This window comes from Aquarana catesbeiana, linkage group LG05 (genome assembly GCF_042186555.1).
Source record: "Aquarana catesbeiana isolate 2022-GZ linkage group LG05, ASM4218655v1, whole genome shotgun sequence".
Lineage (NCBI taxonomy): Eukaryota > Metazoa > Chordata > Amphibia > Anura > Ranidae > Aquarana > Aquarana catesbeiana.
In genome coordinates this window covers 540,450,691-540,729,390 of record NC_133328.1, presented here as the reverse complement: position 1 = coordinate 540,729,390, position 278,700 = coordinate 540,450,691, and the positions used below count along the sequence as shown (strand labels likewise).

At 42.0% G+C, this 278,700-nt stretch overlaps 1 protein-coding gene across 1 annotated transcript; it reads left to right on the top strand.

Moving 5' to 3' along the window:
- The first annotated feature begins 57,811 nt into the window (after positions 1–57,811).
- Positions 57,812–260,196, top strand: JPH1 (junctophilin 1). The gene is made up of 6 exons (XM_073631818.1): positions 57,812–58,402; positions 96,811–97,564; positions 195,179–195,297; positions 238,545–239,173; positions 243,083–243,178; positions 253,664–260,196. Exons 1-5 carry the CDS (start codon positions 58,024–58,026, stop codon positions 243,161–243,163), a joined length of 1,962 nt encoding a protein of 653 aa, XP_073487919.1. The 5' UTR covers positions 57,812–58,023; the 3' UTR covers positions 243,164–243,178; positions 253,664–260,196.
- The last annotated feature ends 18,504 nt before the right edge of the window (positions 260,197–278,700 follow it).

Here is a 278,700-nt window from a genome sequence, read left to right as displayed (position 1 = left end):
GCCGAGAGGAGAAGCAATTGTATTGGCTGCCGAGGAGGAGAAGACACAGGGGAAGCTGCCATAAAGCCATGAAGGAGGAGGCGCTGGGTGAAGCCGATGAGTAGGACCTGGATGGGGTAAGTGCGGGGATGCATGCACTGACGATCGAGCAATGGGGAGGGGGTTGTGTGCTACTGACCTACCTATCAACTGCGGCGGGTGTTGGGCGATTTTGCCGCCCCCCCAAAAATAATGGAGCACCAGCCGCCACTGGTCACCATCCGTCTGGATTTGGTGGACAGGATTGGAGAGCAGCGGGTGTTAGCAGACATGTTACCACTGACATCCACTGGTCCATAGGGGTGAATGGAGGGCCCGATCAGGTCCACCTGAAAAACTGACAAGACCCAATCGGACCACCCGTGTGAAATGGTTTTGCACAGAGCAGTCCTGATTCTCTTCTCCTGGGGTCCCTCACCTGGGGGCTCTTGGTTACTCCTGTACAGCGAATAACCGCACAGGAAGAAGCTTCCTATGGGTGTATTTGTATAGACACAGACACCGTGGCTCGGCCCCACACCCAATCCCTCGTTATAGAATTTGATTGGCATCGAGGGGAGATGGTGACTCCTGTTGCTATCAATCTGCCCAGTGAGGAGGGAGAGAGCTGAGAGAGCCACTGCTTTCATGTACCAAGCTGGATTGAGATCGGACTTAGGTAAGTTAAAAGAGGGAATGGGGGATTCTCTGGCACAGAAAGTTTTTAACTCACTACACATATTACAGTCTGATTGAACAATATCTTTAGATCTGCTGATGTACTGCATAGTGCATGAGCATATCTGTCTGGATACAGATCAGTTGGATAGTTTAGCCAGGTCCTCATATTATATCGTTTTGCGAGCTCTAAAGTTGATTGTACAGTCAGATTGTGTATGGTGACCCTAAGGGCTGACTCACACTGGAAAGAAAGGAGACCTGACAGCCTTTTTATTTCAATGGGCTGCCAGATACCCTGGAATGTGGAAAAAGTAATGCAAGCACTGCTTGTTCAGATCGTGCCGCAAAAAACAGCATGGAACTGCAGTACTGTGCAGTTTGGTGGCTGAAAACGCACTGTTTTTGTGAGATGCACTTGGGGTACCATTATCAATTAATTGGCATTGGCGCACATCTCACAAGGGGAGCCCATTCATGTGCAGTGCGGGAAACACGCACAGAATGATGGTTTCGGTTAGCTGGCAGAAAAGGATGGAGCCTCTTTTACAATGCTGCCCCGTAAGGGAAGCCTGCACTGTCCCTCCTCTTTTGATCCCTTTCCCTACACTGTGCCTACATACACTTTGGCCAGCAGGGTTCTGTTCCTCTCATTGCTTCCACACTGCAGATGCATCTAAATTATGCAGAAGATGCTATTTAAAGTGGTTCTAAAACTCCAAGGTTCTTTCACCTTAATGCTTTCTCACCCCCTCCCCCCCCTTATTCTTACCTGAGCAGCCCGATCTGATCCAGCTATATGCACAAGAGCAGTGATTCCCGCGGCAGTCTTCCTCCTCATTGGGCAGATTAATAGCAGCAGCAGCCATTGACACCTGCAACCAAATGCTGTGACGAGGTAGCGGGCATAGCTCCCAACTGTCCCTGATTTCGAGGGACTGTCCCTGATTTGGAGCAATGTCCCTCTGTCCCTCTTTCCTCCTCATTTGTCCCTCATTTTGGTCTGAACCATATAGATGTATATAAAATGCACTTTTTATCAATCAAAAAGTGTTTCCCAGTGCTAAACCTTTCATCTGATTTCTAAATTGCTGCATTTGTAAATTCCAAAAGCCAATATAAAGGAATAGTAGTGGTAAAAAAAGCACTTGTGGGTTTAACCAATCTTGTTTTTTTGTACAATTCTCCTTTAAGGGGGTGTGGCAAGGGGTGTGTCCTATGCCTGCATACTTTTGCCGATAGGTGTCCCTCATTCCTATCTCAAAAAGCAAAAAGTTGGGTGGTATGGGGGGGGGGTTGAGTCGCCCGGTCTGTATCAATAGCAAGTGCCTTTCCATGGGGGGCACTCACTGTAGAGGAGGGGCCTGGAGTGCCAACGGGGGACCCCAGAAAAAGGAGGATCGGGGCTGCTCTGTGCAAAACCATTGTATAGAGCAGGTAAGTATAAAATGTTTAGAAGATGGAAAAAACAGCACTAATGGGAAATCAGATGTAAATCAAGCAGCAATTCTCCTGCATAACATAGTTACAGTTTAACAATAGTATGTAAATAGAATCATGCTAATTGTTCACATAAAAATGAATGTAAATATGTGAATATGAGCAAAAAAAGTCCATAAAACAGTCCACCAATAATTGAAATAGTAAATCTTGATTAATGCTGTTGTTAAACCCCACCATCCACCACCTCGTGCAACAGTGCCGCCACCAACAGTTCAATTAGCTGTTTACCAGCTTCAGTTGATCCCTCATTACAAGAGATCACTCAGTGCCTATGGCTTAAAATCCAGCCTGGGCCTTGCTCTTGGTTATACGGCTCTCCTGTGACCAGAATGTAAAGGATCACAGTTCGTGGATGGGTCTTTACCCCGGGGTTTAGTACAGTCCCCGTCAGGGTATTTGGCAGCTTCCAGCAAACTCGCAGCTCTCCAAACAGGTGTCACCAGCACTTGTGTGATCTCTTGTAATGAGGGATCAACTGAAGCTGGTAAGCAGCTAATTTAACTGTTGTTGGCGGCGGCACTGTTGCACTAGGTGGTGGATGGTGGAGTTTAACAACAGCATTAATCAAGATTCACTATTTCAATTACAGTAAAAAAAAAAACGTTCCAGAAACAGGCTTGTAATCCAAAGCACTTGTATATCAAAGTGAATTTCCCCATAAGAAATAATGGAAACTCAAATGTTTCGTTCCACAACCATTTATTCATAAGTCCTTCAGTTTATAGTCCATATAAAAAGATTATAGCAATGTGATCGGTTGTGTAACCATAAAATGTCCATTTACAAATGGAAGCCTCCACAAGGGGATTAGAAGCCAAATCTAGCAGGAGCTACAGAGTATAAAAGAGAAGAGAGGTGCCTCTCAGTGTAGCAATATGTTGCAAAATGTTGTACATTCATTAAATGTAACCATATTGCTACATTTAGAGACACCTCTCTTCTCTTTTATACTCAGTTGTGACATGACGCTACTTGTATATCAAGACGGCACTCAAGTCAAAATTTATTTAAAAATTTAGTTTGTCTTGCAAAACGCTCTCAAACCAAGTTACTCTCAAAACAAGGTTTGACTGTATTGGTGGATTTTTTTCTGGACTTTTTTTACTCATAATCACATATTTATATTCATTTTTATGTTGAACAATTAACGCAATTCTATTTATATACTACGTATAAAATGTTTGTTATTTTATTTTAACCACTTGCGGACCGCCCACTGTACATATACTGCAGCAGTACGTGATCTGACACTTCCGGATCTGGGGCGTGTGCGCCACCAGCGACCCGCTCACACTGTGATTCTACACAGCAGGAGCCCAGCAGTGAGTCCTGTCCTATGTAAACAAGGCAGATTGTTGTTCTGTCAGAAGGGAAGGCATTGGTCCTGTGTTTCTGCTAAGCAGGAACACGGATATCTGCCTTCCCCTAGTCAAAGCACCTCTCCCGCAGTGAGTAAGCACAACCGAGACACACAATTAACCCTTTGATCGCCCCTGATGTTAACTTCTTCCCTGACAGTGTCATTAGTACAGTGACAGTGCCTTTGTTTTAGCACTAATCACTGTATTAGATTCACTGGTCCCCAAAAAGTGTCAGTTAGGTGTCCAATTTGTCTGCCTCAATATCGCAGTCCCACTATAAGTCGCTAATCACCGCCATTACTAGTAAAAAAATAAAAATATCCCATAGTTTGTAGACACTATAACTTTTGCGCAAACCAATCAATATACGCTTATTGGGATTTTTTAAACCAAAAATATGTAGCAGAATACATTTTGGCCTAAATTGATAAAGAAATTTGATTTTTCAGATTTTTTTATTGTAAGAAAGTAAAAAATATTGTCTTTTAAAAAGATATATTCAGTCTTTTTTTGTCAATAGCGCAAAAAAATAAAAACCGCAGAGGTAATCAAATACCACCAAAAGAAAATTATATTTGTGGTAAAAAAAGGACGAAAATTGGGTACAGCGTCGCACGACCACGCAATTGTCAGTTAAAATAACGCAGTGCCGTATTGCAAAAAATGGCCTGGTCAGGAAAGTAAAACCTTCCGGAGTTCAAGTGGTTAAAGACAACCTAAGGTTTAACATCACTTTTTTGATGTCCAAGAGATAGCTGCCCAAATTCCATGAGATTTCAGCATCCAATAGGAGATACCTATGGGCATTTTTGTTTTTTTCTTCATCATGGGGGAGGGGAGGGGGCTTTCTCAGCTAAGCATGCCCTCCTGATTGTAATGCCTGAGCTAAGGGCAGATGGATTCCATGAAGTAATTGTTATATAATTCATTTGTCCTTACTCAAGATAGCCTTTGCTAGAAATGCTAGGTGGGTGTATTTGAAAGTGATTACTCAACAAAATAAAGCACGAAGACATGGATGGATGGGTAAGTTTGCTCTGAATATTCAAATCAAATTAAATTCCATTTTCAGTTTGTGAAGCCCAGGTACAGTTCAGGCCCTTTCACACTGGGGCGGCGTCGGCGGTAAAGCGCCGCTATTGTAAGTGGCGCTTTACAGTCGGTATGCACCCGCTAGCGGGGCGGTTTTACCCCCTCTAGCGGCCGAGAAAGGGGTAAAAACCACCGAAAAGTGCCTCTGCAGAGGAGCTTTGCCGGCGGTATAGCCGCGCTGTCCCATTGATTTCAATGGGCAGGAGCGGTGAAGGAGCGGTATACACTCCGCTCCTTCACCGCTGCTGACTTTCTGGCGGGCTCTGCACGTGGGCTGTGTGAACACGCCTGAGCTCATCCTTATTTGCTAGGAAGAGAGGGGGGATGAGTCATAAGAGGGCCAATGAGAGCTGCAGGGCTGCAGAGCTGGCAGTGTGCCTCTGTGTGTCTGTGTAAATCCAGGAAGTGAACATCCAGCAGCTTCAGCTGCCCACAGTTAAAATGGATGCAGCCAGACTTAGTGGAGGGAGATTTCTGCAGCATATTTGGCAAGTACAGAATTACAGTATATATGAAATAATATGCAAAGTGGTTGGAGGGAAGCTTCAGAATGGCAAAGATGTTTTTATTACAAATTTTGTGAGCAGACTGCAGTTCCTCTTTAAGTTCTGGGCTCCTGCTAACCTTATGAAGTGACACGGTGCCCCATCGTTGAAGCCATGGTTGCAGGACACACAGCATCTCACAAAAGTGAGTGCATCCCTCAAATTTTTGTAAATATTTTATTATATCTTTTCATGTGACAACAATGAAGAAATGACACTTTGCTACAATGTAAAGTAGTGAGTGTACAGCTTGTATAACAGTGTAAATTTGCTGTCCCCTCAAAATAACTCAACACACAGCCATTAATGTCTAAACCGCTGGCAACAAAGGTGAGTACATCCCTATGTGAAAATGTCCAAATAGGGCCCAAAGTGTCAATATTTTTTGGGCCACCATTATTTTCCAGCAATGTCCTAATCCTCTTGGGCATGGAGTTCACTGGAGCTTCACAGGTTGCCACTGGAGTCCTCTTCCACTCCTCCATGATGACATCACAGAGCTGGTGGATGTTAGAGACCTTGTGCTCCTCCGCCTTCCATTTGAGGATGCCCCACAGATGCTCAATAGGGTTTAGGTCTGGAGACATGCTTGACCAGTCCATCACGTTTATCCTCATCTTCTCTAGCAAGGCAGTGTTCGTCTTGGAGGTGTGTTTGGGGTCGTTATCATGGAATACTGCCCTGCTGCCCAGTTTCCGAAGGGAGGGGATCATGCTCTGCTTCAGTATGTCCGAGTACATGGTTCCCTCAATGAACTGTAGCTCCCCAGTGTCGGCAGCACTCATGCAGTCCCTGACCATGACACTCCCACCATCATGCTTGACTGTAGGCAAGACACACTTGTCTTTATACTCACCTGGTTGCCACCACACACGCTTGACACCATCTGAACCAAATACGCTTATCTTGGTCTCATCAGACCACAGGACATGGTTCCAGTAATCTATGTCCTTAGTCTGCTTGTCTTCAGTAAACTGTTTTCCAGGCTTTCTTGTGCATCATCTTTAGAAGATGCTTCCTTCTGGGACGACAGCCATCCAGACCAATTTGATGCAGTGTGCAGCGTATGGTCTGAGCACTGACAGGATGATCCCCCACCCCTTCAACCTCTGCAGCAATGCTGGCAGCACTCATGCATCTATTTCCCAAAGACAACCTCTGGATATGACACTGAACACGTGCACTCAACTTCTTTGGTCTACCATGGCGAGGCCTGTTCTGAGTGGAACCTGTCCTGTTAAACCACTGTATGGTCTTGGCCACTGTTCTGCAGCTCAGTTTCAGGGTCTTGGCAATCTTCTTATAGCCTAGGCCAACTTTATGTAGAGCAACAATTATTTTTTTCAGATCCTCAGAAAGTTCTTTGCCATGAGGTGCCATGTTGAACTTCCAGTGACCAGTATGAGAGAGTGAGAGCCATAACATCAAATTTAACACACCTGCTCCCCTTTCACACCTGAGACCTTGTAACACCTACGAGTCACATGACACCAGGGAGAGAGAATGGCTAATTGGACTCAATTTGGACATTTTCACTTAGGGGTGTACTCAGTTTTGTTGCCAGCGGTTTAGACATTAATGGCTGTGTGTTGAGTTATTTTGAGGGGAACAGCAAATTTACACTGTTATACAAGCTGTACACTCACTACTTTACATTGTAGCAAAGTGTCATTTCTTCAGTGTTGTCACATAAAAATATATAATAAAATATTTACAAAAATGTTAGGGGTGTACTCACTTTTGTGAGATACTGTATTATAGCACCGTATCTGCCTACAGACTGGCCAAAATTTAGCACCAAGATCACAAGTCCCCACCCCTGCTCCTGTCCTGCTAGAACACTATGCCTCCTGCTGAGGCCGAACCCTCCGGCATCTTGTGCCCACTCCATGCCAGAGGCCTCCACACTAGGGATGAGCCGAACACCCCCCTGGTTCGGTTCGCACCAGAACATGCGAACAGGCAAAAGTTTGAGCAAACATTTGAACCCTATTAAAGTCTATGGGACACAAACATGAAAAATCAAAAGTGCTAATTTTAAAGGCTTATATGCAAGTTATTGCCATAAAAAGTGTATGTTGACCCAGGTACTGCCCCAGGGGGCATGTATCAATGCAAAAAAAAGTTTTTACATTTTCCCTTCTTTTTTTTCAAGAGCAGTGATTTTAATAATGCTTAAAGTAAAACAATAAAAATGAAATATTCCTTTAAATATCGTGCCTGGGGGGTCCCCTTAGTCTGCCTGTAAAATGGTGTATCTGCGCAATGTATAGAACAGTGCCGCAGCAAAATAACATTTCTAAAGGAAAAAATGTAATGTAAACTTGCTCGTTGGCTGTAATGTATTGCTGGCTCCAGACAATATATATTAAAATTCAAGGAAAAAATCGGTGTGGGTTCCCCCTCTCAGTTAATATCAGGCTCTTCAGGTCTGGTATGGATTTAAACCACTTAAACCCCAGAAGATTTTACCCCCTTCCTGACCAGAGCACTTTTTGCGATTCGGCACTGCGCCGCTTTAACTGACAATTGCGCGATCGTGCGACGTGGCTTCCAAACAAAATTGAAGTCCTTTTTTTCCCACACATAGAGGTTTCTTTTGGTAGTATTTGATCACCTCTGTGGTTTTTATTTTTTGCGCTATAAATAAAAAAGTGCGTCAATTTTGGAAAAAAATGCATTATTTTTTACTTTTTGCTATAATAAATATCCCCAAAAAATATATATAAAAAACATTTTTTTTCCTCAGTTTAGGCCGATACCTATTCTTCTACATATTTTTGGTTAAAAAATCGCAATAAGCATTTATTGATTGGTTTGCGCAAAAGGTATAGCATCTACAAAATAGGGGATAGTTTTATGGCATTTTTATTAATAATTTGTTTTTTACTAATAATGGCGGCGATCAGCGATTTTTATCATGACTGTGACATTATGGCGGACACATCAGACAATTTTGACACATTTTTGGGACCATTGGCATTAATACAGCGATCAATGCTAAAAAATTGCATTGATTACTGTAAAGATGTCACTGGCAGTGAAGGGGTTAACCTCTAGGTGGCGCTGTAGGGGTTAAGTATGTCCTAGGGAGTGTTTCTAACTGTGGGGGGGGAGGGGCTGTGTGTGACTCTACACTGATCGCCGCTCCCGATCACAGGGAGCAGAGATCAGTGACAGTGTCACTACGCAGAATGGGGAGATGCTTGTTTACATTAGCATCTCCCCATTCTTCCTCACCATGAGATGATTGCGGGCATCCCCGCGGACATTGGGTCCGTGGGACCCACGGTCACGTAGCTCCTGGCGGGCAAGCCGCAAGCCACCTCTTAAAGGGCAACATACAGGTACGTTAATCTGCCTGTAGTGCCCTTCTGCCGCAGTATATCTGCGCGAGGCGGTCGGGAAGCGGTTAAGGGCAACTCTACGCCAAAATAAAAAAAATCAGTGTGATACCAGGCCACATACCCTCAACATGGGGAGGGTGCTTTGGGGTCCGGGTATCGGGTACATTGTACCCCTACCCATTCACCAAAAAAAGTGTCAAAAAGTAAGGACCACAATAGATAGTTTTTGACAATTCCTTTATTTTTTAAAAAAAGTGTCCCGTGATGTACATCCATATTCAATCACGCCACCCGACGGACCCGAAAAAAAAAAAAAAAATGAAAAGACTGCCTCCATGGGAGGCCTCCTGGTGACCACTCGCTGTCTTTTCTATTTGACAGTTTTTATATAGGCAAGGGCAGGGCCACCTGATGACGTAACCGGATGACCCGCCCCCCTCTGACATCACATGATGATTATTTTTCTTTAAAAAGGAATTGTCAAAACTGTCTATTGTGGTTTTTACTTTTTGATACTTTTTTTATGTGAATGGGTAGGGGTACAATGTACCCAATACCCATTCACATAGGGGGGCCGAGATCTAGGGGCCCCCTTGTTAAAGGAGGCTTCCAGATTCCAATAAGCCCCCTGCCTGCAGACCCCGACAACCAATGGCCAGGGTTGTCGGGAAGAGGTCCTTGTCCCCATCAACATGGGAACAAGGTGCTTTGTGGTGGATACTAAATCATCCTCCCCATGTTGAGGGCAAGCTGCCTGGTATGGCTCGGGGGGGGGGGGGGGGGGGGGGGGGCGCACGCTCGTCCACCCCCTTTCCTGGCCTGCCAGGCTGCTAGTTCAGATGAGAGTATGGTATGGATTTTTTTAATAATTTGTCATGGAGTTCCCCTTAAAATCTATAAAGTAAATAAGTGTGGCGCTAAATAATAACTGCGTTATTGGGCAAAGCCTGACAGAATGGATATCCGTGAGGACAGCAGCCCAATAAAGTGCATTTAATGAAACACCAAATTAATCGTGTATAATAATAGTGGGGGTAAAGTGTGTGAAAGAATTGTGTCAATAAGATACTCAAAACGGTCCTGTATACGCTGGTAACCAGTAATAACAGGATCGGATCACCATAGGGTAGTGATGGGAAAAATATATAAGGGGTAGTTAATCCCTATAAGTCCCAAATTACTTTGTAAACATGTGGAAAATTAAATTTGCGTAGACTTTTATGAAGTGTGGTGACACACATAAATGAAAAGAAAAAATGAAAATAATATGACACTATAACAACATATACTGCTGTCGAAACCAAAAGTCCAGCATGTACTTATAGGTAGCTAACATGGCTAAAAGTCCAACATCAAATGAATGGGTAAACATCTAAAGATGTGGTTGGAAGGTCTACAGCAACCAAAACTAATGGTGTAAGGCCTTAGATCCGGGGATGGCATCCACAGGATAAGGTGTCCTGCATATGTGTAGACGGGATAGGCAAAAATACCCTTACCGGCAATGGTGGACCTCTCAGCCAGCGGCTTAGGGGTCAGACAAGCTTAAGATATGGGAGGTGGTTCCACAGCAGCTGGAGATGTTGGAGGAAAACTGCAGCACTCACCAACCAAACCTCTCTGGTTACAGCGACTCCCGTTATCCAAGATGCAAATCAGGAACTGCTTACAAGGAAGCCGCTTCCATAAATTGGATGTAGATCCTCAGAAGGAATGGGGATCAAAAAGAAGACCTCCCCATAGTGTGAATCCGCTTATTGGAAAGCATTTATTTAAAAATCGAGAGCAATACAATACACCATGACCTAAACACTAGAGTCAGGTATAAAACAATAAAAAGCGCTTTAAAATAAAAGTGGCAAGACAGGCATAACCAGCGTATACAGGACCGTTTTGAGTATCTTATTGACACAATTCTTTCACACACTTTACCCCCACTATTATTATACACGATTAATTTGGTGTTTCATTAAATGCACTTTATTGGGCTGCTGTCCTCACGGATATCCATTCTGTCAGGCTTTGCCCAATAACGCACAGTTATTATTTAGCGTCACACTTATTTACTTTATACTTTTATCACAATTAGTCTGATTGTTGTGTTGGCAGCTCTTTTCATTTTGGTTGGCGCATTATTATTTTCATTTTCCGACCCTTAAAATCTATGCCAGGTATGGATTTTGGGGGGACCCCATGCCGTTTTTTTTTTTAATTCTGTCATAGGGTTCCCCTTAACCAGTTCAATGCACTACTCTGCACTGACTGCTCTGTATATATACACAGCCCTCAAAAATTCCACTCGCCTGCTTGCAATTTGCGAGTGGAATTTAATGCAGGACGAGTGAGCAGTCAGGGTGGATCAGGCTTACCATTTCCTGGTTGAAGCGATCAGCCAGGAAACTGTCAGCCGGAGGACACAGAGCAGCAGGACCGGACTGCCTTGGCGCCGCTTTGGGCTGAGGTGAGGCTGCAGCACTCCCCTCCCTCTCTCTCTTTCTCTCTCCTCTTGTCTTGTGGATCACACACAGTGGGGATGTCCCGCTGTGTGTCACGGAGCTGGCTGGGTCTGTGTTCGGTGCGCGGTGTAACAAGGTCCCGCCCTCCTAGACCGCGTGATAGTATAAGTGTTCCGCCTATGAAACGAGCCGTTCTAGGGGGGGCGGAACCTTGTTACACCGCACGCCGAACACAGACCCAGCCAGCTCTGTGACACACAGCGGGACATCCCTGCTGTGTGTGTGATCCATCCAGGGGAGTCCAGGTGAGTCTGTATTGATGATGGGGCACAGTAAAGCTGCATTAATGGGGCACCGAAAAGCTACATTGATGTGGCACATTAAAGCTGCAGTAATGGGTCACAGTCAAGCTGCATTGATGGGGCACAGTGAGGCTGCGGGCACAGTGAGGCTGTGTTTACAGGCACACAGAGGCTGTGTTCACAGGCACAGTGAGGCTGCGGGCACAGTGAGGCTGCATTCACGGGCACAGTGAGGCTGCGTTCACAGGCACAGAGAGGCTGCGGGCACAGTGAGGCTGCATTCATGGGCACAGTGAGACTGCATTTACAGGCACAGAGAGGTTGCGGGCACAGTGAGGCTGCATTCACAGGCACAGTGAGGCTGCATTAATGGGCAGTGAGGCTGCGTTCATGGACACAATGGGGCTGCAATGATGGGCACAGTGAGAGTGCATTGATGGGCATAGTGAGGCTGCATTCATTGGCACCGTAAAGCTGCATTTGATGGGCACAGTGAGGCTGCATTGATGGGCACAGTGAGGCTGCATTGATGGGCACAGTGAGGCTGCATTCATGGGCACAGTGAGTGTGCATTCATGGGCACCATAAAGCTGCATTTGATGGGCACAGTGAGGCTGCATTTGATGGGTACTGATATGCTTTGTGTTAATATTTTGGGTGGGGCAACTGGTGGCGAGTAACTCTTAAGACTTGGCTAGTGGCTCAAGACTTTAAATATATATATATATATATATATATATATATATATATATATATATATATTAGACTAGACTCACTGTATATATAGTCTATACTGAAAGCACTGTATATATAGTCTACACTGATTGTAGTGTGTGTGTGTGTATATATATATATTACAATATTACATGGTATATATATACAGTATAGTAATACATTACCTGCACTGTATATACAGTATATTCTACACTGACTACACTGTATATATATATATGTATATATTAACCTCCCTGGCGGTATGATTATTTCGGATTTTAGGTGCTGAAAGCGGTACAATTATTTTGCATGGAAATTTGGCGTTTTATATTGTAGGTCTGTAAATCTTAACAATAACACACTTAAATCTGTCCAAACCAGAGTCTAGTAGATATCCCGGGTATGATAAAGTTTGAAACACAAAAACATAAATTATAATATAATAAATAAAAATAAATAATTAAAAAAAAAAAAAAAAAAATAGTACTAAAATAAATTTCCCCACAATTCACTATCGCTCAATTCTGCAAGTGTTCTAATTTACTATCGCTGTTTTCTAGCTGGTCTAAAGCCACTTTTGACGTAAAGGGACACTTTTTGGTTGCTATGGACAATCTCCAGTTTCCAGGCAGAAAGAACAGTGTATATCATGTAAAACTGCATGCAGGGCATGGGACAAAGCACTGGGGACAAAAGGGATGTGAAATCATTTCATACAGTACTGTAATCTGTAAGATTACAGTACTGTATGTGTTATGATTTTTACTTTTTTTTTAATTTGCCGCCAGGCTCCGCCCCCGTGCGTCGCGCCGCTCGCAGGGAACGGAGCCTGGCACGGAGAGGCTTCGGAGGAGGACGGAGCCCTCGGACACTGCGGGTGACATCGCAGGATCCCGGGGACAAGGTAAGTAAAGCCGCCCCAGGATCCTGCAGTGCGATCCCGAGTGTGGCTCGGGGTTACCGCTAATGGTACTGAATTTTAACCCCGAGCCACACTCGGGAATACCGCCAGGGAGGCTACACTGCCTGCACGCCACTAACTAACCTGCCTAATCTAGTTCAAGTTCTCTCAATCTCTCTACGTTATCACACTACATACAGCCGCCGTGTAAGCAGTCTTATATAGTGTGGGGCGTGGACTTAGCCCCCTGAGCCATGTTTAGCCAAAGGGACCCTGCCTTTTGCCAATCATGGCTCTCCCAGCAGATTGCGCTGTGATTGGCCAAAGCATGCAGGTCAGGTGCATGCTTTGGCCAATCAGCAGCCGTCAATGTACTGCGATCTCGCAGTGCATTATGGGGCGCTCCACAGCGCTCTAATATGCCACAAATGCCTCATATGTTCAGTTAGTTTAGGAACAAACACCCAATGTTCAAGTCGAACTTAGATTTGATTAGATCCTTACATCCCCAAAGGAAGGAATGTCCACACATGAAGTTGTTTGCTGAACAAGGACAAACTGTACATTCGAATCACTTGACATTTAGTAGACAATCACATTTAGTGGACGATCTGCAGTAGTCACAGGTAAAAGTATATGCAGCACCTCAGCAGTCATCTCCCTTACAGTCTCTCCTCCACTCTGGGGTCATCAGTACTCACAGGACTGTGCTCTCTGTAGTCATCTCCTCACTGGGTACATCTCTCCTGGGTATCCTCCAGGGAAGTAGCCCCACACAGGTATCTCACAGCTTGGCCCCTTGTAATCTGTCCTAGCCCTCTCTAAGAGACAGAAAGACTACAGCTGAATCCTCCTGAGTGTTGCATACCTCCTAACTTTTTGAGATGGGAACGAGGGACACTTATTAGCAAAAGTATGTAGACATAGAACACACCCCCTGCCACGCCCCCTTAACCACTTCCCACCCAGCCTATAGCAGATTGACGGGTGAGAAGTGGTTCTGTCATCCTGACTGGGTGTCATATGACATCTGGCGCGGCGATCGCGAGTGCGGCGTGTCAGTCTGACACACCGCATCTCCGCTCGTGATAAGAAGCCTCTGTCAGAGGCTTCTTACCACGTGATCAGCTGTGACCAATCACAGCTGATCGTGGCGTGAACCAGGAAGGCATTCCTCTGTTCGTGCTGACAGGGAGAGCCTATGGCTCGGTGGCTCTCCATGTCAGAGGGGGGGTCTGTGTTGATAATGTACCCAGTCAGTGCCCCCTCAGGATCGCCTATCAGTGCCCAATAAAGTGCCAATCAGTGCCATATAGTGCCCACCACAGTGCCAGTCAGTGCCCATCACATTGCCAATCAGTGCCCAGTGGTCAGTGCCCATCTGTGCCTCTTGTCAGTGCCCATCTGTGCCGCCTGTCAGTGCCCATCAGTGCCGCCTATCAGTGCCCATCAGTGCTGCATATCAGTGCTGCCTATTGGTGCCCATCAGTGCTGCATATCAGTGCCGCCTATCAGTGCCCATCAATTCTACATATCAGTGCCTCCTCATCAGTGCCCATCAGTGCCAGCTTATCAGTGCCCATCAGTGCCGCCTCATCAGTGCCCATCAGTGCCGCTTCATCTGTGCCCGTCAGTGAAGGAGAAAACAAAATTTTAGAACCGAAATAAAGAAAAACTTTTTTTTTCAAACATTTTGGTCTTTTTTAGTTGGTTTAGCAAAAAATAAAAACCCCAGTGGTGATCAAATACCACCAAAAGAAAGCTCTATTTGTGGGAAGAAAATGATAAAAATTTAGTTTGGGTACAGCGTAGTATGACCACGCAATTGTCATTCAAACTGTGACAGCGCTGAAAGCTGAAAATTGTTCTGGGCAGGAAGGGGCGAAAGTGCTTCGTATTAAAGTGGTTAAAGGAGAATTATACGAAAAAAAAATGATTAGTTAAACCCACAACTGTTTTATTTTACCACTACTTTACTGTATAATGGCTTTTAAAATTTACAAATGCAAATTAGAAATTGGATGAAAGGAGGTTTAGCACTGGGAAACACTTTTCGAAAGATTAAAAGTGTATTTTAAATACAACTATATAGATCAGACCAAAATGAGGGACAAATGGGGAGGAATGAGGGACAGAGGGACTATGTTCCAAATCAGGGACAGTCTCTCGAAATCAGGGAAAGTTGGGAGCTATGGTGTTGATCAGCCAGAAGTGTACTTAGGTCCTGTCATGAACTGACAACGCACAGCATTTTTGTTTTTTGCTAATCCACTCAATCACTCTCACTCTCAGACCTTTTCAACCTGCAGTGGTCTTTAACCACTTCAGCCTCTGAAGATTTGGCTGCTCAATGACCAGACCATTTTTTACAATACGGCACTGCGTTGCTTTAACTGACAATTGCGCAGTCGTGCGATGCTGTACCCAAACAAAAGTGAGGTCCTCTTTTTCCCACAAATAGAGCTTTGTTTTGATGATATTTGATCATCTCTGCGGTTTTAGTTTTTTTGCGCTATAAACAAAAAAAGAGCGACAATTTTGAAAAAAACACAATATTTTATACTTTTTGCTATAATAAATACCCCCAAATTTAAAAAAAAAAAAAAAAACACATTTTTTCCTCAGTATAGGTCAATATGTATTCTTTTACATATTTTTGGTAATAAAAATCGAATTAAGCATATATTGATTGGTTTGCACAAAAGTTATAGTGTCTAAAAAATAGGGGAAAGATTTATGGCATTTTTATTGTTATTTATTTTTTACTAGTAATAGCGGTGATCAGCAATTTTTATTGGGACTGCGACATTATGGCAGACAGATCGGACACTTTTGACACATTTTTGGGACCATTGACAATTATATAGCGATCGGTGCTATAAAAATGCACTGATTACTGTGTAAATGTCACTGGCAGGGAAGGGGTTAACACTAGGGGGCGAGCAAGGGGTTAACTGTGTTCCCTAGTGCATGTTCCAACTATAGGGGGATGGGAGTGACTGGAGGACCTATCCAGAAGGAACACACGATCTGTCTCTCCTCTCTTCACAGAACAGGGATTTGTGTGTTTACACACACACGTCTCTGTTCTGGCTCTCGTGCGTAACCGGCGGTCATCGCGACTGCCACCCACACGCATCGGTACCCCCAGAGTGCAGCGGGCGCTATCCCGCTGAATGGGACCGACGTATTGGGACTGTTCGCGGGATCGTGCTGCGAATGGGATCGTGAACAGCTATGATGTGTAATATACCAACACAGCTCTTAGGAAATAAACTGCTGTATATTGATTTGTGATTGGCTGGTTGCTAAGACTTTCTGAGATATTTTGTTCTTTGCTTTCTAGGGCCTTTGATATGTAGCACATAAGCCCTCTTTTCTTTGCATAGAGATTTGTGTAAGCTCTTTGCCCTGATACAGGCATACCCCACTTTTAAGTACGCAATGGGGTTTATTTACTAAAGCTGGAAAGTGCAAAATCAGGCTCACTTCTGCAAAGAAATCAGTGAACTTCTAACCTCAGCTTGTTCAATTAAGCTTTGGTAATAATACCTGGAAGCTCACTGGTTTATATGCAGAAGTGAGCCTGATTTTGCACTTTCCAGCTTTAGTAAATATATCCCATTGTGTACTTAAAAGTGGGGTATGCCTGTACTTGTTAAAGAATAAGAATTGTTCAGGGATATAACTTATTCAGTTGGTGTGAATATATAGCCTATTAATGTCTCACATTAAAATCACATATAGGGGGTGATTTACAAAAAGCAACTTCTATTGCAGAGTGCAACTTCCCTTGACAGGACAGGTTCCACTCAGAACAGGCCTCGCCATGGTCGACCAAAGAAGTTAAGTGCACATGCTCAGCCTCATATGCAGAGGTTGTCTTTGGTAAATAGACATATGAGTGCTGCCAGCATTGCTGCAGAGGTTGAAGGGGTGGGGGGTCAGCCTATCCATGATCAGACCATTCGCCACACACAGCATCCAATTGGTCTGCATGGCTGTCATCCCTCTTCTAAAGATGATGCACAAGAAAGCCCACAAACAGTTTGCTGAAGACAAGTGGACTAAGGACATGGATTACTGGAACCATGTCCTGTGGTCTGTTGAGACCAAGATAAACTTATTTGGTTCAGATGGTGTCAAGCGTGTGTGGTGGCAACCAGGTGAGGAGTACAAAGACAAGTATGTCTTGCCTACAGTCAAGCATGGTGGTGGGAGTGTCATGGTCTGGGGCTGTATGAGTGCTGCCGGCACTGGGAGCTACAGTTCATTGAGGGAACCATGAATGCCAACATCCTCAAATGGAAGGTGGAGGAGCGCAAGGTCTCTAACATCCACCGGCTCCATGATGTCGTCATGGAGGAGTGGAAGAGGACTCCTGTGGCAACCTGTGAAGCTCTGTTGAACTCCATGCCCAAGGGGGTTGAGGCGGTGCTGGAAAATAATGGTAGCCACACAAAATATTGACACTTTGGACCCAATTTGGACATTTTCACTTAGGGGTGTACTCACTTTTGTTGCCAGCTGTTTAGACATTAATGGCTGTGTGTTGAGTTATTTTGAGGGGACAGCAAATTTACATTGTTATACAAGCTGTACATTCACTACAGTGGAACCTTGGATTACGAGCATAATCTGTTCCAGGAGAATGCTTGTAATCCAAAGCACTCGCATATCAAAGCGAGTTTCCCCATAGAAGTCAATGGAAACGAAGATAATTCGTTCCACATTGACTTGTATAGCATGCAATACAGCATGTAGCCAGACTTGGGTGGGGCACAGGAGAGACTCAGAAATACTCGGAGACCTCTCGGCTGCACTCGGAAACACTCGGGAACAGAGTATTTCCGAGTGTTTCTGAGTATTTCTGAGGATTTCCAAACGGCTCTGACCGGCTCCGAGTGCCACCGGCACCCCCGCACCTCTAGCCAAATGCGGTACTGCACGCCGCAGAGGCCTGAATCCTGCTTGTTTTGCGAGACAACACTCACAAACCGAGTCAGGGTTTTTTTTAAATAGTTGCTCGTATTGCGAAATGCTTATTAACTGCGTTACTCGCAATCAGGGTTCCACGGTGCTTTACATTGTAGCAAAGTGTAATTTCTTCAGTGTTGTCACATGAAAAGATATAACAAAATACTTACAAAAATGTGTGGGGTGTACTCACTTTTGTGAGATACTGTACTTATTTCACTCATTAAAATGCAAATCAATGTATTACTTTTTTGAAATGCATTTTCTGGATATTTTTGCTGTTATTTTGCCTCTCACTATTAAAATAAACCTACCATTAAAATTATAGACTGATCATTTCTTTGTCAGTGGACAAACATACAAAATCAGCAGGGGATCGAATACTTTTTCCCTCACTGTATAGGCTTCAGAATCTGTCTGCACTTGAGAATGCACTCCAGTTCATTTGAACAATTCCTCTGTGTGAGAACCCACCACACAAAAGTGTACTGGAAGCTGGGAGGCATATAAATCAGAAGAGATGGATAATCTTTCAGCCCATTTGGATATGAGCTCTACATAGTGGTTACAATGAAACATGCCACAAGATGTCTCCCTCTTTACATATATAGAAGAACTTGAAGCGGTACAAAAACCTAACATGAACCTATGAGGATAGATAGCTGATGTGTAAATTAAGGTCTGTTGATTTAAAAAAATTCAGTTTGTAAGCGAAGAGAAAGCTTGCCTAAAAAGCACAGGCAAAGTGTTGTGAATGGTGATTATAAAGGTTTAAGAATGTAAGTGATGTACCCAAAGGCTTCGTTTTGGGACCTTAACAATTTCATTTTGTACAGCTTAAATAGAGTTTAAGATTGCTCAAGTATTTGTTTACCGGTGACATCCATCAGCCTTTCTCAATCTTTTTAACCTCCCTGGCGGTATGATTATTTTGGATTTTAGGTGCTGAAAGCGGTACAATTATTTTGCATGGAAATTTGGCGTTTTATATTGTAGGCCTGTAATTCTTAGCAATAACACACTTAAATCTGTCCACCAAGAGTCTAGTAGATATCCCGGGTATGATGAAGTTTGAAACACAAAAACATAAATTATAATATAATAAATAAATATAAATAATTTAAAAAAAATAATAATATAATAATAATAAAATAAATTTCCCCACGATTCACTATCGCTCAATTCTGCAAGTGTTCTAATTTACTATCGCTGTTTTCTAGCTGATCTAAAGCCACTTTTGACATAAAGGGACACTTTTTGGTTGCTATGGACAATCTCCAGTTTCCAGGCAGAAAGAACAGTATATATCATATAAAACTGCATGCAGGGCATTGGACAAAGCACTGGGGACAAAAGGGATGTGAAATAATTTCATACAGTACTGTAATCTGTAAGATTACAGTACTGTATGTGTTATGATTTTTACATTTTTTTTAATTTGCCGCCAGGCTCCGCCCCCGTGCGTCGCACCGCTCGCAGGGAACGGAGCCTGGCACAGAGAGGCTTCAGAGGAGACAGAGCCCACGGACACTGCGGGGGACATTGCAGGATCCCGGGGACAAGGTAAGTAACCTGCACCAGGATCCTGCAATGTAATCCCGAGTGTGGCTCGGGGTTACCGCTAATGGAACTGAAATTTAACCCCGAGCCACACTCGGGATTACCGTCAGGGAGGCTACCATGGAGGAACCCTTGAAAAAACTTTTCAAGCTCAGTGAACCCCTACCAATAATTACTGTTTCAAAAGCTCATGGTACGTTAGCGTGATAGTCACTGGGAAGAATGCTCCTTACAATTGTGGTCACTGAGAATAATCATTCCTTACAGATAACTAAAAAGATTACTGGCTTCAGTGATTACTAATCTGAGAGGCCCATTGCTCAAGACCCCTTAGCACCCTCTGGAGGAACCCTAGGCTTCTACAGGACCCCGGTTGAGAAAGGCTGTTGTAGATCAAAAACTAAGTAAGTTTTACAATACACATAAGGTATAAAAATACACATATTTTATTCATACATTACAGTATTTAGAATCACACCAACCTAGCCCATAGATAAAGATAAGAAAGTTATATTTACTGTCTTTCATGCAGATACTGCTGGCTTATGGCCCCCTAAATGCATAGGCTGGCTTTTAGCACAGACCAATAAATCAATTTGAACTCTTTTATCATTTGGTCTGGTGCTCCATCTATTGGTACATGTTTATTCACAGATCTAAACTCAAACCTTCCCAAGCTAAACTCACCCACTTGCATCCCCCATTTTACTCCAGACATTAAAGTTTTCTGCACAACCTCCTACATCTAATGCCGCGTACACACGACTGGACTTTCCGGCAGAAAAGGTCCGACAGAATCATTCCATCGGACATTCCGATCGTGTGTGGGCTTCATCGGACTTTTTCTTTCTAAAATTCTGACGGACCTAAAAAATAGAACATGTTTCAAATCTTTTTGACGGAATCAGTTTCCATCGGGAAAACCGCTCGTCTGTATGCTATTCCGACTGACCAAAAATGACGCAAGGGCAGCTATTGGCTACTGGCTATTGAACTTCCTTTTTCTAGTCCCGTTGAACTTCATTGCGTTCTAAATGATCGGACTTTGGTGTGATCATGTGTAGGCAAGTCCGTTTCAGCGGAACTCCATCGGAACTCCGTTGGAAAGACCGTCAGAGTCTATTCTGACGGAAAGTCCGAGCGTGTGTCCGCGGCATAAAGGCTTCCAGCCACCCACTCCATAGAATTTAAAGAACTTAGTCACCCTCCAGAATAACACCCACCCTTAGTACTTCCAAAACATAGGAACCCTCCAGAATTACACCCACCCTGGAGGCTAAAGTCATTAGCTGATACAACCCTGAAGTCCAAAGACATCCTCACACCATTCACCCCATAGATAACCCATTGTTGCACCATCCCTGGTAAAGGTACACACTAGTCAAACATAATCAGGTTCCATTTAAACTGCTCAACGTAGTTTTTTTTATATTGGATGAAGTAAAGGAGGGTTATAACCCCTGTCAATTTTTTTTTTTTTTTGCCATTTGTGTCCCATTTCAGAGATTTACCTTCACTTCTTTTCCCAAATCCAAACAGGAAGTGAGAGGAAATGCCTGCAAATTAAGGGAATCCCTTGGGGACCCCTAGGTCACCAGAACTAGCGTCCCTATTGGAAGCGTTCCCCTTACTTTTTTGGGGACAACCCAAAATTTGGGATTTTCTTTTACTTTGACTTTCATTGATAAATAGAGAGGGTGAATCTCCCCAACAAGGACACAGACAGCAAAAAAAACTGACCAGTGTTCTAATCCCTCTCCACTCTATCCAAAGCTAAAAAAAAACAAACATGTTTTACCTTTAGTTATACTTTAACTGCTGAGTGAGGCAGATGTCAGTAAAATGGTCCTAAATCTGAGATTGTGAAACTGAAGACCCTTGTGTTCCTGCACTGTCCCCTCTCTCTACATTCCTTACAGCTTTGTCCAGAGAGCATGAAGGGTAGTTACCCAGAAAAGTATTAAGTGACGAAAGGCTACAGATCTGCTCAATATATGTGGGCTGTAAAGGATTAAATAAGCTCAGATGAAAGGTAAATTGAGAGGACTTCCTGATTTTAATGGAACTTCCATGTTTCCAGGATAGCATTGGTGGTTCACTGATTAGTTTTACTGGAATTGCTCTTAGTCTGTGCCTTGATGTGGTAGCTGGAAGAAGAATCATCTCTCAAGAAACTTCTCTGTAGCCTTAATATAATAATCTCAAGGTTATCTTTAAAGAAATTTTGGCAAAGAAAAGGTACCTCTAATGGCTGGCCATGCCTTCTGAACCTTATTCTCTTTTACTATTGTTCAGAAAGAAATCTCATAAATAACTCCCTTTATGTGGCTCAGAATAGCAAGAATGCAGCTTCCAGACCATCCGTTTTCTAAAATAAATAGAAGAAGATAAGGTTTTGGGAGTTTCCTGCACTTTATCCCCTTTCCGGTAAAGACACACCTGTTAGAACGTCATTCTTACATACCAGAGTAGACACCTGTCTCTTTATAAAAACACTTTGCTTTAAAACCTCTACCTATCTGTCTACAGCCAGCTCCAGCAAGAAAGTGTTTTAACAAGGATTGTCCCACATTTATAAGCCTACTCTTTTATTGGAGGTGCACAAAGTGGCAGTATAATGTTTTACTATGATATAAAAGAGATCATTTGCAGTTAAGTACATATCTGAGGATAATGAAGTATGGGATGAAATCTATGTAAGCATTATGAGGGCTAAATAGGGTTTAGTTACACATTAACATACGGCTTGAGGAACAAGGTCAAATATGAAAAAGGTATAAACTCTCATGTATATATTATAGCAGAATGTATTGTGTTATGAATATAACCATATAAAGTGCAGATCTAATTGTCCTTTAGAACAATACATCATGAAGCTAATAATGAAAAAATAGCTAGCTAGTAATGAAACTGTTACTACCAGACCTCACTAGTCTCTTTTATTTTTACCCAGGGCTTTTTTTCAGCGGTAACGCAAGGGAATGCAGTTCTGGCACCTCCAGCAGTGAATGGGGTGCTGAAGTGTGCTTGTGGGTCTACTGATGCCAACTTCTAGAGGATCTATTGTGGCTGGGGATCATTTGTTGCTGGGAAGGTCTATTTTTGCTGGTAGAGGATCTGTTTTTACTAGAGGGATCTTATGTTACAAGGGGGTTATTTATTGCTGGGAGGGGTCTATTGTTGAGGGAGTGGTCTACTGTTGAGGGAGGGGTCTATTGTTGCTGGATGCCAGAGGATCTACTGTATTGATACTGGCAGAGGTTTATCGTAGCTGGGAAGATCTATTTGTTGTTGTGGGGATCTACTGTTGCTGGTGGGGGGTCCTATTGTTGCTAGTGGGGATCTCATGTTGCTAGAGGGTCATTTGCTGCTGGGAGGGGTTTACTGTTAAGGGAAGTGTTTGTTGATGCTGGCTGGTGGGAGATCTACTGTGTTGTTATCGGGGTCTATTGATGCTGGGGGGAATCCATTGTTTCTGGATCATGCTCAGAGGTGAGTAGAGAGTGGAGACAAGAGGTGACTCAGAAGGGGAAGTATCTGCAACTGTTCTCTGAGAAAAAATGCCCTGTTTTTACCAAATAACATAGTACATGTTTACAATAATATATATATAATACATAAAATAGTCCTGTATTAGATGACTGAGGCTTAACATGGTATTAAACCCAAAGCCAAACATATATTGCAGCTTACCAATCACTAGATGTGGTAGCTGCATACCTTTTCTTTTCTTTGGCTTTTTATCTCTGGTTTTACCTAGTGATCTGGACAGTGCCACACCTCCTGTATTAGTGAGACACAAATCCGGATAAAGGAGCACAGGAGGCACAGCAGACAGCAGCATTGAGAGTTTGGTGGGGGGAAAGTGTTAAACATATTATCTGATTTAAACATACAAACAAATTGAAGCCAAACTACAGCTCACACTTTAGAATCAGTTACAGCAGTTTTTTTCTTTTTGGGGATATACGTTTTACATGAATAAATAATAGCTGATCATTGTAAGCGCCTTGTCAGTGGTAAATGGTTATTCTCATCTTTGTAACTGATTCATTCTGCTGGAGAGCTTGTGCTTTTAGAAATCAACAGGCTTGCTGGCTGGATCATCAGATGAAAATAGAAGAAAGAAAGCCTAAAAAGGAAAATGAATACAGTCGTCACATCTATGAAATGGTAAGCTGCAATATAATAATGCCAATAATAAGGCTTACCTATAGGTACTGTAAATATCTCCTAAACGTATGCCGTTTAGGAGTTATTTACCTTGTAGTGCGCCGATGATGTCATTGGCGCATGCACTGTGAAGAAACGGCCCTCCAAGCCATTTCTTCTCTAGCAAAAACTGTGACTGCGGCTCCCGCACGCATGCGTGGGAGTGACGTCACGCAACTCCAGCCAGCCACAGAGGCGGAGTCCGCGGCCCCGGAAGCAAGAGGGGCGAAGATGGATGCGGCCACCAGCGGTTACAGCGCAGGATTCAATTGCAGGTAAGTGGTACATAATGGGCTGGTATGCGATGCATACTAGCCCATTATGCTTTTACTTTGCAGGGGAAAAAAGAGGAAGTAAAACCCATCAGGGTTTACTTCCTCTTGAGGCTTCTAAGTTGTTTAAAAAGATTGAAATGTATTCACTTACACTTAAAGGCATTAATATGTTGCCTGTATGGTAAAGTATTATACTGTAGGTGTGATTTGGCATGAATAAATTAGACGTCCGACACTTAGTAGACACTGTTGTCACTATTTTTAATGTGGTGAAGTTGGAGGTGTTTATACAAATATGACAAATTTTAATTAATCAACTTTTCAATAAAGAAATATGAATTTCGTTTTTTAAGGCTCCTTTAAAGAGGTGTTCCGTCCCCCCCACAAAAAAAATGAAGTCAGCAGCTACAAATACTCTAGATGCTGACTTTTAACATTAGGGCACTTACCTGTCCAGGGTTCCCACGATGTTGGCAACCCAGACGATTTTCAGATCGGCTGTCGGGTGCTGCCGCCACCATTCCTAGTAAGGGAAACCGGCAGTGAAGCCCTTCGGCTTCAAAGGCGGTACCCTACTGCACATGCAGTCTAATTGGCCTTTGACTTTGATAGGTCATTTGACTGGGCTCCACTCCTTTCTACCCTTTTTTGTTCAATTTATGACAATAAATCTGGCTTTGCTTGCTTTGGGGTCCTTATGAAATCAAAAAGCTAAACACATTTGTAAAGCACAGTACCGTACTTTATATATTTGTCCTTTCTTTTTTAAGTGTTAAGGCTTTTAGTAAGGCCAAATAGGCCCTTAGTTATCTGATTTGCTATTATAAACAAGATTACTAGTGAGACATGACCCTTAGAAAAGCCTATTGTTACTTAGACATTGCAAATTTCTTTCCTGTAGCTGCTAGCGATAATCGCAAGTGAATTCAGCAGGCTGGTTTTACCCAAGTTGATCGATCAACCAACTTGGTACATTCGTATATAGTGAATTGAACCACTGAAGGAAAGAATTATCAATAATTGCCTTCAAAAGGTTGCCAGCATCCCGAATTAGTGGAAAAAATAAGACCCCTAAGTTAGGGAACTCATATACCCCCCAGTATAATGGGACTTTATAGGCGAACCATACATGGATTAGATAAAAAATGTTTTATTTATTTGAAAGATCATAAAAACAAGATACATTTAGTAATAAATCTTAACAGGAGTATTTATACAATAAAATTTGCTATCCTGTAATAATTTTTGTATACTTCCATTCATAATAGAATATTTTCTCTAGAAGCCTAACATGTTTCAGGACGATGTCCCTTCTTCAGAGGCGTATTGCAGAGAGAAAAGTCGCATATATAGGAGATACATTCTGAAATAACAAATGGAAACAATTTGCACAGAGGGAACAATATAAACCACAAAGGTTTAATAACCTAACAACCCACCATGTCCACCATACATACCAACAAGAAGTTTTCAAGAATGAAAGATACATATATGACTGCACCCCAACCTGCAATTTGGCATAGGGTAGCAGACTAGATCTTTTTAAATGAAAAACGCACTGGTTGTCGGCTGATCAGCCAGTGTAAGATAAGGGCTATCCGTCGGCTTCAGAAATGGCCTTTGCGAGGCCATTTCTGAAGCCGACGGATAGCCCTTATCTTACACTGGCTGATCAGCCGACAACAAGTGCGTTTTTCATTTAAAAAGATCTAGTCTGCTACCCTATGCCAAATTGCATGTTGGGGTGCAGTCATATATGTATCTTTCATTCTTGAAAACTTCTTGTTGGTATGTATGGTGGACATGGTGGGTTGTTAGGTTATTAAACCTTTGTGGTTTATATTGTTCCCTTTGTGCAAATTGTTTCCATTTGTTATTTCAGAATGTATCTCCTATATATGCGACTTTTCTCTCTGCAATACGCCTCTGAAGAAGGGACATCGTCCTGAAACATGTTAGGCTTCTAGAGAAAATATTCTATTATGAATGGAAGTATACAAAAATTATTACAGGATAGCAAATTTTATTGTATAAATACTCCTGTTAAGATTTATTACTAAATGTATCTTGTTTTTATGATCTTTCAAATAAATAAAACATTTTTTATCTAATCCATGTATGGTTCGCCTATAAAGTCCCATTATACTGGGGGGTATATGAGTTCCCTAACTTAGGGGTCTTATTTTTTCCAACTTGGTACATTCAGCCTGTCCACACACGGCTCGAATCTTGGCCGGTTCCTGCTGATTCAAACTGTCTATGGCCGGCTTAAAATTCTTTTATTCTTCCCTGACTTTGGACCAATCAAATATGTTATCTCTCAAAGATAGTAAGGCTTAAAGGGAAATGATAGTAGTACGGGGCCAGTTTTAGGCTATATGCACACTAGCCTACCCTGACCCCCGCTGCAGGAAAACGCAATTGCCTTTTTTCTACGGCCGTTGGGCAAAACGCTCCTATCACGATCAATATTCTTCCATGTTCAGGAAAGGGAGGTTTAATCTCACCTAAAAGCGGCAGCTCCTAATCTCTGCTAAAAGCCTATATGTATATGGACACATGGGGGGTTATGTACTAAAGGAAAATCCACTTTGCACTGAAAGTGCACTTAGAAGTAAAGTCGCTGTAGATCCGAGGGGGACATGCATGGAAAATAAAAACCAGCATTTTAGCTTGCACATGATTGGATAATAATATCAGCAGATCTTCCACTCTTTTCAGATCTATCCCTTAGATTTAGAGCGACTGCACTTCCAAGTGCACTTTCAGTGCAAAGTGGATTTGCTTTTCGTTAATAACCCCCATTGGCTTTTACGGAGTTAAGTTTAAGGGCTTTGGCAAAAAAAAAAAAAACACCAAAAACTCCTAAACGCAAGTTTAGAAGCTGCCAGGAGTTGCTAGTTTACATGAAGCCTGGGTTTATAGGTTTATGAGTTGGTGTTTTATATCTGTTTTTAATATTTTTGTATGAAATATTTTCAAATAAACATATAATACAGGATAACACCTATGACACCAGAGTTGCAAAGCCAAAATTTTCTGATATGTGTATCCAAAACCCTTGGAGCTTTATTCCTGCTTTAACACCGATGATCCCCAGTGTTTCTATCCTTCTTCATGCATCTGTATACTGTAAAATAAATTAAAATTCCACCACGGTGCCTGCCATGACAAATCTGTAGATTTGTGCACTCCAAGAGAGAAACCATTTAGCTCTCAAACACCTGCAAAAAATCAAAATAGGTGCAATGGACAGATCCTTTAAATATTTTTTGTAACCATCTCAGTAATATGTAACTGGAGGCTGAGCTGGTGTGAGGCTCCCTCATTCTGTATTTAGAGCCATACTCATACATGGTATGCCTGTGTGTGGCATCTCTTTGCGTAACAAACACGTAATCCATGCAGTCAGATATTCTCCAGAATAACATGAGATTACTGATTGTATAAATATTTAATGAAAGACTCCGGGTGTCTCTCAGTGAGCTGCAGTGTTTGAGCGATACAGAGTGAATGTGATATGTGCAGTAAGAACTTGGGCACATTCACCAGTCTATTCTTGGGATGTGCCTAGCACAGAGCATTCTCTCTCCAGCTCCGTCACACACAGCCCCCTCCATCCACTGACATTCCTCAATTTGATCATGTTCTGCTCTGTCCCAGCCAAGGTTCATCTGCTGCTTTATGTTTTAGCAGAAACCTCACCTGAACAGGCAAATAGGTTTTCATATGTATATAAAAATAAAAATCACCATTAACGTCAATGAACATTTATCTCTTAAAAATATATGAAAATTGATAAGGAGTTTTCGGAATCTGAAATTAGAATGGTCATAAAAACGGTGCATCCCTCTAAAGCTCCGGGCCCGAATGGCTTCTCTGGCCATTATTATAGGAAGTATCAGGAGATCCTGATCCCCCATCTGTGCTCCTATTTTAATGACATAGCATCCCAAAACACGAAAATGCGACGTATATTCACGTTATACCGAAAACGGGGAAAAGATCATGGAGATTGTTCTAACTATTGTCCAATTTCCTTGATAAACGTGGACTTAAAAATAAAGACAAAGGTGCTAGCCCTTAGATTAAATTCCTTTCTTTCACAATATATTCACCTAGACCAGGCGGGATTTGTCCCCAATCGCCAGGCATCCGACCAGACCAGGAGAGTTATAGATATAATCACAGCCATTCATTCTAATTGGGATAATAAGAGACCCCGACAGGGAATGCTGCTCACTTTAGATATCCATAAAGCGTTCAATTCTCTGTCCTGGGATTATTTATTTCATGTTCTATCTCAATTTGATTATGGTCATAAAAATGTATCTCTACTCCAAGAATTATATAACATGCCCACTGTGTCCTTAATGCTTAATGGGTATTCTAAAAATGGGTATTCTACACCTTCCCTCGCTATCCACAGAGGGACTCAGCAGGGGTGCCCTCTATCCCCATTGCTATTTGTTCTAGCAATGGAGCGGCTTGCAATTAAAATCCGAAATTGTCCAGATGTTCGGGGAATAGAATCAGGACCATCTTTAATATTGACTGGACCCTGGGCAAACATTTTCTTGCCCCCCCCCTCCATGCAATTTCGCTCTCCACCTGCTCTGAGACATACAATAAATAGCAGCTAGACTCAAAATCAGTTTACTGAATCAGATCAGGCAGCGATTGCAATTGGTTGCAAGAGGTTACAGTGTATCATTACTGCTTACTGGCTGGTTGTTAGAGGTTACAACACACATTACGGCTCACTGGTTAGTTGCTAGTGGTTACAGCACATGATTTCTGCTTGTTGATTAGTTGCTAGAGATTACTGTACATCAATACTGCTCACTGATTGGTTGCTAGAGGTTATTGCACATCATTACTGCTCGCTGATTGGTTGCTAGAGGTTACAGCACATCATCTCCTCACTGCCTGCACACCATGGACTGGGGTTGTGAGGGAAAACTCCTAGGGATCCTAGAACTTTTGGGATCAGTGGCAGTGCTGGGGGGGAGGGGAGGGTGTGATCAATGGCAATGCTGATATTTTTTACCGACCACCAATATAAAGAAGATGTTAGGCTTAATGACCACAGTTGCAGGCAGGACTTTCAAGCATGCCCCTTTACCTCCCCAGTGGGCAACATTCAGTATAGGTGATGGTGGATATGACCTCAGGGGGGCATGATATACATATGAATGCCACCTTACATATCAATCCCGACGGTCCGTGGCTATTTACATATGAATGCTGGTTATTTACATGCAGTAAAGTGAAATTTACTGGCAGGATGCCAAAATTTACAAACGGGCCAATTTTTTACTGGCAGAAATCGTGAAATTTACTGACAACACAACATTTTTTTTACTGGCACTGCAAAAAAATGACAGTTTTCTGTGCTAAACAGTGCAAATATCAATATGTGAACTATAAACACATAGCTAGTGCTATTAGCAATTTGTTTAAGTTAAACAAAAGTCAAAAAACAATTTCCTCCATTGACATGAAGGTCAGGTTACTATAACCCGGCCAGCACAGACTTCCCCCTTACACCAGAGTCTCCAGGATTTCCCCTTACAGTGAAAGGGAACTCTTGTGTAAAGGGGAACGCTGCAGATCATAATGTAAGGGGGAACTCTGAAAATGGGGGGGTTTGCTCTGGTGACTAGAGACGTGACTAGAGACCCCCTTCTGCAGAGTGAATACACTAAGGTGGGTGGGTTACTAATATAGGGGGGAACCTTTATATCAGTACCCCCTTACATTATTGTATTCACTCCCCTCTTACATAAGCAACCACCCTCAGGCCGGCCTGGCGGCGCTGTCACTGACCTACTCTCAGGAGCACCGTGCAGGGCTCAGTCAGGTGGCTTCAGCAGCTTGGCGGCTCTGGATTTATTGTATAGTCTCCTCTCCACAGTCCACACATGTCTGTCTCCTCCCGTGACCCCCATCCCGGCAGTGCTCCTACTCTTGACTCCTTTCTAGGATTGCCCCCAGATACTGCAGACATGATACAAGAGGTGGACAGAGGCTGTGCACATACTACAGGAGGGGGACAGAGGCTGTGGACATATTGCAGGAGGGAGACAGAGGCTGTGGACATACTACAGGAGGGGGACAGAGGCTGCGGACATACTATATGAGGTGGACAGAGACTGCGGACATACTACAGGAGGGGGACAGAGGCTGCGGACATACTACAGGAGGGGGACAGAGGCTGTGGACATACTACAGGAGGGGGACAGAGGCTGCGGACATACTACAGGAGGGCGACAGAGGTTGCGGACATACTACAGGAGGGGCACAGAGGCTGCGGACATACTACAGGAGGGGGACAGAGGCTGCGGACATGATAGTGTCCTCCTCACCCCCTCACAGTAGCCTCACAGTAGCCTCCTCCTCTGTCCGCCATCATATTACAGTCTCCTCACCAGTGTGTGCTGCTCCTATGCTGCTCCCCTTTCACCTCTCCACAGTCCACAGGGAAACACATCAGTGTCCTTCACTGTCCCCCTGCATGCCATGGCTTCACCCCCCCAGTAATGCCATGTCATCCTCTGTCGTCTGTCCCCAGACCCAGTAGTGTCAGCTGCTGTCCCCAGTAATGTCATCCTCTGCCCCAGTGTCACACTCTTCTCCTCACTTACCCTCCTCAACTCCTCCATGAGTGCACAAATGCGGCTGCCATGTCTTAGCCAGGAACAAGTGTACTCTGGAATCTATTCAAAAATGGCGCCGGGCGGCGCCATTAGGTTACTGCACATGCGCCGCCCGGCCAATCGAGTACAAGCTTTCCCGAGCCCGGCTGGCTTTGGAACGGTGCATGCGCAGTTACATGGTCGGCTTGCGCCCATCTTTTTCACTGCTGCCGTAACGGTCATTTACAGGCACCCCGAAAATGGGTGTAAATTTACGGGCCTCCCGTAAATCTACAGATGGTTGGCAACACTGTTTACATGTAAACACAGGATCTGCAGGTGAGTCATCTGTACACAACAATAGGGCAGAGCTGGGCAGCATTAGTAGCAGCACTTCACACTGAGATATCGGGACACAGCACGGGACTAAAACTTCAAGGGACAAGGGAATTTAAACTGGGATAGTTGGCAAGTATGAGGTAGCTGCGTTGGGCTCCACAACAATGATGGGGCCCAGGGCAGTTGCCCCTTTTGCCCTGCCCTAAAGAAGGCCCTGAATAGAATGCGGGGGTAGAAATGTGTACTATTCGCAGATGACATCTTGATGGTCATCTCGTCGCCCATTATCTCCCTCCCTAACCTGTATGCAATACTTCAACCTTTTTCCGGAATCTCGGGTCTTACAATCAATCATCACAAATCTCGAGCACTAAATATATCTATGCAGAACAGCACTCAAAAAGTCCTTGAACGGTAATAAATTTCACTGGGAACCAGAGGCTCTTCCTTACCTAGGTATCCATTTGACGCCTTCCTTGTATACTTTATATTCCCACAACTATCCTGCACTGTATAAACGTTTAATGGCAAACTTGCCTAGATGGCAGCTTCACCCTCCATCGTAGTTCGGCAGACTACATTCGATAAAAATTATAATTCTTCCGAGAATTTTATATTTTTTTCACAGTATACCAGTGGCACTTGTTAGATCTGACCTGATGATATTTCAAAAGAAGCTTCTTGAGTTTATATGGGAAGACAAGAGCCCCAGAGTGAATAAACACACACTGTTTACCCCAAAACAGAAGGGAGGCCTGGGATTCCCCGATCCGTTGAAATATTTTTGTGCTGCCCAATTAGAACAACTTACTAAATTTCATTCCCAACAGCCCCACACATTGTGGATGCTGGTGGAATCCCATTCCTGTCAATTTAAACTGATTTACCATGTTATGTGGTTGCCAACGAGGGATCAGCCTCCAATCCTATGCGCCTCCCTTTCTTTGTCACTGAGCATCTGGGATAGATTGTCCAAGTCTCAGAACTTCAAATTGCCTCACAGTCCATTAGCTTCCCTCTTATGAAACAAGCACTTCACCCTGGGCCTCACTCCCCTTGCATTTCAATGGTGGTCCAATAAGGGTTTCAAAACAAACATAGAAAATTTTGCAACTGAGTGCAGTAAATTAAATCTGTAAATTAGTATATTACAACTTGTCTATACACTTACGCACAAGATCGTAAGTATAAACATCAGTAAATTATTACGTCTTGTGCAGCTGGCAATAAACAGCTCCTCTGGAGGAAAGTTAAGTGCACAGGCACTGTTTCCATGGCCAGATTTCCATCTGTAGGCACACAAAGTAACGCTCTTCTGCAAAGATCTCCTCCTTTTCACAAGGCTTTTCCTTGTTTTCCTGTCCATGCCTGGCTTGTGATGATATTTACATAGGTGATAACTATTCCTACTGATGATGGGAAATAAATGCGTGGCCAATAATTCTAGAGAAAAAAGCCACTTCTTTGCTCTGCTTCCTATAGGCACATACATACTGTGCTTAAAGCTGAGTTCCCCCAAAAAGTGGAACTTCCGCTAATTTGATTCCCCCCCTCTGGTGCCACGTTTGGCACCTTTCAGGGGGGAGAGGGGGGGAGCGGGTACCTGTTTTTTACAGCTACCCTGTCCCCACTTCTGGGAAACCGGGCTGGGGCGAATTGCGTCAGCAGCTTGGCCTCCCTCCTCTTTGGTGCCAACATTGCTGGACTCCAGAACAGGTAGGTGTCTTAATGTTAAAAGTCAGCAGCTACAGTATGTGTAGCTGCTGACTTTTCGTTTTTAATGGGGTGTGCGGAACTCCGCTTTAATGGTAAATCTGGCCCGGTCTGTACCTGAGGATTCAGTGAGACCAAGAATTGGGCAGTGTGCAATTATCGCTTAAAGTTAGATATTATGGCAAAGTTAAGGGGGAACGCTAACCATTCCTAACACTGCTGCAAAAATTTACGTAGCCGAGTGTGATTTAAGTAACCTGCCAACTTCGTTAGCTGCTTATAGTTTATCTGTTTACGGAAGCGAGAAAGGAAGTGCCACATTACCACAAGCTACATTGACATACCTCCCAACTTTTTGAGATAGGAACAAGGGACACCTATTAGCAAAAGAATGTAGGGATTGGTCACACGCCCTGCCATGCCCCTTTTAAGGAGAATTATACAAAAAGTAATAATTAGTTAAACTCACAAGTGCTTTTTTTATTACTTTTATTCCTTTATACTGGCTTTTAAAATTTATGAATGCAGCCGTTTAGAATTTGGATGAAAGGTTTAGCACTTGAAACACTTTTTGAAAGTGCATTTTATATGCAATTATATAGATAGGACAAAAATGTTATTTAATGCCTAAGGAAGAGTGCCTATAGCTACAAGTGGACTTTCTGCTATTCCATTTAAGGTGTTCAGTAGATTACATGTCTGCAAGAGTATCCCACATTCTCTAACCTATCAGAACCACCAGGCTTCCTCCACCAAGGCAAAACACATGCTTTTTGTCACACTGTAATGTTCAATCAGAGCCACCCAGTGGATCCTCATAAACACGTCCCACTACAACAGCTGGAAATACTCACCCTTCAAAGATAGATCAGGTTCTTAATCTGAATATCTTTAGGGTCCATACACACTGGGCTTAAAAAAATGGCTGTAGAAGCAACTCAATGTTATCCTACGTGTCCATGCACGTTAGGACTTTTAGCCCCTGTTTACACCAGTGTGACTTGTCATGCAATTTAACAGTTTCAAATCACCAGACAAGTTGCACCCTCTTGTCAGCAAAAGAACTGTTCAAATCAGTGTGACTCCATCTTTGCAGTGCCGTACCAATTTGAGAAAAAGTTCCCTGCACTATTTTTTGCAATTTCAGGTGTGACTTGCATACACATCTGTGCATGAAGTCGCACAGATGTCAGACTAGTGGCACCTGTAATAGCACTGACCTGCAGCTTTGAAATTGTACTACTTCAAGTGAAGTAGCTCAATTTCACAGTTGCATTCAGTGTAAACCTGGGCTTAGAGGCCTATTTTAAGCTCAGCATCTAGAGGCAGAAAAAAACCCTTCTGGTTTTCGCTTTGAGAGGAGTTTTCTGGCATAAAAAAAATGCTAAATACCCCTAAACGCCTCTACAAAAATGCTGTATATTAACTTTTTTTCTGTCAAAAGGACTGGTGTTTTTGTAAGCCCAGTGTACATGGACCCTTAGGTGGGTATTAGGGCTCCCTTCTAGTTGCTCTTGAGCATTTTGGTGAAAAGAAAAAAATACGTTATCAGACAGGCTAGAAATGTTTACATTGTTTACAATCGATTTTTTTTTTTGCAAACTTTTTTATTTGGAAGATCAAGAACAGAAATATAAAGAATGTCAAATGTTTCACAAAATGATACAGTATCGATTTTTTTTAATGTGGTATATGAACATTTGTTTTATTCAATACTTTCATTCACCATTTACAATCACATGCAAAGTAAGTTTAATAGAATATTTTACAACAGTGATCTTTTTTTTCTTTGATTTCTCAAAAGCCATCAAAATCAGGACTCCATGTGGCAGCCCTTTGATACAATTCTGAATCTACACTGAAGTGACTAAAGAGAGTTAATTTAAGATTTAGATCCAACCATTGAACTAATGCTTGAGTTCTTCAAATGCAATGAAGTAGCTGCCTCTAAAAAAAATAAAAATGAATGCAGATAAGCAATAATTATAAAAGGTATTATCGATTTTTAAATAAAACGCCAAAGTATAATCTGGCATGACCGAACTCGTATGATATTACCAGCTATTGTCACTATTTATTGTCTCCATTAAAAAAAAACTCCTAACAGTAACGCATTCATTTCCCTGAAGTGACACTCTATGACAAGTAACTTCAAGTGTTTTTTGCGACCACGTTTAATCTCAGTTACATTCACACCCCCTTTCCTTTCCATCACTCGGCTCTTATTTATATCTGATTATCAAATATCTGGTGAATGAGTAGCTGGCAGAAGTTAGGATCAGTCATCCAAAGGCCAGTGTGCTGAAGGCATTAAGTGAGATTCCTTCAAATATTTGTGGACTAGCCAACAATTACTGCTTTTGGATGTAAAAATATATATACAGTATATACAGTATAAATAATTAGGTTGCATACCTGGGCACCGTTCTGAGTGTCTCTGTGTGCCTGTAGACATTAGGTGGTTGGATGTCCAGACACAATCCCACCTACCCGAGGCATGGCTACCCTTCAGCCACTCCAGAAACTAAAGTTTGTTTTAACGGACTTTATTTATAAAGAAACAATAATTGTCTCCGTTCTCATTGTACTCATACAGTTAAGTTTTTCCTGTTTTTTACTTTTAAGCTACATGCACACTGTATTCTCTATGGTGCCTTTTCTTCTATAGGAGTTTATCAGCCTTTTCTCACATGCACATTCACGAGTCTTGCATCAATGCATTTTATTGGGCAGAATACAATTATGCTCAAAAATCTCCTCTCCTAAATGTAACTTTGGTTGTGGGGGGGGTCTGCTTCTAAACTCCTGAAAACGTCTATAGTGTGTATGGACACATAAGCTAACATGGAGGGGCATTTAGAGGCAGTGAACAAAAGCTCAAACACATGCAAAAGCAACAACTCAAGTATGCATGAGCCCTTAAAGGGGACCTGTTATGTTACCTTACCTACTGACTCAAAGCAAGGAGGAAGAATGGCAAGTCAGAGCTTATCACTTGTAAACCTGCAGGGACAGCATTTTTTGTATTTGGTCAAAATGGCACTGCCTCCTTAAAGAAGAATTCCAGGTATGAATCTTTTTACATTGTTACATTGGTCCAGCTTGGACCAATGTAACTGTACATATGCAATACCTGTGGGATCCCTCTGGAAGCTGGAAATCGCTGTAGTAGACAGCAGCTTTCAGAAAACACTTTACATTTATTGACATAATGCAAAGCCATATAAGAATTTCTCCTGTGCTGAGTGGGTGACTTCCTGTGTTCACAATGCAGCAGGGCAGCTGCTCGGCAAGTTGGTGGAGATCCCTGTAATAGTGGTGTCTACTGCAGTGATTTCCAGGACAGTACGCAGGCACTTGAATAGGCAGCAAATAGAAAGATATAAGGCATATTTTAGCTTGCAATAATTATTACAGTGTATTATCTGAGAAACAATAGCCACAAATGTTCAGTGTCTGGACAGTATGTAAGCAACTTGCATAGCCTGCAATATAAGAGGGAGAGATGAGACAGGTAGAAATTAGAATGTATTGTTTAATCTCTTCAGGACTGCCCACATTGTACTGCGGACTGGCGTCTCCTACAAGCACAGCGACATACCTGTTCATTGCTGGCCTTTTCTGGGTACTGGGCGCGTGGGCGTTCCCCCGTCCTCCGACTTCTGCTGTGATTAGACACAGCAGGATTTTGGCAGCCGGTCCTGGCCAATGATTCATGGCCAGAACCTGCTGATTGGCTGTGTCCAATCACAGCCCCGAGCCCTGTACAGAGGGAACAATCTCTTTGTTTCTTCTCCCTGCAAAGCAGGGCCTGGTCATGAAGGGTGAGCAGAAGTGGTTAAAATAGACAATAGCCACAAATATTTTTCAGTGGCTGGACAGTATGCAAGCAGGTTGTTTAAACCTCAATATAAGCAGGAGATACAAAACAGGTTTTATCTTGATGTTAACGGAGTATAGCCAGTCACAGCTATTTTGGCTCTATTTCTACTTCGTTTTCACCTGACAGTTGGTTAAAGCCCACTGTCGGCTAATGTCACAGGGCCGGTCCAGGCTCATAAAAAATATCCCAACTATTTGTTCAGGATTCACCCAGATGCCTTGACCGGCAGCTGGCTCAGCCCAGCGCTCCAGTGAGTGCTAGTGGGGCAGAGCATAGAGCAGACTGACAGTCACCAGCTCTCTGCAGCCTGAAGACCAAGAGCTGAGCGACCAGCATTGTTTGATAACTCAGTTTTCAGTCTTAGAAATATAGAATCGATGCTGCATCCACCTAAGTAAGTATGAATTTTTTTTTTTTTTTAAAACACGAACATCTCTTTTAACATTATATTGTATTATTTGAGAGACAGCGACATTTATAGCACAATGACTGTACAGTACAGATTCAGATGGTAGTATGTATGCTGCCATATGGAGCTGCTGAAAAAAAGCTACACTATATCTACCCACAAATCTGGCAATCCCTTTTTAGTCCTCTTTGGCCTTTTCCCATGAGTGTTTTTTATGGACAGAAGGTGAAAGGCAGGCAGCAACAAAAGTTAAGCATACATTCCTATGCCATAGCCCTTCCCCAAAGTGAATCTTTGTAACTCAAAATCGCTATCCCCAACACCCACCCTACTGTTTCCAGTAACACCCTTTCTATGTCAGATTTTTGCTGGGAAAGAAAAACATTCCCCACCCCTCTACATACCTGTATGCCAGCTTCCATGCCAGCTGGTGAAAAGGGCCCCCTTCCTCTGGTTCTAGGCCTAAAATTTACATTTTCTCACACAACATATCTATTTTTTGAGCATTTTTACATATCTGGGGTGTGTGGAAGTGATAGAGTGGCTGTATGTGGTTTATATCTGCTTCAACAAACCTGCCAGTTCCTTCAAGACCTACACTAATCTCTTCCTATGCAGTTTTTCAGGAACATTTTTCATGCATTTTCTATTGCAGCCAAAGAACATTGTTAATATGTCTGCTGTGACCTCACCCTTCTATAGTGAGGTGGTTAGCTTATCCAAAAGCCTCTTTATTGGCCCTTTTAACCCAGCTGACCCAAGTCCAAAGGCCAGGCATCGCATTATTGTTAAACAGAACTTGGTCCAGATAAATTACCGCATTCATTTTAAGAAAAACTAATTTTGAACATGCTGGATCTACTGCAAACCCATGGTATCGGTGAACCAGAACCTCATCCGTTATATAGACATCTTGTTCAATAAGAAACCAACAGCATACAGAACACATTATGTTTTGTGGAAAGTGCTTCTTCCTGAAGGAGTCAGGGGAGTTTTAAGAAAGACTGATGGATATACAGCCTTTGCACTGCCTAGCAAGTTTCCTAGGCTGTGAACCAACTTATAGGGGTTAGGGAGAAGGAGAGGTTGATAAAGCAGGTGCACTGGCTGATTGAAGGGAGTTTACTAGAATTAATTCTACAATATATGTTATAATTTTATTAAATGGTTCAAAGATATGAAACAAAGGGAGCGCCCCACAGTTAAGTCCATCTATGACTTCGCTGTATCTATAGCCATAAGGCGCACCCATTCACTATCCATTACACCCATTACACCCATTCCAATCAGATCCAAATAATACAGACAATTGTAGTTTTCAATACAAAAAGTACATCAAATGTTGATTGCCTGGTTGTTATGCTGATATGCATACACTCTAATGCCTCTAATGAGTGGGACTTTATAGGGCAACCAATGTATAGACAACTACAATGTTAACAATTAATTCATCCTTTATTCACATAATAGTTAAAAATAATTTTTTTTAAAAACAGCATTAGTGCATATATATATATATATATATATATATATATATATATATATTATCATGATACAAAACATGGCCAAAGTGACTCAAATAATGTTAGCAGCATACAATCAATTGCACACAGTGGCACTTGCTGTTTATATCCCACCATTATATCTAATACAGTTGATGGTTTCAGAAGCTGGAAAAAATCCAACGCGTTTTGAAAATTCAAGTAATATCTTCTTCAGGGATTACATACCATTCTGTAACATAAACAGTCTTAGAATCAGTGTAAGCTCAGAGTCACAGTATCATGTACCATTTATCATAAAACATACATACATAGTATGCTAATATTGTCCAAAGCATTCACTCACAGATACCACAGGCGCATTCTATGCTAAAAAGTCATCTTCATGGTACACAAGGACCACTGAATCGCACCAATACCAGAATCAATGCCACAAAAGGGAACTAAAAACCAAAGTGTAAATATACTTTATGTGGTGGTAAGAGAGCCTTGGATCTCTAGTTTATCTGTCTTAGGTCGCATATAAAGTTGCTTAATGGACCCGCAAATATCTGAGGAGTCTCAGAAAGGGGGGGGGGATTGTATCCCCCTAACCATCATTAGGCATTTGTACTTATGGGTGAGCTGGTGAAAAAGGTATTCCAGATGTCTTTAGAAGATGCGTGTTATTGAGCCAATATCTATAGTTCTGGCGAGAAAATCCACCCTCTTCCATGCTGGGGAAGAGGTGGAATGGCGTCCATCAGTGTCCCCAGTGTCTCAAATGCACCATGCATTTGAGGAATTAGGGTGTACTTGAATTAATAGAGATGATGGCAACCACACCTCCAGGTATATGCACTTTTTTCTTAAAAAGTTATGCTGATACGCATCCTGCTAGTGACTCACAATGTACTGAGGCCAAAGACAGCCAGGAATCTAGCATTTTCAAAAGGAAAATGCTAATGTAAGTATATAATCTTTTCAATTATTGTTTTGTACATGTACATATAAAAAAAACAGTTGTGAAGCAGGTAGGATGAGTGATGCAGAATCAAATGTCAAGCTCCCTCTAGAGGCCAATCTGCAACTTCCTATATTTATTACAAAATGTAAATGTAAGTCATTTAAAAAATTACTTAAAGTGTTTGTTACCCCAACATTTTAAATTCCTGATATGTGCCTGTTGTACCTGTATGAAAAAGTATCCTGTTCTCTTTGCATTACTTCCTTTGCCTGGAAATCCTGCCAGTGCCCCTATTTAACTAAAGCAAACTGACCACGCTAGACACAGAAGCACATCATTCCATATACAGTAAACGGTTAGGTCCATATATATTTGGACACAGGCACAATTTTAGATTTTTCAGGTATTTACCAAAACATATTCAAGCTATAGTTATATAATGGATATGGGATGAAAGTGTGCACTCTCAGGTTTAATTTAAGGGTATGTACATCCAAATCGGAGGAAGGGTTTAGGAATTACAGCTATTAAGAATCCATCCCTTCTTTTTCAAGGGACAAAAAGTAATTGGACAATTGAATCAAAAGCTGTTTCATGGCCAGGTGTGGGCTACTTCTTCGTTATTTCATCATAAATTAAGCAGGTAAAAGGTCTGGAGTTGATTCTAAGCAGCCGGATGAATTCGGCAGTGTTTAGAGATATACTGTCAGCCCAGATTCAGCCAAATGCAGCAAAGTTGATTGGACGGCACTTCACAGTACAGATGGACAATGATCCAAAACACCCTGCAAAGCAACCCAGGAGCTTTGGTAATGTCTATGGGTTTCAGACTTCAGGCAGACATTGCCAGTAGAGGATTCTCAACAAAATATTAAAAATGAACATTTTATTTATGATTACGGTATATTTATCTGTCCAATTACATTTGAGCCCCTGAAAATGGGGGGACTGTGTATAAAAATGGTTGCAGTTCATAAAATTTGTACATGATATTTATGTTCAAACCTTGAATTAAAGCTGAAAGCCTGCACTTCATATTCCTTTGTATTGTTTCATTTTAATTTTATTCTGGTGGCATACAGAGCCAAAAGTATGAAAATTGTGCCTGTGTCCAAATATATATATGGACCTATCTGTATATATGTTTACAATTTTCTCTCTTAAGGATTTGTAATTCTGTGAAGTGAATCATACGATTTACATATATTTTTCCACATTGCACAATCATCCAGGTGACACACCTATTTCCTGATTAAGCAATTTAGCTTCCTGGTTGGGCAATGCAGCCTCCTTTGTCACCTGTCTAGTCTGTCAGTCCCCACAATGGGCAGAGAATCTGTATAACAAACTCTGTCCAGCGAGCAGGGAGCTAACCCAGGAATCCTTTTGCCTTATCTACTCCAAAGTTCAGATTGAAAAATCTCTCATCTTGTAACCTTTTTCACTGTCATTTTCAATGTTAGTTTTTTATTTGTTTATTTATTATTATTTTTTTGGAAGGTCCAAATTCGTGGTCACCCTTTCCTAAATGGTGCCAAGCCCACACACTAGACACACCAGACATAGGCTGGCATCAACATAGCAAGAGGCTAGGCTAATCTCACAGATGCTAATATAGAGATTATATGCTCCTCAGCACCAGGCTGGTTCTGTGAGAGATGGGCTCTGAAAATGTGCACTTGCTCGGAACATCAGCCCAATATTGTTGGGTACCACTGGTAGCTAAAAAAGTAGTGCAAGCTATTAGGGGAAAAGGGGGGGGGGGGTAGTGGAACCTACCCCCCTCCCTGTTTTTTTTTTCAGTAGACTCCATTCACACCTGGACATTCTGGATCGTGGGCAGAATTGCAGCGATACCGCCAGCGATTCCAGAATCGCAGCAAAATGCTCTTGGCTCTGTGCCAAGATTTGGTACATGAGCTTCTTTTTGAGAAATTTAAGTGGAGAGAGGCCCTTTCAAATGAATGGTGTTGCTCCAAAAACGCTCAAGCAAAAGACAGAAGAAAAGCTCAAATAATCGAGTGTTTGCAGCTGTCGCTACAGAACGTCCAGGTGAGAACGGAGCCTTATGCTCATTGCAGTAATCATGCAATGTATCTTCAGCAGCAACTGAACGGTAGCCCTTCCAGTTGTTTCCTGTGCTAACAGCCACACTCTCAGCTGCTCCTACTTGATGTGGTCCAATAGTTGGACACAGGTACACTTTAAGATGGTTGTATGCATTAAAGTTAAAAACCTTCTGTGCTGCAGCTGCCCCCAGCCCCCCCCCCTTTTTTTTCTTACCTGATCCCGATCCAGCGTTGTGCATGAGCGCAGCGGCTCCAACTGCTGTCTCTCTCCTCATTGGACAGATTGATAGCACCAGGAGCCATTAGCTCTCACTGCTGTCAATCAAATCCAGTGACACTGGATTTGATTGACAGCGGGGGGGCAGTGCTGAGTCCCGCTGTCTGGGTCAATGGATGCAGCAGCGGGACTCAGTAGCAAGCCCGCACAGCACCCGATGAAGAGGAGGGGCCAGGAGTGCCGGTGGGGGACCCCAGAAGAGGAGGATGGGGCTGTTCTGTGAAAAAGCATTGCACAGAGCAGGTAAGTATAACATATTTGTTATTTTAATACAAAAAAAAAAGCTTTACAACCCCTTTTATTTAAAGTATAAACCCAACATTTTTTGGATAGAGTGGGGAAAGATTAAAACCCCTGTCCAGCTTTACTGCTATCTGAGACTATCCGCAAGGCTAGCAATTGCTCGATGACAACTGTGTCCCTGTTGCAGATTGTCCCACATTTCCTGTCTGATAAAACAGTTGTCAGCAGAATGGAAAGTAAGAGGAAATCTCTCCTATGGAGTCCCAGATACATGGTTGGCTTACGTATAACACTCTATTCATCTCCCCCTGGGAGACACAAGCAGTTAACTCTTGCAGTGGGGAGGAGAACCCACTGCAATGACAAATGTTTTTTCCCCCCCAGAGTTCCGCTTTAAAGCCGTCCATTCAGAGCACAGTGCGCATGCGCCAGTGATGTCACCGGCCTCTACAAATGTGAATATCTCCTAAACCACACATGTTTAGGAGATTTTTTTTTGTACCTACAAGCCTTATTATAGGTTTACCTGTAGGTACAAGTCATAAAGCGGACTTTACTACTGCTTTAGGCTTTGACAATAAAACCTAGACAGTGATTTGTTACTGTATACAGCTGCACCAGATTGTGTGTGCTTCAGTTTTAGTAAATCCCCTCCATAATGTGAATCAGCATGGCAGCTTATACTTCAAAGGGGGAGCATGTAACAGGGTGACATTACAGGAGAACTTGTCACCCTATAACAGGAAGTGCCTGAACAAGGATTTTCATGACAGGATCAGCAGGTATTATTTTAAGACAAACTAGATTTTTAAAAAAGTTTGAAAACAACTGTAGAATTTAAAGTGTACAGAGGTTGATTTACTAAAACTGGAGTGTGTAAAATCTGGTTCAGCTGTGCATGGTAGCCAATCAGCATCTAACTTCAGCTTGTTCAAGTACACTTTGACAAAAAAAAAAAAAAACTTGGAAGCTGATTGGTTCCTATGCAGAGCTGCACCAGATTTGCACTCTCCAGTTTTAGTAAATCAACCCCACATTATGAAAACCTAATCACTTAAATAAGTAAGTCCACTTTTGTTGAGAAAAAAAACAATCCCCTCTGGGTGATTTATGTACATTGCAAGGATTTTAACAAACCTTAGTGTAGAGTCCTACCTGTTTCTGCTCTGAAGGAATCATTAGATCATGTCTTGTACAGGACTGATTCGGAATAGGAATAACTAATTTATTAGAAGCATCTGATATATTTTCAGGGTTCTGATGAGAAAAGTTGCAGGGTGTGCATCCCATTAGACGTGAATAACTTTTGGGAAATATCTCATCAAAAAAATGACATTAGGGTGCCTAAAATCTGACTTGTATCTTAGTGCAGATAGTGCAGAGTTCTTCACACAAGCAGAAATAGACATTTCTAGGGGCATTCTGTACACTAAAGGCCAGTTCACACCATAAAAGCGCAGTCCTGATGCGTTCTGGATTCATTTCTGCATGCGCATTTTTGAAGTGTTTCTGGTGTGTTTTTTGATGCTTTCCAGTGCATTTTTCCACTCTTTTTTTCCTTTACCTTAAATGGGCCTTCTAGTGTGTTTTACCGCGCTCCAGTACAGTTCAGTGTGGAAAAAATGCAGCATGTTCTACTTTTTCTTCTGGAACTGGAACCTACAAGAACGGACCACACTGGTGTCAATTGGTACCATATATATCTATGCGTTTCTGATGCATAAAAAAATGCACTGGACTGCATGTGGTGTGAACCAGCCCTAACATTAAATTACAATTTTTTTTTTGCTGTATTGTTTTTGGTTGAATGTGGAGTTACCCTTTAATGCTAATATAAGTTTTAACGGGGGGCGTGGCCGGGATGGTGGACTGAACAGACGTGTTCACAGAGCTATCCTGGAGTGAGATCCGTTATATTATCTGCACCTACTAAGTGGATCGAGAGGATCCTTTTATCCCTGGATGCCTTCTAAACACTTTGGGAGTCAGAAGAGGGGTAAGCGGCTGAAATTTCCCCCAGTGGCTCGGCAGAAACCACTCCGGTCTCCTGTGCCCTGGGATCCCCAGCGCGCCTTTCCAACATGGCGTCGCAAACGGACCACGAGGAGGGTTCTATCCCAGTATCTCCAGGCATTCCGGAGGTTTTGGCGGCCATCACCTCGTGTCAAACTGCCTTAACATCTAAGATAGAGGAGGTACAGATGGACGTGGGATTGATTCACCAAGACCTGGATAAGATCCGGTCTCGAGTGGCTGAAACGGAGCGGCGTGTGGGGGAGGTGGAGGACACGATGACTGATCATGCGGCATCCAACCGAGCCCTGCAAACGAGGGGTAAGGCACTAGAATATAGAGCGGAGGACGCAGAGAATAGGAGCCGCCATAATAATCTTAGGATTGTGGGACTCCCGGAGGGGGTTGAGGGAAGATCCCCCGCTCTATTCACTGAAGATTTCCTGCGCTCCCTGCTGCCAGCAGCCAAACTCTCCCCATACTTCGCAGTAGAGCGGGCTCATCGTGTCCCCTCCAAGCCTGGACCTGAGGGAGCTCCACCCAGAACCTTCATTCTCCGGGTGCTCAATTACCGAGACCGTGATGAGCTACTACGAGCTGCCCGGGCGGCCAGGGAACTTCCTTACCGCAATGTGAAGATCTTGCTGTTTCTGGATTACATCATGGAGACCCAGAGGCAGCGCCGGTCCTTCGACAGCGTCAAGGCCGCCCCGAGATCCAAGGGATTCAAGTACAGCGTCCTGTTCCCAGCAAAACTGAGGGTAGTGGATGGAGAGACCGTGCGCTTCTTTGTTAATCCTAGGGAGGCCTCTGCATGGCTTGAAGCACTCCCTCCCGTAGCACTACTGGTCCCAGCAATCTGTTATGGACTGTATGGTTGCTTTCTGTTCGATAGTCCTGTGTTCTTGCAGCTGGTAAGCATTTCTTTTCCCCTTGATGGAGTTTTGCCCATACCCCCCCCCCCCCCGTCTCCTATACATAACAGGAAAAAAATTTTCCCCCTTCTGTGCTGATGGGATGGGGGGACGGTGGAGATTAGGTTTGTTGTCCTCCATGAGACTGTGGGCTCTCCGGGTCTTTGTGACATGTACTTTCTATTGTCCTATGCAAATGACTGCAAGTTATATTACCCCCTAGTTTACTGGATGTTCTTCGTAACGGACTCTGAAGTGTGTACCCCTGCTCAGTCAGGTGAAAATAACCCTATTTTACAAATATTACACTCCAATAGCTCTGAAAAGGACCCCCCCCCCTGGGATTTTATTTTTCATTTTTGTTTTTTGTATGCTTTGCTAGATGTGTGGATCCCTATCTGGCTACATGCTCCCAACCTGAGGGATTAGTTCAAGAACAATGGGTGTTGTGGGTTTCAAATGCATCTCTCTGTTCCGAGGTGCATGGGGTGGGGGGAGGGGTGGACCGGCGGCTGCTGTTCATGGCTGCTGTTCCTTAATGTTTTGTAAGTTTTCATGGTTGTGTTGGTCTAGCAATGTTCCCATGTACCCTAGGGAGCAACTACCTCGGTATGATGTTACACTCCATAATGCTGTACTGCTGGACTCTGTGGACCCAGAGGGGGAGCGAGGGCCCCCTCTGGTTCACTGGACCCGCATGGTGCTAGTGGAGAGCCTCCTTTACTATTGGACACGTTTATCTCATGGCTAAGTGCTTAGTGGTGTCCTGGAACGTTCAAGGGCTTAATTCAGCCATCAAGCGTTCCCTGGTGCTAAATTATTTGAGGAAACTCCACCCGCAGGTGTGTATCCTGCAGGAGACGCATCTGACGGGTTCCAGAGTCATGAGTCTGAGGAGGACTTGGGTTGGTGCTCACTATCATGCACCCTACTCTAACTATGCCAGAGTTAGCATTCTGGTGCATAGATCCTTGCCCTTTCAGCTCATTGAGGTCAAACTTGACCCCAGAGGCAAATATATTATTTTACATGCATTAATCTTGGAAATCCCTTATGTAATAGTGGGTATATATTAGAGCTGCACAATTAATCGTCAACAATCGTTATCGTGATTAATCATCAAGAATCGTTATTGCGATCTCGACTAAAGTGTTTCACAATTCTTTCTATGCAAAGAATTCTCTCTGCTCTCTGAAGTCACAGCCCTCAAAAGAAAGGAAGAGAAAAACTGGGCCATCTGCCAAGAAACAATTCTTTATCAGTTGAACTTAAGTATAAACATTGTAACAATTTGTCAATGGAATAGACTTCCTGTGTAAGTGAAAAAAGCTTAACCACTTAAACACTAAACGTTTTTGTGACATTTGTTGGTTTCAAGTTAAAATCATTTTTTTTTTTTTGCTAGAAAATAACTTAGAATCCCCAAACATATATATATTTTTTAGTAGACACCATAGAGAATAAAATGGTGGTTGTTGCAATATTTTATGCCACACCCACACTGTATTTGCACAGCGGTCTTTCAAATGCAATTTTTTTTGGAAAAAATTACTTTAATGAATTTAAAAAAAAAAAAAAAAAAAATCTAACCAGTAAAGTTAGCCCTTTTTTTTTTTTGTATAATGTGAAAGATTTTACGACGTGAGAATCGTGATCTTTTTATTCTAAGCAAAAAAATCGTGATTCTCATTTTGGCCAGAATCGTGCAGATCTAATATATATTTGCCCCCACCTTTTAATATAGAAGTGCTCCATGTATTGATGCAACAGGTTACAATGTTCAATGTGGATAATGTACTAATTATAGGGGATTTTAATATAGTGCCTTCTAGAGATTTAGACAAAGTGTCTGCTTCGGGCCCCCAGCAACCTGCCCTGTCCCGTTGGGCGACCGCCTTCCACATGACAGACGTTGGCGCCATTCCCATCCCTCAGACAGGGAGTATACTTGCCTCTCTACCATATACCGGACTATGTCACGTATTGACTTGGCGTTTGCCTCTTCGGCTATGTTGCAGAGAGTGGTATCGACTGAGATTCTCTCGAGGGGAATATCTGATCATGCCCCCCTGTCTGTCACCATTCGGACCTCTCATGCGGAGGGCGGGAAGGTATGGCGACTATCCAAATATTGGATCATGGACCCTGAGATTCAGGAAGAGATGCCGGAAGTATTGTGCAATTTTTGGATAAATAATGCAGAGTCTGCGAGACCCATGGTTCTATGGGATACCTTTAAGGCCTGGCTCAGAGATGAATATATTAAATGTATAGCTCAGCGGAAGAGGAAATCTGTGCAGTCTCTGAGACAAATGGAGGAGCAGGCAAGACTTAAAGAGGCCGAATATGTACGATCTCTGTTGCAAGCTAATTATATAACCTGGCAAGACACCCTGAGGGAACTATCCCTACTAAGAATAGACCTCACCAAGAAATCTATGCTAGATGGAGCCCAAAGGGTGTTTGAATTTGGTGATAAAAATGGTAAGTTACTGGCCTGGTTAGCCAAGGGGCAACATGAAAAGACCCACATAGGCTGAGGGATCTGGATGGTCGTTTATTAACGTCACCCACTGAAATTAGTGCTAGGTTTCTAGAGTTCTATCAAACCCTGTACTCCTCTAGGGTGTCCTATGACAATTGTGAGCTGCTTCAGTATTTGGATCGAGTTTCGCTCCCTACCTTAGAACCAGCAAAAAGAGAGACACTGGAGGAGGACATTTCCTTGAAAGAGGTTCAGGAGGCGGTGGGAGTTATGCAGTCGGGGAAAGCCCCGGGGCCAGATGGGATCCCTATTGATTTTTATTCCACCTACCAGGAATTGCTGGCACCCCGGCTCACCTCTCTGCTGAAACAATTTGCGGAGCAAGGTTCTCTCCCTGAGTCGATGTCTGATGCGATAGTGGTCTTGGTGCCCAAACCTGGTAGGAACCCTGAAGAGTGCACCTCTTATAGGCCGATTTCATTAATTAATGCAGATGCCAAGTTGCTAGCAAAAATACTGGCCATTCGTATAAGTAAGGTTATGGACAATCTGGTCCATATTGACCAGACAGGGTTCATGGCGGGTAAAAGCACTGACATCAACATCCGTCCTCTGTTTCTCAATCTGGCCGCCTCCCATGACAATGAAGGTACAAGAGTCATAGCCTCTCTAGACGCAGAGAAGGCTTTTGACTCCGTGGAGTGGGGGTACCTATGGGAAGTCCTTTGTAGATTTGGGTTCAGTCCCAAATTCCTCCACTGGCTAAGTCTACTATATCAAGCCCCTAGGGCGAGAGTTCATGTGAATGATACCCTTTCGGATTTTCTTCTCCTCCAGAGGGGAACTCGCCAGGGATGCCCATTATCCCCCAGCTTATTTGCCCTGGCTTTAGAGCCCCTGGCGATAGCGGTCAGAGAGTCAAACCGTATTGTGGGACTCCGGGTTGGCCCTCTGGAGGAGAAGATATCCCTATATGCAGATGACACTCTGCTATATCTGCATGATGCTGAGTCCTCACTGAATGCAGCACTTGAGACCTTTGATGAATTTGGGAAGTACTCAGGGATACGTATCAACTGGTCTAAATCCGCTCTATTCCCATTAGATGACCAGGACAGAATGTCGGGGATGCAGACTCCCTTGCCATGGGTGGAGGAGTTTGCCTATCTAGGGATCAGGGTAGCAAAGGACTTGCGGGCCTTTCAGCACCTCAATCTCCAACCGTTAGTGGCACAACTTAGAGATCATTGCTCCCGATGGGCTAAGCTACCTCTTAATCTTCTAGGGCGCATTAATATAATAAAGATGGTCTACTTACCAAAATGTAACTACATCTTTAGAAATTGCCCAGTGTGGATACCCCCATCCTTTTTCAAGGACATAGATAGTTGCATTGGCACTTTTCTGTGCCGAGGGGCTCCCCCCGGTTGGCTAGACAGACCCTTTGGCTTTCTGTGAGTTGTGGAGGCCTTGCCTTGCCTAATTTATTAGTGTATTACTGGGCAGCTATGCTTGTCACGGTAAGATGGTGGCTGGAGCAGTCAAGAGCCAATGCAGCGACTTTCCTAGAAGTGACTATAGTGGGTTCTCTTACTGAACTTAGTAATTTGGTGTACAGGGGCCCCGCCGCATACCTATCCCTCCCGACTTCGACTTGGGCAACCTTGCGGGTGTGGAGAATGGCTAGACAAAGATTTCTGCGTCCTAATAGGTGGTCCCCCTACTGTCCTTTGTGGGGTAATGCTTCTCTCCCCCATTTCAGGACAATTCCAGACCCACAGATCTGGGCCCGATATGGTATCAAGGTGTTGCGGGACATAATACAAGCTGGTTCCCTCCTTCCATTTAGTGCCCTAGTTAGCAAATATGGACTTCCGGCATGGATGGCGTTCAGATACCACCAATTGCGCTATGCAGCCAGGGCACAATTCACTGCGCCTCCCAGTCTTGAGGCAGATCCTATTGAGGAGTTGCTGGCGCAGGAGTCCCTCGGCAAACCCCTTTCTGTTTTATACCTAGCTCTCCTTCAGACAGACTCGCCAAAAATGGACGCTCTATGGGAAAAGTGGAAGGCGGATCTGCCTGATTTGGATAGAGAGACCTGGGAAGAGTGTTTTGAAAATAGTTCTAAACTAGTGATATCCTCTAGGGATAAATTAATACAAACCAAATTTTTACATAGGGTGTATTATACGCCTCAGAGACTGCACAGAATCTATCCATCACGTTCCCCAAATTGCCCGCGTTGCCACTCTCCTGAAGGCACTTATCTCCATATGTTTTGGACCTGTCCCAGGCTGTCGCGGTTCTGGGCTACGGTGGGTGAGTGGCTTAAGGTTCGCCTTCAGTTGGAGTCCCCCTTAACGGCTGAGCTTGCACTGCTGGGTGTGCAAGACGATGAGCAAAGGCCTAGGTATACTAAGATACTGATCTCGCTTCTGCTTTTTTATGCCAAAAAGGAGATCCTGTTAAAATGGACTTCTCGGTTACCACCTACGGTGGGAGCATGGGAAAACTCGGTTAATGCGACTCTCCCCTTATATAAATTGACATATATGAGTAGAGGGTGTCCCATGAAATATGAAAAGATTTGGCAGCCGTGGACTGATCCCATTTAGTCTGCTGTTCTTTTAAACTGGCTACATATGGTTAAGTTAAATCTGCTGTATTTTCCTTTCTTTAGGTGGGCCTCCCCCCCCCTTCCCTTTAAGGTCCCGCTGAATATTAACTGTTTATACTAAAGTAGCGAGATACCTGCCAATGTATAGTCATGCATCTATTACTTGGGAATTTCAACTGTATGTTATTGTAATTGATGTAACTGCTATACTTTTCATTGTGAAGTGTATGTATAATGACATGATTTCTCTCTTACAATAAAGACCAACCTTGTTGTTAAAAAAAAATATAAGTTTTAACATGTTCATTTCAAAAGTCATTTGGAGATACAGCATTGCCTTGTTTTAAAAGTATTACCAAACTGTATACAGCTGTTCCAGGCTAAGCTGTATGGAATGAGTAATACTGGCTCTGTAATCTTATGGCGATATCTGTGCTATACACCAGCTGTTCTGGATGCACTGTTAGCTAAAGGAGCAAAAAAGAAAGAATTGCATGACACCAACCACTTACCCATAAGCAAAGACTGAGGCCCTTTGTTTGGTTGTTTTTTTTTCATAAATTTTTCATTCATAAAAGGCAGCAAGGGAGTACAAAAACTATTATGATCACATGGAATCTAGACAGTCATCACATGGCATAGCATTGATAGTCTTTACAACACTCATATCTCCCAATTATCTGAAATGATACAGAGGGACACCTGCCTTAGCCCCGAGTACATAGACCACAAAGATCTAAATCCAGAAAATGATTGGCTAAACCACAAAAGTGATTTTTTTACCTCTCTTTTTCCTTTATATTGTCCTTTCAAAAATAAAAATGTAGTATTATAGAGGTTGGATAAAAAGTTTATTGCAAAGTGATGCAATAATCAGTCAGAATGTTTTTTTTTTTTTCAAACAAAATTCACGCAGCATGTGGCAGCATGTTAAAAAAAATTAAAAAACATTCTAATTAAAAAAAAAAAAGAATAACAAACATGTCATACAGCAGCAAGGCGGCTCTCCTGTGCAGGATGATCACCTAACTGTATGTGATCCTGCACTTACAGGTCTGGGGCGCCGGTGACCCGCTCCCACTGTGATTGGACATGGCAAAAGCCAATCACCGGGTCTGGCAGACTCAATGTCCGCCCGGGCCTGGGACCTAGAACAGAAGCAGAACGGCCGTCTGCTATGTAAACAAGGCAGACTGCGGTTCTATCAGTAGGGAAGGTAGTGATCCTGTGTTTCTGCAAAGCAGGAACATGGATCTCTGCCTTCCCATAGTACACGCACCTTCCACACAGTAACCAAGCACATTTTAGGCACACATTTAACCTTTCGATCGCCCCTGATGTTAACTACTTGACAACCGGCCCATAGCCCAATGACGGCTACAAGGCAGTTGCATAACTCTGGAAGGGCGTACAGTGATGTCCTCCCAGAATCCCGAGAACATCCGTGACCAGACCCGGCGCATCATGGATCGCGGTAAATGGCTGCTGATAGCAGCCGTTTACCACGTGTACGCTCCGTCAAATGATGGAGCGATCACTTGTAAACAAACCGGCGTCATGTCATGACACCAGTTCCTCTCTCCCCTCTGTGTACCGATCGGTACAGTGTGAGAGGAGAGGGGAAGAGATCGGATGGCAGCAGCGCTGTGGGCTGGATGTGTAGTGCCCACAGCGCTGCTCAGTGACAATTGCAGTCACATCCATTAATCCATCCATCCATGCTCAGCCATCCCTCCATACTCAGCAATCCCTGCAATACCCTGCAATACTCTGCAATACCCTGCAATACTCTGCAATATCCGCAATACTCTGCAATACTCTACAATAACCCGCAATACTTTGCAATACCCTGCAATAGTCTGCAATACCCCGCAATACTCTGCAATACCCAGCCATACTCTGCAATACTCGGTGATACCCTGCAATACTCTGCAATACCCAGCCATACTCTGCAATACTCGGTGATACCCAGCCATACTCTGCAATACCCAGCCATACCCAATCATACTCGGCGATATCCTGCAATACCCTGCCATACTCAGCCATGCTCAGCCATACTCAGCCATGTTTGGCCATACTCGGCTGCACTCGGCCCCTGTATGTGGCCAGGCTGTGGAAGTCTCACACATGTGGTATCGCCGTACTCAGGAGGAGTAGGAGAATCTATTTTGGGGTGTCATTTTTGGTATGTACATGCTATGTGTTAGAAATATTGTATAAATGGACAACTTTGTGTTAACAAAAATGCGTTTTAACCACTTCCCGCCCGTCGTCATATGATGTCCTTGAATTTGTGTGGGGATATCTGAATGATGTCTGCAGCTACAGGCATCATTCAGATATCAGTTTTTTCAGGCGGCGATTCCCTACACCATAAGAATGATCATAGTGGCTGTTCCGCTGCTTGATCATTCTTACAGGAGGCAAGCACCCTCTGGTGCTTCTACCGACTCGCCGCTACGATTGAAGCCAGGATCGTTTTTTTTTTTTTTTTTTTTTTTTTTTTTTTAATTATTTCAGGCTTCCCAGCCTAGAGGTGAGATGTGGGGTCTTATTGACTCCATATCTCACTGTAAAGAGGACCTGTCATGCCATATTCCCATTACAAGGGATGTTTACATTCCTTGTAATAGAAATAAAAGTGATCAAAAAATGTATTTTTTGGGAAAAAGTGTCAAACTAAAATAAATAAAGTAAAATGAACAATAAAAAAAAAAAAAATTTTAAAGCGCCCCTGTCCTCGTGTGCTTACATGCAGAAGCGAACGCATATATAAGTCCCGCCCACACATGTGAGGTATCGCTGCGAACGTTAAAGAGCAATAATTTTGGCCCTAGACCTCCTCTGTAACTCAAAACATGTAGCCAGTAAAAAAAACGCGTTCGGAAAATTGCTACGCAAATACCGTGCGAGATAAAAAGTTGCAACGACCACCATTGTATTCTCTAGGGTCTTTGCTAAAAAAACATATATGATGTTTTGGGGTTCTATGTCATTTTCTAGCAAATAAATGATGATTTTTACATGTAGGAGAGAAATATCAGAATTGGCCTGGGTGCTCCAGAACGGCTGAAGGTGCTCCCTGCATGTTGGGCCTCTGTATGTGGCCACGCTGTGTAAAAGTCTCACACATGTGGTATTGCCGTACTCAGGAGTAATAGCAGAATGTGTTTTGGGGTGTAATTTGTGGTATGCATATGCTGTATGTGAGAAATAACCTGCTAATATGACAATTTTGTGAAGAAAAAAAAAATCTTGATTTTGCAAAGAATTATGGGAAAAAATTACAACTTCAAAAAACTCACCATGCATCTTTCTAAATACCTTGGAATGTCTTCTTTCAAGAAAGGGGTCATTTGGGCGGTATTTGTACTTTTCTGGCATGTTAGGGTCTCAAGAAATTAGATAGGCCGTCAGTACTTCAGGTGTGATCAATTTTCAGATAATATACACCGATTTGTACTTATTTTTACCAAAGATATGTAGCAGTATAAATTTTGGCCAAAATGTATCAAGAAAAATTACTAGTTTGCTAAATTTTATAAGAGAAACAAAGAAAAATTCATTTTTTACAGAATTTTCAGTCTTTTCTTTTATAGCGCAAAAAATAAAAAACCCAACAGTGGTTAAATACCATCAAAAGAAAGCTCTATTTGTGTGAAAAAAAGGACAAAAATTTCATATGGGTGCAGTGTTGTATGACTGAGTAATTGTCATTTAAATTGTGAGAGCACCAAAAGCTAAAAATTGGTCTGGTAAGGAAGGGGGTTTAAGTGCCCAGTGGTCAAGTGGTTAAGGCCTTCCTAGCCAGTGTCCTTAGTACAGTGACAGTGCATATTTTTAGCATTGATCACTGTATTAGTGTCACCGGTCCCCAAAAAGTGTCACTTAGTGTCCAATTTGTCCGCCGAAATGTCGCAGTCCCGCTGAGTTGCTAATCATCGGCATTACTAGTAAAAAAATTAAAATTCCATAAATATATCCCATAGTTTGTAGACGTTATAACTTTTGCGCAAACCAATCAATATACGCTTATTGGGATTTTTTTTTACTGAAAATATGTAGCAGAATACATATTGGCCTAAATTGATGAAGAAATGTTATTTATTTTTTTTTTTATTTTATTGGGTATGTTTTATAGCAGAAAGTATAAAATGTTGTTTTTTTGGGGGAAATTGTCGGTCTTTTTTCGTTTATAGCACAAAAAATAAAAGCTGCAGAGGTGATCAAATACCACCCAAAAAAAGCTCTATTTGTGGGAAAAAAAGGAGATCAATTTTATTTTGGTACAGTGTCGCACGACCACGCAATTGTCAGTTAAAGTAACGCAGTGCCGTATCGCAAAAAATGGCCTGGTCATGACGGGGGGGTAAACCTTCCGGAGCTGAAGTGGATACTTACCTGCCCTATGAAATGGTTTAGCACAGAGCAGCCCTGATCCTCCTCTTCCTGTGTTACCCCCCAGCACTGCTGCCCCCCCCCCCCAGCTGAGTCCCCCCTAGCAAGTCACTTGGTGTTGGTCGTAAAATAGTCAAGTGCCTTTCCTGCCTATAAATAAATATAAATGCATGTGTGCCACTGCCAGTATGAATGCAGTTGGACTTTGTAATAAAGGCTTGTTCACACTTGACTAAATTTCTAACGCTTAACAAGCGCTCCTATAGCATTAGTATGGGCGTTAGACTTGAGTCAGTGAGGTTTAGTATGTGCTTTAGACTGGCATTTTAGAAGCCTTAAAAACGCTCCCCAAATGCCCTATGTGCAGTTTTGAAGCATTTGATGAGCGTTAAGGTACATTAAAAACTGCTTAACAAACAGGATATTACAGGAAATAAACTAATTTTAAAGCCCCGCAACCGCACTGCAAACGTCTGCCAGGGCATTTGCACAGTGTTACCATAGACTTGAATGGGAGGCGTTGAAAGCCTTCAAACAACTCCTGACTCGACATGAGGCTTCAATTTTGAAGCAAAGCGACGCCAACGCTTTATGTTTTGATAATGTGAACAGCACCATGTGATCTCCATTGTATCATTTGCATAGGCTTTAAAGGAACTTTTTTAACGCCCCTTAAAGCCCACTTTTATTGCAAGTGTGAACTTAGCCTAAGTGACTAAAAAATAAAAACTTAAATCGGATGTCCAGTCTAAAGTTCAAAAATTAAAAGTCAGCAGCTACAAAAACTGTAGCTGCTGACTTTTAATAACAGGACAATCACCTGTCCCAGGATTCAGCGATGTGCTCACCCGGCCGGTTTCGTCACCAGCGTTCGGTACCTGGCACCAGCATACTAACTGTGGGCAACTGTGGACTGTTTGTGGCTTCACAGCCGGCTACTCGCTGATTCAGAGAGCGTTTGGCAGGTGGTGAGGAGGGTGCTGTATTCAGTGCTGGATATATAAGGGAGCAAAAGAGGCAACTTCTAGACATGTGCGATTCGGTTCGTAACGGATAGATTTTCATATGGATTTGTTAGTATTCATACATTCGGATCGATTCGAACATCTGAATAGCTGAAAGAACCAAAATCCAAAAATGACAAAATTACGAATAAGCTACATAACGAACATGCGAAAATACGAACGGACAAACTTACGAAAATACGAAGTAGTAAAAGAAAGAAAATGACATCTATAACGAATGATTTACATTTCGTATTTTCAATCCTTTGTCTGTTCGTAATTTCGTATGTTCGAATTTTCATTTGTGTGTTCGTAACATCGTTTCTTTATCTGTTCGTAATTTAGTTTGTTCGTGTTCTCGAATCGTTCTTTTGAATGGACAGTGTAAGTGTATCTTAATATGTATATTCGTAATTTTGTATGTTGGTAATTTTGTGTTCTCGAATCATTCTTTCGAATGGGTAGTGTATTAGTGAGTGATGTATCTTACTTAATATCTTTAGCCAATCAGCTTATCCCTTTTGTGTCTAAGTCACACTGCATTCCTGAATCTTTTTAAATTCAGTTGAGGAGGAATCTGAGTCGGGTCTCGAGACTAAGGGACTGGACTGGAGTAAGTACAGGACTTATTAGAAAAGCAAGCATAGGATTATTATTCTTTATTTCCTATGAATCAACGAAAAGGGCAATCTCACAAAAGTAACAATTACTAAATTACGAGTAGTGCGGAAGTGACATCATCGCAGCTCCAGCCACTCACACGGCCGAGGAGTCCACAAACCCGGAAGAAAGACCGGGTGAAGATGGAATCCCTGTCAGCGGAGGGCTTTGTTCTAAAGTAAGTTTTGCATAATGTGCTAGTATGCGATGCATACTAGTGCATTAAAACTTTGCCTTGCATCTTAAAAAAAAAGAATAAATCAGCGGCAGTTTACTACTGCTCTAATAGGCCGCCCCTACACAAAAATAATATAATACAATATAAAAAAAAAAAATGACATAAAATAATAAAAAAAAATACAAAATATATAATAGTAAAAGATTATTATTTGTAATATTTTGCTGGCCATCATCTGTCACAGTTTTTACTCTGGACTGGTCAATTGTATTGTTTTTAAAAATGTATTTTGGCAGCTCAAGTGAAGCACACACGCTATGCCTGCACATGTATGTGTGCATGCATGACCTCCATATGATGTTGTGTCATGCGTTTTAAAAATGTGTCGTTGAGAATGTAGACCATCTCTGTGTATGAGGGGCCCCCAGAACCTGAAGTGCTCCGGACCAGGTCTAAATCTGGCCCTAGTTCTCTCATCCATTACAAGTAAAGCCGGCAACTTGGTGTACTCTTCTTATTGAATTTTATTAGACACATTTGAAATGGCAGGTTTGGGAGCCATTGGGGACCAGGCTCCTAAACCCTTTATTTTATTAAGATTTGGATGATGGTACAACCTTTGTTTTAACACACCTACCTATCGACACTATCCCTAGAGGCCACCCATATTTTTCTAACATTTGAAATGGCATCGTATACAGAATGCTAACGTGTTTCGGCTAATACAGCCTTCCCCAAATGAGTCAAACGCGTTAGTATTCTGCATACTGTGCCATTTCATAGGTAGGTAATAAAGTTGAAGAAGAAAAGTACACCGAGTTGGCGGCTTTACTTGTAATGGATTGACTTTTTTTTTGGACGGAACATCCCAGCCTGAGCACCGGTCTTAATCTCTTTGAATGGAGAAGTTGGCTGGAGAGGCGGGATATGATTCTTGCTTCTAGTTGTATCGTCTCCTTGCCAACTGTTTTAGCCCCCTACATGGCAGCCTATGGCACTGCACCGCGTATATTGTGTGGCGTTGCAGCGTGGCCCTGTTTACTTGAATGGGATGCGTTTGGCGGGCGTTGGTGTGTGCTGAACATGATAGAGAGTATAATTTGGGGCGAAGCACAAAGCAAAAACCTTTCTGGTTAAAGGGGAGCAGTTGAGGGGTGGTAAAAATGTGAATCGCCCCCAAAACCGCCAATGTAAATGAGCCCTAAATAAGGATTTTGTGGTGAGTGTCGCTCATCCGTCCTGTACGCGTTCAAACGCTCAGATGTGCGATGACGCATGTACAGCCGCAGCCCGTCATTGATCTGTACATGGGTGGCCGCAGACACCTGTGACTCCCAGATGCAGAAATACGCCCCCTGGTGGTGTACGGTCCTCTGAACCCCCCCGCATGAGCCCCAATATTGGGTCACCAATCAGAGATGACTTCTAATAGAACACCTGTGATCCTCCAATGACCGGAGTGTGATCAGGAAAGGAGATGGGCAGTCGGGAGAACTTTCTCCCCTCCCGGTCGCTCCGCTCTCTCCACCAGCAGCGGTATTTTTAGTCCGGACCTCCCGGCTCCTCGCTCAGCCTCTAATAATACCCGCGGCGGGGGGTGTGGGCGGGGCCAGCGGCAGAGGATGGTGGCAGGCCGCGCTGGGATTGGCCGGTGTCTGGGCGCTGTGAGTGGGATGTAGAGGGGAGAAGGGGAGGCAGAGGAGAGTGCATGCCGCCGCCGGTACACGGGAGCCGCTGCCGCCCCGCTCTCACCGTCCCTTCTCCGAACACCCCTCACCGCACAGCCGCTGAATGACGGGCGGACGCTTCGACTTCGACGACGGCGGCACTTATTGCGGCGGCTGGGAGGATGGCAAAGCTCACGGGCACGGCATCTGTACGGGGCCCAAGGGGCAGGGGGAGTACTCGGGCTCCTGGTCCCACGGCTTCGAGGTGGTCGGTGTGTACACCTGGCCCAGCGGGAACACTTACCTGGGCTACTGGGCGCAGGGCAAGAGGCACGGGCTGGGCGTGGAGACCAAAGGCAGGTGGATGTACCGGGGAGAGTGGTCCCATGGCTTCAAAGGGAGGTACGGGGTCCGCCAGAGCCTCTCTACACCGGCCCGGTATGAGGGAACCTGGAGCAACGGGCTGCAGGACGGCTACGGCATCGAGACCTACGGGGATGGAGGTAAGTCACCGCAAAACCTCAGTGTCACCCAACGGATCACCCCATCTGTACCCGTCACCCAATATGTCACCCCATCTGTACCCGTCACCCAACATGTCACCCCATCTGTACCCGTCACCCAATATGTCACCCCATCTGTACCCGTCACCCAATATGTCACCCAAAGTGTTACCCAACATGTCACCCCATCTGTACCCGTCACCCAATATGTCACCCCATCTGTACCCGTCACCCCATCTGTACCCGTCACCCAATATGTCACCCAACGTGTCACCCAACATGTCACCCCATCTGTACCCATCACTCAATATGTCACCCCATCTGTACCCGTCACCCAACATGTCACCCCATCTGTACCCATCACTCAATATGTCACCCCATCTGTACCCGTCACCCAGCGTGTCACCCAACATGTCACCCCATCTGTACCCATCACCCAATATGTCACCCCATCTGTACCCGTCACCCAATATGTCACCCCATCTGTACCCGTCACCCAACATGTCACCCCATCTGTACCTGTCACCCAACATGTCACCCCATCTGTACCCGTCACCCAATATGTCACCCCATCTGTACCCGTCACCCAACATGTCACCCCATCTGTACCCATCACCCCATCTGTACCCATCACCCAATATGTCACCCAACGTGTCACCCAACATGTCACCCCATCTGTACCCGTCACCCAATATGTCACCCAAAGTGTTACCCAACATGTCACCCCATCTGTACCCGTCACCCAATATGTCACCCCATCTGTACCCGTCACCCCATCTGTACCCGTCACCCAATATGTCACCCAACGTGTCACCCAACATGTCACCCCATCTGTACCCATCACTCAATATGTCACCCCATCTGTACCCGTCACCCAACATGTCACCCCATCTGTACCCATCACTCAATATGTCACCCCATCTGTACCCGTCACCCAGCGTGTCACCCAACATGTCACCCCATCTGTACCCATCACCCAATATGTCACCCCCATCTGTACCCGTCACCCAATATGTCACCCCATCTGTACCCGTCACCCAACATGTCACCCCATCTGTACCTGTCACCCAACATGTCACCCCATCTGTACCCGTCACCCAATATGTCACCCCATCTGTACCCGTCACCCAACATGTCACCCCATCTGTACCCATCACCCCATCTGTACCCATCACCCAATATGTCACCCAACGTGTCACCCAACATGTCACCCCATCTGTACCCGTCACCCAACATGTCACCCCATCTGTACCCGTCACCCCATCTGTACCCGTCACCCAATATGTCACCCAACGTGTCACCCCATCTGTACCCGTCACCCAGCATGTCACCCCATCTCTACCCGTCACCCAGCATGTCACCCCATCTGTACCCGTCACCCAACGTGTCACCCCATCTGTACCCGTCACCCAACATGTCACCCCATCTATACCCGTCACCCAACGTGTCACCCCATCTGTACCCTTTATCCAACGTGTCACCCCATTTGTACCCGTCACCCAACATGTTACCCCATCTGAATCTGTCACCCAACGGGTCTCCCATCTGTACCCGTCACCCAACGTGTCACCCCATCTGTACCCGTCACCCGACGTGTCACCCCATCTGTACCCTTTATCCAACGTGTCACCCCATCTGTACCCGTCACCCAACATGTTACCCCATCTGAATCTGTCACCCAACGGGTCTCCCATCTGTACCCGTCACCCAACATGTCACCCCATCTGTACCCGTCACCCAACGTGTCACCCCATCTGTACCCGTCACCCAACGTGTCACCCCATCTGTACCCGTCCTCCAACGTGTCACCCCATCTGTACCCGTCCTCCAACGTGTCACCCCATCTGTACCCGTCCTCCAACGTGTCACCCCATCTGTACCCGTCATCCAATGTGTCACCCCATCTGTACCCGTCACCCAACGTGTCACCCCATCTGTACCCGGCACCCAACGTGTCACCCCATCTGTACCCGTCACCCAACGTGTCACCCCATCTGAACCTGTCACCCAACGGGTCTCCCATCTGTACCTGTCACCCAACGTGTCAGCCCATCTGTACCTGTCACCCAACATGTCACCCCATCTGAACCGTCACCAAACGTGTCACCCCATCTGAACCTGTCACCCAACGGGTCTCCCATCTGTACCTGTCACCCAACGTGTCAGCCCATCTGTACCTGTCACCCAACGTGTCACCCTATCTGTACCCGTCACCCAATGTGTCACCCTATCTGTACCCGTCACCCAATGTGTCACCCCATCTGTACCTGTCACCCAATGTGTCACCTCCATCTGTACCCGTCACCCAACATGTCACCCCATCTGAACCTGTCACCCAACGGGTCTCCCATCTGTACCCGTCACCCAACGGGTCTCCCATCTGTACCCGTCACCCAACGGGTCTCCCATCTGTACCCGTCACCCAACATGTCACCCCATCTGTACCCGTCACCCAACATATCACCCCATCTGTACCTGTCACCCAATGTGTCACCCCATCTGTACCTGTCACCCAACGTGTCACCCAATATGTCACCCCATCTGTACCTGTCACCCAACGTGTCACCCAATATGTCACCCCATCTGTACCCGTTACCCAACGTGTCACCCCATCTGTACCCATCACCCCATCTGTACCCGTCACCCAATGTGTCACCCCATCTGTACCCACTAACCAATGTGTCCCCCATCACCTGAGTCACCCAACCGGTACCCACTAACCAATATGTCCCCCATCACCTTAGTGTCACCCCGGTACCCATCACCTTAGTGTCACCCAACCAGTACCCACTAACCAATATGTCCCCCATCACCTGAGTATCACCCAACCTGTACCCGTTACCTGAGTGTCACCTAACATGTCCCCATCACTTGAATGTCACCCAAGCTATACTTGTCACCTGAGTGTTACCCAACCTGTATTCACTCACCAACGTGTCACCCCACCTCCGCCCATCACCTGTGTGTCACCCAACTTGTACCCACTCACCAATATTTCCCCCTTCATCTGTGTGTCATCCAACATGTCCTTATCACCAATGCATCACCCACGTGTCCCCATCACCTGTGTTTTACCCAACGTGTTCCCGTAATCTGTTTGTCACCCACAATTTCTCCCACCACCTAAGTGTCTTTGATTTGAACAGACTGCCTGCTTGGAATGTGTCCCTGAGCAACTGTGTGTCACCCATCACCTTAATGTCCACCATTACTTGTGTGTCACTTAACGTGTCCCCAATCACCTGAATGTCATTTACTTATGTCCCCAGTCATGTCCCTGCTTACCTGTGTATCCTTTGCTCACCTGCATGTTACACATCATGTCTCTAATGACCTGTGTGTCACTAATCATATCCCTGCTCACCTGCCTGTCACTCATCATGTCCCCAATCACCTGTGTGTCACCAATCATATCCCTGCTCACCTGTGTGTCACCAATCATATCACTGCACACCTGTGTATCACCAATCATATCCCTGCACACCTGTGTATCACCAATCATATCCCTGCTCACCTGTGTGTCACCAATCATATCCCTGCACACCTGTGTATCACCAATCATATCCCCGCTCACCTGTGTATCACCAATCATATCCCTGCTCACCTGTGTGTCACCAATCATATCCCTGCTCCCCTGTGTATCACCAATCATATCCCTGCTCACCTGTGTGTCACCAATCATATCCCTGCTCACCTGTGTGTCACCAATCATATCCCTGCTCACCTGTGTGTCACCAATCATATCCCTGCTCACCTGTGTGTCACAAATCATATCCCTGCTCACCTGTGTGTCACCAATCATATCCCTGCTCACCTGTGTGTCACCAATCATATCTCTGCTCACCTGTGTGTCACCAATCATATCCCTGCTCACCTCTGTGTCACCAATCATATCCCTGCTCACCTGTGTGTCACCAATCATATCCCTGCTCACCTGTGTGTCACCAATCATATCTCTGCTCACCTGTGTGTCACCAATCATATCCCTGCTCACCTCTGTGTCACCAATCATATCTCTGCTCACCTGTTTGTCACCAATCATATCCCTGCTCACCTCTGTGTCACCAATCATATCCCTGCTCACCTGTGTGTCACCAATCATATCCCTGCTCACCTGTGTGTCACCAATCATATCCCTGCTCACCTGTGTGTCACCAATCATATCCCTGCTCACCTGTGTGTCACCAATCATATCTCTGCTCACCTGTGTGTCACCAATCATATCCCTGCTCACCTCTGTGTCACCAATCATATCCCTGCTCACCTGTGTGTCACCAATCATATCTCTGCTCACCTGTGTGTCACCAATCATATCCCTGCTCACCTGTGTGTCACTAATCATATCCCTGCTCACCTGTATGTCACCAATCATATCTCTGGTCACCTGTGTGTCACAAATCATATCTCTGCTCACCTGCCTGGCGCTCACCATGTCCCTGCTCACCTGCATGTCATTCACCCTGTCCCCAATCCCCTGTGTGTCACTGATCATGTCCCTGCTCCCCTGCCTTTCCCTGGCTCATCACGCCAGTCCCTGCCATAACTAGCTATGGACATGGCATATTCCCATAGATGGTCCCAGGGTTTGGTGATTTGCCCCCAGAATGTTTGTGTATTGTGACGTTTGTCACTATAAAATGAATTTGGTACACATGTGAAATTCCTATTGTGGCTTCCAATTTTCTCAGCTTGTTTAAAGTTAATATTTTGTAGAGTAGTATGTAATGGGAGGATGAAAGCGTTATTATACTGTTCAGTGAATGTTCTCTCATTACTGTGTTTTATTAAAGTTTACAAAACAACTACAAATCCCCCAGAATGTCTCCAGTGCTCATCACTTCTGATAATCCACCTGTGTGCCCGGGTGGGCAGTCTGGAGTTGTCTCTGGACAGTGATCACCTTCATGTCAGCTTTATTTTCAGTGATATTTTCCCATAGAGGGGTATACAAAAATATGAAAGGATAAATATTATGCAGTCCAGATTGTGGAATGTGTAATGATGAGCGCTTATTGCCTTGTGATCCTCAGAGGCAGCTATCAGACATCGTTAGGTCAATGGCTTCTGCAGCAAAGTACCCCTTGAAATGATTTACTGCATGTTGTGTCATCAGCGTTGTGTGTCCCTCATTATGTCAGGCAGGACCTGTTCACACCAAAATTTCGGCGTTCCGGGTGTGTTTTTGCATATGCGTTTACACACGTTTTAGGCAGTCATTAGACCGGCTTCTGTTGAACAGAGTACACACGTACAGAAAGTCGTGTCTGGTTCCTGCTGAGCTGGCTGAATTTGTGTACCTGGCTTTACACTTGAAATCACATATTGTAACATGAGATCAATTCTGTTTTTACAAACATCTGTTTTGAAAACATTGTAATCAGTGTTACAAATAAGGAAACAGTAAACAACTGGTTAACCTCATGCTGCCACACTAGAAAAAAAAAAACAACAAAACAAAAACAAACAACAAACACATACAATTCACAGATGGTTAAGCCCTCAGCTGAATAGAAATATTTGCCATGAACTCATCATTTATTGAAGGGGTTAAATAAGATGCTGTGGTTCGGCTCTCACACAGATTCGGATGAATAATCAGGTGTCACCTTCACACAACATAAATGGTTTGGTTGCTAGGGGCACCAACTCCACTTTGTCTCCAGTTTTCATCAGTCAGTCGGACAGTGAGCTCCAAGCCCAGACACAGGAGATCTATGTGAAAGCAGTAGGGGGCCTCGGGTGCTGATAAACTCCCCGCAGTCTCAGAGCCGCAATGAGTTTTGCAGCTCAAACATCATTATATAAAGTTGGATAGCAAAGACGATCTGACTTCCAACTACAGCGGACACCTGTCATGGAAGTGATATCTTGTATTCACAGCTGAGAAGAGGAGAGCCACAAGTTGTCTGTCACTTGTACATGAGTGGGCTGGTCAGAAAATGTTAAACATGTTCTCCGTTCACTTCATATCACCCTAATCACATCAGTGCCTGGTCTAGAATGGATCAGAAATGAAAAGGATTTGCTCGTTTCCACGTTTCCCAGCTGCACAGATTAGAATTGTAAAAATGGGCTGTATGGGGTTAGTGCTGACTATACACTTAGCAATGCAATTATTAGATAGAATTGTGGAATAAATAAACACGTTTCAGAAATCAATGGAACTGAATAGACAGTTCAGTAAATAAGATGAATAATTGATTCTGGTGAAAAATACAATTAATTTGGACCAAATCAATGATTTTCCTGATTATGTCAAATGAAAAAGCAAAAGGCTTGTGGGATAACTGAATCAATTATTGATTGTTCATTTAAGGTTATCTTAATGTATAATGATCATAACAGATACAGGAGAATAGCTGATCCCTGGTGGCTAACAAGTAATATTGTATAATTGATCTAAATATATATATATATATATATATATATATATATATATATATATATATATATATATATATTTAAAAAAGGAAGGAGACTTGGCTCTTAATTATATATCTTTTCAACACACAGAACATGGTTCCATATGTTGGAGAGTTGGGAGGAGAAAAATTAAAACTAAGAGCAAAAGCATTGGTGCCTCATCCCTTTTTTATTCAGTTGCATCAACAGTGTGTGGGAGCTTGTCGGATGAAAGTGCACAGATTGCATTAATTGAAAGAAGCGTGGCTCACCTCTTGATTAAATATATATACATATATGTGTATATGTGTATATATATATATATATATATATATATATATATATATATATATATATATAATGTATATAGCTGTTCCAGCATGACTTGACAATAGTTATTATCAAAGGCTAGCAATGAACATACAAATGTCTCTCCAAGGTCAATGGATGGGAGAGACATCTGCTCATGATATGTAGCGCTATGACCTGGTAATGTTTCTAGTGTGACTCTTTCAATAGACCGAAGCCTAGATGTGGGCTGCTATCGTATTTTTACTGCTGTATGTGTCCCCACTGGTCTACCTCTTAAAATTATTATTATACAGGATTTATATAGCGCCAACAGTTTGCGAAGCACTTTACGACATGGGTGCAGACAGTACAGTTACAATACAATTCAGTACAGGTTGAATCAGAGGGCCCTGCTTGTTAGAGCTTACAATCTAGGAATAAATAAAATGAGTTTATTGTAGATCCATGATTGCCAGAGTGAGCCTATCTAATATTCTCTTCATAAGAAGACGTTGTGCTGGTGAAGATAGTTTACTTCAGTTGTGGTGGCATCCATCCTGTTACTACAGAACCCAATATAACCTTTGTGGCCTAATATCAGTTAGTGAGCAGTAGGTATAAATTTGCAGGGATATGTCTCTTTACTTCTTGTACCAGAGGCAAAACAGTGTGCCACCATAGCAAGTCCCTTACTTGCTACACCTCCTAGCCTATCAGTCTAGCTGTTTGACCATGGAAGGCAGGACATGCCAGGCCTCTCAATCCAAATGTGCCCAGTTAGTGAGCAGGACAGACCAGAAGTCTGAGACTCCTGGGTCCTCCCACTAGAGTGGGTGGTAACCCAATTACATTGATACTCACCAACGGGCATAATAGCCACCAGTCATGCAAGCAGCAATCAGAGGCCCTGGGGTTTTTTTATGAAAGGCAAATCCACTTTACACTACAAGTGCAAAGTGCACTTGAAAATGCAATCACTGTAAATCTGAGGGGTAGATCTGAAATGAGGGGAAACTCTGCTGATTTTATCATCCCATCATGTGCAAGCTAAAATGCTGTTTTTTAATTTTCCTTGCATGTCCCCCTCAGATCTACAGTGACTGCACTTCCAAGTGCACTTTCAGTGCAATTTCAAATGTCCTTGCACTTGTAGTTTGCACGTGTAGTGCAAAGCGGATTTACTTTTCGTAAATAACACCCACTGATCACCTATTTAGCAGCGTTGAAGGATGGAAATTTTTTTTGGCATTGGACACATGTAGTGCTAGAAGTAAAACATAGCAAATGACTGGAGTTCTACTTTATAAACCAGTAAATGAAATCAGTAAAATACAACACTTTCTAACCTATGTACAGTGCCTTGAAAAGTATTCATACACCTTGAAATTTTTTACATTTTGTCATGTTACAACCATAAACATAAATGTATTTTATTGGGATTTTATGTGATAGGCCAACACAAAGTGGCACATATTTGTTATTTGTGGAAGGAAAATGATAAATGATTTTCAATATTTTTTTTACACATAAATATTTGAAAAGTGTGGTGTGCATTTGTATTTAGCCCCCTTTACTCTGATAGCCCTAACTAAAATCCAGTGGAACCAATTGCCTTCAGAAGTCATCTAATTAGTAAATAGAGTCCACCTGTGTGTAATTTAATCTCAGTATAAATCCAGCTGACCTGTGAAGCCCTCAGAGGTTTGTTAGAGAACCTTAGTGAACAAACAGCATCATGAAGGCCAAGAAACACACCAGACAGGTCAGGGATAAAGTTGTGGAGAAGTTTAAAGCAGGGTTAGGTTATACAAAAATATCTCAAGCTTTGAACATCTCACGGAGCACTGCTCAATCCATCATCCAAAAATGGAGAGTATAGCACAACTGCAAACCTACCAAGACATGGCCGTCCACTTAAACTGAAAGGCCGGGCAAGGAGAGCATTAATCAGAGAGACAGCCAAGAGGACCATGTTAACTGGAAGAGCTGCAGAGATCCGCAGCTCAGGTGAGAGATTCTGTCCACAGGACAACTATTAGTGGTGCACTCCACAAATCTGGGCTTCATGGAAGAGTGGCAAGAAGAAAGCCATTGTTAAAAGAAAGCCATAAGATGTCCCGTTTGCAGTTTGCGAGAAGCCATGTGGGGAACACAGCAAACATGTGGAAGAAGGTGCTCTGGTCTGATGAGACCAAAATTGAACTTTTTGGCCTAAAAGCAAAACACTATGTGTGGCAGAAAACTAACACTGCACATCACCCTGAACACACCATCCCCACTATGAAACATGGTGGTGGCAGCATCATGTTGTGGGGATGCTTTTCTTCAGCAGGGACAGGGAAGCTGGTCAGAGTTGATGGGAAGATGGATGGAGCCAAATGCAGCGCAATCTTAGAAGAAAACCTGTTAGAGTCTGCAAAAGACTTGAGACTGGGGCGGATGTTCACCTTCCAACAGGACAGTGACCTTAAAACATACAGCCAGACCTGCAATAGAATGGTTTAGATCAAAGCATATTCATGTGTTAGAATTGCCCAGTCAAAGTCCAGACCTAAATCCAATTGAGAATCTGTGGTAAAATTGCTGTTCACAGATGCTCTCCATCCAATCTGACAGAGCTTGAGCTATTTTGCAAAGCAGAATGGGCAAAAATGTCACTCTCTAGATGTGCAAAGCTGGTAGAGACACCCCCCAAAAAAACTTGCAGCTGTAATTGCTGCAAAAGGTGGTTCTACAAATTATTGACTCAGGGGGGCCGAATACAAATGTACACCACACGTTTGACATATTTATTTGTAAAAAAATTTGGAAAACCATTTATCATTTTCCTTCCACTTCACAATTATGTGCCACTTTGTGTTGGTCTATTACATAAAATCCCAATAAAATGCATTTATGTTTTTGGTTGTAACATGGAAAATTTCAAGAGGTATGAATACTTTTTCAAGGCACTGTACCTATATGTACTATGAAATAATTCATCCTCAAAGATCACAACAAAGATTGTAAAAATGGTTTACGTCATTTTCTAACAGTTTAGAATCACCTGTTGTGTGTCTACATAATGAAGGCTGGCAAGTGACCAAGTTTCTGGTGCCATAAAATACAAGGGGAAAAGAGCTGTGATTTCTGTGCCTATGTTGTGAAATATGAAGATGATTTTCTCTACAATGCCTTTAGGTACAGAGGTGAATGAGGGCTTGTTTTCTTTTACTTTTTAGGATATATAACTATATATACATTTCTTGAACACAGGTTCATGTTACATATCCTTTTATTCTCTTTTTTTGTGGTGTCTGTCTACTATTATTTACAGACAGTTTAATGATAGTGTGTGTGTGTGTGTGTATATGTATGTGTGTGTGTGTGTGTGTGTATATATATATATATATATATTAGGGCTGCGGAAATTAACGATCAATTCCTCGATTAATCGTTAATTTTTTTTGATCGATCAAAATTTTTTTGATTGATAGGCCGCCTGCCCTGGGGCTCTGTTCCTTCCTCCTCCTCCTCCACTATATGTCATACATCTGCGGGCATCTCCCGCTGTGTGTCTCAGAGCTGAGTGTGAAAAATTTGGCCGCGCTGTGAGAAAAGTCCCGCCCACCTCTTAGATCAACTCGTGTGATAGACGCAGTGTTCTGTCTATCACACGAGCTGATCTAGGAGGAGGGCGGGACTTTTCTCACAGCGCGGCCAAAGTTTTCACACTCAGCTCTGAGACACACAGCGGGAGATGCCAGCAGACTGTGTAATCCAGGCACAGGCACTGACTACAGTGAGGCTGCGATTATGGGCACCGTGAGACTGCATTATGGGCACGGTGAGGCTGAGTTTATGACGTGTGATGTCCTAGCCATGCCCCGCTATGTCAGACTTCGGCTGTTGCCATAACAACGGTGCTAAATCAGCCTTAAAGTAGTTGGATCTGTATGTGCATTATAATTAATCGAAATTAGTAGATTAATCGATTTTTAAAAATCGATTAATCGAACACGAAAATTTTAATCAGTAACAGCCCTAATATATATAATATATAATATATATATATATATATATATATATATATATATATATATATATATATACCATAGCCCAGCATGTGCAGTAATCAGAAAAAGCTGCACATTTCCTATTGTGCTCAGTGACTACTTCAAAATCCCCAACAAGCAAATTGGTATTAAATAATATTTTAAAATGTTCTTAGCAATGGGCCCTCAGTTTTTGGAACAGAGTATATTTTACTATAGTAGTGTTTCCTTACGTGTGTCACTTGTAAGACTGGCAAAAATCTTTTGACTTGTGTATGAAAATCTCAAGGTTTACAACCAGGATTTTCACTATTTGTTTTCCTAAAACCTGCAGACACACTTTGTGCCATATGTATGTTATGCATGTTGGTGGCCTTGCGCCCTGGGTTGCTGTAGTGTTTCCCTTCCCATTGAGTACACCCCTTATTACCATGATGTTGTAATAAATGAAATATTCTGCACCTTAATGATCTAATGACATTTGTGGCCAGAGTTACTATAATCTGTCCGTAGGAATGCCCATTTCTTCATCTCCCCCTGTATCGCTCCTATAGTAAACAATTGTCTGGGCACATACAGTAAACATAGGAGTTTGTTGAATGCATTTTTCTGGTAAAAGTACTTTGTAGTTGTTTTTAAGACATTTATATATGTTTTTCATGAGCTTAGTGTTGTTTTTTGTTTTTTGCTTGTTTTTTTTTTTTGTTTTTTTGCAAAAACATGAAAATGCATGAGGGAAATTACTAAAAATAAGCAATAAACTTGGGATCAAATATGGAGCATTTATAAGGGTTGCAAAAACAATAATTATAACCCAATAATAAAAATTGACATTTCAAGTTATTTCATTAGTTGTAATCCTGCTAACCCTTGTAAACACAAAACAACTTTATAAGTTCATATGTGAAATACTCCTTGCTGTGCATGTTTGAATTAACCTTATAGCAGAAAACAAGAAATGTGCAGCTCAGTGTGTTTCTAGTTCTCAGATCAACTGTCAACCAGAGTTAATATGTTTGTGATGAAAGGATTAAAGCGGTAGTAAACCCGCTGTCTTTTTTTTCCCCCTACACCTGTAAGGGAAAAGACATAATGAGCTAGTATGCACCGCATACTAGCTCATTATGAGATACTTACCTTAGAACGAGGCGCCAACATCTCACCCGGTTCACGCCGAGGGAGCTGACATTTCCCCTCGGCGTGCCTTCCGGGTATCGCGGCTCCGGCGCTGTGAGTGGCCGGAGCTGCGATGTCGTCACTCCCGCGCATGCGTGCGGGAGACTTTTTTTCCGGCAAAGTCCGACGGCTGCCGGGCTTTCAGCCGAGAATCCCCTGTGCGCATGCGTCGCTGCAGTCAGCGGCTCATTGCGAGGAGATATTTTTTTTACCTACAGGTAAGCCTTATTATAGGCTTACCTGTAGGTAAAAGTAAAAAAAAAAGGTATACAACCGCTTTAAATATATTAAAGTGGATGTAAACCCACTCTCATCCTTTCTAAACTACTGCCATAGAGGTTATCTATAAGGATATACACGCCTCCTGCATGTATCTTTACCTGTCAGATGTCTCCCCTCTGTCTGTTATGAGACCCGAAAAACTGCAGATTCTGTGGGTGGGTCTGTTGTCTGGAACTCGGTGGGTGGAGTCGTGATGTCAGCAGACACTCCCCTTGTCAACATGCATTTTCTCCTGTGTATTTCTTACACTGAACTTCTGCTATGATCACTAACATCCAGTCAAAACCCAGAAAAGTCACCACATGACTTCATCATGCCCAATCATGCTGAGGTGTGGAGCAGCCAATCCTGGGAGAGCTGGAGAAGAAGGGAGAAGGGGATCTGAAGTACACAAAATGCCTCTCTCAGGCTCATGCATGAGATATGTAAATCACCTGTTACTCACAGCAAGGGGGAAGAACTGACTCATATTTCTCTGTGTGTCAGTTTTTTATCTCACTGAAAAAAGATAAGAGGATTGCTCAGAGCTGGATTAACTCTTCGTGGCAATACTGGGCACAGTTGACATGAAATCCTATGCTGTACAAGGTGCAAGCCTTAACTTGTTTTTTTTCAGGTTTGCATCCACTTTAAAGATGCCCTTTTATGAGGGCCCTTTTTTAACATACACACTTGTTTCATTGCAGTACACCTTGGGCCCTTTCACACAACCGTTCCAATCAGATCCACCTGTCTGTTTTTCAGGTGGACCTGATTGGAATGCTCCGTTCACCCCTATGGACCAGCAGGTGTAAAAGAACTTGTGTCTATTTCCACCCGCCTACCTCCGGTCTGATCCAGTCCGCTAAAAACAAACAGAAGGGGAACCATCCTCCTTGTAGGCGGATCAGATCAGGGGTAGTCTGTTGTCTGTTTAAACCCCATGGGGTCTGTCTGTGTCTGCTTTGCAGATACTGAGGGGACATGAACCTGTCATCTGCCCGCTCTGCTCAAATCAGCATCCCTGTTGATTGGAATGGAGTCAACCCACTGTGAAAGGTGCCTAATATATTTCAAGAATAGTACAGCTAATCTTAGAAGTAGAGACAAGCTTGGGCATCCTCTGAACTCATCTCTAGCCAAACTCTACACTTGCGATTGTTTTTTTTTTTTATACTCCAAGGTGCTGCAGTCTAGGTGTTTGCTTACATGAGCTATGCATGGAAATTACCCTCCCCACAACCCATTGGAGTAAAAAAAAAAAGAATGCAAGTTTGGAGTTTGGCTAGAGACATCCAATCTCATCTCTAATTAGCGGTACAGAACCGCCTACTAGTTGCAACATTTTCTTTCTGTAATGTGCGTTTAACCACTTCAACCCCGGAAGATTTTACCCCCTTCCTGACCAGAGCACTTTTTGCGATTTGGCACTGCGTCGATTTAACTGGCGCGGTCGTGCGACGTTGCACCCAAACAAAATTGACGTCCTTTTTTGCCCACAAATAGATCTTTCTTTTGGTGGTATTTGATCACCTCTGCAGTTTTTATTTTTTGCGCAAAAAAAGAGCGACTATTTTGAAAAAAACGCAATATTTTTTACTTTTTGTTATAATAAATATCCCCCAAAAATATATAAAAAAACAATTTTTGTTTCTCAGTTAAGGGGCTGATATGTGTTCTTCTTCATATTGATTATCGTATATTGATTGGTTTGCGCAAAAGTCATAGTGTCTACAAAATAGGGGATAGTTTTATGGCATTTTTATTATTAATTTTTCTTTTTACTAGTAATGGTGGCGAGCTGCGATTTTTATCGGGACTGCGACATTATGGCGGACACGTCAGACAATTTTGACACATTTTTGGCATTAATACAGCGATCGGTGCTATGAAAATGCATTGATTACTGTAAAAATAACACTGGCAGGGAAGGGGTTAACACTAGGGGGCGATCAAGGGGTTAATGTGTTACCTAGTACGTGTTCTAACTGAAGGGGGGGAGGGGACTGTGTAGGGGAGATGACAGATCGGTGTTCATACTCTGTATGAACACCGATCTGTCTGTTCTCCCCTCATAGAACCGGAAACTGTGTGTTTACACACACACAAATCCCAGTTCTCTGTGTGCCCCGAGCGATCGCAGGAGCGGTGATCGCGACTGCCGGGCACTCGCATCGGCTCTGTGGATGAGCAGGGGGCGTGCGCCCCTAGTGGCCAAATAAGGAAGCGACGTAAGATAAGGACGATTCGCACAGCTGAGCCAATTTGCCGCAGTACAACTGCGGTGGCTGGTCGGCAAGCGGTTAGGGCCGGTTCACACTGCTGCGGTGCGAATTTGATCTGATTGCGTTGCAAATTTTTGTTGCAAATTTTTTGTGTTCTGGTGAATCTACTGCGATTCTATGGCAAATATTGCAAATTGGTTGTCAAATTAGAAGGGGATCACGATTTTATGTCTGGCCAGCCATATAAAAAAAAAAAAAATATCGCAGTGATGTGAATGAACAATTGCGTTTTCATTGCGAGTTAAATTGCAGTCTATGGAGCTGAATTCGCATCGCACACGGATCAAACTCGCACAGGACCCTTTTTGTACGCAGCTTAGATTCACAATGCAGTGATGTGAACTGCACTAATGGAAAACTATGTTATTTAAATGACTTGCGAATTTGAGCGATCGCAACGGCTCAGATTCGCAATAGAATTCACAGCAGTGTGAACCGACGCTTAAAGAGAATCTTTTACCAAAATTAAGAAAGGGTGGACCAATAATGCCCCGTACACACGGTCGGATTTTCCTACGGAAAATGTGTGATAGGACCTTGTTGTCGGAAATTCCGACCGTGTGTAGGCTCCATCACACATTTTCCATCGGATTTTCCAACACATAAAGTTTGAGAGCTTGCTATAAAATTTTCCGACAACAAAATCCGTTGTCGGAATTTCCGATCGTGTGTACACAAATCCGACGGACAAAGTGCCATGCATGCTCAGAATAAATAAAGAGATGAAAGCTATTGGCTACTGCCCCGTTTATAGTCCCGACGTACGTGTTTTACGTCACCGCGTTCAGAATGATCGTATTTTCCGACAACTTTGTGTGACCGTGTGTATGTAAGACAAGTTTGAGCCAACATCCGTCGGAAAAATCCTAGGATTTTATTGTCGGAATGTCCGATCAATGTTCGACCGTGTGTACGGGGCATAAGAATGTGTAGCAGCAGCAGCAAGCCCTATGACTCTCCAGGAAGTTTTCGTTGGTGAGCACTTGTCCATGACTGGAGGATTTGGGTAGATTTGGGTGGCTGCTGCAAGTATATGCAGGCACCTCCTAGGTAGATCTGTTAATACCTGGAACAGTTTGGTTATGTTTATTTGCAAATTCCCTTTAAACCTTTACTTGTGTATGGTAAATGATATCTTCATCTTATGCATACAGTTTAAATTTTATAAAAACACAAAACCAAAAATGTAGTATGTTGCAGCTTACTAGTCCTTGGAGGGTGGCTGCGTTAGTTTTGTTTTTCAGGTTTTTTTCTTTATTTTTACCTGATAATCCTACAAATGACACACTTCCTGTCCTTAGGTGGTTATGTCATTCCTTCACTGTATATTATGGAGGGAGTCATGGTCGACAACCTAGGCTGCTCTGTTGATATGGACTACAAACATGTCCATATCTTCATCTCCGTTACATTAAGGGCAGAGCTATTGGTAGTTTACAGAAGATACCTAAGACCCCTTTCACACTGGGGCGCTTTGCAGGCGCTACAGCGCTAAAAATAGCGCCTGCAAAGCGCCCTGAAAGAGCTGCTGCTGTGTCTCCAGTGTGAAAGCCCCGAGTGCTTTCACACTAGAGCGGTGCGCCGGCAGGACGCTAAAAAATGTCCTGCTAGCAGCATCTTTGGAGCGGTGAAGGAGCGGTGTATACACCACTCCTAAACTGCTCCTGCTCCGCTCCTGCTCATTGAAATCAGTGGGGCGCTTTGCGTTGGTTTTAACCCTTTCGTGGCTGGTTTTTAACCCTTTCTTGGCCGCTAGCGGGGGGCAAAAGCGCCCCCGCTATCGGCCAAATAGTGCCGCGAAATTGACGGTAAAGCAACGCTAAAAATAGTGGTGCTTTACCGCCGACGCACCCACCGCCCCAGTGTGAAAGGGGCCTAAGAGAGAAGATATTCCTTGCTACAACTCACAGGAATTACATTTCTGGCAAGATCAATAGGTTGTTTCTGAAAGTGTTCTTAGACCCCCTTCACACTTGAGCGTTTTTCAACTCAAAGCTTGGCACTCAAACGCTCAACAAGAAAAATCCCATTCATTTCGATTGCCCCTGTTCACATTTCAGCAGTTTGTCATCTGTAGCAAAATGCCTGTCGCTTAAAAAGTACATGAGCTACTTTTCAGACAGATTTGAGCATTTTTGTCCCCATTGACTTCAATGGAAAACGCCTGAACAGTGAGAAATAAGTGTTTTTTTTAAGTGATTTTTCAGGCATTTTCAGCTCAAACAGCAGCTCCCCTCCCCTTTTCTACCATCACTCCACACCTTACATAGGTTTCTATTGGCCACAGCAAAAATGCCTAAATGAGACACACCTGAAAAAAACACCCATAATATTTGCAAATCTGCTAAAAAAAAAAAAGATTAAAAACTCCTGAAAAAATGCCTGAAGCCGCTCAGCTCAAGTGTGAATATAACCTTAATTTGAACAAAAAATAAACCGATGCAGCCACTACATGTAAGGACTGTAAGCTGCAATATATTGAATTCTGGGTTATCCTTTTTTAATGTCTAGAACTCTACATAAATGAGCAGATTATGGAAAGTCTGTAGCAAACAGGGTTGACAATGGTAAGGTGTCCACAGTATATGCTTTTATTAAAAAAAAAAGGAAAGTGAACAAACTTTGTTTTTGATTTGATATGGATCCTGTATAGTTTTCATTGCAGTGTGACATGTATTAGCTCATATCTACACTGCCATAGTATTGTACATCTACATAAAGACATCCTTATTTACATAGAAAGGAGGATCTTGGCATATGATTAGATCATGCCAATAATAGGTATCAATAATCACTGGTTATAAGTCTCAGTATGATCCACATTTGGATACCTTTGACATCTTTTAGGATGTCTGAGAATTCCTTAAAGGTATCAATGAAAATAAAGGTGGCTACAACTTGAATTTTGAGAGAAGCAGAAACAGACTGCAAGCCTTAAAATTGGACCACATAGGAGCAAACTATATAACCAGTCTACTAACCCCTCCCGCCAAAGACCTCCATTAAGTCTAGGTTCACACTTTTCATTTGAATGGGCTGCTGTACCTGCGGGAAACACAGGGAAAAGTTCCGGACCCTTTTTGGAAAACACTGCCGCATGGAACTGCATGGTGCTGCGTGAGCCCGAAAATATATTGTAGTTTCTAAGTGCTATTGATTGGCACCACCGCGTATCTGCTAAAGACAGGGTGGATTTGATTTAGATCACAATTTAAATCATGATTTAAATCACTAGTAAAAAGGCTTGAATGAAATCAACTCAATTTAAATCATATTTTTTAACGAGCAACTGTCATCTTTGTCATCTCTGTCCCTCAGGGGCTCCTCCTCCTGACCTGTTGACTCACTGACAGTCCCATTCACTTTAATGGGATGGCTGGTGATGTGGCAGTGAAAAAACGTGGCGGCAGCTGGTGAGTGGATGCCCGCTAACATGCGCTGCCATGATGTATCTGAAATGACAGGTACTCTTTAAATATAAGGACTCATTTTTGCTGATAGTTAGAATCGTTAATATTTTCAAACAAAATGAAGGTTTTCTAATTAGAATAATAAGCTGTCAGGTTAGTAAAACAGCGGTATCAGAACCGATTCAATCATACAGTTTGTAGTGTACATAGATTTACAAAACAATGGGGTAAAAGGAATATTCCTGAACTTTTGTTTGTGTGAATGCATCAATGCAGTGCATGTTATCTCAGCTTGCATAGCTTGGATTCATTGAACGAGTTTACCAAAATGTAACCACTTCAGCAGGATTTTACCCCCTTCCTGACCAGAGCACTTTTTACAGTTTGGCACTGCGTCCCTTTAACTGACAATTGCACGGTCATTCGCTGTACCCAAACAAAATTTGCATCCTTTTTTCACCACAAATTGAGCTTTCTTTTGGTGGTATTTGATCAACTGCGTTTTTTTTTTTTTTGCGCTATAAACAAAAAAAGTGTGACAATTTTGAAGAAAAAAAAATGTTTTACTTTTTGCTATAATAAACATCCCTCATTTTTTTAAAAAAAAACTAATTTTTTCATCAGTTTAGGCCAATATATATTCTTCTACATAGTTTTGGTAAAAAAAATCACAATAAGCGTATATTGATTGGTTTGCGCAAAAGTTAAGTGTCTACAAACGATGGGAAAGATTTCTGGCATTTTTATTATTATTTATTTTTTTTAACTAGTAATGGTGGTGATCTGTGATTTTTAGCGGTACTGCGACATTGCGACCGACAGATCGGAGATTTTTGACACTTTTTTGAGACCATTGGCATTTATACAGCGATCAGTGCTATAAATATGCACTGATTACTGTGTAAATGTCACTGGCAGGGAAGGGGTTAACACTAGGAGGGGATCAAGGGGTTAATTGTGTGTTCTAACTGTATGGGGATGGGATTGACTAGGAGGGGAAACATATCGCTTTTCCTACTTAGTAGGAACAAACGATAAGGCTCCTCTTCCCTGACAGCACAATGCTGGTGCTCGTGCACGCGTCAATTGTGCCCACCGGCCACGCACAACGGGTCCCCCGCCGCGCAGCGGGTGTGTGCCCTCTGGTGGCCGCTATAGGGAAGGACGTACCCATACGGGATTTCGCCCAGGGGAGTCATTCTGACGCAGTATATCTGCGTGAGCCGGTCGGGAACCGGTTAAATATTACAGAATATACAGCCTCATGCTACATAACTAAGCTCCATTTCATGCTGAATAAACTAAAATATTAATGTATCTTAAATAGAAAACTATCTTTAGATTTTCACTCCAAAAGCATTTTATTAAAATTTTTTTTTTTTTTTTTCAAATTGTTGCTTTTTATCCACCCTGGCTAAAGATCAGCATGTTTTTCCTGTGAGTTGATGTGTGCAGATATGCTTTGATTCCCAACACTACAAGTGTGAGCTTAGCCATAGGATTGCAGCTACATGGGCAACTTTTAGTAGCTCAGTAGCAGCAACTAATCATTAAGAGTGACAGTCATTTGTTGAATGCATGAAATAAATGTCTCCCTGTTGTGTAAACTTCACAGGCTGCATGTAGTAGTGATTACCTTAAATAATCACACAATACTCCAATCACATACAACTGATTGCTACTACATGCTACATGTAAAGCATGTAATATACACCATGATGGCACCATTTGTATCATTTATTTAACAATTGTTCGCTATTCCTTGGGATTTATTGCTGATGGTGATTTTAGGACTGTGATTGAGCTGCTAAAATTGGCATTGTAGTTCTTGCCTTTTTCTTTAGTGCCCCATATCTGAAGAATGTCTCCATTGCTCTGGATCTAGTGGTGGTCTAGCAGCAAATGTTCTCACTGTTGAAGCCAGGCCCCTGCTGGGAACACTTTGGTTAATTTCCAGAATAAACCCAAGTTCTTTCTGAACGATTTTGGGGTAGCAGGTGGCCAGTGATCATGTTTCTCCGCACAGCTGAGTGCTTAATCTTACATTTTACACAACATTTTCTAGGCTCTAAGCACTTACGCCTTTGAGAATATTCTAAAGATATTTGTATAAATGTCTATAGTTTACGGGAGATCACCAAAACTTTATACCATTATGAGGCTTATTTAGTAATACTGTGATCAGTGTGCAAATTTAGAAACCAGGCTACATTGGGCAGTATGCATTGGTGTGTGTTGGTAAGTTTTATAGAATAGGCCCCTTTGTGTATGATGTATGGATGAAATTTCAAAGTGACCTAAGAATGTTGGTATCCGGCTGTACTAGGAGATGAAATGACCAACAACTTCTAAGCAGGCCCCAGCCTTTATATGTGATGAGCACGTATAGCTGACTCCATATACGTCGGATATTTGCAAACTAGGCACAGAAAGCCGGGTTTCATAAAGACTGATAAAGTATTTACATTCAGGTGAACTTTTGTAAATGTACTACATAAATACCATGGTTCTCCTTTAAAGTCTAGATAGGTATAAGATTTGGGATCACGTAATAGCATTATATTAACCACTTGCCTACTGGGCACTTTTACCCCCTTCCTGCCCAGGCCAATTTTCAGCTTTCAGCTCTGTCACACTTTGAATGACAAATGTGCGGTCATGCAACGCTGCACCCAAATAACATTTTTTAATCATTTTATTTTACACAAATAGAGTTTTCTTTGGCTGGTATTTAATCACCACTGGGTTTTTTTAATCTTTTGCTAAAGAAATGAATAATGACCAAAACTTTTGAAAAAAACTTTTTCATATTTTGTTATAAAATTTTGCAAACAGGTAATTTTTCTCCTTCGCTGATGTGCGCTGATGAGGCTGCACTGATGGGCGGCACTGGTGGGCACTGATAGGCACCACTGATGGGCATTGGTAAGCACCACTGATGGGCACTGGAAGGTGGCACTGATAGGGGACACTGATGAGGAGGCACTGGTGGGCACTGATTGGCAGCACTGGTGGACATTGTTGGGACTGCACTGATAATTGGTGCCCTGATTATCAGTGTACATGTTCCTTTTACACAAGCTAGTTATTGGCTCTCTTCTCCTCTCCTCTCCTCTCCTCACGCTGTCAGCGTGGGGAAAGGAGTGACAATAACTGGCTTATGTTTACATCCATGAAAAGCTGTGAATGGACACAGATCACGTGATAAAGAGCCGCTGATTGGATTACCTCAATCTGCAATCACAGAGCTCGCCAAATGGAGGAGGGGAGAGGAGGACTTGAACAGGTATGCATCGCACACCTTTGAGACGGCTGACATCCTCCCCAGAGTTTCTTCAGGGTTCATGGGCTTCGGCTCTGTGAGTAGCCGGGGCCACGATAATGTCATTCCTGTGCATGCGCGTCACGGGGTGCGTGTACAGTAACTATCTCCTAAACGGTGCATGTTTAGGAGGTATTTACACTACCTATAGGTAAGCCTTATTATAGGCATACCTATAGGTAAAATTCAGTAGTAGAATTAGCTTCCTCTTTAAAACTGAACTTCCCCTTTTGGGTGAAGTTCCATTTAAGCACCTTTTAAAAATACTTACAGTTTTTATTCAAACTTTTCATCGCTACTAGAGTTTCATAGTAAATAAGAGCAATCTGTAGTACTAGACCCTAAAATTGAGTCTTGATTTGTTTTTGGGTTCTCCTGACAATTATAAAGGTCATTCTGTTGATAATTTTGAGGATCAAGGGGTTAAAGCCGAGTTAGGCTTTAAGCATCCCAGAAAAATGTATAAGTTTGTTTCTAGTCCTGTTGAAAGGTAGATCTTTGCTGAATTGTTGGCTTTGCATACATCCTTAGATGCAGACAAGCAAAGAAAGTATTTCCACCGCTCAGGCTGACACTGACCCAGGTGTAAGTAGAAGTTTCAGAGCAGAAGAGCTCCAGGTGCTGGCAATGCTAGGAATGCTAGGCAAAGCAGGCTTGAATGGAGGAGAAGATTTGGATGCCGCACACTGGATGTAGTCAAAAAAACTTCACTTTATTGAAAAAATTGGATCATCAAAACAACAAGACTGTCATGCAGAAAGTACAGGTAAGCTGACGCGTTTCGCACTCAAGACTGAGTGCTTACTCATAGCTAAGTCTAGGAGTAAGCACTCAGTCTTGAGTGCGAAACGCGTCAGCTTACCTGTACTTTCTGCATGACAGTCTTGTTGTTTTGATGATCCCATTTTTTCAATAAAGTGAAGTTTTTTTGACTACATCCAGTGTGCGGCATCCAAATCTTCTCCTCCATTCAAGCCTGGCTTTGCATACACTTATATTATACCTCCTGCAGCAGAGGGTGGCCGTGCAGTCACAGCCCAGCAGACAGATTCCAGTTAGCAGCTGCCTAATTGATGACAACAATGGTTCCATGTAAAAGTACACTGGATAAATCTCATTTTTAAAAATTGAGACCTGCATCTTGTTATATGGAGATGTGTAAACAAAATGCCGGTTGCTCTGCAACAACTGAATTCATTGAATGCTTAATTGTTAATGTAGCATATAAACATAATTATAGTTATCACTTCTTTCTAAGTATCTGTTCACGGCATTATAGAAAACAAGCTTCAGCACTTCCTGTAAGCTAAACAATTGTCACTGTTTTATAGATGAATCTGTCTGATTAAATACAAACTCCACTTTTAACTCTATCCCAGACAAACGCCTGCCTTCATTTTGAAAAATGAACAGTGAATTTAAACTTCAATTATGAAATTCTGAAGTTCCTCCACTTCTTAAATGGTGTGTCACAAGCTGTGCCCATTTTTTAAATGTTTATTCCTCTTAACGCATTGTGACTGTCAAGTGTGCACATGCTTATGGACAGTTAATAAGTAAATTCTTCTGTATCAGTGAAGAGAAAAGGAAATTTGGTTAAATGTTTACACGCCTGAAGATGACAATCTGTCATAATATGATTGTCTGATAATCACCTTTTTAAGCTTGGCCAATTCCTGCTGAATCAGTGAGGTTCCAGCTGCGGATGGCCCTACTGGCACCACCCAGCTCAAGAGAAAAGGTAGATTTTTTGTTGAAGGAGCCAGGCGTAATATTATTGTCCAAACAATGACTATATCCAATCAGATGTAGTCACTGTTCAGGTATTCTGATAGGTGTAGCCGCCAGCTGTCAGTATACAATAGCCGGCTGGGGAGATTCCATCATTGCTTCCTTCTTCCAGGAATCTGTTCGATTTCTCTTGTTGAGCCCATGGGCGGAATGAGAGAAATCTATATGTGTATGGCTACCCTTTAATTTACCAACAATTATGTAGTGTGATTGTGTACCTGACTAGATACAGACTATGTAGGCATGGGCATAGATGGAAAATCACTCATGGGGTTTAAATGGTGAAAGGTCGACATGATTTAATTCTCCTGAAGACTATGTATATACAACCCTAATTCCAAAAAAGTTGGGATGCTGTGTAAAATCTACATAAAAACAGAATGCAATGATTTGCAAATCTCATATACCCATATTTTATTCACAACAGAATATTAGAAAACATATCTAGTGTTTAAACTGAGAAAAGGTACAATTTTAAGAAACAAATAAGGTAATTTTTAAATTGATGGCAGCAACACATCTCAAAAAGTTGGAACAGGAACAGGACAACAAATGCTGGTGGCAAAGTAAGTAGCAGTAAAGCTAAGTACACACACTATAAGAAAATCAGGTGAAAAACTGTCTGATTTTCCTCGATGTTTCACAGCAAGTCAAAACCGAGTATGGTACTAATTGTATGAAACTTCTTGTAGGTTTTTTTTGTTGTTAATCGTTTCCGATCATACGCAGTCTTTCATATCTGATTTTTCTCGTACGAAAACGGTACACATTAATGGAAACTGATAGTTCTGTTGGTCCCTTTTGAAAATTTGTGCTTGGAAAGATCGGATGACAGTTGGCTGGAAATGGACAGGTGGTCCATTTCCATCCGACTGCTCTATAGAGTACACCTGGCTGTGTCCACTCTGCATAGCATAGTGGACATGGACCTGTCACCCGCCTGCTCGGGGGGGATCTGTGAACAGATTCCCCCCTGAGCAGGCAGATCTACTTGATGGAGTCCGCCCTGTATGACGGGCCGAACACAAAAGAGCTGGAAAAACATTTTGAAAAGAATTATGTTAATTGGCAACAGCTCAGAAACCTGATTGACTCTCTAAGATGCACTTGTTCCTCATCAGTGCCACCTATCAGTGCCTCCTCATAATTGCTGCCTATCAGTGCCCATCAGTGCAGCCACATCAGTGCACATCAGTGAAGGAGGAAAATTACATATTTGCAAATTTTTTTACCAAACTAAAAAAAAATATTTTTAATTTTCAGTCTTTTTTCGTCTGGCATCTGGCGTGAGCAATTCCTATTGGCTGACATCCTGAACATGCAGTTCAAGGCGCCAGGCAGCTGATTTAAAAACTCACTCCTAACTTTTTTAGCTGGTTCCTAGATACAAAGCAAATTTGTCAAGCCCTGTGTATGTGTGTATGTATATATATATATATATATATATATATATATATATGTGCCTTAAAACATCATAACTGGGACAGTTTTATAAGAAGACTGCAGCTTTCATTTCCTGTAAATGCAGCTGTTCTCATGGAGTTACAATTAGAAGTCTGTTGGAAGAAATCAGTGCGCTCAATACCGCAATGTGCAGTGTTTCACTATTCAGACAAACAACTTGTGTCCCTAAACAGGGGATGACTCAGATGACTGAGGCATGCTAGTACTAGTGTCATCCGCTGGACTCGTCTTCATGACAATATACTACATTACCTGAAATGACACAAGTGTCTGCTAATCATATTTTGTACTGGGAATCTTTTCAGTTCTTGTAGTAGCTTTTTGAAGTACATATTAGGACACCAAATATGTGTACTTATGTACATTACCAAGCAGCTAAAAAAAGCATAAAAACAAAAATTCAAATTTTTTAAATCAGAACTTATATGTAAAGTATATGTAAACCCTCACCTTCTAACACAACTCATTCAGATTAAAATAGGAATGAAAGGCAAAATGATTTGTGTATAAATATAAAAAAAACACAAATAACTTGTTTTTCTTTTTTAAAAGTGATCGCATAATCTCTGTTCTCAGTTGCATAAGGGGCTTAAAGAAGTGGGGCGAAGAAACAACAGTATGCTGATCTTCGCAGTGGATGGCTGTGAAGGGGAGTGTGTCATCAGAAGTCTGACCCTTGGAGGACAGGCAGTATGTTTTCTCAACAGTCAGAAACCTGACCACACTGGGATGGATGTGCTCTCATGCCCAATGGGGTCAGTTTGAAATAGAACAGCAAATAGACTGGCAGGATAACTGGGTATTTCACACAAAGGAAGCAATACAAAGAAAACAGGATACATTTAAACACAAGTACATGGTACAACAGGCACATATTAGGAATATGAAAGGTTTGGTTAATATATATATGTTTAGTGTGTTAGAGCACCACAAACAGAAAACAGTATTTAACCCTTTCATGACTAAGCCTATTTCTCACATTTGTTGCTTGCGGGTTAAAATCCCTATTTTTTGCTAGAAAATTGCTTAGAACCCCCAAACATTATATATATTTTCTTAGCAGAGAATCTAGAGAATAAAATATTTTATGTCACACTGCATTTGCGCAGCTGTCTTTCAAATGCAATTTTTTAGGAAAAAGGACACTTTCATGAATTAAAAAAAAAAACTAAACAGTAAAGTTAGCCCAATTTTTTTGTATATTTTGAAAGATGATGTTACACTGAGTAAATAGATACCCAACATGTCATGCTTTGAAATTGCGCACACTCGTGGAATGGCGACAAACTAGGGTACCTAAAAATCTCCATAGGCGGCACTTTAAATAAGCATAACGGTTACCAGGTTAGATTTACTCAGGAGGTCACTTTTATTGCTGTCACATTGCTGATGTAAACATCCCTTGTGACAGTAATAGGTGGTGACAGGTACTCTTTATGGAGGGATCTGAGGTCTAAAAGACCCCAAATCCCTCCTTTGCACTTCAGAGTATTCAGATCGCCAAAAACATTGTGACGTCGCGTCCGTGTTTACAGAAAGAATACTGAAACAAAGCCGTTTCTGGCTTCGCTCCAGTCTTACTCTAGCAGGCGGAAGTGCGGGATTGTGTCTCGGGTCTCAGTGAGACTGGAAGCCCTGGAAGAGCAGCGGAAGCTGCATGCATCATCCCGGTATAACCCCTTAAAGCCGAGGCCGCATATGTGCGTACGCTCAGCGGGAAGGAAAAAGTAGAAGTAGAAGTTCAGCCAACACCTAGCTAACGCTAAACCTACAGCCACTTTCTACAACTAATCTAGCTAGCCCTGTAAAGAAAGAATCACTATACTTACCTGTTCTGCAGCTGTACCAGTCCGGTCCCAAACCGAGTTGTCAGCGGCAGCTTCAGTGTGGAGGCGTGTGCAGGAGAGGCAGACAACAACGGAAGCCCCATAGTAACTCCATTGGTGATGTCACTTCCCAGCCATTTACCAGTCATTGTCAGTTCTCTCCTGCACGCAGCAGCCGCCGCTGGAGACCAGACTGGTTCGGCTTCACAAAAGGTATTTATAGCGTTTTCTTCTTTACAGGGCTAGATAGATTTGTTTTAGAATGTGGCTTTGAGTAGGTTTAGAGTTAGTTAGGCTTTAAGTCAACTACTTTAAATAATTTTTAATATTCAAAGCAAACTCATCTATCCATCACCCATACATCCATGCTTTATTTTGTTGAGAAAAATCGCTTTCAGAAACCCCCCCCCAGCATTTCTAGCTGTGGTCATCTTGAGTAAGGGCAGATGATTCATGTAGCATTTACTTCCTGGAATCCATCTGCCCTTACCTTAGACATTCCAGGCATGAGTGTGAGCTTAGCTGAGAAAGCCCTTCATCCAGATTAAAAAAAAGGCCCATAAAGACTCCTGGGATGTGTGGCATAATTTTGGCCTAGGCCAGAATCCAGGAAGCAACCAAAGAAATGTAAAAAAAAAACAAGTAAACGTACTTTCCTATCTATTTACTAAGGCTAGTAGCATAAGGACAGGGCGTACATGCAGGTCTTGTAAAATATGTAATAGAGATTCAGGAGAGGATGTGCTATAAGCCAAAATCATCCACAGGGCTACCTAGGCAGGAGCTAAGGGCCCAGTGGATGTCACTTTGTCACTTCACAAGGGAGGACAGTTGGGTTAATAGGCAGGCCATGTAGATGGGATTACTGTGTGTCTATTGCAGTCCTTAGCCATGTCAATCATCAAAGGAATGGTGGGCCAAAGATGCTATGTTGCCTGGAGCCTCATTTTTTTCTTAATCTGCCTCTTGTTTTGGGTCTTGTATATTACATTTTCTGTCCTTGAAGTATTATGCCGTGTATATCTTGGACATAAAGAGAATTGATTGGCCCAAACTTTTTTTTTTTTGCCTAGATAGAAATCTTTAGTGCCTGTAGCAATGTTCTGTTTTATATCCAGTCTATCCAATTCAATTAAAAATTTGACTTTTAAACCAAATGCAAGTTGTACCTTGAAAATACTTGGTGTTTTGACAGGCTTTTTCTCTCTTTCTTTCTCTTGGTATGGACACACTAAGCTTCTCAGTGCAGAAACTGTGCACACCATTTGCTACACTTTGACCATGAGACTGAGACGGCCGCTCCCCGCCCCTCAACAGCTCAGTGCTCCAATGAGCGTGGAGGAGCAGAGAGGAAAACTGCTGACTGACAGGCAGCAGCTCTCCGCTCGGGGAGCTGAGAGAACCGAGCCATCGGCAGTGTTCAATGGCTCGGCTTTCAGTGCAGAGACTCTGGGGGACAGATGCAGCATCTCTTTTAACTTCAATGGAAATGTTGTGTACACATTTTATGTAGTCATGAATACTAGCTGCTGCAAGTGAAGGTATGGCATAGGGCCAGGGTTAAATTTTGAGACACGGTGTCCTTTTCCCCCATGTCCGTTTATGGGGAAATCCCTTGCTCCCGCACATGCGTACAATTCCAGACACTAGTGTCTGGGCCTCTAGGGGAGTGGTAAGCCACAAACGTGATAAAGGAGGGTCATCTACGGACATTCCCTGAGCTTAAGGCAGCCTTTCAGTTTTCCAACTGGATGTTTTTTTAGGTACCTGCAGCTCAGGCATGCCTTTGGCAGAGAGTTCCCCTCCAGGATCACGCTGAAATCAGACCCTATTGAGAGCCTTCTAATATCCGGTGTATTGCATAAACCCCTCTCCTCTCTTTACTTGCGCCTCTCTAGCTTATGCTGCTAAGGTGAATAGGTTATATTCTAAATGGCATGCTGATATCCCGGACCTGGAGGAGGATGAATGGGAGGATTGTTTGGGCTCGTACATTACCACAATGATCTCTGCTAGGGACAGATTCATCCAAATTAAGTTTCTCCATAGAGTTATTACACCCCACGCCGCCTTGCGACCATTTACCCCTCTGCCTCCTCAGAGTGTCCATGATGCCACACCTTGGAGGCCTCTTTCTTCCACATGGTGTGGTCTTGTGCATTCTTACAGCAGTTCTGGGAGCAGGTGGTGGCTGATGTCAACTCAGTTTGTGATCTGCCTATCTGAGTGAACCCAAAAATTCTGCTATTAAATGTGTTTGAGGACTTCCATCTGGATAGATATGTTAAATTGTTTATTTGCTACACTTCTTTCTATGCAAGAAGAGAGATACTCCTCTGTTGGAAATCCTCTCAGCCTCCTTTGATCACTTCCTGGCCGTCAACTGTGCACAGGGTATTGCCTTTGTATAAACTTACCTACTTAAACTGGAAGTGCCCGACGAAGTTTGACAAGGTTTGGTCTGCTTGGATAGACTCTTGGGGTGATGGGGAGCTCTGAGATGTCAGTCGGTCTCTATGGCCAATTTGTATATACCCCCTCATTGAGAGCTGGTAGCACCACCTGCAGATCTCTATGGGGTTTCTCCCCACGTCCCTCTCCCCTCCGCCCCCCCCTTTTCTCCTCCTTTCCTATCCCATGCTTCTCTCCTGTGACCCTTGTCCGTCCCCTTCTTCCTCATAACAAATTATACCATTTGAAGGCCAACTCTGGAGTTTCTGTTTCTGCATTTTTTTATGCCTGATTCCGCTTTTCTTTCTGTTGTATACTTTATGTACTAATGCCTACCTTGCTTTTTGCATTGCTATGTATGTGCCTTTATGCATTGTACCTTAAAAATAAGTTTTTCTGATAAAAAAAATATATAAAATAGTTGTTAAGACAGGGGTCACTTGTATTTTTCTAGCCTATTTAGAGGCTGCTTATTCTATGACACTTAATTCACCGAACTCCTTTCCACTGAATGCACACATTACTGAATTTCTTGGATCTGATTGATGTGTGTGGGCTGGTTGTTGCATTGGTATCCTTGTGATCATGCAGGAGGGTTACTATGGGAATAGCTCTTTGAAGAATTGATAAAATTCCAAAAATATGCAGAGTGTTGAAGTGTCATCAGAGAATGTAAAAATTTAGTTAACTGGCATCTGTTGCATAATCAAGATATTTGGAGCATCTGTCCAGCAAGGAACACACTTCCAGCATTAAAATACTAACATATTTAAAATGGAAAGATAAGTACATTTAAAGAGAACCTTTCTTGACAGGATTATAGGAGATCTCACGGCTGATGTGTTTTTACATGTGCAAGCAGCGGGTCTGTCAATCTGATTCTCACTATGTACTGAGTTGGTAACTTGGAAGTAATATGCAGTCATTAAGGTTTGGGCTTCTGGATGACACACTTGTCTGTGTCAGCAAATCACTAAGTAAAAAAGCAAGGATGATGATTACTGCCCTGGAACATGCAAGAGTTAGCACTGGTAGTACCATATTTCTCTAATAGCAGCTTTAACACTTTAAGGAGGTTCTCCACTCTGGGGAAAAAAAATAAAATAAAAGTCAGTAGGTTCAAATCCTGTAGCTGCTGTCTTTTAATAAAAGAACACCTACCTGTCCAGGGATCCAGTGCTGTCCTCCCTGGGCTACACCTACCTGTCCAGGGATCCAGTGCTGTCCTCCCTGGGCTACACCTACCTGTCCAGGGATCCAGCGCTGTCCTCACCCAGGCTAGTTCTTCACTAGCCTTGGGGTTTCCGCCACTGGCATCATAACTGTGGGCAGCTGGTCATACTGCTTGTGGCTTTACAGTTGGCTGGGAGGGGGACAGGAGAACTTCTGCTTGGATTGCCTAGCTAATCTGAGCAGAAATGGGAGCAGGTATCTGTCAAAACTAGGTACCCGATCCCCCCCCTCCCCCCAAAAAAAATGACATGCCAAAATTGACAGGGGAGGAAGGGGGGATAACTTAAAGTGTAACTTTTGAGTGGAGATCTGCTTTAAGTTTTAAATATAATATTCAAAAAGACACTTGTCCATGCTGTGCAAAATGACAGGGTGTTTGTAAAGGTCCCTCTCCAATTATACTCGCTTTGCCAAAACTGCCTTGCAGCTTCTGCCTTCACTGTAGCTGGCACTGATATCTGAAGTGTGACCTTTGTTGGGGGCTTGGGGAAGTAGATCTGTTAGCCCCTGCATCATGTGACAGTGTTTAGGACTGGTATCTGGCTACTAGACTCAGGCACTACCACATTTACATGCTCCTCCATAATTGGAATCACCAGGTATTTTCCTAAGCAGGGGGCAATGAGAGAACGCTGGTAAGGTGAGTGTAAGTGGCACAGGCCCTTCACAAGTATATTGTCAATGGGATTTGAAGTCTATAGACATATGGCTAAAATATAGACTAAAAGCTAAAATAAAAGAAGTGTTACCAGAACTTGAAATTTGTTGTGGATTCCCCTAGTGAAAACATGCAGCACTTATTCCGGTTCTAATCCATGGCCATCTTGTGCAATAAAAGTACATATTTAAGTTTGTTTTGTGCTGACTGTCAGCTCCACCCCATGCTGAAACCCAATTTACGGTTTGTAAAAGCTACAGCACAGCACTGTAGCCACTTCCCCTACTCAATTTATTCTCGTTGAACTCGATATTATGTATCAGTATGGTGTGTGCCCTTTCTCTTCTGTCAGCCAGTAGACATGAATCAGACAGCTGTCACCTGGATGTAGTTGCTCTGGTGGTAACCAGCCACCTGGGTGAGGTTTTGGAAATACTCTCCAACAGAACATGCTTGCTAGCCATTATCTCCTCCTTGCACACCCAAGAACCAACAACTGAACCTAGACTCACCCACGTTCTTTTCTGGGGAGAGAGACTAGAGTACTAGCTAGCGGCTTTTGGTGAGTAAGTGGCAGCATGCACTGGACACAAGTGCCTTGGGTGTACAAGTAAGAGCTGCAAAGGTCTGCAAGATGGCAGAGCTGCATATGTTGTTAGAGGAAGAGAGATTGGTCATCAAGCGAGCTCTGTTTGAGAGTGCAGCCAGAGATGAGTGCTCCTCTGTGTGCGCTGTCACTCACAACTAACTATAGATTCTAAGCACCGTTGTTGAACTGCAGTGGGGCTGGTGGGGGGCGCTGTTGACCTTGCTAGCTCAGCAACCACAGCACAGGTCCCTAAGTGATTCAACACATTTTAGTTTGTGGTGATACTTCTTTAAAGCTTTTTGAATCAATATTAGGTTATAAATCTTATCATAACTGCCCTAGAAACATGTTAGGGAAAAACTGGTTGCCTTAAGAGACACATACTTTTATTTTTTATTTCTAACCTTATACTGTTCTTTGGCCATCAGTTCTGCCTCTCATAAAGTACTGGAAACCTGAAAGAGACACTCAGGTTGTCATGGGCAACAAAAACCAATTTGCAGGGCTTGACAAATTTGCTTTGAATTTAGGAGCCAGTTTTTTGTTTTTTTTTAACAAAGCTTTATTTTCAACGACAAAACCCCTTTTCTTATGTAGCCCTATAATGCCCTTGAGAATAAAATAGTGGTAGTTCCAATTTTTTGTCACACATAAGGTTTGGGAAACACAAAATTTCAGTAAAAAACACATTAACCGATTGCGACCGTATACAGTACATATACGGCGGCAAGGTGGCTTCCCTGTGCAAAATCACATACAGGTACGTGATTATGCACTTCGGGGTCTGGAGACCTGCTCCTGCTGTGATTGGACACAGCGAGAGTGTCTGGTGGACCCCGTGTCTGCATGTCTGCCGGGACCCGCCGATTATGCCCAAGAGAGACAAAATGGCGGTCTGCCGATGTAAACAAGGCAGATCGCCATTCTGTGACAAGGGAAGACAGACATCCTGTGTTTCTGCTAAGCAGGAACAGGGATCTCTCTCTTCACACAGTTAAAGTACCCCCCCCCCCACAGTTAGCAAGCACTCCCTAGGAACACATTTAACCCTTTAATCACCCCTGATGTTAAGCCCTTCCCTACCAGTGTCATTAGTACAGTGACAGTGCATATTTTTTAGCACTGATCACTGTATTGGTGTCATTGGTCTCCAAAAAAGCGTCACTTAGTATCCGATTTGTCTGCCACAATGTCGCAGTCCCGCTATAAGTCGCTAATCGCCACCATTACTAGTACAATAAATAAATATTCCATAAAATTCCATCAATTTTATCTGGGTACAGAGTTAAACGACCGAGCAATTATCAGTTAAAGTAATGCAGGCTGTATCGCAAAAAATGGCCTGGTCATGAAGGGGGGTAAACCTTCCAGTGCTGAAGTGGTTAAAGTTCATTTTAGGTGGGGCACAAAAATGCAATAAATTACCCACTTTTTTGGTAAACTATAAAAGCCAAAGGTAAATAGATACCCAAGATGTCAATCCTTAAATTTGCGTGCACCTGTGAATTGGTGACAAACTTCAGTACCCTATAATTTCCATAAGCAATGCTTTAAAGGCCCCCCTCTAGGTTGTAAGGTTAGAGTTATGAAGGAGGTCTGGTGCTACATGTCCTGGGTTCCGGGCGATAGGAATTGTGCATCCCTGTGCATGGTGCCAACTGTGAATGGACTGAGAAAAGCCCAGGAGCCAGGATGTAATTTCTAGTTGCCATGGCACCTGGCGCCTGGAATTTTATGAGCCTTGTTATAACATATCTTTGAGATTGAATGGCTCACAGCCAGTGTTGCTCATAGCTTCCAATCAGTTTTCATTTCTCCATCCAAGTGCAGTTTGTGAAAAATAAAAACATAATCTTTGATTGTCATGTGTAGTAATGACTGGCTCGGGGTCACCAAACAAACCTTACAATCTGACCATACAACTTTTTTTTTTTTTTAAAGCCATCCATAGATGAGGCCCATTGTGATTAGATAAGGCATATGTGATTAACTCTTCCGCTTTACTGTGGAATGGTGAATGTGTAAGATTGCAGCTGGGAGGTTGTGTTTAAACAGTCTGAAAACATACGGGGGAGGAAGTAATTGTAAAATAAAGGTATATATTTTACCTAGCGCCAGGGGGGTGAGCATTACTGTAACTACATGTTTATACAGATCAAATAAACATGAGGGGGAACCACGTACAACATTCAGGTTTATTAAACAACTGTTCTCCATTTCCTGCAACATCTTTAAATATGGCTTCTTGACACACTATCTACATAAAGATAAAAGCATCTTACACTGGAAAAGTAAATATTATAATACCACTGTCATGGCGTTTGGCATAGCGGAGTCATACGGGTTAGTCATGCTAAATTGTTCTTTTCTCGCCCTCAGCTTGTCTCCACGTGTTACTGTTTAGTGCGGTTATATATTTTTCCTGAAGATTGTTTACTTAATGATTTCAGGCTTGTCTGGTAATCCCCGGCTTCTCATCCATGAAAACTTTTCTCAGGGCTCATTTATATTTTAAAGTAGAACTTTAATGAAAAAAAATACTCTAGCCGGGAAGTATTAATACTTGATAACATTCATGTTACTCCAGTCAAAAAAGACACTTTTTTTTAAACTTATTTTCTCGCATAGTCTATTTGCAGCACTGGGGGACATAATCAGTCATGTAGGGAACATGCTAATTGCTCTCATCTTCTAGAAGCTAACCTCTGAACAAATGGCTACTCATTGGGGGGATTTACTAAAACTGATGCACACGGAATCTTGTGTAGCTCTGCATAGTAACCAATCAGCTTCCAGGTTTTATTTTCAAAACTTAGTTGAACAAGCTGAAGTTACAGGCTGATTGGTTACTATGCACAACTGCTCCAGATTCTTTGTGCTCCACTTCTAGTAAATCTCCCCTTGTGTTTTTACATGTTTTAGGTCCCATTCACAAGGAAAGTCCCATCAGGTCCACAGAGACCTGGTCAGAAGCTCCATGTTAGTCTATTTGGACTTGTGCCCGTTTACATCCAATTACCTCCAAATAGGTTCAGGTCCAGAAATCCTTTTCTGTTTTTGCTTCAAAACAAGGCCTATTGTCCATTGCAAAGCTCGCTTGAAGCCCCGCCGAAGCCTCATCGTAGCTCCACCAAAACCCCACCGAAGCCTCATTGAAGCACCAAGCAAAAGCAAGGTGTAAACAGAACTGTAAGCTATTTTATTTAGTGACAGGGGCTTTGACTGGCGTTCAGAGAGTTTTTCAAAAAATCCCCCATTAGTACACCCCCCCGACCCCCCCCCCCACACACACACACACACACACACACAAAACACTAAACCGTTATTACATTTGTGAAATTTCTTACCGTTTAAGAGATATGACTGATTTGATTTTCAGGAAGTCAGTTTTCTGATTTAAATAATGTTTAATTTTTTTTGGCAGGGAGGATTTTTTACAACAGTGATTGCATCATATCCTCTTCTCTCTCTCCAACTGTAATCAGACTACATTTCCCATGAATCTTTGGGATGGGAGTGAATGTGGGAGGTACACTAGGCTTGTACATGTAAATGTGAACTCGCCCACTTCAACATAAATCACACCCCTCATTCTACAGCCAGCAAGCCATACATAACACGCGTTATGATAGGTTACAGCCTTATAAATGCAAAGCATTTTAATATAAATGCATATTAATATAACATTAATTTAATGCATTTACAGTAATAAATAACATTAAATTGATAAATGTAATGCATTTATATTAAATTCAAACCAGTGCAGCTTATCAGTGTCCACCAGTGCCAAATGTCAGGGACCACCAGTCAGGGATCACCAGTGCCGAATGTCAGGGACCACCATGTCAGGGACCACCATGTCAGAAGAACATGGATGGCAAACTTGGTGAAGGTAGGAGATCAGCAACAAGGACATGGAAAAAAAATGTTGGCCGGAGTTCTGCTTTAACAAAGCATGTCCAAAGCCATGTTTTGAAGCAAGTGTAAACTAGCCATTATAGCCTTTCAATAGTAATTGGGATATAGGTTGCTCTGCAAGGAGAGTCTGCAGCAGTGGCTCTGGCAAAGATCTAGGACAGGTGAGTATAAAGCTGGCCATAGATGGACTGAATTTCTACCAAATTTCATTCCATGTGTGGCCATTCCTGTAATACAGAAATTGATTGTTAGATTGTCTAACAGTCTTTTTGGAAAATTTCTTGATCAGCTGGCTGCAGCCACAGATGAGTGTGTTCTGCCAGCAGGGCTCTTAGTGGGGAGGATTCCCCATTCACCTCCCCTCGTTCACATGGGCATACTAGAGTATACGACCAAACAAGGGCCTTGTTTACCTGCACAGGGATGCACAGGTGTTCCCGTGCATTCCAATATAGGCATTGGCAATGCAGGCAGTCCTAATCTTGTCAGTTGAGGTGCAACAGTCACTGCTCCCAATTTGACAAGGGTGTGGGCGCATGTCCCCGAACGCAGACAGTGTGTATTCAGAGCCATGCATCCACACCCTTGTCATATTGGGAGCAGCAGCTGTGTGTGTCTCTGTGCGGGTAAACTCAGCCCTCACAGGGGCGTACACTGTAGTATGTCCATGTGAACGAGGTCTAATGGGAGGGATGTTTTAACAGTTTTGCTTTGATTTTGTAACATCATTGCAATAAACAAACAACTCACAATGTGTAATATGGACAAACGTTTGGTTGGGCCAACATAAATGGTTTTGGTTGTGTGGTGAGCATTTAGCTTCCATTCAGGCCAAATATTGGAATCCCCAAAATGAAAGCACCAAATCTCCCTTTGAGTGCTAGGAGTTGAGTCATCCAGTTCTTTAGATTATATCTGTCCCACACTAGGCAGGTAAATGGACAACTACACCTAACATGTGGTGACTAACGCACATCTTCTAATCACAGTGTAGGCTGTGCGATTTACAGTATATCTCTGTATTCTCTGGTAAAAAGGAATTCCTCCTCCACACACTTGGAGCTCGTATCTCTTGTAAGCACTACAGTCGCGTGTTTCTGTTAGTTTTGTGCATAAATAAGTCAGGACAGTCCCAAAATCTGATGAGCATTGTGGGAAAAGTGACTTGATTTGTTGGTCGGATGTTTTGATGTGGAAACACGTGCAAGTCCTTCTTGAATGGTTAGGAGTTGAACAAAGGAAGTTTCTCTTACATGTGATAAGACATGTTTTAAAAAAAAAAGGAGATGGATGACCAGATAAACAGGAAAATGGCTTGTGGAGAACCCTGCTCTCCAGGATGTGAGGGACTTCTGGATGTGTGAAGGGAAGTGCGGCTTTCTGCTGAGGATCTGAACATCTGAAAAAGTGTGCACATTATGTTTTTGTAATATGTACATGACCTACATATTAGCTTTCAGCACTTCACACATGGCTAGATGTCAGGAGACTGGAGAAGACATAAATAACATTGCTGAAACTTTGGTTTTACTAAATATTAACAAACTAGATAATCTTCATTTGTGGAAGAGGCTGAAAAATGTATTATGCACTTGATCAGAATTGCCAAAGATATAAAAAAATTAAAGAACAGCCCATGAATTAAAGTTTTCTTTTTTTTAACCACTTAAAGTAATTGAAAACGATCACCTTGTAAAACCCATTCAGTTTAAAATAGAAATAAAAGGCAAAACATTTTTGTATAGATATGAAAAAACATATTATAAATACCCTTTTTCCATTTTCCCTCTGTTCTCAGCTGCATAAGAGATGGGGGGAGGAGAAGCAGCAACGCGCTGAGCTTCCCAATGAATGGCTGTGCGGAGGGGATGTGTCAGGACAAGCCTGATCATTGGAGGAGAACAGGCTGAGTTCCTAGCACAGCTAGAGAAACTGACCACGCTGTGTTCTCCTGTTTAGTGTGGTTAGTTTTTAATAGGAAAGCGGAGGGACTGGCAGTAACCCCAGGAATTTCACACAAAGGAAGCAATACAAAGGGAACAGTATACTTTCTCATACAAGTACATAGTATAGCAGGCACATATCAGGAATATGAAATGTTGGGGTAGCAAACACTTTAAGCTCCGGAAGGTTTTACCCCCTTCATTACCAGGCCATTTTTTGCTGTTCAGCACTGCGCAATTTTAACTGGCGATTGCACGGTCATGCAATACTGTACACAAACAAAATTTATATTTTTTTTGTTCCCACAAATAGAGCTTTTTTTTGGTGGTATTTAATCACCGTTTTTTTTATTTTTTGTGCTATAAATGAAAAAAGAGCATACATTTAAAAAAATATATATTTTTTACTTTCTGTTATAAAACACATCCAATAAAAAATGTTTTCTACTACATGTCTTTGGTAAAAAAAAATCCCAATAAGTGTATACTGATTGGTTTGCGTGAAAGTTATAGCACCTACAAACTATGAGATATATACTGGAATTTGTATTTATTTATTTTTTTATACGTAATTGCTGCGATCAGCGACTTATAGCGGGATGGCGCGCAATCTGACACTAACTGATGCTTTGTGGGAACTGACTAAATGCCACTGACATCTCCAGTGACACTAATACAGTGATCAGTGCTAATAATATACACTGACTGCTCACTCCTGCGTATGTGCATGGGAGCCGCCGTTTACGGCACAGGCTCTGAAGGTCCGACACAGTATGCCGGACCTTTAGAGTGCATGCGGCGGTGACATCACCGGCTGCATGCACTCCAAAAAGCTCCTAAACTTTTCAAGTTTAGGAGATATTCACAGTACCTACAGGTAAGCCTTATTATAGGCATACCTGTAGGTACAGGTGGTAAAACTGAGTTTACTACCACTTTAACAACTGGAGCAATCAAAGGGTTAAATGTGTGTGTAACAATGTTTGTAATGTGTGCTGATTTTACTAAGTGATGTGCCAGTTTTTGTGCGGCACATCACAGCTGTCAGATGGACCTCAAGTCGCCTCAAAGTCAGAACAACATAGTGCAGGGACTACTTTGAAGTCGTTGCGATTCGAAGTCGCTTAGATATGAATGGTACTCATTGGAAATCATGGGGTACGGCTTGTCATGCAACATTGCAGGACAAGTCGCACAAGTGTGAAAGGGGCCTTAGTGGGAATAAAAAAAGCATCCATTTACATGTAAAAACAGTATAATGTTTGTAACAATGCTACAATCATTTATGAAATGTAGTTTTGGCATTTGTTTTTCCTTTGACATTCTGTTGACATTGATGTTCATTGCTTTACAGGTACCTACCAAGGGCAATGGATGGGAGGCATGAGACATGGATATGGTGTCCGCCAGAGTGTTCCCTATGGCATGGCTACGGTGATCCGGTCACCTCTTCGAACCTCTCTATCTTCACTTCGCAGTGAACAGAGTAATGGCACAGTGCTCCATGACATTGGAGCAGATAGTCCTGCAGGGACGCGTGGAGGATTTGTGTTGAATTTTCACAGTGACTCCGAGCTTATGACTAGCAAAAAGAAAGGTTTGTTCCGAAGAGGATCACTGTTGGGTAGCATAAAGCTACGAAAGTCTGAGTCCAAGATCTCTATATCTAGTAAGCGTAGCTCTGTGAGAAGCGATGCAGCTATGAGTAGAATAAGCTCCAGTGATGCAAATTCTACAATTAGCTTTGGAGATCTAGACTCTGATTACTGTCCCGTAGAAGATCATGTAGATGCCACCACCACAGAAACCTACATGGGGGAATGGAAGAATGACAAACGTACTGGATTTGGAGTAAGTGAGCGCTCAAATGGAATGAAGTATGAGGGCGAATGGCTGAATAACAGGAGGCATGGATATGGATGTACCATATTCCCTGATGGCACAAAGGAAGAAGGAAAGTATAAAAACAATGTTTTAGTGCGTGGAATAAGAAAACAGCTTATCCCGATAAAGAACACCAAAACAAAAGAAAAAGTAGATCGGGCCATTGAAGGAGCTCAAAGAGCAGCGGCTGTAGCAAGGACAAAAGTTGAGATAGCAGCCTCCAGGTGGGTAGACTGTGGTATTATTTGTGTTTTTTTTTTTATTTTCTCTTTATTTTGTGTAGACATCCAAAAGCCCTGAGACCTGTTGGATGCCCCCATCTTGGATGTGTCCATAAGTCCAGCAGACTGGGAACTGTCACTCAATTAACACTTTATAATGTTCCTCTTTGTTCCTGTCCCAGCAACTACATAAAAGGTTATGTCATGAGGTGAAGAGAAGGAAAGCTTGGCTGGGCCAGCATAGAAGGTAAAGGCCCATACACACGATCAGACTTTTTGACAACAACGGTCCGACTGACCTGTTTTATCGGACAATCCGACCGTGTGTATGCTCCATCGGACAATTGTTTTCGTTTTTTCAACGGACAAATATTCGCTGTGCATGCTCTCAAACTTTTCAGCAACAAATGTCCGATGGATGATAATCCAATCGTGTGTACACAAGTCCATCGGACTAAAGTCCAAAGTACAAACACGCATGCTCAGAACCAATGCTAAACATCAGCCAACAATAGCAGAAGTTGCCCAAAGGGTGGCGGTAAAGAGCTGCAAAACCACGTGATTTGGGGAATGTTGGCTGAAAAAGTTCTGCCGTATGCAGAACAAGTTAACGGCCAACGCCCCTTCGGACAAAAATCCACGGAAAAGTCAGATGAAAGTCCGATTGTGTGTATGAAGCTTTAGTGACACTCACAGGAGAGGAGAAGGCTATGGCGTGCAAGTAGGGAGGGGACCGTGCTAAGAAATTGACTACCAAAGTCAATTTTCCTAACAAGTTTAAAGGCACATCTCAAATGAATAAAAAGTAGTTTATGAAAAGGAAAAATGCTGCAAGTAAGCCTAAATATTTGAATTTGGCAGCACATCCATTTGATTCTTTTTTTACATTTGGCTAAACTGAACTTTGGCATAAAAATCAGGTGCAGGCACAAGCGTACCTGGATCCAGCCAAAAGGCTGAGATAAATAAGACAACGTAGTTAATAGTGCTGAAAGAGCTGTGACAGGCACTTAAAAAGTGCCAGACTATGCCCCCTATGAATGGAGGAAGGGGAAGAAAAGGGTGGGCATAGTTGGCACCCTTGATGAGTGCCTATCGCAGGTCCTCTGGTGGGGGTAGGGGGGAGGTCAGAGGAAAAAGATTTCAGCTAAAGCAAGGACCCAGCAGCAGAAGGAACACATTGCATTGATTTATTTTTATTTTTATTTTTTTTTACTAAACCTAGGCCTTAAAGCAGATCTACACCCTGTGTATTGTTTACTTCCCTCCTCTCAACCTCTACTTTATAGCAGTAGGGCAGTGTTTTATTTAATTTACTTCACAAATCATGCCGCCCGCCCCTTCATGCATGTCATTCACCTAGGCAGACAATGTGCATAGTGTTCATTGGGCCACCTGGGATATGCACATCACATATCGTAGGTGGCATTTAGTCTTTCATTCAGCAAGTAGGAGGGGAGCGGGCCGAGTAGAGCATCATCACGATGCCCGCCGACGGGCCTCTCAATGACATCAGAAGTAAGATGGCTACATGGGACCAAGAAGTGTCTGTTGACAGAATGATGTCAGCAGGACAACGCTGTGGGGTTGATTTACTAAACTCAAATAGACTGTGCACTTTGCAAAATGCAGTTGCCCTCTGCAATAGCAGTTGCTCCAGAGCTTAGTAAATGAGGTAAGGCTTCACTTTGCAAAGAGTACCCAATCACGTGCAAGGAAAATAAAAAAAAAAGCATTTTTGCTTGCGCGTGATTGGATGATGAAAGTCAGCAGAGCTTCTGCTCATTTACTAAGCTCTGGAGGAACTGCGCATGCAGAATGCAATAGCACTTTGCAAAGTGCACAGTCTTTTTGCCCTTAGTAAATCAACCCCTGTATCCGGTGGCTGGGTGACTGTCTGAATTGTTCAGACATTGAGGTTGAATTACTAAAACTGGAGAGTGCCAAATCTGGTGCAGCTCTACATGGTAGCCAATCAGCTTGTAAGTTCAGCTTGTTCAATTAAACTTTGACAGTAAAACCTGGAAGCTGATTGGTTTCTATGCAGAACTGCACCTGATTTTGCACTCTCCAGTTTTAGTAAATCAACCCCATTGCCTCCCAGTAAACGGGGGTATATTAAGAAAAAAATGAGAGGCTGAGGCTGAAATCATTAAAGAGGCTTACTAAGCATAAACTACAATAACACAGAGACTTTTTCTCTGTGAAAACTTCTGCTTCAAATTCTGCCCTTGCCATCAATCATGATGATGCGATATTGGGGATGGGCATTGACAAGTATGGATCCTGTATAAAAAGCAGGTCTGGTACAGATCATGGATTATCCTTGGGCGTTTGATTTAGGAGATCAGCTTATTTTGTACATTAACCCTTGCAGCTTCACATACTAAATCCAGTTTTTATTAGATTATATTTAAAGTGAACCTGTTCTCAGTAAACATTCATTTTCCCCTAATCATACTTACCTAGGTGGATGCAGCATCGGTCCAATGCTATATCTGTCTCCTGCTGCCTCTATACTGAGAACCGAGCGATCGAACATCGCTGATGGCTCGGCTCTGTCAGCTCCCTGAGCAGAGAGCTGCTGCCTGTCAGTCAGCAGCTCTCGCCCCCCCCCCCCCCCTTCGCGCTCACTGGAGCGCTAGGCTGTGGAGGGGCAGAGGTTGGTCTTCTCAGTCTATCAATGGCTCGCTGAGAGGCTGAGACGGTATCAGTCCAGACACCTGGCAGATCCAGACTTTATTGTCGGGATGGCGCGGTGCCTGGACTGATTCCTGTGACGTCAGCAGAGAGTGGACTTTAGATCGCTCTCTGCTGAAAACGGGTTGCAGGAGTGCCAAACGCATTGTACTCCTGTGACCCATAGGAGAAGCCCAGCTGGACTTCTCCTTTAAATAAACTGACCTCTGACAAAAAAGCAGGTGCAGGCACAAGCCTACACATATCTTTGCTTATGTTCCTTTGCTTTCTGGAATGTCCCAAGACAGGGGCTTTAAATACACTACTTCCTGCTCTGAGGTCAGTGCTCTGCCATGCCCCTCTACACCTCTCATTGCAGTATTCTCAGCCTTTGTAACTGATTAAAGGACTTGGTTAATAAAGGACATTCCCATGAGCCAACTTTAGAGTTTTAACCACTTGCCGACCAGCCGCCGCAGTTGAACTGCGGCAGAATGGCACGGCTGAGCGAAACAACGTTACGTAACTTCGCTTCGCGGCACGTGCGCGCCCACGGAGCCGATGTGAGTGCCCCGGCGGTCACGATCACCACCGGGCTCCTGCAATCGCTTGGGGCACACGGAGAACCAGGATCTGTGTGTGTAAACACACAGTTTCCGGTTCTCTGAGGGGAGAAGTGACTGATCGTCTGTTCATACAGACTATGAACAGCGATCTATCATCTCCCCTACACAGTCCCCTCCCCCCTTCAGTTAGAACACACACTAGGGGACGCAATTAACCCCTTGATCGCCCCCTAGTGTTAACCCCTTCCCTGCCAGTGACATTTTTACAGTAATTAATGCATTTTTATAGCACTGATCGCTGTATAAATGCCAATGGTCCCAAAAATGTGTCAAAATTGACGTGTCCGCCATAATGTCACAGTCCCGATAAAAATCGCAGATTGTCGCCATTACTAGTAAAAAAAAATAAAAATGCCATAAAACTATCCCCTATTTTTTAGACGCTATAACTTTTGTGCAAACCAATCAATATACGCTTATTGCGACTAAACTGAGGAAAATTTTTTTTTTTTATATATTTTTGGGGGATATTTATTATAGCAAAAAGTAAAAAATATTGCACTTTTTTTCAAAATTGTCGCTCTTTTTTTGTTTATAGCGCAAAAAATAAAAACCACAGAAGTGCTCAAATACCACCAAAAGAAAGCGCTATTTGTGGGCAAAAAAGGACGTCAATTTTGTTTTGGTGTAACGTCGCATGATCGTGCAATTGTCAGTTAAAGCGACACAGTGCCATATCGCAAAAAGTGCTCTGGTCAGGAAGGGGGTAAAATCTTTCGGGGCTAAAGCGGTTAAAGCATACATATTCAATATTTTCCAATGTCAAAAATCTGTCCAAAAACATGTCTGCCTCCTTTTTATCCACAGCACAACTTTAAACTTTCCTGTATAGAGATACAATTTAAAGATCTACATGGCCCTGCCATTAGGGATGATGGAAAGTGAGTTTTATAAATAAGTTGTTTTTTACAGAATTCTTAGTGATGAGTACAGACCTCAGCAAGCCCCATGTTTGTTAGGTCAAAGTATTTGATGAATCACAAGCTAGCGGCTGAAAGAGAGCAGGCTAAGGCTGTAGTGTAATAATGGGTATAGTTCCACGTTGTTTAATAGTTTCTTGTAGTATTTCTACAAATGGTTGGAATGCATGATCTATTCTAATATTCAAAAAAGAGTACAGTACGGCCTTTTAGGGTATTGTGCAACTCCAGTGCAGGTCCTGGTTTATGTTGGTTGGATTTAGACCGCGCTTGGAGCTCACATAACAACATTTTTTTTTTGATTCATGTATTCAGTTGTTACAAGCTGTGCACGATAGAAGGTTTGGAGGTGACTATGCTTTTAAAATTTATCCCCTAAATAAAGTGATGAATCACACCCGAAAATGCTTATAAGGTATTAACATGTGAATAAAAATAACTACCTCTGTGACTATTTTATCACTGATTACAGAAATTTTCAGAAGTAATGTTGCCCCATCATTGGTGTCAGTGGGAGCAATAGTGGCCCATCATTGGTGTCAGTGGGAGCAATAGTGGCCCATCATTGGTGTCAGTGGGAGCAATAGTGCCCCATCATTGGTGTCAGTGGGAGCAATAGTGCCCCATCATTGGTGTCAGTGGGAGCAATAGTGGCCTTTCATTGGTGTCAGTGGGAGCAATAGTGCCCCATCATTAGTGTCAGTGAGAGCAATAGTGCCCCATCATTGGTGTCAGTGGGAGCAATAGTGGCCTTTCATTGGTGTCAGTGGGAGCAATAGTGCCCCATCATTAGTGTCAGTGAGAGCAATAGTGCCCCATCATTGGTGTCAGTGGGAGCAATAGTGCCCCGTCATTGGTGTCAGTGGGAGCAATAGTGCCCTATCATTGGTGTCAGTGGATGGAATGGTGCCCGAAGGGCCAAATAAAGGCAGACAGATTGGAGACCACTGTTCTAGTCCATGGGCACCCCATAAAAGCTGAAAGTTAGTTGTGGTGTATAGCTATGCACCTCCTACTCTTTACGTCACTGGAATATTCTGTATGTCCAGTAGTGTACACAGTAGAGCTCACAAATAACAAACCTATATTTAATACCAGCTGTGATGTTTGTAACCTACAACAATTAGATTTCATCTCACAGCAGTTAAATAATTTAGGTTATTTCACATTGCTCTTTGGCTTTTTAGAATATGTAATTGGAGTATGACATGCAGTACAGAGCAAAGATGTTATGCAAGATGCAGCCATTTACCCTCTTATTGGTTTACAGCAGTGTGAACGCTGAAAGTTAATTGGCTGCTATGGATTATTATACTTGGATATTGCTCTTATAAATGGGCTTAGTCTTTTCAACAGTACAAAGAGCAAAAGTGCAGTGACCCATAACAGACAAAGTAAGGTTAACTTTTAAAGAACCCTAAACTCTAATGCCCCGTACACACGATCGGATTTTCTGACAGAAAATGTGTGATAGGACCTTGTTGTCGGAAATTCCGACCGTGTGTAGGCTCCATCACACATTTTCCATCGGATTTTCCGACACACAAAGTTTGAGAGCAGGCTATAAAATTTTCTGATAACAAAATCCGTTGTCGGAAATTCCGATTGTGTGTAGGCTCCATCACACATTTTCCATCGGATTTTCCGACACACAAAGTTTGAGAGCAGGATATAAAATTTTCTGATAACAAAATCCGTTGTCGGAAATTCCGATTGTGTGTACACAAATCCGACGGACAAAGTGCCACGCATGCTCCGAATAAATAAAGAGATGAAAGCTATTGGCCACTGCCCCGTTTATAGTCCCGACGTACGTGTTTTACGTCACCGCGTTTAGAACGATCGGATTTTCCGACAACTTTGTGTGACCGTGTGTATGCAAGACAAGTTTGAACCAACATCCGTCGGAAAAAATCCTAGGATTTTGTTGTCGGAATGTCCGAACAAAGTCCGACTGTGTGTACGGGGCATAAGGCTTCATGTACACTTGAACTAATTTGACCGCCGTCCGCGGGAAAACGCAAAACCTGCCAAAGTCGCACCATGATTTTCCGCATTTTGCAGGCCGGCGGTCAAAACGTTCCTATCCTGAAAGCGATTCTTCTGCGTTCAGGAGAGGGAGGTTAGGGGAAGCTGAACCTCCCCTAACTCCAGTAGCTCGTAAACAATCCTAAAAACCTATGTGTACATGGATGCATAGGCTTTTATGGAGTTGAGTTTTGGTAGTTCAGGAGCTGCTAGTGTACATGGAGCCTAAAGATAACTATATTCATTGCATTAGCTAGGCATCGGGGAGTTTAGATAGAAGTCACAAAGTGCCAATAAAGGTGTTTATAAATTGTGCAAAAATTTTCCAAAACTGTCACGATGAAATAGCCGATCAACACTGTGCAGTTGCTCCAAAGCTTAGTAAATGAGGTAAAGCTTCGCTTTGCAAAGAATACCCAATCACATGCAAGGAAAATAAAAAAAACAGCATTTTTGCTTGCACATGATTGGTTGAAGAAAGTCAGCGGAGCTTCTGCTCATTTACTAAACTCTGGAGCAACTGCTCTTGCCGTGTGCAACTGCACTTTCCAAAGTGCACAGTCTTTTTGCCTTTAGTAAATCAACCCCATTAAAGTGGTGTTCCACCCCAAAAAAAAAAAAAAAATACACGAATGTGCCTAAAAAAAAATAAAAAAAAACATTTGGAATTTTTTTTTTTTTTACTCACCTCTAAATGCCTGTTGCTAGGGGGTCCCTCGTAGACTGCCTCTTCCAGTGCCTGGGCTGGTGACATCACTTCCCCTCGGCACAGGAAGGGCTCAGCTCTGCTCCCTCCCTCTTGTCAATCATCTGGGACCCATTACAGGTCCTAGATGACTGAGCAGCCAATTACGGTGCGTGGCGCCGCTCGTGGGTGCCCGGCTGTGAAGCCACAGCCCGGCGCCCACAGTTGCAATGCCAGCGACGCCGAATGGAGGGGGAGACGAGTGGGGCTTCGATCCCCCGCATCGCTGGACCCTGGGACAGGTAAGTGTCCAATTAAAAGTCAGCAGCTGCAGTATTTGTAGCTGCTGACTTTTAATTTTTTTTTTTTTAATGGGAACTCCTCTTTACGTTGTCCTTTTGAGGGTTGCTGTTTCAAGATGCGTAAAGTAGATATTAAAGTGGTTGTAGAGCCTAATTTTTTTTATAAAAATAAAAAAGGTGTTATACTTACCTGCTCTATGCAGTGGTATTGCACAGAGGTGTCCCTTATCTCCTATTCTGGAGTCCCCCGCTGCCACGCTGTGCTTCCACCTTCCTGCATGTTCCCTTATAGCAAGCTGTGTGCGGGCGTGCTCCCGATCTGAACTGTGTGTATCCATAGATGCACACAGCACAGCTTGGCCTATGCCCCCCCAGCTCCCTCCTCACAAGATTTGACTGACAGCATGGGTAGGTGGAACAGTTAGTGGGGAGTTGTTTTTTACTTTATAGCAGTGAATACTCTTGGACTTTAAAACCACGTTAAAGTGGATGTAAACTCTAATGCCGCGTACACACGGTCGGACTTTTCGTCTACAAAAGTCCAACGGATGCTGACGGACTAAAGCTGGCTGGTAATCCGATCGTGTGTGGGCTTCTCCGGACTTTCAACTGACTTTTTCAGCCTCAAATCCGACGGACTTTAGATTTGAAACATGCTTCAAATCTTTCCGACGGACTCGAGTCCAGTCGAAAAATCCGCTCGTCTGTATGCTAGTCTGACGGACAAAAACCCACGCTAGGGCAGCTATTGGCTACTGGCTATCAACTTCCTTATTTTAGTCCGGTGTACGTCATCACGTACGAATTGGACGGACTTTTGTGTGATCGTGTGTAGGCAAGTCTGTTCGTTAGAAAGTCCGCCGCAAGTCCGTCGAAAGTCTGTCGGACAGGCTGTCGGACTTTTGTAGCTGAAAAGTCCGACCGTGTGTACGCGGCATTAGTGAATGGCCTTTAATTTGCTAAAACACTGTTTGGAACATTGTTAAAACTGTCCTATAATTTAGCAGTTGCTTAAGTTGCTTATCTCTAGTTTTTTATTTATAATGCAAATTAGGAAAAGATTTATTTGATGTGTTCAATTTGCACCGTAAACTAGCTGCTATGAAAAAACAATATCTGCAAATCTGCATGTGTTTAAAAAGTGCTCCTTAGCGCTTCTAATTTTTGTGATAGTTCTTAGGTCACATTTCACTAATAAATGCCCACAGTTGCAGCACAACTAATAAAAACAAGGTGTAGTCACTATTTGGCTGCACTTACATCAAAAACTAAAACTGTCACTTTGGTCAGAAAACATACCCAAAGATTCAATCACACATTCATTGATGCCATTCTGCTTTAGTAAATGTCCCACTATGTATGATAACCAACTGACCTCTTTTAATAAAATAATTGCCTTTATTTCATCCTTTTGTTGCATATCAGTGCTGCTGTTCTACTGCAGCATCTTTGCTGTCACTTCTTGTCTACCTACATACACTCCAGCAATGGCTGTATGGCATTTCTTATTAGGGTGGGTTTCCTGAGGGTGACAATAGTGTACTATTCTGGTGTAAAGTTTGTTGAAACAGCCACTAGTATTTCCGACTGGATGCCCAGAGTGACAACGCAAGAGCACAATTGAGAGCCAGAAACAGAGTGCTATCACCAAAAGTATGTGCTTAAAGCGGTAGTAAACCGCTGGGTGTTTTTTTTTTTTTTCTGAACTGCAAGGTAATGTCAAAATGCTCTAGTATGCATCTCATACCAGCACATTATGTTAAACTTCCCTGAAAACGAAGCCTTCCAGCGCCGCGCTGTCACCTCTGCAGGCGCTCCCATCTTCACCTGGTCTTCCTTCCGGGTTCGCGGACTCCGGCTCTGTGACTGACTGGAGCCGTGATAACATCCCACCCCCCCACGGCGTCAAAGCCACCGTTTACGGCACAGGATTCTAAAGTAATGGCCCGGGTGGCTGTTCCTTCAGAGGGCATGCGCCGGTGATGTCACTGGCTGCATGTATAGTAAATGTCTCCTAAACGATGCATGTTTACACTACCTAAAGGTAAGCCTTATTATAGGTTTATCTGTAGGTAAAAGTCAGAGATGGGAGTTTAGTCCTACTTTAACCAAGGTCCTTATGAGTTCAATGAAAGCTGCAGATTTAAATATAATGGAATAGGTTTTTGAAATGACATCAACTATAAAGCTTATATGATTTTAGTGATTGAGTTTGCATATACTTTAATCGTTTTTATCAGTGATTTACCATTTACCATTGATACCATTGATTTCTATAGAGGATTTGTCACGGTCATACCCTCATGCTCACACCTATGTATGTGAAACTGTGGAAAGGAAGATATACCCTAAAATCATCACTTGCATCCCCCTGTGGACCTTCGGAATGTGCCCAGATTGATCAGGAGACAATGCTACTGATACTTGTGAGGGGCTCAGCTTCATTTATTGGGGTTTACAGATTCTGGTAAGTTAGACCCTCTGACAAGCAGCTAATATTAATAATATGAGATTACAGAGCTGCCAGGTGACAGAGCAGTAAAGTACTATGTCTATGTGGATATGCATACTATGCAGGAACTTGAAGCCAGCAGCTCTAAAAATAGGTTTGTTACCATGGCTGGATTTAGTGTGTGTATGATAATCGGAACCTGTGACTTCTATCTCACTGCTTACTTGTCAGTGTCGTGTGAATACGTGAACCGCTCACATTGTGGAGCGATCTTTGATTTTTGCCTTTATTTAAAGCTGATTGCTAGAAAGCAGCTAAATATAGTTACAGTATATGTGAAGACTGGTAAATTTGCCAAAGGATTTGTAATTCTGAGCAGCCAGTTTTCTGATAGAGGCACAGCTGCCAAACCTTACAGGACACAGAACCAGCTTAAAGCCCATTCAGACCGGCAACCTCTGCATCTGGACGCAGCACTGCTCTACTACGGGCGCATACAAACCAGGCTGCATCCAGGACTGCTGACCCTGGACACAAACCATCTGCATCCAGGGTGAATTGAATCCGCCAAACATCTGTAACCACTAAGAGGTGCGTTTCATACAAACATTGCAGTGCTACCCATTGATTTGCACAGAGTACAGATCTGGCTGTGCCACTGCTGGCTGTGACTGTTCGCACACAGAGTGTGCATGGAGGTAGTTTCTCCACTGGCAAGAATAGGCAAGAGACAACTGCTTGTCTAAATGGGCCCTTACTGTTTGAATAATGAAGGAACAACATGCCTTACTTTGCTCATTCCTCATGTCCATATGTTCATCATCAGCACATGTCCTGCAGTGGAATTTGATTGGCTCCTAATACTGGCTCTCCCTTTCTTGGGGCTACAAAGGAGATTACAGGAGATTCAAACCAGATTCAGGATCTTTCCTTTACTAGGTAGATTAAAAATACCACTTGATTATTTTTTTACATGAGTGCATACCTGCATTTAGTTGGATTTTATTTATTTATTTTTAGCACAAAGTGGAATGTGCAGAGTACTTGGCATTGCTACAACAGATCATCTTGCGTTATTTACTCACAGTAAAATGTTGGAAATTGAATAGCTACAATGAGTAACTACACATCACTCTTGTTGAGAGCCATATTTTAGACTTAAGGTTGCCATACATGCCTTGAATTTTGTCTGATTCATACTTAATTGGTAGAAGTTTGAGCTGTGGTTGCCCTTGTTGGCCCCACTAGACTCCACAAAAGTCGACTGGTCAATCAAGCTTTCCAAAAGAGCTTAGTAGAAATTGTCAGCCAAACAGCCCCTCCATCCAATGAGATGAAGGCACTGATCGGCACCGATCGGCACAGGCTGACAGAATACAATCGCTATCAAGGGAGATTCATCCATCAATGCTTTTGTGGTGTAGGAATCTGTTCAATTTCTGTTCTTCCCACAGGCTGGGCTAAAAAAATCAATGCTTATATGGCCAGCTGTAGAAATTAATCATTGGTCAGATAGTAGAAAAACTAGATTTAATTGCTTCAGCTTTGTGCATTTCAGCTTTGAATTCCAGTTTATTTTGTTTTCTTATTATGGTGCACCCTGAAAAAGACAGCTTTTGCTGCAATATTCCATCTATCCCTGGTGATGTCTTCTTCAGACTTACCCATCTGACATTAATGCCACTCATCTTGCAAGGAAGCTGAAGTTCCACTTTTAAAGCTGCGTTATGGTTTTTTTTTTGGTTGTTTTTTTTTATAAAATTACCCCCGTGATTGTCACCACTCATTCTTTCACAATTGCCAATTGTCAAAAGTGTCTCCATTTTTGTAGATGTACAGCATTGATTACTCTCTTTGTTCTCCTTCTGCACAGCGTGGCCATCCTGACTGGGGGCATGTGAAGCCCGCTGGGTCTCTCTTCCGTAATTAGATGCATGTTGGCTACCCAGCATGCACCTCCCGATCTCGCACATGTGCAGTGTGAACGAAGCGCTCCCCTAACAACAATACAAAAGACTGCCACAGTACTGGCCAAAAATGGCACGATCTCCGCCTAACATCACGTAATTTTCTGTTTTGAAATAACCCGATGCTTGCAGCGGGGCATGCCAATGACTCCTGGGACTGCTGCGGATGCAGATGTGGAAATGATGTACCTCGCTGTGGTGAGGTAGAATGGAAGTCGATTCTAAAAATACCAAAAATATCCAAAAACAGGGGGGGGGGGCAGTCTATTGTACAAGAACAAATTGTATTTTTGCCTGAAACTCCACTTTAAGCTTTACAGTTATTAAAGGAGAAGTACAGCCAAACTTTTTGGCTATACTTCTCCTATGGATCACAGGAGTGTAGTTCATTCTGCACTTCTGTCACCCGTTTTCAGCTGTCAGTGTGCTAAAGCCCACTATTGGCTGATATCACAGAGCTGGTCCAGGCTCTGAAAAGATCCCGACCATATGGTTGGGATCCACCCAGAAGCCTGGACCGCCACCTGGCTCAGCCTATCAGCAAAATGCAGAGAGCCTGAGCCAGCCCCTCCCACCCCCTCCACAGCCCAGTGAGCGCTGGAGGGGCAGAGCAGAGAGCCAGTGACTGACAGTCACGGCTCTCTGCTCAGTGTTGAGGGGAGAACTGAGCAATCAGCAATGTTTGATTACTCAATTCTCATAGCAGAGCCGGCAGGGGACAGATGCAGCATTGATTTAATGCCACCTAGGTGAGTATGTTTTTCTTTTTTGCAAAGCCCATACTTCTATTTTAAATTGTAATTAAACCCCAGAATTTTTTTTTCGTTGTTTTCAAGGCTTCCTGGCCTTGAATGACAATACACACACACTGTACTATATCTTTTGGGGAAGCATCATGTCAACCTAGGACAGGAAGTGTGTTCAGACTACAGAAATGCTCCCCCTCTCTACAACAAAAGGGGAGGTGGGGTGCAGTTCACCAAATCACAGGAGAGCACTGGATTTCTGGCATTTTTTGTTTTTTTTGCACTTATCAAACAGATTTTAGAAAATTCTTACATTGGTATATTTAACAGACCTCAAAGGAGATAGTAGAAGTTCATTAGTGGGATTTACATACACTTTAAGAGATTAAAATGACATTCATTATTAATTCATTCAATAATAATATAGCAACTTCATTAAACCTTTACGTACATGTTATCCCATATTTTGTGCTGCAAAACGTCAGTATTCCTTTTTTATTACTTTCCAATATCCAGTAGACTGTAAAAACAGAAGACAAAACTCTATACAAAGTTTTCCTAGTGACTAATTCTCATCATCTTGAAGGGAGCCGTAGGAGGTTTAATTGTGCATTGTGTGTGATGATCTGCTATTGCTGTGTGACCTGTTTTATGTTCACCCTTTTGTGCATCAGTATTTAAATGATAAAACATTAAACGGAAAGGCTCCTTTTCAGCGGTTGTTTAAACTGGTATGAAGCATATAGTAAGCTTCATAGTGACAGATCTGATGTGACAAATTGAAACGCTTAAGTAAGCCTCCATATGACTGTGAATCCTGAATTCCTTCACTGGTGTATAATGCATTTGTTGAATCTCCTCTGCAAGCTTGTCTCTGTAATAGCCATATATGGATTGTCCTTTATATTCCGAGACATCCTGGAATGTCTTTCCTTGTTGTCATGAGGATCATATGTGGTCTCGTTAATCAAAGGATCTGAAGGAAATGCTATGTGGCAAGGAGCAACCAGTCAGGTTTAGTTGTCACTTCCCAGTACAGGTTTGAGTCAACCAGATTCTTCCTTCATGTTCAAACCTGCTTTGTAAAAGGACAGTTGGAATCTGGTTGGTTGTGACTGGAAACACAGAACACGTTGCACCAGTACTGCCCATGAAAATAGGAGCAATGTAATTTTTCCTGCACAAAATTAGCAGTAACATCACAATTCTATTTAAAATGTACATACAAGAAAAATGTACAAATACAATTATAAAGTGTATTAACCTCCCTGGCGGTATGATTATTTCGGATTTTAGGTGCTGAAAGCGGTACAATTATTTTCCATGGAAATTTGGCGTTTTATATTGTAGGTCTGTAAATCTTAACAATAACACACTTAAATCTGTCCAAACAAGAGTCTAGTAGATATCCCGGGTATGATAAAGTTTGAAACACAAAAACATAAATTATAATATAATAAATAAAAATAAATAATAAAAAAAAATAGTAATAAAATAAATTTCCCCACAATTCACTATCGCTCAATTCTGCAAGTGTTCTAATTTACTATCGCTGTTTTCTAGCTAGTCTAAAGCCACTTTTGACGTAAAGGGACACTTTTTGGTTGCTATGGACAATCTCCAGTTTCCAGGCAGAAAGAACAGTGTATATCATGTAAAACTGCATGTAGGGCATTGGACAAAGCACTGGGGACAAAAGGGATGTGAAATCATTTCATACAGTACTGTAATCTGTAAGATTACAGTACTGTATGTGTTATGATTTTTACTTTTTTTTTAATTTGCCGCCAGGCTCCGCCCCCGTGCGTCGCGCCGCTCGCAGGGAACGGAGCCTGGCACAGAGAGGCTTCGGAGGAGGACAGAGCCCTCGGACACTGCGGGGGACATCGCAGGATCCCGGGGACAAGGTAAGTAACGCCGCCCCAGGATCCTGCAATGCGATCCCGAGTGTGGCTCGGGGTTACCACTAATGGGACTGAATTTTAACCCCGAGCCACACTCGGGAAAACCGCCAGGGAGGTTAAAGGCAAAGTAAAAAGTTTTTGTTTGTTTTTAGATGGGGAGATTCCCATTCACTTCCCTTACTGGAACAGGAAATAAGAGGATATCTATCAAAAATCAGAGCAATTCCCATGTTAGAGATCCTATTAGAGGATTTTCCTTAATGTCATGCTCTGGTGACTACTCTATGGGCTAACTGCGTTAGGCAACCTTGCCCAGTGCAGTCCTAGTGCAAGATGAGACATAGGGGTTGATTTACTAAAGGCAAATAGACTGTGCACTTTGCAAAGTGCAGTTGCACTCTGCAAGAGCAGTTGCTCCAGAGCTTAGTAAATGAGCAAAAGCTCTACTGACTTCCACCATCCAATCATGTGCAAGCAAAGATGCAGTTTTTTTTTATGTTCCTTGCATGTGATCGGGTACTTTTTGAAAAGTGAGGAGTGAACCTCATTTACTAAGCTCTGGAGCAACTGCACAGGCTTTTTACTTTTAGTAAATCAACCTCAAAAAGTCTTGTCCTCTAAGGTTCAAGCTGATCCAAAATCAAAGGAAAACAGCTGGTCTTAAGCCTCATACACACGATCGGATTTTCCGCAGACAAAACGTCAGACTTTTGTCTGAAGGGCGTTGTCCAGGAACTTGTCTTGCATACAAACGGCAAGAATTGTCGGCTAACAAACACGAACGTAGTGATGTACTACGTGGCTTTTCAGCTCTTTAGCGCCACCCTTTGGTCACCTTCTGCTAATGTTGTGTTTGGTGAGCATGGATTCCGAGCGTGCGTGTTTGTACTTTGGACTTTTGCCTGACGGACTTGTGTACATACAATCGGAAACTCTAACAAACCGTTATCAGCGGAAAATTTATAAGCCTGCCATCCAACATTTGTCCGCAGAAAATCCGACAACAATTGTCCGATGGAGCATACAAACGGTTGGATTTTAGGCCAACAGTCTGTCAACACACAATTCCCGTTGGAAAATCCGATCATGTGTACGAGGCTTTAGACCTTCCACCTCAGTGCCAACCCCCCTTCCCTAAACCACTGCATAAAAGTACCTGTGGGCGGGGGGGGGGGGGGGGATAGTTAGATAATATTCTTATAGTGCCTTGAAAAAGTATTTATACCCCTTGAAATTTTCCAAATTTTCTCATGTTACAACCAAAAACGTAAATGTATTTTATTGGGATTTTTATGTGCTAAATAGGATAGGAAAACGATAAATAGTTTTCAACATTTTTTACAAATAAATATCTGAAAAGTGTGCCATACATTTGTATTCAGCCCCCCTTTACTCTGAAATCCCTAACTAAAATCTAGTGGAACCAATTGCCTTCAGAAGTCACCTAATTAGTAATTAGAGTACACCTGTGTGTAATTTAATCTCAGTATTAATACAGCTGTTCTGTGAAGTCCTGAAGAGGTTTGTTAGAGAACCTTAGTGAACAAACAGAAAAAAGCCCAAGGAACACACCAGACAAGTCAGGGATAAAGTTTTGGAGAAGTTTAATGCAGGGTTAGGTTCTAAAAAAAATATCCCAAGCTTTGTTTAATCCATCACACGAAAATGGAAAGAGTATGGCACAACAGCAGTCCTACCAAGACATGGCTGTCCTCCTAAACTGACAGGCTGGACAAGGAGAGTATTAGTGAAGCAGCCAAGAGGCCCATGGTACCTCTGGAGGAACTGCAGAGATCCACAGCTCAGGTGGGAGAATCTGTCCACAGAACACTATTAGTCGTGCACTCCACAAATCTGGCCTTTATAGAAGAATGGCAAGGAGTAAGCCATTGTTGAAAGAAATCCATAAGAAGTCCCCAAACATGTGAAAGAAGGTGCTCTGATCAAATGAAACCAAAATTGAACTTTTTGGTTTAAAAGCAAAACGCTATGTGTAGCGGAAAACTAACTGTACATCACCCTGAACACACCATCCCCACCATGAAACATGGTGGTGGCAGCATCATGTTGTGGGGATATTTTTCTTCAGCAGGGACAGGGAATCTGGTCAGAATTTATAGGAAGATGGATAGTGCCAAATACAGGGAAGAAAACCTGTTAGAGTCTGCAAAAGACTGAGGCATGAGGGCCACCTTCCAGTAGGACAACAACCCTAAACATATAGCCAGAGCTACAAAGGAATGGTTTAGATCAAAGCTTATTTATGTGTTAGAATGGCCCAGTTAAAGTCCAGACCTAAATATAATTGAAAATCTGTGGCAAGACTTGAAAATTGCTGTTCACGGGTGCTTTCCATTCAATCTGACAGAGATTGAACTATGTTGCAAAGAAGAATGGGCTAAAATGTCACTCTCTAGTAGGGATGAGCTTCGAGTTCGAGTCGAACTCATGTTCGACTCGAACATTGGCTGTTCGCAAGTTCACCGAACAGCGAACAATTTGGGGTGTTCGCGGCAAATTCGAATGCCGCGGAACACCCTTTAAAAGTCTATGGGAGAAATCAAAAGTGCTAATTTTAAAGGCTAATATGCAAGTTATTGTCATAAAAAGTGTTTGGGGACCTGGGTCCTGCCCCAGGGGACATGGATCAATGCAAAAAAAAGTTTTAAAAACGGCCGTTTTTTCAGGAGCAGTGATTTTAATAATGCTTAAAGTCAATCAATAAAAGTGTAATATCCCTTTAAATTTCGTACCTGGGGGGTGTCTATAGTGTGCCTGTAAAGGGGCGCATGTTTCCTGTGTTTAGAACAGTCTGACAGCAAAATGACATTTTGAAGGAAAAAACTAATTTAAAACTACTCGCGGCTATTGCATTGCCGACAATACACATAGAAGTTCATTGATAAAAACGGCATGGGAATTCCCCAAAGGGGAACCCCGAACCAAAATTTAAAAAAAAAATGACGTGGGAGTCCCCCTAAATTCCATACCAGGCCCTTCAGGTCTGGTATGGATATTAAGGGGAACCCCGGCCAAGATTTAAAAAAAAAAATGACGTGGGGTTCCCCCTAAATTCCATACCAGACCCTTCAGGTCTGGTATGGATTTTAAGGGGAACCCCGCGCCAAAAAAAAAAAAAAAAACGGCGTGGGGTCCCCCCAAAAATCCATACCAGACCCTTATCCGAGCACGCAACCTGGCAGGCCGCAGGAAAAGAGGGGGGGACGAGAGTGCGGCCCCCCCTCCCTCCTGAACCGTACCAGGCCACATGCCCTCAACATTGGGAGGGTGCTTTGGGGTAGCCCCCCAAAACACCGTGTCCCCATGTTGATGAGGACAAGGGCCTCATCCCCACAACCCTGGCCGGTGGTTGTGGGGGTCTGCGGGCGGAGGGCTTATCGGAATCTGGAAGCCCCCTTTAACAAGGTGACCCCCAGATCCCGGCCCCCCCCCTGTGTGAAATGGTAAGGGGGTACATAAGTACCCCTACCATTTCACGAAAAAAGTGTCAAAAATGTTAAAAATGACAAGAGACAGTTTTTGACAATTCCTTTATTTAAATGCTTCTTCTTTCTTCTATCTTCCTTCATCTTCTGGTTCTTCTGGCTCTTCTGGTTCTTCCTCCGGCGTTCTCGTCCAGCATCTCCTCCGCGGCGTCTTCTATCTTCTTCTCCTCGGGCCGCTCCGCACCCATGGCATGGGGGGGAGGCTCCCGCTCTTCTCTTCTTCTTTTCTTCTCTTCTTCTCTTCTTCTTTTCTTCTTTTCTTCTCCGGGCCCCTCCGCAATCCATGCTGGCATGGAGGGAGGCTCCCGCTGTGTGACGGCGCTCCTCGTCTGACAGTTCTTAAATAACGGGGGGGCGGGGCCACCCGGTGACCCCGCCCCCCTCTGACGCACGGTGACTTGACGGGACTTCCCTGTGACGTCACGGGGAATGCCACAGGGAAGTCCCGTCAAATCACCGTGCGTCAGAGGGGGGCGGGGTCACCGGGTGGCCCCGCCCCCCCGTTATTTAAGAACTGTCAGACGAGGAGCGCCGTCACACAGCGGGAGCCTCCCTCCATGCCAGCATGGATTGCGGAGCGGCCCGGAGAAGAAAATGAAGAAGAGAAGAAGAGAAGAAAAGAAGAAGAGAAGAGCGGGAGCCTCCCCCCCATGCCATGGGTGCGGAGCGGCCCGAGGAGAAGAAGACAGAAGACGCCGCGGAGGAGATGCTGGACGAGAACGCCGGAGGAAGAACCAGAAGAGCCAGAAGAACCAGAAGATGAAGGAAGATAGAAGAAAGAAGAAGCATTTAAATAAAGGAATTGTCAAAAACTGTCTCTTGTCATTTTTAACATTTTTGACACTTTCTTCGTGAAATGGTAGGGGTACTTATGTACCCCCTTACCATTTCACACAGGGGGGGGGCCGGGATCTGGGGGTCACCTTGTTAAAGGGGGCTTCCAGATTCCGATAAGCCCCCCGCCTGCAGACCCCCACAACCACCGGCCAGGGTTGTGGGGATGAGGCCCTTGTCCTCATCAACATGGGGACAAGGTGTTTTGGGGGGCTACCCCAAAGCACCCTCCCAATGTTGAGGGCATGTGGCCTGGTACGGTTCAGGAGGGAGGGGGGGCCGCACTCTCGTCCCCCCCTCTTTTCCTGCGGCCTGCCAGGTTGCGTGCTCGGATAAGGGTCTGGTATGGATTTTTGGGGGGACCCCACGCCGTTTTTTTTTGGCGCGGGGTTCCCCTTAAAATCCATACCAGACCTGAAGGGTCTGGTATGGAATTTAGGGGGAACCCCACGTCATTTTTTTTTTTAAATTTTGGCCGGGGTTCCCCTTAATATCCATACCAGACCTGAAGGGCCTGGTATGGAATTTAGGAGGACTCCCACGTCATTTTTTTTTTTTTAATTTTGGTTCGGGGTTCCCCTTTGGGGAATTCCCATGCCGTTTTTATCAATGAACTTCTATGTGTATTGTCGGCAATGCAATAGCCGCGAGTAGTTTTAAATTAGTTTTTTCCTTCAAAATGTCATTTTGCTGTCAGACTGTTCTAAACACAGGAAACATGCGCCCCTTTACAGGCATACTATAGACACCCCCCAGGTACGAAATTTAAAGGGATATTACACTTTTATTGTTTGACTTTAAGCATTATTAAAATCACTGCTCCTGAAAAAACGGCCGTTTTTAAAACTTTTTTTTGCATTGATCCATGTCCCCTGGGGCAGGACCCAGGTCCCCAAACACTTTTTATGACAATAACTTTCATATAAGCCTTTAAAATTAGCACTTTTGATTATTCATGTTCGTGTCCCATAGACTTTAACGGTGTTCGCGTGTTCGAACGAACTTTTTTCCTGTTCGCATGTTCTGGTGCGAACCGAACAGGGGGGTGTTCGGCTCATCCCTACTCTCTAGATGTGCAAAGCTGGTAGAAACATATCCAAAAAAGACTTGCAGCTGTAATTGCAGTGAAAGGTGGTTCTACAAAGTATTGACTCAGGGAGGCCTGAATACAAATCCCCCCCCCCACTTTTCACATATTTATTTGTAAAATATTTTAAAAACCATTTATCATTTTCCTTCCACTTCACAATTATGTGCCACTTTGTGTTGGTCTATCACATAAAATCCCAATAAAATAAATTTACGTTTTTGGTTGTAACATGGCTTTTAAGGGGAACCTGCACGCCAAAAAAAATTGCATGGGGTCCCCCCCAAGATCCATACCAGACCCTTATCTGAACAGGACAGGAAAGCAGGGGACGAGCAAGCGCCCTCCCCCACTTCTGGACCATACCAGGTCACATGCCCTCAACATGGGGGGATGGGTGCTTTGAGGCAGGGGGGCCCCAAAGCACCTGAAGACATCGCCGGAGGGAGAAGAAATCGGAATAGACACCGGAGCTGCTTTAATAAGTTACTTTACAAACCTGTCTAGTGTTTTTATTCTTGACACTTTCATTTGGGGCGAATGGGTAGGGGTACAAATGTACCTCATACGCTTTCACATAGGGTGGGGGGCCGGGATCTAGGGGCCCCCTTGTTAAAGGGGGCTTCCAGATTCCTATAAGCCCCCCGCTCGCAGACCCCAACAACCACCTGCCAGGATTGTTAAAGAGGCCCTTGGTGCAGCAGGCCCCCTGCCCCAAAGCACCCACCCCCCATGTTAGAGGGCATGTGGCCTGGTGTGGGAAGCGGGGCGTTCGCTCATCCCCCCCCCTCCTGACCTGCTGGGCTGCATGCTTGGTTAAGGGTCTGGTATGGATCTTGGGGGGGGGGGGGCCCACGCCAGTTTTTGTTTTTTTTTTCATTTTGGCGTGACTTCTATTCAAATCAATGGGCTCCCATAGGGAACCATTGATTTTGAATAGAGGCAGAGAAACGCTGCTAAAAGCTAGAGCGGCTAAATGCACATTAACGCCAATGCAAAAAGCTACTAAATGCACATTTTTACAGACGTTTTTTCCTGCCGTTGGTAGTGGCTTTGCAGCTCATTTTTTTTAACGCCCCATGTGCATAAGACCTTAATCTTTTCCTAAAGTTCCAACTGTTTTATTTCAGGAAGGGCACTCAATCATAGATGGCTGTTCTCAGGAATAAGGAAAGGTTTATGCAGACAGTTCTGTAACAGCTCATTCACATGTGCTTCAATATCCAGTGTTTATGCAGCATTTAGGGCTCATTCGCACGTGTGTTCATCATGAAGATGAGGCAATGTTTTTGTATTTATGATGTGTTTATGACATGTTTTGGTGTATTTTTGAAGTATTGAAAAAGCTTTAAAGTGGCAGTAAAGGCTGCTTTGTGATTTTTTTACCTATAGGGAAGCCTATAATAAGGCTTCCCTGTAGGTAAAATTAATGTCTCCTACTTGTACAAAAATTCTTTGAATAAAGATCAATAATTACAAAAAATAAATAAATGATATTTCCTAAATGTGCATCGTTTAGGAGATATTCACACTGGATGCTGCCAGTGACGTCATCGCGGCTCCGAACACTCATACACTCGGAGCCCGCAAACCCGTAAGAAAGACCTGGGGAAGATGGAAGCCTTGTCAGAGGTGACAGTGTGCTGCTGGAGGGCTTCGTTCTAATGTAAGTATTTCATAATGTGCTAGTATGTGATGCATACTAGCACATTATGATATTGTCTTACAGGGGAACGTTTTTTTTTTTTACTACTACAGTTTACAACAGCTTTAAGAATGCTTGATAAATGCCCATGAAAACATTGCTTTTCTAGGGAGAAGTATTTAAGGAGGAAGTGATGTAAATGATCTGCTTTGAGTGGTGGTTAGGTTGTGGTGTGACAACAGACATTTGTGTGAATTCTCTGCATGATGGATTCATATTCTTTGTTTGTTTTTTTTTACACTTGCTCGGTCCATCTCAACTTTGCTGAAACAAAAAGCTTTGCTATTGGCAATAACGCTTAAGGCCTCTACTCCTGCCTGGCATTGTGGGTTTTGCTGACTGGTTGATATTTTTGTCTGCACACAGAAGCAAATGGTTACCACACAGCTGCTCTGTATAACCAGGAGGTGGCTGGTGCTGCTCAGTCCTAGTTCTCTATTATTTCCTAGTGCTTTCTGGGATACAGGAACCTACACTGACTCTCCCCCAGCACTCAGCTAACACTTTATAAATGCTTCACTAATGCACCATAAATGCTATTGTTGTGGTTACATAGCATTACTATTGAAATCAATGGTGGCGTCCGACAAGCATTGATGCCTCATGAAAGTGACATATTGCCTAATTTGTAACACAACACGTCGCAAAGCTGTGTGTACACTACTTTGTGTTGTCATTGTAATATTTATCCCTAAGCGATAAATGGTTTTCGAGTGGCATCACTTCCGGTAACCCCCCAGCGTCTCTGGTCTGCACACAGCGCAGACATTTCCTCGGCCACCATCGGGCTGCGGTACGATTATACAGTAGACACCGAACTTCTTCAACCCGCTACCCTTGGATTGATTCCAGGTTCTTCAAGGTCACCCCATTATTGCAGGGATGGGTATGTGTGTACCATGACATCTGTCTCCACATCTGATCTGCACTAAAACATGGCGGTTCTAAACTTTCCCCATTGTATTAAAAAAAAAAATTTTGGCTATAGATACACTTTTTCATCTCACACATGTCACGCAGATGTCAACTAGTACCATTTAAAACATTAGTTAACCTGTGTACATGTATTAACCTCAGATAATATCAGATTTTTCATGTCCATTGCCTGCATACTAGACAATGTGTAAGTGTAAAGCCCCGTACACACAGGCTGAATGTCGAAAGGGCATGCCCGAAAAACATCTGCCGATCGGCATCAGATCAGCTCTCTTAACCAATGGCTACGAGTGCTGACCGGTGTTTTTTCCGGTGGTATGGCCATCTCCCTGTCAGAACACAATAGCTCAGGGAGGAGACCGCTGTACTAACATTGGATAGTTAATACAGAGACCTACTCTCGAGCTCCTTAGAGATTACTCTATTCCCTCTAACAATGCCTTCACGCATAGCTTCCAACTGTCCCTGATTTTGAGGGACTGTCCCTCTTTCCCCCTCATTTGTCCCTCATTTTGGTCTGATCTATATAGTTGTATATAAAATGCACTTTTTATCCTTCAAAAAGTGTTTCCCAGTGCTAAACCTTTCATCCAATTTCTAAACTGCTGCATTTGTACATTTAAAAAGCTAATATAAAGTAATAGTAGTGGTAAAAAAAAGTCCTTGTGGATTTAGTTAACCTTTTTTGGTTAATTCTCCTTTAAGGGGGTGTGGCAGAGGGCATGTCTTATGCCTACATACATTTGTTAGTAGGTGTCCCTCATTCCCATCTCAAAATGTTGGGAGGTATGCTTCACATGCTTTGCTCATCAAAGGACAGTTTTAAGCTTTTAAGCTGTTTGAAGCTTAAGTGTGTCTGAAATTAAAATTAAAACCAGTAAAATCAGTACAAGGTACATAACTTACAGTAGGATACATGCCGTGTGCTGATTTCTTTTTTAGTTGAAAACAACAAGCCCCCCTCTCTAGTGCAGCAAATGTTAATACAAAAAGGGGCTGTCACAGGCTCTTATCAAGAGAGCCCAAATATGCCTGCCCTTTCTGCCCAGATGCTCCATTCATAGAAGGGAAAAAACATTAAAAAAAAAAAAATCACCTGCCCGTTCTCCATTTATAGATCCTGTTTCATTCATACTTCTTGTCTGTGTACATAGACTAGTCCCCACTGTAGCCTTGCATTTTATGACTTACCACACAGTGGCAATGTTGCGGGCTGATTACTGGGGAGTAGGAGACTGAGGAAGTTCTTCATCCTGCCTGCAGCAGACTGACTACCCCATCTACGCAGAGTTACCAGAGTGGAGCCCAAGGACCAATTTTTTAACAATAAAAAGTGGAGCTTTTGTGAATATCTATACAGTTGTATATTGTGATATATCAGGAGTTTATTCATGCAGACTTCTTAAATTATTGAAAGGTCCACTTTAATAAATTTGGTAGGCTTCTTATTTAGTGCTTGTGCCTGACTCCAAAGACTTGTAAAACCAAGTAATGCTGTGTTTGCGCCTCTGAGTGATTGTGATCGGCAATAAAAGCTAGGTATGCTCAGGACCTGTGATTACCTGACAGCTTGTAAATGGACATCTATTTCCCCAGTGCAATGGGTCAATTGACTGTAAACTGTAAATGCTTTTAATGCAGTATTTGGATTGTGGAAGTGTCTGAAACTGCTGATTAGCTTGTGTATTTGATAAGGTCCATTTTTTCAATTGATTATCTATAGTTCGTCTCCCTGCTGCTTGCAGATCGGTGGTGGTGGAATTGTCCAACACCTAAATAAAGCAGGCTGACTTTGCAAACCCACAACTTCTAATATGCTGTACTTCAATAAAGCTGAAGTTTCTACTTTCCCTATTATACACAGTATATTTTAGCCAAAAGGCTTACCTTTTACTTTATTGAATAAAGTGTATGTTAAGCCAAAACTTTTTTTCCACAGACTTTAACAGGCTGCCTACAGGCGGGCTGGATTCTGCACCTATGCCTTCCAGCACACTAAAAAAACACGTCTTGTGAGGGGCTGTCACTCTCTTGGAACCATGCTTCGCATTTGGTGGAAATGCTCCAAAATCCGGGGCTACTGGAACAAAGTTTTTGTGATAATACGGAAGGTGACGGAAACGCCTGTTCCACAACTGCCCCGTATTGTTCTACTAAATGAAAAAGTGGATGATATCTCTTGCTCCACACAAAACATGATTCATTTTAAGTTTTTGACTGCCAAACTTACCATAGCTCGATCCTAGAAGAGCTCCTCAGTTCATATTGCTATGTTCATGCGCAAGGTTTAATGGATTAAGCTCAATGAGCATCTTGTAATTAAGCTTAAAGTGATTGTAAAGGCAGAGGGTTTTTCATCTTAATGCATTCTATGCATTAATACAAAAAGCCTTATTTGTGCAGCAGCCCCCTCTCAGCCCCTCTAATACTTACCTGAGCCCCTTCTAGATCCAGCGATGTTGTAGAATTGTCTCAGCTGTCCGGGACTCCCCTCCCCATTGGCTCCCACTGCTGTCAATCAAAAACAGTCAGCCAATAAGGAAAAATGGGGTGGGGCCGGGTCGCAGCTCCGTGTCTGAACGGACACACAGACGTGTGGTTGGGCTCAGTTGCCCCCATAGAAACTGCTTGCTGTGAGGGCACTCGTCAGGAGGGAGGGGCCAGGAGAGCCGAAGAGGGACCCGAGAAGAGAAGGATCCAGGCTGCTCTGTGCAAAACCACTGCACTGTGCAGGTAAGTATAAGTATATAAGTAAGTAGTAAGTATATAAGTTTGTTATTTCTAACTAAAAAAATTGGACTTTACAATCACTTTAAGGACTCCGTGCCTCGGTTTAGGAAGGTATGGGAGCCACGGGCTAGTTACGTTAATATAGAACTATAAGAGATTTTTTGTACCCTGCTTCCATGTTCAAGATACCGTAATACTGCAGGCTTCTATTCTGGGTTTCCCCTCCCTTATTCTGTCTCTCTGTCTTTACTCTCTTTTGGTACCAATGTTCCTGTGTTCCATCTTGGTTCCCCCTCTCACTCCCCTTTGTCTTTTTGGGTTATATGCTCTAATGGTTGGGGCTAGATCCCGTTTTTACGCTTTATGTGTACATCAGGTCAGCAGGCTTGAATGACCCTTTTGGTCACTCGAAATATTACAGTGATTATATTTGCTATTGGAGTGCCTATGTGTCCTTTATTTTCTCATCATAATTATGTTGATGCTGACACTATGACACTATGTATTCTGGTCAGGGTTCCAAGCTTTGTGGCTTTTGTATCGTAACTTTCTTTAACCGCTTCTGGACTGCCTACCACATGTACACTGCGGCAGGGCGGCCTGGCTGCGCAAAACCACATACCTGTACGTGATCTTGTGCAGGGGCAGCGCGCGCCGCTGTGATTGGACACAGCGGGAGCCAGTCAGCAGGTCTGCAGCCGCAACCCGACGATCGTTCAGTGGAGAGACAGAGCAGCGGTCTGCCTATGTAAACAAGGCAAACCACTGATCTGTCAGGGAGCAAAAGAGAGATCTTGTGTTTCAGCTAAGCTGAAACACAGATCTCTCTTTTCCTCCAGTGTATCCACCCCCCATACAGGTCACTATATTGGTGTCACTGGTCCCCAGAAAGTGTCACTTAGTGTCCAATTTGTCTGCCACAATGTCGCAGTCCCGCTAAAAATCACTGATTGCCACCATTACTATTAAAATAAAACAAATAAAAATGCCATAAATCTATCACATGGTTTGTAGACATGATAACTTTAAAAAAACGCCAAAAAAGCCTGGAAAATAACAACACCTAGATGTGAATGAAGCCTAAGGGAAGCCAGATGTGACTCCTTGCAGGTGCACAGACAGCTTCCCACTGCGCATGCACTAATTGCGCTGCACTTTGTGAATGGTCCCCCAGCCTTCTGCGACCTGTTATGTGTAGGCTGTAGGGGGGGTGGCAAATCTGTCAAACCCACTACCCCAAAAAAAAGGGGGGGGGGGGAGAGAGAGAGAGATAAGCAGAACTTCCCCTTTTGGGTGAAATTCTGCTTTCAGTAGTACAGGTGGGTTTCCACTTAGGATTCAGTCTAGACTTGTAGATTCCTGAACCCTTTCAAGAGGTAGGACAATAAAAAAAAATAGATAATCTTCTGCGCTGATGCTATTCTGTCTGTGTAGGTATGTAGGAAATAGGACAGAGAGTGTTCCCTTGCTCCCACTAGATGTTTATAAGCCTGCATTGTAGAACAGTTGGCTCAGATCATTTCGGGTGAGGATTTATTTCAGTGTTCTCTAGATTAGACAGTGAACTTGAGTGGATGACAGCAAGCATTATGTTCAGGATTTTTATCTGATAACAGCATAATCTTTCCTGGTTTTTTTTATAAATCAGGATATTTTTCATTGTGATTTTACACACCAGATGTCATTTTTACTGCACCAGATAGAAGCCTTGCAGTATGTATTATATAGCAAGTGTGATTCGTGCTATGTTGCCATTGTTTTAGTGGTTTTAATGTGTTTGCACAAGAGGTATTGCATATTGGGATACGTTTGCCCCCTCTTAATTTATTTAATAATTAGCCTGAAATTTTGAAAGATCTGTTTTCACTGAAGTGGCCAGTCTGCTTAGGCTTGTGTAATATCACAAAATGGTCTGCACAGCCCACGTCTAAATAGTACTGGAAGTCTGATGCTGATTAAGCTGGCCATAGAATGCTCAAATTTTAGCTGATTCTTGATAAATCTGTTGAAATTCCAGCTGTGGGTGACCCTGTCAGCACTACCTGGCCAATGGCTGCCAGCGCTGATCAGTGTGTTCTGGTGGGGGGGCAGGGAAGTCACCCTGTCAGAATACAATAGCACAGCAGGGGAGATTTCCGCGCTAACATCACTTAGTACTGTAACCTCTGGGTTGAATGAAAAAAACTTCTAGTGTGTACCTAGCATTAGTGACCGACCAGTGATTGCAAACAATAGGTTGCAGTCGCTGTTTTGATATTCAAGCATCCACCAGAGAAATCTAAGTATGTATGGGTAGCCCTGGAGAGCTTGTAGACCGTTATTGCACGTTATGGTTGTGCCACTAAAACACAAAGCTTATTCTGAAAAAGACCCAATTAGATGTGGAATCACTCATGTATGCTTGGTAAGGCAGTGCAAAGAACAGTGATGATGTACAAACATACAGTGAGGTTGTAAAACATCTATTTAGCCATCAACACACCTTTCAGTTTACACAAAGTCTCAAGGACACTTGGTACTATTATTTGTTAGCCTGGCCTTCTATGTGTAACTTGATGTGCAATATACACTGCTTTACGTGCAAAGAGCGTGTTTCCCCCCCCCCCCCCAACACCCGTACTGATTAGTATTATATTTCTGTTACAGACTAGTCTGATTATCACTTGTTAGAAGTGTGCAATATCAGCCCATGTGAACTGCAATTTATATGTCAAATGCTCATGCTGCAATATACAGTATATGTCAAAAATGTATTGACCGATAGAATGGTCACTACTTTTTTTATATACAGTGGGTATAGAAAAGAATAACCCTCTTTAAAATAATCACATTTTGTTGCTTTGTAGCCTGAAATGAAGACCGACACGGTGCAACTTATAACATCCAAGTGTAATATATGTAACACCAACATGTCAGAATTTTTTTTTTTTAATTCAAAAACAGAATCACTGAGTTGGAAAAAATGATCACCCCCCTCCTAAAAATGACTTGTAAACTCAATCAGGTGTAGCTAATCACCTTCTCAATGGCACACAAAGCCATTTGACTTTCAACTGTGATCAGCTGTGATCATTTTGATTAGCTCAGCATTAAAAGAGCTTTCCTGAAGCATTCAGTCCCTGGTAGTGTAACTGAAGAAAACAGTCAACTATGCTTGGAAAGGCACTGCAAAAAGATCTCCAGGATAAAGTTGTGGACAGGCACAAGTCAGGAGGTGGATACAAAAAAATGTAAAAAGGCTTTATCAATGACTAGAAGCACAGTAATGTCTAATATTAAGTAGTGGAAGGTATTTGGTACAACACAGACACCCTTTGGATCAGGACGTCGCTCCAAGCTGGATGAAAGAGCCAGGAGGAAACTGGTTAGAGAGGCTATCAAGAGGCCTACAACGACTCTGAAGCAGTTGCAGGTATTTATGACAGAGTGGTCATTGTGTGCATGTGGCAGTAATATCACAAGTTCTCAACAAATGTGGCTTGTATGGGAGGGTTGCAAGAAAAAATCCACTCCTCAAGAAAGGACATATGCAGTCACCACTGAGCATCACCAAAAAGCACCGTGAAGATTCTGAGGCCACATGGAAAAAGGTGTTTTGGTCAGATGAGACTAAAATTTTCTGATTTGGCCTCAACACCAAACATTATGTCTGACAGAAACCCAATACAGCTCACCTTTCCTACAGTAAAGCATGGAGGTGGTAATATCCTGTTATGGGGATGTTTCTCTGCAGCAGGGACTGGAGCACTTGTCAGGATAGAAGAAAAATCATTGAGAAAAATCTGCTGCCCTGTGCCAGAAAGTTGTCAATGGGAAGATGGTTTACCTTTCAACATAACAATGACCCAAAGTACACAGAAAAAATTACCACACAGTGGTTGAAGGAGAAAAAGGTGAATGTCCTTGCATGGCCTAGTCAGAGCTCAGACTTAAACCCATTGAAAATCTGTGGAATGACTTGAAGACTGCAGTCCACAACTAGTCACTATCAAAGTCTAAATGTGCAAGGTTAATTGAGACATATCTCAACAGACTGAAGGCTGTAATTAAGCAAAAGGTGGTTCAATAAAATACTGACACAAGGGGTGATGCTTTTTTTAATTCGATGATTCTGTTTTTTAATTTTTATTTTTTTCTGACATGTTGGTGTTATATCTTTTACTTTGATGTTATAAGTTACACTGAGTAAATACAGCTGTATAAAACAAACATAGTGTCTGTCTTCATTTTAGGCTGCAAAGCAACAAAATGTGATTATTTAAAAATATGGGGGGGGGGGATTCTTTTCTATACCCATTGTATATGTATATACAGTATATACGTGTGTGTGTATGTGTATATATAGATATATATATATATATATCTATATATATAGATATATATATATATATATCTATATATATAGATAGATAGATATATATATACTGTGTATATATATATATATATATCTATATATATATCTATCTATATATATATAGATAGATAGATAGATAGATAGATAGATAGATAGATAGATAGATAGATAGATAGATAGATAGATAGATAGATATCTATCTATCTATCTATCTCTCACCTCACAAAAGTGAGTACACCCCTCACATTTTTGTGAATATTGCTATAAATGATAAATGCAGGCTCATTTTTGTGTTTAAAGTGTTAAAGTGCAACTAACAACAAGTAGGCAAGCTCTTTGTTGCAGAAAAGACATGCAGTGTCTCTTCTGCAGTAGGATATACCTGCCTGCCTTCTCACTGTTATACTACATGTAAACTGAGCTGTATATGCACCAGAATCCCTGTGTGTCATATGACTGACTCCTGTGCATGCACAGGAGTGACATCATCCCATGCCAGCCAAAGACCGCAACACAGTAGAAGACGCCAGTGCGGGGAAGGGATGGGGACAAAGCAAAGATAAATTTATCTTCACTTTAAGTCACATTTGTGTTTACTGAAGAATCCGAACAACAGGGCCTGTATCATGGCACCATTTAAAAGTCATCACCTGTTTTCATTGAAGACGTCCACCTGCTTGTTTCTGCTAGTTTTTTTTTTGTTCTACATGGGTAAATACAGGTTTGCTTTAAAGGTAACGTATAGTGTTTTTTTTTCATATTTTATTTCTTTATTATGATTAGGACTAAAATGTAAAAGATAAATATGAAATATAGAATAATACAATGTATTCTCCTACCCAGTCAGCAGATGGAGATTTTGGTTGCTTTGCACATTACCCATGTTCTTCTAGTTTGTGTAAAATCCTATGTTTACAGAGCTCAATACCTGCAGCTGAATTTTCACACAAGTGAATGAGTCACAGCAGTGACCCTGACTCCTTGCCTACAGCTCAGTCCATATTTAGTAGAGACAGAATCTTGAGACAGTAACATCTGTATTGCTTTCTGTTTAGAAAATTCAAACTGCCCTGGAAATCTCTTGTCATGGGCGCACCCTATATTGAAGGGTTAGTTCACCATTGTATTAAAGTTTGCTATCAATGAAGAGGCCCGATATTTTGACCTTGATCGGTGGAGAAAAAAATGTGTTTACATTAAATGATATTGCTGCTTACCTGCTCTGTGCAGGGGTTTTGCACAGAGCAGCTCCGATCCCCACCGATCCCCACCGGCACTCCTGGCAGCTTCCCCTCGAGCAGTGCCCCCAGAGAAAGCCGCTTCCCCTGGGGGCACTGCTGCTTTCTATTTCCTGAGTCACTGCTCTATGCGTTCATAAGGGACATAGAGCCGCAGCTTGGCCCCGCCCCCTCTCTCCAAACAGTCAAGGCTTTTGTGAACATCGCTGGATTGGAGGGGGCTCAGGTAAGTATTAAGGGAGGCTGTGGGTTGCGCTGCATACAGAAGGTTTTTTGCCTTTATACATAGAATGCAAGAAGGTAAAAAACCTTTAGGCTTAATTTACACGGGATGTTTTTACAACCTCTCCTGAACGATTTAACTTGACAGATAGTAACCCATGTTTAAAGCGTTCGTTTTGCCGCGTTTACATGCGCGTTTAGAAGCATTTGGCGCTTGAAATGCCTCTAAACTCAGCGTCTGAACTCATTTTTTTGCTTTCCAAAAAAAGCCTCTAAACTCAACTGCCTAAAAACGACATTAAACGAACCTGTGTACATGTACACATAAGATAACATAGGAGGAGTTCAGGGGCAGCTGAAAAAAAGCATCCAACTGCCTCTGAACATTCGTTTACCAGCAGCAGTGTACATGAGGCCTTAGCCTTTAGAACCACTTTAAATGTGGACCTAAAAATAAGTAGAAACCATCCACTAGCATCACTCCTGCACTGTTTAGTAGCACATTTTTTGTGAAATTAGGGATCCCAGCTGGCTGCACGGAGGTCAAGCGACATCTCTAGTGCTTAGGTTGGAAGTTTGGGTCTAAGGCATCTAGCCATTTTGCATTAGGGATGGAGGGGATAGCAGATATATCTTACTAACAATATGCAATCTAGTTATCTTAACAATAGTCAATAGATAAACTGCAGTTGAGCAAAAAGAATAAAAATGTTTGCATGCATGCTTACCTCTAATAGTATAGCCTTGTCACCATAAATACTGAAATATTGACAATAAAATGCAATTATCTACTCCTTGACAAAGCAAATGTCTGAAGGCATTTTAATTAGCAGAGCATGCTTCATTATTTCCTAAGCAGCTGGGCCCAAATCTCCTCATGTGGTATCTACCCTTTTTTACTGATACAGCTGTGTGTACAACATCCCCATCCTGCTGTGTTTAACATACTTATCACCGCTCAGCAAAAGTAAATGACAATGAAGAGGCAGTTTAAGAAACTCAAATGATATCTCTACCCCTTTGCTTGCTTTACTTCATCATAAATAGTGTGGATTGTAGGGAATTTTATTGGATGGAGTAGGGAAGTTTTAAAATGTTAGCCAGGCTTTTTTTGTCACAGTCCCTATATAGATAATCTCCATTAAAGTGTATGTAAAACCTTTCTCTCTTTTGTTTCCTTTTTGGTCTGTTTAATATACCATTAAACGCATTTTATTATATTGGTTTTATAAAAGAAAAGAAATACCAGTTGATTTCCTTCAGTTGCTTTACACTATAATTCTGGTAACACTGCACAAAACAGTGCAACTTTCTCTGGTCCTCTGGGTTTGCTGCATCCTGGGACACCTTGCCCCTGTCCAAATGGGGCCTAGGGTTAGGAGGTTGTTCAAAATCTGGACATTTGCTCACTTTCTCAGAAGACTCTTCTGTCAGTGGGTTCTCCTAAGCTATCATGGTAGCTTTTACTCATCAGCATCCCTCCTCTCCATAGGGACTTCCTGACCTACAATGTCCACTGAGACCAGCCCTGGCTGTCCCTTACCTAAATATGGACCTGGCCCCTCAGCATCCTTCAGAGCACCTGCTACCTCTTAGATCAGTTGGTCTTTGTGTTCACTCTAGTAACATTTTGTGGTATCTGAAAAGATTCAAGTTTTTTTAATTCATGCACTCGGCTCCCATCAGTAGAGCCAACAAGAAGTTCCGGCAATAATCTACTGAATAGGGCCTTGCAGATATCTATCAATGTTGGCTACCTGTCACTGGTGGGCAAGACAAAACCCAAAGCTAAAAGGGTCTACATGCTTTGTGCCAGTGGACCCATTGTCAACATTCAGGAAGAGTGTAGTGCATTGGGGGAACCCCATCTCACTCCTTTCTACTCTTCTCTTATTTGTTGGCTCCCTGTCCTCAGCTGCCCCCCCCCCCCCCCCATCCCTTTATTGGTCCTAGGCTCTGGGCTGGACACCCAGATTGTCTCCATTGATCAGGCAGTTTCTGTCATTACTCATCAGTCTCTGCAGGTGAGTGGGGTGGTCTCTCTCCCCTGCCCTGGGTGGAACCCATTGGCTAGGGTGCCCCATACTAGGAGCTTCAGTCTGGATCACAACTCCCTCCGGAAGTGCATTGGCATTTATCTCTCTGGGTGGCAAGCTTGCAGATAAGCTCAATTTACCTGTAGCATGCATATGTCTTGGAAAAATGCAGGCAGTCATACACATACCTGCAATGCACTGTACCTGCTTTTTTTACCTGCAGGAAAGTCATCTTACTTCACATGTAAATGGGACTTTGTGTTGTGCAGGTTTTTTAGATTCTCTTCACCTGACTTAAAATGTAGGAATTTTACTGTTACTCACTTTATTTCATTTTCTTCCTACATACTTGCATAATGAATAGAGATGGAAAGGTCAGGCATGACTAAAATAATATTCACTGAGCAATGATATAGTAATTATTACAAGATTAGAATACATGAATCTTCGGTCTTTGCTGCTCTTGAGACATTCCCAGGTAAAAGCATTGGGAACATTGACAGCTGTTTAGGGACAGACAAGCAATGATTTGGAAACGGAGCAGCAGAAGTAGCCAATCTAGTGAGGCAACTAGTTTCTGTATCCTGCTGATGCCACAACACAAATACAAATGAATGCCCTCTGTACCGCACAAGACTTAGAAGATGAAGCTTAGTCTAATATCACGCTACACAAATCTTAAATAATAGCATTTGAGAAAGGGCATCTGCCCCAAACTGTTGCCATATGTAAGATACATGTCTGTTGCGTACTGAATTTCTTTAAACACAGTGGTTCTGCTATCTGTTGATACCTAATTGACACTTCTTCTATATGTTTGGATCTCTGGGTGGATGCATATTGACGTACACCATTACTAAAGCTTGTCTATATATATACTCTGAGTGTGTGTGTGTGTGTGTGTGTGTATGTGTGTATATACAGGCATACCCCACTTTTAAGTACACAATGGAGTTTATTTACTAAAGCTGGAAAGTGCAAAATCAGGCTCACTTCTGCATAGAAACCAATGAGCTTCTAACCCCAGCTTGTTCAATTAAGCTTTTGTTATAAAACCTGTAAACTCATTGGTTTCTATGCAGAAGTGAGCCTGATTTTGTACTTTCCAGCTTTAGTAAATAAACCCCATTGTGTACTTAAAAGTGGGGTATGCCTGCATATATATATATATATATATATATATATATATATATTATATATACACACGCGCACACACACCACATACTTTTCATTTTTTTTTTAGAAGTGCCAGTCCAAATAAATTTTTATGTGTATTGTTATACATTGGGGTTGATAAAAGTGGAGAGTGCAAAATCTGGTGTACCTCTGCATAGAAATCAACCCTTTTTTTTTTTTTGTCAAAGCTTAATTCAACAAGCTGAAGTTAGAACCTGATTGGCTACCATGCATGGCTGCATTTTGCACTCCCCAGTTTTAGTAAATCAACCTCAGTGCTGTTTTAATTTACTAACTTAAAGTATGACTTAAAGTATACTTTTTAGTTGTGGATCGATGGAGCACACGTTGCTGCTTTATTATACCATGCTAAAGAAAACAAACAGCTGTCACTTTAGTGTAGACAATGGTCTTGATGCTCCAGCTTGTCAGTGGAGTTGTCTGCCTAAATAAGGCCATGCTGGAGCTGACTTTATCAACATTTGACAGGAATCTCGTCCACTAGCTGCATATATATCATGCCATATTCTCCCTGCTATCGTAAGCAAAATGTTCAGCAGAAAACTCTTTTGGATTTACTACAGCAGTATTTAGTGTTCATGGAGCTGTGGCCTTTTATTATGTCTAACAGTGGATGTACAGTTGCGCTCAAACGTTTGTATACCCATTTTGTAAAATTTTGTCATTAATATTTAAATTTGACTGATTGTGCAAAAAAACTCTTTCATTTAAGAATAGTGATCACATGAAGCCATTTATTATGACATAGTTGTTTGGCTCATTTTTAAATCATAATGATAACAGAAATCACCCAAATGACCCTGATCAAAAGTTTACATAACCTGGAATGTTTGGCCTTGGTACAGACACACAAAGTGACACACACAGGTTAAAATGGCAATTAAAGGTTAATTTCCCATACCTGTGGCTTTTTAAATTGCAATTAGTGTCTGTGTATAAATCATCATTGAGTTTGTTACCTCTCACACAAATGCACTGAGAAGACTAGATACTGAACCATGGAGACCACAAAAGAACTGTCAAAAGATTTGCGTAACAAGGTAATGAAACTTTATAACGATGGAAAAGGATATAAAAAAATATCCAAACCCTTGAATATGCTAGTCAGTACTGTTCAATCACTTATTAAGAAGTAGAAAATTCAGGGATCTCTTGATACCAAGAGACAATACTTAAATAAAAGTGATATGCATGGTCGAGTTGCCAGAAAGAAGTCCTACTGCGCCAATACCACAGAAAAAGCCTGGTTACACTATGCCAGACAATACCTTTACATGCTTCACTGGGTTTTTGTGTGGCATTGGCACAGTAAAGGCTTCTTTCTGGCAACTTGGCCATGCAGATCATTTTTGTTCAAGTATTTTCGTATTGTGCTCCTTAAAAACAACCACACCGTCCTTTTTTCAGAGCAGTCTGTATTCGTGAGCTTACCTGTGGGTATCATGAACAATTCCTCTGACAGTTGTGGCTGCAATCTTTCTTGGTCTACCTGACCTTGGTTTGGTATCAAGAGATCCCTGAATTTTCCACTTCCTAATAAGTGATTGAACAGTACTTACTGGCAAATTTAAGGCTTTGGATATAATTTTATATCCTTTTCCATCTATACAAACTCCATCAGTACAAAGTCCAACATTACCTTGTTATGCAGGCCTTTTGACAGTTCTTTTCTGCTCTCCATGGCTCAGTGCATTCATGTGAGAGCTAACAAACTCATTGACAATTTATACACACAGTCTAATTGCAATTCAAAAAGCCACAAATGTGGGAAATTAACCTTTAATTGCCATTTTAACCTGTGTGTATCACCTTGAGTGTCTTTACCAAGGCCAAACATTCCAGGCTATGTAAACTTTTGATTAGTGCCATTTGGGTGATTTCTGTTCTCATTATGATCTAAAAAGGAGCCAAACAGCTATGTGATAATAAATGGCTTCATATGATCACTATCCTTAAATAAAAGACAGTTTTTGTCATGATCAGTCATATTCTCAATATAAATGTTAAAATTTCACAATTTCTGCCAGGGTATGCAAACTTTTGTGCACAACTGTATTTGATAAATACCTATTAAATGCCCCTGAGTCTACTATTGTAATAAGCCTGGAGAAGCATTGAACTATATAGAGGTTTTGCCGCTAAAGGAGTGTTCTATTTCCTTGTCCTTAGATAGTCACCAACCCCCCCACACACACTACTGGGCTTGCTTATCAAACCCCTTGTCCAGTTAAACTGTGTATATGCCAGTGCTGAACCATTTATTGGTCATTGGCACACAGTCATAAGCATACTGCATTTTGAGTGGACTCTAAAGTCAGCAATAGGAAAATGCTTTCTCGCCTGCCGATCAGGTACAACCCCTGGCAAAAATTATGGAATCACCAGTCCCTGAGGATGTTCCTTCAATTGTTTATTGTTGTAGAAAAAAAGCAGATCACAGACATGGCCAAAAACTAAAGGCATTTCAAATGGCAACTTTCTGGCTTTAAGAAACACTAAGGGCTCTTTCACACGGGGCGGATCAGTGATGATCCGCCCCGTGAACACCCGCTTGCTCAGCGGGGATCGCTCCGCCGATCCCCGCTGAGCAGGAAAATGACAGGTCCGACGCTGCACACTGTGCAGCGACGGACCTGTCAGAACGCCGCTCTCCCCTGTGGGGGATCGGATGATGACTGTAGAGTCCGTCGTCACCCGATCTGATCCGAAAACGGATGGAAAAGTAGGGCTTTCCTCCGTTACACTTTTCGGATCGGAGCGGGTCGGATGTCAGCGGACATGTCACCGCTGACATCCGACGCTCCATAGGGATACATGTATGTCTGTTTTTCATCCGAAAACGGAAGGATGAAAAACGGACATACGGATCCCCCGTGTGAAAGAGCCCTAAAAGAAATAAAGAAAATAATTGTGGTGGCCAGTAACAGTTAGATTTATAGAACAAGCACAGGGAATAAATTATGGAATCACTCAATTCTGAGGAAAAAATTATGGAATCATGAAAAACAAACAAACAAAATAACACTCCAACACATCACTAGTATTTTGTTGCACCACCTCTGGCTTTTATAACTGCTTGCAGTCTCTGAGGCATTGACTTAATGAGTGATAAACAGTACTCTTCATCAATCTGGCTCCAGCCTTCTCTGATTGCTGTTGCCAAATCATCTTTGCAGGTTGGAGCCTTGTCATGGACCATTTTCTTTAACTTCCACCACAGATTTTCAATTGGATTGAGATCCGGACTGTTTGCAGGCCATGACATTGACCTTATGTGTCTTTCTTCAAGGAATTTTTTTACAGTTTTTGCTCTATGGCAAAATGCATTATCATCTTGATAAATGATTTCATCATCCCCAAACATCCTTTCAATAGATGGGATAAGAAAAGTGTCCAAAATTTCAATGTAAACCTGTGCATTTATTGAAGATTTAATGACAGCCATCTCCCCAGTGCCTAGACCTGACATGCAGCCCCATATCATAATTGACTGTGGAAATTTGCATGTTTTCTTCAGACAGTCGTCTGCATAAATCTCATTGGAACGGCACCAAACAAAAGTTCCAGCATCATCACCTTGCCCAATGCAGATTCGAGATTCATCACTGAATATGACTTTCATCCAATCATCCACAGTCCACGATTACCTTTCCTTAGCCCATTGTAACCTTGTTTTTTTGTGTTTAGGTGTTAGAGATGGCTTTCTTTTAGCTTTTCTGTATGTAAATCCCATTTCCTTTAGGCGGTTTCTTACAGTTCGGTCACAGATGTTGACTCCAGTTTCCTCCCATTTGTTCCTCATTTGTTTTGGTGTACATTTTCTGTTTTCAAGGCATATTGCTTTAAGTTTTCTGTCTTGACGCTTTGATGTCTTCCTTGGTCTACCAGTATGCTTGCCTTTAAAGCGGGGTTCCACCCAAATTTTGAACATTATCTCTATACATTCTCTTCTTTCCCTAGATGCTGACATGCTGTGTAAAAAAATTTAAATCGCCGTAATTACCTTTTTTTTCTAATCTTCTTAGCACTTCCTGGTTTTCCTCCCATGGGAGTAGGCATGTTTCTAGCCTCTCCCAGACCTCCCACAGTCCCCTGGGAGCTAGTCTCAGGCTTCCCAGCATGCATTGTGCAACAGCGTCCTCACAACATCTCGGTGAATGCTGGGAGCACAGCATTCACTGCATCCAGGAAATACATGCTTGTGGGCTTCAAATGCCCCACAGTGAAAATGGAAACCGCTTTCAGTGAATTTTATAAGTTATTCTTTACAACAAAATCGGACACAGACGGACTTATTACACAGAACATGTGAGTAGATAATCATGAGAAGAAAAGTTTGTGAATGAACTCCAAAAAAATGATAGATAGGTGGACCCCGCTTTAACCACCTTCCCATGTTGTTTGTATTTGGTCCATGTTTTAGACACAGCCGACTGTGAACAACCAACATCTTGTGCAACACTGCATGATGATTTACCCTTTTTACCTACATACTAACAAGCAGATTTAATCTGATGCAGGTGTTAGTGTTTGTAATGAAAATTTACAGGGTGATTCCATAATTTTTTCCTCAGAATTGAGTGATTCCATAATTTATTCCCTGTGCTTGTTCTATAAATCTAACTGTTACTGGCCACCACAATTATTTTTCTTGATTTCTTTTAGTGTTTCTTAAAGCCAGAAAGTTGCCATTTGAAATGCCTTTAGTTTTTGGCCATGTCTGTGATCTGCTTTTTTTCTACAACAATAAACAACTGAAGGAACATCCTCAGGGACTGGTGATTCCATAATTTTTGCCAGGGGTTGTAGCAAGACGGTGGGTGACCAGTCCAAATTTACAGGCAATGAACAAATATATGGACATTTGTTACTTGGATAAGTAGAAGGTGGTTCTGTATAGGGATATATTATTGCTATAGCAATACAGTTATTATCTATTTGTTCATGTAAATCAAATGAGCATGTTTTCTGTCTTGGGTATTTGTATGATAAATCCCACTGTGCATTCAGCAAAAACCTCCACAGCCTTTACAATGATTTAGCTAATTACAGTGCACATCTACAGAAGAAGGGCTTTGTAAAGACTCATAGAATAAAAATCCTGCCTCCAATTGATCAAGACAAATTTACACTTTGTACATGCATTATATAATCAGTATTTAAATAAAATCATTTGCATTAAAGCTAAACCCACAAACCCACGTTTGAGTAACTTTTTGTGATAAATGTATTATTACAGTTGATGATTTTTCATTTCTTTCTGTCTCTAGCAGAATCATTGTCTGTTGTACTCTGCCATTAAAAAATACTGCTTTTCAGCTATAGTATTTTTTTTTTCTCCCCCAAGATACTTTCAGAGAAAACCATGTGTGAGAACAATCAGTAGATCTAACTGCTTTCAGTGGTGTAAGGTGCAAGCAGCTCTCTATTTTTCCTGTAAAGATTAGGCTCTGTACCTTTTTCTGGGCTTCCATATTGGACCAATAAATAATATGGACCTGTTGAAAGATAGGAATGCTGAGGGTGGATTCAACTTTTTCCAGAATGAGTGTAGAATGAGTGCAGGTTTCTTTGTCTATTAGGCAAGCTATATCTCTTGATCTTTAATGGCTTTGACGTGTTTTTTGCTAATGGTAGCTTTTCTTGTGAAGGTCTTCACCATTTGCTTAGTCTGCCTAGGTTTCTATCAGTTTTACTTTAATCTCCAAGGTAGCATGGCCATCAAAACTCCATAGTTGTTCCAAATCTCTAAGATACGATAATTTTTTTGTTTTGTTTTTTGAGCAATTAGAGTTGCAAATACCAACCAGCATTCAATATTACTTCCAAAAACATTCTAGATCAGTGAAATGTGTTCTATGAGAAAAGGTAGGAGGATCTTTGTGAGTGACCCAAATCTTACCATGGAGTAATATTGCAAAGTATTGGAGGAGAATAATTGTAATTAACCACTTGCCTACTGGGCTCTTGTACCTCCTTCCTGCCCAGACCAATTTTCAGCTTTCAGTGCTCTTACACTTTGAATGAAAATTACTCATGCAACAATATACCTATATGAAATGTTTGTCCTTTTTTTCATACAAATAGAGCTTTCTTTTGGTGATATTTAAAGATTTATTTTAAAAAATTCACCAAAAATCCTAAAAAATTAAAAAAAAAAAACATTCGAAAAAAAAAAATTAAACTTACCTAAACCCTTGTTGCTAGGCAGTCTTCCTAATCTGCCTCTTCCTATTCCGCGGCGTGTTCTGCTCCTCAGTGAGCGGCCCCGTTGTCTTCTGGGAACTGTGTGTGTTCCCAGAACACCACGGGGCCATTCACAGAGCGCCGCGCCTCTCGCGCGTGCGCAGTAGGAAACTGGCAGTGAAGCCGCAAGGCTCCACTGCCTTTTTCCCTTACCTAGGATGGCGGTGCCGGGACCCGAGGGACGGGTCGGCCTCGGGCGGCCGACATTGCGGGTACCCAGAACAGGTAAGTACTTATTTAAAGTCAGCAGCTACAGTGTTTGTAGCTGCTGACTTTTCAATTTTTTTTTTTTACAGCCGGAATCCTTCTTTAATGACCACTGTTTTTTTTTTTTTTTTTTTGCGCTATAAATGAAATAAGACCGAAATTTTTGAAAAAAAAAACATTATTTTGTTCCTGTTATACAATTTTGCAAATTAGTCATTTTTCTTTATACATTTTGGTCAGACTTTATACTGCTACATTGCTTTGATAAAATTAACCCAAATAAGTGTATATTATTTGGTCTGTGTGAAAGTGATAAGAGTCTACAAGCTATGGTGCTAAGCATGAAAACTGATCACACCTGATGTACTGACGGTCTATCTCTTTTCTTGAGACACTAGCTAGCCAGGAAAGTACAAATACCCCCCAAATGACCCCTTTTTGGAAAGTAGACATTCAAAGCTATTTAGTAAGAGGCATGGTGAGTTTTTTAAGTTGTCATCTTTTCCCACAATTCTTTGCGAAATTAAGATTTATTTATATTTTTTTCACAAGATTGTCATATTAACAGGTTATTATTGCATACTTGCAACTACACCCCAAAACACATTCTGCGCCTCCTCCTGAATTCCTCCTCCTGTGTATGGCGATACCACAAGTGTGAGACTTTTTTGCAGCCTGGCCACATAGAGAGGCCCAACATGCAGGGAGCACCATCAGGTGTAGAGGTCGACCAATATGGGTTTTTCTCTGGCCGATGCCGATATTTAGAAATCGCAGTGGCCGATGGCCGATATATGATGCCGATTTTTTTGGGCCGATATATTAGGCCGATTTTTTTTTTTCTTTTTTTTTCCCCTTCATCTCATAAAATCTAACAGTTATACCCCTTTCACACTGGGGCATTTTTCAGGCGCTTTTGGGCTAAAAATAGCGCCTGTAAAGTGCCTGTAAAACGGCTCCCCTGCAGTCTCAGTGTGATATCCTGAGTGCTTTCACACTGAGGCGATGCGATGGCAGGATGTTAAAAAAAAGTCCTGCAAGCAGCATCTTTGGAGCAGTGTATACCTCTCCTCCACCACTCCTGCCCATTGAAATGAATGCGCACCGCTGCCGAAGCGCCTGCAAAGCGTTTCGGCAGCAGCGCTTCATGTGCGCATTTAACCCCTTCCTCAGCCGCTAGCTGGGTTATAAGCGCCCCGCTAGCAGCCGAATAGCGCCACTAAAATGACGGTAAAGCGCCGCTAAAACTAACAGCATTTTACCGTCAACGCCTGCCCGCTCCAGTGTGAAAGCAGCCTTAAGTAATAAGTGATACAGAAATTTTTTTACATTTAAACATTTATTAAACAAAACAAACCTCCAATCAGTTCACTTGTATGTATAATTTAGATTTGAAAAAAATAACTATATCTTAAATATTAAATACACAAAAACAGGTAATCAAAACTTATGGACGAAAAAAAATGGGCTAACTTTACTGCTTATTTTTTTTTTTTTATTTCATTAGTGTATTTTTTTTTTTTTAAATTGCGTTTGAAAGACCGCAGTGCAAATACCGTGTGACATAAAATATTGCAACAACCTCTATTTTATTCCCTAGGGTCTCTGCTAAAAAAAATATATATAATGTTTGGGGGTTCTAAGTGATTTTCTAGCAGAAAATACAGGATTTTTACTTGTAAGCAACAAATGTCAGAAAAGATTTAGTCTTTAAATGGTTAAACTGAGAACTCGGAGTTCAGCTCATTGATAAAAGAACCTGAAGAGATACAATGTATCTTCTTATCAGACTTGGAAGAGTGCCCAGGGAGGAGAGAATCCTCTCCACAGATAACTTCAGGAAACTTGCATTGACTTCTATTACAGAAGTAATTTGCAAGTTCCGCTGAAGTTATAATCGGCTTTTTTTATCAGCACAATCAGCTGATGCCAATTAAGTAAAAAAAGCCAAATATCGGCCGATATATCGGTCGACCTCTAATCAGGTGTTCCAGGAGCATAAATGATACATCTAACTTGTTAACTACCTATTATACTTTTGAAGGCCCTGGAGCACCAGGACAATGTAAACGCCCACAAAATGACCCCATTTTGGAAAGCAAACACCCCAACATATATTCTATGACGCATAATGAGTCTTTTGAACATGTCATTTTTTTCCAGAAGTTTTTGGAAAATTTGGGAAAAAAATGAAAACGTATTTGGTTTTACACAAAGTTGGCCAATTATAAGATATTTCCAACACATAGCATGTACATAGCAAACATTAACCCAAAATACATTCTACTGAGCAAAGGGTAAACAAAAGATTACCTGTGGTTTTTAGTAGCGCAGTTGTCCACAGGAGGAGAGCATTGGTCCAGGCAGCAGGCAGGGACTTGGTCAGTAACAGCGAATGGAATTGTTAAGGCAGCAGGCAGGAATACTGTCCATGGTCCGTACAGGCAGCAGGCATGGATACTGTCCATATACAGTTCAAGGTCAGTGCAGGCAGCTCTATTGTCAGCAGTGCCAAAATATTGGTCCTGGTAGAAGGCAGGAACATGGTCCATAGTACAGGTAGCAGGCAGAGGTGTGGTCAGTTCATGAGGCAGTAGGTCCTACAGGCAGCAGGCAGAAGTAGGGCCTAGGTCAGGACAGAATGGAGACAGGGGTAGATGCTTCTCCCATCCAAATCTCTTTGAAGCCTCTGATCTCCAAAAATGTGTTTTCTTCATCCAGCAAAACAACTCTAGAGCCCCTCACATATGTGAGATCCCTGTGTATGAATTACATTACTCCAGTAGCAGGGTAAAAGATCAGTCCAAGAGGCAGAAAAAAATGTCCAGGGTCAGTTTCAGAGCAGGCAGAGGTATGTCCAGAAGCGGTAGGTAGAAGCATGGTCGAATAACAGGCCAGGGTCTGAGGAAGGCAGAGGTATATACAGTTTAGATGGCACTGGCTCATAATTAAAATCAGAGTCAGAATCCGAATCTGAAGCAGAATCTGATGCAGAGAGCTCCCCGTTGCTCTCTTCAGCCACACTTAGAATTTGGTATGCCTCCTCAGTTGAAAATTATTTTTTAGACATGGAGGTGATGAGCCTGCACAGATGTGTGCTGATAAGCCTGCACTGATGGGCACTGATGAGCCTGCACAGATGGGTGCTGATAAGCAGCACTAATTAGTAACACTGATGGGCGCTTATGAGGTTCCACTGATGAGGCAGCACCGATAATCGGCACTGTGTGACACTGATGGCAAAGTGACACCGATGGCACTGTGACACTGATTGTAATGGCAGTACTGATATGTGGCACTGGCAGCACTGATATATGGCACTGTGTGACACTGATGGCAATGTGGCACCGTGCAATTCGCACCGGAGCCACTGCGAAGATGTGTGAACCGGCTCCATAGAGAGCAGGTCACAATCTCCTGCTATGCGAATTGAATTGGATGCAGGTTTTCCCGCATCCAATGCGCAATAGTGTGAACCCAGCCTCAAACTGATATTCACAAAAATCAATCACCAGAGCATTCAGTAGTAATATTATAGACTCAAACTTTCGTATGAACACCCTGCACAATTTTGTTCGATTTCAGAATGTACAAAAACACGTGTCAACCCCTCACTGGCTCTATTAGTAAGACATTGCTCTCTCACTGGTGACTTACATTCTTTAAGGTTTTGTAAACGAGGGAGTGGCGTCTTGCTCCTTCCGGCCAGCAATGGAACAGTTCGTGAAGGTGAGCATTTCCTTTGCAGTCTTTGGTAAATTTGTTGTTGGTGAACTGTTGCCAGAAAAATAAATCGCTAGTGCGACATAGCCCTAAAGCCTGGTAAACACGGGACGAATATCAGCCGGTTCAACAGAAACCGGCCAGCATTCGACCCGTGTGTACACCAGCCTATCCGTCAGAGGCCCTCTCAGCGGGGAGATCGCTGTACTAACATCACATAGGATAGCGAGTGCCTTCCAAGCTCTTCAGTTTTTTTTTTCTTTCAGCCCGCTGGGCTGAACATAAAAAACGAATAGTGTGTACCTAACATAAGAGTGCTTTTATTTTTTTCTGTATTTCTGTTTGATAGAATCCCTTCATTTCCTGCTTTAAACACTACATAGTAAATGGGATTAAGGTTCCTTAAGCTGCTCATACACAGTTTGAGTGTTTGTTGAATAACCATTTGTCAAATCATCTTTTCTTGTCATAATTGAGTCAACTAATATGTTCAAAAGCCTCTAATTAGTCTAGACCTACTATATGAATAGAATCCCAGATGTAATAAACAGGTTTCATTGCAGTTTGTAGGACTTTTCCTGAATAGAATCCACATTCACAACTAGAATTTTGTTTGTTAGAAAATAATTTTCCATCCTGCTTCTTCTAATTTCTTCCAAGCTAACAGAGAATCAAACAAACATTCCGAAAACTGGAAATTTTCAAACAAAATTCTGGTGTATATACAGCTTTTCTGGGGTCACAAACAGCAATACAAATCTGCCAGAGGTTCCAACTCTTCCTCACTCTACCCACAACTTAAAAAAAAGAATTGACTGAAGGATAAAGCCACCCGTTTCAATTTTTTGGTATGTGCAAACAGGTAGACACCCATTGCTGTGTATGTCCTTTGGACTCTCCCTTTGCAGCAATTCCTAGTTAAATTCTATACAGTGGCCATGCAAGCAGCGTTTTTACTGCTCCTCTTGTCTTCCTTTCCCATGAAAATAAAAATATTGTTGACAGAACTCCTAGACATATAGAAATATGTGGTTCTGCCTGCTGGCTGTCAACCAAAACTGATTTTTTTTTTTTAAACTACTTGCGGACTGCGGGCGGCTGTTTGAAGTGGAATACCGCTGTTATGGCAGCAGATAGCTGCCATAACCCCGGTATCCTCTTCAAACGGCGGACAGTCCTCTTTCAGATAAAAGTGGTCTCTGTGGCAGATTCACAGCAAAATCACTTTTATCGGGGCGGGACAGTCTCCCACCGCGCTACGGTCGTCTCCGACGCTTACCAGAGCCATCAGTAGCGGTGGAGACGATCGCGTCCTCTCCCCTCAACAGCCTGAAGCCAAGTGAGGAAAAGATGGCCCTCACTCGGCTCTATTCTATTTGATGGGGGAAGCGACTTCAAATGTCACTTCTGCCCAATGGTCTTAAAGGGGGATTTTTTTTTTTTTTTTTTTGTGAAAAAGTGTAAATGTGATATCCGAGGTCTTTTTGATCGGAGATCTCACATTTAAGAGGTCCTGTCATGCTTTTTTTCTATTACAAGGGATGTTTACATTGCTTGTAATAGGAATAAAAGTGACCCTTTTTTTTTTTTTTTAAAGGACAGTGTAAAAATAAAAAATAAACAGTAAATTAAATAATAAAAAAAAAAAGTAAAGCCCCCAGTCCCGCCGAGCTCACGTGCAGAAGTGAACGCATACGTAAGTTGCGAAGATCATTTGAAAACAGTGTTCAAACCACACATGCGAGGTATCACTGCAATCATTAGAGCAAGAGTAATAATTCTAGTGCTAGACCTCCTCTGTAAATCAAAACTGGTAACCTGTAGAAATGTTTCAATGTCGCCTATGGAGATTTTTAAGGGTCAAAGTTTGTCGCCATTCCACGAGCAGGCGCAATTTTGAAGCATGACATGTTGGGTATCAATTTACTGGGCGTAACAATATCTTTCACAATATAAAAAAAAATTGGGCTAACTTTAGTGTTGTCCTATTTTTTTTTTTTTTTTTTAAAGGTTGTTGTCCTATTTTTTAATTCAGAAAAGTGTATTTTTTCCCCAAAAAAATGTGCTTGTAAGACCACTGTGCAAATACCGTGTGACCTAAAGTATTGCAATGACCATCATTTTATTCTCTAGAGTCAAAATGAAAAAGTGTGTAACCAGCGCAAAGATTCTAATAATCACAAATATTAAAAATGATAAAATTAGAATGTGATCTGCTGCAGTTAAAAAGTCCTATACCATAGATTAGGAAGAAATTGAAATGTAACTGCGCTAATCCAAAAGTGCTTATGTAATATTACCACTGAAACGGTGTCTGCACCGTGTGCACAAACCTTAAAACTAGAAACCTAAAAAGTACAACAGATCAATATGTCAATCTATAGTGCAAAATATCAAAACCCCAAGACATAGGTGTTTTACAATGATCCCCAAAGTCCACTTCCATTTAACATTTAAATTCCATGTGCATAGTGTGCATCAATTCACACTTTTGGATCAGCGCATTTACATTTAAAACATATTATTCTCTGAAAAAAAATATACATAATGTTTGGGGTTCTAAGTCATTTTTCTAGCAAAAAAAAAAATGATTTTAACTTGTAAACACCAAGTCTGAAAAATTGGCTCAGTCCTTAACTAGTTAAAGCGGAGTTCCACCCATAAAATTTACTTTGCAGTATTCAGCAGTAATAAACCTAAGCAACAACATTTGGAAAAAATTTTTTTTTTTTTTTACTTACTCTTTCCTGGCTGTTGCTAAGGGGTGCCTTGTAATCTGCCTCTTCCTCTCCCTGGCGCCTGACGTAATTTACCTCAGCGCCCGTACTCGCTAGTGCTCCTGGGAGATGTGTGTCGTCATTTCCCCGGAGTCAGAGGGCAGCGCCGAGGGCTGGAATCGGGTTACTTCAAAACCGGAAGTGACGCGGTAAAAGGCGGATTTCGTTGTATCTCTGTTTAGTTTATCTTGTTGGCATCACAACGGGGCGGGCACTTCCGGCGATGCCGCCCTTTGTGATGGCAACGTCAGAAGTGTACGGAGCTGCGAGCCGTACATACTGCACATGCGCGAGAAAGGGCGGTGCATGCTGGTCGCTCAGCTGCACCGTGTCCCGGAAGATAGTGCTTGTGGGCTTCACATGCCTACAAGCAATATGGAAAATGACAGCAAAGAAGAATATGTTATCTTACGATATGAACTCGACAATCTAGCAGCAATACATCCCTAAAACGTGAGTGCTATATATAAGAGTATAAAACAAACCATTTTCATGCAAAAAAAAATAAAAAATTTAAACAGTTGGAACTCGGCTTTAAAGTAGAAGTCCACCCTAACACTAAAACCACTGCATCTACAGACATCCACAATCTAACACCAACCTATCTAGCCCTGTAAAGAAGAAATCAGTATACCTTTTTTGAAGCCGATCCGACCTGAACCCATACTGAGCTGTCAGCTGTGGCTTCGCTGTGGAGGCGGGTGCAGAGGACACATCGGACAATGTAAGCCCCATAGTAAGTCTATGAGTGACGTCACTCCCCATTCATTTCACAGCCGCTGTCGGCTGTGACCTCTGCAGAGCTTCCGTCGCTGGAGACCAGATCGGATCTGCTTCAAAAAAGGTTATGTATACTGGTTTCCTTTTTACAGGCCTACTAGATAGGTTAGTGTTAGAATGTGGATGCCTGTAGATGCAGGGATTTTAGTGTTATGGTGGACTTACACTTCAATAAGTGTATGGAAAATGCCTTCTCCAGAACTACACAGCTTATCTCTGCAATCTACAGCTCTGATGAGGCAGTAAAATGCTGGCATATGTATGTGAAGGATTGCAAATGTTTCACAAAGCATGTGGGCAAAGCCAGTAAAAACATGTGTGCCGTTTACTTGTTTGTGCTACCAAGCTGATTATCCTTTCAGTGGGACCCCACATGACCCTCAAGCTGTCCCTATACAGTTTTATGGTCAAGCTTGGATTTCACAGTTTGATGAGAAATGACACCAGGGCCCCAGATTTACAATCTTAGCTGTTTAAATGAAGTTTGTAAGGTATTTCCTTATGTGTACAGCATTTCTACGATCCAAAGACAAAGAATTAACTGTAGTGAGTGCCTTTTAAACGGTTATATTAAGATATACAGTATCACAAAAAAGGGATTATATATATATACATTTATGTAAAAAATATATATTTCCTTCATACAGAGAATATGTCATATCAAAATGACACAAGCAAACATATAGATAAAATGAAATTTCCAAGTATCAGATATGGTATAACATATGTCATATGGAAGTTGCTAACATGTTTTGCAATGTATGTATATGTATAAAGATCCGCGCTTAGGACAAGATAAGGGCTGCTGCCAGTCTCAAATTAGTGCCGCTAAGGGTCTAATTACAAGGATCAGTAAATAATTAGAGAGATAAAAATGGCGCTGCCCTTCTAATCTGATGACATAATAGTCTAGGGTCTAGGTAGGCAAAAATTTATATATGGGAAATATGTGTCACTAACAGTGAAGTACACAATAAACACTCTATTTATATATACAACTTAGAGTGACATAGATTAAACTATTGTTCAGGTGTGGTGCTCAAGCGTGTATTGTTGTGCCAAAAATAAAGATAGTAATAAAAAGAGTGTAACAAAGAAAAATTATTAAGAAAAATTACCAATTGTGCAAAAGTATTGAGACAAAACGGCGCCTTATTCAAAAAATGTTTTAAAAATAAACCAAAAACTATATGTATAAATTATTGTTAGTGCAATACTGATGATACTAACGTAAATTAGAAGTGAATGGGTGACATACGGTGGGGGATATCCTCAAAATACAAAAATATTGTGATACTTAGCGCCTACAGTGACTTCAGTGTAACAAAAGATATTTGTTGTGTAATAGTACTATATACTCTTCAGGTATGCCATGCATACAACAATCCCAGATTTCTCATGCAAAAATATAAAGTTAAATATTAATAAATCATAACTGGTGATGATTAATTTTTACCGAGTACGTATTTGTATGTAAACACCACAAAGAAATTTTTTTATATAAAACACTGAACTAAGTAAGTCAATATATATATATTATGTAGTTTTTCACTCCTTGGAAATTTATATCCGTGACTTCTGTGCTCGTAGTTCAACAGTAGTGACTTGAGGTGCTCACCCCCCAGTGCTCCCCCACTCACCAGAATAAATCACCCCTACAGGGGTACCGAGCGATAGAGTGGGTGCCTTGGGGTGTTTGTTGGTATCTCCTGTTGGGTTTACTGTTGCTTTATACGATGCAGTCCTTTCCAAGTGTTCCTGGGTCCGCTGTGTATTTGAGCGTGACAGACTCACTTCATACCTCCTTGTCCACTAGTCTCTCCAGGGTGCCGGGACCCAAAGGAAAAAGACAAAAGAGGCTTCCTTCGTGAAGTATATCAAAACAATTTTATTAAATATTCCTTCATTCAGTCCAGTAAAAAAAGAGATGATGGTAAAACACGTAATAATTCTGAGCAAAGTGAAAACGAAACTCCTGTATGCAAGGCTAGAACGGGACACAGGTTATGGGCGTGCGTTCCAACCGTGCGTTCCAGCATCCAGTTCCTGGTCTGACGTGTGAGCGTGACTCCGCCTTACGCGTTTCGTCATCGGACGTTATCAAAAGCGGTGTCGACGCTCACGCCTCACACTCTTTTGTAGTCCTACGGCCCACATCGATCCTCCCCTGATTATGGTAATATCGCTCGGGGGGTGGGAATGTGTTACAGCCATGGACACCCCTCATTCATACGCATGCGATACGTATATATTGTAACATATCCGCTCACATTACGATCTCTTCTCTGCTAAAAGTAGTCCCATGTGCACAGTAATGATAACCCTTATTAAATAGTAACGAGATATGGGGGGATAATTCAACACAAATCCTACCGAATATGAAAATATATGTGTGAACATGGGACATCCCACATTGAGATATAGCAGCTCGCAATGCATAACAATGAGCCATGTGTACACATATTGGGTACTGTCTACTGGTTACTAGAGAATGCAGTTATATGCAAATACACACAAGGAATAAAAACATATACATTAATACATATTAAAATACAGATCTAAAAAGCAAATATAAAAACTCCAGACGTAGGTATGGTACTCAGAATTAACCTTAATCCATATTGCTTATAAACCATAAAACTAATATTAAAAAGTATCTCAGCCTGTAATATATCTCTATTATGGGTATGTAATAGTAGAATAAAATGATAAACTAGATGTGTGTATATATAACAAATCTTTTTGATAAACACTTATTAAAATACTAATTGTAAAGGGTGCTATACGGAAGCTGTTGATAATAGAAATTAAATATATATATTGGTTCTGAAGATAAAAGATAAATGATAAAAAATAAAAATAAAGAGGACAAATGCAATAAGTGGATGTGGTAACTAGAGGTAAAATATCAACTACATAGAAATGTAGGTTTAATATAGTGTTGCCTTCTCTGTCTGCACATAACATAGGTCACATACAGACAGTGGAAGCGAGATTCCTGTCAATGTGTTAAGGTGGAGAAGGTTATTCACTCATGTTATAGATCACACAGGTCTCTCAACCTTTGGGTTAAGCTCAATTTATGTGTGTGGTCTATGTGTTCAGCTATAAAATTAGATCTACCTCTAATTAAATCACGCCTCAATTTGTAAGATGGTGACGGTATGGACATATGGGCGAGAAAACATGGGGCATCTGAACATATAAGCATAAAATGTGTAGGGGCACATAGACTAGGGGGACAAAGGGGACTATATGTCCTAGAATCTAAGGATTTTCTCCTAAAAATTTTTTGTTACAGATAAGGGAGGGTGTGCATGGAATGTAATCCTCCATTATCGTAATATTGGTTTAGGGATTAGCTATAAAGCAATTCAGGTCTATGTCCAGGTTGAGCCCTTTTGGGGCGAGAGACCCCAGACGGTATATCCAGCTAGTGACCTATGTTATGTGCAGACAGAGAAGGCAACACTATATTAAACCTACATTTCTATGTAGTTGATATTTTACCTCTAGTTACCACATCCACTTATTGCATTTGTCCTCTTTATTTTTATTTTTTATCATTTATCTTTTATCTTCAGAACCAATATATATATTTAATTTCTATTATCAACAGCTTCCGTATAGCACCCTTTACAATTAGTATTTTAATAAGTGTTTATCAAAAAGATTTGTTATATATACACACATCTAGTTTATCATTTTATTCTACTATTACATACCCATAATAGAGATATATTACAGGCTGAGATACTTTTTAATATTAGTTTTATGGTTTATAAGCAATATGGATTAAGGTTAATTCTGAGTACCATACCTACGTCTGGAGTTTTTATATTTGCTTTTTAGATCTGTATTTTAATATGTATTAATGTATATGTTTTTATTCCTTGTGTGTATTTGCATATAACTGCATTCTCTAGTAACCAGTAGACAGTACCCAATATGTGTACACATGGCTCATTGTTATGCATTGCGAGCTGCTATATCTCAATGTGGGATGTCCCATGTTCACACATATATTTTCATATTCGGTAGGATTTGTGTTGAATTATCCCCCCATATCTCGTTACTATTTAATAAGGGTTATCATTACTGTGCACATGGGACTACTTTTAGCAGAGAAGAGATCGTAATGTGAGCGGATATGTTACAATATATACGTATCGCATGCGTATGAATGAGGGGTGTCCATGGCTGTAACACATTCCCACCCCCCGAGCGATATTACCATAATCAGGGGAGGATCGATGTGGGCCGTAGGACTACAAAAGAGTGTGAGGCGTGAGCGTCGACACCGCTTTTGATAACGTCCGATGACGAAACGCGTAAGGCGGAGTCACGCTCACACGTCAGACCAGGAACTGGATGCTGGAACGCACGGTTGGAACGCACGCCCATAACCTGTGTCCCGTTCTAGCCTTGCATACAGGAGTTTCGTTTTCACTTTGCTCAGAATTATTACGTGTTTTACCATCATCTCTTTTTTTACTGGACTGAATGAAGGAATATTTAATAAAATTGTTTTGATATACTTCACGAAGGAAGCCTCTTTTGTCTTTTTCCTTTGGGTCCCGGCACCCTGGAGAGACTAGTGGACAAGGAGGTATGAAGTGAGTCTGTCACGCTCAAATACACAGCGGACCCAGGAACACTTGGAAAGGACTGCATCGTATAAAGCAACAGTAAACCCAACAGGAGATACCAACAAACACCCCAAGGCACCCACTCTATCGCTCGGTACCCCTGTAGGGGTGATTTATTCTGGTGAGTGGGGGAGCACTGGGGGGTGAGCACCTCAAGTCACTACTGTTGAACTACGAGCACAGAAGTCACGGATATAAATTTCCAAGGAGTGAAAAACTACATAATATATATATATTGACTTACTTAGTTCAGTGTTTTATATAAAAAAATTTCTTTGTGGTGTTTACATACAAATACGTACTCGGTAAAAATTAATCATCACCAGTTATGATTTATTAATATTTAACTTTATATTTTTGCATGAGAAATCTGGGATTGTTGTATGCATGGCATACCTGAAGAGTATATAGTACTATTACACAACAAATATCTTTTGTTACACTGAAGTCACTGTAGGCGCTAAGTATCACAATATTTTTGTATTTTGAGGATATCCCCCACCGTATGTCACCCATTCACTTCTAATTTACGTTAGTATCATCAGTATTGCACTAACAATAATTTATACATATAGTTTTTGGTTTATTTTTAAAACATTTTTTGAATAAGGCGCCGTTTTGTCTCAATACTTTTGCACAATTGGTAATTTTTCTTAATAATTTTTCTTTGTTACACTCTTTTTATTACTATCTTTATTTTTGGCACAATCAATACACGCTTGAGCACCACACCTGAACAATAGTTTAATCTATGTCACTCTAAGTTGTATATATAAATAGAGTGTTTATTGTGTACTTCACTGTTAGTGACACATATTTCCCATATATAAATTTTTGCCTACCTAGACCCTAGACTATTATGTCATCAGATTAGAAGGGCAGCGCCATTTTTATCTCTCTAATTATTTACTGATGTTTTGCAATGTAGGCCGCTTCTTCAGGGCTCCACTATCTGTGTTTAACTGAAGCCCCATACACACGACTTTGTACAAACTTTCCCTTGGATTTTTGTACAAAGGGCGTTGCCCAAAAGTTTGTCTTGCATACAGACGACAGGACTTTTTCAGCCAACTTTCACAGTATCACGTGGTTTTTCAGCTCTTTACCACCACCCTTTGGTCAACTTGTGTATTGTTGTCTGATATTGCGTCAATCTCCTCACTTTTTTTTGGCGAGATTGACACCTTGCGAGCCGGGTTGACACTGGTGCGGGGATCCGACTTGGATCCCCGCCAATGCCAGGCACTGTGTTTGGTATGAATCTTGAGGGTGAACTCCATGCCAAATTTTAAATAAAAAACCGGCATGGGTTCCCCTCCAGGGGCATACCAGGCCCTTAGGTCTGGTATGGATATTAAGAGGAACCCCCTACGCCGAAAAACCGGCGTGGGGGTCCCCCCCAAGTCCATACCAGACCCTTATCCGAGCACGCAGCCCGGTCAGGAAAGGGGGTGGGGATGAGCGAGCGCACCTGAGCCGTACCAGGCCGCATGCCCTCAACATGGGGGGTGGGTGCTTTGGGGGAAGGGGGCGCCCTGCGGGCCCCCCACCCCAAAGCACCTTGTCCCCATGTTGTTGAGGACAAGGGCCTCTTCCGACAACCCTGGCCGTTGGTTGTCGGGGACCACGCCTCCTTATGACCTCACAGTCCCAGCATGCCCCGGGACTGTGATGTCATAGGGGGCGGGGTCACCACCTATATAAGTCCGTTGCGGAGCGCACAGAGACCATTCCGGCTGGAGAGAGCGTCGTGTCAACATCTCTGGAAGAGAAGAGGGAAGAAGACGATCCAGAAGTCCGGACCACCGCTGGCAAAAGAGCGCCAGAAGATAGCGGTGGAGCCGGCAGAAGATGCGGACACCGGGAGAAGACGCCGGAGAGACCCCCGAAGTCGGAAGAGGACCCCCGAAGTCGGAAGAAGACCCCCAAAGTCGGAAGAAGACCCCAGAGCTGCCTAATAAATTACTTTAAAAACCTGTGTACTGTGTTTTTTATTGACACTTTTCCCTAGGTGAATGAGTAGGGGTACGTTGTACCCCATACTCATTCACATAGGGTGGGGGGCCGGGATCTGGGGGCCCCCTTATTAAAGGGGGCTCCCGGATTCCGATAAGCGCCCCGCCCGCAGACCCCGACAACCAACGGCCAGGGTTGTCGGGAAGAGGCCCTTGTCCTCATCAACATGGGGACTAGGTGCTTTGGGGTGGGGGGCCCGCAGGGCGCCCCCAAAGCACCCACCCCCAATGTTGAGGGCATGCGGCCTGGTACGGCTCAGGAGGGGGGGCGCTCGCTCGTCCCCACTCCCTTTCCTGACCGGCCAGGCTGCGTGCTCGGATAAGGGTCTGGTATGGATTTTGGGGGGACCCCCACGCCGTTTTTTCGGCGTAGGGGGTTCCTCTTAAAATCCATACCAGACCGAAGGGCTTGGTATTCCCCAGAGGGGAATTCCCTCTCACGCCCGCCGCAGTAGGAAAATGTGTTTTTCCTATTGCAGCTAGCGCGAGATGTACAGTACCCTGCCGCCGGGAAACATTCTCGCGGCTGCGTACTGTAGTTTGTACAAAAGTCCGATGGCTTTGTGTACACACGATCGGACTTTGCTCCATCGGACTTTTGTTGCCGGAAAGTTTGTCCGTTCGCACAGCCAACAAAAGTCCGATGGAAACTGAAAAAGTATGTCCGATGGAGCGTACACACGGTCGGATGTTGCTCCAAAACAGCTAATTTGCATGTTTGTTGTCAAAAAGTCCGATCGTGTGTACGGCCCTTTAGAATGTCTATAGCAAAATGAACAAAATTAATGACTGAACAAATATCACACATTCTTTTATACAATTATGTATTTATTTCCAAAAACCTCTGTCCACTGGTTGGGATGGGGAGGGGGAATTTTTTTATTTTTTATTATTATTAATTAGTAGCTAAAGTGAAAAATACCTTGAAAACGGTTGTGCATTGGATGTGTTCGAGCCAAGGGGAGACCAAAAATGACTCTACACACTCCTGCTTCTTATATTTTTTAGCAATGATATTGTTGGAACCTTGGTAGCTTACAGACATCTTGGGCTACTTTGCAGCCGTGCTCCATAATTTTTGAATACACTGGTCACATATGCAGTTTAGTGCAATAGGTTTTATTTTCATTAGTTCTTGTACTCTATATATCTGGTTATGTTGTTGAATGAATTGAGACTTGATGTTTTGTTGGGACTCTTTTCTTATGAAAATCTTCCCTTTTTGTATAGAGCTGGCTTCTCAGATGTGCCCTCTATTTTCTACTCCATATCCACAAGTTGTAGAGTCATTTTTGGTCTCCTCTTAGCTCAAACACATCCAATGCACAACCATTTTCAAGGCATTTTTCACTTTAGCTACTTATTAATAAAAAAAAAAATAAAACATTCCCCCCTTCCCCCAGCCAGTGGACAGAGGTTTTTGGAAATAAATACATAATTGTATAAATTAATATGTGATATTTGTTCAGTCATTAATTTTGTTCATTTTGATTAAATCTATATTAGATATTCTAAGTTAAACACGGATAGTGGAGCCCTGAAGAAGCGGATTACACTGCTAAACATGTTGGCAACTTCCGTATGACATACGTTATACCATATCTGATACTTGGAAATGTATTTTTATTTATATATGTTTGTTTGTGTCTTTTTGATATGACATATTCTATGTATAAATAAAATATATATTTTTTACATAAATGTATATATAATCCCTTTATTTGTGATATATCCTAATATACCTATGGGAACAACCGTTTGAAAGGCCCACTCACTACAGTTATTCTTTGTCTTTACAATATGTTGGGCTGGTGCTCCCTAGGTTTTCTTCACTACATCTAGATGCCTAAATGCTTAGAGTTGCTGCCATGTGATTGGCTAATTGGCAATTTCTGTTACCAAGAACAGGTGTACCTAATAAAGGGGTTGGTGAGTGTATGTTACAACCTGATTGAACAAGATTCACCAACTGCCATGTACTGCAAGGGTCTTCCTAACCAGTAATCTTATTTGTAAAATGTGTGGCCAGCGTAATACAGAAAATTCATATTAAAAATTAATTCAAGGCATGGTATATCTTTACATATTTATATTGATACAGCTTGGACAAATGTAACTATGTATATAGCATACTTTGTACAAAGGGGGTTGGCTACTCAGCACATGCACCATTCAGAGAGTGCTTTGCATTGTTTGGATGAGTGCAAAGTGTTCTCTGACTGGACAAGGTGGATTTTGTGATGTCACTGCTCCACCTTGTCCAATCAGAGAACAATTTGCATTCATTCAGAAACTGCAAAGCATTCTGAAAATGGCACCTATGCCTAGCAGTTGACCTCCTGTGTTCACAATGCACCAGGCCGACCCAGGGCCAGCCCTACCATGGGTCCCGCTGGGTCCATTGGAACCAGGCGGCACTTTGAGAGAGGTGGCAGAGGCAGCTCTTCAATTAGGCAAATTAGGCGGTCGCCTTGAGCCTCACGCTCACAGGGGCCTCGCGGCTGCCTAATTTGCCTAATTGAAGAACCCCCTCTGGTCTCCGGAGATTGACCACCTCCCTCCCAGCCAGACGAGGGGCTTGCCACCTGCAAGGGCCAGCTACAGACAGGCTCCAGGAAGGGCAGGAGAGGGAACGAGGAGGAGCCACAGCCACCACAGCACCGTGACCGGAACTTAGTCATTACCTCATCCGCCATCTGCTGGGCACACTGCTGGAGTGGACAGACAACGGACACCCACGCGCCACCACATTATTTGAGCCAGCCAGGCCAGCCATAGAGTGATCACCCCGGCCCCACTGTCTGCAGGTCACAGGTAAGTCCCGGTCCAGACACCCTGTCCTCTCCTCCTTCCTGGGGGGAGACTGCATGTGGCTATGGAGATTGCTGGGCTGTATGGGGATTGATTGTAAACTGAAAAGTCGACCGTAATGTCATGCTCATTTTATATGTGGGGGTCTGGGGGGCTCCCTATAATACCTGGTTGATTGAGGGCCAGTTAACATTTCCCACACAACAGGTGTGTTTACAGGCACAAAATCGCATGGTACCACAGTACTTTGCAGATTGGTGTGGTGTGTTTTTAAAAGTAGTGCAAACACATACTTTTTGCAGCCCATTCAAATAAACGGACTGTCGTATGTTCCCATGTGATCCTGGTATGAACTGGCCCTTAACCTAGGTTCACACTTTTGTGTTTAGTGCAAAATCTGACTTCTTGATAAATTAAATTTTAGTTTAAATTAGTTTAATTTTAGTTTTTTTGAGGGGAATGGGGAGGGTAAGCAGCATTTCATTCTTGTACCCAGTCTGCACAGTCTTTAGTAAATCAACCTCATTGCCTGCCAAAAAAATCACAAGAATTACCATTGATGTACCTTTGCATCAGCTTTCTCTAAAGAGTTTTTATTACATGTTTTCCAAAAGTGCAAAAGTTTTGGTTCTACATAGAAGAGCATAGTTTGCATAGTGGTAAAAGTACATATACTGTCAAGCAAATATTGAGATTACAGAATATTATGGTGAATTGAAGTATTTATATTGTTTACCGCTAAATAACATAACGTTTGTTATTTCCTGCAGTACCTATAGCACAGCACAAGTGTATGAAAAAAAAAAATTTAAACATAACCTTATTTTGTCTAATGCATGGCTATACAAGTAAAATACATAAAACAGCTACCTAAAAGAGAAGTATGGGTTTTGCTTTTTTTTCCATTTATACTTACCTAGGTGGATGCAGCATCGGTCCAAAACTGCATCTGTCCCCCACCGCCTCTTCACTGAGAATAGGCGATCGAACATCATGATGGCTTGGTTCTCACGGATCCCCAAGAGGAGAGCTGCTGACTGTCAATCTGCAGCTCTCCTCTCTGCTCCTCCACGCTCACTGGAGCAGCTTGCTGAGAGGCTGAGACAGGCATCAGTCCAGACACCTGGCGGTTGTTGTGATGACACAGTTCCAGGACTGATTCCAGTGACATCAGCAGAGAGTGGACTTCAGATCGCTCTCTGCTGAAAATGGGTCACTGGAGTACAAAACAAATTGCACTCCTGTGACCCATAGGAGAAGCCCAGCCAAACGAGCTCAGGCTAGACTTCTCCTTTAAAAAATGAAAATATAACCTGTACGTATTGTGTTCTTTGGGTGTCCAAGCATATGCGTTTGACTAGAATTTCCTGAAAATGTCTACATGTGTGAAGATTCTGGGGGTGATCAGACACAATTAGGGTTGCTTCACAATGCCCCAGGAGTTTTGGTGCACTTTCTGAAACTGCACAAAAACTGCAGGACCTCATAGATGTCTATGGAAAAGCACAGGTAACCTGAACAAAAAACCACGGGTTAGCGGTGCTTTAGTAATAGCACGGTGGGGAAGTGTGAAGCCGCCCTTCGACCCAGAGTAGGGTCTATGATCTTGGTACTTCCCAGAACTCATAAGAATTTTCATTCCTTGTTGGTGCAAATAATAGCAGAAAATACGTGAAGTTAATTTATTGTGACTCAGTTTGCAGATTTACAAGCTGTAGCTGTCAATGCTCAGGTTCCATTTCTAGGGATCTGCAGAGAGAAGATGTACAGATCAAAACAATCTTTTGGAACGATTGCCTGAAAATCTGTCTCTTGTGAAACAGCCCACAGAATACAAAGAGGGTGTCTCATTCCACATGGAGGAAGGAAAAAAATCTGTTCTTTTCTACTCCGCAGAATGTTATTTTACTAGAGAAAAAAAAGCACATTATACATCAACAATTCTTTAAAGTAGATGAATGAATGCTGTAATAAGCAGGTGCCTTCTATAGACGTAGGACACTGGTACACAGCAGGGGATGCCTAGTGCTGCCATGGAGGCCTTCACCATTGTAGTTAAAGCTGAACTCCAAGCACAAAACATTTAACTTAAAGTGATATTAAAGGTTTTTTTTTATACTTACCTGCTCTGAGCAACACTATTGCACAGAGTGGTCCTTTATCTCCTCTTTGGTAATCCCCCACTGGCATTTTCTGCTCCTCTGTGTGCCTCCTTAGCAAGCTGTGTGCAATCCTGATCTGGGCTGTGTGTGTCCGTAGACACACATAGCACCAGTAAGCCACGCCCTGCTTGCTCCTCACAGGAATTTAACTGACAGCAGCAGGAGCCAATGAACAAGGCTAGGACGGAGTATGTTTTTGTGTTTTTTAAGAAAAGATAGTAGAGTTTTTTTATCTTCAGGGTCATGCAAGGTCAACACCCCAAGCCGATTCATCCATCGGCTTCGGGTGCAGGCGCCGGCATTGCAAGTAAGGAAAAAGGGCAGTAAAGCTTGCAGGCTTCACAGCCAGTTTCCTCCTGCGCATGTACGAGTCAGGCTGCGCTTTCCGAATGGACCCATCATCTTCTGGGGGACACACAGGTCCCAGAAGGCAGCGGGGGGGGGGGGGGGAGAAAGAGGGGGCGATCCAAACGCAAAAGGATTAGTATTTCTTTCAACCCAGAGCTTTATATAACCTCACCAAACAGCGCAATACTACCTGGCAGGGCATGATACTTGATTTTTCTCTGCTGCAGCTAAGTATCATTTGAAGGTCTTGTCACCCTGTGACTGAACAGTGAAATGAGAAGCAGCAGACTGATGAGCTCATCTCTCTGTCACTTAGCTCTCTCCTCCTATTAGCATGTGAGCACAGCAGACTGGCATCTTGTGCTGTTTCTCCTTCTCTGTTTGAGCTCTGCTGTTCAGGTTCTTGCAAGAGCTTCATAAAAATGCAGCTATGTACGTTGCTAGCATTTAAAATATAAATTTATAGATGTATTAATACATACAGAGCTGCATTAATTGTGTGTCCTTTATATCTGCCTATATCTTTATATTTGGTTTAAATTTTAAAGCTTACAGATATCTTGGTCCACAGTGTTGGTGTTTTTAAAACTTCTGTAGGCATCCTGTGCATCCTAAGACCATCTTGGTGACTGGGTCTCTTTTTCCTTCCAGGTTAAGTTTACCTACTAGGTGCTGTAGTCCAGATGACAGGTCTTGTTCTTTTTTTCTATAGTGAATTATATCTTTTCTGATTGAAGCAAAGCATGTTGCTGGTCTGTGGATACAAACACCCACATACAGGAGTTCCTGGGGCTCACAGCTAAAATAATACTTATTGGCTGCCTTATAATAATTGTCTGGAACCATCTGCATTGAGTCATGTGGCTGTATAAACAGGTGATCCAGTATGATTAAAAACCACTGACAGCCAAATGAGTGGTCTTACCCAGAAAAAGTTTCAATTAGTCTGGCGGGATATTATTTGCTTATATATATATATATATATATATATATATATATATATATATATATATATATATATATATATATATAATGCACTTCTAATTACACTAAAAATCCAACTGATAGAAAGGGCCTCATTTTAATAGCCACTGTGGTTTTCAGACATGAGGATTTAGGCGCAGAAATATCAATACCACCACTATAATGAACATAAGAAACGGGTGATTTGACCCTCCAGCATGTACCAAAATATCTCTCTTCGGCAGACCAACCCTTTAACTGAATACTGTGAAAACTAGTTGTGCCAGGGTCATTACATTGCAAGCTTAATGTATAAATCTGCCTTTGTTCAGACTGATTATCAGATTCACTGAATGCTTGCTCTTTTCTATTATTTCCTCGATAAGAAAAGTCTTCCACAAGAAACCTTTATAAAGGTAACAAAAACCCCATACAAAAGAACAGACAAAAAGGAGCTAGGCAGTGGTAACTGATATAGTGTTTAAAGCAGACCTCTTGGTAACTATATAAGTCTGCATAAATACACTCGTTTATGTCATGATACATAGCAACAGTATAACTTTAAAAAAAAAAAAGCTCTACCTTTTATGCAAGAAGCAGTTCTTGAGCTACAGTCAGGTGGCATTGGGATAAAATGGAGCAATCAGTCTACTGCAGGCGGAAAGAAGTATTTCCTCTTTCCCAAATCCACTCAGACAGCAATATTGCAACGTTGTAGTAAAGCTAGCCATACATGGCTCAGGTGGCCCTGTCGTCACCACCTGGCAAGACAAAAAGTTGATTTAAAAAATAGAAACAAAGACAGTGCCATTTTTCTGGAGAGAATAGTCAATTAAAGCATTTTCGGAGGGAGGGAAACAGCGATGGCATCCACCAGGGTAAGCTCTAACACCAGAGCTAACCCAGGGTGTGTTACCAGAGTAACTATAGAATATAATAGCAGTCCCTATCATCTCTTCGCTGCATGCAGTGGGCAGACCCATTAGCCTTAAGAAGGTGAATAACTTTAAAAAGACTTTTAAAGACCTTAAACACGAACAGTCCCTATCATATTGAAACCAAACACTTAGAAACACTAACAGAAGTGACTATACCCTACTTTCCCCTGTATTAAAAAATAGGCAATTCTGACTTCTTAAGCACACAAAAAAACTATAGAAAGCATTCAAAAAGGTTGGGCTCAAATCAAGTAAGAGACAGCGGGGAAGACATGAAGGGAGGTGCAGTTCAAACTCATACATCGAGCGTAACTAGAAGAGTTCATGACCAAAATGTCAAATCCCTTAACCAAAATGGTCTTCGCCAGATCTCTCTTCCCTGTTGAATGCCTTTTTCATGACTCAAGTGCACTGGGGTTGATTTACTGAAACTGGAGACTGCAAAATCTGGTGTAGCTGTGCATGGTAGCCAAACAAACATTTCTGACATTTAAAAAAAAAATCGGTAACCAATAAAGCCACCCTTCTTTTCAATAACAGTCATAAGCCTTTCATTCATGGAGTCTGTCAGTTTCTTGATCTGTTGAAGATCAACTTTTTTTGCAGCAGCACCCACAGCCTCCCAGACACTGTTCAGAGAGGTGTACTGTTTTCCTTTACCATAAATCTGCAGTTTAAGAAGGGCCTACAAGTTTTCAATAGGGTTTAGGGGAAGAAACCAAATGGCTCCTCTCCTCTCCACACAGATCCCTGTGCTGGCGCTCGTGCACGCGATCGCGCGTGGCCGGTGGCGATCACGCCCACCGGCCACGCACATCGGGTCCCCCGCTGTGCGGCACGCACGCCATCTGGTGGCCGAAAACGGGTTGGATGTACCCATACGGGATTTTGCCAAGGAGAGCCATTGTGACGCAGTATATCTGCGTGACACAGTCAGCAAGTGAAGGTCTTTGCTGGCTAGCCACACATTGTAGTACTTTGATGCATGCAATGGAGCATTGTCCTGCATAAATATCATGGTCTTCTTGAAAGATGCCGACCTTTTCTTGTACCACTGCTTGAAGAAAGTGTCTTCTAAAAACTGGCAGTAGGTTTGGGAGTTGATTTTCAGTCCTTCTTCAACCTGAAAAGGTACAACTAGTTCATCTTTAATAATACCAGCCCATAGTCGAAGTGGAGCTATGTGCCCATAACTGATCCAGCTACAGGCCCATCCATCTGGTCTGTCAAGAGTCACTCTCATTACATCAGTCCAAAAAAACACTGAAAAATCAGTCTTCAGATATTTCTTGGCCCAGTCTTGACGTTTCAACTTATGTGTCTTGTTCAGTGATGGTCGGGTTTCAGCCTTCTTTACCTTGGCCACGTCTCTGAGCACTTAACATGTACTGAACATCTACTGAACACTTTTACTTCGGGGTACTCCAAATTTTTGCAGTTGCAGTTCTGGAATATGACAGCACTGGAGGATAATGGGTTCCTGGTAGCTTCACATTTGATTCTTATCAAATTTTTGGTGAGTAATTTGTCTTGTTTCTTGCAAGCTTGTTGACTACCTGCAACAAAACGTTTGATGGTTCCGTGATCACGCAGCAATATCTTAGCAATTTCAAGAGTTCTGCTTCCCTCTGAAAGACTTGTTGCAATTTTTGACTTTTCAGGGTCAGTTAAATCTCTTTTTTGGCCTCTTTTGCCTGAGGAAAAGATGCTGCCAAATAATTATTCACATCTTGATATAGGGTGTTAATCTCCTTAGGCCACACCCTCCCTTATTACACAAATACACATCACTTGATCTGTTTAAATCCAATAAGCATTCAAGTTTATACAGCTTGGAGTTGGACAATCTGCATAAAAATGATGACTTGATCAAAATACTCACTTGCCTAATATTTGTGCACACAGTGTAAGGGAGAATCATTTCAATACTCTTTCTAAACACTTATGTCTCTTGGAAATTAAACTAAAATATAGATAAAATTGCTATCACCACAGCCCCCTCCCATAGAAGATCTAAAACTCTATTATATAGACTGATGCTAATAGAAAAATGACATGCAACTAAACATAAAGTGTCCCACACCGAATGGTTCTTCCACACTTGGTCTAAATCGGGGAACCTCAAACTACGGCCCTCCAGCTGGTAAGGGACTACACACCCCATGAGACATTGGAAAACTCTGACATTCACAGACATGACTGGGCATGATGGGAATTGTAGTTCCTGAACAACTGAAGGGCCATAGTTTGATGACCCGTGGTCTAAATATTTTGTCATGAAACTTTCATATGACCAACTTAAAGACATGAAGATATTCCAACAAACCCCTTAGTACAATACTGAAAAATTAAAAACGCACCTTGGGCAAATTACACATCCTGTGAAGCACAAAGATTTGCAACCAAATGCTTACAATCTCTATAACTGAGACTTGACCTCCTGCATCTAGTGGTTGCCTTTTGGAGGGTCAAGATGTAAGGAATGGACAAGGTGTTTTTTCTGATATTCAGAAATATCCATACTCTTAATCTTATAACTGTTGGTTTTGTTTTTCTTTGTTCTACCTTTATTTTCCCTTTGCTTAATTCTATTTGAGCTGGTCGAGTTCAGACATTATTTAAGACATAAAAAAAATAATTGGTTCAGTTAAATAAAGTCGGTAAAACTGTATCACCGCAGGGTAGTACTGTGGATGCACAGATAGACGTGTGCCAACATCCTAATTGTTGGTAAATATTTGTACATTTGTGAAAATTGACTTTATAGGCACACCCGTACACATCATATTTCTTAAGATATTGTTTATTTAATTATTGTTAAAAACAAGGTGTGTATACGTATAATTAACTGGAAAATCATATTATGACAAATTGCCTACATAGCACTCACACCATCAGTTACATCAATAGTACCATGTACAGGAATAAAGAGTGTCTGGAGTGGACAAATTTGTCATAATGTGATTTTTCAATTAATGATATGTATACACACCTTGTTTTTAACGATAATTAAATAAACAATATTTTAAGAAATTTGATCTGTACGGGTGTGCCTATGAAGTCCATTTTCAACAAATGTACAAATATTTTCCAATTGGTTCAGTTAGCCGACATCTTGTTGAATACATGCCATGCAACCAGTCCTGCAGTTAATAGGCTGTTCAACAAATCATTTAGAAAAAATGATTAGAAAATAAAAAAATAATGAATGACATAACAGGTTCCATTTCCATTTTCCATTAGTGCAGAAATTAGGGATAATTGTAATTTCTATTGCAACAACTTTGAATGTTTTATGTGACCTATGTATATGGTACTATCACCTGTATTTCACACTCAATAAAAATTGTATAAAAAAAAATTACAAAAAGACCTCTTAAAATACAACGAAAAGTGGATAGAAATTTACAGCATACCAGCTTGGAATGTACAGATTTTAGGGGTACTTTAGATAAAAAAAGTAGCAGGAACAACTTGGTAAGCACATCCGCTGTTATAATGGTGTACATAATGTAATAAAGTTGAGAAACACTGCTTTAGATCATCCCGCATCCTGCTCGGTGTGTGCATTTCCGAGCGCACCACTGTTGATTGAACAGGGGGATTACGTATGTGCTGTCACAGCAATACCCTTGAGCTTTAAAAATCTGACTTAAAATTGTTTACTGGGGCCTTTAGCAAAAGATGAGCTGCCCTTCCCCCTCTATTTTTAGGAGCTGCATCGTTGCTATGGAGATGGTTCTTTCCATCTCATCTGCTATAACCTGGTTTTCCACATCAACAGAATTGCTACAAGCAAAGCATGATCTTTATTTAAATTTTATGTATATGTATATATGCATGCATTGTAGTATATAATGAATGTGTCAGTACGTATAAGAACATCAGTTGGGTATCTAGTCATACAGAGTTTAGTAGACTCAACGTGTCAACATTGACTTTGTTTGGCTGCTATTATTCCAATGTCGAGCAATGGTGTTTTTCCACCTTTAAGGGGTATTTGTTATGGTTTATAAAGCCATGAGCATCATTTTGTTTTATTGGGTAGAAAGTCCAGGTATACATAGAAAATAACAGAACAATGTGTGATCAAGACCACTATTTGTTATGTTAGTCTGTCTATGCTAAGCATTGGGGAATATTTCTAAATTCAACCACACCGGTGCATAGAAAAGAGAAGCTACAATTGTAAAAGGAACATTGCTATTACTATGTAAACATTGGTGAGGTTTCATGTATCATGCACTGATTAAGTGTATAGAGTAGAACTTTCAGTTGAGCACAGTGCCTTGAAAAAGTATTCATACCCCTTGAAATTTTGCACATTCTGTCATGTTACAACCAAAAACGTAAATGTATTTTATTACATTTTATGTGGTAGACCAAATAAAGCGACACATAATTGTGAAGTGGAAGGAAAATGATAAACGGTTCATTTTTTTTACAAATAAATATGTGAAAAGTGTGGCGTGCATTTGTATTCAGCCCCCTTTACTCTGATACCCCTAACTAAAATGTAGTGGAACCGATTGCCTTCTGAAGTCACCTAATTAGTAGGTAGAATTCACCTGTGTGCAATTTAATCTCAGTATAAATACAGTTGTTCTGTGAAGCCCTCAGAGGTTTGTTAGATAACCTTAGTGAACAAACAGCATCATGATGGCCAAGGAACACCAGACAGGTCAGGGATAAAGTTGTGGAGAAGTTTAGAGCATGGTTAGGTTATAAAAAATTATCCAAAGCTTTGAACATTTCACAGAGCACTGTTCAATCCATTATCCGAAAATGGAAAGAGTATGGCACAACTGCAATGCCTGTCCACCTAAACTGACAGGCTGGGCAAGGAGAGCATTAATCAAGGAAAAGCAGCCAAGAGGCCCATGGTAACTCTGGAAGAGCTGCAGAGATCCACAGCCCAGGTGGGAGAAACTGTCCACAGGACAACTATTAGTTGTGCACTCCACAAATCTGACCTTTATGAAAGAGTGGCAAGAATAAAAACATTGTTGAAAGAAAGCCATAAGAAGTCCCATTTTGCAGTTTGCAAGAAGCCACGTGGGGAACAAAGCAAACACGTGGAAGAAGATGCTCTGGTCAGATGATACCAAAACTGAACTTTTTGGTCTAAAAGCAAAACGCTGTGTGTGGTGGAGAAATAACACTGCACATCACCCTGAACACACCTGCCCAACCGTGAAACATTGCGGTGGCAACATCATGTTGTGGGATGTTTTTCTTCAGCAGGGACAGGGAAACTGGTCAGAGTTGATGGGAAGATGGATGGAGCCAAATATAAAACAATAGTAGTCACTTTAAGAGACTCCACAATATATAGTAATAACAAAGTCCAGTGTAGAAATGGTGAACTTCATAGAAGACAGTTCAAAAAATAAAGTACTGTGATTCAGTGATGTTTTGAAGCAATAATGCAATCAGGTGCTCAATCCAAAACCATCCACCACCGTGTGCAATGGCTGCTCACCTTTATTATATATTATCTACAAGTGACACATGATATATGATTGCATAGTTTATTTATGTGATTTGCATATTTATTTCACCGAGATTTAGCACCACTCCATTCATTTGATTTCTATTTGCAGTATATGTGGTGACACTATGGGGATTTGGCAGCTTTATCCATTATTCATTTGTTTCACAATTATTTTAGCTACCGGTATTTATATCTAGTCACACACTTGGTAGCACATCAGTTTTCTTAATGTTTCTATAAAGACTTGAAAATTGTTGTTCACAGACACTCTCCATCTAATCTGACAGAGCTTGAGCTATTTTGCAAAAAAAAAGAATGGGCAAAAATGTCACTCTATAGATGTGCAAAGCTGGTAGAGACATCTCCAAAAATACTTGCAGCTGTAATTGCAGTGAAAGGAGGTTCTACAAAGTATTGACTCAGGGGGGCTGAATACAAATGCACGCCATACTTCAGATTTTTATTTGTAAAACATTTTGAAAACCATTTATTTTCTTTCCACTTCACAATTATGTGGCACTTTGTGTTGATCTATCACATAAAATCCCAATAAAATACATTTAAGTTTTTGGTTGTAACATGACAAAATGTGGAAAATTTCAAGGGGTATAAATACTGTTTCAAGGCACTGTACCTTTCTGAGTTGCCTACTATTTTCATTAGATGTATTTTTGTAACCCTATTCGAGTTCAATTTAGAAATATTATTCCACTGATTTATATCACCCATCTGGCACTGCAGCTTTCTCCTTCTATGCTTAACCTTAAAGTGTGTTTCCACTTTTGCAGTCAAATTGGGACAACACCTTCAATATAGAGTTAATAAAGAGTATAAGTGTATAACAATAATACAGTATAGCGTTAATCTACTAAAGGCAAATAGACTGTGCAGTTGCACTCATTTTCCCCCGAGTGAAGGTGGTGAAGCATTGCTTTGTAAAGGATACCCAATCAGGTGCAAGTAAAAAAAAAGTGAGTTGTGGGTGGCCCCCTTAGCACCTCCTGGCTCGACAAAGTTTGATCTGAAAATTGAAGAAGCTGGACAAAAAAATTGTCGCCCAAACCGTAATTGCAGCCATTAAGTTGCAGTAATTGTTCAGGCATTCTGACACATGCGGGAGCAGCGGCTGTCAGAATTAGGGATGCAACTAATAATTATTTTCATAATCGATTAGTTGGCCGATTATTGTTTCAATTAATTAGATAACTACCTCAAAAAATTGTGGTGTATAATTTATTCTTTAATATCTATATGCAGTAGTAAATATACATACCCAGCTATATGGCGGGGGAACAAAATATCTAATCCACCCTGAGAATAACAAAAGAGATAAACAGTATCTCACAAAAATGAGTACATCCCTCATGTTTTTGTAAATATTTTATTATATCTTGTCATGTGACAACACTGAAGAAATGACACTTTGCTACAATGTAAAGTAGTGAGTGTACAGCTTGTATAACAGTGTAAATTTGCTGTCCCCTAAAAATAACTCAACACACAGCCATTAATGTCTAAACAGCTGGCAACAAAAGTGAGTACACCCCTAAGTGAAAATGTCCAAATTGGGCCCAAAGTGTCAATATTTTTTGTGGCCACCATTATTTTCCAGCACTGCCTTAACCCTCTTGGGCATGGAGTTCACCAGAGCGTCACAGGTTGCCACTGGAGTCCTCTTCCACCACTTAATGATGACATCATGGAGCTGTTGGATGTTGGAGACCTTTCGCTCCTCTACCTTCCATTTGAGGATTTCCCACAGATGCTCTATAGGGCTTAGTCTGGAGACATGCTTGGTAAGTCCATCACCATTACCCTCAGCTTCTTTACCAAGGCAGTGGTCATCTTGGAGGTATGTTTGGGGTCATTATCATGTTGGAATACTGCCCTGCAGCCCAGTCTCCGAAGGGAGGGGATCATGCTCTGCTTCAGTATGTCACAGTACATTTTGGCATTCATGGTTCCCTCAATAAACTGTAGCTCCCTAGTGCTGGCAGCACTAATGCAGCCCCAGACCATGACACTCCCACTACCATGCTTGACTGTAGGCAGGACACACTTGTCCATGTATTCCTCAACTGGTTGCCACCACACACGCTTGACATTATCTGAACCAAATATGTTTATCTTGGTCTCATCAGACCACAGGACATGGTTCCAGTAATCCATGTATTTAGTCTGCCTTAGAAGAGGCTTCTTTCTGGGACGACAGCCATGCAGATCAGTTTTATGCAGTGTGCGGCGTATGGTCTGAGCACTGACAGGCTGACCCCCACACCCCTTCAACCTCTGCAGCAATGCTGGCAGCACTCATACATCTATTTACCAAAGACAACCTCTGGATATGACGCTAAGCACGTGCACTCAACTTCTTTGGTCGATCATGGTGAGGCCTGTTCTGAGTGGAACCTGTCTTGTTAAACCGCTGTATGGTCTTGGCCACCGTGCTGCAGCTCAGTTTCAGGGTCTTGGCAATCTTCTTATAGCCTAGGCCATCTTTATGAAGAGCAGCATGTTGAACTTCCAGTGACCAGTATGAGAGAGTGAGAGCGATAACACCAAATTTAACACACCTGCTCCCCATTCACACTTGAGACCTTGTAACGCTAACGAGTCACATGACACCGGGGAGGGAAAATGACTAATTGGACCCAATTTGGACATTTTCACTTAGGGGTGTACTCACTTTTGTTGCCAGCAATTTAGACATTAATGGCTGTGTGTTGAGTTATTTTGAGGGGACAGCAAATTTACACTGTTATAAAAGCTGTACAGAAAAAAGAAAGAAAGGAGGGCGCACCGACCTAGTGCATTGCCACTGCTAACATTTATTAAAATATATAAAACAGCAAAATAATACTCACAAACGAGCATGAATAACAGGAATTGACAATGGCTGCAGGTGAGCAGTAATAAACGTCGACAAGACCGGACATCAGGTGGATAAGGTGATGGCTAACGCGTTTTGGGGGAGAACCCCTTTCTTCAGAGCCTAAGCGGGTAGAAGAAAGGGGTTCTCCCCTGAAACGCATTACCTGCAGCCATTGTCAATGCCTGTTATTCATGCTCGTTTGTGAGTAATATTTTGCTGTTTTATATATTTTAATAAATGTTACCAGTGGTAATGCACTAGGTCGGTGCTGATTTCTGGTTTTATAAAAGCTGTACACTCACTACTTTACATTGTAGTAAAGTGTCATTTCTTCAGTGTTGTCACATGAAAAGATAAAATGAAATATACACAAAAAATATGAGGGGTGTGCTCACTTTGTGAGATACTGTATATACTATTAGAGGTTGAATCTGGTACATATCATCAGACTCAGAGATCAAAATTTTCATTTAAAGAATAAAACGTTTAAAAAGACCTAAAACACTGTTTTGCAGATTCTCAGACAGGATTGTAATATAAATTGACAAACTCCCTTGTCATAGGCAGGTAGCTTAATACAAGCTACCTGTGTCACTTATGCTGGCCACACACAAATTCTCCCTTTGAAAATTTTCGTTTTAAGAACGTTCATTCGATTTTATAAACTTTGCTGGGATCAAATTGTTTTTGGTAATACATCCGCCCCTTTGAGAAAAGCATCCGCCCATTATAAAAACCAGCCCCTAGCATCGTTTTGATTGTGTTCAATGTCTAACCATACACTGCCCCTTTGAGAAAAGCATCCGCCCCTTGCTGTCTTTACAACCATACATCCGCCCCTTTGAGAAAAGCTTGCTGTATTAAATGAATAACCAGCCCCGAGCATCGGGAGCGAGCGGCGTGTTGATTGTGCTTGCGCAGTCCAGGCCGGGCACTATGCTCTCTGCTGACTGACGTCAGTCCTGGTTGCTGATGTCAGTTCCGATATCGGCGCCATCAGCACCATTTGCGTTCCATGCTGGTTCCGACAGCTGCTCCTCTGGTCCCGGCTACATCCAAAAAAATTGCGTTAATTCAGGCTGGAGATCGCGGGGGGGGGGGGGGGGGGGGGGTTTGAATCGAGATGGCGATTCTATATACGATTAATCGTGCAGCTCTAGTAAAGTGCCCCTATAGCAAGGCAAAAAAATTTCTGCTTTTAGAGTCACTCACTTCCTTCTCCTGCCCAGGACTACATGTCCCATGAGGCATTGCTCCTCACACAGTCACAAGTGACATGTATGGATGGTGTACTGAACTGTATGTGTGTTGCACTGTATTTTCTGATATGTAAACAGATAATGTCTTCTTTATGCAAGCCAACTAATCGGCTGATCAACTAATCAATTATGAAAATAGACAACTATTTTCATAATCAATTATGTTGATTAGTTGTTTCAGCTTTAGTCAGAATACAGTAGCTGGCAAGGAAGATTCCTTAATCTACAGAGTTTAGCATGGAGGAGGGAATCTTAACCTCTTCACGCCGGCTTCTCAGGGTGTGGGCCTTCACGCCAAGCAGCCGCATATATGCAGTCCTGTGCAGAATTGTGCTCTCTGCGCGCTCCCAGCGCGGTAGCCAGCGGTTACCGGAAAGCTCCCAATGCATACTAGCAATCCGATCATGTGACCGCTGTGACAGCCAATCACAGCAGTCACATGACCCAAATGCCTGCCTCCCGGGATTTTGAAACCCTTAAAGCGCCAGGTAACGGTCGGCGGGAAGGGGATAACTTGTATGGCTAGCCTTTGGTTTTGAAGTGTAAGTCCATCCTAAGGCCTCATGCACACAGGGCGTTTTTACAGCTGCTTTTAGAAGCATCAGATGTTTTTGTTTTGTTTTTTTGCAGCTTAAAAACGCCTCTCCATGTTATTTTATGCACACACAGGCTTTTAGGAGCTGTAAGTGGCATAGGCGTTTTCAAGCTGTAAAAAACCCAGGGCCAGCGCATGCTGAGGACCAGCGTTAGAGCTGTAAAAAAGTCTGACGCTGGTAAAAGCTGCTAAACGTGGCTGAAAACAGCCGCATTAAGCCTCGTCAAGCGTTTTTTTTACATTAAAATCAATGGTTCCCTATGAGAGCACAATGATTTGAATAGAAGTTGCACCAGAAGTCGGATCATGATGATCCGACTTGTGGTGTGGCTTGTGTGCTGAGGATCTTGAAGGGGAACCCTCACCAAAATGGCGTAGGGTTTCCCCCAAAATCCAGGCCCTTATCCGAGCACGCAGCCCGGCAGGTCAGAAAAGGGGGGGGACGAGCGAGCGTCCCTCCCCCGTGGACCATACTAGGCCACATGCCCTCAACATAGGGGGTGGATGATTTAGGACAGAGGGGCCCCTCGCCCCCCCCTGCCCCAAAGCACCTTGTCCCCATGTTGATGAGGACAAGGGCCTCTTCCTGACAACCCTGCCTGGTGGGTGTCGGGGCCTGCGGGCGGGGGGGGTTTATCGGAATCTGGAAGCCCCCTTTAATAAGTCCCCCCATCCTATGTGAATGAGTATGGGGTACGTTGTACCCCTACCCACGCACCCAAAAAAAGTGTCAAAAATAAAAACAGTACACAGGTTTTTGATATAGTAATTTATTAAAGCAGCTCCGGCATCTCTTCTCCTTCCAATTTCTTCTCCCTCCAGCGATGTCTGCATCCTCCAGTTCTTTTCCCTCCGCTGATGTCTTCTCCCGCCGCTGGTTCAATTGTCTCTGCTGTCTTCTCCTGCTGCCAGTTTTCCTCTCTGCGCTGTCTTCTCCCGCTGTCTCTCTCTGTTCTTCCTCCGATGTTCTTCCGATGCTCTCTCCGGCTGTAATGCTGAGTCCGCCATGTGCCATTACTCATATAGCCATTTGGGGGGCCACTGGGTGACATCACCGGAGGCCCCGCCCTATGTGATGTCACCACCCGGGGCATGATGGGGCGGTGACATCACAAGGGACGGGGCCTCCGGATGATGCCACTGGGTGACCCCGCCCCTTGGCTATGTAAGTAATGGCACACGGCAGACCCAGCATTAAAGCGGGAGAGAGCGTCAAGAGAAGATCGGAGTAAGAACAGAGGGAGAAGACAGCGGAGAGAGGAGAACCGGCGGCAGGAGAAGACATAAGTGGAAAAAGGAGAACCAGAGGGTGAAGACATCGGAAGAAGAGGCGCCAGAGCTGTTTTAATACATTTTTAAAAACCTGTGTGCTATTTTTATTTTTGACACTTTTTTTGTGTGAATGGGTAGGGGTACAATGTACTCCTATACTCATTCGGGTGGTGGCTTTCAGATTCCGATAAGCCCCCCGCCCGCAGACCCCGACAACCACCGGCCAGGGTTGTCGAGAAGAGACCCTTGTCCTTATCAACATGGGGACAAGGTGCTTTGGGGTGGGGGGGCGCAGGACCCCCTGCCCTAAAGCACCCAGTACCCTGGTATGGCTCGCCCCCCCCCCCTTTCCTGACCTGCCGGGCTGCGTGCTCGGATAAGGGTCTGGTATGGATTTTGGGGGAGACCCCACACCAATTTTTTTGGCGTGTGGGTTCTCCTTAAAATCCATACCAGACCGATGGGTCTGGTATGCTCTTGGGGGGAACCCCACACCAGTTTTTATTATTTTGGAGAGGGTTCCCCTTCAAGCTCCTCAGCGCACAAGCCGCACCACACAACGGATCATCAAGATCCGACTTCTGGTGCGACTTCTATTCAAATCAATGGGCTCTCATAGGGAACCATTGAGTTTGAATAGAGGCAGAGAAACGCAGCTAACATGGCTAAAGGTGAATTAACGCCAATGCAGAACGCTACTAAAAGCACATTTTTACAGTTGCTTTTTCCTGGCATTGGTAGTGACTTTGCAGCTTGTTTTTTCTAATGCCCTGTGTGCATGAGGCCTAACACTAAAATCCCTACATCTACAGACATCTACGATGTAACACTAACTTATCTAGCCCTGTAAAGAAGAAATCAGTATACATACCTTTTCTGAAGCCGATCCAACCCGATCCCACGCTGAGCTGTCAGCCGCGGCTTCGCTGTAGAGGCGGGTGGCAGAGGACACATCCGACAAAGGAAGCCCCATAGTAAGTCTTTGGGTGACGTCACTCCCCATTTATTTCACAGCCTTTGTCGGCTGTGTCCTCTGCAGAGCTTCCCCCGCTGGAGACCGGAGCGGATCGGCTTCAAAAAAGGTATGTACAGTATACTGATTTCTTCTTTACGGGGCTAGATAAGTTAGTGTTAGATCATGGATGTCTATAGATGCAGGGGTTTTAGTGTTAGAGTGGAGTTACACTTCAAGGAGAAAGGTGATTTGTTAATTTTAAGGGTTTATTTTACATTTTATGCTTATGATTCAGTGTTCGGGTCTGGTTTAGAGCTTGCATTAAAGGTTAAGTTCAAGTATTTAGACCATAGATTTTGGATGAGAGTCTTCTAATCCAGTAGTGGCCAGCTGGTTTTGGAGACAATCTAATTCCTATGGGTCACCAGTAGACATCAGCAACTGAGGCTTGTTATGAGCAGAGATGATCAAATATCTTAGAAAGGCCTGTCCTGTTTGTTTTTCTTCTTGATGCCGGAGGCAGTGAACCACCCTACTCTTTCCAAAGGCTAAAGATAAACAATTACATCAAGTGATTTGTGTTTCAACGATATTTCCACTTTTGCAATCAAATTCAGATAATACCTACTTTATATTTGTTACATGACCCGATTTACATTGCAAAACGTTAAAAAGAAAAAAAAAAAATGCAGCTTACTTTTTTAGCTGCTCTTTTCTGGTACTTTCAGCAACTAGAAATTTCTACTTTGTTGTGTTTGGTCTGCCCCCCTCCCCCTTATACTTACCCCTGAGCCCAATTTCAGTCCATTGCTATGCACAGTTGACAGCTCACTGGACAGATTGGTAGCAGCTGGAGCCAATGTCTCCTGCTTTCAAACAACTCCTATGACTAGGGAGCAGGGGGGGTGGGCCAAAGGCCCACTGTCTCTGCATGCAGGCAATGGGAGCGATCCCGCACAAGTACCCCCCCAGGCTTGCTGTTGGGTACTTAGAAGGCAGGAGTACCCATGGGAAACCTAAGAGGGGGACTAGGGCTGTTCTGTGCAAATTATCAAGTGTGTCATGTTTATTATTTTTAAAAAAATTAAGGTTTAAAATCACTTTAAGGACCTACCTGCCTACATTGATGCCAGGAATTGGTCAGGTCATGCCTACACATGTTAAACTTAGCATGCAAGCACTGCTTTCTAGTTCTAGTCTGTGCCTATACCCACACTCTCACTCTAGTGCCAGTTTAGATACAATCCAGCTTTACAGGTGCTATATCACTAAAAATAGCGCCTGTAAAGTGCCTTTCCTGTCACTCCAGTGTGAAAGCCCTAGGGCTTTTACACTGGGGCAGTGCGCTTGCGGGACATTAAAAAAAGTCCTGCAAGCAGCATCTTTGAGGCCCTTTAGGAGGTCATGCCTACACATGGTAAACTTAGCATGTAAGCACTGCTTTTTAGTTCTAGTCTGTGCCTATACCCACAGTCTCACTCTAGTGCCAGTTTAGATACAATCCAGTTAAAGAATTTGTCCACCGAAAAAATGGATTTCAGTTTTTCATAAAAGCCAGTGATCAATCAAAATCAAATATTTGTAGGCACTGGATAGAAAACTCTGCACCCAGACCCCCTTGGGACATCCTTTGTGTATTCTTCCAACAGGAAGAGCAAGATGCAATTCATAATGAGTATGGCAAGTGGGCAAAGATAGAATGCACAGATTTTAGCCCTATGAGAGATCAAGCATGCCTTTATGGCCATTTTCACACTGAGGCGCTTTACAGGCACTATATCGCTAAAAATAGCACCTGTAAAGCTCCTTTCCTGTCACTCCAGTGTGAAAGCCCTAGGGCTTTTACACTGGGGCGGTGCACTTGCGGGACATTAAAAAAAAGTCCTGCAAGCAGCATCTTTAAGGCACTTTAGGAGCGGTGTATACACCGCTCCTAAAGCGCCCTGCCCATTGAAATCAATGGGCAGCACCTCAGCAGCGGCCTTTTGTGAGCACTTTCAACCCTTTTTCGGCCGCTAGCGGGGGTTAAAGGCGTCCCGCTAGCGGCCGAAAAGCACAGCTAAAACGATAGTAAAGCGGCGCTTTACTGCCGACACCCTCAACGCCCTAGTGTGAAAGTGCCCTATGTGATTCAAGGTCCAGATAGTGGATTGGAGGAACATAGAGCCAAAACCCCAGTGCCTTCCACTGCATGCTCCAGTCTGTGTTATTGAACTTTGGCTCTAAGGTATGTTCAGCCTATACAAGAAATGTACCTCTTTATACAGTGTTTATAGCATGCCAAAAACATGACAATCTCTGACAAGCACTACTATTCATAGAATTTATTAGTCGTACTGTTAGATAACTTACACCTGCAATCAAATCTGCCTTTGGGTGGGGATGAGATGCCTTCTGACAGATTTCTGTTGAACAGTTGGGTTAGCAGACAACAAATGTGTCACAGCTCCAACTCTGTATATTCAATTCTGAGAATGTAAAAAGACAGTGCGCTTCAGATCAGTGAAACCACCAAGATCATTTGTAGCCACATCATTTTAAAATGATACCACCAAGTACAGTAAAAGCACATGGATTATGTACAATAATTAATCTACAAAACAGATGTAAAAAATGGACAATCTAAATTGGAAGAGTTACTGCCACAGTCTAGGTGTGCTAGCTGTATGTTTACTTACATAAAAAAGTGTACCAAAATGAAAACCCTAACCTATAAAATTATCTAAAAAACCTCATAACAAAACTGGCATGAAATAATATTACGCAACAGGGGGAAGTAAGAATGTGGAACTCTCTTCCACAATTGGTGGTATTGGCAGGAAGTATTGATAGTTTTAAAAGACTCTTGGATGTGCATCTTAGTGAACACAATATACAAGGATAAGGGAAATGATTATCAACATGAACACACATACACCAATTACACAGGTTTGACTGGATGGACTGGTGTCTTTATTGAACCTTACAAACCATGAAAGTATGAAACATACTTTGACTTCATGAAAAATGTTATATATAATATAAAAAAATATAAAATATTATTATATTAAACCCTTTTAAAGTATAAATCCAGAACTGTGATGGTAAAATATCTTCATGACATACCACACAGTATAGCAGAACCCCCAAACTATATATTGATTACAGTGATAAAATCAAACATAAGACGTGCTCCCCAGAATAGTGAAATACCAAAATGATCATAAAATACACATACATTGCAGCCAGATAGTATTAAAATGACGCCTCCAGATACAGTAAAAGCACATGTGTATTATGTACAATAATTAAGAAAAAATAGACATGAAAAAGATCATTCATCTGATGAACATGCCAGTAAATTGCAGCTTGACAGATTGGTTTTTCTGGCAATTTTGTCAGCAAAAGATCCTTAATAGGGGCATTATTCATACACTAGAACATTTTCACCACCAAAAAATTAGAATTCCAATGAATGCTTTTTCATATAATCCTAATATAACAAACTATACAATACACATATGTGCCTAGAAGGATTGCTTTTCTATTTATTATCTGGCACAGTTGCATGTGTGTTTTTGAATCTGGGATTTTTTTCCATAAAAACATTACTGTTTATGTGAAGTTAGAAGAGGTAAGAAGTCCACTCACAGGTCTGGTGAGCATTGTCCTTTTCCTGGGGGTAGTCTAAAGTTGGCCACATGTTACTATTTAATTATACAGAACTAGCTAGCTTATGATTCAATCATAAACATTGGATAAGATTGTTCTAAAGTCCAAACCAGGCAAAACTTAAAGAGTGATTGGGTTTGTGTAGCTTTGCAGGGGCAGAGCTAGAATATCTAGGACCCGGAAACAATACCTTTTAAACACCCCCTCCCCCCTAAAAAAATCAAATGAAGCAATAAAGTGGTGGTTCCTCACCAAATTGTTGTGCCCAAATTGCACTGGCAGTGTGACAGGATTGAAGGGGCATGGTTACATAAAACCTGAGCCTACTTACTTTAAATAGCAAATAAAGAAAAAATAATATAACATATACAATTGCTACACAAGTCATATTGTAATTAAATGGCATTAAAAATTACCTTTCCTTTTCAATCTGCAGCCACTGTCATTTTCTGAAAATGCAATGCAATATGGCTACCTGGAGTTGTTCTATACACAGAATTTGTACTGGACACTCCCCAGAAACATAATTTCCTGCTTGTGTGATTGGCTTACCAAATTTCCAGAAGTATGCACTAAGATTGTTATTGTTATATGTTATTTTTATTATAATTTTTTTTTTTACTAGTAATGGCGGCGATCTGTGATTTATAGCGGTACTGCGACATTGCGGCGGACAGATTGGATACTTCTAACACTTTTTTGGGACCATTGGCATTTGTACAGCGATCAGAGCTAAAAATAGCCACTGATTAATGTATAATTGTCACTGGCAGGGGAGGGGTTAACACTAGGAGGCGATCAAGGGGTTAACTGTGTTCCCTGGGTGTGTTCTAACTGTAGAGGGGATGAGTTACCTAGGACATGACAGAGATCACTGTTCCTGATTACTGGGAACAGAAGATCTCAGACATGTCACTGGGCAGAACAGGGAAATGCCTTGTTTACAGAGGCAGTTCCCCGTTCTGCCTCTGTACACCGTGATCGCGGGTCGCCGGCGGACATCGAGTCTGTGGGCACGCTCCTGTGGCACGTGCACCCGCTAGACTTCCTGCACAGACCGACGTACACCTATGGTGGTTTACGCAGGAGAGTCGATCTGCCGCAGTATAATGATGGCGGCTGGTCAGCAAGAGGTTAAAGAAGAACTTCAGGAGTAATTCACCTAGAGTGCAGTGATCAGTAGTATGTCATATACAGTCCAATGTACAGAATGCAGTAGTTAGGAATGAACTGTAAAACAATGTCTATAGTGTAGGGCTCAGGAATGCTTTGTGCCAAGAGCGAAGGGGCCAGGAGTGCATAATGCAGAGAGTGCAGGGGTCTGGAGTTCTTATATCACACAGAGTAGAGGGGTCAGGAGTGCGTTACACAGAGAGTGTAATGGTCAGTATGTAGTGCACTAGCCACTTTACAGAGTACAACCAATAATTATACACTCCCCTTTGCCTGCAAAAACCTTTCAGTACAGACTGAGCCCCCCCACACAGCACAGAACCCTCAATACAGAGTTCCCCCCATCGTATACACTCCATCCCCCTAATACAGACCCCCTCAGTACAGTCCCCCCCCCCCCCCATCCCCATTGTCCAGTATAGATGACTCACTGATACCCCCACCCTAAACTCACCATATGAGATGCAGCTGCAGTTCAGAGTGAGGGGAAGTCCTCCACCCCACTGTGTCATATGACCGGAGGAGGGAAAGAGCCTTCCTATGGCACTGAACTTCCACTGTTAGGAGAGTGGTGTGTACAGACTCTCTGGGAGTGCTGTGGCTACCTGATATATTTTTTTTTATGCGTTGCACAGCAACACAAAATAATGGTATGCCACTGTTGCTGTGATCCTCATACTGTCTGTGCCAGGGGAATTGATTGCATGGTGTGTGTATTTGTTGATCGTACATGGTTATATTTGTAGCAGTTTTCCCTAGTTGCAGTCATTCCCTTTGACACTCTGTCACAGGACTGATTGTTATCCTGTCCACATACACACAGCATGAATGTATTTAGTTAGGGCCCTCACACTGTTGCACTGCCTTATGGTGCATTATGTTAAGGCAGCCTATTCTTTATATGGGCTGGCTAATGCACCAAAAAAGTGCATGCAACATTCTCCGCAGCATACAGTGACACATGTTGGTGTGTAGCTACACTAGTGCATTGAGAAGGTGAGAATGAATGTTTTTTTAGACCTCCTTACAAATACAGTTCAATATTTAAGATACAAAACAAACAAACACGTAGAAGGTTTTCATGTTGTAAGGTAACACCATCTATGTTACTGTCCACTTCAGTAGTGGCCAGCTTAAAGGAGCCCAAGGGCCACATTTGTTGGAGGGTTGCATCTAAACCAACTTTTTTTTTGTTTTGTTTTTTCCAATTCAATACTAATAAATTCAAATACAAATAATTTAAAGCGAAATCCTTAGGGGGCCCTCAGCTCACCTGCGTAGTGACGCTCCCCACCTCTTCTCCCACCCTACTCTCACATCGGCCTGTATGAAAGAACGCGCTGCCACAGACATGGTTGCACAAAGGTTTATTGGAAGTGGTGTTCAGATCAAAGCAAAGCCATGGCCTTGGATTACAGCTAGCAGGATGTACAGTGTGCAAAGACGAGCCTTCCCCAAGGAACCAAGATGGGTGTGACTGAGAAGTGCGTCACCCTGAGAGCAAGGAGAGAGAACACGGTTCTGCTTTCCTATGTTCCCTTTAGTGCTGTGAGCTCCCCAGGCAGAACAAATAGCTGGGTATCAAGTTGTTGGGCATGATGGGAAACAGCTGTTGACAGGCTGTTAATTAAAATTAGTATGCAATGTGAACATTCCTCGAACCATAGTTTGAGTCATTTCCCTGCTAACATTATTAATTTAAATAACATTATTTTTACATAACAATGTTGGCAAGGTGCGTTGGGGGCCATTAGGAATGACTGGCACCGCAGCACACAGATGTGTGTGTTACTGTAGTGCAACGGTGCGAACCCAGCCTTACTGCAGAGTTAGGGTTACATACAAGGTCATTGTAAGGGGTTCAGGTTACAGGCAGGGTTAGGCCAGCCATACACGGTTTGAATCTTGGCCGGTTCAGGGGGAACCGGCTGAGATTCGAAGCGTTAATGGGCAGGCTGAATTTACCAAGTTGATTGATCAATCAACTTGGGTACAACCAGCCTGCTGGATTCTTTTACAATTATGGCTAGGGGCTATAGCAGCTGGTTCCTCCTGAACCGGCCAAGATTCCAACCGTGTATGGCCGGCCTAACCTTACCTGTAACCTGAACCCCTTACAATCATTGTCTTCTCCTGGCTTCCCCCGCCAGGAGCAGACAATTGCTCAGCAGGTGGGATTCCCTTGTTAACACTATCTGTGTTGATGGAGGAATCGTTCAAATCTCTTTGCACCGTGTTTGGTCGGCCTTAGTGTGGCCTTAGTGTGGTTGGATTTGCAAAAAGTGTGAATGTGAGGCTTGGAGTTACAGGGAGGATTAGTGCTTTAAATTGCAGGCAGGGTTATTGTGATGGTTGGAGTTACAAACTGAGTTAGTGTGATATAAATTTATCCAGTTTAGCAGGAATTTTGATCCATGTGTGACCGCTTCCACTTGATAGAAGTCGATCGGACTTGTTGGAGAACTTCTCTCAATCAGGTGGCTGCAGCCACTGATCACTGTATGCCGACAGCAGAGGAGTCCCGCTGTCAGAATACTGTAGCACAAGTTAGCAAACTCTTCCATCCACCTCACTTATGTGGATGGGGGAATCCATTTGTGTTTTTTTTGGGGGGGGGCTCTAGCTAACAAAAAACGTTTTATCTATGGCTCAGACTCAGAAGCAAACAGACACTGCATGATTCCAGATGCTTTCAGGCAGCAAAGGATGTGTTTGAGATGCATTTGCATTATGACACAGCTTTAAATATTCAAATTCAGAATTCAAATGATCCTCTTTCACAATTCAGAAGTAAAACACACACTTGTGTACACTAAGGAGAATTGTACGATTATCAGCACTACAGTTACCAGTGGATTGTACCATTCTAGTGATGTGCATAGTGACCCTATATATAATAATGCAGCAAGAAAATTGGATTGTAAGAAAAAGATTGTAGCATGTGGCTGGCATGTAGTTTTCTAAGTGTCATCCAGTTCTTCCTGCCTCCATAATCCAGCATATCCAGCCCCTGTCCCTGTTCCTTCTACTCTTTAATTTGTTAGGTCTCATGTTATGCTGTCAGAGATCGAACAGACCTATTTCCCACTTGAGCCTGCTGATTAGATTTTGGCTGTATCCGTAGTTCTTCTCGGCCTCACACAACCACTGCATCACTCTTCCTGGCCATCTGTTCTCTGTCCTTCTTGCTACATGTCCTACTCATTGCCATTTGTTGTAAGCATTTCATTCCATACTATTTTTAACTGGACAAGTTGTAGCCGCAGGCTATGTGCATAAGTATTGCAGCAATGTCAGTAGATATGTGTTACACATTGTCCCCATTTTATTACGTACTGATATTTCTGTTACATAAAGCGAAACTAAGCTTATGTCCTTATATAATTGGTTAAACTGTAAATATAAAAAAATCTGTGCCTTAAAGTAGTAGTAGTAAAATATTTTTTTTTTTTTTTTTAACTATATCTGCCCCCAGGTGGATTGTCATATTGTGCTAGTATACATCACGTATAAGCACATTATGTTGTGGCAGACTTAACCGTCCAGCTCTGTGCTGTCACTGAACCTACAGGTTCCGTGTGCTTCCACCTTCACTTAGCCTTCTATCTGGGTTTCGGCTGTTTGACTACTTTAATGGCCTGGACATGATGACATCACATCCTGTGCATGGGAATCACACTACCACAGCATACAGCTGGTGCCATAAATATAAGCTGAGCTGCGCATTACAGGCAGGGGCAAGGAACAAGAATTATGGCAGAAGAGACCGATAGGGTCTCTTCTGTTATATAAGCCCTGCCTGTCGGCAAGTTTTTAAAAAAAGCTGGCTTAATACTGTACCAACTCAAAATAGGAAACCCTATTTTGAGAATGCAAGCTCCCTGGATGTCATGCTGAGTAACTGACCTAGACCTAAAACTACAATTTTTAGAAGAGCAACAATGGCAGCCCATACTTCTGCGCAGGCAGTGACACTTTGAGGAAACACCAGCACATTGTAAATGTTAGTTGGAGCTAAGCAGGCATTGTACACTGATAATTATATCAATGCCAACATATTGTTATTGAAAGGCCATTCCACCCAAAACCAGGATATCAGTGATTGGTGGATACTAGAGAATGAAAACACCAAATGATTGTTCCCTAGGGCTTTGATGGTAAGATTACTGTGCCTGAGTTTCCAGGTCTGCATCCCTCCTACAGCCATTAAGGTCAATTTCATGCTGTATGTTGTGTTAACTAACCCAACACATCAGAGACTTAACATGCATTGCGGTTTTCAAGGATGCTGGAGAAACATAATTAATTTGGTATCTAGAGACCATGTGATCTAACCTGCTTCTAAGGACCTGAGGAACAGCAGTTTTGTCTGTATGGCAAGCATGGGCAATATACTTACCAAAATAATAATAATTTGGTGATGGTAACATGTGCATTGCTGACTTTTATGGAGCAGATTTTGATGATAGTTCCATTTTAAAGGAAGAGGTTATGGAGGCTGCTTTTTGGAATTGCTAGTAATCATTCACCTGATAATACTGCAAATAACACACTTCCTGTCACTTATGTCTACATTAATTTCTCAGTAGTATCATACCTCCCATCTCTCTGAGATGGGAAAGAGGGATACCTATTAGCACAATGTATATAGGCAAAGGACATTCCCCCAGTTACACGTACCATGAAGAATTACTGTGGTTCTGCATTCTGCATTCCCTGCATTAAGTTAAAAAATGTCCCAGTAGCAGTATCCCCCCCCTCAACCCCCTAAGTACTTAAAGCGTAACTTCACCCAAAAGAGGGGGGAGGGGTTAACTAGCTTTGACAGGTACCTGCACCTACTTGGTCTGAGCAAAAGTTCTCCTCCCCCCACACGCAGACTTCTGGGACACTTCACAGGTCTCGGAAGGCTGTGGAACCATTCACAAAGTGCAGCCTGGCTCACGTATGTGCAGTGGACAGCTGGCTGTGAAGCCACAAGGGGTCAGAGCCGGCTGACCACAGTTAAGATTCCAGGGACCAAGGACCAGGGAAGAAACCAGTTCAGGTGAGAACAGCACTGTATCCCTGGACAGGTGAGTGTTGGTTTATTAAAAGTCAGCAGCTACAGTGTTTGTAGCTACAGTGCCTTGAAAAAGTATTCACACCCCTTAAAATTTTCCACATTTTTTCATGTTACAACCAAAAACCTAAATGTATTTTATTGGGATTATATGTGATAGACCAACACAAAGTGGCACATAATTGTGAAGTGGAAGGAAAATGATAAATGGTTTTCAAAATTTTTTACAAGTAAATATGTGAAAAGTGTGGCGTGCATTTGTATTCAGCAGTCAATACTTTGTAGAACTAACTTTCGCTGCAATTACAGCTGCAAGCTTTTTTGTGTATGTCTCTACCAGCTTTGCACATCTAGAGAGTGACATTTTTGCCCATCCTTCTTTGCAAAATCGCTCAAGCTCTGTCAGATTGGATGGAGAGCGTCTGTGAACAGAAATTTTCAAGTCTTGCCACAGATTCTCAATTGGATTTAGGTCTGGACTTTCTAACACATGAATATGCTTTGATCTAAACCATTCCTTTGTCACTCTGGCTGTATGTTTAGGGTTGTTGTCCTGCTGGAAGGTGAACCTCCGCCCCAGTCTTAAGTCTTTTGCAGACTCTAATGCCGCATACACATGGGCAGCACAGTGGTGTAGTGAGTAGCACTCTCGCCTAGCAGTAAGAAGGGTCGCTGGTTCAAATCCCAACCACGACACTACCTGCCCGGAGTTTGCATGTTCTCCCTGTGCCTGCGTGGGTTTCCTCCGGGTACTCCGGTTTCCTCCCACACTCCAAAGGCATGCTGGTAGGTTAATTGGCTTCTGTCCAAAATTGACCCTAGTATATGAATGTTAGGGACTTGGATTGTGGGCAACTTGAGGGTAGGGATCGATGTGAGTGTGCGATATATGTGTGAAGCGCTGCGTAAAAATTGACACAGCGCTATATGGGTACCTTAAATAAAAATAGGGATAGTTGTAGACACGCACCCACACTTGCTCAGGTTGAACTCGATGGACTGGTGTCTTTATTCAACCTTACTAACTATGTAACATGGTCGGACTTTCCGACAACAAATGTTGAACGTGAGCTAGTTGTCAGAAAGTCCGACCCTATGTATGCTCCATCGAACATTTGCTGTCGGACTTTCCACCAACAAATGTTTGATAGCAGGTTCTCAAATTTTCCGCCAACAAAACTTTGTTGTCAGAAAGTCTGATCGTGTGTACACAAGTCCGTCGCACAAAAGTTAACGCATGCTTGGAATCAAGCAGAAGAAGCCGCACTGGCTATTGAACTTCCTTTTTCTCTGCTCGTCGTACGTGTTGTACGTCACCGCGTTCTCACGTTCGTAATTGTTGGCCAACATTTATGTGACCATGTGTATACAAGACATGTTTGAGCCAACAACCTTCGAACAAAAATCCACAGTTTTGTTGGCGGAAAGTCCGATCGCGTGTACGCGGCATAACAGGTTTTCTTCTAAGATTGCCCTGTATGTGGCTCATCCAACTTCCCATCAACTCTGACCAGCTTCCCTGTCCCTGCTGAAGAAAAGCATCCCCACAACATGATGCTGCCACCACCATGTTTCACTGTGGGGATGGTGTGTTCAGGGTGATGTGCAGTGTTAGTTTTTTGCTACACATAGCGTTTTGCTTTAAGGCCAAAAAGTTCAGTTTTGGTCTCATCTGACCAGAGCACCTTCTTCCACAAGTTTGCTGTGTCCCCCACATGGCTTCTTGCAAACTGCAAATGGGATTTCTTATGGCTTTCTTTCAACAATGTTTTTCTTCTTGCCACTCTTCCATAGAGGCAAGATTTGTGGAGTGCACGACTAATAGATTATCCCACCTGAGCTGTAGATCTCTGCAGCTCCTCCAGAGTTACCATGGGCCTCGTGGCTGCTTCTCTGATTAATGCTCTCCTTGCCCTGCCTCTGAGTTTAGGTGACGGCCATGTCTTGGTAGGTTTGCAGTTGTGCCATACTCTTTCCATTTTCGGATGATGGATTGAACAGTGCTCTGTGAGATATTCAAAGCTTGAGATATTTTTTATAACTTTGGCCCGCTTTAAACTTCTTCAAAAAGTTATCCCTGACCTGTGTGATGTGTTCCTCAGCCTTCATGATGCTGTTTGTTCACTAAGGTTCTCTAACAAACCTCTGAGGGCTTCACAGAACAGCTGTATTTATACTGAGATTAAATTACACACAAGTGGACTCTATTTACCAATTAGGTGACTTCTGAAGGCAATTGGTTCCACTAGATTTTAGTTAGGGGTATCAGAATAAAGGGGGCTGAATGCAAATGCACACCATACTTTTCAGATATTTATTTGTAAAAATATTTGAAAACCATTTAACATTTTCCTTCTACTTCACAATTATGTGCCACTTTTTGTGTTGGTCTATCACATAAAATCCCAATAAAATACATTTACATTTTTGGTTGTAACATGACAAAATATGGAAATTTTCAAGGGGTATTAATGACTTTTAATTTTCAAAAAAATGACTGAAGCTCCTCTTTAACTCAATCCAGTGCTGCTCTTGTCTAAAGCGGCTCTCTCCCTTCTCTCTGCATTCACAGGACAGAGAAGTGGGAGCCATTGGCTCCTGCTGCTGTCAATTAGATCCTGAGATTGGGGGTGGAGCCGAGCCGCACTGTGTGTATCTCAGGAGCAAGCCCACATGTCCGCCCCCATAGCAAGCATCTTGCTATGGTGGCAGAGACAGAAGAGGAGGAACTAAGAGTGCCATTGGGGGACTCCAGAAGAGGAGGTTTGGGCCCCATTTGTGCAATTCTATTGCACAGAGCAGGTAGATATAACATGTTTGTTATTTTAAGAGAAAAAAATGCCTTTTAAAAGCAAAAATTTCATTTTTTAAACAGTATGTTTCCTTTGTACGTGCCATGAAGGAGAGAGGGGCAGAGGAGTTTGTTTCTAAAAGAGGGACAGTTGGGACCTATGAGGCATAATTTGGAGCAGCCATGGTTGTCACACGGGCTGGACTTCAAAGATGTCTGCTTTTGTTCATCTCCATTACATGTAAACACATAAATTGACAGGATATCTGCATTTTGGCGAAATTAAGACCCCTTTCACACTGAGGGCGTTTTGCAGGCGCTATATCGTTAAAAATAGCGCCTGCAATCTGCCCTCAAACAGCTGCAGCATTGTCTCCAGTGTTAATGCACGAGGGCTTTCACACCGGAGCGCTGCGCTGGCAGGACAGGAAAAAGAGTCCTGCCAGCAGCTTCTTTCGAGCGGTGAAGGAGCGGTGTGTTTACCGATCCTCCACCGCTGCCCCCCATTGAAATGAATGGGGCAGTGCTGGGATACCACCGGCAAAACGCCGCTATTGCGGCGCATTGCGGGCAGTTGTAACCCTTTCTCGGCCGCTAGCGGTGGGTAAAAGTGCCCCGCTAGTGGCCGAAATGCGCCGCTAATCTGAGGGTAAAACGCAGCTAAAAATAGCGGCGTTTTACCGCCGATGCTATGGGCGGCCTGGTGTGAAAGGGCTCTAACAGATATTTTCTGTACTTGTTGAAAATGTTCTAGGCCACCACATCTAGAGACTGGTAAGCTACAATATATTACATATTTGTTTTCGGGCTTAGATGCTCTTGAACAGAAGTCCAGGAGCTTCTAAAGCTCATAACACAAGTCTGCAGTACTTTTTGTGACCACTGAAGTTCTCCATACCGCCGACGCTATATGCGGCTCGGTGTGAAAGGGGTCTAGTGCTGAAATAATTGCAGAATTGTAGCGTTCTAAATTAAAAATTCGATAAAATTCAATTCAAAATTTGATCAGTGGGCAAGTCCCTATTGGGAAACTGAAGTAGCTGTGCAAAATATTGTCAACCAAATCGCTGTTTTGGCAGCTGATGGGGCAGCGGGAGTTTCAGTCACATCTGCACTGTTTACCATGGATGAAGGAATCTGTTACATTTTTAATCTATATGTGTAAGTCCAGCTTTAGGTATTTACTACAGGGTTAAAATTTGTTTGCCAATCTGAAAGAGTGCATGAGATTGCCTGTCCCTTTTAATTTCCCTAGCTGAGCATGTGGCAGAGTGTACTCTTTTCATTGTGTACTGTCAGCTAGCAGGTTAGACATCAAAAAAACTGAGATGTCAGCTGTTCACTGTCAAAGATGATTCCAAGAAGGCCAGATTGTTTTCCAGCTCACACAGGATAGTTTTTATGTAGAAAGCAACCAATATGTCAATTTGCGTCATTGTAAAATTCTGTGCTGGCAGAGATTGCTCAACTTAATCTGTTTGGAATAAATTGGCTTTGTAATTTTAATACCTGAAATGGCACAAACATGGTCCAACCGTGCATCCATGCAGTTTATTTATCACCACATTCTTACTTCAGGGAGACATAGTACACATAGTAAACACAGTAATGCATGTTTAAAGAAAGGATTTAAATGACCACTGTGATGAATATTACATATGTATTTGATTTATTATCAATGTTCAAAATGTGCATATTTTACAATATTTTAATTCTTCTTCTAGTTCTTTTTTGCGTGATAGTATTACCTAATATTTATGGTCGGAGCCCTATGTCCGATATGGACATAGATAACACTTATAGTAAAGATAAGACTTACCATCGGAAATAGACCTAAAAGTGTGGACTTACCATATGAAATGGACCTGAAAGTGTGCCTTGGTCTAATGGCCGGTATGCCAAAATAAGGGGGCATACCCTGGTTTAAGAAATGATTATTCTGTAAGAGAAATGAATGAAATGAATAGTTGAGAAATGCTATGAAATGGGGATGGGAGGGTGGGTATCGCGCACAGGAAACCGACAAGCACCACAGGTGAGTGGGCTGCTTAAATACCCCCCGGGCTCCTCTCATAAATTCAGGCCACCATACTGGCCTTCCTACTTATGGTCGGAGCCCTATGTCCGATATGGACATAGATAACACTTATAGTAAAGATAAGACTTACCATCGGAAATAGACCTAAAAGTGTGGACTTACCATATGAAATGGACCTGAAAGTGTGCCTTGGTCTAATGGCCGGTATGCCAAAATAAGGGGGCAAAAACATTCAGGTAGGGTTATAATTTTATTGGTTTTCAGTTATTTATTGAGCCAATTTGGAGAATGCCTGTGCCATCTCTGTTTGTGGATTGGGGATGTACCGGGCGAAGCAGGCTGATTTCCACCTGCCTAGTCTTTTGATGATGTGATCTGGCACCCCGTGGCGGGACGCCGCGGAGGCTGCTCCGATGCGGAAAGAGTGTCCGGAATACTGACTAGGGTTAAGGTGAAGATTGCGGAGAAGTATCCTTATGTGACTCACAAACTGAGAGGCGTTTAAGGGTTTGACTGGGAATGGTAGAAGGGGACTGCTGTCTGGTTGCTCAGGCAGGAGAGATAGGAGTCGGTTGAGTACAGCGACTGGACACCAGCTGTTGTTGGTTCTGTAGAGGTGGATGTTCACTCCCGAGCCCGTTTGCTGGGTTTTAGAGACCTCGAGGTGCAGGATAAAGTGGTCTTGGTGTCGAAGCAAGTGTCGTCTGCATAGTACTTGGTCTGTGGGTTTGTTAGAGGTGAATTCGCCAGGCCGCAAGAACCCATAGTAAGCTAAATATATGGCTGCTTGTAAGACCGTGCTGGGGAGCAGACCGAATGGCGATGTAGCCAGAATATTTGACATGTCCCTAAAGATGGGCCCTGTAATGGGCAAGCGCTTAGTGCTGATGACTGGTTGTTGTTTCTGTATTCCCCTTAGGATGGCTCGTATAGCGTGAGATGAGAACAGTGACGATTTCGTCGGGTCTTCAAGTGCCATGAAATGTTGAATGCCGGCTAGGTATAACCGGATGGTGTTGTAGGATAAGGCCAGCTGCGTGTGGCAGTGTGCCGTGAAGGCCAGTACCTGTTTGACATCTTTCGGTTCTTTGCGGCAGGACGTGAGGAATTTATTAAAAGCCTTCCAAGCTGTCTGGTAGGCTTTGAGTGTGTTGCGGGAGAGGGAATTATTTATGAGTTGCGTAGCTCCGTGTAGATGTTGAACTAGTCCAGGGTCAGTTGTGACCAGACGGGGATAGGGGCCGACATTGGATCGGCATCGGGAACCTGTTTGAAAAAGGAGGGATAATTGAAACGTGATAGTGCGTCAGCTGCTGAGTTGTATCTGCCGGGTATAAATTCACAGTGTATGTTGAACTGATGTTGTAAAGACAGTTGTACCAACCTGCGCAGGAAGGACATGACTGCTAGGGACTTGGACCTGCCTCTGTTGATGATGTCTGCCGTGGCTTGGTTGTCGGTGGTGAAGACTACGGTTTGTCCTGTCCAGTGGTGGCCCCAGAGTTGTGCGGCTGCCACTATGGGATAAAGCTCAAAGAGGGCAGATGTTTGGGAAAAGCCGGGTATCAACAGTATCTGTTGAGGCCAGGGTCCTGAAAACCAATGATGGCCAAAAATTGCCGCGAAACCTGTGGAGGCTGCAGCGTCAGTCACCACCTGGGGTGAATGGATCGAAACCATAGGTATAAATAGAGATATGCCATTCCAGGCGGACAAGAATTCCTCCCACATTGATAGGTCCGCTATAGCTGCGGAGTCTAATTTCAAAATCTGATCAGGGTCTTGAGTTTCTGACAGAAATCTAAGCAGGCGTGATACAAATGTGCGGCCTTGTGGGATAATTCGCATAGCGAAGTTGAGCATACCCAGGAGAGACTGCAACTGTTTTTTGGTACAGCCCTTGGTGTGTGTAAAGTCGTGAAGGACTGCCCTAATGCATGTTAATTTGTCAGGGGGGAGACTGGCCTGCATTGCGTAGGTATCCAAGCTGACCCCGAGAAAGGTGATGATGTTTGCTGGACCATCGACTTTGTGCTCGGCGATAGGAACATTGAGGTTTCCAAAAATTGCTCTAAGTTTGTCGAGATCTCCTGGGGGCTTGTTGGGCGGTTCTATCAGTAGGAAGTCATCCAGGTAATGGATGACTTCATGGCATTGACCCTTGTGTAATAGTATCCAAACGAGGGACTGTGCGAACGTGTCGAAGAGCCACGGGCTACTCTTCGAACCGAAGGTGAGTTTCGTGGCAAAATAATACGCTTCCTTCCATTTGATGCCGTGCCAGCACCAAAGGGATGGGTGGATGGGCAGGAGCTTGAAAGCATCCGAGATGTCGGCTTTGGAGAGCCAGGCACCTGTGCCTGCTTTGATGATCGCTTGTATTGCCATGTCAACGGAGGAATATTTTAGGGAAAACTCTTCGGAGGGGATCAGGGAATTGAGACTGGGTATGTGCGAAGAATGAGGCGCAGACAAGTCGTACACCAAACGCAATTTATTAGAGAATTTGCCCTTGACAAGCCCAATAGGGCTGACTCTCCATGTGCTGAAAGGGGGGCAAGTGAAAGGGCCTATTACGTAGTCTCGATCTACCTCTGCCTGTAAGAGCTGATCTATGGCCTGTTCGTCGATGGCTGCCGAACGAAGATTGGCGCATTCGTGAGTACTGTGGGGCAGTGCAATGAGGCCGGTGTGAAAACCTACTGTGAAGCCTTGGATAAGGTAGGTGGCCAGGGAAGGGGTGGGGTGTGAAGTGAGATACAGTCCTAACCATAAGATGTTGATTCGGCTTAGTCATGCCCTCTTGTGTTGCTTGACTTCACACAAATTCCTAGGGTGTGCTCTTTGGCATAAAGTGCAGATGTGAAGTAGAGCTGCACAATTGTTAAAAAATCGTGATCTCGATTCACCTCCCCTGACGATCTCTCCTGCTGAGTTTGACGATTCTTTCATATAAACAAGTGGAGAGATTATCTGCTCACTCAGCTGTCAAAAGAAAACATCCAGGCAGTCTGCCAAGTTTAGAACTTGAAACATTGTATCTATCTTCCTTGTTAGATCAAAGGGATAAACTTCTCTGTGTAAACAAATAACCTGGGCAATCTGCCAAGCTTTAAACAACCTGTAAATGCAGGAAGTTTAACCACTTAAAGTCTAAATCTTTTTCTGACACTTCTTAAGTTAAAATCAATATTTTTTGCTAAAAAAAAAATTACTTGGAACCCCCAAACATTAGAGTGTGTGAGTGTGTGTATATATATATATATATATATATATATATATATATATATATATATATATATATATATATATTTTTTTTTAGCAGAGACCCTAGGGTGCAATATTTTATGTCACACTGTATTTGCCCAGCGGTCTTTCAAATGCAATTTTTTGGGAAAAAATACACTTAAATTAAATAAAATAAAATAAAAAAAAAGAAACAGTAAAAAAAAAATTTTTTTTTGTTTTAATGTGAAAGATGATGTTACTCCGCGAGAATCGCGAGAGAATCGTGATCTATCCTCTAAACAAAAAAATCGTGATTCTCATTTTAGCCAGAATCGTGCAGCTCTAATGTGAAGTAGACGGCATTGGCTGAAGTTGCAGGACCCATAGTTGAAGTTGTTACAGATGGCTGCCCCTCCCACGGTTCGGACTGGGCGTCCGAGTTTGTCCACCTGAGGCGTTGGTTCAGGGATCGACTGGCCCTGTACTGTACCTGAGGTAGAGGGGAACTCGAAGGGCCGTCTGATCGCCGTATTGGCGCACCAGGTGGCAGTGTGGGTGGAAGACTGGCAAATTGCACACAGAGGTGAGCGTAAGCCGGCAAAGTGGCGGCAGAAGAGCTCTGTGTCCATGAGACTCCAATCTGTCGTGATCTGGAATTGTGAGAATCTGGCGGCGGCCTTGGCTGAGAAGGAACGATGATAATCGTAGAAGGCGAAACCTCCATACTTGTGGCCCAAGTCTACCACAGTATGGAGGTATAAGTCCAGCTCTTCCCGCCTGCTAGGGGTGGCTGAGCACAAGACATCTCTGAGCATGCCAAAGGCCAGGGTAAATTCGGGGACTGATAGCTTGCGGTTCAGCCTGGGGTCTTTGGCTTTAAGGACCACCGATATGTCGCCCCAGGAGTAGGCCTTATTTTCTGCCAAATCATGCACGGAGATAAGGAGAGAGGCCAGGTTGACGTCCTTGCCGTCCAAAATGTCCTTCCTGATACTGGTTGGGACCAGGTGGGAGGGGTAGACAATGGCGCTTGAGCCTGAGGTACCTGTAGGAAGAGGTGTCAAGGTCTGAGTTGCAGTTGGGTCGGGGACAGCCGTGGCCGGTCGGGCCTCCAGAAGTGCCACCCTGGCTTGGACGTCTGCAACTGAGGTGGATAGAGATGACACCATCGTGTGTAATTGTGAGATGGCCGATGATATGGACTGGAGGGATGCCTGTTGGGTACTGGGTCCTGCTGCTGGTGGGGGGAAGAGGAGTTTGAAGAGCTCGCCTTTCCTCGCTGTGGCGGGGAAGGGGACACCTCTGCGTCTGAGCTCTGCCGTCAGTTTGGGGATAGTCCATCCCCTGAGGGATTGCACGCTGCCGCTTTCTGAGACCGGAGTAGGTGATAGAGGGGCCGTGAAGTCTTCACTGCCGGCCTGGGACATGGTTGCTCTGGTGAGGATCTCTCGAGCTTTATTTCCTGGTTGACTGTAACCTATTGGGGGTGAGATGAATTTCAAGTTTTTTCTTTGATCCGCTGAGTCATACTTACCCGACTTATTCTCCCTTTTTTTTTTACCTGGGGGGATATCGTCCAACCTGGTGCAGGGTGGACCTACTGAACTTTGACTGACCTGAGGAAGATGAAAGGTGACAATTCGTGAAGGGATTGCTAAGTAACTTGAAGCCATGATTTGTATGGTGCTTGCAATTTTGTGACAATGAAATGATTCTAAATGTTTGCCTTGATTGTGAAATGAATGAACTGCATGACAGAGGTGCGGCCTGGTCGTGTCACGATTTGTTCGACCGTGGGCCGGGCTCTGGAGCGTGTATTGGAATGAGGCAACTGACAATATTGGTGCTCCTGGGACGAATCGGTGCTTGTTTGATGCATCTGGATTCGAATAGGAGTGCAGTATTAAATGAAATGAGAGAAATGCTTGTTTTGACCGAGGCTCGAATTGGTTGTGCCGTGTTAGCGACTGGCAACCAACCGAGCTCTGGTGTAGGTATGAAATGTGATCGGAACCAGTGATGCATTGATGCATGCCGTGACGAATGGTGCGCCTCAGATGCGACTGGTTCCGAAACGGTGATGCGTTGTGGAAGTGAAATGGTAGAAATTGCATGACAGAGATATGGGTCAATCCCCCGATGTCTACGATTTAGCTATGATCCGGACTCTGGAGCATGTATCAGAAATGTGGCCAATACTGGGCACGCCGAGACGAATCGGTGCATTTTCATGCGACTGAATTCCTGTCGGAACGTGATACGTGGGACTGAAATGATAACCATGACAGAGGTACAAATGACTGATAACGTAACTCTGGAGCATGTATAGAAATGAGGCCAATCCTGGGGCACGCCGGGATGAATCGGTGCATTTTTCATGCGACTAAATTCATGTCGGAACGTGATACATGGAGATGAAATGATAACCATGACAGAGGTATAATTGACTGATAAACGTACCTCTGGAGCATGTATAGAAATGAGGCCAATCCTGGGGCACGCCGAGACGAATCGGTGCATTTTTCATGCGACTGAATTCATGTCGGGACGTGATACATGGAAATGAAATGATAACCATGACAGAGGTACAATTGACTGATAAACGTAACTCTGGAGCATGTATAGAAATGAGGCCCATCCTGGGGCACGCCGAGACGAATCGGTGCATTTTTCATGCGACTGAATTCATGTCGGGACGTGATACATGGAAATGAAATGATAACCATGACAGAGGTACAATTGACTGATAAACGTAACTCTGGAGCATGTATAGAAATGAGGCCAATCCTGGGGCACGCCGAGATGAATCGGTGCATTTTTTTTTTTTTTTTTTTTTTTCATGCGACTGAATTCATGTCGGAACGTGATACGTGGAAATGAAATGATAACCATGGCAGAGGTACAAATTGGCTGACAATAACGTAGCTCTGGTGCATGTATAGAAATGAGGCCGTAATAACTGGGGCACACCGGAACGAATCGGCGCACCTTTGGTGCGACTGGATTCGAATCGGAGCGCGGTAAGTGACTGAAATGAGAAATGATTTGAAATGTCAGAAATGAGTTTAGAAATGTTTCAGAAATGAGAAATGGTTGGTATCGAACTGACTTGATAAATTGCAATTTTTGAAATGTCAGAAATGAGTTTAGAAATGTTTCCGAAATGAGAAATGATTGGTATCGAACTAACTTGACTTGATAAATTGCAAATTGCGACTGGCTATGGCTGTCTACCGATACCGACATGCTAGAAATGAAGCGACGTCTGCGTCGCAGTGCTGTCGAAATGGTAACATATCGAAAGTACGAGCGATATACATTGCAGTTTGTGAAATGCGAGTGAAACGAAAATTTGAAATCACGGTTTAGTGACATGATATGAAAAACGAAAAGTCCGACGGGACCTTACCTGCGACAGCCAAGCCAGACGCGTGGTACAAACTACGAACGGAAAACGCGGACTTCGAAGGTTTTGAGTACGGAATATCGAATACGGGAACTTGCAAGGCAAGAACTTGCGAACGCTGGTATATCGAATAGTCGGCCTAGTGACGTATATCGCGCACAGGAAACCGACAAGCACCACAGGTGAGCGGGCTGCTTAAATACCCCCCGGGCTCCTCTCATAAATTCAGGCCACCATACTGGCCTTCCTACATATACCTATATATATATATATATATATATATATATATATATATATATATATATATAATATATATATATATATATATATATAATATATATATACACATATTTTTATCTGTGTGGATAGGTGAATGGCCACATCAGTCAGACAGGAAGTCCTCCCCTCTTTAACCCCTCCTATTCAGGAAGTACCTCTGTTTTTTCGCCGGTGTCTGTAAGGTGATGGTCACCAATGTGCTCTGTTTTATGATGTGCTATGCATGTGCATACCAGGAGGTCTGAAAACAGTTCTTCTGTGAATCAAGAAACTGAAATCGCATCCATTGAAAGGGCGGTTAGCTAAAATGGATGGTACCCGAGCCTTGTTGGATGGGAGTACAACCATTTCTGGGGAAAACACACACTGCCAAGAGTATAGGGGTATCTCGGGTTATCTGCCATCTGGCATCAGTGGCTCAGGTTTGCAAGGCCGCTACATGGTCTTTGGTTCATACATTCAGGGTTTTACCAGGTGGATGTCAGAGCCGTGGAGGATGCTGCCTTTGGTTGGACTTTTTACAAATGGCAGAGTAGGTCCTTTGGGATTGATGGTGATGGTCATTGTTGTGTCTCCCACCCCTCAGGTTTTATTGCTATGGGACATCCCACATAGTTATGATTATAACCGGCTCTGTGTCGATGTCTGTGATGTACGATAAAGAAAGTTAGATTTTTTTCTACATACTTACTTGTAAATTCCATTTCTTGGAGTACATCCCAGGACACAGAGGTCCCTCGCCTCTTTCTGGGAATTCATTGCTTGCTACAAATTGGAGGTACTTCTTCTATAGAAGGGGTTATATAGGGGAGGACTTCCTGTCTGATTGATGTGGCAGCGTCCATTCACCTATAGGTGGCACATAACCCACATAGTTATGATAATAACCTTCTCTGTGTCCCATGATGTACCCCAAGAAATTGATTTTACAAGTAAGTATGTAGAAAAAATGTTTTTACTTTCTTTATCGTACATATGTTTCATTATGTTTTCATTTTACAGTTCTGGATGGCAGCATCAGGTTCTGTAATGCTTGTCTGTTAAACTGCCCCCCCTCTTCTGAGTCCATAATGGTAGCATCCACCATCATAGACCATGGCCTGCAGTTTAGGGCTTGCTTATGGTCTTCTCAAACAGTGTTTAGGTGGCCATACCCAGCAGTGGTTGCTGGAAGCACACAGCCCTGATATGCTGTTTGTTCCATTCGTATTCTCCGCACATTTACAATATATGTATCCACACTGTTTTTTTTTATACTAGTAGAAATTTCCTTGGGGACTGGCAAAGCATGATACAACTTGTCAAATAAAGAGGTAATCGTTATTTTTTTTTTTTTTTAATGGAACAGAGTTGTGTAAAATGTTTGTGCAGTTTTCACACATTCAAGCAGAAGTAAGTCACCTGCGTTCTTGACACCATGAATTTATTGATAGGGAAGTTTTGGCTGATTTGTGTTATGACATGTCTGCAATCATTATTGACTTTTGTAAAACTTAGGACTTTGATACTTGTTCATTGTTAATGCTGTTAAGCTGATGATGTGTTTGTTCTTGTAATCACACCCCAGTGTCATCTGTCCTTTATTTTCCCGGTGACAGCTGTTAACATCTTCTTGTAGCACCTGACAGGCTACTGTAAAATAAGAATAATGGGATACTGCTTTAACCCCCAAGCATTCTCAAAGATACTGGCAGGCTGTCCCTGTTAATAAGATAAGCTGATGCAGTTTGTAAATACTGATTTCTATCTCATTACTTTTCTCTATACAGGACAGCACATGCACGTGCAAAAGGGGATGCAGCTGACCAAGCAAGTCAAGCGGCACGGCAAGAATCAGATATTGCAAGAGCAGTAGCAAGAGAGCTTTCACCAAGCTTCCACCAGCCGGGTATGTGTACAAACAAAGAACAATATTTGCCATAAAAGTAAAATACAACATTTTGGCCAGATCTACAGGTGCATCATACACAGCAATTTTATCAAATCTCACAAACCTAATTTGAAAGTCTCAAGTTTTAGGAGCATCAGCATTCAAATATGACATTTGAAATCATGAATAAATAGCCAAGTAACAGTATTAAAGCTGAACTCCAGAAAACCTAAAAATCTCTTTTTCTCTGCTTCTCTGCACTGCTAGACCGGTCCATGTGCCCACCAATGCTCCAGCGGGCAAAGGACCTCTGATGTCATTAAGACCATTGCAGGAACCATAATCCTGCATTAGAGGTCAGGACGCACAGGATTGGTCTACAATCAGAGCATGGGGAGCAGAGGAACAGGTAAATCAAATTGCTATTTCATCCCTGAGATATAAACAGGCAGTTAACTCTTGCAGTGCAGGAGCAGCCCCACTGCAAGGAAGGGGTGATTAGGTTTCCTGGAGTTGAACTTTATTGGCTCACACCTACAGGTGCAATCAAGCACAGGCGCATTTCCATGCGTCACATGTAGGGCAGCCCATTCATTTCAAACGGCTGCTCTACATGAAAATGCAAAAGCTAAGCCCAACTCTTTTCCAAAAGCACACTACATCGTGGGCGTTTGCAGCTGTGTGGGGTGCTAAATGGCAGCATGTTTCTCTGCATGTTGGGATTTTGCTTATGTTCCTGACACACAGCAATGTGAAGCTAGCCTTAAAAAACAGAGGTATTTATAGAGTGATGTCCGGTTCATTAAGAATAAAGTAGAAGGAAGGCCTCTTGCACACAGGGCTTAAAGAACGCAGCTTTTACAGGCATTTGACTTTTTTTTTTCAGCCGATAAACACACCAGTATGTTAGCCTACTGTATGTGGCCATGCACACATTGTTGTTTACAGGCGTATTAGAAGAGCAGCATTTACAAGCTGAAAATAAAATCATATCACCAGCGTGTTGAGGAAAGGGGGTGTTGGGAGTGTAAACACATCTAAATGTGCTTAATCGAGAAGCGTATTTACCCTATATTGTGTAACAGCGCTTGGGAAAAAGTGAAAGTACCAAAAACACAACAGCTGCCGTGCTCAAACGTTGACCAACCACTCTCTACTAATTACAACAACCTATTTACAGCGCTATGTGCATTACCATATTCTGAAAACGTGTATATAGAAACATGTGACCGCAGAAAAGACAGAGTAATCCATCGAGTCTGCCCTTTTTTCATTGTCCCAAACATGTTTGAAGCCATTTACTGTTGACTGTCTCAATACCTCTGCTAGAAGTTTATTCCAAACATCCACTACTCTTTCAGTAAAAAGAATTATATACATAAATTAATGTCCATATATACAGTGATCCTTTGCCACTATTATCCACAACTTCCAGTTCTAAGGTAGGGGTCTCCGAACTGCGGCCCTTTGCTTGCCTTTATCCAGCCCTTGAGATCTTATTCCTGCCACTGATGCCAACAGTGGGGCACTATTCCTTCCAATGACACCAACGATGGGGCACTATTCCTCCCATTGACACCAGCTTTGGAGCACTATTCCTCCCACTGACACCAAAAAAAGGGCCCTATTCCTCCCACTGACACCAAAAATGGGGCACTATTCCATTCACGGACACCAACAATGGGGCACTCGTCTCCCCCACTGACACCAACTATTTCTCCACCTAATACCAAAGATGGGCCATTGTTTACTCCCACTGGGCATATTAAGGCCCCCTAATGTTGGAAGGAGATTAAACTGGCCCTTTGTTTAGAAAGTTTGAAGACCTCTGCTCTAAGGCCATTCAATAAAGTGTCCGTGCAGATACTTTTCATGCAAGTGTCTTCATACATTTTGCTTCAAACACAAACAATGCAATTGTGGTATGGTGCTTTAATTATCCTCCACTGCCATCACAGAGAACTCACCAAAACTATATGACCACCCACTACAGGTAAGTCATAATGCGCTTGTTTATACAGGGTTTTATTGTCACCATCCCCTTCCAGGGTAAACCACTTTGCTTCTCCTTTTACTTGTATTCCATCCACATAAACTCATACCATGTAGAGGAGGGAATGAAAGGAAACCGCCATTGCGTAAAACCTTTTCACCTATTTTTAAAAATCACAAAAAACTACTCACAATAAGGTTATAGTGCATGGGTGTTAGTGATCCTTGGGTACTTGCTCCATGTTAAAATGCCGATCGGTTCCTTCTTGTTCCACGGGTGTATACATCGTCTCTTCCGGGTGTAGTGTGTGGGATGACGACACTTCCGCCTAAACGCAGCGTTTTGTCTTCCTGACATTCTCAAGAGACCAATCCGGGACCCAGTGGAGCCATACTTGCTGATTTCATGCCACCATTTCCAGGTCCCGGATCGGCAGCCATCTTAGTAAGTTCAGCTGCATTTGTTTGTATATTCCACGTGGATTTTATGTTGGCTGTTATGGTTAATTTTAATGGAAAATTAATAATTCATTATATACCATACTTGTAGTGAGCATCTGTCATATAGGATGTCTTTCTGTCTGGATTGAAGAGGGTACTGTGGAGGCTCTGTGAGGTTGGAGTGCTACAATAGGCTAATATCTTTAAGCTTTCTGATGAGTGCATTGTGATGGAGGATTTGCACAAATGGATGCAGCACGCTCCTTTTTTGCTGTACTGGGAAGCACCGTTATTGGAAACCTTTAGTAGATGTCATTTTGGACATTTATTGGACTGATAATATATTTTATAGCATTAGGCACTTTTTGGACACTTAAGTGACACTTTATATGTTTATACGTTTTTGCTTGCATAATATTCAGATGCATTTTATGGATATAGTTTTGGGTATGTTTTTTTATGCACTTTATATGAATTTTTCTTATGAATTTCGAGTGTGTAGCTCCATGAACGTCTTTCATGCACTTTATGTATATATTGTTATTTACTGCACTTAAAGTGATTGTAAAGTCTCAATTTTTTTTCAGTTAAAAATAACAAACATGTTATACTTACCTGCTCTGTTGCAGTGGTTTTGCATAGAGCAGACCAGATCCTCCTTTTCTAGGGTCCCTCTTCGGTGCTCCTGGCCCCTCCCTCCTGTTGAGTGCCCCCCACAGCAAGCAGCTTGCTATGGGGCACCTGAGCCGAGCCACAGCTCCCTGTGTCCATTCAGACACGGAGCCCCGCCCCTTGGCTCCTCATTGGCTGACTGACTTTAATCGACAGCCGCGGGAGCCAATCGCACGCGCTGCTGTCTCAGCCAATGAGGAGGGGAGTCCCGGGCAGCTGAGACACTCCTACAACATCGTTGGAAATAGATGGGGCTCAGGTAAGTATTAGGGGGGAGCTGAACACAGAAGGCTTTTTATCTTAATACATAGAATGCATTAAGATGAAAAAAACCTTCTGCCTTTACAATAGAGCTGCACGATTAATCGTTAAAAATCATGATCTCAATTCAACCCCCCTCACGATCTATATGCAAAATTTCCCATTCATTTATGTAACAAGTGTAGAGATTTCTCTGCTCACTCAGCTGTCAAAAAAAAAAAAAAACATTTTCACAACATTGTCTGCTCTAGTAGATAACTATAAACATTGTAACTTTTTGTTCTTAGATCAAAGAAATGAACTTCCATGTGCAGATGAGGGACGTTTAACCATTTAAAAACTAAGGCCCCTTTCACACTGTCGGAATATTCAGGTCTGCCTGTCAGTTTTGACAGCAGACCTGAACAGGCGCTCCATGCTAGTCTATGGAGCGACAGATGTCAGCGGTGACATATCCACTGACATCCGGCCCGGTCCGATCCGCTAAAATCAGACGGATGCCCCTACGTTTGCATACGTCCCTGGCGGATCGGATCGGGTGAGATCTGATGAAAACAGACATGCTGCCCGTTTTCGTCTGATCTCTCCATAGGAAGCAGCGGCGCTCGACAGGCCCCTCCCCGCTCAGTGAGCAGAGAGAGATGTGTCATCTACCAGCTCAGCGGAGATCAACGGAGAGATCTCCCACTGAGCTGGCGGACTCCGAGGCAGCAGATCCGCCTCGTGGGAATGATGCCTAAACCTTTTTCTGACACTTGTTTCTTACAAAGTTAAAATCTGTATTTTTTGCTAGAAAATTACTTGGAACCCCCAAACATTATATATATTTTTTTGGTCTTTCAAACGCAATTTTTTAGGAAAAAATACACTTCAATGAATTTAAAAAAACTAAACAGTAAAGTTAGCCCATTTTTCTGTATATTGTGAAAGATGATGTTACGCCGCGCGAATTGTGAGAGAATTGTGATCTTTATTCTAAGCACTTGCACTGTGCATGCTCCACTATTTTCCTTTGGTCTCATTCTGACATCACTTCCAGTTCTCGGGCCAAAACAATTTTTTTATTTTTAAGTCAAAATGCAAAAAAAAAAAATTCTTTTTTTTTTTTGCTTTTGCTTTTAAAGGTTAATGAGAGATCTGGGGTCTTTTTGACCCCAGATCTCTCAACAAAGAGGACCTGTCATGCTTATTTATATTACAAGGGATGTTTACATTCCTTGTAATAGGAATAAAAGTGATAAAAAAATAATAAATAAAGAAACAGCGTAAAAATAAGTAAAATAAATAAGATTTTTTTTTTTTTTAAATCTCCCCATCCCTCCTTGCATACGTCGCACCCACATATGTAAACAGTGTACAAACCACACATGTGAGGTATCGCTAATGATCATTAGAGTGAGAGCAACAATTCTAGCACAGGACCTCCTCTGTAGCTCTAAACAGGTAACTTGTAAAAAAATGTTAAAGATTTGCCTATGGAGATTTTGAAGTACTGTAGTTTTTAGCCGTTCCATGAGCATGCTCAATTTTAAAGCATAACATGTTTGGTATTTCTTTACTTGGCATAACATCATCTTTCACAACATACAAAAATTGGGGTAAGTATTGTGTTTTTTTTTTTTTTAATTCATTAAAGTGTATTAAAAAAATTAGGTTTTAAAGACCACTGCGCAAATACAGTATGACATAAAATATTGCAAAGATCGCCATTTTATTCCCTAGGGTCTCTGATAAAATATATATAGATATGTATATATATATATAATATTTGGGGCTTCTAGGTAAATTGCTAGCAAAAATTACTAATTTAAACTTGTAAACAAAAAGTTCCAGAAAAGGCCTGGTCAGCAAGTGGTTTAAAGTGGTTGTAAACCCCATTCATGAAATCTGACCTGGGCACATACATCTGTAGTGTTTACTTATCTCTCTCCAAATCTCTAAGTGCTTTGTCTTTCTGCTGCTCCGTTCCTCTGTCATCAGCAGAGTCACTTCTGACAAGTTCTCTGACACATGAGATAACAACAGTTAAAAATTTGTGTCAGGGAGGGAGCTTAGAGGTAGATAAGTAGAGAGCTTGTCAATTCACAGTACAGCTCTGCATATTCCTTTGTTTCTCTGCCTATGTGGAGTGGGGGTGTGTGCCTTTCCTCCAATCAGCTCTCACACAGTGTAAGCCCAGACTCCACACCCACCCCTATGTGCTGCTGAAATTGGAAGAAAGATTTTTAACATGATGTGCACTTTCTAAAGAATGTAGAAAGGGAAAGACAGCAGATATACATGTAAAACGTATGTAGGGAGATTTCTTTCATCTCTGTGTATCATCTGAGGCTATTCACTTCACTAGCTATAGGAGAGGGTTTACATCCACTTTAATGACAGGCACAAGTAGAAAAGCAGCAATACAGCTATAGAAGAAGATTTGCAGAAATCACAATGGTTCTGCAATGCTGAGCTCCAGTAAGAAGTGTGATCTCTTATATTTGATATCTTAAACCTCAAGAGAATTATAAAAATAAAAATTCAAATTTGTATTCAGACGTTGTCACTTCTAGTCGCAGCAAATGTTTTTTAGAAATTTAATTACAATGCATTTTGTTTCTTTCTATTTCTGACTAGTCTATCACAGGATTAAAGGTAGACTCCAGTCAAGCGTGGACATCTTTTGTTCTCTTTTTTTGATAACTGCCTTTTCTTTATTACGTTTTTCATGATAAGTACAGGGTAACAATGAATGGTGTGTAAAAAAGTCAGAAATTGTATGGAGCAAGAGAGTGACATAGCAAGCAATTTTACAGACTTATTCCATTGAGGGGAGTGGCAAAAAAAAAATACTCTTGTCAAAATAAAGAATAAAATATGATAGACTTTCTCCTACTACAGCTAATATGTTCAAGTATATAAAGTAGCGATCAGAGAAGGTATGTTAGATGCAGCAGATCATAGTATTCAGAGAGCAATGCAGGGAAGTCCTCTCGGACTATTCAAGATTAAAGTAGAACTATAGGAAAACTTTATTTTTCATATTGGATAGAGTAAGGGAGGGTTATAACCCCTGTCAGATTTTTTTCACCATCTGTGTCCCATTGTGGAGATTTACCTTCACATCCTGTCCCATAGCCAAACAGGAAGTGAGAGGAAATCCTTACAAATTAAGACAATTCCTTGAGGAAACCCAGGTTACCAGAACTAGTGTCCCCATTGGAAGATTTCCCCTCTATTACTTTACTGGGGACAACACAAAATGTGGGATTTTCTTTTACTTTCAATGATAATGGTAAACAGGACAAATAGAGAGGGTGAATCTCCTTAACGGGGGCACACGCGGCAATAAAAACTGGCAGGTGTTCTAATCCCCCTCCACTCTATCCAAAACTAAAAAAAAAAGTTTTGCCTTTAGTTATACTTTAAGTGCTAGACACACATATCTGTACATACAGTAAATAACCATACCTAATGCAGAAGAATAAAGAATGAAGAAGTGAAAAGAGGAAAGAATCAGTAGGATCAAAGGATCAGTGTAGGATCAGTTTGGTGCAGAAAAGGAAAAGAAACCAAATGAATTTCGATCTTTGTGTGTAATCCTGTCTGTTCGTTAGTCTGGCTTCAGTCGAATGGTCTGGCTGGAAAACCAGCATTCGCTCAGCTGCTGCAGCCATTCTCAGTTGAAACATTTGATATGTTTTCTATTTTCTATTGTGAATAAAATACGGATGTATGAAATTTGCAAAGCATTGCATTCTGTTTTTATGTAGATTTTTTTTTTTTATGTCAGATTTTATTTTTTCAAAGTTTTTATAACAAATACACAATAACAAAAAAAAGAAAACTTTCAAAGAATCCATCAGCATCAGTACATTTAGTTTATTACCAACTAGTTTTTCAAAAGTATTCAAATATGTTTTAAAATATTCATTAAAATGTATGTAGATTTTACAAAGCGTCCCAACTTTTTTGGCATTGGGGTTGTATCATCATCAGCAGAAGAAGAAATGGTATGGAGCTAAATCTGGAGTTTGATATCAATAGAATAAGATTTTATACTGATTTATATAAAGTATGTACAGTCAGTCCCCGGGTTACAAGCAAGATAGGGACTGTAGGCTTGTTCTTAAGTTGAATTTGTATGTAAGTCGGAACAGGTCAATTTTTTCTTGTGTGTAACTCCAGCCAATTTTTTTTTTTTTTAATGTTTTTTGAATAGCATAGGGAAGGGTTAACACCCATGTAAGATTTGCTTTGCTGTCTGTGACCCTGTTCAGAAGATTTCACCTCACTTTCTGTCCCTAAGGCAATTGGGTTTAGAAAATTTGGGGTTGTAGGGGGAACAAGGATTGGTGATAAAGCTTTAGTGGAGACACCTTTTTCCCATAACTCTTATGCCCTGTACACACGGTCGGATTTTCCGACGGAAAATGTGTGATAGGACCTTGTTGTTGGAAATTCCGACCGTGTGTAGGCTCCATCACACATTTTCCGACACACAAAGTTTGAGAGCAGGATATAAAATTTTCAAACAACAAAATCCGTTGTCGGAAATTCCGATCGTGTGTACACAAATCCGACGGACAAAGTGCCAAGCATGCTCAGAATAAATAAAGAGATGAAAGCTATTGGCCACTGCCCCGTTTATAGTCCTGACGTACGTGTTTTACGTCACCGCGTTTAGAACAATCGGATTTTCCGACAACTTTGTGTGACCGTGTGTATATAAGACAAGTTTGAGCCAACATCCGTCGGAAAAAATCCTAGGATTTTGTTGTTGGAATGTCCGATCAATGTCCGACCGTGTGTACGGGGCATAATACTTACCTGCTCTGTGCAATGGTTTTGCACAGAGCAGCCTGGATCTTTGTCTTTTAGGGCCCCACGTCAGCTCTCCTGGCCCCTCCCTCCTGCCGGGTGCCCCCACAGCAAACAGCTTGCTCTGGGGGCACCCAAGCAGGCGTGCTTCTGACCCACAGCTCTGTGTGTCCATTCACACACAGAGCTGTGACTTGGCTCTGCCCCTCTGTCTACTGATTGGCTCACTGGCTGTGATTGATGCTGCCAAAAGCCAATCAGGAGTGCAAGTCCCCGGAGAGACAAGGCTGGATCAAGAGGGGGCTCAGGTAAGTATTAGGCGGGGCTGCTGCACACAGAAAGTTTTTTTACCTTCATGCATAGAATAGTAAAAAACCTTGTGCCTTTACAACCACTTTAGGTGGATGCCATTTAGCTTGCCACAACACTGGGTGTCATAAACTATTTTTTGTTTTGTTTTTTTCTTAAAGTCATTTTTTCAACTTTCCATCTCTTAAATCTTCTGCCCTTGTTGTTTTAACTTTGGGTAGTAAAACATTTTTTTTTTCTGTTAGTAAATACCTTATACAGCCCACTTCCTGTTTCTTGTTTGGTAAAAAGCCTAGGCTTATGACATCATGCACAGCTCCCTCTCTCTCACTTTCGTGAGAGTTTGCCTGGAAGGGAGGGGGGTAAGTCATAAGAGGGCCAATGAGAGCTGCAGAGCTGGAGGTGTGCCTCTGTGTGTCTGTGTGAATCCAGGAAGTGAACAGGCCGAAGCTTCAGCTTCGGCCCACATTTAAAATGGATACAGCCAGACTCAGTGGAGGGAGATTTCTGCAGCATATTTGGCAAGTACAGAATCTCATTATATATAGAATAATATGCAACGTGGTTGGGGGGAAGCTTCACAATGGTAAAGATGTTTTTATTACAAATTATGTGAGCAGTTCCTCTTTAAATTTCTATTTTACTTTTAAATCTCAGTGCTGCTGATCTCCTCAAGCTTCTTTCAGCCACTTTCTGCCTTTGTGAGCTTGCACCACTGTCAGGTGCACATCATTGTTCCTGACTGGCTTCTTGATAGAGACAACAGTTGACCAATGCCCAACCAAGCACAGAATAATCTCTATCAGGGTTGCATGTGATAGGGTGAACATGCAGAAGCACATTTGGTAGACAGCTGTCACTGTAAAACAGGAAGTGCCTGAACAAGGTCTTTCATGGTAGAATCACCAGGTACTTTTAAATTTATACTAAGATTGAAAACAACTTTTGAAATTGCATGAACATAATAACTTACAGAATATGAGATTTTACTAATTGGGTTTAGATTTGCTTTAAAGCATTATGGGGCGTACACGCGGTCGGACTTTTCGGCTACAAAAGTCCGATGGACCAAATCCGGCGGACAATCCGATCGTGTGTGGGCTTCCCCGGACTTTCAGCAGACTTTTCCAGTCGCAAATCTGACGGACTTTAGATTTGGAACTTGCTTCAAATCTTTATGTCATAACTCCGCCGGACCCAGAAATCCGCTAGTCTGTATGCTAGTCCGAAGGACAAAAACCGACGCTAGGGCAGCTATTGACTACTGGCTATCAACTTCCTTATTTTAGTCCGGTGTACGTCATCACGTACGAATCCGTCAGACTTTTGTGTGATCAAGTGTAGGCAAATCCGTTGGTTAGAAAGTCTGCCGCAAATCCGCCAAAAGTCAGTCAAAAGTTTGTCGTACGGTCTGTCGGACTTTTGTAGCCGAAAAGTCCGGCCTTGTGTACGCCCCATTAGTAAACCGCTGCAATAAAAAAAAAAACTTTCCACAGCAAAATAATAGCATAATGTGCTAGTATGCATTGCATACCAGCACATTTTGAAATACCTTAAAATAAAACCCTTCAGCTGTCACCACTGAGAGGGCTTCTATCTTCCTGTGGTCTTCCTTCTGGGTTAGTGGACTCCGGCTGTGTGAGTTGCCAGTGCTGCAATGACGTCACTCCTGTGCATGCACACGGAAGCCCTCGGTTACGGCACGGTTACGGATGCCGGACCTTTAGACTGATGTCATCAGCTGCATCCAGAGTGAATATCTCCTAAACGGTGCACATTTTTAGGAGTTATTCGTTTTACCTACAGGTAAGCCTTACCATAGGCTTAACTGTAGGTAAAAATTACAAAGCGGACTTTACCACCGCTTTAAGCAGGCTAAAACTGACAATCATTGATCCACACGCACAATGCTTTGATCAGCTTTTGAAAGGTGCCAGTGCATTTGTGCCATAGGATTTGGCTTAAAAGGGTTGCATTTTTTTCAATCGAAATAAATATTTGTTCTTTTCTCTGACTGCCTACTGTAAAACAAAAGAAATTGTTTCACATAGACCCTGGCCCATTTGTAACAATCACTCGCTCACAGTGCACACAAATATCATCACTTTCTGATGACAGCATTGTTTACTACATGGTGTGCAGATACACAAAGGTTCATTGTTTCTATTGTCTCAATTTCAGGTTTCTAATTGGGCCTTTAATTAAGCTAGCCAATGTGGGTACATTGTGATCCTTTAAAAATAGCAAGCTTTGGCAAGAATGAAAAATCTGCCTGCAAGTGATGTAGCAGGTGAAAATTAACATTGTTCCTCATTAAACGCACAGCTTCATGTTACTTAGAACAGTTTTTTTTTTCATTCAACTTGGTAGTACATTGGCATCCTTTCAGAGTTGCAGCAGCTCTGCCCTTAAAGTAACTCTGTCCCTTGAAAAAAAAACTAAAAAAGTGCTCCTGGAAAAGAAGACCATTAATATTGTCTCTGGTGGGTGGTAAATTCCCAGTACAGTACCTTCAAGAACTCCAACGTCAGGCATAAACTTTGTCATCCAATACTTTTGGTTGTGTCAGATGTCTGGTCCCCTGCCATGCCCTTTGGTTCCATCCTTGGGTCCCTAGGTCATTGCAGGGCTGGCCAGGAATGTTGAATGCTAAAGATGACTCTGGAGGCTGTAGCTCTCAACAGCAAAGTGAGGACTCGCCTTTTTTTGAATTTTTAATTTCAAGCGGCAGTCACTTCATACTAGAGCTGCACGATTAATCGTTAAAAAATCCTTATCTCGATTCAACCCCCCTTACGATCTCTATGGAGAATTTCCCAATTCATTTATACAACAAGTGTAGAGAGTTCTCTGCTCACTCAGCTGTCAAAAGAATAAAATCGGGCAGCCTGCCAAGTTTTTCACAACATTGTCTGTGCTGGTAGATAACTATAAACATTGTAACTTTTCGTTCTTCAGATCAAAGGAATGAACTGTAAATGAGGGAAATTTAACCACTTAAAGACTAAACCTTTTTCTGACACTTGTTTCTTACAAAGTTAAAATCAATATTTTTTGCTAGAAAATTACTTGGAACCCCAAACATTATATAAATATATTTTAGCAGAGACCCTAGGGAATAAAATGGTGATTGTTGCAATATTTTATGTCACACGGTATTTGCGCAGCGATCTTTCAAACACAATTTTTTGGGAAAAAGTACACTTCAATTAACCACTTCAATACAAGACATTCATACACCCTTCCTGCCCAGACCAATTTTTAGCTTTCAGTGCTCTTACACTTTGAATGCCAATTACTCATTACTGTTATCATAATGGGGGATTTTAATTATCCAGACATAGATTGGGCGGAGGGAACCGCGCATTCATTTAAGGCTCGCCAGTTCCTTAATGTCTTGCAGGACAATTTTATGGGTCAGATGGTAGACGCACCAACTAGAAATAAAACATTACTGGATCTACTGATTACCAACAATACAGACCTGATCACGGATGTGGAAATGCGGGGCAATTTAAGTAACAGCGATCACAGGTCAATTAGTTTAGTATAAATCACACAAATAGGAAACATAAAGGGAATACAAAGACACTGAATTTCAAAAGAGCCAACTTCCCTAAACTACAAACCTTGCTAAAAGGCATAAACTGGGATAAAATATTAGAAACAAAGAATACGGAGGAGAGATGGGTTTGCTTTAAGAGCATATTAAATAAGGGCATTAGCCAATGTATCCCATTGGGTAATAAATTTAAAAGAGCGAACAAAAGTCCTGGATGGCTTAACTCCAATGTAAAAATGCATATAAAAGCAAAGGAGAAGGCCTTCAAAAAATACAAGGTTGAGGGATCATCCTCAGCATTCAGACTTTATAAAGAATGCAACAGGATATGTAAAGGTGCAATTAGGACAGCTAAGATAGAACATGAAAGACACATAGCGGAGGAGAGCAAAAAAAATCCCAAGAAATTCTTTAAGTATGTAAACAGTAAAAAAGGGAGGACAGACCATATTGGCCCCATAAAGAATGAGGAAGGACATCTGGTTACAAAGGATGGGGAGATGGCGAAGGTATTGAATTTATTCTTCTCCTCAGTCTTCACGAGTGAATCGGGGGGCTTCAGTAACCAAAACTGCAGTGTTTATCCTCATGACACAACACAGGAAGCACCTCCATGGTTAACAGAGGACGGAATTAAAATTAGACTTGAGAAATTTAACATTAATAAATCACCGGGACCAGATGGCTTGCATCCGAGGGTACTTAGGGAACTCAGTCAAGTGATTGCCAGACCGTTGTTCCTAATTTTTACAGATAGTCTACTGACTGGAATGGTACCAGCTGATTGGAGAAAAGCCAATGTAGCACCTATATTTAAAAAGGGCCCAAAATACATCCCTGGGAATTACAGACCAGTTAGCCTAACATCGATAGTATGTAAACTCTTGGAGGGGATGATAAGGGACTATATACAGGATTTTAGTAATACGAACGATATCATTAGCAGTAATCAGCATGGATTCATGAAGAATCGTTCTTGCCAAACCAATCTATTAACCTTCTATGAGGAGGTGAGTTGCCATCTAGATAAAGGAAGGCCCGTAGACGTGGTGTATCTGGATTTTGCAAAAGCATTTGACACAGTTCCCCATAAACGTTTACTGTACAAAACAAGGTCTGTTGGCATGGACCATAGGGTGAGTACATGGATTGAAAACTGGCTACAAGGGCGAGTTCAGAGGGTGGTGATAAATGGGGAGTACTCAGAATGGTCAGGGGTGGGTAGTGGGGTTCCCCAAGGTTCTGTGCTGGGACCAATCCTATTTAATTTGTTCATAAACGATCTGGAGGATGGGATAAACAGTTCAATCTCTGTATTTGCAGACGATACTAAGCTAAGCAGGGGAATAACTTCTCCGCAGGACGTGGAAACCTTGCAAAAAGACCTGAACAAATTAATGGGGTGGGCGACTACATGGCAAATGAGGTTCAATGTAGAAAAATGTAAAATAATGCATTTGGGTAGCAAAAATATGAATGCAATATATACACTGGGGGGAGAACCTCTGGGGGAATCTAGGATGGAAAAGGACCTGGGGGTCCTAGTAGATGATAGGCTCAGCAATGGCAGGCAATGCCAAGCTGCTGCTAACAAAGCAAACAGAATATTTTTTGCGACATAAGTGAAAAAAAGCGAACATTTTGAAGAAAAACACCTTTTTTTAGTTTCTATGATAAAATTTTGCAAATAAGTCATTTTTGTTCATAAATTTGGGCCAAAATTTATACTGCTACATCAATCAGTTTGTGAGGAGGAGAACCCGGTAACATCTCGTTACCGCAGTTTGTTGACATTCTGTGACCGGCTGTGATTGGACACAGTCAGTCACGTGGTAAAGAGCCAATTTCATTGGCTCTTTACTGCGATCAGGGTTGGGCTGTGTCAGGGTGACAAGCCTCGTCCCCGATCGCCGCTCTGTGCGCGCCCTAGGGACGTGCATGAGCGTCGTACACATGGGCAGTACATGTGACCGGCTGTGATTGGACACAGCCGGTCATGTGGTAAAGAGCCATTTTTTATTGGCTCTTTACACGGATCAGGGATGGGCTGTGTCTGAGGGACACAGCCCATCCCCGATCACTGTGCTGCGGGCCCCCGGGGGCCCACAGGAGCGGCGAGAAACCGAGGACGTCATATGACTATAGCCCAGGATGGGAGATCCCATCTGTGGACGTCATATGATTATAGCCCAGTATTGAAGTGGTTAATAATAAAAAAAAAAACAGTAAAGTTAGCACAATTTTTTTTGTATAATGTGAAAGATGATGTTATGCCACAAGAATCACGAGAGAATCGTGATCTTTATTATAAGCAAAAAAAATTGTGATTTTCATTTTAGCCAGAATCGCGCAGCTCTACTTCATACCCTAGGCAGGATTCACACTCTTGCATTGCAGTAAAGCACGTAAGTATGCACATTGTGTGCTGCATGGCCATTAATTCATAATGGTACCCCGAATCACCTTCTCATCACACAGTAATGCACTACTATGCATTAGGCTGGGCTGCGTTGCTAAAAAAAATGGTGAATTCACCTTTTTCTGTACATTATAGGTGAATTAGGCAGCCCATCCAATTGAATGGGCTGCTTTAATGCACTGGAATCAAGCAGTATGCTTGCACCAAATGTTAAGATCACAGGTTTAATTTTTCTGTTTCAATGTTTTTATCAACGTGTTCACATAAGGTAAAAAACAATAACAAAGATATTCATTGATATAATCATAATATAATCATTTGCACAATCCAAAGTGCTCGTTTGCCGATGAAAAGACATTGTGTACATTATTATTCATAAGAGGGGAGGCAGAAGGCATAATGCCCCTGGCCCCACATTAACTGGAGAAGTAGCTCTCGAGATCACCACTCAGGCATCTCTTAGATATGTAGTTGCAAGCTCGTGAGAGTGCGCTCAAGCTCCGCTAAGGCAGTAACAATATCCAACAAGGAGACTTCAAGCGCTCTCTCAACTCGCAACACCATAATAGTCGCATAAAAGTTAACATGGAGCCGTGGGGGCGGAGAGTTGCTCCACGACTATGAACAGAAGGGTGTTCCATGCCACATTCGAGCACATAATTCAGCAAAGAGGAAGAAAAGCGAGAGAAGAAAGGAGTGAAAAGAGGGGGGGAGACCCCTAGCTCTGGTCCATGCCACCCAAAGGCCTATCAGACCGGAGCCACTCAGGGGGTCTCCAGTCAAGTAACTGATCCACAGAAAATCTTTATTTTGTCATTCATGACTGCCAAGAGCCTTTCATTGACCATGAGCCAGGAAAGCTTGCGCTTAAGTTGGTCAAATGGGATGGCAGCTGACCTCCAGTTTCTAGCTATGGTGATTCTGGCAGATATAAATATGAAAGTGAGGAGTCTCCTCTGCTTTTTCAAGGCTTCTTCAACTTTAAAACCCAACAGGACGTGTTTGGGAGATTTAATTAGGTTGATTTGGGTGAGAGTAAGAATAAAGTTGTAAACTCTTATCCAAAATTGTTGCACCTTGGGGCATTGCCACCATATATGGTATGCCGTTCCATCCCGACCACAGCCTCAAAAGCACTTTGGAGAAGCTCCCGGAACATAGGTAGCCAGTCTGGTCTATACCATGTACCATCTCAGGAGGACCTTATAATTAGCCTCTATAATAGAGATGTTAGTAAGTGTTGTGATGTTGTATGGGCAAGGGAATGCCACTCCTCTAGTTCGAGGTTTTCCTGGAGGTCTTGATCCCATTTGACCATGTAATTCTGTTTGACTGAGGTATGCATCAAGATAGTATACAATTCAGAAATATGACCCTTAACTTTATTGTATTTGTGACACAGATATTCCGTGGGCGACATAGTCGTGAGATCGCTATTGCGAGATAAGGTGTGTAGATAGTGTTTCAATTGACTATACCGATAACGTTCTGAATCTGGCATCTGATACTTATCTATTAGGGTCTGTTTAATCAACATGCCCTTGTAATCGCAGAGATTTGCAATGTGCAGGAGACCTTTATTTGTCCACCAGTTGAAGATATGAGGAGTGAGGCCTGGGGTGAAGTCTTTGTTTTGCAAAAAAGGAGCCAATTGGGACATGCTGAGACTTGAACGAATGTGATTTAGAGAGTCTATCCCAAATGCTAAATGATAAGAAGAGAGAGGGGGATAAAATTAGAGGTTGATCCCGAGCCAGTATCCACATGGCATAGGATATCGATTTGGATGGACAGGAGTGTGATTCTATGTGCATCCACAGTGAGTGGGGCTGGCATGAATGGAACCTAATAAGCTGGGACATTTAAGTGGCATAAAAGTATTTGAGCAGGTCGGGGAATCCCAGACCACCCTTAATTCACCCTAGGCCTCTTGCCCCCCCAGATAAACTGAAAAAGCTTTCTTTGGAGAGTTAATAGATCAGACCGACCGTACCAGAGCAATTGGCAAAGTGCGGAAAAGGTACAGAATTCTGGGAAGGATATTCATTTTTATAGAGTGCAGTCTGCCAAACCACGATGGGGGATGGAGTTGCCAGTTAACCAAGTCTGCTGTTAAACGTTTATATAGTGCAGGGTAGTTTTGAGAATATAGGGTGTATAAGGAGGGCATTAGATATATACCAAAATAAGAGAGAGCTACAGGTTCCCAAACAAACTTATGTGAAAGTTGATGGGCTTCCATTATGTGATCCGGTAAAGAGATTTTTCTTGATTAATTGTGAGGCCAGAGAACTTTGAAAAGCGCTGTAATATTGCATAAAGGTTGGGGAGGAAGGTGATAGGCATGGAAAAGACTATTAAGATATCGTACACAAAAAGTGCGCATTTGTGTTCTCTGTCTCCACTCGCAAATTTTGATAGCTAACGGTTCCAGAGCCAACACAAATAACAATGGAGATAGTGGACAATCCTGGCGAGTCCCCCTTTGAATTGAAAAGGAGTTTGATGAGTAACCCTTAATCATTGAAGATGCAGTAGAAGAACCTTACAGGACTTTTAGAGTGGACAAGAACTTCGGACCAAATCCATACCTAGATAAGACATAGAACAAGTAATCCCATGATAGGGAGTCAAAAGCCTTCTGTATATCTAAGGATAACAGCATACCCTGCCGAGGCCCTTTCTCATTCCAATTAGAATGGTCAGCTTAAATGATGTCTATTATTCTCCTGGTCTGATCTGACGCCTGGCGGCCAGGAATGAATCCTGTTTGGTCGGGATGTACAGTATGTATTGTGCAAGAAAGGAGTTCAGTCTACAGGCTAATACTTTTGACATTATTTTTAGATCCATGTTTATCAGTGAGATTGGGTTGTAATTTTAAACAATCACCATGGTCCCTACCCAGTTTCGGTAAAACATGTATATACGCCGTATTCTCATGTGCTGGGATGCAGTTGCCCCTTCGGATGTCATTAAAATAGGCGTATAAATGAGGGATGAGAATCTCTTGATATTTCCGATAGTAGTGACCCAAAAAGCCATCTGGGCCCGGGGCCTTAAATAGATGTAGGTTTTTTTGGCCATTTTGATTTCTGGCTCAGAAAATTCCCCGTTCATAAGCTCAGTATGGGCTTGCTGAAGCTGTGGCAGAGAGATAGTTTGAAAAAATTACTCCACCCTTTCCTTTGAGAATTGGGCCTCTTGATGATATAGTGTTGAGAAAAAGTCTTGAAATTCCCGTACGATCAATTTCGGGTTCTAGGTCGGTTGCCCTTATGCAATCTCAATTTGGGTAATGCCAGAGTGTATATTCGGGGTACTAGTTTCCTGGCTAACAGGGTAGTAGGTTTATCCCACATAGCATATTATACCTTAAGGCACCATGGAGAAGGATGTGGCTTCATCCATAGATCAGAGAGCGACAATTTGACAGGGGAATGATCCGACCATGAAACAGTCAGGATTCTTGTCGATATCACATAGGGTAATAGCATTGTGCGAGTGAATATATGATCTATACACGAATACTCACCCTTGTATTCGGCGTATGTAGTCGAGAACCAAAGGCCGGAAGTCACAGCTCTCTATTCTTGCCATGGTTGGTTGGCAGAACCAGAGCACTAGGTCAGAATCCAACATGAGGATAGGAAGGGGAGCATAGAAAAAGGGTAAGAAAGGGAAGGTGAGAATAAGAACATAATACATGACCATTTGCCATTTATGCAAAATATTATTACCATTAAATTGTATAAGTAACAATGGACTGAAGCCCTCCCTGGGGTCAAAACCCAGAGCCCAAAACATTAAGTTGTCCCCATCATCAGATGAAGACAAGATCACAGGAGGGGCATACGTGTTCACTCCAGCTCAATTTCTAAAACTCTAGAATAAAAACCAGAGGTAAGGCAGGTATATATAAAAAAAATTTGACTGGAAACAATATAATCTGAACAGAGTCATCTTCGATGTTTAGGTAGTGCTTGACTGCCATCCGAGGTCCATCCGGAGCAAGCATACGGCAGACGAGGCTCACCGTGAGGGTTTCAAATCAACCTATGGAACTGGAGATCAGTGCCCAGAGCTAACCTGTAGCCATCTAAGAAGTCATCAAAACAGTAAACTTGTCAAAACTTAACTGAAGAAATAATGTAAACAGGAGTAGTAGTGATCATACCACCACTGTCAGCAGGAGGGATCCATCCTAGGCATGTGAGAGATTGGAGCAATCCCCCAGTAAGGTAATGGGGGAATGAGATTGCAGTCTCTCAGGTGTTCGGTGTTCCTAGCTGGCGATGATCTTTGTGCCAACCAAAGCAGTGATGGGGCGGTCATCTGATGCTGAAGGGAAGTCGTCTGTGGTTCCCTAGAGATAATGCCCAACTCCAGCAGCAGATCTTCTCCATCCCGAAAAGTGGTAAAGGAGTGGGACTTTCCTTTATAAGTGAAAAACAGTTTAGACGGGAATGACCATTTATATTTGATCCGTCGATTGAGTAACTGCTGCAGTAATGGCTTCAGGTTTCTCTGTTTCTGAACGGTTGAAGGAGCAATATCATTGAATAATTGTATAGGCACGTCAAAGGAACAAATCCTGTTTGTTTCTGGCAGCCATCATCATTTTTTCTTTTATTTTGTAGTAGAGTGGTTTGGCTATCGCATCTCGCGGTAGGCCGTCTGCTGTAGGAGCAGTCAGGGCATGATGGATCCTATCAACTTCCATCTGATGGGGGAAATATCTGGAATCAAGTTCTTTATGAGCTCATGTATGGCCCCCTACAGATCTGTACAAGTATGTGGGAGCCCCCTGATGTGCACGTTGTAACGGCGTGACGTGTTCTCCAGGTCCTCAATTTTAGCTTTGGCGTCTGCTAGCCTGTCCTGAAGCTCAGTGATCATGGTAGAATTTTGATCGACCTGTGTGGATGTATTATCGACTTTGGATTCGATGTCCTCAAATCTGTCTCTTATGCTCTATATATCTCGCTTGAGATCAGTGGTGATAATGGAGCAAGCTTTAGACGGCTCTTGCTGGAGCAGGGTGGAGAACTGGGCCAAAAGAACTGCGTCCCCTGCATAAGGAGCCTGTTGTGTAGTGGGCTCATCTTGTTAAGGGCTGGGTTAACTGAACAGCAAGTCAGCCATTTCAGCCATATTCCTGTCCATGGAAATGCTGGGGAATCTGCAGACTCTGTAGTGCCCAGAGGATTAGCAGGGGAGGAGGTAATGAAAAGTACTCACCCCGCTGGCCAGTGTCCTGTCCTTCTGAGGACTGTGAAGAGAATGGGTCCCACACTGCCTCCATCTGTTGATCATATCTGGGTGGAAGTGAAGGTGATTGGAGCCGAGAGGGGCCTGGGCCGCCTCATGTCTCCCGTCTTTCCGACACCATCTTGGAAGATTGTAAATGTTCAGGAGGGGGGTGCGCCTCTCCACTTAGCCTGCTTTTACTGCTGCTTTTTCGGCTGACCGGATGCCCGCTGCTGTATCGCCCCACAGGGATGTCAGATGGGTGGATGGATGCTTCCTGTCCCTGCTCCTGGCTTTAGTGATAGCTTAATTGAGCCGGTGGTGCGCGGAGCTCACTCACTGCATGACCGCGCATGCACTCTAGGTTTAATTTTTTTAACCTTTTTGTTTCTAATATATATTGATTAGACAAACATCCACACAGTTTAGTAAATAACGCTTCCCCCCGCCGCTACCATGCCAGGCCGGGACTGTGGTGGTTTGTGGATGCCAACAGGATTTAGCTCTAATGCTCTCCATGAGTCCTATGAAAAAATCAAGTACAGTGTGTAGTCTACATTATGCCACTTTACATGGATGGCCAGGGAAAGGTAAAAAGAGGTGGTTGATCTGCCATTTAATTGTTCCTGACCACTCATCTAAAACTTAAAGTGGATGTAAACTTAATTCATGATATTTGAGCTGGGCACATATATCTGCAGTGTTTTGTTATCTCTCTTCAAAGCACTATGTCCCGTAGTTGTCTCCTGCTCCGTCCTTCCGTTATCAGCCTGATAACTGCCTTTCCTCCAGTCAGCTGTCTTGGCTGTATGCCCAGGCTTCACTGCAGTGCTAACCAGGAAGAGAAAATCTAACAACATGTGCACTTTCTAAACAGTATATAAAGATGAAGACAGCAGATATACATGTAAAACGTATGTAGGGAGATTTGTTTCATCCCTGTGTATCATCTGAGGCTGTTCACTTCACTGGGTATATGTGAGGGTTTACATCCAATTTTATATATAGCTGAAGAGAGCTGTACACAAGCCTAAGCATTACGTGCATGGAAAATCCAACAGGTCTGTCAAACTCACTCATTCAAGTCAACTGAGCCACACCACAACTGCTGACACCACCATAGACTTTAGTTATGGTGCTTTAGTTCCATTTTAAATTGTTTGGCAAAAAAAAAAAGGCATTCAGGAGGTGGCGGAATCGCTTTCTGACATCCCCTAGAAGCCACTACTTAGCTGCCCTTTGAAAAGCAATTCTACGCAAAATAGCTTTACAGAGACAGTAATGCGAACCTAGTCTAAAACTGATATTTTGTTTTTGTTACGTGCTGAAGAGTTAAATCACTTGACAATTTTGTACGATATGAATCCCAAGCTTTGTACATTTACTGTGGCCAGTATGAACGGTTTTCACTCTCCCAGTTGCATTTCTTTGTCATATATTTCATGTTCTGGAGAATAGTATAGGGGGAACTTTAATACATAAATATTGAAAGGAATGCCTTAATCTTCTAGGAGGTTAGGAGCAAATTTTGGGTGTGTGGCTTGGAGTGCCTAGTACCAATGTGCAACTCACTTAAAGAGGAAATAAAGTCTTCCTGTTTAATTGTACCTATAGGTAAGCCTAATAAGGCTTACCTGTAGGTAATGTAAATAACTCCTAAACTTGCACCGTTTAGGAGATATTCACTATATACACTGCCGCTGACGTCATCAGCGTATGCGCACTGAAGGAACGCCGGGGCCCGTGAACCCAGAAGAAACTTCGGGGAAAATGTCAGCCGTTTCAGCGGTGTGCGGGCGCCGCTGCAATAGCTTTGTACCAAGGTATTTCATAATGAGCTAGTATGCGATGCATACTAGCTCACTATGCCTTTGTCTTACAGGTTTTTTGTTTTTGTTTTTTTAGGGTTTACAACCTCTTTATAAGTTAATTTCAGATATTTATTTAATTAAAGTAGCATCCAGTCAGCAGTTCAGAGTTCTGCTGAGTTTTCTAGCTTCAATCTAGCCTCAACTCAGACTTTCTAGTGAATTTCGTTCTGGTTTTACATAAATCCTTCATTCAAACGCTGAAGAGCCCTGTCCCCCAAAACGCATTGACTGTACCTGATAACCTTATTCAATAGATATCTGAAATGGACTTTCAAGTGGGATGCATGTTTGCACTAGGCGCTAGTCGATCGTCTTTTGAATTATTCGTATATTATGATCAGAGGGGTAGCAGCCTAAGATCAGAACCAGGTCCACTTACCACACTTTCTCACAAGATTATCACGTCTTACAGCAGCAGAACATTCTGTTTTTTGATATTCGTTGAAACCAATTCCCCTTTGGATCTGTCAAGCACTATCACATCTCTGACAAACAAACACTCAACAATAATGGCAGGAAGTTGTTGATGTTGCAGTTTTCAACAATATAAGAAAGCAGAAACTGGCTCAGCCCATGTGCCACCTATAACTAAAATATCACTTTTAGAGTTATGTATGCAGGTTGCTAAAGGGGCTAAAGAGTCCTCCTTCTGTCTCATGTAGATTGGTACTGGCCAGCAAGGCAGACCACCATGGTGATGGACCCTTGGAAATGTGGGGTAGGGGGAATGAAGTGGAAAACTCTGATGCCGCGCACACACGACCGGTTTTGCCGTCGGAATAAACTCTGAAGGTTTCTCCAACGCAATTCCATAGTTACATAGTAGGTGAGGTTGAAAAAAGACACACGTCCATCAAGTCCAACCTATGTGTGTGATTATGTGTCAGTATTACCTTACATATCCCTGTATGTTGCGGTCATTCAGGTGATTATCTAATAGTTTCTTGAAGCTATCAATGCTCCCCGCTGAGACCACCGCCTGTGAAAGGGAATTCCACATCCTTACCGCTCTTACAGTAAAGAACCCTCTACGTAGTTTAAGGTTAAACCTCTTTTCTTCTAATTGTAATGAGTGGCCCTGAGTCTTATTAAACTCTCTTCTGCGAAAAAGTTTTATCCCTATTGTGGGGTCACCAGTACAGTATTTGTAAATTGAAATCATATCCCCTCTCAAGCGTCTCTTCTCCAGAGAGAATAAGTTCAACGCTCGCAACCTTTCCTCATAACTAAGATCCTCCAGACCCTTTATTAGCTTTGTTGCCCTTCTTTGTACTCGCTCCATTTCCAGTACATCCTTCCTGAGGACTGGTGCCCAGAACTGGACAGCATACTCCAGGTGCGGCCGGACCAGAGTCTTGTAGAGCAGGAGAATTATCGTTTTATCTCTGGAGTTGATCCCCCTTTTAATACATGCCAATATTCTGTTTGCCTTATTAGCAGCAGCTTGGCATTGCATGCCATTGCTGAGCCTATCATCTACTAGGACCCCCAGGTCCTTTTCCATCCTAGATTCCCCCAGAGGTTCTCCCCCCAGTGTATAGATTGCATTCATATTTTTGCCACCCAAATGCATTATTTTACATTTTTCTACATTGAACCTCATTTGCCATGTAGTCGCCCACCCCATTAATTTGTTCAGGTCTTTTTGCAAGGTTTCCACATCCTGCGGAGAAATTATTGCCCTGCTTAGCTTAGTATCGTCTGCAAATACAGAGATTGAACTGTTTATCCCATCCTCCAGATCGTTTATAAACAAATTAAATAGGATTGGTCCCAGCACAGAACCCTGGGGAACCCCACTACCCACCCCTGACCATTCTGAGTACTCCCCATTTATCACCACCCTCTGAACACGCCCTTGTAGCCAGTATTCAATCCAGGTACTCACCCTATGGTCCATGCCAACGGACCCTATTTTGTACAGTAAACGTTTATGGGGAACTGTGTCAAATGCTTTTGCAAAATCCAGATACACCACGTCTACGGGCCTTCCTTTATCTAGATGGCAACTCACCTCCTCATAGAAGGTTAATAGATTGGTTTGGCAAGAACGATTCTTCATGAATCCATGCTGATTACTGCTAATGATATCGTTCTTATTACTAAAATCTTGTATATAGTCCCTTATCATCCCCTCCAAGATTTGACATACTGTTGATGTTAGGCTAACTGGTCTGTAATTCCCAGGGATGTATTTTGGGCCCTTTTTAAATATTGGTGCTACATTGGCTTTTCTCCAATCAGCTGGTACCATTCCAGTCAATAGACTGTCTGTAAAAATTAGGAACAACGGTCTGGCAATCACCTGACTGAGTTCCCTAAGTACCCTCGGATGCAAGCCATCTGGTCCCGGTGATTTATTAATGTTAAGTTTCTCAAGTCTAATTTTAATTCCATCCTCTGTTAACCATGGCGGTGCTTCCTGTGTTGTGTCATGAGGATAAACACTGCAGTTTTGGTTACTGAAGCCCCCCGATTCACTCGTGAAGACTGAGGAGAATAATAAATTCAATACCTTTGCCATCTCCCCATCCTTTGTAACCAGATGTCCTTCCTCATTCTTTATGGGGCCAATATGGTCTGTCCTCCCTTTTTTACTGTTTACATACTTAAAGAATTTCTTGGGATTTTTTTTGCTCTCCTCCGCTATGTGTCTTTCATGTTCTATCTTAGCCGTCCTAATTGCACCCTTACATTTCTTATTGCATTCTTTATAAAGTCTGAATGCTGAGGATGATCCCTCAACCTTGTATTTTTTGAAGGCCTTCTCCTTTGCTTTTATATGCATTTTTACATTGGAGTTAAGCCATCCAGGATTTTTGTTCGCTCTTTTAAATTTATTACCCAATGGGATACATTGGCTAATGCCCTTATTTAATATGCTCTTAAAGCAAACCCATCTCTCCTCCGTATTCTTTGTTCCTAATATTTTATCCCAATTTATGCCTTTTAGCAAGGTTTGTAGTTTAGGGAAGTTGGCTCTTTTGAAATTCAGTGTCTTTGTATTCCCTTTATGTTTCCTATTTGTGTGATTTATACTGAAACTAATTGACCTGTGATCGCTGTTACCTAAATTGCCCCATATTTCCACATCTGTGATCAGGTCTGTATTGTTGGTAATCAGTAGATCCAGTAATGTTTTATTTCTAGTTGGTGCGTCTACCATCTGACCCATAAAATTGTCCTGCAAGACATTAAGGAACTGGCGAGCCTTAAATGAATGCGCGGTTCCCTCCGCCCAGTCTATGTCTGGATAATTAAAATCCCCCATTATGATAACACTTCCCATCCTTGCTGCTAATCCAATTTGTGATAGGAGATCCGTCTCCACTTCCTCCTTCAGGTTAGGGGGCCTATAGCATACTTCCAGTATTATTTTCCCCTTAGCTTCATCCCTTTGGAGCTCTACCCATAAGGATTCCACCTCCTCTCTAGCTCCCTCAGTGATGTCATCTCTCACATTCGCTTGTACATTATTCTTGATATATAGGCATACCCCTCCCCCTTTTTTACCCTCTCTATCCTTGCGGTATAGAGTATACCCTTCAATGTTTGCCAGCCAATCATGAGAGCTGTTGAACCAGGTCTCTGAAATTCCCACAAAATTCAAATCCTCCTTGTACAACAGTATCTCTAGTTCACCCATCTTGTCTGCCATGCTCCTGGCATTGGTGAACATGCCACATAGTTTAGACCGGTCGCATATTGTCCTCGTATTGGGTGTTTCAAAATTGCAACTAGGACTTGCTACTATACTCACCTTGTGTTTTTGTGCTTTGGTTAACCTACCACTAATGCCCCCAACATTACGCTCTGGAATATCATCCGCGCTGGCTATCACTGTCTCTGGACCCTCCCCCCCCCATCGCCTAGTTTAAAAACCCCTCTAACTTTTTGGCCATCTTCATTCCCAGCAGATCTGCACCCTCCTCATTTAGGTGCAGTCCGTCCCTTCTATAGTACCGGTTAGCGACTGAGAAGTCGGCCCAGTCCTCCAGGAACCCAAACCCCTCCTTACTACACCAGCTCTTCAGCCACTTGTTTACTTCCCTAATCTCCCTCTGCCTTTCTGGTGTGGCTCGATGTACCGGTAGTATTCCTGAGAATACTACCTTGGAGGTCCTTTTCCTCAATTTAGCACCTAAGTCCCTAAAATCGTTCTTTAGGACACTCCATCTGCCTCTGACTTTGTCATTGGTGCCAACGTGCACCATGACAGCCGGGTCCTCCCCAGCCCCTCCCAGTAATCTGTCCACAAGATCCGTGATGTGCCGAACCCGAGCGCCCGGTAGACAACATACTGTTCGGCGCTTCAGGTCTTGGTTACAGATTGCCCTCTCTGTCCTTCTAAGAATTGAGTCCGCTCAAGCTGTCTTGCATACACACGGTCACACCAAAGTCCGACCGACAAGAACACAGTGACGTACAACATGTACGACGAGACAACACATACGACGTCTCGTACTTGCTTCAGAGCATGCTTTGTTTTTGGTGCGTCGCAACAGCATACAGACGAGAGTTTTTTCCGATAGTAATTAGTTCCGTCGGAAAAATATAGCACATGTTCTCTATCTAAGTCCGTCTGAATTTTCAAAGGAAAACGTCCGATGGGGCATACACGGTCGGAATATATGATGAAAAGCTCCCATCGGACTTTTTCTGAAGGACATTCCCCTCGTGTGTAGGTGGCATTACACTACAAACAAGGGTGGATTTTTAGCAATTCAAAACATCCAGGCATTTGGCCATAGAGGCCATAGAGGTGCAACAGGTATACATGGGTATCAGAGGGGGAATGGAACACTGACAGGTGCTGCTGGTAGGTAGATAAGGGGCAGTAGCGTGGGGGATAAGATATGTCCAGGGGGTAATAAACAGTTAAAAACAGTTAAAGATGGTTAAGGCTTCTATGATGAGCAGCAGCCGGCTTGTCAGAGTAGAAGGGACTCTGTGGTATGATAAAGCAAAAAGAAAAGCAGCGCTGCTCTTAAGGTAGTAGGTAGTTAAAAACAACACTTTATTATTACAAAGTCCGTAGGCATGCCTGAGGAAGGAGCATGCATGCTCCAAGGGCTACGGCCACGCCCCCCCGCTCTCCTCCACCTGACGTCATCTTCCTAGGAACCTGCTGATGCGCTGTCTGAGGGAACCCCAAGCCATCGGAAGCTACGAACTCCACTGCAAGCGGCCGTGGCCGGCCCCGCCACAGCCCAGCTGGTTCGTGATGTGACTCTGCGTTGCCCAGGAGAACCTACCTATGCCTATTTCTTATCACACAAATGTGAGTATACAATTTGTAATAATAAAGTGTTGTTTTTAACTACCTACTACCCTTAGAGCAGCGCTGCTTTTCTTTTTGCTTTAGGTATATATAGGTTCCTCCTAGATACCATCGCTTTATACCTGAATGCAGCTTTATTTTTTGTTTTAAGTGGCAAAGTCTCTTAAAATATATTGCCAACTTCACTTTTGTTTATAGGAACACAACATTTATAATGGCTACAGAAGTCTTGCAGGGGGCTGGTAGCTCACAGGTTACCAGTATCTTCACATAAAGCATTAATGGCATATCCTCCTAGGTAGCCTGTGGGGAGGTATGTATTATACAAGTTAATGTGGCCAGGGGTGACCCAAGGATATGTATTAGAGCAGCCTTTCTGAACCAGGGTTCCTCCAGAAGTTGCTAGGGGTTCCTTGAGCAATCTCTGCCACTCAGATATGTAACCACTAGTAGTCTTTTTAGTTATGTGTAAAGAAGGGTTCACTGAATCAATCGGAAGCATTCTTCTGAATGACTACCACACTAATAATGAGCCATGGGCTGTAGATATAGTAATTATTGGCAGTGAGATCTTTTAATGGCTTGAGAAAAGCTGTATTAGAATAATGCACAGAATTTTTTAAAAGAGAAGTTCAGGATTTAAAAAAAAACTAAAAATTATACTCACCTAGGTGGATGCAGCATTGATCTGATGCTGCATCTATCCCCTGCTGGCTCTGCAGTGAGAACACAGTTGATCGCTCAGTTCTCCCCCTAAGCTCTGAGCAGAGAGCTGTGACTGTCAGTCAGTGGCTCTCTTCTCTCCCCTCCAGTGCTCGCTGGAGCTCTGGCTGTGGAGGCGGTGATGGGGCTGGCTCACTTTCTCAGCGGATTACTGAGTGGTTGAGCCAGGTGCCTGCCCAGGCATCAGGGGGAATCCCAATCATATGACTGGGATCTTTCCCGAGCCTGAGTGACGACAGCAGGCTTTGGCTGTATTTGAACAGCTCTGGTTCAGTAGGGTCTAGACTAATTTTGATCAGTGTTTGACTGTCCCTGATCGACAGAAGTATAAGAGACATGTTGGAAAAATTTTCTGATCAATGTATTCTGACCGCAACAGGTACAGCTGTTCAATTACATTTTCTGCATCCACCTCGTTTGTCTAGATTGAGGAAGCTGGAAGTTTTTTTTTATTCAGCCCGCTATCAGTGTATGGGCAGCCTTAGTATATCAGAAGTCTGTTTTAAATCCTGTGACCTCTTTAGAATCACATTGTTCTGCAGATTTGGGTTTTGAAATGGTCACGGTTCACTGACTCCTAACACTTTTATGACCTACTGCATAGTAATGCATTATCCCTGATGTTGGAAACAAGTACTGTGCATCCAGCTTGTTTGTGCAAACTACCTGCAGTGCTTTCAGGAAGTATATTTTTTGGCAAGCCGTCAGTTTCTAGAGCCAGAAACTGTTAACAAGACAAACGCAGTATTGTCTTGAGAGAGAGAATGAGTCTTTCCTTGCATCTGAAAGAGATCGGCTTTATCAATTACGGTAAATTATCAATGCGTCTTAATAATCCATTCTTTCCCTTTACTTTTTGCATTTTAATTTGACTGCTTATTTGAAGGATTAGAGACTTCCCCTCTCAAACATGACTGATGCTGTGAAGTACAAAGATGCTTTGTGCAGTGACAACAAGGATAATACATCTCTTATAGAGAAAATTGCTTTAATCTGCCTGAGATATAAACCACTCTTTCACTGCACACAAGTCTCCAGTGTACTAGGTGACACTAAAACAAGTGCTGCATGCCATAATAGGCTTTACTAGTGTCCAGAGGGCTTACGGAGTACAGAAGGGTATTGAATATGATATTGTGTGAAGATTTTATTAATAACCGTTAATAGAATGTGACAGCTTGTAAGGTCACAGAGAGGGATTCGTTTAAGCTATATGGCTGATAAAATGTTGTTATAAGACATCGCTTTATGGCAATATGAGTGAACTCCATATTCACTATGGGATATTTGCATTGTGTGCAAAATTATTTTTTACAAGATTTGTGTTTTAGCTCACTCAAGACATATATCTTACCTGCTAAAGGGTTCTCTTATTACTCTCGCAATGCATCTTGTGCCTGCAAGGTGTAATTTTCGTATCCTGAATTTAAATTAACAACAAATGAGTACAAGTACAAATATGCTACCTGGCTTTTAATTTGGCCCTGTGTAGTTCTTTAAATCAGAGATTACACAGAACTAGTCGATCAGAGGTTGCAGTTTAAGTTCAGATTAAAGGCTAGTTTTTCCAAAATGAATGTACAGTATGTGTGTGTGTGTGTGTATATATATATATATATATATATATATATATATATATATATATATATATATATATATACAGTGGGGACGGAAAGTATTCAGACCCCCTTAAATTTTTCACTCTTTGTTATATTGCAGCCATTTGCTAAAATCCTTTAAGTTCATTTTTCCCCTCATTAATGTACACACAGAAGCCCATGTTGACAGAAAAACACACAATTGTTGACATTTTTGCAGATTTATTAAAAAAGAAAAACTGAAATATCACATGGTCCTAAGTATTCAGACCCTTTGCTCAGTATTTAGTAGGAGCACCCTTTTGATCAAATACAGCCATGAGTCTTTTGGGGAGAGATGCAACAAGTTTTTCACACCTGGATTTGGGGATCCTCTGCCATTTCTCCTTGTAGATCCTCTCCAGTTCTGTCAGGTTGGATGGTAAACGTTGGTGGACAGCCATTTTTAGGTCTCTCCAGAGATGCACAATTGGGTTTAAGTCAGGGCTCTGGCTGGGCCATTCAAGAACAGTCATGGAGTTGTTCTGAAGCCACTCCTTCGTTATTTTAGCTGTGTGCTTAGGGTCATTGTCTTGTTGGAAGGTAAACCTTTGGCCCAGTCTGAGGTCCTGAGCACTCTGGAGAAGGTTTTTGTCCAGGATATCCCTGTACTTGGCCGCATTCATGTTTCCCTCGATTGCAACCAGTCGTCCTGTCCCTGCAGCTGAAAAACACCCCCACAGCATGTTGCTGCCACCACCATGCTTCACTGTTGGGACTGTATTTGACAGGTGATGGGCAGTGCCTGGTTTTCTCCACACATACCAATTAGAATTAAGGCCAAAAAGTTCTATCTTGGTCTCATCAGACTAGAGAATCTTATTTCTCACCATCTTGGAGTCCTTCAGGTGTTTTTTTAGCAAACTCCATGCGGGCTTTTATGTGTCTTGCACTGAGGAGAGGCTTCCGTCGGGCCACTCTGCCATAAAGCCCCGACTGGCGGAGGGCTGCAGTGATGGTAGACTTTCTACAACTTTCTCCCATCTCCCGACTGCATCTCTGGAGCTCAGCCACAGTGATCTTTGGGTTCTTTTTTACCTCTCTCACCAAGGCTCTTCTCCCCCCGATAGCTCAGTTTGGCCGGACGGCCAGCTCTAGGAAGGGTTCTGGTCGTCCCAAACGTCTTCCATTTAAGGATTATGGAGGCTACTGTGCTCTTAGGAACCTTAAGTGCAGCAGAAATTTTTGTGTAACCTTGGCCAGATCTGTGCCTTGCCCCAATTCTGTCTCTGAGCTGTTTAGGCAGTTCCTTTGACCTCATGATTCTCATTTGCTCTGACATGCACTGTGAGCTGTAAGGTCTTATATAGACAGGTGTGTGGCTTTCCTAATCGAGTCCAATCAGTATAATCAAACACAGTTGGACTCAAATGAAGGTGTAGAACCATCTCAAGGATGATCAGAAGAAATGGACAGCACCTGAGTTAAATATATGAGTGTCACAGCAAAGGGTCTGAATACTTAGGACCATGTGATATTTCAATTTTTCTTTTTTAATAAATCTGCAAAAATGTCAACAACTCTGTGTTTTTCTGTCAATATATGGCTGCGATATAACAAAGAGTGAAAAATTTAAGGGGGTCTGAATACTTTCTGTCCCCACTGTGTGTATATATATATATATATATATATATATATATATATATATATATGGATTTCAGGACATCAAATGGGCCACTGACTGTTGATATTTCTTAAGACTCTGATGCTGGATTTCTCTGCTATATTTTTCTCTCCGTCTGCTCCAAGAAGTCCATTACAAATGCATCAGTCTCTGAAATTTAAATCCCCCTGTTATCTGTTTATTCCATTTTGGAGATAACACAAAGAAATGGACCATCACTTGGCACCATAGTAAATGCAACAGTTGGACAACCACTCAGTATTCTCCAGGAGTAATCTTACCACTGGAGCTTCCGATTGAATTTTGATTCAACTTGCCAACAACCACCAGTCACTTTCTTTAATCAGCCTTCTCTGTGCCCTTCATCTGCTTTTTCCAGCAATGTCTCCATGCCTTCTACAGTGTATTTAAAAAGTACTGTATTTATTGGCTTATAACACGCACTTTTTCACCCTGAAAATCGGGTGCAAATAGCGTGTGCATGTTATAAGCCAATACTTCAATTTTAGCTGCCTCGGAGGGGACAGGGAGGGTGGCCGGACGAGTGCCGTCAGATTACATACAGTAAGAATCTCCTGTATACTTGTCGGCCTCTGTAATAGAAAGTCCCGTCTCCTGGGCCACCATTGGACCACTGTTCTGTCTATCATAGGAGATTCTCACTGTATGTAATCTGTCTGCGCCTGTCCCACCCCCCTCCCTGTACCCTCTAGGCTGCAGATAGGCATTGATCAGGCTACACTGATGGCAGTGGTGAGGCTGCTGCATTGATGGCAATGGTGAGGCTGCTGCATTGATGGCACTTGTGAGGCTGCAGATGGGCATTGATGAGGCTGCATTGATGGCAATGGTGAGGCTGCATTTTTTTTTCCTGAAACTTCCCTCTTAAAATGAATGTGCGTTTTTATACGCTGATAAATACAGTATTCATACCTGTGGAATTTTCCACGTTTTACAACCAAAAAAGTAAATGTGTTTTATTGGAATTTTATATGATAGACTAACACACAGTGACACATAATTGTGAAGTAGAAGGAAAATGATAAATTGTTTATAATATTTTTTACAAATAAATATGTGAAAATTGTGGCATGCATTTGTATTCAGCTCCCTTTACTCTGATACCCCTAATTAAAATCTAGTGGAACCAATTGCTTTCAGAAGTCACCTAATTAGTAAATAGAGTCTACCTGTGTGTAATTTAACCTCAGTATAAATACAGGTGTTCTGTGAAGCACTCAGAGGTTTGTTAGAGAACCTTAGTGAACAAACAGCATCATGAAGGCCAAGAAACACACCAGACTGGTCAGGGATGAAGTTGTGGAGAAGTTTAAAGCAGAGTTAGGTTATAAAAAAATATCCCAAGCTTTGAACATCTCACAGAGCACTGTTCAATCTATCATCCGAAAATGAAAAGAGTATGGCACAACTGCAAACCTACCAAGACATGGCCGTTCACCTAAACTGACAGGCCCGGCAAGGAAAGCATTAATCAGAGAAGCAGCCAAGAGGCCCATGGTAACTCTGGAAGAGCTGCAGAGATCCACAGCTCAGGTGGGAGAATCTGTCTACAGGACCTCTATTAGTCGTGCACTCCACAAATCTGGCTTTTATGGAAGCGTAACAAGAAGAAAAACATTGTTGAAAGAAAGCCATTGTGGGGATGCCTTTCTTCCACAAGGACAGGGAAGCTGGTCAGAGTTGATGGGAAGATGGATGGAGCCAAATACAGGGCAATCTAATGCCGTGTACACACGAGCGGACTTTTCGCCGGACTGAACTCCGAAGGACTTTTCGACTAAGTTCCGACGAAACGGACTTGCCTACACACGATCACACCAAAGTCTGATCCTTTCGAACGTAATGATGTACGACCGGACTAGAATAAGGAAGTTCATAGCCAGCACCCAATAGCTGCCCTTGCGTCATTTTTGATCTGTCGGACTAGCATACAGACAAACGGATTTTTCGATAGGAATCAAGTCCGTCGGAAAGATTTGAAACTTGTTCTATTTCTAAGGTCCGTCAGGTTTTTAGACAGAAAAGGTCGGATGAAGCCCACACACGTTCGAATTGTACGACGGATTCGTTCCATCAGACCTTTGATGCCGAAAAGTCTGGTTGTGTGTACACAGCATTAGGAGAAAACCTGTTAGAGTCTGCAAAAGACTTGCGACTGGGGCGGAGGTTACCGACCCTAAACATACAGCCAGAGCTACAATAGAATGGTTTAGCTCAATGCATATTCATGTGTTAGAATGGCCCAGTCAAAGTCCAGACCTTAACCCAACTGAGGGTAAATTAGTATCTGAGGTTGGAGAGTTCCAATAAGGTGTCTGTGCGCCAAAAATGAGGGGGGAACAATAACCCTGTAATCACACCTGCAAAATCATATAGTTGAAATCCATAAATCTTAGCATCAAGTCAATCGTTTGCAACTTTGGCCTATTCAACTAAAACCTACCCTGTTATAGTTAACGAATTGATGGACTGATACTAATATCCTCCCAAATACGCCGACTTCATATACTGGCAGCGAAGTTCAAAGGGACTGTGCCAACTACAAAATATAATTCGTCATGGGAATTTCCTATATAAATCAAGAATTACCTATAACAATCGATTTTGCAAGCAATTCTTACCTGAGCACTTCCTTCTTTGAGAGTACCAATGTTCCCTAATTTAGTATCAATATGATACCTTTAAACCAGAGAAGATCAAAATAGTTGGTCTGGCAGTTAGACCTTAGTTCCTTGTGGATGATAAGCCATAATCTTAAAACGTACCCGTTATTCCTTTTTAGGGATTAATCCCTTTGGGTTAGACCAACTATTTTGATCTGTAATAAAATTTATATTTTTGTAATATCAATTTTTATTGATCGTTTGCCCCTTTAATGTGGCTGTAAACCCAATGTCATCCTTTCTAAACTACTGCCATAGGGGTTATATATAAGGATATACACGCCTCCTGCATGTATCCTTACCTGTCAAATGTCTCCCCTCTGTCTGTTATTAGACCCGAAAAACTGCAGATTCTGTGGGTGGGTCTGTTGTCTGGAGCTCGGTGGGTGGAGTTGTGATGTCAGTAGACACTCCCCTTGTCAATATGCATTTTCTCCTGTGTATTTCTTACACTGAACTTCTGCTATGATCTCTAACATCCAATGAAAAGACAGGAAAGTAACCACATGACTTCAGCATGCCAAATCATGCTGAGGTGTGGAACAGCCAATCCTTGCAGAGCTGCTGAAGAAAGGAGTGGGGGTGGGAATTAAAAAATAATGCATGTCTTAGGCTAGTGCACGAGATGTAAATCACCTGTCACTCACAGCAAGGGGGAGGATTTGACAAAGTTTTTCTCTGTCAAGATTTATCTCACTGAACAATAAAAGAGCTGCTCAGAGCTGGAATAACTCTTTGTGGCAAGACTGGGCTCAAATGATAGGAAATCTTATACTCTACATTATGACATAAAAAAAAAAAAAATGTCGGGTTTACATCCACTTTAAACTCCAATCTTGTCTTGGTAATTTTTAAACCCAATTGAGAATCTGTAGCAAGACGTGAAAATTGCTGTTCACAAACATTCTTCATCCAATCTGATAGAGCTATTTTGCAAAGAAGGATGGGCGAAAATGTCACTCTCTAGATGTGCAAAGCTGGTAGAGACATCCCCAAAAAAGACTTACAGTTACAGTAATTGCAGTGAAAGATGGTTCTACAAAGTATTGACTTGGGGGGCTGAATACAAATGCACGCCACACTTTTCACATATTTATTTGTAAAAAATATTGAAAACCATTTATCATTTTCCTTCCACTTCACAATTATGTGCCACTTTGTGTTGGTCAATAATAAAAAATCCAAATAAAATACATTTACATTCTTGGTTGTAACATGACAAAATGTGAAAAATGTCAAGGGGTATGAATACTTTTTTAAGACACTGTAGGGACATCTCAGTGTGGGGCTGCCCTCACCAGTGAGTTCAGTGAGTTCAGATGCTTGAGATTTATATGGCTTTGGGAGATGTTAAAGTGTTATATTATGGTTAGGTTTAAGCTCAGTTATTATTTTAAGAGGCTAAAGATCAAAGTTAGTGGGAGGGATATTATGAACTGTTAACTGTTATCCCTAACATGTAACCTATTTCTAGATGTTGGGTTGTAGGCGGTGGTGTATTTAGGTTTTGTGCTGCCCTAGGCACGATTAAAATCGTGCACCCTCTAATTTAAATATAACCCAGCTCTTTCTGTCAATGCCACACCCCTTCCTGTTTAAGACCCGCCCTGTCATCTGTAAATCACACCCGTTCCCCTTTAGGCTCCACCTTTTCCGCTTAGAGCTCCACCTCTTCCTCTCTATACATTAAAAGTGGATACCAATTGCCTACTTGTATATTTTGATGTTTGGTATACCATTTCAAATGTTTTGTATACCAGTGAAGCCCCATCAGTGCTGCCTTATTAGTGCCCATCAGTGCAGCCTCATCAGGGGCCACCAGTGCAGCCTATCATTGCCCATCAGTGCAACCTCACCAGTGCTGTCTTATCAGTGCTCATCAGTGCGGCCTCATCAGGGGTCACCAGTGCAGCCCCATCAGTGCAGCTTATCGGTGCAGCCTCATCAGGGGCCACTAATGTGGTCTATTGATGCAGCCCCATCAGTGCTGCCTTATCAATGCCCATCAGTGCAGCTTATCAGTGCCCTTTAGTGTGGCCTCATCAGGGGGCCACCAGTGCGGCCTATCAGTGCAGCTTAAGAGTGCCGCCTCATCAGTGGCAATCAGTGCAGCCTCCTCAGTTTCATAATATCACAACTTATTGGTGTATATGAATTATGTATGGATTATAGCACTGAGCACTTTGCAGTACATTCATTCTCACTGAATGTGGACTGTTAAAGTTTGTAGTAATAAACTTTCATTTCATCATGCATGGAGCACTTTGCAGTAATGAACTTTCATTTCAGCATTCATGGAGCACTTTGCAGTAATGAACTTTCATTTCAGCATTCATGGAGCACTTTGCACATAATGAAATCAATGCAAACAGTCCACATTCAGTGAGAGTTCATTACTGCTAAGTGCTCCATGCATCACTTACAATATGATCTGTATAATAATTCAATCCATAGTTAGCACTTTATATTAGCTGCTTGGTAAAGGGCTTACAAAAATAATAGTAACTAATTAATTGTACCTGCAGCAGTGCCGCCTGGGGGGTTTCCCTCATCCTCCTCTCTCTCCTCCTCCTCCTATCATCAAAAACAGACCCCGCCCCAGGCTGGGAGAAAATGCAGTGTAAGGATACCGCACGGAGGGTAGGCGGAGCATTAGGCTCCACCTCCGTCAACTGAAATACATGCAGCAGGTCTGGCCAGTCACTGGCCACTTTATGATGATACCAGTAATACCATATAGTATACCATAATAATAACTGCCGAACACAGCTGGGGACTATAGATTTTGTGCAGGAGCCGGGACTCGGGCGGATGGGTCGGGGGGCGGTTTTTTGCCGCCCCCCGCAAAGTGCCACACTAGACCTGGGCCTTGTTGGCCTAGGCCGAGTTGCATCAAACATTTATGAGAAGTCACCCACTTCCAGCTTGGCTAGCTGTCTTCAGATTAATTGTGGAGGGAGGAGGAAGCTTATTCAGATGCTTGAAGCTTAAAGAACTACATTTTTTTTCGATAATATTTTTTTATTATTATTTAAGGCCCAGGGGACCAAGTGCATATAGCACTTAGTCTCATTTTGATAGGTGGCCTTATAATAATACAAATGTCATAAACATATCCCCTTTTTGTAGACGCTATAACTTTTGTGCAAACCAATTAATGTACGTTTTTTGTGATTTTTTTTTTTTTTTTTTTTACCAAAAATATGTAGAAGAATACATATCGGCCTAAACTGATCAACAAAAATGTATTATGATGGATGTTTAAAGTGTTTTTCCACTTTTGTGGTTAAATGGGGAAATTGGGAAAACCCCACTACCCCTCCATAAATAAGACGTTTCGGGTGGAGCTTGCGTGCCTACATCACAATGCTGCATCGAGCGAATGCGGTAACCGTTTTTGTGAGTGGGATATTTAAGTTTCTGGCAATTGGATTATTTTATGCAGCAAATATTTAATTGAGTACTACACTATGATACTTTTATCTGCTCCAGTCTGTGAGTCTGCTTTCATTTAGCCATAACCTTAAGGAGATTACCCCCAGTGGTGAAGTGTGGTACAGCCTACTGATCTTAAGGGGACCGTGGCTGTTGACAAATGGAGAGCTCATCTGTGTTAAGGCTGGGTTCACATATGTGCGAATTGGATGCAGAGTTTCACCGCATCCAATTCGCATGACATTCAAGTGTGACTGGCTCTCAATGAAGCCGGTTCACACAGGTCCGCGTCGGCCACACTCCGCGTTCCAAAAGGGTCCTGTGCTTGTTTGGGTCCGGTTCAGTTGCGAATTCAAACCTGATTCTCACCTGAACTGGTGAATAGGAACGTACCGGACCCCATGCTGGGAACCACAGCCGCACATATTCGAACCCGACCTAAAGTATAAAATGCATGTGCCGCTTACATTTATACAGTCATTAGTTCCAGGGAATGCAGAGAGATGGTGGTGGCCTGGTGACACGTTACTAAGAAATTAATTCACTGGGAATATTGCACATATGAACTGATACACTAGGATACAAATTACTGGAACTTTTATAGATATATGTATTTATTTGTTTAATTTTGCACATATATTGATCATTGGTGTATGTGTACTTTTTAGTTATTTATTTACTTAATGCATTTTACAAAGCAATTGATGTATTGGTGGTATATGGGAATAAAATACTGGACACATATAAGAGATATTTTTATTTTTATTTTATTCATTTGTGGTTTTGCACAGAAAAGGATGAATTGATGCACAACCTTTATAAATTGTAACACATGTAATTTCAATTAGTTTGTCACTACCGAATATATAGGTTAAAGGTTTGGGTACTGCATTATATTACATTTTTGACAGAGAGTTTTGTATATTGACCTCTTATGCTAGCTGCCTGATTTCCTCTGAGCGCTGACTTGGTCTTTGTTTTACTATATATTTTTTACCTTTCTAGGTGTTTGTTGGAGCAGACCTCAGGCAGGCTGCAAGTTACTGTGAACGATGTGAAATGAAAGGAAACTCAGTCTGTCTCCACTGACAAAGATGGACGCCTTGGGGGGATTTACTAAAACTGGAGAGTGCAGAATCTAATGCAGCTGTGCATAGAAACCAATCAGTTTCCATGTTTTCTTGTCAAAGCTTAATTGAACAAGCTAAAATAATTGGCTACCATGCACAGCTGCACCAAATTTTACAATCTCCAGTTTTAGTAAATCGACCCCATTGAGTTTCCTCTCATTAACACAGAATGCAGAATTCAAGCTTCTTTGTTAAGACAGACATTGTTCAAATCTAGTTTACAACTGTTAATGACATCTGCTAGCACAGGACAGACATTGTGTAAAAACTATGCTATGTGAATAAGGTTATGTATCAAATATCAAGTAGGTGTTATCCTGTTTTGAAGCAAAGGAAAAGAAACACAGCGCCTCTAAGTGCAGTATTGGTAAACCATTTCATGATAAGTGACATCACTTCTGGGTGCAGGGTGAGAGGAGGTGGCTTCGCAAGGAGCAAGCTTACTCCTTCCCCAAACCATACAAAATGCCATCTATGTTGTGGTATGTGTGCTGGGGAGATAAACCCGCCCAGTCACATGATCCACTAAGGTGGCACTCTGACTCTATGAAATACATTCAACACTTGAATAAAATGGGGATGGGTGGTAAGATGAGTATTAAAAACCAATGAATAACTAATAAAAACAGTAAGGTTGATAAGAATTAATGTAATTGATAAGAATAGGTAGCAAATGTTCCTTTAGCAGATTAGACATACATACATACTTTAAAATAAATATTATGTTATAAAGAAAAAAAAAAGAATTCAATAAATAAAATATATACATATACACATACATATAAAAAAGGGATAAAATATTGGAAAGTTCATTAGAAATTATTGAGGGATTATTAAAAAAGTTAATGAAGAAGTAGATTATGACTGTATAGATATGCGTATAGATCTGTTCACATGCATATACATACATGTATGCATATACACATACACATATATAAGGGGAATAAAAGTATGTATGTTTGAAATACATATATACATGAAGAAAATTATTGAATATGGTAATGAAGTATAAACTAGTAATATAGTCACTATACACTTACTAGTTTATACTTCATTACCATATTTAATAATTTTCTTCATGTATGTATGTTTTTCAAACATACATACTTTTATTCCCCTTGTATAAATGTATGCATATGTATGTGAACAGATCTATACGCATATCTATACAGTCTTAATCTACTTCTTAATGAACTTTTTTTTTAATCTCTCAATAATTTCTAATGAACTTTCCAATATTTTATCCCTTTTTTTAATGTATGTGTATATGTATATATTTTATTTACTTAATTCTTTTTTTTTCTTTATAATATAATAATATTTATTTTTTTGTATGTATGTCTAATCTGCTACTGGAACATTTATCAATTTCATTAATTCTTATCAACCTTACTGTTTTTATTAGTTATTCATTTTTTTTCATTGGTTTTTAATACTCATCTTTCCATCCATCCCCATTTTATTCAAGTGTTGAATGTATTTCATAGTGTCAGAGTACCACCTTAGTGGATCATGTGACTGGGCGGGTTTATCTCCCCAGCACACATACCACAACAAAGATGGCATTTTGTCTGGCCTGAGGAAGGAGCAAGCATGCTCCAAACGCGAAGCCACTTCCTCTCACCCTGCACCCGGAAGTGATGTCATCTCCGATCGCCCTTGTGTTCCCTGCTGTTCTCATAGGCTCTGAATGCTGGAATCCACCTGCTCCCTTTGTGAGTAGTTTCACTTTTGACTTATTAAATGGTTTACCAACACTGTACTTAGAAGCGCTGTGTTTATTTTCCTTTGTTGCATTGCAGAGACTGCTTCTAGCTCTTCACACTGGCTGCCCTTAGAGCTGGTACATGGATTCCAATCCCTCTTCATCTTAGAGACTGTTGCTATGAACTTTGTCCCTCCTATTGAGAGACTCTTTTAATCACATTTATTTGATCTGTGTACACCTCCAGGGTCTCTCCTCAAACGAGCGCTGAGTTTATTTTTTGTCTGTTATCCTGTTTTGTCTGTAGAAGTGGAAATACCGTTTGAGTGGAAGACTAATCTTGTTTCAATAGCGAAGAGCAGGATAAACAGTTAATAATAAAATAAAAAATGACTGTGTTTTTACACTACATTACTGTGTGGCTAATTTGGATCTTTCCTGGCCATATTGTAACCAACTCTCCACGCCTTCCTAATATAGTGGCCAAAAGGCAAATGAAATGTGAGCTGGCAGGCTACACTGCGATCATGTAAACTATGGTCACTGCATATGAAAATCCCTCTGGAGGAGCCTGTACTAACTTGGAGTTAGTTCACAAGGGTGCCTTAACCACTCGCTTACTGGGCACTTATAACCCCTTTCCTGACCAGGCCAATTTCCAACTTTCATCGCTCTCACTCTTTTAATGAAAATTGCGCGGTCATGCAACCCTGTACCCAAATGAAATTTTTATAATTTTTTTTAAACAAATAGAGCTTTCTTTTGGTGCTATTTAACCAGTCGCTCCACAGACAGCCAGAACGGGGATCTGTCAATGTAAACAAACTGATCCCCATTCAGACAGGGGATATAGAGACAGATTGTCTATTCCTAGTGATCGGGAACAGCGATCTCTCTGTACTCCCAGTGAGGCCACTCCCCCCACAGTTAGAAACACCTCCCTAGGAAACATTAACCCCTTGATCGCCCCATAGTGTTAACCCCTTCCCTGCCAGTGCCATTTATACAGTGATCAGTGGCTAATTTTAGCTATGATCACTGTAATAATGTCACTGGTGCCAAAAAAAGTGTCCAATCTGTGCACCGCAATGTCGCAGTCTTGTTAAAAATCGCTGATCACCACCATTACTAGTAAAAAAAAAAATAATATTAAATTAAAATGCCATAAATATATCCCCTTTTTGTAGACGCTATAACTTTGACGCAAACCAGTCAATATACGCTTATTGTGATTTTTTTTATCAAAAATATGTAGAAGAATATATATTGGCCTAAATTGATAAGGAAAATTTTTGAGGGGGATATTTATTATAGCAAAAACTGAAAAATATTGTTTTGTTTTCAAAATTGACGTTTTTTTTTATAGCGCAAAAAATAAAATAAAAAAACGCAGAAGTGATCAAATCCCACCAAAAGAAAGCTCTGTTTGTGGAAAAAAAAGGACATCAATTTTGTTTGTGTACAGCGTCCCATGACTGCGCAATTGTCAGTTCGTTAAGGAGGGAAATCCTTCCGGGGCTGGAGTGGTTTATTACCACTGAGTTTTTTTTTTATTTTTTGCTAAACAAACATAAGAAACAAAAATTTTGAAAAAAAATAAACATTTTTCTTATTTTGTTATAAAATTTTGCAGGTCATTTTTCTCCTTCACTGATGGGCACTGATGAGGTGGCACTGATGGGCACTGATGATGCGGCGCTGATAGGTGGCACTGATGGGCGCTGATAGGTGGCACTGATGGGCACTGATTAGCAGTACTGATGGGCACTAATAGATGGCACTGGTGGGCATGGATTTGCAGCACATTTAGGCAATGATTAGTAGCACTGGTTGGCACTTAGGGGACCGATTTCCCTCTAACAGAAGCCAGTTACCGGCTTTATTCTTTTCTTCACGCTGACAGCGTGAAGAAAACAAAAGCTGGTAACAGGCTTCTGTTTACTTCCATGACCAGCTGTCATTGGCTGACAGCTGATCACGTGGTAAAGCACCCGCTGTTATTGGCCCTTTACCCAGCTCTGTGATCAGCCAAGTCTGAAGAACTTGGCGATCACAGAGCGTGCGAGAACAGGAGGACGTACATGGACGCCCTCCTGGCATTTGAGGTCCGCACTGTAGCCGTCTTTTGGCTATAGTGTGGACGTCAAGTGGTTAAAGTTGGACCAAAATGTTGAGTTGACTAGATCTTTTTTTCTCTTTAATCATGGAAAGAGTAGGAAAGGGTTTAAAAGAGAAGTATGGACTTTTTTACTTTTTTTGCAGAATCATATTGACCTATGTGGCTGCAGCATCTGTGCGATGCTGCATCTGTCCCCTGCTGGTTCTAATACTGGGAACCGAGCGATCAAGTGGTCAGCGGTGTTTGAGTTCCGTGAGCAGAGAACTGGTAACTGTCAGTAACTGGCTCTCTGCTCTGCCCCCAGCCCCCATTCACTGGAGTGCTGGGCTGTAGAGGGGGCAGGAGCAACCAGCTCAGGCTCTCAGCGACTTGCTGAGAGGCTGAGCCGGGTGCTGGTCCTGGCATGTAGGTGGATCCCGACTTCATTGTCGTGATCTTGCCCGAGCCTGGACTGGCTCTGTGACGTCAGCCAACAGTGGGCTTCAGTCTGCTGTGAGCTGAAAACGTGTCACAGGTGAAGTACAGCCAAAGGAGCTTTGGCTGTAGTTCTCCTTTTAATTATCTGTAAGTTTTGCTATTGTCTGTGTCCCCAGTGAAAACATTTTCCATCACTTCCTGCTCCATTGAGGGGTCACCAGGACAAAAAGGATAAAAAAAAATGTCCCCATTGGGGACCCTTTCCCATTCAGTCAGTCTTTGAGAACATATCTATTCTACTGGTTGATTGCTAACAATTATTTTGGCCATGTCACTTGCAGATATTGTGCAGTATACAACCAGCATTAAAGAAAGTTTGCAGGAACACACTGAGCATCATGTTTTAAATGTTACAATGTCTTCAATATTTGGTTGTTTTAAATAAATCTTTCCTTATAGGAGGCTTGGAATGTGCTGCATTGAAAAATGTAATGTTTCACCATTCTGCTAGCTATGCATAAGGGTCAGACAAAGAACCCTGAAACAAATGTAGATGATCACAGTGTGGTTTATCCAGTGTATTTATAAACTGGTGTCATGTGACCATTTCATGCCATGCATACCACGGGGAAAATAAACTGAGCGAAGGTGTCACTACTCACCCTCCACATCATTAGGTCGCTTCTCCATTATATATTAAATCTGGCAGATTTCAATGTAAAAATACATATTAACCAGTTAGGGTTTCTTAATTTAACTTTCTCTGTGATGGAGATTTTTCTTTTTTTATTTTACCATGAAAAATTAAAACTTGAGATAAAGTATCGTTAGGAAAATGAGTAAAACATTTGCCGTTCTCGCTCTGTGTCTATCATGCATGTATATTTAAGCTGCAAAGACGGCATCTTATATTGGACTTTATTATTTCAGGACCGGATTATATCAGGCAAAAATTTCAAGAGGTTGTAGAGGTTAAAGAGATTGTTGAGGAAAAGCTGCCTAAGAAGCCTCCATCTCCGAAAGAGTCTCCACATTTTTACAGGAAAGGAACAACTCCTCCAAGAACACCAGAACAAAAATGGAAAGAACCATCAAAGCCTCCTCCACAGGATTTAAAGAGAAAAAATTCTAACTCTGCTATGGTACAACCTGCCAACCTTGAAAGGAAAAGTGCATCGACTGAAAATCTACCTGTTTCTTCCAATAAACCCATACCTCCTGAAGCTCCTGTGAAAGTGGAGGCCATTTCTAAACCATCACCAAAGGCGTCTTTTAGACACAATCCAAGCAGCACAGGGAATGGGGAGCTGCATGCCGACTTTCACAACTACTATTTGAACCCATCATTGCCTTCAGTTGTTAAAGAAGACTCCAACCCCAAAAGATTAACAGTTGCAAATATGCCGCCACCCCTGAAGCAAAGTCCCAAGAAACCACTGACAAAGCCAGAAGCCAAAGAAAGCCCACCTGAACCAAAAGTCATGAAGTTGGAGAAAGCGGCACCAAAGAATCAAATCAATACAGATTTAGTTCCTCCTGTTGAAAATGAAATAAACTCCGTAAGTATTGACACAATAAATTGAAAGGTCAGACCTTTTGTACTTTTTTTTTTCTAAATGTGGCTTTTATCGTCTGTCTCCCCGTCTTTTAACATCTGAGATAAACAGTGCCTGTTCAAACAGAATGCTTGTTGCTTGTGACCCATGATATAGTCAGAGCTGAAAAACTGATTTGGATTTTAAATAAAAAAAGATAACAAACTTTATGTGCAGGACTATGAGCCATCACATTTCCAATATTACTTAAAGCGGATTTCCAGTTTTTTTTTAAATGTTTCCACCCCCGCTGTACAGTTCTAAATTAAACATTTTTTTTTTTGGTTTCTAATTACTTTTTTTTATATATCTTCTGGCGGCACCTCCTGTCCCAACCGCCTAGGTGAGGACGTCATTAGGCGATTCCCATTGACTCCTGGGACATCCGTGTCATCTATCCCAGGAGTCTTCGGGAAGCCTAATAATGAAAAATTTGATTAACACGTTGCCATAACAATGGGGCGGCACTTCCACCGCCATTGCTATGGCAACCTGTAATAAAGCACCACCCAGTGTCAGAGACTGGGAGGTGCATGCTTGACCGAATCCCAGAATAAGACACAAGCGAGCTTCAGATGCCCACATCCTAGAAGTCCACCTGCCTGCTTCCGAGATCAGGTACATTTTTAAAGATTAAAAACTAACCAGCATGAATACTGTTCTAACAATATTCTAATTTAAATGTACTAGGTAATAACCAGCACCGGGAGCTTTTTAAAAAAAAAAAATATTATGAGGATTGGAGCGTTAATATAGAATTAAGAGGTTTTCCCTAAAAAGAAAATACTCTCTAAGGGCTCACTCACACGTGTGTTAATTATGGAGAATAAAGCAATGTTCATTAACGCGTCTATAGCATTTATGATGTGTTTATGAAGTGTTGAAAAAGGGTAAATGTCGCATAAACACAGGGTATTGACACACATGTGAACAAGCTCTAATTTATTGTTCATTGTATATAGCTCTTGACTTCTTAAAGAGAAATACTGCCAAGCACTGCTTGCATCTAATCTAAGCTTATCATTCATTCCTGTTTGCTAGGGACAGCCCCGATTTTAAGGAATCTGTTCCAGCAAAAGAAAACATTTTGTGTGGTATTCAGGGCTGCAGTGTTATGCAGACTGCTTGCTGTTAGGTCTCACTGCAGTTGGTGTGCTTGGCGCTGGAATGCTTTCTACGTTCTAGCACATGGCATAAAAAAAGCCAGAGCTGTCAGATGGAGATCACGATAGTCCGGACTCCTGTGCAGCCTGGACCAACCACAGGCTTTTCCATGGCTGTCCTCTTCCTCTCCCCTTTACTGGACCCTGATAATAACAAGCCACTAAGAGAGTATGGGTGATTTTCTTGTAGCCCCCTCTCCATGGATGGGGCTAGAGACAAGTACCAATAAGAGCCTGGGGGACTGAGCTGGGCATGGCACCCCTGGCCTTTCAAGCAACTCTGATCACTGCTTTTATACTGGCTGATCACTGTTGGTGCATTGTATGCCTACTGCTTGGACATGTCAGCCCCATCTATGGATATGTGGGCAGTGTTTGGCTCCAGTGAGAACTTTTAGGAAGTGCCCTTGGCTGGTTCATGCCTGCCTGGCTGGTCTCGGGCAGTGCCAGTGCCACATGTCAGTGCAGAAATTGTTTAAACTGTCATATTGGAGCCTTTAGTTGTACTTTAACTGATTATAGTTGCACTTTAACAATGTTGTCACAATGATTTCTTAAACAAAATGCCCTTGTTTTTAATGCTGAGGTGCTGAATTGTTATGTCATACATTATGTGACACATGTAGCAATCTCAAGGAAAAAAAATGGTTTCATCTGATTGGCGAAAATGATCCCCATTGAAACCTATGCTGAGGATGTCAACTCTGCATGGGAAAAATAATTTCAAAATTGTAGCACGTAAATCCCCCATGTGACATTACCCTAAAGGCAAAAAGGACACAGTGCATTTCAGTTCCATAGAAGACCTAAAGGGTTAGCAGGCAGTGTATAAATAGCTCTAAAATTGAAGCAATAGCCCTAGGGAGTTATGATTACTTCATCATTGCGAGCTGCTTGTTATTTACATCTTAAAGGGGATTACAGTCTCGCTAATAAGATATTTCTATATGCAGTGTTGATTCAAAATTATAGCTGTGGGGATCTAATCAAAACATGACATGTTATTTTTTCTGTTGTGTTTGTAGAGTTTGTGTTTGAACCTAATTAAATAAACTTCATATAAACTTTCAGACTGCAGACAAATTGTGCTTCCCAAGCCTCTCCTGGCAGATGCTTGTAGGATATTTTCATCTACTTCAGGAATGTCAAATACAAATGAAACATAGACATGGGCCACACTACGTGCAATTAAATTAGTTGTGATGTCACTCATTTTAAAACACAACAGGCTACTTAAAAGTATCATTGCTTAAAATAAAGCTTGTTTTTGCCTTATATTGGACCTTTATTCAAGGGTCATGTGACCACAAATGTATTTGTTTGTTTTGTGGGGGTCTAGCAGCATTGTATGGGAGTGGGCAGCAGCATGATGTATAGGTTGGCAGGAAACATATTTGTGCTTTGTTCCGCTGTGCAACTCATGCCAATACAGGTTGCCGGTTCTGAAAGCAAAACTGGTAGGAGCCACTGTCAATTAAAATGCAGGGAGCATGCCATCAAGGCTGGGCATGGGACATGTCAACCCGGCTGATTATAGTGTTACAAGCATGTCATACATGGACACGGCGGCCTGTGGGACCAGTTAGGTGTTGAGGGATGCAAACTAACCACAGTAGCATGGATCTGCTTTCCTTACCCCCCCAAAAGGATATTGTTTTTTTCTAGGGTTGTCCCGATACCACTTTTTTAGGACCGAGTACAAGTACCGATACTTTTTTCAAGTGCTTGCCGATACCGATTACCGATACTTTTTTTTTTAATGTCACGTGACAGTTTTTTTTTTTGCTATTTTTGGGGGGGGGGGGTGAACGTTGTATGTGTGTGTGCTTTTTTTGTTTTGTTTTTTACAATTTTTATTTTTTACAATAATATTTTTTTTTTATTTATTGTTTTTTTTTAATCAGCCCTTTTGGGGGGCTTTGGTGAGATATCAGTGGTCTTAACAGACCTCTGATATCTCCCCCTTGAGAAAAAGACAGAGGATAGAGATTCCCCAGTCCCTTTCTCTGCAGCCTCAGCTGCACTGAGAATGAATGGAGAGAAGACAGCGGCTCCTCTCCATTCATAAAATGGCACATTGTAATCACAGGAGATTACAATGTTTCAGTTATGTGAATGGACAGAGTCAGCTGACTCTATCCATACACAAAGGAAGGAGGAGGGGGACGGAGGAACTGAGCGGGAGAACGGAGGGGGCAGATAAGGAGAGAGGAACGGAGGGGACAGATAATAAGAGAGGAACGGAGGGGGAGAACGGAGGGGGACAGATAAGGAGAGAGGAATGCAGGGGACAGCGGAGAGGCACAGAGGAACGGAGGGGGCACGGAGGAGGATGCAGTGACAGTCAGCGGTGAGCGATCACCGCTGTATGTCACTAAAGCAGCTGAAAGCCGCTGGGGGAGAATCTTGTAACTCCCCCACGCGCCGATCACAGCTGTCCTCTAGGTATCGGGGGGAAGCATCGGGAGCATTTGCCTGAGTACAAGTACTTGGGCAAATGCTCGGTATCGGTGCCGATACCGATACTAGTATCGGTATCGGGACAACCCTATTTTTTTCTTTTAGTCCTTTACAATTCATTCAAAATACCCATAAAAAATGTAAACTTTGAGCTCTCATTGTTTTTTTCCGATAGTGATTGCTTTAATTCTTAAGTGATGGTGCAGAATGAAATCTTAATAACTAATACTGGTATATGACTTTTTTTCAGAGACCTAATTCAATCATGATTGCCTTGGTGATGCTTTTAAATGTTGGGTTAGCTATACTTTTCGTCCATTTCCTTACCTGATTGCTGCTGGTACAGGTAAGATATTAAATGATAAATGTTTGTTCTCTTGTTTTTCAATTGTCCTATTTATTTTACTTAGCGTGGAATATTTTTTATAAGTCAGTGCAGTGATTGATTAGTAATTATGTATGCACTATTGTAGTAAATAAGTTCAAATGTGTAAGCCTACATTCAAATGTCTCCAAAGGGGCCTGAGCTAGATAGAATTAGTAGACTCCCACCGGCAGTTCTAAGCGCTGCTTGCATACAATGTGTGCGAACAGCAGCAGTTGTCCGATTTGTGCTCTGTAGAAATCAATGGCCGGCCCCTCCACTGTTCGTATGTAACCGCTTATCTGAGCAGTTTCATGCAAATAGAGCCTAGATAGTGTGCATCCAGGGCCTGCATTTCTGTAAAGTTCTGGATGCACAAAAACTGATCACAGCTGATTGACCAGTTGGTATGCAACCATAGCACATAGGGGGTTATTTACTAAAGGCAAATCCACTTTGCACTGCAAGTGCACTTGGAAGTGCAGTCGCTGTAGATCTGAGGGGGACATGCAAGGAAAATGAAAAACAGCATTTTTACTTGCACGTGATTGGATGATAAAATCATCAGAGCTTCCCCTCTTTTCAGATCTTCCCCTCAGATCTAAAGCGACTGCACTTCCAAGTGCACTTGTAGTGCAAAGTGGATTTGCCTTTAGTAAATTAACCCCATTGTGTTGCTGCATTCAGAGGAAGTGTTTAGCTGCCTCTGAACACAGCAAAATATGCAACCTTGGCCACCTGGTAGAATGTAGACATAATCTCAATCTGTTAAAGACCAGTCCACTCAGTGTTATATTTTTAGTAGATTCTGGACTGTTAAACAAGAGATTCCACTATCCCTGGTGGATTTTAGTTTATATTATAAAATGTGCAAAATGAACTGGGAAAAAAAAGGAGATTAAGGTCTGGTGTGACCCCTCTGACACCTCCATCCCTAATAGTGCACAAAAAAACAAGAGAAATAGCCCTGGGACTTTAGATGAGGTAAGAAAGAGGTTTAGCCAATATTCACAGCGAACACTGAGACAAAATCAATTTATTCATTTCAAAATGTTATGTAACGGAGTGGCAACAATAATGATTGTGAGTTACCCGGCTTAATAGCCAATGCACACAACACAGATGAAAGTAAATATACAAAGATTTATTACAAGTATTGTACATCAATGTGCAACAATAAAACTTGAAAGTTGCTAGGTCAGTAAATACACATATACAATAGGAAAATAAAATGTACATACATATGGACAGGAAAGTATGTAGACATAATGCAGACATCAATAATACCCAGCATGTACTGGCATAAAACAAGCATCAATAAAGCCCTATGCATTTTGCGAGACTCTGCTCGCTTCTTCAGGGACAGATGCATGAATGTTGTATCTGCAGTATAAGTGATGAGATCAATAGATGTATATTGTTGATAAAAGGGGGCAGGAGGAATGATTGGCAAGAGAGGTTTGAAACAGAGACCTCATACTTACCAAATGGCTGAGATAAATCGCCAAAAGCTGGATATCAAGATGGCGGTCGTGTAGTGCATCCAGCTCGGGGGCTGAGGAGGTGGAGCAAACAAAAGCCACAACAGGGGAACATCCAGAGGATCAGCACGGTCTGGATAGCGGTATTTCTCACTGCGGTCTCCACTTGGCCCCTTAAAAACCATGTCTAGAAAATGTCTGCAAGGATGCACATATGTCAGAGGGCATAATAATTGCAAAATGAGTTTAATGTATAGGGTTCTAAAATTTCATTTATATATACATAAAAATGTAAATAAATGAATTAAGCTTATTAGAGTATGTTGATATGAAGGACTATCTGAGATATGGAATATGGTAAATACATGAATGCAGTCCAACATGGTTATAAGGCTGGTATGGGCAGAGAGACTACGGGGCAATATAGAAATGATATAAGTATTACATATGTATAAGGGACAATGTAACAAACCCAATAGTTGTCAAGAAAGTAACAAAGTTGTACCTCAATGGAGTGAAAAATATCCAATGGTTGTCAGTTTGTTCTTAGAGATATGACCGCTCTATGCAAAATGAACTGAGAGACCAACCATCAATACAAGATAGGTAGGTTAAGAGCAAGGGATTATGGTAGGGAGATCTCACAGCCAGAATCCCAAAGTCTGGGGCAGTTTGTTACACCAGTGCTTGATCAAGGGGACTGGTCTAGTAAACCTGTTAGATACCTCAGTTGACCAGAATTAAAGTGCAAACCCAAAGATGTGGCTACACATGACACATGGGGAAGGATTTACTAAAACTGGAGCGTGCAAAAATCTGGTGCAGCTGTGCATAGAAACCAATCAGCGTCCAGTTCTGGACCAGGCTACCTTTAAAGCCTGGTCCAGAACTGCTGTATGACAGTTTCACATATTGCATACTAAGAACAATTCAGCTCATAGCAGACAGAAGCTATACCCCTTTTGTCTAAAAGGTTGGTTTGCACCTTCCTCTTAGAGCAGCCTCTGATGTGAAATGATTGTTTCATCCCATTATTTTTTCCAAAGCCTGGTACACGCAGAGGACTTTTTTTTATTCAATGCAGCATGCTGAACAAAAAAAAAAGAAACTGAGCTCACTGTACTAACTAAGTGATGTTAGTACATTGCTTAATTAATACAGAATCTTGCAAGCTACCAGTTCAATAAACTAATTAGCCGGCCATACACGGTTCGAATTTCGTAAGAATTGTATGAAAGAATTTTCGTATGAATTTTGCACCATTAGTGGGCTGCAACAACGGACGATTTTCGTGCGGCAATCAAATTTGAGGAATCGGACATGTTGGAAATTTTTAGAAAAACAAACGATTTTCTAATCAACGATGGGAGAATCGTGCGAGAAATGTAATAAGAAAAGAAAATTTACGGAGAGAAAAGAAGATTCCCGGCCAAGAAAATTCTTTTCTGTAGCAACATGCGGTGAAATTGAAGGCTTGGTCAGCCGAATTTCGAAAATCAATGGTGGCATCATCGGATCACAAAAAAAACAAACTTTCTGATTTTGAAAAGAAAATTTGTTCGAAATTCGACCGTGTATGGCCTGCTTAAGAATCCAGACAACCCTCATATGTGAGGAAATGTTTTAATTGCTTTCAGCTGCTAGCACTAGTGAACTGTGTTGAATTAAAATGAAATAAAATAAACTTGTGCCGCGCTGTGTCTACCTCTGTATAATTACTTATAACAGATGTGCCAATGCTTAAAGTGCAAATGCCAGTGATAATATATCAAGATAATGTGACAATTAATCTACTAAATAGTGTGTGACCACTATATATAGGTGTCTCTATTGGAAATCTTAAACAACCAACATAGGTGTGCCTGGGCACACCCTAATCACCCTGTGCTGCGCAGATTTCCCCTGCTGCTTGGCTGCAGAGAAAGAGACTGGGGAATCTTTGTACTCAGTCCCTTTCTCAAAAGTGAGATATCAGGGGACTGTTTAGATCCCTGATAATTCACCACAGGCCCCCAATGGGGCTCCTAAAAAATAAAAAAAATATTGTGAAAAAGAATACAAAATAAATAAATAAAAAAATAATTTGTAAAAGAGTACAAATAAACAAATAATTAAAATAAACTACTGATACCAATCTCTGCCCTACTGGCACTGTATATATATTTATATATTTTAGTAGGCTAGTATGGTGGCCTGAATTTATGGGAGAAGCCCGGTGGGTATTTAAGCTGGCCGCTCGCCCTTGCTCTCTGTCGGTTCCAGTGCCCGATACCCTCCTTCCCATTCCCCTTTTTACAACATTTCTCAGCACACCTTCCTCCACAATTATTCCTTACTTATCTTGGGTAATGGGTATGGCCCCTTTTCTTGGCTTAACTACCAGATGACCAAAAGCCACACCTCAGGTCTATTTATGTTGTAAGTCTTGTCACGTGTTTATGTGATCCACATCTGTCTCGGTCTTAGGGCCACGACTATAGACACATGTGAGTTTGAGCTTTGGGTGCACACCCTTATGCAATAGGCTGTGCACACCTATGACAACCAATATGATACCAAAGTGCAAGTGCTGAAACACAAAAGTACCTACGTACTAACACATAAATGATTAAATATATTGCAAATATTTCAAATATTAATTCACTTCAAACAATCTGATATAATGTCCTGTGCTCAAAGACACAATATTAATACATGGATATAAACCATAGATGAATAAAAACTGGTACAGATGTCATAAATAATAATACAGTCAAAATGACTTTGATATAGTATCCAGTGCTCCAGAATGAAATCCGCAGTGACTCGTGACAGTACTTCACAGATGGAAATTTTCAGTGACTTTTAGTGATTCCATATACGTGGTCCCCCCGTGTGTCTGCACGCACCTCAGACATTTTGACCGCACACCTAAGTTTGGTAAAAATAGGCAGTAGAAACAACACTGGGTTCAGGGTTAGTGGACTCTGTGGAACGCCAGTCCCTTCACTGTGGGTGTCCTCGGTAAGTATTTGCAAAGAAAGGCTCAATAGTGTGATAACGTTTTAAACTCCGGTTTATTAAAACAATTTGTATATCGTACTGACATCTTAGAGGTGCTACCAGCTCACCACTCTATACATAGCATGGAAAAACGAACAATCCCAATCCGACAGGTGTGTTTGTTATGCCTATAGTCACCTCGCTGAGAGATCAGCGTCTCAGCTGGCTTCTCCTCCATCCTAGCCCCTCCCCAACGCTTATTCGACACAGGGCTTATCACTTGTCTTCATCAGGGGAGATAACTATACCCCTTTTGTCTAAAAGGTTGGTTTGCACCTTCCTTTTAGAGCAGCCTCTGATGTAAAATGATTGTTTCATCCCATTATTTTTTCCAAAGCCTGGTACACGCATTGGGCTTTTTTTTCATACTGAACAAAAAAACAACTGAGGAGCTCACTGTACTAACTAAGCGATGTTAGTACATCAATCTCCCCGCTGATCTGTTGTGTTATGGCCATTGCCAGCACTGATCGACTGCTGGTTTTCCAGCATGCCCGATCAACAGAATCCAGACAGCCTGCTGTACACACTGGCCGAATGTTGTCTTGTTTCTGTTGAACTGGCTGATATTCGGCCAGTGTATACCAGCCTTTAGTGACTAATAGATTGGTTTGCACTCTGCTATATAGATCCTTTAGTTTATCTAATTTATTAAGTGCGTGTCAGCGGGGTAAGTTTGTAATCCTGTTGTAGAGAAATAGCTTTTCATATCACTAATGTTATTGGTGTTCTTCACAAGAGCTGTATTATTACTCCATGCTAGCCTTGGACCCAAACACAGATACTAGCGCAACAAAATTCCTCTTCAAGAAAAATGGCTGCACTGTTGGAAAATGTATATATTTATTACATTGCACTGCACTGTTGGTAAAACTGAATGGAGGACATACAGCACAATGGTAACCCCTGAAAACACTTAAAAACAGTACACATAGACATCCATTGGCATACGCTCCTTAGATATACACAAAGTTATATACATAAACCATTATTACAATGTATAGTCCAGACAATATGTATATCTTGTATTAAGATAAATGTTTCTGCTGATGCCTTAAAAAAAAAAAAAAAAAAAAAAAACCTTACCCAAATTGGACCTGCTTCCTGCTTCCTACTTACAACTAACTACAGGAAGTGGCAGTATGCATGAAGCTATGTTGGGCTACCCTCCTTGTTGAACCCAGGAATTCAGAGACTAAATTATACTGACGCCTATGGGAGATTTTGGACAATGGCAAACCAAAAAACAACAGCTAGCTCATTATAACCCCTCTTACTCCTGGCATGCCTCTGTTTTTTGCTTAGGTTGTAGGGGAATGAATGCCTTTTCATTGCGCTGCTGAGAAAAGTTTGACTTTTCTTGCTAGCTGTTTTTTTCTTCTTTCTCTACAATCTGTTTTGTTGGTCTCTGTAACTGGCTATCAAAATTAGACTTCCAGTGCTGAATTCAGATGTCAGTGCTGCAACCAACTCACGGATTGGAGTATCTGTGCCTCATCCTAGACACTACACAAGTTTTCTTCCCCATGAGAAACTTCAAACTCTCTGCTCCCAGAATCAGACTTTTCAATCCAGGAGTCATATAACTTGTTTAGTCATATCCTCTACATACCCTGTCATCATGGGACAAGTCAGTCCAGCCCTATGATGGACTGAACTGCCTGACACTGAAGACCAGGTTGTCTCTGGCTGGGAGGCCCAGGAATCTAGCTCTGGAATTAGGAAAGTCCTTCCTTCTGATATCTTTGAAAATCCTCATGACAGATGTCAGCCTTCCAACCTGGAACAGAGTCCTAGGCATCTTTGTTGGTTCAAGGGACACCAGAGAAATCTCATCTCCCAATCAGCAACCTGGAACTTCTGGCAATTTGCAAATGTTAAATAGCTCAACTGTTGAGTCATCCAATTAGGATTTGGTTGGACAGCGCTGCAGCAGTGGCATACATCAATCTCTGTGACAAGAGAGGTAGAAAGAATTCTATCTTGGGAAAACTTTACATTCCAGTCTTGTCCGCCATTTATATCCCAGGCCCAGACAATTAGCAGGCAGATTTCCTCAGATGGCAGTGCCTGGACCTGAGGGAATGGTCCTTACACTGGTAGGTATTCCAAGACTTGTGTTACAGGTGCAGGTTGCCAGATGTTGACCTCCTAGCCTCCCTATTCAACAACAAACAGGCTTGTCTCCTGGTGCATAGGTCCTGTGGCAAAAACAATGGACACTCTGGTGGCTCCATGAGATTAATACAGCCTGATCTATGCCATTCGTTCCTAGAAACTCCTTCCTTGTCTGCTGAACAGGATCAAGCTAAGAGATCATTTCAGTCAACCTCAAAGCTCTGGATTGGCCCAGACAGATGTGGTACTCTGATCTGATGAGACTTCTAGCATATTCTCTGTGGGGTCTTCCAGATCTGATCTGGGTCATCTGTCTCAAGACCAGCTTGCCATCCTGCTCTACAGCGCTGGCCTTCACAGCATGGCTGTTGAAGTCCAAATCTTCCTTCCCATAGGGTCTGTCATTCTACCTGGAAGGCCTAGTTTGCTTTCCTCCCAAAAAATTCTCTTTAAAGGGGAGCCTACCTCTCATGTTATCATTTCTCAGTGGCTCAGACAGATTATCATCAAGTTTATGGTCTTGAGGACCTGCTTCTATCCTTTCCTTTCAAGGTTCACTCTACTTGATCAGCAAGTGCTTCTTGGTAATTTGGCATCAAGTTACTGTTTCTCACATTTGCAAGTCTGCTGGTCTTCTGTTTGTATGTTTTTTAAAGTGGTGTTAAACCCAAAAATAACAAAGTATTATAGGGCAGTTCACCAATTCTTAGCTCTGACTGCTTTAGTTTGCTTTTTTTTTCTTTTATTTTCACCTGGTGATCTAGCCCATAAGTTTGTTACTTTTCAACTTCCTTAACAAACCAAACTTTCCAGCAAAAGTGACAGGGTGGAGACAAACCATTTACCACTGATAGGGGTACTTACAATAGACAGCTTTCATTTATTTATGTAAAACTTCTTTCACAAAAAGAAAAAAAATGATGCTGAAAAAGTGTTAAAAACTGCTTAAAAAGTATTAACAAGTGAAGTTTGACTTTAATTTGTTAGTCAAGTCCATCTAAATCTGTTAGTGAATGTAACACTACCATTTTCCCAGGTTATCAGTGCTGCTGTCCAAGAGTGTTTCTGTGTTTCTTTTATCAGTGCCCTGTCCAAAGTGGAGACACCCTAAGACAGGAAGTGTGTTACTGGCTGGAACACCAGGTGGGAAATGAAAAAAAAACTAAAAAGGAAAACTAAAGCAGTCGCCACATTTAAGGATTAGTAAGCTGCAGTACATTAAAGGAGGGAAAAAAAAGCCCATGGGGGGAATTACAGCCATCATTGAGCCACACCCCTTTCTGCAGCTGCTGTAGTTTGCAGTCCGGAGCTGAAGCCTACTATTCAATGCAGGGAGAGAGTGAAAACTGTCAGCTTATGTTGTGAATGATTGCAGCTCGTGAATAGCGCTTTTATTTATGAAAGCACAATTTGATAATAGCACAAGCCAGGTACTACACCAGTCTTTTCCAGCCTAGTCTTTGTGTAAACTACAGAGGAGACATAAGATGACAGCACAGTGATGTCTGGCAGCTTAGGAGGGAAGGCAGGGGCTGTGTGGGCTTTGTGTGCACTGCCTGTCACGCCCCCTCTCCTCCTGAAATGTCACTCAGAAATCTCAACTGATCTGTATTGTCAGATATTAGGTAGGTAGACGGAGCTAGCTATCCAACACCATGGCTCATCAAACCATGCATGGATTTAGATATGCACAGGGTCCCCTAGGGGTTTAAGCAACCTGTCTTTTTCTTGTGATAGATTTTGTTTTTGGGTTTAATACAACTTTTTACCAGGTGGATGTCAGGCATCTTCTGATGCCATTTATAGGCATAAGGTCCTTCAGGTGGCTCTTCGTGGAGATGCAGGCAGTCCCCAGTTCTTTTATTTCTTTTGGACCTGTTAGTGTTTTGTTGCTGTTGCTCACCCCTTGGTTGGACTGCTTTTGGGCACCCCAACAGTCTCTGAATTGCTGTTTTCTTCAATGAGCAAGAACTGTTTTTTTTTTCTTTTTTTACTTAAAGTGTTACTAAAGAAATTTTTTTTTTAATTAAAATAATAAACATGTTATACTCACCTGCTCTGTGCAGTGGTATTGCACAGAACAGGTGAGTATCCTTCTCTTCTAGGGTCACATTTTTTATTTATTTTTTGACCAATGGGAAATAGTACCTTTTTAAACATATTTTCTGGACTATACATTATTATAATATTTGTGTATATTTCCTTATAAATTGATGTAGAGGATTATCAAAACTGCCACATCCCAAAGATGAATTAGTAAGCAGAACAGTGTAGAACTTTTCAGCTGCTTACACCTCAGGAATGAAACACAATTGACTAAAGTATTAAACTTCATAACCTTTATTTCACACAAAATGCAAAAGGAGTTATTAGATCACCAGTTTGTTTCAAATCACCTTTCTCAACTCTAACTCACCTCCACTGATTAACATATTTGATGTATGAATATTGGGCTGTCTGTATGGTGGGTGGGATATTCAAGATGTTTTGCTATGATGATTGGAGTATTTTTATTTATACATGAACTGGTGATCTAATTACTCCTTTTGCATTTTAAGGCTTTATGTACACAGGACGTTTGAAAACCTCTTCTGAACGCTGGAACTTGCCATCTCCATCTCTCTCTTTCTCTCTCTCTCTTTCTTTCTCTCTCTCTCTCTCTCTTTCTCTCTCTCTCTTTCTTTCTCTCTCTCTCTTTCTCTCTCTCTCTCTTTTTCTCTCTCTCTCTCTTTCTTTCTCTCTCTTTCTTTCTTTCTCTCTCTCTCTCTTTCTCTTTCTCTCTCTCTCTCTACCCCCCTCTCCCTCTCCCTCTCTCTCTCTCTCTCTCCCTCTCCTGGTTTTTCCACATTGTAAATGATCAGAAATGTGTTCCCTATTGAAAACGCCTACAAACAAAAATGCTTATAAACGCTAGTTACCACACTCAGACGCGTTTACACGCTGCTACAAGTATTTGCCATTCCAAATGCCCCTAAACTACCATCTTGAACACGATTTTCTGCTTTTACAAAAAATGGTCTAAATGATTTTAGGACATTTTGTATGAAATACAAGATATGAAGTTTTAATACTTTAGTTGGTTGTATTTTATTCCTGAGGTTGTTCTCCTTTTCTGCTTATTAATATTTGTGTATAATTCCTATACATACATCTTTGTGTATATTTAAGGAAGATATTCTATGTCATAAGCACTGTCACAGCCTTGTTTTAGGCAAGTAAAGGTTGCAGTGTTTGGTTTCATCCTTCACACAACATTTACTTTGTGTCTTCACATGCTTTCAAAATGTTTTAAAGAAAGAAAAAGTATCACATGTTCAGCTCACTGTAGATGCACTGTGGGGTCAAAAGTATGTGGACAACCCTTCAAATTATTGAGTTCAAGGGCAGAAAAGACATGATTTGAGGAATCTGGTTGGCAAAGAGCACTGACCTCAACCATATGGTTCACCTTTGGAATAACTTGGAAAGCTGATTGTGAGCCAGGCCTCTTGGCCAGCGTAAATACCTGTCTTAATAAATAATCTTTGGCTGAATGGGCAAAAATTCCTGTAGACACTGAAAAATCTTATGGAAAGCCTTCCCAGAGAAGTGGAGGCTGCTATAGTGACAAAAGAGGCCAATTCTATCTGAATGCCATGGCTTTAGAGTGGGATATCCAAAAAGTTCATATAGTTAATATAGCTCATATAGTTGTGATGGTCAGGTGTCCACAAACTTTTGGTTTCATATTTCTTGTTTTAATAACTTTCCTGTGTCAGTTATACATACAGGTCTTTAATGTCTTACATTCTCTGAAATTTCCCTACCCTTGTTTTTATCTTTGCAGTAACATTCGGACAACCGGAGATGTTGGCGCACAATTCCTGTTGTTTGTGTCATAAGCCGTTTTTATGGCACTTGTCAAATACGGAGACAGGAATGAGAAGGCTTGGGTTTCAGCTTGGGAAGAGAGATAGTTGAAACTTAAAATAAAAAAGTGTACATGTCTAAGCCTGTGGGCCTCTGATCTCTGGGTAGTGATTCTTGGGCGCCATAGAACGAGGAGGTCAGACGCCATGTTTGAAGGCACAAATCTGCTGAAACAGCCTAGTCAGTGAAGATGGCCGCTGTACCTGTCCCAGCAGTGTGTGATTGAACTGGAAATGTACAGAGCAGCACTTTTTGTTGACAGAAGCTAACAGCTGCCTTACTATTTTACTGTCCTGACGTTTATAGAGTGGAGATAGAAGAGCCAGTGCCAGCAAAATGTGCTCAGAGGATTCAGTTGCTGTGGATGCAGTTCCAAAGTTTGCTTCTATCTCTGAAGAAATAGTTAGCAGCATCACTCACCAGTCTTACTCTATTACCTACTGCTTTTACCATCTCCTGCAGCATTTTGGAAGATAGTGTTTCATTTGCTTGTGCTTGGAGGCTAATTTCTCTGTTCTAGTAGACCTTTATGGATAGCCATGATTGTTTTAGTTTTATTACATGGTTTACAGAAACATTCACACAGAGTTATACGTTGAATCCAATAATCTGTAACTAGTTAACATTTAAAAAAAATGTTATCTTATATTCTGAAGTTAAAATAAACCTGTCACAAGCCTGGAGTTTTCAAATACAATAGGATAGATAATGTCACAACTTCCAGTAATAGTTGTACTTGGTCTACCTAATGATCAGTGAACCCGCCCGTCACTAGGGTAAGCAATAGGAAGGCAAGGAGGTACAGGCCCAGATTCTGCTGTTACAGAAAAATTCAACCATAAATAGGTTAGAACCAGGTAAACAACCTTTATAAATGCATGTTTCATCAACCTGTATCTCTGGGTCTGCTAATTGTGTCACTCAGTTTTCACTGAGTATTTAATTGAAAAACGTATGAACAGTGCTCACATTCAGTTTGAAATGCCCACTACTGTGACAGGTTTAAATAACTAACCCATTTTTGAACATTGAAGGAATCCATTTTGTTTATTGAATTGTTTAGCTGAATTATTTTTCCAGGAACATGCAGCCAGTTTTTCATTAAGTATTAAAGAACTGTGCAACATTTCATCCAGACTGGTCATATAACAATTATAGAATACTAGTTTTGAAATGATTTGTTAGATCTTCATACTTCTTACAGCCAAGGCACATGTGAAAGCTTTCAAAAAATGACTATGTTTCTGTGACCATTGCAGGTTAAACCAGGTACAAAAGCCCAGATTCCATGATGCAAAATGGATATAGTTTAAAGTACCTATATTTGCATGAAAAGTAGGATGCAAACTGTAATACATACACATAATTTCCTCCTTGTCCTATTGTTTAGCTTTGCTGACATTTTAATGCTTAGTGCACCTAAAATTTACATCTGGCAGTATTTCTAAAAACAGTTGTCTTTTGAAATGATATTATTATATTGTCCATAAAGTGGAACTTCGCTCAAAAAAGTGAAGAACCGCTCATTCTCTATTCTCACCCTACCCCCAGCCTAACCTGAGTTGCAGCTTTTAGGGGGGGGGGGTTGAGTACCTCTTTTTGAAGGTACCGGCTCCTACTTCTTCAATCTTGGTATTGATTAGGATGACATAGACCTGCCCACCCTTCTCTGCTCACAGCCTACTGGGACACATTACAGCGTGATCTCACCTATGCACAGTGGGTAGCCAGCTGTAATTCATCAGAAGCCATAGCTGGTTCCCATATCCAAGATGGCCGTAGTGGGGATCCAGCAGCGGTGAGAAGAATTGGCTGAGAGAAGACAACGCTGCACTCCATCAGCTGGTTGGTACCTATTTTTTAAAAGTCACCAGCTCCAGTATTTGTAGCTGCTGACTTTTATTTTTTAAAATACTAGTTAAAGTTCCTCTTTGACTTAGATATTCATATTTCACTCCATGAGTCTAAAACTTTAATATACATACCTACAGATGTGTTTGAAAATGCATTTGCATCTTATGCATAATTGCTCTTTAAAGTGTGCAGGTGGGTCACATGAAATGTTATGTTGGCTGGAGCAACTTTTCAAATAGTACAGCCTATAATTTTTCAGTTTCATTACACAACATTGTCACCATATTCCCTTTCCTATTCTAGAAAAAAGAGAGTTTGTTTGGGGCAAGTAGGATTTTCTCGGTACCGTCACAAGACATTACAACATAATTCTTTAAAATCAATAAAGTTTATTTTACATACAATCAACTTACATTTAAAAAATGTTGAGAGCTTGATCTTAAATGCTCAATGGTGATTAAAGACACTTACCATTCTTAGTGGGATTCCAACAGAGGTGGTATGACCACTTTGAATGCCAATGATCTGTACTACAAACAAACTCTCTATATTTCTAGAATTCAATAGTATTGGGATCTTGGTACTTTTATTCTCATATATACAGACACCTGAGCAATTATTGTTTAATATTCCCTTTCCTAAATGGCTACTATTTGTTCCACCCAATGACTGTCATCCCTATATATCCAAAACTAGTATCTTTTAAAGAGAGACTGCCACCTTGCCCTCTCAGGGCAAAGTGCCAGTGTGTTTGTAAAGAGACCTCCTCTACTTGCCCTACCAGTGCTCTCTCCCAGCTCCTGCCTCCACTGCAGCCAGCACTGAAATCCAAGATCTTGGCTGCCATAGGTTGCTAAGGGGAGTGGAGATGTCAGACCCCTGGCCATATGACAGTGCTCAGACCAAGGGATTGACCTGCTGGAGCCAAGTCACATGACAGGAGATTGTATGCTCCACCATACTCGGAAGCACTGGGCCTTGTCACCAGGTGTGATGAAGGCCAGAGTAGTGAGGGTCTCTTTAAGGTAGTGTAGCCCTTATGTATCAGGACATCTGAATGAAATGCTGCATTACAATAACAACCAATCAAGCTCAAACAAAACGTTTCACTGCAGATATAAAAGAGAAAGGAAAAATCTCACTGATTACATTAGACACTTCTTTCAAAAACACTGAGAGATTAGGCTGTGTGTGTGTTTTGGTGTTATCAATACTGAATCTAAGGCAACATGCTCAGAATGGTTTTAGGCTACAAAATGGATCCCTCCATTTCCTTGCATATATTTTATAGTTTATCAGCTTATGATTTGAATTTTTGTGATTTCATTAAATTTCTTGGAGTATAGGAGAACACATTTTCACATTGTATTTTTGCTTGTGTTAGTTACTGTTTTTGTTTTTTTTTTAATGTACATATGGATGTGTGCATTAGGGCTGGACAAATGCCAGGAACCGTGGACACTTAATATCTAACTTATACTGCTATTATAAATATATTTCTGGAAAATATTTTCTATATAGCAGCATTTCTATTCTGACTGATGATCTCAAATTCCAGATGTGGTTCTGAGACTGCGCTTCTATTTGTTCATCCCTGCAAAGTAATATATTTATTAGGTAGGATATTATTTTGGTTGCATTAAATGTTGAATACATGATTTGTGTGGTAGTTGATATACACAGGGATCATTTTGGTGTATTTTAGTGCAGCCCATTTAACAAATACCCCTTCATTTTTAAAGATTGACTAAATGAAACTGCTCACCTGGAATCTGGACATTTTTTATTCATAAAATATATACAGAACTGCATTCACACGTATTAATCCTCAGTAGTACTCAATACTTTTTGAATGTGTGGGAGATTGAAAAATTGCATTCAGTTGTGTTTGCTACTGACAAAAGTAGCAGTGTTATTATTCTAGGCACAATTTGCACAAATTAAAGGGCATAATTTTTAGCAGATCTCTGTCCTTTCTTTTTTATATATATACATTTAGATGGGGAAAACTTAGCACCAGTATTTTACACAGTTACATAGTCTGGTTGAAAAAAGACACAAGTCCATCTAGTTTAACCAATACAAGAAAAAAAAATTACAACCCTATACCCATAGTTGATCCAGAGGAAGGCAAAAAACCCAGCAAAGCATGATCCAATTTGCTCCAGCAGGGGAAATAAATCCTTCCTGATCTCCAAAAGGCAGTCGGATATTCCCTGGATCAACCTTACCTGTTTTGTGTCTTTTTTTTTTTTTATGGTGTGGTTTCCCAGTGGCATGACAGGAAGGGAAGGAAACCTCTTCAACAAAAATGACGATGGTAATACAATCCTGATAGATGTTCTTAAAGAGGGAGTATAGCCAGAAGTTGAAAATGTTTGTTGAATTCCTAGAGGACCCGGTGTACAATGCACTTGGTCCCATTCAAATCTTTCATAATAAAACCACGTTTCTTTTCTGATAGTGCTGTACTGTAGCTCTACCTCAGGCTGAAGCCCAATTTATGGGTGTTATATAGAGGAGCTACAGTCAGCACTGAAGACACCACACCATATCCATTCTGTAACTTTCCTTCTAATCTTACAGCCCTGTGCTTCTTCTGGTCCACTCTGCTTATTTCCATGTACTGAAAAGGTTTCAATGACACTGACAGAAAAGACCAAGCCCAGACACAGCTGCCAGCTATTCAAAGAGAGAGTCACTGCTACTACAGTGATTACCATAATCTTCCATGTCCTGATGAGCTTCCCTTTCTGCACAGCGATCATAGGGGTCGCTTGCTCGGCACTGCCGCCACTCACTGAATGCCTTTAATTTTTTTCTTAAATTAATACAAGGTGTTCTCTGATTGGAGAATGAGGCATTTGTGATGTCACCGCCCTGCCACTTAATCTTATCCAATCAGAGAACAACTTGTATTAAAATAACATTGATAGCACTATTGCATCTGGGAAGAACTAAATATGGCAAAAGTGGACTAGTCTAGTTTGCATTAGAAAGCCCTCAGTCAGTATTTTTTTCTTTAAAAAAAAAAAAAGAGAGAGAATAACAAATTTAAATCTCAGTAGCAGCCAAAAGATGTTTTTGTTTTCTAACGAATAATGATGACTTAAAACTTCTGCCTGGCTTTATTGACCTTTATGTGCCCATTAAGGGGATGTTCTGTCATGTCCTGCCCCAGTGACAGCGCATAATGTCAAGAAAGTAGACACCCCTGAAACATACGGTATATGTATATTCATGGCACTATATTTATTACTAAAACTTTTTAACAGAAACAAGGTTGCATTGGCAATAGTGTTTTAAATATTTACATTTATTAAAATATTACAATTAATGGAACCTTTAATCTCCAAATGTAACCATATTTTCCCAAAACCCAATTGATCTCTGCCAATTTCTGTCTCCCATATTCAGAAATGTCTTGCCAAAAAGGGGAGCAATTGGAAAGCAGGGTATTTGCCTTCTATGTTCACAAAAAGTAAGCATGTTACAAGGCCCATCATTTTTGCTTTAACTGTTAGGTGTGTCCTGCATAGTGTCTTAAATTGATATTAAATACATATGACATGCAGGTTTTTAATGTGTAATTTTTACACAATGCATATAATTTTATATGGCAAGGCATGTCTGTTTACTAGCTTATATTAAGAGTTTTTTGTTTTTAAAATGTTATTTTTATTTATTTTTATATGGTGAAAAAAGCGTGGTGTTATTCTTTAAAAAGGGCTTGGATGTGGAAAAAATAGACTGAGCTGCACCATCAGTTTTCCCTGTGTTTGATGTTTTGGGTTTATATGTAACAGTTTTTAGTAGTCTGCATGGCTTAATGCAAGCACTTAGTAATACTTGTATTAGCTATCCTTTGAAGTGTCATATTACGCATGGTGTGAATTAATTTAAAATAAGGAGGATGGGAGCAGTGTTATTTTACAAATTTTTATTTTAACTATCCATTGGTTTGATCAGACTATAATAATAAAACACTAAAAAGTATATTTATTAAAATATTTTCAAATATAGTTTTAGCTAGAGTAATAAAACACTAAATTATTTAAAATCTTATATGTGTAAATATATATATATATATATTTGACAATATATTTGCCTCCTCCATAGCCCAGATGCCTCTTTTGATGGAAGTCTATACATTTCTTACTGAAATACTGTTTCTGAAAAATGTTTCCCATAATTTTTTTTTTTTTTTTTGGACATAAGGGGTAAGATTCCTCTTATAAAGATGTTTATACATAAAATAAGTATGTTGATTAAATTTATATGTATGATTTATAGTTTTTTTAAAAAAAAACAAAGCTAAAACAGAAAATGTTGGTATTTTTTTAAAGATGTGCACAGCTGTATTTTACATAAAAAGGCTATTTATAATTGGTTGTTATATTGTACACTACGTTTTTGGACAGCAAGCAGTCTGCCAACGTACATACCAATGGAATGTTGTCTAAGTTTCTTGCTGTGGAAAAAGGTATTTTCCTTCAAGGTTTCTTTATTTATAATCCTAAACCTGAAATGTTGAATCTACAATTCTCAATATGTTGGACTTATGGTTTACCTGATCCAATAAAAATGTTTATCATCTCTTTCTGTGTGTTTTTTCTTTTTTTTTAAACTGTTTAAATGAAATTAAATGATGGATGTGTCATAAATTCAACGTCTTATAACTTTTTTGCAGCATTTAGGACTTTGAAAACTAGTCCTCATTGCAGTTAAGATCACCTGTTACATTTTAATTGTTTTAGTCATCAAAAACTGCTGTTATATTTTGCACAGCTAAGGGTTCTTTGTAATTAATAATTATAGTTTTTTTATGCTGTTACTGCTATATTTATTTTTATGCATCAAATTCTAAAGTAATACAAAAGCTCCCCCTGTAAAGAAGACATACTATACTAACCGGTTCGGCCCCTGTGCCACCAATCTTTGCTCTCTTCAGGGGCTATGGTGCTTGGAAATCCTCTTCGTCCAACAAATTTCCAGGAGTGTTGGATGTCTAGGCATTCAACATCCAACATCCAGTGCTGTGGTTTCTTCAGTTGTGCCCTACACGCCTACTGTGTCTTGTAATGACATAGGTGGTGACGGAAGGAACCACAGCACTCTGATCACGATTCTCGTGGCATAATATCATCATTCACATTATACAAAAAAATTGGGCTAACTTTAATGTTTAGTTTTTTTTTAAATTCATTAAAGTGTATTTTTTCCCCCAAAAAATTGTGTTTTAAAGACCACTGTGTAAATGCAGTGTGACATAAAATATTACAACAACTGACAATTTTATTAGAACTTTTTACCAGAAACAAGGTTGCATTGGCAATAGTGTTTTAAATATTTACATTAATTAAAATATTACAATTAATGGAACCTTTAATCTCCAAATGTAACCATATTTTCCCAAAACCACATTGATCTCTGACAATTTCTGGCTCCCATATTCAGAAATGTCTTGCCAAAAAGAAGAGCAATTGGAAAGCAGTGTATTTGCCTTCTATGTTCACATAAAGTAAGCATGTTACAAGGCCCATCATTACAAAGCACTCTGATCACAATCTCTTAGCGTAACATCATCTTTCACATTATACAAAAAAATTGGGCTAACTTTCCCGTTTAGTTTGTTTTTAATTCATTAAAGTGTATTTTTTCCCCAAAAAAATGCATTTTAAAGACCACTGCGCAAATAAAGTGTGACATAAAAGATTGCAAGAACCGGCAATTTTATTCTCTAGGGTCTCTGCTAAAAATATATATATATATAATGTTTAGGAGTTCTTAGTAATTTTCTAGCAAAAAAATACTGATTTTAAGTTGTAAGCAACAAGTGTCAGAAAAAAGGTTTAGTCTTTAATTTAAGTAGTTAAACTGAGCTCATTTCAAGACCAAAGTTCATTCCTTTGATCTAAAAGAACTAAGGCTAGGTTTCCACTAGTGCGTCCCCAAAGTCGCGCAATTTTGCCGCGATATTTTACCGCGACTTTTTACCGCGATTTGAAGCAATGCCTGTATCTATAGACCTCAAGTCGCATCAAAGTGGGACCAAAGTAGTGCAGGGACTACTTTGAAGTCGCACAGATATGAACGGTACTCATTGGAAATCATGGGAAACAATTTGTCATGCGACTTTTCAGTCCCAAGTCGCATGAAAAGTCGCACTAGTGGAAACAGAGCCTAAATGATACTTTGTTTATAGTTCTCTCCCAGCGCTGGCAATGTTGTTTGTTTTTTGTCAGCTGTGAGCAGAGAAATCTCTGCACTGAATTAAGGAAATGCTGTATTAAGATTGTGAGGGGGGTTGAATCGAGATCGCGATTTTTTTAACGATTAATCGTGTAACTCTACTTTGTTGCATCTCATGGTCGCTGGTCTTCAGCACCCTTTTTGCAGTCACTTTCTTCCTATATGGTTGTACTCCAGGGATGGCATATTTCAGAGCAGGTATACTGATAGTGACAAAAGCAATCTGTATAATGTGCGTTGAAACAGCCAGTCTCCATTGGAAGCTCATTTGACAGCGCAGGAGCATAATTGACAGAGAGGGAGAGAGCGTTGTCCCCCTATAATGGGAATTACTTGAACAAGGATCTTCATGGATAACCGGGTATTTTATTTAAAGTAAATTCCAAAAAAAATGATGGTCATGGGAGCCCTGCAATAATTATCCTATTTGGAGGTGGTGCCTCCCTATGATAAAAGGTGGGTGCAATATTATGAATCAAAACAGAAAAAAAAAAAAAAAAAACAAGAAAACGTGTACACACCCACAAGGCTACCTCCTCAAAATGTATTGATATACAAAAATATAAATATAAATCAGCATCACAAATCACCCCCCATTACTACTCCCCTGTCCCGTACCTACCTACTATGCCCTCCCACACAAAACCCAGTTCAGCCCCTTCCTCTAAAAAGATGAAGCGGTTCCCCCTCCTGGATTTGGAGCAAGCCAACTTTATTTAAAGTAGCCTGAACGTTTATGAGATTTTAGTCACTGGGTTCATATATCATTTCAAAACAAAAGGTTTTAAATCCTTTACATCATTTCCTGCAGCAGTGTAGCTCAAAGGAAATGTGCAGTAAATATGCAATGTTACCTATAACTATTTCATATTTAGCCCTCAAACCAACAGGTGTTAAGTTCTAAGCAAGATTAACAGCTTTCTGAAATGTATTTTTTAGCTCTAATGTAAGATACAATAAAAAGATGAAAAGCAGGAGTGATCAGATTACACAGACCTTTGAATTACTCAAAAGAGAAACATTCAATTATATACAGGCTGCCCAACAATTATGCAGCCATTTGTTTTCTATTTATGCTTTCCAAATGTATTGCCTAGAGTGTACCATGTATTAAATTCATTTTTTGTGAGTAAGGATTTCATATAGAGTGTGTATGTGTGTTATCTGAGAAAATAGGAAATGTGAGAATGTGCTGCTGGCAAGAGGACAATTAACTAAACAACTTGCTTTGCCCTATATAGGCAAAGAAAAAAAATCCATTATAATATACAGTATATTATAGGATGAAACAATCAGCGCCATAAGTAAAAAATATTGTGATGTTTCAATAAGATAACCTAATAATAAACATGCACAGCTGCTAAACATTCCAAGTGGTACACCACACTAATTTCAAAATAGATAGTAAATAAATAAATGTAGCGCTATGTGTAAAAATATATATAAATATAAAGTGCAAATCTCTAAAATAAATAAATCTTACATATAAATGAATAGTCCATAAAATGAAAAAATTAAACATGAAAAACTCTTCTTGCGGTCAGTGTATCCACACAATTCCACCACAGTGATTGTTTGTCCTCAAAAGACACACCACCACCAGTAAAAATGCACGCTCACCTCCCAGATGAGTCAAAACTCATATGCGGATCTCCCCACGAGCTCCTTGCTCTCACTTCCTTTTCCCAATCAGTGGTGGGTAATCCAGATGGCTCTTTTCTTAATGGTAACTCAGCTCATTAACATTCAAAGAAACAAATCACCCACCTCCCAGCTTGGCTCAAGATTCCATGAATTCAGGACATGTAAATAATAAGTACAGAGACCATAGTGTTCTCCGTATACAAATTTATTCAAAGCCCTCAAACAGACAAGTTGCACTTACAAGATAAAAACTTTTAGGTTCCATGCACACCTGACTTAAAAAACATCGATTCTACAGGTGTTTGACATTTTTTTCATCTGCCCCTAGAAGCACTTCTATTGTGTTCTATGTGTCTTTGCACATTATGACTACTACAGGCGTTTTCTGTCAGGGACGTTCAGAGGCAGGAAAAAAACCTTTCTCTATCGCGTTTTCTGGAGAAGTTTAGGAGCTGTAAAAACGTCAGTCTCTCCTAAACTCTTCTTATCTCTTCTAAACGTCAAGTTTCACCGTTTTTTAGTTAAAAAAAAGGTGTGTTGTCACTGTACATCATTTCCTGGCTTTTGCAGAGGGGCGTGTAGTACAAAAAATGGCTTTAAACTAAATGCTCTTAAACTCTCATAGACTCCCCTAAACTTTGTACAATATGCTTTCAATTTGCGTCTTTTATGCCACGTTTTTAAGCTAAAAACGTTGACTTTTTTCTGCTCCTAGTGTGCAAGGAGCCTTAAAATCACATATAAACCTCCAGAGTAGCACTGCCGTGTCCACATACTGGCTGAACGTCACTATCAGCCCCTCCCTTCTATCTAATATACAGTATATGGTGTAAGCTTAGCAAATTATTGTGTAAAAACTTTTTAGTTGTCTAATTAAAAAATAATAATGCATAATAATGAAAATACCAAATGCTTTATGTTTTGTGATTTGACGCTCTAGAATTTTTCCTAAATGGTAAAGTAGACGACACAGAGAATGCCCCAGTGGTAACCAACTGTGGTTTTTATGGCTGTTTGCCTGACTCTAGCAGTCTGGGGCAAGTGCATGCTGCACAACCCTAGATCAATCCTGACAGATCCCTCTGTAATTGAAAAATTCAAAAATTGCAGTTCCCCCTAGTTGCCTTGCACTATTGCGTAGACAGTTTGGGGGGCTCCCTGCTCCAAAATTCTCTCCCGGTTCTTATGTCAGAGCAGACAGTGAACCAGAGCAGCCTATTTGTCTTTAGCAAAACAACTCCCATACCAGGTTATAACCATTAATTTTTCTCAGCAAAACAGCATGCATACTAGTCTTGTAATATTGTGCTCACAAAAGTACTTGGCAAAAGAACATATAGCATAAATCCATCAAAAGAAGACTTGTTTAATCCACTGGGGATACTGGTAACCACTGTTGAACCCATACAGCAACTTGTAGTCTCTGTGTCAAACATACAAGACATGCAAGAATTCCAAGGCATACCCTGTTCCTCAGAGTCTTCTGAAGGGAGTTAGAAAAAAGGGGTGCAACCTTGAAACACATACATGATTCAACAGTGGTTACCTGTATCCAGTTGGTTGAGTCTCACTTTTGATGGATTTATTCTACATGCTATTTTGCAAAGTACTTTTGTGAGCACAAGATATAATTGTTTAATAAAGTTTGATTGACAATATATAACATGGGACTGGTATGCTTTCTATCTGGTATGATTTCCCAGTCTGGAGAGAGCTACAAGGCTTTGGATATTGTCTTTTATCCTGTACTTTTATGGAAATGTTCAAATAAATATTGGATGGAAGTTCATTACCAAGACTATATTCTCTTATCACTCAAGTACTGATAGTTTTGCATTTATTTATTTTTCTCAGCTACAATCTGATCAAGTTTTAAAGCAGACAGCGAAGTTCAAACAGCAGTTCCCTAGTGGGCTCATCTGTATAGTTTCTCCTCCAATCAGCAAGTTGATTCCTCTTCTTATGATGGTTTCTAAAAGTGCTGCCTAGGGCTAGGAGCCACATGTGACTTTCAATTTGCCATAGAGGCTTTGATTTGGGGCAATAGACCTCCCATTCATAGCACTAGGCTCCAACAGTCCGATGGCATTGGATCGCCAGTCAACCAAGCACTTGGATAGAAGTGCGTTGATGCTGGAAGTCGACGGGGGAAAGGGATTAGTGCTACTAATGCCCCAAGCTGAGAAGTTGAATGCTGAGGAGGGTAGCAGAAGCTGAAGATGTATTTGGTTGTTCTAGTGCCGAAACCGTTTTAAACGTGTCACTTTATTTAAACGTGACAACATTTCAAAGCTGTACTCTAGTTTTGTGAATCTTCATGAGGTGTGCTTGCTATTCAGGTAACATAGAAAGGATATGTTGGGGGTGAAACGGCTAATATGTTCAACTGTCATACAGCACTTCTAAACCAGTTTGTGGTACCCTGATCTTGGGCAGAAATTCTAGTTTTTAATAATCAAAGAATAGGATAGGTTTACTTTTATATGATTATTCAATGCATAGCAGCCAGACAACTCAAGCCAGACTCGGTTGTTTTCCATCTCTTATTTTTTTGGGGGGGAGGGGAATAAAATGTAATGGAGGCAAAAAATGGTTATATGCATGTAACCTTAGTATAGGAACTTTTTATTTTTACACAGTGCCGAGTCATACATTTCTTAGTACCAGACCAAAATGAGAAAATAAATGATTTACATAAATATTGAGCAAATAATATCTTTATAAAACCTGAATATGTATCTGTTTTGTAGTATAAATTACTTTAAACATTTATGGAACCTCTGGTAATGCATTTAACATCACATGAGTATAAACCTTCTGCTTAGCTAAATACAGCTCAGTAGATCTCTGGAGAAAATTGAAACAGCAATCGCTAATGTGAATTAAACAAAAATATGAATTATAAAGTGACAGTGCTGCAGGGCAGTTCAACTACGACTTGAATTGGATGCATGAGTCCGAGATAGCAGCTTGCAAAGAGAGCTGCAGCTCTAAAATGAATTCCACAGTCAACACAGCTGTTCCTGTCAGCCAGGGAAAGATAACACAGTGCAATCTATTTTAGTTTTGGTTAAATTTAAACAGAATGTACCAGCTAATTTAGTTAAAAATGAAATAGAAGGCAATAGCAATGTGTGCAAAATGCTTATATTTTCAGGGCTTTCAAGAGCTCATTTGGGATGTTTGTAATAATTAGGGTCTTTTTAGCCTCTGTAACTGGTGAAATTCAATTTAGATTTTTACTCCTACAAGTCTGCTGCATGATTTATAAGCACGGTACACTATAAGTAGTAAAAGTCATATTTCAGCCAGGCATTGATCACTGTACACTGACAGTCCACTTACATGGATGCCTGCTTTGACTAATGGTGTATAGCAAGTCATTGTGTGGTAGGCAGTACATGTCCATCCACACTGCTCAATAATATAAAATGTCATTTGAAAATGATAAAAGCTGAAAAGCTAAAACACTACTTGAGGCAAGTTAATAAAGTTCTTTGTAATTTGCCTTCATTGAGTTAACACACGTAAACAGACCTGGATGATGAGGTTATATAAGGAAGAACCCTTCAAGCCTCGATCTTTACAAATCAATAAGTGTGGCTTGGGGGCAGCTAAAGAAATGACTGAATGACATAACCACCATGCAGGGGAAATGTACAGGACATGATTGGTGAATGGCAGACGCCTTCTGTTCATCATTGATTTCAAACAGTAATTTGGAAATCTAAACGACTGCATGGAAAAAGCTATGGTGTAGGACATTTTACTTACTCCCAACAAAGTCACCAAGGACACTCTTAACTCTTTGCACACGAGAAACACTTCCATGCTGGTGTTATGTTGTGTCTGCACCAAGCTCTATATTTTCTTCATGTCCATTTCTGTATCGTGTTATATTATGCATAAAGCAAAAGAGAAAAGACAGTACATTTTCAGTGCAAATGTATTTTATTACCCCCTTATTGTAAAATGCTGATAGTGAATAAGTAAATCTATCAATTCGGAAAACTGAAAACTAAGCATGTAATGATAAAATGTAGCGTCTACCTTTACAAAGTACCACATATGGAATGACTCTGAAATAGGCAGCTGGAGTTATAAGCAAAATTTAACTTTTCCAAAGCTAGGCTTTGTTCTTTACACCCCAAGCAGTGCCTAATTTGTCAAAGAGGCAGCTTCTAACAGTTATGCACTGTACACACGGTCGGATTTTCCGACGGAAAATGTGCGATCGGAGCTTGTTATCGGAAATTCCGACTGTGTGTGGGCTCCATCGGACTTTTTACATCGGATTTTCCGACACACAAAGTTTGAGAGCAAGCTATAAAATTTTCCGACAACAAAATCCGATTGCGTCAATTCCGACCGTGTGTGGACAATTCCGACGCACAAAGTGCCACACATGCTCAGAAGAAATTCCGAGACGGAACAGCTCGGTCTGGTAAAATTAGCGTTCGGAATGAATAGAGCACTTTCGTCAGGCTGCAATGTTTAAAATTGTTTAATGCAGCGCACTCTCTTCTTCTTTATAATGCTAGAAGAATGAAGTAGTTTTGCTGCTGATATTCACACAGAGTTCTCACAAACTTCTTTCTTTATTATCGTGATTTCATCAATATATTTTGATTTGTCACATGTGACAAAAAAGATATATGTTTTTTTTTGGATTTGTATTTTTTTCAAGCCTGATCGTGTTTTTATTTTTTTATTTTTTTTATTTTACTACAGAATATTATCTTGTATTATTTAATCTCAAGGAGGTTGCTTGGGGTTGGTGTCTCTTGTTAATTTCACATTGTATATTTGAAATGTACCTGCCTCCTCACAAACAAACTGTCCTTTTTGAAGGAAAACACACATAGGCGAGTTTTATCATTCTGAGCCCAGCTTTTTTCATTCTTGTCCCATTTTTTTGTGCCCACTACTGTCTATTGATATGTCAAACACTTTATTAAATCAGCAATTAGTGATCAATAATAACATCTAGTAAACATCATTTCTTTATTGACCAGAAATCTGTAGAAGAATGCTATACTTGACTCCAGCTGGGCTCCTCCACTTCTTCCTGGCTGGAAGTCCCAGGTTGGACTTCGGAAGCCTCAGCTGGGGTGGAAGATAGGGTGGAAGGAAGAGTGGAAGGAAGGGTTGAGGGGGATTCCCTGACTCCAGTCTGGTCTGACAGAAATCGCAGTCTCTCATAGTACCACAGCCTGGGGACATAAACGTCATCTGCTGCAGCTCCGGATCTCTGGGAATCCGTGACCTTCTTGCGCTTCCTAAGATATGTGCTCCTCAGGCCACCAATTTTGGCTTTTAAATAGGGGATGGTTGCTGTGGGGACTACGGCTCGATTCACACAGGGGCAACACGACTTCAATGCGACTTTGCAACGCGACTTCAACACGACTTGTGGATCCGACTTTCAATGAACGGGGATCCGACTTGGATCCCCGCCACTGTGTTTGGTATGAATCTTTAGGGGGAACTCCGCGCCAAATTTTAAATAAAAATCCGGCATGGGTTCCCCCCCCAGGGGCATACCAGGCCCTTGGGTCCGGTATGGATCTTGAGGGGAACCCCCCTACGCCGAAAGGACGGCGTGGGGGGTCCCCCCAATCCATACCAGACCCTTATCCGAGCACGCAGCCCGGCCGGAAAGGAATGGGGGTGGGGACGAGCGAGCGCCCCCCCCTCCTGAACCGTACCAGGCCGCATGCCCTCAACATGGGGGGGTTGGTGCCTTGGGGGAGGGGGGCGCGCTGCGGCCCCCCCACCCCAAAGCACCTTGTCCCCATGTTGATGAGGACAAGGGCCTCTTCCCGACAACCCTGGCCGTTGGTTGTCGGGGTCTGCGGGCGGGGGGCTTATCGGAATCTGGGAGCCCCCTTTAATCTAATGTTACACAATCACAACATTTTCAGGACTCCCCACATTTCTGTCAGGGTCAGCTAAAAGAAACACAAGCAGTAAATGTTACCAAAGATTTTAGTAGTTAAAATGATTTTTTTATTTAAAAAATGTATCAGACATTGTCTGGCATATTGATGGCCCCCCTACCCGCAAAGTAATCAAGGTATCTAAGACGGACCTCGTGCTCAGGGGGGGCAAGCCAAAACGGCCAGCCTCAAGCGCCATCAGGGTTGGTTCATTTACTTGAATTCTGGCCTCAGGCCCAACTGAGGCAGCATAGTTGGCAGAATTTTGCCTTAAAAAGTTGTGGAGGACACAGCACGCCAGGATGATATGATTCAGTTTATACTCCGCCATGTGTATGGGTGTAAGAAATAGGCGGAACCGGCTGGCCATGATTCCAAACGTATTCTCCACCACTCTTCTGGCTCTGGCCAGCCGGTAATTAAAAACCCTCTGGTCCGGGGTGAGGGTCCTCATAGAGAATGGCCGCATAAGATGGTCCCCCAGCGCAAATGCTTCATCCACAACGAAGACGAATGGGAGTCCTTCCACATTGTCTTCTGGAAGTGGCAAGTCCAAGCTGCCATTCTGGAGATGCCTGTAGAACTCTGTCTGGGCGATGACTCCACCATCGGACATCCGGCCATTCTTCCCCACATCCACATACAGGAACTCATCCACATACAGGAACTCATAAGTAGCCAACACCACTGCCAACATCACAATACTATTGAATCCCTTGTAGTTGTAATAGTATGACCCTGAGTTGGGTGGTGGGACGATGTGGATGTGTTTCCCATCAATTGCCCCTCCGCATTTTTTTTGGGAGTATTTGAAGACCAAGATATAAGGTACACCTATCAGATCCCCCCCCCCCCCCCGGGCCATTTGTAAAATTTTATGGGGGGGATATGTTTTGGACAGGTAACCCTCTCCACTTCATTGAGAGATGAATGCCTAAATAATGTGTATTACTTTGGCCAGCCCCTCCTTACTTTACACTATTGGCAGCCCACTGGACAGGTAAGAAGTGTCATAATACAAAAAGATAAATACACACTGTACACATTTGAGCACATTTTTACATTCTGCTATTACCTATCAAGATAATAATAGGATAAAAAAACTTTAAACAGTACCATTTGAAAGTATTCAGGCAGGCCCTCGCACTACATGCTTTGGGGAATTCATCCATAAATATGACCACTAAAGAGGTGGGTATAGTGTGCATGGGTTTGGCAAAGTCAGCAGATAGAGGATTGTTATCAGCTGAGTTAGCAGTTGGGGGGGGGGTTCCAAATGATTTTGGGACACAAAAAAAAGCCTCTGGCCCTCTGCCTGAATTTCAAACACACATCACAATTTTCTACATTTTAGGGGGTTTTTAGGGTAAAGCACTACTATGGAGCTGACAAAATACATTGTTAAGTGATTGCATGAGGTGAATATAGGCCCAGGAGAGCATGCTGGGGAGGTAAGTGAAGGCAAATATGTCATCATACCATAATATCATGGTAATTAGGGAATGAGGAAAGAAATACAATATATTAACAAACATTCTAGACAATAAAATTTGATATTAAAGGATAAAAATCTTACCTTCATATACTCCTTCTGCAGGACCTGGATGATGGTAGAACAGGTCTCTGGGATAATGATCCCCAGAGCCTGGGGGGAGATGCCTGTTGAGAACTTGAGGTCCTGCAGGCTTCTCCCCGTCGCCAAGTACTGCAGGGTGGCGACGAGCCTCTGCTGCGGAGTGATGGCTTGCCTCATGCAGGTATCCTGCCTGCTGATATAGGGGGTCAGCAAAGCCAACAAACGGTGAAATACAGGGTCCGTCATTCGGAGAAAGTTCCTGAAATCATCAGGATTATTCTCACAGATCTCACGGAGCAAAGGCATGTGACAGAACTGGTCACACTGGAGCAACCAATTCTTGGTCCATGAACTCCTCCCCACCCTGTTCATGGACTGGACTTGTGTCAAGGTAAGGACCCCCAACACCAAGCCCCCGCACAGCACGAACTCTACGCGGAGTACGTATACGCAACATGGCTAGAAAGCGGTCGGCTGCTCAGAATGAAGTAACAGAACGCACTGAAGAACAGCAAGGCCTGTGAAGAGCGACCCAAAAACAGCAACGAGCGGACAAGAACGCAATGAATAATCAAATACGAACTCACTGCACGCACTGAAGACCAGATACAAACCCACAAGCACAAACTGAACAGCAGAAAACGACCTGAAAACCACGAGCCTGAAAAAGCGCAAATCGTCTCTCACCAAACTTTTACTAATACGAGATTAGCAAAAGGAGCCCAAAGGGTGCCGCGCTTGGTTCTGAACTGGCCTTTTATAGTCTGTGTTCTTGGCGATCGGAAATTCCGACAACTTTGTGCGACCGTGTGTATGCAAAACAAGTTTGAGCCAACATCCGTCGGAAAAAATCCATGGATTTTGTTGTCGGAATGTCTGATCAATGTCCGACCGCGTGTACAGGGCATTGGATTCCAACAGGGAAGCACGGAAGATGGTCAGGCCAAATCTGACTTGTGCAAGAAATGTCAAAATTTGCATATATTTTCCTTTTCCTATGCCTCTGGATCTACTGATATGTGGTTTTCAGTGAAGGTGACTTTTGATTGCATATTTTATAAATAATATTCCTAGGTCTGTAGCAGGTTTATTTCAAATGAAAACCTTTAACATTTGATGAGAGTGATTCAGTGCCTATGCAAGCCTTTTTTTTAATTTCAATGTATTTAAATTGTTCGCTTGACCCTTCCGCCTAGATTGTGAGCTCTAACGAGCAGGGCCCTCTGGTTCCTCCTGTATTAAATTGTATTGTAACTGCTGTACTGTCTGCCCTCATGTTATAAAGCACTGTGCAAACTGTTGGCGCTATATAAATCCTATATAATAATAATAATAGTTTTTTTGCACATTGATCTGCAAACAGCTATGGTTTTCTACAACTGCCATAAAAAAGTAACATTTTGTGTTGTAACCATAATGTGTGGGCAGGAGTCTCTAGAATACCCCCTGCTCCTGAAATCAATTCACTGCCTGTACTAGTGATCTACAGAGTGTGAGGGTTCTGTTGTTAGGTGGCCATTTTCATTGATATGACACCCCCCACAAGGTTTACTACACTAGGAGTTTTAATCTTTAACGTGTTACTAAACCCAGGACCATGCGTTCACTATATCTGGTCTCCAACAGTACAAAGAACATGAAAATGTAAATATAAACTGCTAATAACCTTTTTCCCATCAGCAGTATATGGCAGTCTTGTGACTTCTAACAGTGCCTGGTCAAAGCTTGTAGGAGGAGTTTTCATACTGCACTGACTGTCCTATCAGGATGCAGAACCCCTAACCCTCTGACTAGACAGTGCTGATTGGCCCTGTGTTGATCACATGCACTCTCCCAAGAAAAAAAAAACTCTCTAGCAATACACACCAAACTGAGCATGTGCAGCCTGACTTCAGTAACTCTGTCTTATCTGGACATGTTTTGGGGGCAATGCAAGCAAGGGAGGATCTGTGAATACAGGATCAGTCTTTTTTACACAATGCAGTGGATTAATCCCTTAGGTTCCACAATGAGTATAACCAGCATGCTTTACTGCATGTACAGACTGATTTTACTGTTGTGGGTTTAGTAACACGTTAATTATTATCATTATTGAAGATTTATATAGCACCAACAGTTTGTGCAGCTGTTTACAATATAAAGGGAGACAGGATTTTAACAATACAGTTCAATACAGAAGGAATAGGAGGGCCTTGCTCATGGTGCTTACAATCTAAAGGGATCTTTAGATTTATGATCAGAGAGCACTGCACTTAAGGGATGCCTGGTTATGGACAATCAAATGTTTACATATTCTGAACAAGGAATAAATACATATAAAAAAATCCCTCAATTACTTTTTAGTTACAACTACTGTAGAGCAATTCACCGCTAAAGTTGTTCAAGTCTGGTCTCAATTTTCTCTCTCTCTTCTTTCTGTTCACCTGCTGTGTGTTTACATTACAAATGAAAAGGCTGCCAATTCATTGCTAGGAGGGGAGAGCAGAGCTACTGGAAGGAAATGAAAGTAAAATGGAAAAGCTTTGGCCACAGGTTATAAAGATGAATTATTCCACAATGGCTGCAGAGGTCAGTGAAGGCATGTTTTAAAGTGCAAAAACCTAAACGGAAAAATCCTGTAAGTGAACAAAAAAACATGCATGTGAAACGCACACTAAAAAGTGCACTTAAGGGTGTGCTTTTAGTCCACCCCCAAAGGAGTAGGACCTCCCCCAGGGTGCAAGGCTCCTGACAGGGACCAAAGTTTCTAGCAGCCTGCCTGGTCAGAAGGCCTGGCAGACCCCATTCTAGGTCAGCCGAAGCCGACCATTGAATACTTGGTCGAGGGGCTCTCCCAAAGAGGGACAGGGGAGGAAGGTACCTAAGGGTCACACATCCTTCCCCTAGACATCAGGGCAAGCCAAAGGACTGATGCCCTTTATTCGTGAGAAAAACACACACAAAAGTGAAAGGTGACAAACGTGGTAGAAAAATAAATAGAAAATGATAAAGTGGCTACGCAATTGTGCACTGGCGAGCCCTGCGACCCTAGACTTAGCCAAAAGAAAAGCAAATTTGGTGACTGTGGCCATGTACCTTTTCACACAGTGGGGTCTCACACCCAAGTGTTACTAAGAGCACCCCTAGGGCGACCACTCCCAGGGGGCACAGACACAGACCTCCTGCCTTCCCAGCCCATGGCCAGACCAGGTAGAACGTTCAAACCAGGAGGTAATGGGCTCTTCCAACTGCCTGTGGGCGCCCCGGTTTCTGTTCCAGACGGTACTAGTTTTCCAAGCCCCCATCGCTCTAGCAGAGATTCACAGCCATACATTCATGCCAGAATGACAGCACAGAACCTCTACTACAGTAGATCACTGATAAGAACAGATTTTTTTAATTCTTTTATTTAAAATTTCACAAGTAAAATACATAGATAACATAAATCAAAAGAATATGTTTGATCAATAAAATAACATTGAAGTACATTATCAGACAAGTATCTACAATATTTACATAACCCACCCACTTCCCCCCCAAACCCATCCACACAAACTCAAAAAGTACATAACAACAGTAAAAAAATAAAGACATCTCATAACAATAAATATATCAAAAAATGTTTCAAAAACAAACAATAAAGATAACAAGAACATTAACAAAACAACCCACTCCCATCCCTCATAGCGAAAAAATGACAAACTATCCCTATTATATACTATCCCTCCACCCTATCCCTACACAAACAAAAAGCACTCCTATATTCTTTCTCCACACTGTCCCTTTATCACCATCTGTACTCACCCTGAAAAACAAAAATAAAAAAGGTTAATCGTTCAAGGAAAAAAACATCAATAACATAATTCACATATTTACATTATATACACCATTGTTTCCACTCCTCCAACTTCCATAATTTCCTTGCATCCTTCTCTCCTAGCTTTTTATAATCATAATATGCGTAATTGTAAATCTTTCCTCGGACCATGGCCACGCAATCTTTCACTTTAACCACTTCCTGCTTAAAAATCAAAATATTCCGAACATCCCACAAACACTCTTTAATACAATTCACAACAATCCATAACAACCTCTCCTTATTCCTCCCCAGATCACACAAACCATATAACACCATCTCATATGTTACACTATTCACACCAGTCAACCCCGCAATCATCTTTTCCATCCTTTTCCATATTTTCTTCGCATAGCGACATTCCCAGAACACATGTACCACCCTCTCAATCCCCCCACACCCCATCCTTGGACACACCTCACTGTCCACAAACCTTCTCCTTCTCTGAAACTCTCTTGTAGGCAAACACCCATGCACCCCCATCCATGCAATATCCTTCTGTCTATTATCCACTCCCTTACAGCACACATTCTTCCAGACTTTCTTACATTCGGCTACTCTTAAACCACCTATTCCTTCCATCTCCTCCCTTTCATTCAGTATCTGCATAACCTTCTTACTCTCACACCATTTATCTCGTGTCACATCCTGCAACCCATACCTCCTCATACACCTTTCAATCCTCACATAAAACCAAGGTGCAATAAAACATACAGGTTTCCTCAAATCAACTTCACACAACTTATATTTCCGTAACACACTCCCACATGCATATTTTACCATACACCCTGCAACTTTCTCTTTCTCACTTAATCTCACACACATGCTTACATACTTCACCACCAGAAATTTTTCAATACTCACCATACCTTTCCCGCCATTCATTACTCCTTTCATTACTTTCTCTCTTTTCAACTCCATCTTAGACGACCAAAAAAAGGAAAAACACACTCTCACAATTTGTTTCATCACACTATCTGGAGCTGGAAACACGTAATATAAAAATAACAAAATCGGAATCACAACAGCCTTCACAATCAACACCTTCCCTTCCAACGATAAAGTCCTTAAAGACCAAAAATCAATTTTCTTTTTAACTTTCACCAAAGCATCCTGCCAACTCTCTCTCCCATACAAATCAGAATCAAACTTGACACCTAAAATCCTCACTCCTCCCTCACAAAACTTCCAACCACACTGTTCAATCCCCCTCCATACACCAAACAATTTACATTCACTTTTCCCCATATTCACACTGAAACCACTTGCCATACAAAAAATCTCAATCAACAACTTCACTCTTTTCAGTCCTGCCATATCTCTACAAATCACTGTAACATCATCCATATATCCTATTACTTTCAAAACCCTGTCACCACTCCCTGGTACCTCCACTCCTCTCACACACTTATCTTTCATCAACATCCTCAACAAAGGTTCAATTACACAAATAAACAACACGGGTGATAACGGGCAACCCTGCCTCACACCCGACCTAATGCTTATATCATTCGTCATCCACCCAATCACCAACACCTTACTTACCATACCTCTATACAAACACTTAATCCACCCAATCAGCACCTCAGGTAACCCCATTCTCCTCAATACTTTAAACATAAAATCATGCGCCACTCTGTCATACGCCTTTTCAAAATCCACAGCCAACACCACCACTTCCTGCTTCCTCTCCTTACAAAACCATAACACATCCCTCAAGCTCACCAAACTTTCTGCAATAGACCTCCCAGGCACCGCACACGCTTGCTCCTCCCCCACCAATTTCTCCACCACTGCACGCAACCTATTTGCCAATACCTTCGCCACCACCTTATAATCTACATTCAACAATGATATAGGCCTCCAATTTTTTAACTCTCGCTTGTCACCTTTTTTATACAACAAAACAATCACGCTTTTTGACATAGATTCAGGCATCCTCCCCTCTTCCAAAACTTTCATCACCATCTCATACACGCAGTCACCAATCACTTCCCAAAACGTACAATAAAACTCAACTGGCAAACCATCACTCCCAGGAGTCTTACCTTTTTTCATACTCCCCAGACATTCATCAACTTCACCTTTACTCACTTTCTCCCCTAACATACTCTTATCCTCCATATCCAGACACATCTCCACCTGCTCCAACACTTCCTTCTCAACCCTCTCATCCCTCTTCTTTTCCATATATAAATCGGAATAAAACTGCCAAATTTCATCTCCCAACCTCCTTTTGCCACTTACCACCTGTCCATTCTCATCCAACACACTTGACAAATCCACCTTCCCACCATATACCTTTTTAAAGAAAAAACGCGTACACTTCTCATCCTTCTCCTTTACTACCATCCTTGCTTGCGACATAATCTCTCTCCCCCTCCGCTCCATAAAGACTCGCAATTTCCCTCTTGCTTCCACTAATTCACACCCCACATTCTCTCCCCATTCCCTTAGTTCTTCCAAATATTCCAATCTCTTCAGCCACCATTCATACGCCTCACGTTCCTTTTTCACAATCTCACAACCCTTTCTTACAAAAAACCTCTTAGTCTGACCTTTCACCCACTCCCACCACTCAATCACACTTAAAAAATCATTCCTCCTCCTTTTAAGTTTCCCAAAAAACTCAACATACTCTCTTTTCACACCCTCATCTTCCAATAATTCCACATTCAACTTCCACACACCTTTACCATACGTTACCTCGGAATCCATACTCACAACACACTCGATCCGACCATGGTCCGAGAAAGGCTCCCGCTGAATCATAAAGGATTCCGGCTGCAAATTTTTGGAAATAAAACAAAAATCAATTCTAGATTTCACATTACCCTTATTGCTAAAATAAGAAAACCCACCACCTTCACCCACATCCCTTAACCCAAACAACCGCAAAATCTCACCCAACTCTTTCCCAGACTTATCAACATCCCCACCACCACCTCCCTCCCCACATCTATCCCCATTACGTAAAATACAATTAAAATCCCCCAACACAATAATAGGATCCCTCCCCCCCAAAAAAACTTCATTTTCTCAAACAATTCCAACCTCCCCTTTTTATCAACCGGTGCATACACACAAAACAACTTAAAACAAACACCCCCATATTCCAAAGTAACAAATAAACACCGTCCCACCTCCACCTCCACCTTCCTTAAAATCTTAATTTTTTTATTTTTAATAAGAATCCCCACACCACTATTCCTACTCCGACCCAATGACCATACTGCATCCCCCTGGGTCCATCTTGCAGTATGTGGTTCCTCCCTCATGTTGCAGTCCTGCAAGCAAAAAACATCATTAGCATAGCCAGACAAGATTTTAAAAATTGCTGCCCGTCTAGATGCCGTCCCAATGCTTCTGCAATTGAGGGAAGATACCCGTAAGGCCATAGAAAATTAGGAAGGGATCATGTTCCTGTCATGACTTTTTCTTTTTCCCACTTTTATCCCTGGCCCTAGTCCTTGGTCCCACCCCTGACCCAAGGTTCACCCCGCCAGATTTTTTCTTTGCCTTCCCCTTTGGCAACCTGCAGTACCCTATCACCTCCTGCAGCTCGGACACCTGACCAGTGCTTACATAAGATGGTGCCTGCGAGGAGTCTGAGTCGATCACCACATCTGATGCTTCAGGGCCCGGAGAGTCCGGGAAGGAGCCTATGACCTGGGAGGACTCAGCCATCTTTCTTTTCAGGGAGAGCTGCCCCACCTCCATCTCCTCCTCCTCCTCTGAGTCCTCTGATTCCTCACCGCTCCCCTCCGACTCCCCCTCGGCCAGGAGGTGCCCAGGGACACTCTCCTCAGGTACAGGAGAGGCCCCCTCCTCCCTTACAGCGTCAACAGGGGAGG

Bases quoted from the DNA above. Each gene is read 5' to 3' on its own strand.
- JPH1 (XM_073631818.1), top strand. From the start codon at position 58,024: ATGACGGGCGGACGCTTCGACTTCGACGACGGCGGCACTTATTGCGGC. The intron at 97,565-195,178 runs GTGGGTAGACTG...TTCTCTATACAG, and splicing joins GTTGAGATAGCAGCCTCCAG to GACAGCACATGCACGTGCAA. The intron at 239,174-243,082 runs GTAAGTATTGAC...ACTTTTTTTCAG, and splicing joins TTGAAAATGAAATAAACTCC to AGACCTAATTCAATCATGAT.